This window comes from Galleria mellonella, unplaced genomic scaffold, assembly GCF_026898425.1.
Source record: "Galleria mellonella isolate WM207_F2 unplaced genomic scaffold, CSIRO_AGI_GalMel_v1 utg21, whole genome shotgun sequence".
Classification (NCBI taxonomy): Eukaryota; Metazoa; Arthropoda; class Insecta; order Lepidoptera; family Pyralidae; genus Galleria; species Galleria mellonella.
The window spans coordinates 1,592,901-1,881,258 of NW_026442037.1; the positions used below are offsets into that span (position 1 = coordinate 1,592,901).

At 34.3% G+C, this 288,358-nt stretch overlaps 15 protein-coding genes and 1 non-coding gene across 25 annotated transcripts; 9 read left to right on the forward strand and 7 right to left on the reverse strand.

Annotated features, from left to right (window-relative positions):
- Positions 1-1,375: 1,375 nt before the first annotated feature.
- Positions 1,376-21,548, forward strand: LOC113512937 (uncharacterized). 2 transcript variants are annotated; one of them, XM_026896904.3, is made up of 5 exons: positions 1,376-1,593; positions 11,268-11,355; positions 13,257-13,487; positions 17,247-17,376; positions 19,352-21,548. In XM_026896904.3, exons 2-5 carry the CDS (start codon positions 11,287-11,289, stop codon positions 19,498-19,500), a joined length of 579 nt encoding a protein of 192 aa, XP_026752705.1. In that variant the 5' UTR covers positions 1,376-1,593; positions 11,268-11,286; the 3' UTR covers positions 19,501-21,548. The 2 variants fall into 2 exon arrangements, with proteins under 2 accessions (XP_026752705.1, XP_052750310.1); XM_052894350.1 differs by lacking the exon at positions 1,376-1,593 and adding an exon at positions 8,985-9,003.
- Positions 21,549-23,299: 1,751 nt separating this feature from the next.
- LOC113513060 (uncharacterized) lies at positions 23,300-25,612 on the reverse strand. The gene has a single exon (XM_031911154.2). It carries the CDS (start codon positions 25,426-25,428, stop codon positions 23,827-23,829), a length of 1,602 nt encoding a protein of 533 aa, XP_031767014.1. The 5' UTR covers positions 25,429-25,612; the 3' UTR covers positions 23,300-23,826.
- A 20,549-nt stretch (positions 25,613-46,161) lies between these two features.
- On the forward strand, positions 46,162-51,808 carry LOC113510329 (uncharacterized). 2 transcript variants are annotated; one of them, XM_052894349.1, is made up of 4 exons: positions 46,162-46,705; positions 48,007-48,130; positions 49,939-50,119; positions 50,582-51,808. In XM_052894349.1, the coding sequence occupies exons 1-4, from the start codon at positions 46,367-46,369 to the stop codon at positions 50,691-50,693; spliced, it is 756 nt and encodes a 251-aa protein (XP_052750309.1). In that variant the 5' UTR covers positions 46,162-46,366; the 3' UTR covers positions 50,694-51,808. The 2 variants fall into 2 exon arrangements, with proteins under 2 accessions (XP_052750309.1, XP_026749581.1); XM_026893780.3 differs by having other exon boundaries at positions 46,164-46,681; positions 50,582-51,807.
- A 570-nt stretch (positions 51,809-52,378) lies between these two features.
- On the reverse strand, positions 52,379-59,840 carry LOC113510328 (multiple coagulation factor deficiency protein 2 homolog). The gene is made up of 5 exons (XM_052894351.1): positions 59,701-59,840; positions 55,450-55,606; positions 54,276-54,414; positions 53,963-54,053; positions 52,379-52,670 (listed from the first exon to the last, which is right to left on the reverse strand). The coding sequence occupies exons 1-5, from the start codon at positions 59,711-59,713 to the stop codon at positions 52,534-52,536; spliced, it is 537 nt and encodes a 178-aa protein (XP_052750311.1). The 5' UTR covers positions 59,714-59,840; the 3' UTR covers positions 52,379-52,533.
- An 18,878-nt stretch (positions 59,841-78,718) lies between these two features.
- On the forward strand, positions 78,719-78,791 carry Trnar-acg (transfer RNA arginine (anticodon ACG)). The gene has a single exon. It is a non-coding gene; the product is annotated as a tRNA-Arg (tRNA).
- A 9,418-nt stretch (positions 78,792-88,209) lies between these two features.
- On the forward strand, positions 88,210-138,197 carry LOC113520928 (homeobox protein unc-42). The gene is made up of 6 exons (XM_052894395.1): positions 88,210-88,726; positions 115,090-115,262; positions 116,169-116,276; positions 123,962-124,129; positions 129,676-129,817; positions 134,058-138,197. The coding sequence occupies exons 1-6, from the start codon at positions 88,210-88,212 to the stop codon at positions 134,165-134,167; spliced, it is 1,218 nt and encodes a 405-aa protein (XP_052750355.1). The 3' UTR covers positions 134,168-138,197.
- An 888-nt stretch (positions 138,198-139,085) lies between these two features.
- On the reverse strand, positions 139,086-164,566 carry LOC116413227 (cilia- and flagella-associated protein 61-like). Its single transcript, XM_052894302.1, is given in 34 exon segments — positions 139,086-139,312; positions 140,244-140,318; positions 140,820-140,936; positions 141,428-141,541; positions 142,079-142,225; positions 142,227-142,253; positions 142,628-142,760; positions 143,322-143,399; positions 143,478-143,584; positions 144,126-144,132; positions 144,458-144,782; positions 145,146-145,341; positions 145,982-146,166; positions 147,763-147,923; positions 148,919-149,047; positions 150,082-150,276; positions 151,219-151,306; positions 151,309-151,349; positions 151,809-151,921; positions 152,065-152,190; positions 152,951-153,029; positions 153,867-154,043; positions 154,819-154,895; positions 155,338-155,449; positions 155,945-156,047; positions 157,223-157,326; positions 157,920-158,137; positions 159,193-159,280; positions 160,002-160,156; positions 160,732-160,867; positions 162,048-162,192; positions 162,717-162,877; positions 163,421-163,555; positions 164,233-164,566. Coding segments are annotated over 34 exon segments (4,356 nt in total). The 5' UTR covers positions 164,379-164,566; the 3' UTR covers positions 139,086-139,156.
- Positions 164,567-165,194: 628 nt separating this feature from the next.
- On the reverse strand, positions 165,195-181,690 carry LOC113514071 (REST corepressor 1). Of its 3 annotated transcripts, none has more exons than XM_052894315.1 (11): positions 181,376-181,690; positions 180,926-181,078; positions 180,641-180,855; positions 179,581-179,769; positions 178,995-179,081; positions 177,100-177,215; positions 176,734-176,965; positions 175,751-175,904; positions 172,953-173,096; positions 172,571-172,665; positions 165,195-171,875 (listed from the first exon to the last, which is right to left on the reverse strand). In XM_052894315.1, the coding sequence occupies exons 1-11, from the start codon at positions 181,479-181,481 to the stop codon at positions 171,768-171,770; spliced, it is 1,599 nt and encodes a 532-aa protein (XP_052750275.1). In that variant the 5' UTR covers positions 181,482-181,690; the 3' UTR covers positions 165,195-171,767. The 3 variants fall into 3 exon arrangements, with proteins under 3 accessions (XP_052750275.1, XP_052750276.1, XP_026753854.1); XM_052894316.1 differs by having other exon boundaries at positions 180,926-181,063; positions 181,376-181,687; XM_026898053.3 differs by lacking the exon at positions 178,995-179,081 and having other exon boundaries at positions 181,376-181,688.
- Positions 181,691-186,823: 5,133 nt separating this feature from the next.
- On the forward strand, positions 186,824-203,244 carry LOC113514122 (uncharacterized). Its single transcript, XM_052894399.1, has 14 exons — positions 186,824-187,221; positions 187,836-188,020; positions 189,071-189,144; positions 189,722-189,827; positions 193,488-193,657; positions 195,211-195,719; positions 196,331-196,515; positions 196,944-197,072; positions 198,844-199,005; positions 199,573-199,738; positions 200,225-200,326; positions 201,119-201,306; positions 202,221-202,383; positions 203,090-203,244. The coding sequence occupies exons 1-13, from the start codon at positions 187,107-187,109 to the stop codon at positions 202,374-202,376; spliced, it is 2,247 nt and encodes a 748-aa protein (XP_052750359.1). The 5' UTR covers positions 186,824-187,106; the 3' UTR covers positions 202,377-202,383; positions 203,090-203,244.
- Positions 203,245-203,294: 50 nt separating this feature from the next.
- LOC113522529 (uncharacterized) lies at positions 203,295-234,848 on the reverse strand. Of its 4 annotated transcripts, XM_052894396.1 has the most exons (15): positions 234,566-234,848; positions 229,201-234,414; positions 226,980-227,472; positions 225,975-226,078; positions 225,769-225,870; positions 223,451-223,526; positions 218,589-218,739; positions 217,388-217,626; positions 216,225-216,454; positions 215,559-215,727; positions 214,340-214,526; positions 213,553-213,756; positions 212,885-213,074; positions 207,312-207,421; positions 203,295-205,642 (listed from the first exon to the last, which is right to left on the reverse strand). In XM_052894396.1, exons 2-15 carry the CDS (start codon positions 234,384-234,386, stop codon positions 205,275-205,277), a joined length of 7,809 nt encoding a protein of 2,602 aa, XP_052750356.1. In that variant the 5' UTR covers positions 234,387-234,414; positions 234,566-234,848; the 3' UTR covers positions 203,295-205,274. The 4 variants fall into 4 exon arrangements, 3 of the variants coding, with proteins under 3 accessions (XP_052750356.1, XP_052750358.1, XP_052750357.1); XR_008252776.1 differs by lacking the exon at positions 203,295-205,642 and adding an exon at positions 210,822-210,903 and having other exon boundaries at positions 207,331-207,421; positions 229,201-234,848; XM_052894398.1 differs by lacking the exon at positions 207,312-207,421 and having other exon boundaries at positions 205,500-205,642; positions 229,201-234,847.
- Positions 234,849-235,426: 578 nt separating this feature from the next.
- LOC113522503 (N-alpha-acetyltransferase 20) lies at positions 235,427-239,064 on the forward strand. 2 transcript variants are annotated; one of them, XM_052894359.1, is made up of 6 exons: positions 235,427-235,445; positions 235,855-235,963; positions 236,037-236,152; positions 236,731-236,860; positions 237,599-237,735; positions 238,952-239,064. In XM_052894359.1, the coding sequence occupies exons 2-6, from the start codon at positions 235,911-235,913 to the stop codon at positions 239,035-239,037; spliced, it is 522 nt and encodes a 173-aa protein (XP_052750319.1). In that variant the 5' UTR covers positions 235,427-235,445; positions 235,855-235,910; the 3' UTR covers positions 239,038-239,064. The 2 variants fall into 2 exon arrangements, with proteins under 2 accessions (XP_052750319.1, XP_026764006.1); XM_026908205.3 differs by lacking the exon at positions 235,427-235,445 and having other exon boundaries at positions 235,755-235,963.
- LOC113522494 (protein crooked neck) lies at positions 239,062-242,451 on the reverse strand. Its single transcript, XM_026908193.3, has 5 exons — positions 242,236-242,451; positions 241,876-242,061; positions 241,355-241,470; positions 240,856-241,012; positions 239,062-240,728 (listed from the first exon to the last, which is right to left on the reverse strand). Exons 1-5 carry the CDS (start codon positions 242,272-242,274, stop codon positions 239,133-239,135), a joined length of 2,094 nt encoding a protein of 697 aa, XP_026763994.2. The 5' UTR covers positions 242,275-242,451; the 3' UTR covers positions 239,062-239,132.
- A 1,592-nt stretch (positions 242,452-244,043) lies between these two features.
- Positions 244,044-246,643, reverse strand: LOC113522511 (macro domain-containing protein CT2219-like). The gene is made up of 4 exons (XM_026908217.3): positions 246,111-246,643; positions 245,304-245,396; positions 244,946-245,021; positions 244,044-244,481 (listed from the first exon to the last, which is right to left on the reverse strand). Exons 1-4 carry the CDS (start codon positions 246,504-246,506, stop codon positions 244,180-244,182), a joined length of 867 nt encoding a protein of 288 aa, XP_026764018.2. The 5' UTR covers positions 246,507-246,643; the 3' UTR covers positions 244,044-244,179.
- Positions 246,644-247,658: 1,015 nt separating this feature from the next.
- On the forward strand, positions 247,659-251,428 carry LOC113522521 (mitochondrial ribonuclease P catalytic subunit). The gene is made up of 5 exons (XM_052894384.1): positions 247,659-247,817; positions 247,917-248,718; positions 249,075-249,458; positions 250,297-250,489; positions 251,114-251,428. Exons 1-5 carry the CDS (start codon positions 247,772-247,774, stop codon positions 251,264-251,266), a joined length of 1,578 nt encoding a protein of 525 aa, XP_052750344.1. The 5' UTR covers positions 247,659-247,771; the 3' UTR covers positions 251,267-251,428.
- Positions 251,429-252,276: 848 nt separating this feature from the next.
- LOC128200556 (uncharacterized) lies at positions 252,277-257,143 on the forward strand. 2 transcript variants are annotated; one of them, XM_052894357.1, is made up of 5 exons: positions 252,277-252,663; positions 253,112-253,169; positions 254,272-254,416; positions 255,681-255,792; positions 256,839-257,143. In XM_052894357.1, the coding sequence occupies exons 1-5, from the start codon at positions 252,552-252,554 to the stop codon at positions 257,018-257,020; spliced, it is 609 nt and encodes a 202-aa protein (XP_052750317.1). In that variant the 5' UTR covers positions 252,277-252,551; the 3' UTR covers positions 257,021-257,143. The 2 variants fall into 2 exon arrangements, with proteins under 2 accessions (XP_052750317.1, XP_052750316.1); XM_052894356.1 differs by having other exon boundaries at positions 252,281-252,663; positions 253,112-253,292.
- Positions 257,144-261,830: 4,687 nt separating this feature from the next.
- On the forward strand, positions 261,831-264,036 carry LOC113510380 (neuropeptide-like 3). The gene is made up of 3 exons (XM_031911069.2): positions 261,831-261,951; positions 262,915-263,082; positions 263,818-264,036. The coding sequence occupies exons 1-3, from the start codon at positions 261,940-261,942 to the stop codon at positions 263,902-263,904; spliced, it is 267 nt and encodes an 88-aa protein (XP_031766929.2). The 5' UTR covers positions 261,831-261,939; the 3' UTR covers positions 263,905-264,036.
- The last annotated feature ends 24,322 nt before the right edge of the window (positions 264,037-288,358 follow it).

The window sequence follows — 288,358 nt, forward strand, 5'->3', positions numbered from 1 at the left end:
ATAATTCGGGAATTACGTATAAAACATGATCATAATCAAGATGATTCCCCATAACGTATTGAAGTTACTTTATGGGGAAGTTACTTTACACGCAGAAAATCTCAATTGCCAGCATTTTTTTGTGTGCGATATCTTATTGAATTCTAAACTAATATTTACAGAATAACTGGATGTATCTGAGTGTACCAAATTTCATTTAAATCTTTTCAAATATTAAGGCGTAATTTGGTTTATTTATTTCAAGCTTAATACTTTTAGTTAATTTTAAATTTTCGCGTTGTTTACACATATTTTAAAGGCACAAACGTCGGCAATAAAGAAACAGACATGTAGGTACAATTTACTATAATTTTTACATCGCATTAAGTCCCTATTATGTATTTAAAATATAAACACATTTATTTGTATCTATACATAAATCTTAAAAATAATTAAATATTGCCAAATTTGTTATTTGATTAGAATTATTTTGTTTAATTCAGCTATCATTGTACCTATGTGTGTAACTGGCAGCACTCAATGGTTGATTACTATTACTACCAAACTGAAATCAAAAACCTTTTCTATTCTATAAAAAAAAAACACACACACAATTTAATATTGTGTTCCACATAAAACGGATTAATATTTTGCAAATTCAGTTATTTTTACTTAAAAATTAAACTACTGAACTAATTTTGATAAAATTTCTATTAGACCTATCTGTAAGTATATACTTACAGATAAAAAAAGATTGTTTCAAATCTATTTATAAATGGCGGAGTTATGAGGTAACAAATATAAACAAATACAATCGAATTAAGAACCTTCTTCTAATTTTTAAAGTCTGTTAAAAACTTTTTGCGCGTTTTGGTCACAAATATTAATAAATCAATATCTTTTTCATGCTTATTTCTTATAAAGATTACTACTGTTCCACACCTTCAATTTTTTATCACAGTTTTTTTTTTTTTTTATATTATTTTTTTTTTTACCTACTATTAAACAATATACATATCTATTCAATATCCTTAAAATCATCTTCTTTTAGGAAAGTATTATCAGTATTAACTATAAAGTGTCTTTATGATGTCACTGATGATCTCATGAATAAAAAACTATATCCCTCTAATTTTTCCTTCTTCATCTTAATTAAGTAGGCAGTCTTTAAATCCAGTGAAAGGTAGATTGGTACGGCAGACACCTACGTATTTATGAGTTTATTGATCTGTTAGTGGTGATAAACTGAGCGCAGTAAACCCAACAAAATGGACACGTACATTTTGATGACCTTGTTGACGATTAATTCCGATTCAAGCTTAAGTCAATAGGTTGCGTCGCGGTGCCTCGGCCTTGTGTGTGACGTCACTGTATGCCTCCGCGCCGACCCACAACGCTCGAGCTATCGAACGTGCGCGCGCATCTACAAATGATACAAAATTAAAAACGCGGCTTTTTACTTTTTTTATATTTAAAATTAGAACTAATTGAGTGCCAGTGCTTTGATTTGAATTGTTTGATTAAGTGCAATGTGGATAACATTTGGCTGTTTGGATTGTTCCGTTGACGCTGAATTGAGGGTGTAAACAAAAAAAAATTCGTCGTTTATAAGCAGTGAGTTTCATTAATTTCTCTCTTATTATATATATTTTTATTAATCATGCATATATATTTATGGATGAAATTCTATTAATGTAATATTATATAATGATTTTTAAAAAGAATCTAGGTTATATTTTTTGTGAAGCAACGGTGTAAGAATGTGTCATTTAGTGAAACAACTAAGAATTGAACATACTCGTATGTATCAAATAAAAAAAAAATATTTGAACATACTGCTCTGCTCCTATTGATCGTAACTCAGGAATATAAAGTAAGATATCAGTAATTTTTGTTTCTATAAAAAAAGAGAAGACAGACAAAAATTTTATTGATATTTTTGGTAAATTGATAGAAAAACTCTTATTTCAGATTTATTTTATATTATTTATTTCTCCATTGTTTCTGTCTACCCTAATGGGAGACAGGCGTGACAGTTATGTATGTATGTATATGAGCAGCTCTTTTGAAAATTGTGTAATCATAGTACGTTTTAGAACACATATAGTAATAGTACTATCTTATTATCTTTGTTTTATCTTCATTACACACAAACAGTGATTACGAAAACTAGGAACCAAACAACGCCAATTCGCACAAACAAATGCTTAATAGATCATATTAGTATCTAGATGGAGCATCGAATATTAGAAAACGTCTCAAAAAATATCAATTTACGTCATCTTATTCATTTTGAATATTTAAATATTTAAGCAGCAGCATCCCTGTTAAAAAAAGCTACTATTGCCAACCAAACTACGGTTGCCAACCCTACCAAGCCTAACAATTACTGAGAAACCTCTTATAGGGGAGGCTATTTATTTATTCTTTATCGATCATATTACAAAAAAAAAAATGTCTGATACAGAAGGCGGACTTAATACTATATAGCATTCTCTCGCAGTCAATCTTTGGCAAAACAGAAATGTAATTATGCGGTGAGAAAATTAAAAATTGTCGTAGATAAACAATTGCATGCTTTGTCCAGCAGTGGACAGTTAACGGCTGGTACAGCAACTATAACAAGTATTTTTAATACAATAACAATAGATATTAATATAAATTTTATCATTTATTTACGACTTATAGTCACTAATATATATATTTAGCGTAGACGCCAGATAATTATGAGTGTATAGATAAGCACACGACTTCATTCATATTTCGTAAGAATGTCCCACATAATGTTATTATCACTCGCAATGTATGCACATTAGTAAGTTTTTAAAAGTCCTCAACCGACTTCAAAAAAAGAGGTTCTGATTAGATTTGTTTTATATTTGTTAGCCCATAACTCCGTCTCTTATATAGGTACAAAACAATAATTTTCCAAATTTCCTATTTGGATTTTCTTTTATCTGTAAGTTATATTACAGAAAGTTTTATCTGAAAGTTTAAAAGTACACTTTTAAATTAATCTTATAGAAATTTTATCAAAATTTGTTCAGTAGTTTACTATTTAAATCAAAATAACTTTAGCTATGTTAGAAGTTAGGTTTTTTTTTTTGAGGAATGTAATCTTATCATACAAACGTTAAACCTTTTATAAACATATTTTAGCTATTGAACTGTTTTGTCTCTTTCTTTTATGATACATTCCTAATTTGAAAAAGTAACAAAACAGACATAATAGTTAAAAAAAAAAGGTTGTTTTCAATGGATGATAATGGAATTGTAACCCCGCCTGCGCTAACGGTATGCGCTGACGAGGCACCAGTGAGGGATGATAGATGGGTAATGAAAAAGTAGGTCAGTTAGCCTGTCGTGTTGAATACACCTGGAATTCAGCACGATGCTTTCTAGGGGAAGTGTGGAGGTCGACCTGACAAGGTATATTGCTAGTAATGGGACTGGTAGTCCGTATTTCTAGCAATCCCTTTGCTAACAATCCCATTCCCCCAGTTTTTTTTTATTACAACACAGGGGGCAAACGAGCATGCGGCTCATCTGATGGTAAGTGACTACCGCCGCCCATGTTCACCCACAACACCAGCAGCATTGCAGGTGTGCTGCCGGCCTTTTAAAAAGAAATATGTTCTTTTCTTGAAGGTTATGTTGTCGTATCGGTTCGGAAATACTGCTGCTGGAAGTTGATTCCATAGAGTGGTTGTACGTGGAAGAAAGTGCCTTGAAAAACGCACGGTGGAGGACCGCCACTCGTCCAGATGATTGGATGATTGAAACTAAATTAACTGTTTAACATAAATACATGTACATGTATTTGGAGGAAAAATGGTTATAGACTAGTATTTTATAATAAAAAAGGGAGAAACTGCTTTTATTCTGAACAATAAATTTATCCCGGTAGTAAAGGAGTGAATGCATGAAAACTCTTTATTGTTGCCTGTTCAAATAATAATACATACTATAAAGATTAACAGTAGTGCAAACAAAATCGGGGGTAAAAACTTATACTGTTATAAACTAACCGTATATATATTTCCCAGGCTTGATGTGTGTAAAAAAAAATCACGAATGAGTATTAATACAATGTAACTGACTTTCGTGCAATTGAAATCACGAGAACAGCGCGATCTAATTACGTTTCAAACAATACGTGCATACGTGGGAAAATTTCTAATGTGAGAATGATATTCTTTGCATCGTTCCGCAGATATATGAAACATAATCTTTAAAGTGTTTTCAACCAACTTTACAAAGTAATAAGGTATCAATTCGATCGTATTTATTAAGTGGCTTCAAAAAGCAAAAGGTTCTCTTTGCAAGTGACATCATTTTCAGTGCATATTACACACTAGCTATATTCCGCGGCTTCACCCGCGTGAATCAATATATAAAGTGTCCTATTTGCTAAGTTAGGATACAGTCTATCCGTATACCAAATCTTATTTAAATTTCTTCAGTAATTTTTGCGTGAAAGAGTAACAAACATCACAATCGCATTTATTATATTAATTGGATTCGCCAATCATACAAACCATCTTAACCAATTTAAAACCGATTTTAATCATACTTTTTCAGTCGATAGGGATTTCTGTGTTGTTTCCACATTCACTTTGTCGCTATTGAAGTAGCTATTTTGTATGTAAATTTTGAAACAAATTTTAATAAAGTCCCATATATGCATATTTGCATATTTTAAAACGGACATTTTCATAACAATCTTAATTTATCTAGTTTTATCAAAAAGATATAAAAATTATTAAAATTATAAAATATTTCTTTTCTCTAATTACAAATTATGCTACCATAAATATATGGAGCTTGAAACGACAGCTCTTTTATAAAATAACCGGTTATATTTATAAAGAATAAGTTCGACGAATACCCATTGAATCTATAAATATGAATATGGTAACTGTAATATGTAACATAACTAAAGTTATGCAAATAATGGTAATATATAATCGGGCATTCGCTATATTGGTTCACACATATACCGGTTTGAGATCTAGATTCGATAACCCAAATAAATTTGAATTTTAAATATAATATATTAGTGCTAGTTCTTCTTTTTCTATTTTTTATACAACTACCAGAGAGAGACTTTGTACAGAAGTCATTTGCTTGGATACCTCTATCCTATTCGTATTTCTACCATGAAGCAGTTGTATTAACGGCACCTACGGGAAAAAAAGGATGTGGTCTATTCTATGCTATGTCCACACATCATGGGGAAGCATGGTAATGGTAGGTTAATATTATCTTTGTATGGTATCAATCTCCTCGATCAAAAGATCCTAAGATCAAATCCCAGTTTAATCCTCTAATTTTTAAATCGTCTTCGAAAAAGAGGGATTCTCGTCTTAGTTGTATTTCGTCTCGTATTGAAAAGGCTGAAATCACATTTTCTTTCTATTGAGTAATATTTTTTTATTTTTCTAATTGAACTGTCAAATCTTAAAATTATTAAACTAAATATCTAATGTATGTAGCTCGCTGTATTGGGTTGACTGAAGAGAAAAAAAAGAGAAAAAAATCTTAAATTTATTCCAATACATTTGCAGTTCATTAAAAAATTAATTAAATAAATATAATTAAAATTTTTAGATGTATTAGTATCATTTAGATACATGTTGTTCAGTGTAATTCTGTTTTTTTTTTTTATTAATTAGCTATGATTGCTATTGTGTGACCAATTTTTTTTTAAAATTGACAGAAGAAATCTCTTTTAAATATATAAATCGCCATTTAAATTTATTCTTTTTGAAAAACTCGTATATCCATTGAAAATAGAAACAAACAAACAAAAATTGATGCTTGCTTCGTTGTTCTGAAAGTATGTACCGTCATCCAATCAACCACGTTTTTTTTAGTGATTGATAATTTATTTATTTATTTATTACATTACATCTACTGAGTGAGCTTTACAGTCTTCCAATACCCTCACTTTTTGATGGGTGAAAATGGTATATAACCCCGCCTGCGCTTTTGGTATACGCTGGCGGAGCACCAGTAAAGGGCGATAGATGAGAATGAAAACAGGCCAGTTAGCCCATCATGATGAATTCATCTGGAATTAACCATGATAGTTTGGTGTGTTGTCTATTACTATTCGTCGTCCGCATTAATAACAATACTCCCCCCCCCCCCCCCCGATTAGCTACTGTGTTGTGGTATTATGAGATAACCACATGGTATTCAATGACTTGTTACGGTATGGGATCATCCCAAAAGAGTCTGTGGGAGAGATTCACGTCCTTTTTTTGTTGTACACTTAACTCTTATTTGAAAAAAGCAGTAGCTATGTTTCTTACCCGTTCTCCTCAGTTGAAATTGCATTCCGAACTGGGCGGTAAATTCATAAAAAAATGACAAGTCAAAAATGCTTATTATTAAATTTACTTGAAATAAAATTATTTTTATTTATTTATTTAATAATTATTGATGATAACGATAAAGTTACTAGTTTTATATCTTTCTCGTGATATTTTTTTTTTAATATAACAGATGCCGTGTTCTTTGTTGATATACTCACCTACTATCTATGTAAAACAGGCGACCAACAGGTGCAAATAGTACAGTCAGAGATAAAAATACATATACATTTGTTTTGAAATAATTATATTTTTCTTTTTTGAATAATACAAATTTAAAAAGGCATTTATGTCTATAGTACTTCATATACATATTTACAAAGAAAAAAACAGACACAGTGTGGGCGAAAAGACTTTATGATTGTATGGAAAAGTATCTTTAGGAAAAGTAATGTAATTGTAAAAATATATACAAAGCAAACAAATGGAGCAGATAAGCGACGAGAAAAAATGTGACGATAACTTCCAGTCACAAACAAAATCTTTTTTTTTTAATAAAATTAAAAAGAAAATTAAAAAGGTGCGTCACACTTAGGTACAAAGTATTTAAATTTACAACCGTTCTTTTCATGTTGGGAGTTAATAAAACGTAAAATATTTAATGCAGAACAAAATAATATTGTTTACCTTTGAAAAATTACCTTTTTAAAATTAATTAAATAAAAGAAATTAGGTGTCATACAAACCCACCAACTACTAGGATGTTCTGTATCATGTTGAGCAATAAACACAAAAGAGCACGTCCCAGAACATCCAAACCCGAACCAGTTTAGAAAATTTAAAGAACTAAATTAACCCTATTGAAAATCTAACCCGGGGTCACATTTACGCGAAGCGATATGCTTATACGGAGGTCGTCTAACAAATCCGTTAAGAATATACAGGCTGAAATTTATTGGTAATAATTATTATAGATATTTCTAGATGACTGTACCTGTCTACCCACTATATGCAATATACAACATTGACATACATCGCGCCGTGCACATATAATGTGATACTCGAAGAACACTGAATAAATTACATTAATTAAGCCACTACCAAAATGTGAGATGGTTCTCAAATCGTCAGTTTTTTTGTATCTATGTTACGAGGATTGGTGACGTGTCACCAATTCTGAACTGTAACGAATTTGATAATTCTTCTTGCATTCGATAAGGTTTAATCCCCTATGACTCACACATTATATATTATATTTAACATAAGTAAATATATAACTTATATATTTATATATGTTTAAGCAAGTAAGATTATTTTTAATTGCTAAATTATATTATATACTTGTACCCCTTTCTGTGTATGCTTCTTTAATGAGGTGTCCCCAGTAAAAAGACTTTAATCAGTTGTTAAGGAAGGATAGACTCGCAATCCCATAATTAATATTTATCTTCCAAATTATTTTACTCATTTTTTTACTTCAAGAATTGTTTGCTTTTGATCTTGTCTCACCTATTAGTAAACGATATTAAAATGTAACTAACACTTTATTTCCGTTTTTTCGTTATAATAATAGTCTCTTACAGCAGCTAATATTCTCTTCATACAGGGAGTATATCCTTACGAGCCTAGTAAATGGCTTAAATGACAAAAAGGTGGAGCGGTAAAATCTGTAAAAGAAAAAGCCAGCAAATAAACCGGTATAGGTTTTCGCTCGGAGCAGCAACGTCGCTAGACAGTCATTATTACTTAATTTGAAATTTTTTTTTTATACCATGAATGTGGCAAACAAGCCTAAAGCCTGTCTTATGGTAAACGGTTACTGTACACTATGGACGCCTGCAAAACTAAGGGTGTCACTTGCACGTTGCCGACCCTGAAGAAACCTTAATATACCTTTTAAAGAAACCCATACTGTAGTCTCTCTTCCAAAAAACAGCAATATTCATAATATTAATACTAGATTTAAAGACAAACTTGCTGTCCCCAAGTATCGTTTAGAAAAAGTTAATAGGTCTTTTATGGGAATAGGTATAAAAATTTACAATAAGATACCAAAGGATATGTTGGAATTACCCTTAAATAAATTCAAAACATCTGTTATATCATATTTACTGAGCAAAGCCTATTACTCACTAAACGATTACTTGAATGACGAGTGTGCATGGCAATAGTTGTTCATGCACTGAATTTTCATTTAATGTTAGACATAGACACCTATATAAATATACATTGTAAATAAACTGGCTTTAAAAAAAAAGTAATTCAATTGAGTTTCTTGCCAGTTCTTCTCAATTGGATCTATATACCGAACTGGACGGTAGGGAAATAAATAAAATTATAATGTAAAAATTTGACGTTCATAAGCGGCTAAAATGTCCTACATGAATAAATGATTTTTGAATTTGAATTTGAATTTGAATTTAGGAGAAACCTCGACAGGAAGCTCACTCAACAACTTAGGTGTTCACGTTTGCGAGAGAAAATTCCTTTGAAACCACACTGAATGTGACCATTTAAGTTCAAACATCTGAGGAATAATTCCCTGTCGATGACGAGCGGTGAGATTTTTTTTTCTACAACACAGGGGCAAACGAGCATGCGGCTTACCTAGTGGTAAGTGACTACCGCCGCCCATGATCACCCACAACACTAATGGTATTGCAGGTGTGCTGCCGGCTTTTTGCTGCCGGGACGATAAACAGTGACTGTAAGCATCATTTCAAAGAATTCCTTAGACCGCAATCCGTTATACAAGCAGTAGAACACACAAAGGGAGGTAAAGCCTCGCCTTAGACTTAATGACTCGATATCGCCTGTGAGCTTGGGATCGTCGACTATTCTGATAGCTCGTCTTTGAACCCAGTTAAGAGAACCAAGCGGGCCAAGGACTCCATAGAGGTCCAGACTTACGACTTGTATAATTTCAAAATGGCGATCGATTATTATAAAGAACGATACCCCAAAGACTTCTATAGTTATATTATAATTATATTAACTCAAAGAAACAATCTCGAAGCGAATAATGGAACTATAAAATTGTCTAAATTACTTTCAAATAATTATCCTGAGTGCTCTCAAAATTTGCTATACTCGTAACTTAGTTATTAGTTGACTACACTTAGTTCTAAATAAAATTTAATTATTAATTATAATCAAGCATATTGATTATAATGTTAAACCAAAGGTTTGGACCCACTGATATCCTTTTAAACCAATAATTTTGACTAAAACTTTACCTATAATACCCGATCAAATATCAATTTTTAAATAAATATATTTACAATTTTTTTCAGAAACAGTTACAAAATTTTATTTTAGAATTATCCTCAACGTTTAGTAGCATTTTAAAGTATTTCATAACTAAAAACCATAGAAATTATTATATGTTCTTATAACTGAATGTTTGTGTGCTTTTCATCATCAAGTTTTTTTTTAATTAAACAATTTAATATGTGACGTAACATAAATATAATTGTTAGAGAATTGTTTTTTCTTTTTTTATTATTCTATAATCTTAATAATCTCTAAGTTAAAATTGTATCCTTATTTAAGCAATAAATTAGATTTGCATGCCTACAATTTTAAGGCAATTAAACAAATGCCAAAAAGTTTTGTCACATGGCCCTTATAATGTCAAATGTCTGTTTAAAGCAAATAAATATTTCATTTCAACATAAAAAATATTGGTAAAGGTAAACGTAAACAAAAATATATATGGTACATATAAGCACCATATCCTGGATTACTACTACTCGTGTAGGTACTACTCGTGTAGGTACTACTCTTTATTTAAAAAAAAATCTCTCAACCACCTGCATTGGACACGAAGACTTCTGATGTGACTTACCCAACGACAGGTACGACTTTACATGCCCTCTGAAACACGAAATGTGACAATCACTTAAAATAACCCAAACAGCAATTTGAAAATTCTGATATTTTTGCTGAAATGATTTTGGGATATTGGAATCCCAGATTGCAGTAATAGTGTAGTCGACTGAGCTTCAATCGTTTATGTACTAGATTAAAAGAGAGGATATTTTATTCTAATTTAGACGGCCATAGTCAAAGGTAACGGCTACTTGAAAATATAAGATCTTATATAAGTAACAAGAATTAGTCTGCCAACTTTCAATGGTAGATAGATCATGGATGTCAATTCAAAATATTAATTCAGAACGACATATTGACCTAAAGCCCTTTACATCTAAATTCTATGGACATCTTTTTATAGGGCCACCTCCAACCTTGGCCCGTTCGTTGTACCCTCACCCTATACTAACCTTTATAGTGCTCGGCGAACCATGTCATATCTTCCGAACCACTTGTCACGGACCCCTTCAGCCGTTCACAACTCACGCCACCACAGTTCTAATTATAATGGAGATTCAATACGATTAGGTAACCGAAAATAGCACATACAGTGTTGCCTCCAACGATAACGGTTGTGTATCAATCAAAGGCAGCTTTTGCGCGCGTTTTATAATCTATTCCGTATTACAGAAGAGCGTTGAATGTCGAACAGTGGGTTTAGACTCGCGCACTTCAACTCACTATTCAGTATTGATGACTTAAATACGAAAGATGAAAGGTATTGTTTCAATTTGAATTGTTAGTAAACCCCAATAGTTTTGACAGTAGATACCTACTTTATATTGGTCACTGTATGAACTAGTTCAATGTCCGAATGTATCCTCATATATGTATATGTAGCTACGTACCTACCTGTCTTCATTTTGGTTTTACATGTTTAAGAAAACACAATAATGTGTTTACTTTGTCCTATAGAAATTAATTCACTTATTCACAATTTTAATACGCAATTGTAAATTATGAGAATGTTTTAATGAGTTTTCCAAGTTGTTTTATCTAATTATTATAATTGTATTAAATATTAAGTTGCATATATTGTAATATTAGCTGTTCAAATGAGAGCGATTAAATAAAATAAATTTATTTTATTATTTCTAGCATTCCGGATGAAGCCAATATGACAAGAAAGTTTCTCTTCTGTTTCCCACTTCGACTGGGGAACATTGTCTTCGGTTATGTTATAATTGTGAGTACCTCTTTAATTATATTTTACATATAATGAAACTACATAGGTAGGTATCTATTTCTAACAATTTCAATGTTATAGAAATGAACGTTTATAGATATAAATACCGTAAAAAAATTTAAATCCTTTTAAAAATAAAAAGCTACATGATGAAGTTACGCAATATTGCTATAAAATTTTAGTAGGCGTTATTATAGGAATGCGATGCCAGAATGAATTGTTTTGCTTTGCAATGCATAGAGAGATTTTAAACTCTATTTAGTAAAAACGTTGATTATATTTGGACTCAATTGATAATATCGATCCTATAATATATTCTCTAAATCAATATAATATAATAATTTATTCCAACAGTATTCTTCTACTTACTTTTTTTTATACAACTTAGAATGGCAAACAAGCTGACGGCCCACCTGATGGAAAGTGGTAACCGTCGCCTATAGACATGAGAAGTACCATGGACATAACAGAGCATACTGTTTCGCCCATGATACCCCCCATGCGTTGCCATTCCTGAGGACTCAAGTGTTATTCCTCTGTACCCTGTAAATACACGCTATATCCCACCCTTCAAACCGAAACACAGCCATGCAAACACAACTGCTTCACGGTTGAACCACGAATGGGACAGAGGTACCCAAGCAATCGATTTTTGTACAAAGTCTCTCTCTGGTCTCACTTTGCTGTGGTTTTCCATGTATATATTGATATTAGCAACATATAATTGATATATTTTTGATGTTAATGTATAACCTCTTTATGAATGCTTGTACCAATGGTAATAAAACTATTAAAGATTGTTCAATAAAAGAAGTGTCACAAGTATGTATTATTTACTACCCATTGATGTATACCACAATACCTCCTCTTCAGTTTTTCTGTGCAACATATCATTTCTATTTCTCTTAATTCCCACATTCCAAATACTGCCCTTAATTTTAGAACTATCGTTATTATCTAACTGATTAGATACGACAAATATAATTAATAACCTTATTGGTAGACACTACCTCACCTGCGGGTGATTAATCATTCCTCATACAATACAAATATTTATATTTAAGACTGTCTTTTGTTAACATTCCAGATTTCTTTTATATAATTCCTGTATAATTAACAAAAATAAGCCATTTAAGTATATTTGTCTAATAAACACTAAGTGCAAGGGGGAAAGGATTGTTAGTAATGGGTATAACCCATTACTAACAATCCTTTTCAGTCCCACTGCGAGCAATATACCTTATCAGGTCAACCTCCACGCGTTAACACCTGAAAACCTGATGGTTTCCAGGTGTTAACGGGTGGAGGTTAACCACAATGGTTAAAACTGACCTACCTCTATCCTCATTTATCATCTATCATTGGTACCCCACTATCGTATACCAACAACGCAGGCGAGACTAGCATTCTATTTTCACCCATTAAAAAAAAATACGCTAGTGCCTAGCCTGCAAGTTTTACTCAGTCTAATTCCAGATAAAGCTATAAAGCATATATTCGGCGATATTTATTAATTAATTTTTATTTTTTTATGTACACAGATATGCACATAACTGAATATTATTTTTATTTATTATATTTTACTTTATTAACATTATATATTAACTATTAATCTAAATTTAACAGGAACAAAAAAAAAACAGAATTACGTTATCAATTAATTGCTATAAATTGAAGCGACTGACGATATGTAATGAGTCAGTCGTTTTTTGTTTTATGCACATACCGCCAATTTTTATCAAAAGAATGTTTCTTTTTTTTATATACACCGCCATTTGTATGCTGCCAGCTACAATATGAATAATAAATAGTTTTATTTAGCTGTAATCTCATTTAAGTGAAAATTTATAAATTATTTTAAGAAATAAATACTACAAAGTATTTGAATTATTAATTTCCAGACGATAGCAATAGCTGTGTTCGGGTACAACCTCTACGAGTTGGGTCTCACCCTCGTCTCTGACAACTATGAGGACGAAAAGTTCCGAAACTTCGAGAACTTGGAAAACATATTCGGGAAGAACAAGACGTCGCTGGTGGCTGGCATCACAATAGCGTACTACATATCGTACTGCGCTGTATCCTTCCTGCTATTTATATTTGGAACTTTGCTGGTCTGCGGCGCGTATCATGTGAGTTACATTTCATAATATTTATTTACATTTTTATTTCTTTACAAAAAATATATTTATTTATTTAACACTTTATTGCGCCATGATTACAAGACTTGTTGAAGAATTTTCAATATAGCTAAGCAAATTATATAGAAAATATTTTTTATGATAATAATACTTAAATGTCACATCATATAACTGCCTATTTTATTTTTAAATATCAATTTAATTCATTTGAAAAGGTTTGCTGGAATCATCTCTTATTAGAGATAAGCTCGCCTTTGTACATTACATTTAAATTAATTGTTCCTATCTTTATATTTGTGTACAATGAAGAATAAAGTGGTATCCTAGCTTGAGAATTAGACGACTGTTGTGGATTTTAAGACACTCGTTTGTGTTATGTGAAGTAACAACGAAAATATAGAAGCACAGTCCAGAACACACAGATCCGAGCAAATTCAAAAAAGTTCATTTCTTAAATTGACCCAAACGGGAATCGAACCCGGGACCTTATTAAACAAAGCAACGATCACTACTACGCCACGAAGATAGTGTTACAAAAACAATAAATATCAGATAATCAGTCATAATTTGTAATGTAATGCTGACCAAAGACCTCCGCCAACTGCTCTCAACTACCACGGTCGCCAAAACATACCATTTTCATTAAAACGGTCAAAATCGTCTCTCCATCTTATACCCAGACCTCTTTTTGAATGAACCTCTTGTAGGCATATACTAATATTTTTTCCCCTTGTTTCACTTTTACAAATCAGCTTAGTCCTGGAAAGGGGGGTGGGGAAGGGATTGTTAGTAATGGAGACTGAGAATCCCAGTACTAGCAATATACCCAACCAGGTCGACCTCCTCGCAGTTCCCCCTAGAAACTATCATGGTTAATTCCTGATGAATTCATCATGATGAGCTAACTGACCTGTTTTCATTCTCATCTATCACCCTTCACTGGTGTTCCGCCAGCGTATCCCGTTAGCCCAGGCGGGGTTACCATACCATTTTAACCCATCAAAAAAAAAGTCCTGGAAAAGAAAACGCTTATTTATTTTTAATTGGGTTTACAATGACGTCACGGAATACTTAATTAGAATACAGAATTAAGGAACAAACCATTAATATAATAACTTTTTATTCACAACCAAAACCGGCATTAATCTTCACAAAATTGTTATAGAAACAAGGAAAACTGGAGTAAATTCTTTCCATAGAAAAAAATGTCGTCGCTATCATGTTATACGTAATATACCTACTTATGTATAAAATAAACAGTCGAATTGGAGACGTATTTTTTTAAAGGAAAAATAAGATGATCACTAACTTTATTAATTAATTCATAACTGGCGACCTTACAGAAAAGATCTTCAGTTAAATAATTGTTAACTTCCAAATACTTACTTCTGCATCTACACTAATATTATAGAGGAAAGGTTTGTATTTTTGTGTATATGTATGTTTGTAATGAATAAATTCAAAAACTATTTTGCCGATTTCAAAAATTCCTTCACCATTAGAAAGCTATATTCACCCTGAGTAACATAGGCTATATTTATTGTTAGAAAAGATTAGGGATCCTTATTAAAACTTTAGTAACGTAGCTCGAGGTGTAAAAAATATGCTATTATATATGAAACTATTGGTGATAGAACAAAAGTATGTTCTACAATATTGAAGAAAATATCAATAACTACAAAAAAAAACTTCGCGATACTATATGTCTAACTATTGTCGTTATGTCACAATAACCACTTTTTACATTTTAAAAGTTGATAAAAATATGTAGGTACTGACCAAAATTACACCATATTATTCATACTTTTGTTTAAATCCTTATCCAAATAAATCATATTGTTTTCAAAACTATTTCAATTTATGTAGATTACATTTTGAATTGTTCAAATCGGCTATTCCATTCAAAATATATTACAAATTTAATAAGTCATAGAAACAGAAAAAATAACGCTGTCGCGTTGTACATATTATTCATACCTATGTATTTATTACTCCTTATCCAAATAAATTATTTTGTACTCAAAATTATTTCAATATCTGCAGATTACTTTTTGAATTTTTCAAAACGTAGGTATATTCCATTCGAATGATATTATATTGAAAAGTGTAAAATGTTGTAAAAATGTCCACCCGTGCGAAGCCGGGGTGGGCCGCTAGTATAATATAAATGTAAAGGAGATTTTGTCCTTATAGCGCCAATCTTATAATTCCAATACAAATTATTGTTTATGAATAATGAAATAAAAAATAATCACTATTAAATTTTGTATACACGTACTATGGATGGAAAAGAACATAGGCTACTTTTTATGACGATCAGTAAACATATTCCGGTCACGCGGACGAAGTCGCGGGTAAAAGCTAGTCCCTTATAAAAACGAGCAAATTACAATACCTCCTTACATCATATGGTTATGAAGTAATATGTATGTATGTCTATTATAGTTTATTAAAATTCTAAATGAACTATCTTGTCTGATACGGCTACAGGAGAATTCCATGGAAGAATAGTAATGAATAACATCTATACCTTTAGCATTTATTCAAGGAATGAATGACGTTGATCACACTGTGACATACACACATATCTTATTCTCGTAAATCCCACATAATATATGTTTATTGGGGGGAAAGGGATTGTTAGTAATGGGTCCAACCAACCAGGTCGATCTCCTCGCGGTTCCCCCTGGAAACTATCATGGTTAATTCCTGATGAATTTATCATGATGGGCTAACTGACCTGTTTTCATTCTCATCTATCACCCTTCACTGGTGTGCCGCCAGCGTATCCCGTTAGTGCAGGCGGGGTTACCATACCATTTTCACCCATAAAAAAAAAAGGTTTATTATACGTCACACTAAAAAATACTACAATTTTTTACACTAACCTGTCCAAACGGAAACCTTTATATCGTGAATATAATTTCCGCCCATACATACATAATATGGAAGACTTTGCATAATAACATTAAATAAAAACACAAGTAAAACACTCCAATACCTTCTTCATTCCTGCAAAATTACATAGGAAATCATTCTCTACTATATGGTCCATTTAACGCAATCACTCAGGTAATAGACGTTAACCGTATTGAATTTATCATTCCATGGTTAAACAGCTTTGTTAAAACATCTTTACTTTGATCAATCGATAGCATTATCTTTGTAGTTGTAGTATCCAAAACTACAGAAAAAAAATCTTACAGATTAAATTAAGAATAGAGATTAATTTTGACTCCAAAAATAATAATAGTAATGCCTAAATTACCCAAAGGTTGTCTGCAAGACATTGTTTAGCGATAAGACGGCCTTTTGTACCACTTCTCATTAAAATCAACTGTATTTCATATTTTATAAAGGGTGAAGACCAATAAATATATAGATAATAGTAAACACTTTATTGCATAGAAAAGAAAGAAAGATGATGGATGCGAGATGAGATGAACGAGAGCATAAATAAAAATAAATAGCCTTGCCAATACTCCTAAATTAACAACCTGGAAATTAATATCCCGGGCCCACGGATGCTCCACAAGGGGCAGCAACGAAAAAAAAAAACTTTATTGCTCACAAAAAAGATTGCATACAAGAATACCGCAAATAAGCTTTCGGTGATATTTTAAAAGGAGCACTTGCAAATCCTTCCTCAACTATTATGTTCCTTTAGTCGCCTCCTACGATACTCCCAGGAAAGGAAAGATAAAAATTCATGTTATTGATTAAATATTATTTTGTCTTGCCTTGTTTCAGGCCAACCTGTGCTTGGTGACCAGCTTCTTCGTGTACAGCTTCATACATTTGTTCTTCACAATAGGACTTATTGTGTGGGAGGCAGTGTCTGCAGGTTGGATACAACTTGGATTGATAGCTCTGACAGATTGTAAGTACATATTGTGTATGTGTCTTATTTTTTTACGAGCATTCATACGTGTGACCGAGAAGACCCGGAATAATATGGATTGACCGGGATAAGAAGTAACTTTTGGCCTCTACTACTCTAATACGTATTTGGGTATACAAATATTTTGTATATAAGCAAGAATGTTCAACTGTTTTAAAAAAAAACATGTTAGTAATCTTAACACTAGAATAATAATAATAACAGATAATTAGTACTTGCACAGACACAACCAAGTAGCCAAAATACTCCATAAAGAGTTAGCTCTGAAGTACGGCTTCGCGAATGAGAGGTTGCCGTACTATAAGAATGAGCCCCTGCCGGTCCTCGAAAGCGACAGCGTTAGGCTCTACTGGGACCGATCCATCATCACGGACAGGACAGTTCTTGCGAACAAACCTAATATCGTGGTGATGGATCAGGCGCTCTCGAGGGTGTTTTTAGTGGATGTCACCATACCGCATGACGAGAACCTCGTGAAAGCCGAAACCGAGAAAAAGAAAAAATATCTCGACCTGGTTCACGAGGTGACCGAAATGTGGGGAATGACATTCACCGAAATCATTCCAATCGTTATGTCGGTGAACGGTCTTATCCCAACCAGTCTGGAACAACATCTCAGACGGTTGGGATTCCGAGGCGGCTCACTCCCGGTAAAGATGCAGAAAGCAGTGCTTTTAGATTCTGCGCGCATTGTACGCCGGTTTCTCTCCTTGGGGCCCTGAACACGGGCCGACTGTGCTTCTGCCGGGGGTTAGTTGCCATCTCCTCTCCTTAAGAGGGGAGATGTGAATTTTGTAAAAATTTAAAAAATAATAATAGTATAGTTTATACAAATATAAACATGATATTTCGAAATATCGTTTAGAAAAAGTTCTTTTATGTGAATGGGAATGGCCATTAAATGTTATAATAAAATACCGTAGGATATTTTGGATCTACCTCTTAATAAATTTAAAACTGTTAATAAAAAACACTTATTGAATAAAGCCAGTAAACACAGTAAACGATTACTTAAATGACAAAAGTGCATGGTGTTAGTCGATCAGGTATGAGCTTTTAACGACCATGTAATTTTAGACATACATACATATTACATTTAATTTAATACACATAATGAAGAGAGATTTAAAAGAGTAACTGTTGAGTTTCTTGTAAACTCTTCTCAACAGATAACAACTTTCCGAACCCTGCACTAGATTTAAAAAAAGTGCTTCTGAATAGGTCTATTTGAATAAAGATGATTTGGAATTGAAATACTAAATTTAGATCAAATTTCATAACAGTTAGATGCCAAGATGTAACAAACAAATAAACAAACAAAAAATGTATTATGCCATCATGTCAGCCGTTAACTGTTCACTGCTGAACATAGGTCTCCCCATAATGGGGTTTTCCCAGTAGATTCCTCGCTTGGCAGACGGTTTGGCAACCGCAATTAGCCTTTGGCGATATTTTAAGAAGAACGCTGCTGCCCATCCCTTGACCATTAAGGCCCCTTAGTCGCCTCTTACCCATTAGGTGACCCATTCTATGCTGTGACCACACGACGATTTTTTACATTAAGAAAATTACAGAAGACAGACTACGAAAGCAACAAAGAGCAATGAGATAATTAAAAAAACAAAATCTGTAAATAACTAAGGAGTTTACAACAGTCAAAGTATTTATTATAATTATTTGGCTGTTATTTATAATGAGATTTCTCACTATTATAATGGTTTGTCTGATATCTATTATAACAATTTGCCCCATATTTTTTATTTTACAATTTATAAAGACATAATTCCAAAATTAGTCTGCATAAACAAAATTGGTCCAAAAGAAGTTTTATCTTAATTTTCTTGATTCGAATTAGGTTACCATTAAATTAAAAAAAAAAACTCCATCAAATGGATCAACCCGTTTACCATTGCAAGTTGCATAAATAAAATAAAAATAAAATTATTGTCCACAGTTCTCCTGATAATCTGTTTGTTCAGCGTGAAGTACCTCATGGAAGCAATCCGTACCGGGAACATATACAGCCGCCCTGGAGAGATCCTGTGTGAGCACAACTTCAGATCAACGGGATCCAAACATTACTACCACGACTTTGACCGATAGTTCCTTAATTTTTACGATGTTACTATACTATAAGTTTCTATAGTTGAAAACTTCTATGGCTATCCCTTTGTATAACATAAAATATTATAATATAAGTGGACAAAAAAATTAAATTTCATTATGGTCAACAACGCGCAGGTGACACCCCTAGTGTTACAGGAGTTCACAGGCTACAGTGATTTTTTATCAGGGGCTCTATGCTCGTTTGCTACCTTTGTAGTATAAAAAAAACTGAATAAATACAAATAAATATTGTCTATTAAAAGTAAAAAATATATAGAATGTAAAATCTTTTCTATAAGTATTTATATTAGTTATTGTTATTATTTATTTGGACTAGTTACATTTTCATTTACAATTTATTATTAAGTACTTATTTGAGAGTACAAATATTTTATTTATTTTGTATCCAGCCGTTAACTGTCCACTGCTGAACATAGGCCTCCTCCATAAAGGGCGTTTTGCCAATAGTTGCCACGCAGCTAGTATTTGGTGATGAAAGAGAGAAAGAGACGCTGCTGCCCATTCCACGCTTATTGAGTTAGTCGCCTCTTACGACACCCACGAATAAAGTAAGGGGTAGTCTATTCTATACCGGGACCATACGACAAATATTTTATATGTAGTATGTGAATAAAAAGATTCTACAAGTGCCAACAATATATAATTAATAATCAAATTTTCTTAAAATCAACATTCGAGAGAGATTGATAACGAGCAATGTATTGCATACAAAAAAAATATAGTCTTAAAACCAGTTCAATTTCAGAACGATGATTTGAGAAACTAGACAAATTTCAAATGTTTGTATGAAACAAACCTATGAACAGCAAAACAAATGTAAAACTTTGTAATAGTCAAATTAAATGGTACCTATATTTCATCAACAATTAATCGAAATAATTAAAGTTTGAAAATGCATTAAAATTATTAAAACTCCGCTCATAGGATTATATCATCATAACATTCCATTCAAAACTATAGATAAAAACCTAACGTTAAGAATCATTGATTTTTTTAAATTATTTTTAAAATATAGAATGATTAAGAGCAATCAGATAGTAAAGAATTTATATATATAACCTTAAAAATTCTTCAAGTAGTAGAGTACTAAATGTGTCAAATTATACTATTGAAATCGATTGAATTATATTAAAATGCTACGTTTGAATTGACAAATTAAATGTCCTGGTATTTTAACTTTTGTAAACTCCGCTTCCTTACATATAAGATAACGTAATATAATATCCAATACTTATCTTATTATAGATCGTAGTCGTAGATACACGCGTGTGTATTTTGAGCATTCCGAGAATAGACTCATTTATCTGACGTGTTTAATTAATGAAAATAATATATCAGCCCAAAATAATAGGAATATGCTATACCTATAAATCTATTTTGCTGATATAATTACAGTTAATTATAGAGAAGCAATTCCTAAACAATCAAGTGGGTAAAAATAACGTTCAAGAAATAAGCACATTACTTATTAAAAATCCGGCAGCACGCTTACAATTCCTATGGTGTAACGGGTGCTCATGGGCTATGGTAGTCACTTATCATAGGGTGAGCCGCAATGCTCGTTTAAAAAATAAAATAAAAAAATTACTCACGATTTTAACCTCTAATGAGGTAGACAGAAATATTTCTGAACTGTTATAAACGTAATAATCGACATACTTATATTTCTTCCATATTAAAATCAAAAAGGTACATTCAAAATTTTATATTAGTCATGATTCAAGCAAAAAGCCGTAAAACATCTTTGTAGGTTAATATATTTTAATGTCTTCGTTCAATATTCAGCTCAAGTTTTGAACTTTAGCCATCAGTTAAAATTCAAACGCTACCGGCGTTATATGAATATAATAACTTTCAAATAGGATATATCGAGTGAGACAATAAAAATTGATATCCTACTAAAACTTGATATAGAAATAAGAAGTTTTCAACATTGATTGATGAATTATAAATATAAACTCCGTTGTGTCAAATGTTCGTGATTCCTGTCTGTACCGAATTAAATAATTTTATATTAAAATCTTGATCTGATTGTTTTATTTTTTATATTAAAACTAGTGAACCTTATAGACGTTGTCCAAAACCCGTTCGTAACGCCACCTAGTAGGTTTGTAAATCTAACTGTCCAGGGACCCACTCAAATATAAAATAAATTAAATCTTCAAATCTTAAAATCATTAAATTTTTAATGTAAGTATGTATGTATATTAATTTATTTTAACATTTATTATATAAGTAGGTAGGTATTATATGTATTTATAGTGTATGTATTTATGTAATATTTTTTATATATTTTAATATTTTATTTAACTGTATATTTGTTTATGTATTAATAATTGTAGCACTTCAGCTGCCCTCTAACGAAATGCTTTCTAACTGTATTGATTTGACTGGAAGAGATCTCTGTCAGAGATAAGTCCACCCTTGCTCACAACATTTATAAATATTATACATTATTTTATATGTAACTTACAAGTGCAATAAAGAATATATATAAAGATTGTGTTCCACAAAAAACGGACTTCAATTATGTTACATGACCGGTTGTTTTGATTTAAACATTACAGAACCGATTTTGTTAAAACTTTTATGGGACCAATCTGTAAGTATATCCTCTCGGATTTAAAAAAATCCAAATCGATTTATTACTAACGAAGTTATGAGGTAACAAACATAATGAAATACAATGAAATTAAACTCCTTCATTTTAAAGTCCGTTGAAAAATCTTAAACTAGTTTAGGAAGGTTTCAGTGATATAAACACATACGGAAGAATTACATATCATAGACAAGATATACTAATGCAACTAAATGCAACGCGCAGGTAGAATTTCTTGTGCTGCAGACATCCATAAGCTTTAATGACTGTTTACAATCAGACACGCTGTCATCATTATAATAAAAACCAGAGAGAGACTTCGTACAAAAACCTCTTAATTGGATACCTCTATCCCAATTGTGTTTCTGTCCTGAAACAGTTGTGCTTACAGTGCTGTATTTCAGGTTTGAAGGGTAAGACATCAGATAATGTGGTAAAATTACAGGCTGCAATGCCTTAACACTATTATCATCATCCTAGTCATTATCAGTCCACGCCTGAACATAGGCCTTCCCTATAGGCAGCCATACGATCCTAAGCCACTAACATCCATTGACTCACTGCAATGCATTTGAGGTCATCACTTCATCTAGTGGGAGGTCATCCTACAATGCATATACTCCTACGGGGCCATAACACTATCACCATTTCCATTAGCCTTTAACTGTCCACTGTTAAAAATAAGCCTCCCCTTGCTATACTTGCCACCATTGGCAGGCATAATACCCTAATTCTCAGAAATATCAATACATTAATTTAAACGTCTGTATAAAAATAAGCAATAGAACCCAACACACGGATGTAGATTCGGCGTTTATCTCTTTGTTAGATCATCGCAGAAACACGGCTAAATGAATTTCAACGATATAATTATGATTTAGCTGGTTTTTTTTTTTAATGGACGATAATGGAATGGTAGCCCTGCCTGCGCTAACTGTATACGCTGGCGGGGCACAAGTGAAAGATCATAGGTGAGAATGAAAAGACAGGTCAGTTAACCCATCGTGTTAAATACACCTGGAATTCAGCGCGATGGTTGGGGGAGCCACTTGAAAATCTGCTTGACAGAATATATTGCTAGTAATAGGAATTGAAGAGGTATTAGTATATATGCAGAGGTCTTTGTAGATGGAATAGTTATTTTACAAAAAAATCCGCAGGCTGATTTTAGTACCAAATAATCATATTTATATATTTAATGAATTAATTTCAACCACTATGCAGACAAAGTCGCCGACAGAGCTAATAGGAAATTAAATTACTACCCTCTAGATTATTATATAAAGTTCTGAAATATTTTTTCACACAATAAGCACTAAAGTACCTCTCTAAAATACATTACAGCGTCAGAAAATAAATTACAACACGAAATGTCGTAAATAATAAACACCATTAAGTCAGTTATAAAGTTCTCTGAAGGGTTCTAAGTTCTATTGTTGGCGAAATTAAGCTACAACTCGTTTTGGAGTATTTCAAATTAAAACATGACTTACATAATTAATTATATAATAAATTAATGGTACTTACAAAACTACAAAATAAATTAGTAATCCTTTTTAAAAGGAACTATTATTAATTACATATAACAATTACTCAGTATTCATAACTGTTTATGGAATGGTAACATCCATTTAAAAAAATTTGGCAATCACAGTTCGGTATAAATTATTCAATAAATTACTTAATCCTACTTATTATAATTACTAATTATATTTATAAAAAATATTGTCTATATCTTGCTGTGATGTACTACTGAGATCTCGTCTTCGCCGTCTACGGCCCAGCATCATAGGTACCACCATAGCCATTGTCGCAGGCACCATGCCTGCTCCAACTGCTGCCAATATAGTAGATCTATCAGGAGCTACGTTTGAAACCTTCTTTCTAATAACTCTTCTCACTGGCTTCGATTCCGACATATCCAAATCGTTCTTCTTGTCCATATCTCGCTTAGATTCTTCTACCGTTTGAAAACTTTTCTCAACTTCTAACAATCCCCCATGAGATGTAGTCATATTCTTTTTAGCATTATCTATAGGTAAAACAGTTAATGCCACAGCCTGATGTGAGGTCACAGATCCAAAGTCGGAACCGCCATCAACTGGTGTACTCGACGGATTCAATGATCTCTGGCGTTTTTTATTTCTATATCCTTTAGTTGTAGATAGCAATACCCATTGACCATCACCATAAGGAGGTCTAGAATCACTAGAGTCATAATCACTGTCTAAATCTGGGTTTCCAGCATATACTACTTCGGTTGGTCTTCTCATTGGACGCTTGTGTATTGCAGCTTGATGAAGCGCTTCGTACTCATATGGGAAATGTGACGGACGATGGTCAGTTACTACAGAATCAGATATCCCATAAAATACTGTATCGTCATTTGGACGATGTTCTTCAGAATCACAACTGGGTTTATGAGGACGCCTTCCTTCATCTGGAGACCATGAAGAAGAGTAAGATGATTGTTGTGGCTTATTCCATGTTGGTTTTTTAGGTACGTTATAGTCGTCAGTATCATACGTCAGCGGTACTTGAAGTTTATTATTGATATATCCGGGACGATTTTGACTGGGTCTTTTATGCGGAAAGCTATAGCTAGTACCAGAATCTGGATAGGAGTTATATCTATCATCGTCTGGAAATCTATTATTGTTATCATTCCAATGATTAGGTTTTTGTTTCTTAACATTTGGTTTCCACTTTGATATTTTACTAGTAGACCATGCAACAGGCTCAAGCGTCACCCATCCATCTTTATCATCATAAGGATGTTTATGTTGTTTTACTTTTAATCTATTCCATGTAGTATAGACTTTGCCATTTCCATCCTCATCGTCATCTTCACTTTCCATACTTGGATAACGATCAGCTTTCAATTTATCTTTTTTAAGTTTTGCTGCTAAAGCTGTAATTGCTTGTAGACGATCATTTGAGTAATCGTGATAATTTTTCATTTTCTCCTCATCCACCATATAATCCTCATAACCTTCATGAGGTCCTTCATTACCATTGTATCCTTCTTGACAAGACGGTCCATAGCATCTTGGAGTATTCCCATTGATATCGTGAACAATATGCGTCATCAGATTCTTCAATTCCATATCCTCTTCTCTTCGATCCACAGTAATATCCTTCCATTTAGGAAATTCACTATCGGGTGCTCTTTCTATAATTGTAATCGGCTCTTTCCCAGGAACATCCAGCTGATAACTCTTCACTTTCTCGTCATGTTCATTTTGGTTACTAGAACTAGCTAAAGCAAGGATGAACACGCAAAAGGTTAGTAGCCACACTGTCATTTTCACTGAGGTAATTTCACTTTCGTTCGTTCACGTTGCGGTGCGCGTGGAGACGCGCGCGGACTGAACGCTCGCGGCCGCTGCAGTCCACTGTTATAGTTTTGATTGTGGATGCACAATGTACACCCTCCCTGCGCCTGCGCCATAATGCAGCAGTAATTCCAGCTCGGTCACGACGAATGAGCGAGATAATTATGTGGCGACAGTCGTTTACCGGTGACTATCTTAATTGACTATCGCGACTCTCACAGGGCCGTGACCCGCAGGTGAAACGTTTATCATTTTGTACACTATTTTCTCCGTGGATAATAAGAGAAAAGCAAAATAAGTATTTGCCACAATAAATATCACAGCTCGACAGAACAAGCAAGGCAAAGAAAAGTTTTAACTAATAAGTATATTACTTTAAACTGTTTCAAAGAAATACAATTTAAGTTTGTAAAAAGACAAAATTATGCTAATTACATTGTAAGTTAAGTAACGTTAACTTATAAATTTTTAAATTTTATTCTAATACAGTTTTTTTACTTCATATTTTATGCAATTGTATCTTTATTTAAGAGGAGTAATTAAATGATTTTATTTATTGAAATTATAAAAAAAACACAAATACATACTTAGTCATAAATTTGCAAATAGCTACAACACGAGGTGATATTTTTCCCTGAACAGTGTTATAAAGATGCTGGTTCGATTCCAAGTTTGCACACGTATTTTCTATCTGGGTTGTTGTTAAGATATTTCGTTCACTTTATTCTTTCTTTTGTATCACAAGCACGTATTCTAATTCTAGTTTCATGCATTTAATAAGATTGTATTTTCTTTTTTTTTTTTGCTATTCTATTACATAATATATTTTTTTTATATTAAATCTTATTTTTCATATTGGCAAAGAAATACAAATGTTTTCAAAATAAAAATGGCATAAAAATAATGTTTTAAAAGAAACAAAACAGCCAAATAGAATAATACAACACGCATTATTTCACACAATTATGTGATTTTGACATGTGTAAACGCAACAAATTGGAATGTAAGCTAAGTGATAACATTTCTTATTTATTTATTTTATTCTGGACAACAAACAAAATTAAATTAATTAATTAAATAATTAATTAATCAATAAATAAATTGTGTGACTTTAATTTCACGATAATTATTTTATAATGAACAATATAATGGTTGTCTGGAATAGATTGCTATATATCAATAAAACCGCTTTTTGTACTTCATCAATGTAAGTAATGTAAGGAAAAGAGACTAATTATAAGAACTATTGAGAAAAGAATTTTCCAAATCGGTTTACAACTAAGTTATGAAATAACAAACATAAAAATATACAACAGAATTGTGAGTTTCCTTTTTTTTTGAAGTCATTTGAAAACAGTCAAATTCATATTAAATAACATGGATTTAGGGTCTTTACAAATCCTATACCTTCTAAGTTAAAGTTTATTACATGTGTACATAATTATTTTATAATAACAATATAATGGTTGTCTGGAATAGATTGCTATATAGCAATAAAACCGCTTTTTGTACTTCATAAATGCAATATTTAACATTAAGGAAAAGAGACTAATTATAAGAACTGTTGAGGTCAGAAGGGAATAAAAATGTTAGGACACTTGATACGACACGACGAAATTATGAACATTATAATAGAAAGAAGGAGGGAAAGAAGGAGACCAAGGCATAGTTACATCAGGCAAATCAAGGAAAAAGTTGATGTCGTGTCGTATCAAGGGTGAAGAGACTCGCAGAAAATTGTAGTGAGTGGCAAGAGCTCCGCCGACAACAGCGCAGCTCTTAAATAGGATAGATAGATAGATATATATAATATTATTCTTTAAGTAGTGCAATAAAGAGTAAATAAATAAATAAATAAATATTTTTTAATCATGAGAAAGAATAGCTTGTAACAGCGTTGCAATTAGAGCGAATTTGATCTATACTACGATAGGACTGCAAGCAAGCCATTACAGAGCGCGGAGAGAGAGCTCGGAAACACTGCGAGATAGTTTGCATCCGTGTGTTCCGTGGCTGAAACACGTGGATAATCGTGATATCCTAATTTCACTTAACATTGTAATCGACGTTTAGATTAGACTAGTTTTTTCCCGCTACTACGCACGCAGATTATAGAAGCAAGAGAACCAATGGAATGGACTACAAAACATATTCCTGACTATAAGTTAGACCTTCAGCAATTCAACGGTGAAAACTACATTCATTTTGTTGCAGTAGTTTTGTGTGTAATACCGGAACAAACATACATATAGATAGACAGATAGAAATACACAAAATTTCTAATAATTGTTGTTTTAGCTTCTATTGCTCTTATTAAAACCCTTTCCGTCATTTTTTTTAATATTTTCCATGTTCTGACATTGCCCAGTTACTTTTTATTATATATACAAGAAGATAAGATATACATACATAGACTATAATAGATTAATTAAAATTTAAATCAAATTAAAAGTAAATATCTGGCATGTTGTTGAGATAAAAACAAAATTTTTAAAAGCAAATTAAGCAACAACTGATGTTTACTGATTGTACAGTTTTATTATTATCCATCAAACTTCGTCATCATCATTGTATCAGCCTTTAACTATCCAATGTTGAACATAGGGTCCAGTAGCTACCACACTTGGCAAGTGGGTTGGCAGCAGCAGTTAGACTTTAGTAATGTTTTAGTAGGGACACTGCTGCCAATCCCTCGACCATTATGTTCCCTTAGTCGATTCTTATGGCACTTAAGAGAAATGAAAAAGTGATCCATTCTATGCCGAGATCATACGGCAATCTTTAGATTTGTTTACAAACAGACGTGTCGCCCCAAAACTGCTTAATAATGTATTTGCAATATTGCGACTTTACTAAATATATAATTACGTGTATCACAATATATACGTGTATATTACAATTAGAATACACAATGCATATGATTAAATTATCTTACCATATGAAATGCTACGATATTTTTTTTTATACAACTTAGAATAACAAACAAGCTGACAGCCCCCCTGATGGAAAGTGGTAACCGAATTTACAGGGTACAGAGGAATAATATCTGAGTCCTCAGGAATGGCAACGCATGGGGGGTATCTTGGGCGAAACAGTATACTCTGTTATGTCCATGGTACTGCTCATGTCTATAGAGGACGGTTACCACTTTCCATCAGGTGGGCCGTCAGCTTGTTTGCCATTCTAAGTTGTATAAAAAAAAATTCATCCAATCTATATCTAGTTATAAAAGTTTTAAAGTATTTAGTAGTACGAAATGTTATAATAAACAAAAATAAATTACAAGCAAATGGTAGCCGGTTAAACATTCCTGACTTGTATGTTACAATTATTAAGATGGTGCCCAATTTCAAAAATGAATAATAGCCCATAAAATCTCAGTATAAGAAACATTAAAAACAACATAACGACCACAATTTATATCGAGTTAAGATCAAATGATCCTGCCATTACGCTGATAATTAATACGGTACTAAGAGGTAAATGTACTAGAAATAACTTGTTATAAAAAAAAATGTAGTTATGCTTGCGATTACAATACTTAATGGGATAGTCAGAAGTATTAGATGAATTAAAAATAATACCTAAATAATTTTCATAGTAGTAAAACAAATATGTTATAACCATTTTTGGTTAAATTGTTAAAAATAAAACTTTTTTTTATACAACTTAGAATGCAAACAAGCTGACGGCCCACCTGATGGAAAGTGGTAACCGTCGCCTATAGACATGAGCAGTACCATGGACATAACTGAGTATACTGTTTCGCCCATGATACCCACCATGCGTTGCCATTCTTGAGGACTCAGGTGTTATTCCTCTGTACCCTGTAAATTCACGCCATATCCCACCCATTAAACCGAAACACAGACATGCAAACACAACTGCTTCACGGTAGAAACACGAATGGGACAGAGGTACCCAAGGAATCGACTTTTGTACAAAGTCTCCCTCTGGTGACAAACATTATACAAACTACTTTTTCAGTAAACAGTCGGGTAAACTACTATAGAACTCAACAGTATGTTTATGATATTTACTTGACAGTTTATTATCATTATATAACAAGAGCAAATGTAACAGTTTTTGTTTTTAGCTACTAGCTTACTGCCCGCTACTTCATACACGTAGACTTGAGAAGTAGGAAACCAATTAAATACACCATATCATCATCACCCTTTAACTGTCCACTGCTGAACATAAGCCTCCCCCATGGGGGTCTTGCTTTATCTTGGTAGTTGCCACGCTTGGCAGGCAGATTGGGTTGCCAATCTGTCAGTCTGTCTGCAGTCAGGCTTTGGAAATGTTTTAAGAGGGACGTTGCTGTCCATCCCCCGCCCTCCCTATGTAGCTTCTTACGACACCCACGCGAAAGGAAGGGGTGGCCTATTTTATGCCGTGACATAACTGTATCCAATTTAATTTTCACACTTGCATTCCTAACAAACTGACAATATTTCTGAAAATTATTTTTTTGACATCTATTGATCTTATCAAGACCTTATTAATTTTTCTTAAATATCTCCCATGTACAGACATCGTCTGGTTAAAAATTTTTTATATATAAATATATATATATATTTAATATATTTATATATAATATACATCTAACTATAATGCGCTGTGTCGTAACTCCACGACAGTCACGGTAACGCTTTGCCTCCCCCATTCTTATTTAACGCCATTCCGACTCCTTTATGCTTTCTACAGCTCAGTAATGATTGTTGACAAATTTCTAAATACTATTTTCACTTACCTTTTCTTCCGTAAATGGATTGTGCCATGAAAATTATAGGTGAAGCGGTCAGTAAGGTCGTTGTTCGGTGATCTGTTCTGTGAGGATTGATCGATTAAATACCCGTATTGAAAAGAAGAATCGTCAAATTTAAACCGATTTACATTTTACAATCAGTAAACTCTGATTTTAATCCCAAATTATTTTATCTTAAACTCGTTGTTTTCATTTAAACTTTCTTTCCATTTATCTTTCTAGTAATTTAGAATCAAATATTATAATAAAATATTCAGTTGAATGTGTAATTCAAACATTTTTGATATTACATTAGATTGTATTTATGACAAGTTTACTTCCAGTATACACAAAAATTCTAAAATCCAAAAAAAAAAACACTCCGATTACCTCGATCCTTTTCTCCATACCGTAGGTAGCGAATACCACCAACAAAAAAATTTCCAAAGAGGATTGACGTCAGACAATTGGCCGGTCTTAAAATTAAAAGCTAATTAGGTAGTACTTGGGTAATATGCTAAAAAATATATTATGCCAGCCCTAAAGTTTATATAATTGGAATAAGGGCAGAAAGATAATGATGAGTTACTATACTCATTTGTACATACTATAATCATTTGGAGGAAACAATAATAATCTATCTACATATTTATGTTCAAGTCAATTCTTTTAATGTTACAAATCCATTCTTGGGAGGTACCTTAATGAGTCAGCCAGTAAATAACATCAAAGACCTTCGTACATATCAAAACACACTAAAAGCTAATCCCTATTCAAAAAACAATAGAGTATTAACCAACTAATTTTTTTTTATACAACTGAGATGACAAATATGCATACGAACATCAGATGGGTCGTATGCATAGGAAGTGAATTTGCATTGTGATAATGAATAATTTATTTCAGATACACATACATATTTTTATTAATAATAAATTAATAACAATTATTAATTTAAAAAGGATATTGATTCAGAATGTGCAATTTCAAATGTACCCTTATCACTAAAAGCAGTCTCATACAAGCAAGTCGGATACGATAAATACAAAAAAATAAATAAACAAAAATATTCCTATTACTCTAAACACCAAGAATATATCTTATCGTTATATTCACATAAAAAAAAATTGACAATTTTAGTATTTTTTAAGGGCTTTTATCTTTTTTAGTTGTCAACCCGATCATACTTTGTACTAATTTCTGAGATAAAATTTTCCTACTCTCGGAAAGAAAGGAATTAATAAACATCAATCATTTACAGAGATGTTCTAAAATGTCTGATTTAGATTCAGCTTTGTACAAAAGTCGATTGCTTGGGTACCTCTGTCCCATTTGTGTTTCAACCGTGAAGCAGTTGTGTTTGCATGGCTGTGTTTCGGTTTGAAGGGTGAAATATGGCGTGAATTTACTGGGTACAGAGGAATAACACCTGAGTCCTCAGGAATGGCAACGCATGGGGGGTATCATGAGCGAAACAGTATACTCTGTTATGTCCATGGTCTCATGTCTATAGGCGACGGTTACCACTGTCCATCAGGTGGGCCGTCAGCTTGTTTGCCATTCTAAGTTGTATAAAAAAAATATACGAGTAGAATCAATATATCCAATATTTAATGTAATTAGGTGATAATGGCGCATGGGTTCTTCGAATTTATAGGACACCCTAACAGCATATGTTACACAACGTCGATGGTATCACAAACTCAATGGGGAAAATGTTTTAAAAGTCACTTGTAAATCAAACCCATAACGTAAATGACTCTGTAAGGAGATTACAAATAAAAATCATTAATTACTAATTGTGACGACAATATTATTATATTAACACCTAGAAATGTAATAACTAATTTGCCGTATATTAATTAACTCTCTTAATTACAGCCAGGTGAAGCCAAGTGAGGTATGGTATTAATTATTTATGTTAATCACGTCCTAAAGTTTCTTAATTAATGATTTCTGTATAAATAAGGCCAGTTATGCAAACAAAATTTCGAAGTACCCGCATTAATGTATTAATTTTACGTCTTGATCTTTATATCCCAATCAATATCGATTACTTAGTTCAGAATATATTGACACCCACAGTTTTATATTGCACTACAGGGAGAAGGCAATGTTAGTAATCGAGACTTATTTTTAAATAGCTAGCTTTTGCCCGAAACACGAAATCACAGATTGCGTGGATTTTTAAAGTTGACGCACATAGAAAATGTCATGTTTGATAAAACTTCTATTTAGATATACAAAATTACGTAGACATTACTTCTTAACACGTATAGTGTCTATCTATCTATAACAACAAAGAGCAATATATTCAATATAATGACAAAAGTTTGTATTAATAACTTTAGTTCCTAAATCGCTTTGCAGTAGCAACACAAACATTCGCTCGTTAATCTCTTTTAACTGATAGAAAGCATGTAAAAACATGACTACTATTTGATATTTCTAATAATTATTGAAAATGGAATGATAACCCCGTCCGCGCTATGGGTATACATTTGAAGGGGTTCCAATAAATGATGATAGGTAAAAAAGTCAGGTTAATTAGTCAATCGTGATGAATTCACCAAGTAAAACAGTGCTCAGGATATATCCTTGTCAGATTGGCCTCCAGATAGAATGGGCCTACTGCCTTGACTCCATCCTCACCTATCATTTACCAGAGGGAGACTTTGTACAAAAGTCGATTGCTTGGATACCTCTGTCCCATTCGTGTTTCTACCGTGAAGTAGTTGTGTTTGCATGACTGTGTTTCGGTTTGAAGGGTGGGATACGGCAGTGAATTTACTGGGTACAAAGGAATAACACCTGAGTTCTCAGGAATGGCAACGCATGGGGGGTATCATGGGCGAAACAGTATACTCTGTTATGTCCATAGGCGTACTGCTCATGTCTATAGGCGACGGTTACCACTTTCCATCAAGTGGGCCGTTAGCTTGTTCGCCATTCCAAGTTGTATAAAAAAAATCATTATTCCTCACTAGTAATCCAATACCATAAACTAATAATACAGGCGTGATTACCATTTCATTAGAATCGACTAAAAAATCATCAACCAGTGATGATAACATTTGATACAAATTCAAACTTACTGTTCCGAAGTATCGTTTACAAAAAGTCAATAGGTCTTTTATGGAAATGGTCATTAAATGTTCAAATAAGATACCGAACGATATTTTGGGTCTACCTTTTAGTAAGTTTAAAACTGTTATTAAAAAACACTTATTCAACAAAGCCTATTACAAACTAAACGATTACCTGAATGACAAATGTGCATGATGTTAGTCGATCATGCACGGGCTTTTAACGACCACATAATTTTTGACATTTGAATAAATACACATAATGTTAATAGAGATTTGAGTAACTGTTGAGTTTCTTGCGGGTTGCGGGCTCTGCTCAACAGATAACTTTCCGAACGCTGCATTCATAAAAAAGAAATGACGATTTAGATGTACTTGTAAACACTTGTCTGTGAACAATAATACGCTCTTTTTGATTACGAAATGCATTAGTACAAAGAACAACAAAAAGTCTAAAATGAAAGTAAGATTTGTGGTTAAGAGAGAAATTTTGAAGAGCTTACAAATTACGAATACATTAAGAGAGCTTGCATGAAGGTGCACTTACTCGTAATACGGAAAGTTAAATAAAAAAGCGTAAAACAATCATCATCATTATTATCAGTCCACTGTTGGACTTATATATATATATATATATTCTTTGCTCGCCACTTTAATGCCATATTCATTTATACAAATATTTATATAGAAGTTAATGTAAAAAATGTAAACAATGATCCGGCCAAAGGACAGTCTGCTGATGTTTATTAGTAGAACAAATCAAAACTCGATCAATTGGTTTCAATGTTTCGATTTGTTATTAAATTCATTTTTAGAGTATTTCATTTTTATGCAACTCAAAATGGCAAACAAACTGACAAACTACTTTTTTTTTACAACACAGGGGGCAAACGAGCATACGGCTCACCTGATGGTAAGTGACTACCGCCGCCCATGGTCACCCACAACACCTACGGCATTGCAGGTGTCCTGCCGGCCTAATTCCACTGCCATGGTTGCGTATTGTAAGATGGGGGACGGGGTTGGGGAAAAGATTTTAGGATTAGGAAAGGGATGGGTATAGGATGGGCCTCCGGACTCCCTCACTCACCATACGGAATGTGATCGCACTAAAAGTGCGACCACTTAGCGTTAGTATTCTTAATGGAAAATGGTAACCGTCGTTCCTGAGGACTAAGTGTTATGTCGCTGTATCTTGTAATTTCACTGCTATTCAATGCAAACACAACTGCTTCACAGTAGACACACGTATGGTACAGAAGTACGCAAAGAATCGACTTATCATTCTGTTATAATTTCAACATAGTTTGATTATACCTACGTTTTAATTGAATTTTACTTTGTAATTTTACCAAAGGGAGACTGTACAAAAGTCATTTACTTGGGCAACTCTGTCCCATCCGTGTTTCTACCGTGAAACAGTTTGCATGACTGTGTTTCGATTTGAAGGGTGTGATATGCCAGTGAATTTACAAGGTACAGAGAATTAATACCTGAGTCCTTAAGAATGGCAACGCATGGAGCGTATCATGGACGAAACAGTATATTCTTTTATGTCCATGGTACTGCACATGTTTATAGGCGACGATGACCACTTTCCATCAGGTGAGCCGTCAGCTTGTTTGCCATTCTAAGTAGTATAAAAAAAATTGAAACATATAATATTTGCTTCGTCTATTTCATGTTTGTAAATCCAACACACCGTATACCAACAACTTTATTTATGGCTTGTTATTGTAATCATCTCATAACATTTCACTGTTTATGTCGTAACATAACGTAACATGTTAAATTAATTTCATTTTATATACGATAGAAAGTGAACCGAACGAGTGTTGTGGCTGTTACGCACGACCGTGTTGGCTGTTACTCTTCATTTTAGCCTCTTTACGTAACTGACGTAACTTTACAATTTGTTTCCTAAAAAGCTTGCTCTAGTTTCGCAGAATGAATGGAAAACACGTTTTCACGAGTAGCAAGTAGATATTCGGGTTCGATTGTTGACTGCTGTCAGAGACGTTATTAATAAATTTCGATTTATCCAATACTAGATGTATCTCGTAGATTGTCTGCTATGCATATCAGAATACTACACAAAAAATGTTATTTAATTCATGTATAATATGTATACCGTCGGTGTACCTAATTCGAAATAAATAAATAAATTGATTAAATGGTAGATAATGGTAGTAATATTACATGTACTATATCTCTATATTAAGAAGTAATAGAATTTCATTGCGCCTCCGATCAAACTGTTTATAATTACTCCTTTCCACAGAAAATAGTAATCATAATTAATATATGAATATAAAATAAAAACAAAAATATACTTTGTATCGAACCCAGGAAAAAAGAATCATTACTACATATTGTATATATACATAGTGCACACAAATATTATGGTCAGTTTAATTTATAAAATTAAATTAATTATAAACTGAAAAATTATTTTTTTTAAATATTCATTTACTAACATAGGTTTAAATTATAACTAACTAAGTGAACCCTATGTTTTTTTTTTTTTAATGGATGATAATGGAATGGTTACCCCACTCGCGCTATCGGTATACACCGGCGGGGCACCAGTGAAGGATGATAGGTGAGGATGAAGTAGGTCAGTTAGCCCATCGTGACGAATTCAACAAGAATTGTTCACGATGGTTTCCAGGGGGAACCACGTGGAGGTCGACCTAATACGGTATATTGCTAGCAATGGGGCTGTCAAACTCCATTTCTAACAATCCTTTTCCCCCCGTGAACCCTATGTTGTTTGAATAAATACATATTTTTATTATTAAATTTACCCGATTGAGTTTCGAATCCCAGCTTTTAAAAGAACAAACCAAATATTATTGCATATATAAATAAAACACCACGATCTGTACTACAAAGCTGTAAAATATAAGAAAAAAAACAACACATTTTCGTTTTTTATTTAAGTATTTCACAAAAACAAACATATAACCTTAACGAAATTCGTAACTACAAAAAAACAGTTGTATTGAAATAATATTTACCAGAGGGAGAGAGCTTTGTATATAATTAAAAATTGTGTCCCACAAAAAAAAAATTATTTCAATTGTAATTATTTTGATCCAAAAGTTAAAGTACTGTATTGTATTGTATTGTAAAATCTTTATCATACATAATTCAAATTGAGCACTGATAAATGATTTAATATACAATGGCGGACTTATCCCATAAAGGGATCTCTTACGGTCAACCTTTGAGAAGCTGAAAGAAAACTGTAGAATGTATAAGGGTACAATTAAAGATAAATAATACCCAGTAAAAAATTGAATATATAATACAATAAAACCAGCTCTATATACCTACATATGTAAATAATAAAAGTACATGAATAATAATATAACATTAATACATAAATAAATAAAAACTTACACACATAAATACATAATTACACATATATACATACATATATACTGTTTTGCTTTTTTATTTTCATTCTTTTATCTCTTTTACTGTGTATTATGTATATGTTTGTATTGTAATTTGTGTGCTGTAAGTAATGTAAATAAATTATCTATTTATCTATCTATCTACTGAAAAGCAATTTTAATAAAATTTCCATAAGACCACTCTGTAAATACAATCCTTTCGTATAAACATAATTTTGCAAACAATTTTAAAACTGACGAAGTTAAGAGATAACGAACATAAAAAAGAACACAATCGAATTGAAAACTTCATTCTTATTGAAGTCGGTTGAAAAGGAAAGCCCTTTTTGATGTCTAATATAAAACACAGCATTAACTGTTACGCGGCGCGCCGTTACACTTACCGAATAGAATTGCATCACGGCGGTAAAGTTCGAAAGCGTAATTGGTGGCTTTGACTGTTATAAGAGCAAGAAAAAAAGCACTTTCCTCTGTCGAACCCCGAAACTGTAAACTAAAAACAGATTCGGAACATCGGACGCCATGGAGTCGGTTTTGAATACAATTTTTTTGATAACATTTAAAAATTTTCTAAATTTTAATAATATTTTTTAATATGTATCTTAATAAGTGAATTATTATTAATTAATTATTATAAGCCGTTAACTGTCCACTTATAAACATAAATTTCCCCTTAAGGGAGATTTTGCCAGTAGTTGCTACGCTTGGTTAGCGGATTAACAACCACAATTAGGCTTTTAGTGATGTTTTAAGAGGGAAGCTGCTGCCCGTCCCTCGACAGTTAAGTTTCCTTAGTCGCTTCTTACCTACAGGAAAGGAAAGAGTGGCTCATTCTATACCAATACTAACTAGCGGTCCGTACCGGCATCGCACGGGTGGACATTTTTAACATTTCCCTTCACTGCTCTGCTCCTATTAATCGTAGCGTGATGAAAAGTATACCTGCGCAGGAGTATGAAGAATAATTGTACCAAGTTTCATTAAAATCCGTCGAGTAGTTTTTATTTCTATAACGAACAAACAGAGGGACAGACAGACAAAATTTTACTGATTGCATTTTTGGCATCAGTATCGATCACTAATCACCCGCTGATAGTTATTTTGGAAATATATTTCATGTACAGAATTGACCTCTCTACAGATTTATTATAAGTATAGATTATATTGATAAGTAAGTACTGATCTAATCACTAATCAATAGAGGAACATCATAATTGAAGTATGAACTAAAAATTGTAACAAAAGAGTAAAAACAATTAAAATAATTTATTAAATATATGTATATAGTTTCAATGACGGTGAACAAGTTATTGTTACTACAGTAGGTACTTTGGAGGTATACTTATTCTAAATTCTGTGATTATTGTTGATATTATTACTTTTTCCTTAGTTACATGTAATGGTTAATTATCAATTTTTTGTGAATTAAAAAAAAAACTCACATTCTTCAATACAAACATAATTTGGAAAAAAATTATAACAGTAGTCTTTTGCCCGCAATTTTCTACGCGTTAACTACAGAAATAGGAAAAACAATTAAATAGATTACTACTAGATGAAGATCAAGAGAAATCATATATCAGTTTGTAAGTTACACCTTCAGGTATACAACTTTAAAAGTTGCATCCAATTTCATATAGTAGTTTTTACGTAACGCCGGACCAAACATATAATTACACAGACAAGAAAAATTAAAAAAAAAATTGTTTTGTCATCTATTGTCATCTTATAAGGCCCCTATTATATTATTTTTTCTTAAATATCTCCCATGTACAGACATCGTCAACTTACAATTTTATTATATTAATAAGATTGGATATTTTTACAGTGCAGTCGCCTCTAATCACTTCTCTGCGTGACGGTCAAGGCTGGCTACCCGGTTTCACTTTCTGAGACCAAAACATTTTCACCGACGCTGGCGCTCTCACGGCCGCTCACAGCAAGGAGAAATGCTGCGTCCGCGCATAATGTTTTAAGGCAATAATAAACGCCTTGCAGTAGGGCTGCCAATAGAGTTTGCACTAGTTTTTTTTTTTATTGTTTCATCTTCGCCGTGCCATTATTTCATTATATTTCGATGTATACTTTCTATGTACGTGTTGTATTTTTTCTCTTTCATTGATCTCTATAGCCATTTATTTATTTATTTATTTACAAGAAATATGGTAAGTGTATAGATGTTACAATAAGTATCTTTATTCGGTTGACTGCATTCATAAATCGTAATATTTCAGTGTTCATTCAGAAGGGTGTAGCTATATGACGCCCTATTGTAAAAAACGTCTCATTTAAAAGTCTTTAAAAATAAGCTGATCAGGTATTATCAAAACGTAGTGGTACCCAAGTCTCTACAAAGGAGTCACGAAAGGTTACAAAGCCGTAAAAAACAATGTACAAAAAATATTTTTTATTAAAAAATGTTCATTAAAAGACATAAATTGTACTTTATGATGTATTATTTATTTTATTGAATTTAATCGATACCTAACTGTAAAAATAAACAAAAATGTATGAAATTGATGTTTGTAAATATAATAAAATACATACAGGTTAGGAACCACGAAGATAGGTGGTCACAAAATATTTTTACATTCTAAGAAGGTCACGCTATGAAAAAATTCGAAAAACACTGATGTATATGTAATCAGGTAATTCTCAATCGATTTTTATATTTTTATTTCTGACGATAGGTTTTTATTTATTTATTTGTTTATTGTTAGTGCCATATTAATTTAGTTAAGTTTATTGATCTTAGATACTCTCCATTTATTTTTCTCCAATGCGTCGATTGTTCTTAAGTGTGTGTTATGCGATTTTTTTCTCAACCGACTTTTATACAACGTATAACCCTCCATAAACTAAAATTTCATTCCAACCATCTGGACGAGTGGCGGTCCTCCACCGTGCGTTTTTCAAGGCACTTTCTCCCACGCACAACCACTCTTTGGAACAACTTCCAGCAGCAGTATTTCCGAACCGCTACGACAACATAACCTTCAAAAAAAGAGCATAACATATTCCTTTTTAAAAGGCCGGCAGCACACCTGCAATGCCGTTGGTGTTGTGGGTGACCATGGGCGGCGGTAGTCACTTACCATCAGGTGAGCCGCATGCTCGATTGTCTAAGATATGCTCCATTTATTTTTCTCTAATACATCGATTGTATTAGATGTTAAAAATAACGATTTTCGAAAAGATGGAAGTTTTCAATTCAACTGAATATATTTTTGTCTGTGATTTCGTTCTGAATCGATATTCACAATTCTTTTTGGAGTCTATTTATTGTCTGTAATTTACCCCACGTAATTTATTTATAATGTAATTTTGTAGTTGTAATGAAACAAAATTATTTTTAGCCTTCAAATACGACAGAGCAGAAGAAGAGTTACAGATGTTGAAAATTTAAATCCCTAAAAATATAATAGAACTTATAAACATCAAACTAGCTTTTAACGCGATGACATTAATATCCGGAAGGTATTTTTATGTAAATAGTATTTATGGTATACCTTTATATCTACATAATAAAAATTACATAATAATAATCGCTTCCTCGTGCATTTCTCTTAAAAATGAGGTCATTGTGCAATCAACTGCGACGTCCATAAAAACCCAATAAATGTATGTGCCTACCAATATTTATATAAATAAAAATAAATTATGATTTGTATTTAATATTTTAATAAAAAATAAAGGTTCTTATGAAGAAAAAAATTGTGATACTTGGGAAAATCTATAAACCCTATTTGTATATTTCTCGACAAAAACTAGTTCTGGCTACTAATTCAAATTTTGACAGAACGACATCTAGTGCCTATTGATAGAAAACCGTGAAGCAGTTGTGTTTACATGGCTGTGTTTCGGTTTGAAGGGTGGGATATGGCGTAAATTTACAGGGTACAGAGGAATAACACCTGAGTCCTCAAGAATGGCAACGCATAGGGGGTATCATGGGCGAAACAGTATACTCAGTTATGTCCATGGCACTGCTCATGTCTATAGGCGACGGTTACCACTTTCCATCAGGTGGGCCGTCAGCTTGTTTGCCATTCTAAGTTGTATAAAAAAAATTATGGCAATACACTCTACAGCCGAGTGCATCAAATCATCAATTAATATATGTAATAAAATTGTAACTGGTCGCTATCTATACATGGAAGGTATATAAAAAAAACTATTATAGGGGGGCTTTATGAACGCAATAAAACCCAAAACAATGATTTATACAGTTTTTCTGTTTGTCTGTACGTTTGTGCACGTTCAGTAACGGCTTAACCAATTTGAATGCGGTTTTCACCAATGCGTTGCGGTTTGCTCGACTTAACTTTTAGTGTTTGTTTCACTTAAATCGGTATAGAAATAAAAAAAAGTTATATCAATCACATATAAAATGCTATAAAATAACCAATCAGTTAAATTGGCTGAAACTTATTTTATTATATGTATTAAATTTGGAAAATTCTGTATACCCGTGGGAAGCCGGATCAGATCGCTAGTCTATAATCATTTTAACAATTAACTGGTAATTTAACCGTTTACCGACTAACCAACCTATTTTTATGTGCATCATAGAAAAGCTAAATTTAATGGAATAGCCAGGTTGAAGGACGTACAAACAAATGATTTAACGTATGAAATACAATTTAACTGTGGCAACACAAACAACAAATGAAAAAAAATATTTAAAATTTGTATTTATTTGTATTTAAAGTTTATTCTTACGATACTAATTTACTATTGTGTTTATAATAAAAAAAAACAGCCATGTTAAAATATTGTTGAGGTAGATAAACTTTTTTTAAGGTATGACAATGGAATGGTAACCTCGCTAATGGATGATAGGTGATATGAAAAGGTAGGTCAGTTAGTCCACTGTGATGTATATCAGGAATTCAGCACGATGGTTTCCAGGGGGGCAACGTGGAGGAAATATTGTCTGTCTGTCTATAGGTTTGTTCTGGTGTTACACTAAAATTACTGCACCAAATAGGATGTGATTTTCACAATTGTATTCTCAAGAATACAATTGTGAAATTAGTTAGAACACCAAATTTTAAATTAGAACTTCAAAGTTTTTAACTTAAAATCTTATGTATGTTTTATATCGATCTATTTCTATTATTGTTATTATTCCTACTTCTGAAATCTTCGCGTACGAAATATGGCAAAAAGCTAGTACCTAAAAAAGTAAAATGTTCGTTAGTAAATAAAGCTTGGTAAAAAAAAAATAAACGCATAATTTAGGAACGGCTTTTTGAAAAAAAGGAAATAATGGAGTAATGGTATACATTATTAAGTTACCAATTAGGAATGATAGGTCGTATGAAGACGAGTCGACTTACCAAATGGCAAATCCATTAGGAAATAACTTCAGTGTTTACCAGGTTTAACTTTTTTTAATTTCTAGAATCTTACTAGAAGACCCTATAAATAAAAATCACTAGTATCGCAATATTCCTTACACTGCACGGATAATATTAATAATATGCAATGTTACTGATAAAACTCTAGAAAAAATTGCACTTTCCACGCCTTGCCTCAATTTATAATAACAGAAAATCGTTTGATGTTAGCAGAAGCGACATCTAGTCCACTAAAAGGGACTTTCAAAAAGAAAAATTAGCGCCATCTGTGCAATCTTTAACAAACAAACCAACTTTAGAAACATATTCCAACTAATATACTGCCATCTAGTAATACTTAATGTTACTAATTGAATAATTTGTAGTATATTTCCACAGGAGCTTTACGCTAGATGGCATACCTAATAAAAATAGTATTATAAAGAAATTTGTTTTTCTCCATCCTTTATTTTTATCTAATTTAAAAAATAATGGAGACAGCAAACTCAAAATGCTACATATACTTATACACGATAGTAATGATCACGCTCGACAGGCGTATTAACAACCGACGTTAATTAATTATTGGACATCAGCAAATTCTCTTATGGTCGAATCAATTATAGTATTCGTGAGTTTCTGTAATATTACAGATCTATTAAATATGAGTATATGATCAATTAAATATAAAACCTCCTAAGTTCAATAAGTTCTTATGGATACACAATACACACAAATACACAAAAACTATAATTTTTGATTTGTAGTTAGCAAAAAGAGAGATGGACAAATTTATGTTTTATTTTCATATTATTTCAAAGTGTTTACTATATATGTTCTTTGCATGACAGAATCCGCAATAAGGACATCTGCAAAAGAACCAAAATCACCTAACTGAAGTATTAATAGGCTGGTCTCATAGCCCGAAGAAACTATAACCGATGGGGAAGAAATGTCTTTGAGCGGCGACCTCGTACGGGCAAACGCAGTCTAGGAAGACACATCTAGTTCTTATCATAGAGTGACGATCGTAAAATGCAGGGCAGGGAGTCAGTGGACACAGGTGATTCAAGACCGTTCTTTATGGCAGTCTATGGGGAGGCTTATGTTCAGCAGTGGACAGATAACAGCTGATATGACGAGAATGTTGAGAGAAGAAGAATGTACACCTGTCTGGGTTTCAATCTAGTTCATACTATTATCTATACAAAAATGTTTATAATGTTATTGTTTGTAACCTGTTGTGTATACCTTTTAATAAATAAAAAAAGATGGTCTATTTGTATTGGAGAAAGGAAAAAAGAAATTTATCTACAACGTCTGCCAATTTTCTCGGTCGTTAGAGTTATGGCTGTTCGTTTCCAATTTAGAAACAGCAAGTGAATTATGAAGAACAATGCAGTAATAAAATCACATTATTTATGTTAAATTGATGATAATGGTATCCATGGAACGTAATAAACAAATGTAACAGGTTATTTACTTTCAACCGACTTAAAAAAAGGAGGTTTTCGATTCGATTGTATTTTTTATAGTTTGTTACCTTATAACTCCGTTTCTTGTAAACCGATTTGGATAATTCTTTTTTGCCTGAAAAGATGTACTTGCAAATTGATCCCGTAGAAATTTAATCAAAATCTGTTTAGTAGTTTAGTTTTTAAATCAAAATGACTGATTTTGTCACAATTGAAGTTGGTTTTTTCTAGAACGCAATCTTTACTACCTACTCGATATAAAAACCATTTTTTACGATATTCAAAATGTCAATAAAACTTACAGTTCACTTGTTGGAAAGCAGTAAATATCGCTTATAAACATGAACAGCGTTATGAGCATCACTGAATACACTGTGATGCCTATTTCAGAGGGAGACTTTGTACAAAAGTCGATTGCTTAGGTACCTCTGTCCCATTCGTGTTTCTACCGTGAAGCAGTTGTGTTTGCATTGCTGTGTTTCGGTTTGAAGAGTGGGATATGGCGTGAATTTACAGGGTACAGAGGAATAACATCTGAGTCCTCAGGAATGGCAACGCATGGGGGTTATCATGGGCGAAACAGTATACTCTGTTATTTCCATGGTACTGCTCATGTTTACAGGCGACGGTGACCACTTTCCATCAGGTGGGCCGTCAGTATTATTAAATTATTGTATAAAAATAAAAAAAAAAGATAATTTTGAGCGATATTTTAAACACACTACCGGGATATAACGTGACGTGACTTAAGCATGTTGACAAGTATGTAGGTACTTTTTACTTGCAATCGCGACGCGTTACAGATAGTATTTTTAAAATATGTAACAACAACGCGAAACTTTAAAATTAACTAATTTCGAGCGCTGGTAATTTGAATAGAATTACTTTGTTTAATTCCGCTACCATCAGTGTGTGTGTGACTGCCAACACTCGAAGATTGACCATCACTATTACTACCACAAGTTACACCACCTTCCATCATCATATCATATCAGCCTTTAACTGTTCACTGGTGAACATAAGCCTCCCCAGTAAGCGGGAATTCTGCCTGTAGTTGCCACACTTGGCAGGTGGGTTGGCAACCGCAGTTAAGCTTTGGAGATGGTTTAAGAGGAATGTTACTGCCTATCCCTCGCCTTCCATTAATCGCCTCATAAGACAACCTTCCATATTAGCCATCAATCGCCGACTGTGATTTTACCAAAGATGCGTAGTAGCGGAATTAAACAAAATAACTCAATTCAAATAACCAATGATATGGACTTCCGCAAGATAACATCTAGTTGAGTAAAATATTTTTGAACGATCTTCTCTTTTCGGAAGTCGCTCAAAAAATGCTCTGAACCAAGGTAAACAAGTGGGAAACTGTGTCAGTTGTGTATCGGTGACATCTTCGATTATGTCACAGTTATCAAACGCGGCTGTCCCAAATGTGTGTATTACGGAACAAGATTGAGATGTCGTGGCAAACAATGTTCCGCTACGTTTGCCATTGTCGCCACCGTGCCATTGTGACCGTCGCCGCTCTCGGTTTCATCGTTATATTTATTATGCAGCTACAAACGGGTAGATTGAAGGAAAACATGTAGAATACCAAGCGTGTAATGACGTAACAGAAGGAGAGGACGGTAAAGAAGAATATCATAACGAGTTTTGCTAGGGGGAAAAGGGATTGTTAGTAATGGAGTTTGACATTGCTAGCAATATGCCCTATTAGGTCGACCTCCGCGTGGTTCCCCCTGGAAACCATCGTGAACAATTCTAGTTGAATTCGTCACGATGGACAAACTGACCTACTTCATCCTCATTTATTATCCATAACTGCTATCTCACTAGTGTATACCGATAGCACAGACGGGGTAACTATTCCATTATCACCCATTAAAAGAAAACGTGTTATGCTTAAAATAGTCACACTTAAAATGTTACATTTTTTTGCAATTTAGAAAAGCAAAAAAGCTGATGATCCACCTAAAGGAAAGTATTAATAATGATATTTATTTACATGTATTCAGAATTTTCCAACTCTTATAAAAACGTATGTAATATCTCCTAAAAACAAATATTCTATTCAGATTGTTTTTGTGCTGAATGAAAATCAAACATTTACATAAGCTTAAAATATAACAATAAATTTGTAAAAAAATCATTGCTATCATCATATCAGTCGTTAACTTTAACCACTGTAGAACAAAGACTTTTTCCTTGGAAGGTTTTGCCAATAGTTACCACGCTTAGCAAGCGATTTAGCAATCGCAGTTAGGTTTTAGTGATGTTTAAAAAGAGACGCTGCTGCCTATCTCTCAACTATTAAAGAATGCAACTACATAAATATAAATATAATTTTTGTGCTTTAAAAATAATTGTCCTATTTAGATTACTATTCTTGAATAAAACGTATTCATTGTAGCATGCAGGTTTAGAGCTTTTATTAAGACATAACTATAATTAAGAAAAATAAAAGATAAACCTAAATTTATGCTGAGAATAGTCTCTTATTGAATTTTAAAATTTAATAAGATTAAATAAACATAAAATAAAATTTCATTCGTGGTTAAATTGTTCTTCTTTCACAGTCTTTGAAAAAATATTAACATTTCAATAAAACATTTACGCTACTCCAATTACAATTTGTGCAGTGATTTTGTTATTTCACAAATAAGTACACGGCGTTGCCACTAAAAAGCAACAACAATAGCGCCATTAGTGATGTCACAGTGCGTGTAACAAACAAAAGAAGCCGGGAAGAGATAAAAATACGGACTACAAGTGTCTCAAACATATCGCGCGCACTACCTGCTTCCTCACAGTAGTGGCCAGGACTCCGCGCAGAATGGTTGGGATTTACATACTGTTTATATGCTTCCTGGTAGTCGCCGCAGAGCACAGCGGTGCGTATTCCTCGCCACAATACGCGAAGAAGATGTACCCGAAACAATCGTATGATACCAACGCGTTATTGCCGAGCGAAAACCCACCGGTGCCCTTTAAAAGTGACCAAGATGTGGCGAGATACGACAACGGAAATGATACGTATGGTAGATCCTCATTCCTGGACACAGCGGGGAACTTCCTGGGCGGTAGTGGTGGTCAAATGATGGCCAGTCTGGCGAGGGACTTCATCGCGAGGTCGACAGGCAGCAGCCAGGTTGGTTTTGACTGCGTATCGCAGGTTCGTATCGCACCTATTGTAAAGTTGCACGCTATTGCATGAAATGCTAGAGGAATGTTGCAGATAAGGGTACCGATTGAGTCATAACATTGTGGAAATATGACGCATCTTTTTTTTATTATTGTGTTGATCTGAGAGTAATATCCTACTAATGTTATAAATATGAACATTTGTAAAGGTGTTTGGATATTTACATGTTTGTATATACATAGTCCAGCCATAAGTTCTGTTACAAATGAAAATGCATTTTTTTTACGAAATAATGTAATATTACTAAAATTTATACCTACATATTTATTAAAGTCTCAGCAAATAATAAAAAAATGTTCTATTCGAAATGGCCATCTTTGGCTTTTATACAGGCCTTTAATCTGTCTGGCCACGAATCTATGGATTTACGCACTGTTTCCCAGGGAAATTTCGCCACTTCTTGCTCCAAAGATTTTTTTAAGAGACTCAATGTCGCCGTGTCGTTTAGAGCATGTCATGTCCTCTAAAACTGACCATAATTTGTAGTCTAAAGGGCTGAGGTCTAGGCTAGATGAGGGTTAGTATTCAGCTCCTATAAAGTCCGGAACTTTAATTTAAGCCAGACTTGAGTAGTTCGTGCCTACCAGGTGCAGTCCTGCTGGAAAGTCCACGGTATATTTTTAAAAACTGTATTGCTGAGAGGTTTTACAACACGATTCAAAACTATGTCTTGATACGCTTTGGGTGAAGTTTTACTTTTTTTTCACAAAAATGCAGTTTTGTGACTCCTTGATAAGACAAGCTCCATCAAACCATCACTGACGCAGGATGATGACCACGTTGTACCTTTTTGACCACTTGAGCAGCTTCTTTTGAACTGTGAGCGTACACTTTATCATTTTGCTTATTGTAGTGTTCCTTAATCGTGAAAATCAGTGAGGGATGATAGGTAAGGATGAAAAGGCCGGTCAGTTAGCTCATCGTTACGAATTCAACGATACATCAATCACGATGGTTTCCAGGGGGAACCGCGTGAAGATCGACATGATAGGGTATATTGATAACAATGTGGATTAACCTCCCCGTTACTAACAATCCCTTCCCCCCATTATCCAGTGGTAGTCCTGTATATAACCTAACAGTGTACGAAACATTTCCAGTAACTAAGTAACAAACATCCAAATATCTTTACTGTCTTACTGTATTTTAAAATGATAATATTGTCTGCTCAAAGATAAAAAGATATCCAAATTTTTTGAATATTTATTCAGACTTTCAGATTTACTAGTAGCATTTTCAATATAAATTGTACATTATAAAAAATATTACAGGTGTTAAGTTTGAACCTTACCAACTTGGTGATCCTTATAGTGCTTAAAGCACTCATACTGGCGGCTGGATTCTTCGGCGCTGGCGCATGGAAGGGAGGCCATCACTATGGAAGAAGTCTTGAAGGTAAGCCTGCCGCTATATATATGTATACATTGCCACTTCGTGACAAAAACGGGTAATATATAAATAGGGTGGAAACTTATAAATACAGGAGAATTACGCAAGTATGACCCCTAATGAAATACTGCACTCATCTGTAGACCGGAGGGCCTGGATACCAGCTTGGTCCTCTTAACTCGGTTTAAAGAGGATATGAAAATTATCGACGTTCCTAAACTCACAGGCAATATCAATCCCTTAAGTTTCAGGCGAGACTTTGCCTCCCTGTATGTGCTCTACCGCTTGCATAAGGGTTTGTGTTCTGAATAGTTGTTTGAAATGATGCCTACAGCCACCTTTTATCATTACACTGCTCGCCATCAACAGGAAATTCATTTTCACACGCTTGAATCTAAATGGTCACATACAGTGCGGTTCCAATGATATTTTCTTCCGTGAACGTTTAGGCTTTGGAAAGAGCTCTCTGCCAAGGTTTTCCCTAAAAACTACAGTATGGAGTCCTTTAAAAATGATATATTAAGGTTTCTTCAGGGTCAGCGATGCGCACGTGACACCCCTAATGTTTGCAGATGTCTATATAAAATGACCGTTTACCATCAGACGGGTTGGACGGACATGTCTGTTTGCCACCCTTGTGGTATAAAAAAAGTACAAAACTCCACCATAATATCCTCATTTTAATATAATCCTCATTTTAATATGATCCTCATTTTAACCTTTTAAAAGAATATTTGTCCGTAAATTCGTAATCATTATAAATATATTTTAAAACATAAGATGCAATGATTTTATAACTATGTTACCAATTGTTTAAAGTATGCGCCAATTAGGTTGAGATTGTTAATTGTTATCCTTAAAAAAATTATTAATACCTTAAAAAAGATTACTTATTAAATATGCATACAATATTTTGCCACGGAATCATACGTGACAAATTGGATAAATTCATAAATATTGTAGTATATATTGAAAAAAATCCTATACTTGGGTAAAATACAATCCGTACTCGATTATATTTATTACTTTTCCATCTTATAATTTCCTTAAAATAGTGCAGTAATCCCTCTAGAAACCTGATTAAAAAATATAGGTACCAAACACGTAAACAATAATATCCGTATTCTTTAATTCGTTTAATATTCAGAAAGTTTCAAATAGAATCAACTGACCATTAGGCGGGTGGCTCTATAAAAGATAATCCCTGCAGAATGGGATTACGACCAGACAAGGCAAACCCATCGACGTGTATTGGATTAATGGATGGTCAGTTGACACGTAGACGAGTGATTTAAAGGTGCTTATAGTTGGCAGTAAAGGGTAATAATAATATAATACTTGGCAGATGGTACGATCAAAATTTATATAGTGGTCAACACTAACGTTAACATTATTTTAAATAAAGAATGGTCATTGCCCGCTTAATCTCCCGCGCAAAATTCAATTTTTTTTTATTTATATTTATTTTTTTTATTTTAAATGTCTATAAATAGTTCTAACTTTAAAAATAAACAATTAACTAAAATTATCGCTTTATCTTTGCTTCATTGTTTAGGCTCTATGCAATGTTTTCCTTTGTTGTAAATGCTAATGTTAACAAAATTAAGACATTGAAGTTTTTGACAACAGATGATAAATTTAGGTATATATATCGATTTATACCATAAAGAATAACTAAAGAATGTATTTAGTAATATTTACATTTTATGATACAAACCAATTTCTTAATAAATAACCGCTAATATCAAACAACTAAGATTCGAATCGCACCGCGTCAAACTTCAAATTTTTTAATAAAACTACTGCCCTTTCAGACAACAAAAACGCGACATACATTACTGAAGATGAAATTCTATTATACCTGAGCTACCTAACAGGACAGCAAAATAAAGACTTCAATTGTCTATACAAGTTATCTTGCGAAAGGCCTCAACAAGCGTCCATGTACTCTTCTGGGGCAGACTTGTTATTGCAAGGAGCCAAGATGCTGCAGGGGTATGTATATGTATACCTAAATACAAATAGCTTTGAACGTATCATACACCAAACAGAACTTGTTTCATAAATTCTAGTTGATATATATTTTTAGTAAATATTTATTTATTTATGGCTTAATGATATATTAAATTATAATAATTACTATTTATTTTATAATATTTTAGTCGTGTAGGTTCCGGCCATAAAATAGACCACCCCTTTCCCATGGGTTTCGTAAGAAGCGACTAAGGGAACTTAATGGTCGAGGGATGGGCAGCAGCGTCACTCTTAAAACATCACTAAAAGCCAAACTGCAATTGCCCACCAGCTTGCCAAGCGTGGCAACTACTGACAAAAGCCCCTAATAGAAGGAGGCCTATGTTCAGCAGTGGACAGCTAACGGCTGATATGATGACGATGGCATAAAACTCATCAAATCTATTCACTAAACTTTCAATACTATATATTATTTTCTTTCAGTAACAGTATCGAATTAGAACAATATGAAGATATCTCGAAAGGCGTCAAGGAAGCAACAGAGTGGGGGGAGAGGGGCATGCCGTGCTCTACGCGGTATCATTGTGCCGAATAATACACAGAATCTGACCATAGATCTAAATTATAGAATAGAATCAACAAAAATACAAGTGCACGAATTGAAAAATTAAAAATTTACACCTTTCCATGCAAAAAATATTGTGTTACACTAGAGAACATTCCGTTAAAATGAAGCTAACAATATCGTTTTCAATTCGTACAGAGTAACAACAATTACGAGAAACTTTTGCAAATATATTACTCGCTCTCTAATAATCTAATCTGTAAGGAATAAGTAAAATATTTAATTTTACTTTAATCCATTACCAGCAAGATATACTTGTGCATGCTATGAATTGAAATTACTACAAGTGCCTACTCCATTCGGCCAATTAAAAAAAAAGCTGTATAGATTTATTTAACTGAACTAAGTGTTATTTTGTCACAATCGAACTGAGAATGTGCATCCTTAAGTTTTAATGTACATAGTATAATAGAGTAAACTTTACCTAGTATTTTAAGAATTTACATTATAAAGCTTTATATTCCTTTTATACAGTGATATTGAAATATACAATACTTACTTCTCACAGTCAATTGACAATCTTAGTAAAATAAATTGAAAAAAAAAATTATAATAAAAATTTATTCGTTATGGCCAGTCACAATTTAATAAATAATTATCATAAATAATACTTCATTGTGGTTTTATTAAAAAAATATCATATAAAATGAAGATTTATAATAATAGGTTATAATGTACTAATATTATTGTTGTAGTATATTAAATTACCTGCATGTACATTATTTTTTTCAGAGGAAATAATAAACCTCTAATTATATCAATAGTTTTTTTTTACATAAATTTCAGTCACAATCAGCCACGATATAATAATACGTAATGTATTATTACAAAAAAAATTATATTAAAATTATTGAACCATAAACAATTTTATAGTTTAACCATATATTCGTAGATACACTATGTTTACAATTTAGGCCTTTTTCAAATAAAACCTTTTTATTAAAGAATAAATATAAAATTAATTCGAATAAGAGATTCAAATTTGTACATCAATTTAAAACTAAAATCTCATTCCGTAAGTATGGCAACATCTGGAGTAATTGCATAATTTCAAAATATAATATTTTTAATATTATACAATGTACAATTATTATATAATTCCTAATTATTATTAATAAGAAATGGTTGTTTATGTAAGTATATATAATACATTAATTTTGAATTTATTTACATCTTTATTTTAAATTAATTTTATAACAACATCACTGAAAGTTTATTTGGTAATAAAAAAGTATTGAAACTGTTTTATTGTCAATGTAAATACCACCTATGATATTCTCTGTCTTAGAACATATGTGACTCGACTTAGTTAAATATATATTTTCAATAAAAAAAAATTAGGGGAATTATTATCGTCAAAATCTCTTCCAACGTAAGTAAACAAAGTAATGTTATTCATTTAACTAAATAGTTTTTTCACTAGATGGCGCTTTCCAAGTAAACAGTCATCTGAATTGCTGCTTACTCGTTTAAACTATATCATAAATTATATTTCCTACTTTTTTTGTTTTTGCATAATTTTCATAACTTATGATCTAAAAAATATATCCATATAATGGTAAATTGTTAGAAAAACCATTCTTAGAACAACCACAGATAATTAATTTAATTCTATATGTACCAGTAGGACAATGAAAAGACATCTATATTTTATAAAAAAAAAATATTAATATTTAACGTTAAATAGAGTGATAATCTTAAATGGAAGGAATCAATGGATCAAAATAAAAGGCCATTCCTTGTAGCAGTCTATGAGGGATACCTGTGTTCAGCAGTTAACAAGTAATGATTGAAATGATGATGACGAAGCTTAAGGGGGCGAGTTAGCAGCTAATACCCTGGGAGTCCTTTCAGACGGGTTGTTGACTCTCGCTGCGCGGTACTCCGCGTACGAGACGAAACCATCTCCGTCGGTGTCATCCGACTCTAATGTACGGTCTACCAGAGCTGGAAATCAACATTTATGTACATCTATACTCTGTTACTAATTATATAGCTACAAATAATATAATTTATTATTTATCAGATTATTTTTGGACCATATATGTAATGCTTTATATACAAACCCTACAGATATGGGGGGAAAGGGATTGTTAGCAATGGAGTTTGACGGTCCCATTGCTATCAATATGCCCTATTAGGTCGACCTCCACGTGGTTCGCCCTGGAAACCATCGTGAACAATTCTTGTTGAATTCGTCACGATGGCTAACTGGTCTGCTTCATCCTCACCTATCGTCCTTCACTGGTGCCCGGCCGGTGTATACCAATAGCGCGGGTGGGGATACCATTCCATTATCACCCATTAAAAAAACCCTACAGATACTTTCTCCTTTCGAGTTCTGAAGGTTGACTATAAGAAATCCCTTTAAGGAATAAGTCCGCCTGTGTACATTTTTACTATAACCTAACATCTATACTATAAATGAATGTATAAATAATGTATACAAAAAATCATATAAATAAATAAATACAGGTATTTTTTTATGCAACTTGACAAACAAACTGACGGCCCACCATGGAAGTAACAGAATATACTTTTTCGCCCATGATACCTCCCATGCATTGCCATTCATTAAAAACTATAATACCTATTTGTACCGAGGTATGAGTGGCAAGTTGTGTAAAAAATTTACGTAACAAATTCTAAAATAAGAATACTTCAATGTAGAACAATGTTTTGTATGCCTCTGATTACTGCGTTAATTTTAAGAACTATTGTGTCTCGTATTCACGAAAACGTAAGGTAATTGCAAATTTGAAATTTATTCAATGTGTATAAAGAATATAAAAGCTTACTTTAAGAGTATCCTTTTAAGGTAATTGGCCCCTAAACAAAAATAGACACGACATACTAGATGGCGTTAGAATCGAGATTTGTAGTTTTTATTGATTATTTTGTAATTAAAGGTAATTTTGCACACCCGATGCAGATATTTGCAGTCGGTTGTATACCGACTGCAAAAAAGGAGGTTCTCAATTCAGTTGTATTTTTATATTCATTACCTCACAACTCCGCCATTTATAAACGGAATATTTGAATTATTTTTTTTATCTGAAAGGATATTTCTGATTTTCAGATTGGCCCCATAGAATTTTTATAAAAATCGAATCAGAAGTTTGGTTCTTAAATCGAAATTACTATATTTGCCACGATTAAAGCCGATATTTTTTTATACAACAAATCTATTATTGTATGTACCTACATAAATATGTATATATAACATTCGCCACACTTACCAATATAAGCGTCAAGATCATTTGCTTCGGGTTCGATAGAGGAATCTGCATCAGCGTCGGGCGTTTCATGTTCAATAGTGTGGTATACAGCCTATGAATAATAGAAATATAAATTTAATTTTCTACTCCATAAAGTCGAAATTCTTATATCATCTAATTGTCTGTTTTTTTTTTATCTAATACGGTTATTATAAGAATTCGGCGCCTAATTCGATACCGAAAAATAAAACATTCTCTGGTATCGCTATAAAATAAATTCAACCATCAAGGAATATTCATAAAAAAGAATCAAATACACACAAGCGTAACAAACCTTTAAAAGTTCCAGGCCGTCTAATTTGGAATTTCTGTCAAAATCGTGAGCTGAGAAATAGTGAAACTCCAATTCTTCTGGAGTCATTCTGGCCAGTGCTTCTGGAGTTAAAATGTTAGAAGAATCTTCCTCGATATGTCTGTAAACGATATTTATTTATGCCTACTAAAATCTCTTAGATACTCATACCGTAACCTGTTGACCGTTCATCGCCTACCCCCTCATTCATAAAAACATCAAACCTCTCAAAAAACCTATTTAATCTATTAAACTTTTTTGTCTCTTTCTTTTACAGTAAATTCCCAATTTGAAAGAAAGTGAGAAAATAGAAATTAGTCTATTCTGTTAGTTAAATTTGTAGAAGGTTTTAGTTTTTATGAATATGGGGAAGGATATTAAGATGAGGCCGAGGTTTTTAAGAGACTACAGTATGGGGTTCTTTAAAAGGGGAGTAAAGAGGTTACTTCCGGGACGGCATCGCGCGCGTAATACCCCTGGTATTGCAGGCGTTCTTAGGCTACGATAACCAATTACCATCAGGTGGGTCGTATGCTTGTTTGCCACCTCAGTGGTATAAAACAGGTCTGACAAATTTTTTTTTTATACTACTTAGAATGGCAAACAAGCTGACGGCCCATCTAATGGAAAGTGGTAACCGTCGCCTATAAACATGAGCAGTACCATGGACATAACAGAGTATAGTGTTTCGCCCATGATACCCCCCACGCGTTGCCATTCCTGAGGACTCAGGTGTTATTCCTCTGTACCCAGTAAATTCACGCCAAAACGACTAAATACAGAAGACGAGAGAATTCAATATTAATCGCATGCATGTCAAAATTAAATAGTTGTGTCATCACAAATATGAATTTTACCGCAGACAATGCAACGTTTGTAAGTCACCTGTGAGTGACTCACAGATAACTCAAAATACGCTCCCTGGAACGCATGAAACAATTATGAATCATCTGTGATACGGATTCCCATTACTTATGTATAGTCTAAATATCATAAAAAAGTCTATGATCAACTAAATCATTTTGGAATATTTATTAATTTTTTTTTATTTCAGACAACTATAAGTCCATTTTTAGGGTTCCGTACGTATCCGCATAGACTCTCTTTATTATTTAAGTATAAAGTTAGAGATAATATATAAAAAAATAACACTCACTTGACGTCATGTAACAATTGTGAGTCGGCTGTGAGCGACTCTGATCCCGTTGGCTTGTAATGGTGGTGTTTATGATCAACCGGGGTCTGACCGTGGGGGTGATGCGGACCTCGGCGTAAACCCAGGGCGAGAGAATTCAGTATTAGTAGCAGGCATGCTGTAATTAAATAATTAGTTAGATAATTTTTTTGTTCCTTTATTTTTTTTTAATTTTTAAAAATAGAAGGTTTTTAATTCGTGACTTATATTCACTGATAATGTTGTTAATACTAAACCTATTTTAATAGATCTTTTTGCCATCAATTGGGTTTAGGTGATCAAGGTTTATCTTATGTCAATCTTATGACTTCTTGCTAAGAGAAACCTACAACATTCGATTCCAAGGACTAAATTCCAATATATTCGATCATTAGTTATCGGTAAAGCTTCGATCTAAGTTGCAATTTTTTCGCGAAGTAAAACGTACTTGTAAATCTAATGCGTTTATAAATTGTCTCATCATTATTAATGCGTTTAAAACAACGGCACTCGGAAGTGCCAACAGAAGTGAATACTTGAACATATATATGTATTTTTGAATCGCCAGAGGTGTCGGTTACGGTAACGGTAACAATGTCGCGAGTTCAAGAGTTTTTTTTCCATCTTAAAACAATATCTAACGTGCCTAAAGAAGTTTTCACTTAAAAAAAAGAAACATATTTTTGTATTTTGTAATAGCTGTTTTTTTTTTCGAATCAAAGACTACAAACAGCATAGAGATGCTAACGCCTTCAAAGACTATTTATTTTAGAACAAGAATATTATAACGTGACAGTGGACTCAGCTCAAACACAAATGTATAAAGAGCAACAAAATACATAGACACGTGTCATCAATTTGTCATACAATTGCCAAATAAAGAGACATTAAGTGAAAGACAAACTGATTGTGCCATACCTGTCTATAATTGAGGTCTATTGTTGGCAAAGGGGTACATGTATGGGGGCATCGGACAGCTGGGGTACGGGGGACGTCATGGGGCCCATTCGACCCCCCGGGATGTTATATTCACACCTCATTTCACGAGTACCGCCCCGAGCATTTGTCATCAAATCAAAAATACGTCAATTTAAATGTTTGAAGAAAATTTGCCTGGTTTAAATTAGCTTTCTTATAAAATGTTTTGTTTGTTGTATTGTTGAATTGTAAATGTGTTTGATATAATTAGATTTCATATAAATAAAATAAAAAAATAGTACATATAAGTCTAGTCCTTTCTAGCAAAAAGTTATTTTGCGATAGAAAACAAACCAATAAGTATTCCTCATTTGTTTATGGCTATTTAAATAGTAAACGATAGTATTACTGTCCATTACAAAGAATAAACCGTCTAAATTAACAAAAGTTAAATTTAACTAAATAAAAACCTATTTACTTATCTTTTTACATGTTTCTTTATCAACTACCGATATTGTTTTATCATCAAGTTTTTTTTTTTTTTTACACAACTTAGAATGGCAACCAAGCTGACGACCCACCTGATGGAAAGTGGCAACCGTCGCCTATAGACATGAGCAGTACCATGGCCAAAACAGAGTATACTGTTTTACCCATGATACCCCTCATGCGTTGCCGTACCTGAGGACTCAGGTGTTATTCCTCTGTACCCAGTAAATTCACGCCATGTCCCACCCTTCAAACCGAAACACAGCCATGCAAACACAACTGCTTCACGGTAGAAACACGAATGGGACAGAGGTACTCAAGCAATCGACTTTTGTACAAAGTCTCCCTCTGGTGAAATGGTCAGGTGGGTTGTATGTTGTTATCTGAACAGAGACCACCCCCATAGACTGCCTTTATAAACTTTTGTTATTGTATAATATTTATTATATGAAAAACTCTTTTTTCAAATCTTTTTTTGTTATTAATTCCTGTTTTTGCTTCGCGTGCAGTGCCTTTAATCTATACTGTTACTATTTGTGAAAACCTGTTAGTGGCTTAGTTTGTAATCCTGATCTGTATTTATTTACTCCAGTGTAGCTTTGATTTTCCTATATTACTTATAGGAAAATCAAAACTACACAAATAATTGCATATCGAGCTGTACAGCTGTGGAATAAACTTCCCGTGAGTATTCAGAATAGCCCGTCTAGCAGTTCCTTCAAAAAAAGATTAAAATCATTCTATCTTTCCAATTTTGTTTAAATATAAAAAAAATGATTAGAAGACTGTCATCATTGTGTTCTCTTTATTTGATATTTATATGTTGTATTTAACATATGTGTGTATGTGTGTATATATATGTATATATGTGTATATGTATATAATATAGCCTTTGCTAACATTGTTATAAACTTATTGTTGTTACTGTATAAAGAATATATATATATATATATATATATATATATATATATATATATATATATATATATATATATATATATATATATATATATATATATATATATATATATATATATATCAATTATTAATTTCATGTAGATTTTTTTACAAAATGACCATAAACAAAACAGGTGCCGAGTCGACCCTTAAAAATCTATTATCACGTAGATTCAATGCATCGAATGCATAATTCAGCACCCCTAACAGTTGGCCTGACGAAAGACGACACTGGTCTTTAATCGGGCCCCACTTTATTACAGAGCACACTGTATAAAATAAAAGCATAATGGAGTACAAATTATTCGCCAGTGGAGACAAGTGCGCGGTGCATATGTCGAGGTGTCCGGCATAAGCGGGCGGACACACGGACCGTGCGGATGACGAATATTTGACGTTTATTAAACAGCTGTAGTATACTCGTGATATATTTCTGCCTGTATCTGTAATGTTCTCGTTTTTAAAGGGATATGAGAGTGAAATTACATGATACAGAGGCATAACACCACAGTTTTCAAGAATGGAAATGCATCATGGGTGCCAGGGCTACAACAGTGATAACTGTCGTTCATTCTATAGGCAATAGCTATCGTTCCATCAGATAGGCTATACAATACTATATATCTTAGCTATATATACTTTACTTCATATATGCATATATATTGACTATATGTAAAGGAATAACTGTTAGGCTTCTTGTAGTTTTTTCTCATTAATTAACTTTCCGAATCAACAGCACAATCAGAAAAATATTTACATTTAAAAGCTCATTTTGTATAAGTACTTAAATAAAGTTTGTTTTGATTTGATTTAATATAACACGTATCTCCATTTTACAACGAAGTATATACTATAATAAATAACAAAAAATCCCTATTAGAATGCTGAACATTACATTGAAATAAAAAAAAATTGCGTGTCGATCTTCTAACCTGTGTGTTATATTAGACTCTTTCTATTGGAACCCCAAAGCAGTGCAGTCAGAGGGCTCGCGACCCGAAACCCCAACCCACCGTATTACAGTCCCATAACACCCTAATCCCATGCGATTACAATGGAGCTCGACACGGGTCACGAATTCCTCTATTCCTTTTAATCTTTGGCTACATTAAAGTTTTATAATTGAGGTGAATATTCTAAAATTGTAATTCCTAAAAGGATTTAAAAAACTGTAAAAGTGAATAAATAATTATTCTTGACGTATTCCATGACACCATTAAGTATCTCTTTGAGCATTGTTTATACTATGAACTTGTGTCAGTGTTTATCCCAGAGGCCGCCGACACAAACATGGAATAAAATAATTACCCGTAAAACATACTCTTATTTACCTGTGGTAACGCAAAAGACCAGCAATGATGAGGGATACTAGGTAGATATACTAACTTTTGTAAATACCTACCTACATATATAGAAAATTCAGAGCAAATTAGAGCATACTCGTGAATACAAATAGAATAAAATGTGTAAATAAATTAATAAATAAATATTGTCTGTACTAAGTAGATAACGAGGTTGCTCGCTAAGACTATAATTTATACTACATTCTAATACCAAAGATCATTCTTTATCTATGCAGATCAATTACATTTTTTTTTTCGTCAAGGTTAGCAACCTTATGTTACTATTCCAAAATACATAAACATGTATATCCTCTTTCCCTTACTTATTTACACATTATTGTTCATTAAATGTTCAGAAAATACCTAAAACATACTGTCAGTGCTAAATATGATTCGTGTATTAAGAATATTATAACCTCTATTCTCTGCCGTTCAGGTAACCAAAACTAAATATTTAAATGTCTTGACACAATTTTACAGTCACAACAATATTATATGCAACAATATAAGATTACTGTTTATTTACCTTCAACTTTCATTTCTACCGCATCACTCAATATTTATTATAATATTTTCTAACACAAAACACGAGAAGCACTTTTGTATCTGTCAATTGACAAAATCAATGTTACAGCGCATGCGCGAGTTGGCTAACACATATTCGACTTTACTACCAGAGCAATAAATTTCATTATTGTTCGAAGAGTGTTAAATATTTGCGCATGCTCTTTGGTTAGGTTTATCTAATTTTGATAATATTTTCCTATAGATGTCGTTAAATGGCTTGATAGTAGAATTTTGTAGAATTCTAAGGTATAATGTGCAAATTAATTATCCTGTAAAAAGTAAACTAAATGTAATAGAAACAGAGAGAAATATTTTTGAGGGGATTATGGGGATATGAAATGGGAAGTGGTGATCGTCACTGATAGAGATGTACAACACCGTGAACATTCCAGAATCTATACTTATATTATAAAGAGGAAAGATTTGTATTTTTGTATGTATATATGTTGTAATGAATAAACTCAAAAACTGCTTTGCCGATTTCAAAAATTCTTTCACCACTAGAAAACTACACTCACCCTAAATAACATAGGCTATATTTATTGCTCGAAAAGATTAGGGATCCTTAGTAAAACTTTAGTAACGTAACACAAGGTATAAAAAAAGCTATAAAATATCTTTCGTCACATGCGCTACAGAAACTACTGGTGATAGAACAAAAGTATGTTCTAAAATATCGAAGAAAATATCAATAACTACAAAAAACTTCGCGATACTATATGTCCAACTATTATCGTTATGTCACAATAACCACTTTTTAAAATGTAAAAATGTGCCACCGTGCGAAGCCGGGACGAGCTGCTAGTATACTATAAATGTGACTTTCATGGAACGCTCCCATTCTTGAGGAGAATATGCTTAGGCATATTTAGAGAAGGGTCGGGTTGACCATGCCCACTCTAAAATCGTCTGGTGCGTCCAACGCTTTGCTTGCATCCTGGGGTGCAAGCAAAGCTTCGCAAAGACATATCAGAGAGTATATATGCGAGTTTTTTAAAGAACCAACTCCTTACAGCAGTTTTCCGTATTATTTATTTTATTTTTTATATTATATCTTCTCAGAAACAACTTAGGTTATATACATGTAGTGTTTGGTTACAAAGAAAAAAATATTAATTAAATTAATACGCAGAACTGCTGTGAGGAGCTAGTGTCTGAAATAGGTTAAAGCCTGTATTCGCAAGCAACAAGGCACCAAAAAAACATGCAAACATCCAAACATTTTTACCAATTTTTACGTTTATACTATTAGAAGGATTATAATCTCACTGCTGGAATAATATCTTCATAAATATATTACTAATAATATCATATATATAAAATTCTCGTGTCACGGTGTTTGTTACCAAACTCCTTCAAAACGGCTTCACCGATTTTTAAAATTTTGTGTGCATATTCGGTTGGTCTGAGAATCGGCCAACATCTATTTTTTATACCCATCATGATAAGGGTGACCCACCTCTAAATTTTTTTTTTTTTTTTTGACAATTTTTTTTATTTTTATTTAAATATGATTTATTGAAAAATACATACAATCAAATTTCCACGCTTTTACGATCAAACCCTGTTTTTTAATCGCGATTTTTATATTCCGCAATAGGGTTGCAAGATGGCAATCGAATGTAATAATTGTAGTAGGATAAATTTTCATGTATAGTTCTTGAAATAATGTATATGGTAAAACAACGTTTGCCGAGTCAGCTGGTTATATTATAAATATGAAAGTGAGTTTGTTTGTTACCTTATAGCGCCTTAACTGCTTAACCAATCGCTATGAAATTTAGTATACACGCACTATACGAGATGCAGAAGAATATAGGCTACTTTTTATCCTGGTCAGTAAACATATCCTGATCCCGCAGACAGATCCGCGGGTAAAGCTAGTAAATAATAAATTTTATAATTAATTTATACCATAATCAACGTAGTGATAATGATTATTAAATACAGAAATGATATTGCAATATAATTGAAAGGCAAATGAATGCAAATGCGATTTACATATTAAAACTTCGCGTATTGATACTTTTATCTTGTAGGTAAGTATTTAATAATTTTCACAGCGCCATATCTTTTTTTTTTCTTCTTTAATAGATGATAATGGGGGGCAAGGGATTGTTAGTAATGGAGAGTAAGATTCCCATTGCTAGCAATATACCCAACCAGGTCGACCTCCTCGCGGTTCCCCCTGGAAACTATCATGGTTAATTCCTGATGAATTCATCATGATGGGCTAACTGGCCTATTTTCATTCTCATCAATCATCCTTCACTGGTGCTCCGCCAGCGTATCCCGTTAGAGCAGGCGGAGTTACCATTCCATTTTCACCCATAAAATAAATAGATGATAATGGTATGGTAACCTTACCTAAGCTATCGGTATACACTGACGGGGCACCAGTGAGGGATGATAGATGAGGATGAAGTCAGGTCAGTTGGCCCATCGTGACAAACTTGACAATAATTAATCTCGATGGTTTCCAGGGGGAATCATGTGGAGGTCCACCTGATAGGATATATTGCTAGCAATAGAGATTCACGTCCCCATCACTAACGACCCTTCTCCCCCCACAGTGCCATATCCGCCGGTAACTGTCCACTGATGAGCATAGGCCTCCACGTGACTGGCAGGCCGGTTGGCAACGGCAGTTAGCTTTTGGTGATGTTTAAAAAAGACGCTGCTGCACATCTCTCCACCATTAAGTTCCCTTAGTCACCTTTTACGACATCTACGGAAAAGGAAAGGAAGTTTCATAGGGATAAATACAATATAACCGAAGACTTTTTAAGCACAAATTAAAATAAATATATTTAATAATAGATAACTTTCACATTCCATTATAACTTAATGCCTGAACAGATTTCGTTATATAGGATCATCCCGAGTAACAATTGGGTCGATTCTGAGACGTCATTTCTCTAAACCTATCTCTATTACTTTTCATACCACTTATAACGGCAGACAAGATGACAGTCTACCCGAGAAAAAGTGGTAACTATCACTTACAGACATGTACCATGGACATAACAGAGTTTACTTTTTCGTCCATGATACCCCCCGTGCGTTGCCATTCTTGAGTACTAAGAAGATGCCTCTGCATTCTGTAATTTCACTATCATATTCCACCCATCAAACCGAAACACATAAAATAAAAGAATATACTCGTATATAGTCCATAAAATTTACCTTATTTAATCAATATCTATATAACTTAACTAAATTATCAAATTTTAATATTAGGGTAAGAGATGAATTTAGAGAAATAGCTCCTCAGAATCGACTCCACTAAAATATATACATATATTCTGTTTTTGTAACAAAATCATATTTTTTAAATTGCAGAGCAAAATGCACTTGTTTCAAAGTTGATACTGAGACAACCTGTCTCGTATATTAAAATAAAAGACTGACTCTATAGAATATATCTTATATTCAAAATTTATGGATTTTGAGTCAATATCATGCTGAGTTAAATAGACTGTTTTTAGACTCTTTTCCAAACTGGGTCAAAAACAGGCAAGCAAATTTCAATCAGTTGCAATATTTCTTATCTGTAAGTATAATGGATAGAATAATGTATTTTTTTACTAGCTTTCACTAGCAACATCGTCTCCGTGAACGGTATATGTATATTCAATGACCAGGATAAAAATTTACCTCCTTTTCTATCCCATATAGTACCAAATTTCTTGATGATTAGTAGAGTTTTCAAGGCATTCTTTTTTTTTTAGTGGATAAAATGCAATGATGACCCCACCTGCACTATCGGTATATACTGGTGGAATGAAGAATGATAGATGAGGATGAAAAAGATCAGTTGACCCATCGCGACAAATTCAATAATAATTAACCACAAAGGTTTCCAGGAGAACCTGATAAGATATATTGCTAGTAATGTAGCTGTTAGACCACATTACTAATAAATCCCTTCCTCCCCCCCCCCCCCCGCCCCATGAAGACTTTAAGACAAATGAACTCACTTTTACATTTATAATATTGATAAAACTTTAAAGTCATTTCTAATATATATATTCACATCTCATCCACCAAATTTAAAATTTAGATCAATTCCACTGACAAGAAACTCAAATATATTTATTTATATTGTATATAATTGTATTACAACATGTATCAATGATATGTATATTGCTTTTTTAATTCAATATATATATTGCTTTTTTTATTTAAAATCTATTAATTTATTTTATATTTAAAGATATATGTACATGTAAAATCCGAACTCATCACGATGTTTACAACCCTCAACGTTTTTCAGCCGTAACATACCTATACGTATTCTTAATTATATGTAGGTGCTATGTGATTTGCTCTTATCAACAACTGCATTGCTCCATTTATCGATAATGACCCCTGAAATATCCCTATACGATCCATTTTCACTTAACTCGACTTTTAAATAGATCTTTATTCCTTTAAACATAGGAACAGAATTTGCTGGCATAACAAACCTTCTTCATGGCACCGACATCTCAAAGACCGTTCACTTCGCACAGCGCAAAATCAACCGTCGACTTTATTGTATTAGAGTACAATATTAATTGCTTTTAGTGTACATAGAAGGCTTTTCAGTACGAAAATGTTTATGTTTATAGCGATCTGTTGTGGGGAAGTTAAAAAGAGACAGTAGTATGTAAGTGTGTGAGGGATTGTATGATCGATACGCGCGCGGCGCTGCGTGTGTCGACGATTCTGGCTCTCCCTAATAGCCGTTTTCTTACATTTGCATGCTAATTTGCTTCTCCACTCTCCTACGTAGTTCCTTTTGTCTCGCGTGTGACGCAAATTGGTCGAATTAGCGTCTCGTTGGATTGCGTACACGAGTTTATAAAGAAATTTGACTATATGGGACACAGACGTTGCGGTTTCTTCTTTAATTTTTACTGTTAAGACGCCTATAAATATTATAAACGATTTTCATATGTATTAAGCAAAGCAATTTCATAACAATATTACCTTTTACCTTTTACCTTTTTTTTATACAACTTAGAATAGCAAACAAGCTGACGGCCCACCTGATGGAAAGTGGTAACCGTCGCCTATAGACATGAGCAGTACCATGGACATAACAGAGTATACCGTTTCGCCCATGATACCCCCATGTGTTGCCATTCCTGAGGACTCAGGTGTTATTCCTCTGTACCCAGTAAATTCACGCCATATCCCACCCTTCAAACCGAAACACAGCCATGCAAACACAACTGCTTCACGGTTGAAACACGAATAGGATAGAGGTACCCAAGCAATCGACTTTTGTACAAAGTCTCCCTCTGGTTATTTATTTACCATATAGATAGATCTCTTTTTCTACTCTGTATTGTTTCCTCTAAAAGACTAGAGTATAATAAACTTATTATAGATACAAACAATAACAAGAAATGCTATTATAGTATACATATATCAAATTTCATAGTAACTAGTTAAACCTTAACTGCTACTGTGCTGTAAGGTAACAAACGAAAAACTCACACATTTATAATATATTAAATAAATATGGTTAAAGTTAAAACACTAGTAACAGACAACTCAATTTTACATTAACAATATGTACGGCCGTGTGGTTCCGGCATAGAATAGGCCACCCCTTCCTTTCCCGTGAGTGCCGTAAGAGGCGACTAAGGAAGGTTAAGGGATGGGCAGCAGCATCCCTCTTATAACATCTCTAAAGCCTGAATGCGGTTGCCAACCCTTCTGCCAAGCATGACAACTTATTGGCCAAGGGGAGGCTTATGTTCAGCAGTGGACGATTTAAGGTTGTTATGATGTTGATGATGAATATGTATACAGCTATATTCGTGACTTCATTCGCGTGATCGGAATAAAATGACAGAATTTCATAACAATTGGTTGAGTCATTAACGCACCGAAAGGTGCCAAATAAGCAATTATGAACACAAGTTCATATTTTTTACATTAGTCAATATTTTAACAGGATAATAAAGATTAGTTGGAATATTTTTCATCCAAAGTGATAAGATTTGACAGCAACCACTTCACTACTAGTAGTGATATCAGCTTGTTTTTGGTTTTTTGTTTTTATATGGATGATAATGGAATAGTAACCCCGCCTGCGCTAACGGCATACGCTGGCGGGACACCAGTGAGGGATGATAGGTGTGGATGAAAAGGCAGGTCAATTAGCCCATCGTGATAAATACACTTAGAATTTAGCAAGATGACTTTCAGTGGGGAGGTCGACCTGTTAGGGTATATTGTTAGCAATGGGACTGATAATCCGCATTACTAATAATCCCTTCTCCCCCCCCCCCCCCCTATCAGTTTGTTTGTAACTCCAAAATATCAATGTAAACAAATGAATAAATGAGTAGACGTTATTATACAATATATGGAATAAGCGAATACAATTAATAAATGTAACGATACAGTTGTATAAATATAGTAAGGCCTACAAGAGTGCTTACAAAATTCACTATCTTCCTCAAAATCAAAGAGGGTCTCTCCAAGAGACTCTCTCTATATAGGGCTGACACTTATTATTCAATTTTACTGTCAGACATTCATAAATAAACACCCTGATTTGAATCAATGGGAAGTCATTAATGAGATTTACTCAAATTAATTTTAATTTAATACTAGATAAATAGAAAACATTTGGAACAGTCAATATTCGAGAACAAGCTAAATTAAAAGATTAATTAATTCTTTTAAATAAATTGGTCTAATGTGTAAAAGTCGGTATTCATAATTTATAAGTAGGTACCTTTATGTGTATATTTCAATCTGTATTTATGTTACTGTATTTCACTTAAATTGTTCACTTGCCATTGTATATTTTTTGTTTATGGTGCAATAAAGTGTTAAATAAATAAATATATTGTTATTATTTTTATATTTAACTATCGATGTAGCCCGTCTTCGTAATGGTAGATAGAATTTTCGAAAATAATATATAATTTATCGCTAATAATTAGGCATGGGTAATATGTACCCATATTATACCGATCAGATATCTATAATTTGATTTCCTCTGGAAATTGACGGCAGAAAAAAGGATATATAAGTTTGTGCATAATTTCATGTTTCTAGAACAGTTGCGTTATGGGGGAAAGGGATTGTTAGTAATAGAGATTTGGAATCCCATTGCTAGCAAAATACTCAACCAGGTCGACCAGCGGTTCCCCCTGGAAACTATCATGGTTAATTCCTGATGAATTCATCATGATGGGCTAACTGGCCTGTTTTCATTCTCATCTATCACCCTTCACTGGTGCTCCGCCAGCGTATCCTGTTAGCGCAGGCGGGGTCACCATACCATTTTTACCCATAAAAAAAATAGTTTTGTTAAACATTAATCAGTCACTCAATTTCTCTTTTTCTATAAACACATTAATAAAAGTAAAATCTGACGCTTTCATGCCTACGTTTTTCAGAATCGTGTTTTTATAAATTAATATTTAAGTACCTTTTTCATATATGAATAAATAACTATGTTAAGTGCGCAGTACATTCATCACAAATGAGATAGTAGGTATAACGTAACAGAAACAATGAATTTTCCATTGCGATACGGAGATTTGTGGCGGGGCGGGCGTTGCTAGGCAACCGCCCCCAGAAACCTCCCCGCCGGATCACTTTTAAACTTTCATCTCGGGAAGTTTTTAAGGTTGCTTGTGGCTGACAGATTCGCCATGTTTTTGTTTTAAGCCCCTTTGCGTCCGTAATATGAAGGTTGCTTTGCTTTGATATTTCACGAATAATGGTACCTTAAACGAACGGTGATAAACAGGTACGTTGCTCAGCTAATACATGTGAATACTCACATTTGAGTCTATGGTAGATACTTGGTACTTAGAAGCAATTATTTATTCATAACAAAAATAAAAAAGGCAAAGAAAAAAGTTATACAGCCCAATCTACCACCTCATTATATTCGCTATGTTTAAAATTTGTTTACAACTGCCATAATGGAGGGAAAGGGATTGTTAGTGATAGAGACTGAGAATCCCATTGCTAGCAATATACCCAACCAGGTCGACCTCCTCGCGGTTCCCCTGGAAACTATCATGGTTAATTCCTGATGAATTCATCATGATGACTTAAATGGCCTGTTTTCATTCTCATCTATCACCCTCCACTGGTGCTCCGCCAGCGTATACCGTTAGCGCAGACGGGGTTACCATACCATTTTCACCCATAAAAAAGAAACTGCCATAATGGAGTAATGAGCCCATAATACCGAATCTTATCAGTAGAGTAACATCATCATCACATCAGCCCTTGACGGTCCACTGCTGAACATAACCCTCCCCCTTGGGGGGGTTTTACCAGTAGTTGTCACGCTTGACAGGCGGAATGACAACCGCAGAGAGATATTGGAGATGTTTTAAGAGGGACGCTGCTGTCCATCTCTCGCCATCCCTAAGTCGTCTTTTATGACACCCACGGGAAAGGAAATGATGGCCTATTCTGTGCCGGGACCACACGGCTAACATAATATTCTTAACATGTTAACTTTATATGCAATAATTCAAAATCGTGTTCCACTAAAATAAACTTCAGTTGTGGCAAAATAAGTTATTTTAATTAAATAACTAAACTATTGCAGCAATTTTGATTCCATTTCTATGAGACCAATCTATAGGTAAATATATCCTTGTAGGTAGAAAAGGAATTTTCCAAATCAAAATGACATAACACAAGGCTCGAACTTACTTTGGGGCTAGCTCAATCTGTGTGATTTGTCCGTATATATTTATTTATTTAATTAATGGTTTATTTTCTCTTCACAAAAGGCAGTAAAAAGTAAGAACTTGAGGTACAATTAAATATGTAAAACCAATCTTGTAATAGACTGGTGCTTGCAGTAGGTTTTGAAGAATCTGTGTTACAAGTCATCAGTTCTCCCAGTCAACCATAGGGAAGTGTCAGTATACTCGAATGCGGTACTACTAATTATTGATATAAATACATACTAAAATTACATATATAAACGTATAAATATATATAAATAACAAATATACTTACACATATATGACATATACTATATTATACACGAAATTGAGAATAATATAAAGTACTTACTGCTCGGATAAAGTAAAAAAGTGAGCGTGAACTTTTTTTTATACAGTGCTGTATACAATAACAAATTAGGTACTGCTAAATACAAAATATTCTCGGGGACAAAACGAATTACTTGAACTAATGCTAGAATTAGGTCTTCAGTTACTTTGTGTCAATGGACGAGAATACTTAACTTTCTCTAGAATTTTCTCGTGCCAGTAAAAGATTTTTGGTCTAAAACATCTAGTAAGTGCTACAATTAGTTTTGCGTCGGGCTTATGTGACCGGTTCATTTATTCATTCTTAGGATTCCCTTTATGGAGGCTACAATAAATATATTTTTCAATTTTTTTTATACAGCTTAGAATGGCAAACAAGCTGACGCCCCACCTTATGTAAAGTGGTAACTATCGCCTATAGACATGAGCAGTACCATGGACATAACAGAGTATACTGTTTCGCTCATGATACCCCCCATGCGTTGTCACTCCTTAACAGTGTCTCTTATTTTCAAATATTAAATTCTTCCAAAACATATGGTTAAGTATTATAATTAAACCAGCTTTATACTGTGGCGTTATACTCTAATGTTATTGAATAAATTGTATTTTTATATTTATCAAAATATGTCGGACACAATTATTAAGTTGAGCGCGCTTTTAAAAACGTTTTTATCAGGCAGTAACAAAAAATCAGTAGTTTGCTTATTAAAAAAACAACTCGCTAAGCTTTTGCCTGTTTGTATCAAGGGCGAAGCAATAAACTGAATTGTGACCATTTTGGCTATAATATAATATCTAAAATCCATGCGTACGAAATAGTGGCAAAAAGTTAGTAATAAATAAAAGTATAAATATAAAAATTTTGTCAAGTTTAAACATCAATAAACAACAACTCTCACTGGGGGGAAAGGGATTGTTAGTAATGGAGACTGAGAATCCCATTGCTAGCACTATACCCAACCAAGTCGACCTCCTCGCGGTTCCCCCTGGAAACTATCATGGTTAATTCCTGATGTTTTCATCATGATGGGCTAACTGGTCTGTTTTCATTCTCATCTATCACCCTTCACTGGTGCTCCGCCAGCGTATCCCGTTAGCGCAGGCGGGGTTACCATTCCATTTTCACCCATCAAAAAAAAAAAACAACTCTCACTACAAAGCAATAAAAGTGATAATTACATGACTTTAGATTTATGATTTAAAAAAATCCTACTAATATTATAATTATGAAAGAGAATTTGTTTGTCATTATGCTTGTGATCACTTAGCGCACCATAAAATTTAGTATACACTCACTTTAGGAATGGAGAAGGGCATAGAATACAAACGATAGTCTTTATCCATTCAGTAATCATATCCGGGTCAGACAGACAAAATCGCGGGTAAAAGATAGTACTTGATAAAAATACATATATAAATTTATAAAGAGAACAAATCACAAAACTAATATAAAGTTACGGAACCCCAAGTGTACAGGAGTAGACGCGCCTACCTACACAGACGGTAAAGTTTTTAACTTAGGAGAGAGGCCTGTACAAAATTGATGAGGGATCCAACCGCGTGGCTGCCAAGCAAGCAAGCCCCGAAGGTGCTTTTAGCCCTTAATTGGTGAGCTTTTAAGACTGCCTCGCGTTCGTTTGACATCGCATCCCGTACTTAGAGCAAAACGGCGGCCGCCATTTTGCAATGAAAAAATAATTACAAACATTGGTAAATAATTCTTGGATACTTTTAGTAAGTTAAATATTCATTATTTAATGATTTTATTAAATCATACTTAAAAATCACAAACAAACTAACATGGCAGCCCACCTGATAAAAATTGGTGGCCTATAGGCTTGAACAATATCATATACATCACAGCATATGCGATAAAGCCCATAGTATCGCTCATGCGTTATAAAATAACATAAATAGTTTCACAATTATAATCGAAAATAAGGTAATCAGAAGGTTTTGTCTAATGTTGCTATTTTTGTAAAGATAACACTTGAGATGTCCATATTTCGCCGAGTATATTAGAATCGAACGCGGCAGGAGGCGAACCTACCGCCCTCACTCGGATTTTTTTGCTTTATTTTAATTGCTTCTTATACAAAAAGGTTTCATTTTAAACAAGAATGGTAAATTATAATTGTATTGATTGTTCAAGAAAGTAATAGACAAACAAGTCTTTGATTCTATTTCACAGGAACAAAATAAAAATATAAACATTTATCTAGTCTCTAATATTCTCTATTAATCGCTCTCTAATAGTCTCTATTACTTACATTATACATTAACGTGATTAGATATATAGCAACGTAAAAAGGTTTGTTATGTTTTTATAATAAATTATACTTTTTTTTTTTCATTTTATTTTTTAGTATAAAATTACATTTCATATGATCTATAAAATATTCCGCATCAAAAATAACAGGTACAACACGTATTGATTTACATAAATATAAAACAATAAAATTCATATAATGTGTGCTATGAAATATAATTTTCATATTTTTATTTTCATTTTTTTGTTACCGTTGATACTGGCTATAAAATCGTGGCACAATGGCAGTATTCCAACTCCCGCCACGTGGCCATAATAAAAAAGTTTACCGTTCTAATTTCAAATTAGCAGTGGGCGGCGACAGCCACGTGCACCAAATTAGGCGCCAATTTTGACAGCGGGGTAACTAAGAATTTTCCTGTCAAAATATTTTTGCAAACAATCGACACGTTCATTCATCATGCATGAGTTTTTACACCCACTTTTTGACAAAACAAACAAAACCACAATTAGCATAGTAGTTTATTGTAGCAATCATTGTACTTTATTATAACAATAGAAAGCAACAAAATAACCCCCTCATCTCTGTACTCGTATGATTAGTAAAAGTTTATATCTAAAGAATAAAATTATATTAAATGGGATAATCCTATCAAATTGAATAGTCTAAGCTGATTGTACTTAGATTATATAGACTGTGGCCTATTACTTACCTTAACATATTTAAAGAACTAAAATATACATAATTAAATAACTTAGGTAAATATAATATATCTGTATATATATATATTTTTAATTTAGTACCTACTACCTATACACAACTGTTCAGTTACAAATAAATAAGCATCATTCGTTCAAATTCCCATTTGTAACGTTTTTCTTCCAATATTAATATTTTATTACTCTCAATTAACCTGCCTAACAAATCGGGGAGGTTAAATAAATTATTAATCACGGAAAATTGTTCAAAAAGGATGAATTATAAAATTACCTCGCAAACGTTTCGTGGAACCAAAAAGGGTGTACCAATTAAAGTGACGAGCGTATATGAAAGATACTTATTTAGAAAACAGGCGTTTCAAAAGACACGTGTAATTAATATTTATTTAAATAAAAATAATCCGGATGACGCAAAAAGTATGATAACGATTTCGAAGGATGATTATGATGACAGAAAATTAGAACATACATGCCTGGAAGGGTCACTCTACAAAAACTTTGTCAATAACAACCCAAGATTTTTATTGATTTACTCAATTCAAGGAAATAAAAAAAAAACTAGTTACAAATTAAATTTTTTCTTAAATTCTCAGAAAAAAAAAGGATTTTCCAAATCGGTTTAAAACTGACAGAGTTATGAGGTAACAAACATAAAACAAAAACAATCGAATTGAAAATCTCCTTTATTTTGAAGTCGGTTGGTTAGACAGTGTGATACGAGAAACTTAAAACTAGTTCGTAATAAAAAAATGTGCTATTTTATAACTCTATTAGTGACATGCACTGGCTTCCCAAGGTTTTTTAAAAATAAAATTCAGCTAATATTATCTACTCGAAAGTTTTTTTTTTTTTAATCAAGTAATTATTATTGGGGTTTGTCCATTACAAATAAACAATCAAACTCTTCCCTTTATAATATAAGCTTAGATGGTTTCGATGTTTTTGTTTATGTTTTCAGACGACATTTACCACTTCTCAGTAGACTGGCCGTCAATGTGACTCACCTTATAATTTAAAAAAAAAATACAAAAAAAAATATTTAGCACTTAGATATTAGTCTTCCTTTTAACATGTTCTGGGTTGTCTCCGAATATGAAGCAGGTAGCTTAGTACAGCTCACCCCTGAAGAGGGACCCTTGAACCCTTTCAGGGGTCAGCTGTACTGGGCAGCCGGCAAATTCGGCCCCTAATCGAAGGACCACCTCGTATTAGGCTGTGTAATTTTTGTTTCCATTACGGAATATTTTGGTTTATAAATATTAAGGGACGTAGTATGTGGATATATGTGTTTTATATTTCTTTAGTATTTACTACCTATATCGCGTGGTTTTGTCCACGTGAATTGGTAAATCACTTGTATATAGAATATGGCCTATACGAATATTAAATTTTACCCAAATTAAATCAGTCGTTAAGTTACATTGTAACAAATATTTAAATATAGAAATTTTTATGTTTTTTTTTTTATTTATTAGTAAGATAAAGTGTTGCTATCATAAAGCAGTTGTGTTGGCATGGTTGTGTTTCAGTTTGAAGGGTGGGATATGGCATGAATTTACAAGGTACAGAGGTTTAACACCTGAGTTCTCTGTTATATCCATGGTACTGCTCATGTCTACAGGCGACGGTTACCACTTTCCATTAAGTGGGCCGTCAGCTTATTTGCCATTCTAAGTTGTATAAAAAAAAAATAACATCACTAACAAAAAACGCATACCTACCTGTATTTAACTTGGAGACATAATATTCCATAAATTTACTATTGATTAAAAACTTACTTGAAACTACTAACTAATATTCGTATGTACAGTATATGCCTATCGTGTCAGTGACAAGATAGTTCAAATAATTATAATTATCTATCTTGCTCCTTACTATTGGTCTACGCCAATTGCCTTTTGCTTTAATTACGCATTGTTTTGTGGAGAACAACAAATTAATTCCATTTTGTTGGAGTTTTACAATATCTTTTATGTCTATCACCGGTGATTTTTACTTTCATTAGACTGTCCTTCATCTAGTTTTCCATTCTTAGTAATAGATATGATCAAAATGTAATCATTCATCATCAATATAAAACACTTTACGTAAAAAAAATACTTACCTACAAAGTTTAAAAAAAATAAATTGTACATATTTCTAACTGCCAGTAACTAACGATTCTAAATTTAAAATTTGTTTCTCAATACAGCTTATAATAATAAAAATATAACCAAGTTTTGTTGAAATTATCACAAAATGAATTGATTTTTATTACTATTCGCCATTATTAAACTTATGGACTATTCAATTTGCATTTTCATTAAATTCCATTAAAACAAACTATTTTATAAAATATCAATTACATAGTCGTCGAGTCCATGGTTCTGCATCACTAGATTGTAAACAACCTTGTATATTGGGGCATGGATAAACGGCGGGTCCGCGGCGTCTAGCTGCCATTAAAAACTTATTAAACATCATCTCGAGCAATTACCCCATCCTCCGGGACACCCCTGGGATGCTGCCGCCCCCGGCCTAGTGAAACTCCCGGGAAAATAGCTTGAAAGGATGGATGTCATTGGATGAATGCTATGAGCCAACGTTTGGCATCAAAAAAGTAATTAAATTTTAGATTGCGTTTGAGTTCATACTCGAAACTTTTTAGTATCAACAGAGAACTGTACGCTAACCGATTTCTTTTGGTGCATTTAAAAAAAATGAGCATTATTATTGTCGTTATTGAATATATTTGTTAAAAAAAACTATAATATAAAAATTTTAATCAATTGAGAATAGGGATGACATACGTGTGATATTACCAATAGTAATATTACCAATAGTTTCCTCATTTGTTATTTGAAATAAGCAATTAAGTCAAAAATTAAGTAGATATATAAAATTAGGATTATTTTTACAAATATAATATTTAAAATATCAAATTGCTTCTCTTGAGACCTCAACGGCTTGACTAATCTAATATAGTTATATATAGTTATAATATAGTTATCAAATTTAGTATACCCCTATTGTTTAGGATTAAAAAGGTCATACGCTACTTTTTATCCCGGTTAATTAACATAGCCTAGTCTCGCGGACGAAGCCGTGGGAAAAAACTAGATAGATTATAAAGTTGCTTCGGGAACTTTGTTATTTAAGTCTCACTATACCCTACCTCTCTTAAATATTCATTAACTAATAGAAAGTTATGAACTTACTAGCTGAAACGTTGTTCTGTCTAAATTTCATGTTTTTTTTTTCTTTTCTTTAAAACCTGAATGGAACTTTTGAAAATACTTAAAAAAAATTGCCACATTAGACCACTATCATACAATGATAAATAATTTTTATTTATTAATTTATTATAAATAACGATTATTTATTAATATTCATAAAAATTTATTTTTAGGATAATGGTGGAATGGTAATCCTCTCTGTGCTAATAATGGTTAAAAATGAAAGTTTTATAAACGATTTAGGAAGATGGATAGTTTGCGCTGATATACAATACGAAGAAAAGGTCAGGTCAGTTAACCCATCGGTGCGAATGTCTGTCTCCATCTTGAGGGATATCCTTTGATCTGTACTTTATGCTACTAAACTCGCTTAAATTTTCAATTTTGCATATTTTTATATTCTTGGTGCAATAAAAAAGAAAATAAAGGTTAAATAAATAAATGAGAGTAACAGTGTTTAAAAAATTTGCCTGGTTATCTAAACGTTTGTTCCAGCATTAGGTACACAAAAACTGCTGCACCAAATTAAATGCGTTTTACACAGTTTTTGTTCATAGTTAAATTCATCAAGATCTAGCTTAAAATCTGGTGTATGTTTTATCTTGATACGCCATCTAGAAATAGTCTATTTCATCGTTTTTTCTACATCTGAAATCCATACGTACGAAGTAGCGAGTAAAAAGTATCACACTGTTATAGTTTATTAAAAAATTATAACAAAATATATAGTTAATATATATTAGTATTTCTACAATAATCTATCTAAATATATATATGTAAAAAGCGGAGATTCGAACGTGACAAAGCCATGGAACCCCGTAAACCCGTACTCTAAGCAGTGTTGCTAGATGCAATTTTTAATTTCTCTCCAAATATCAAATAGGTATTTTTTTTTTCTTCCAAACTGATATGATTATACTTTTACAAAAACATAAATCGTAAATAAATTTCTTTCTAATTTAACCAATTTCCGCTTTTTACGAAATACTTACTACGCAAGTGTTAATCCTCTTCACGATAGCCTAACTGACATCTTCATCTTCATCTTCACCTATCATCCCTCATTGGTGCCCGCCAGTACATAGCATTAGCACGGACGGAATTACCATATCATTATTATCCACTGAAAAAAAAACCTTTACTATTATTTTATATTATTTACTATCATTCTGTATGAACCTTCTTTATAAGAATAACAATGTTTGTTGGATAAACTGTTATTATTATTACCTAAAATTGCGAATAAGATATCCAAATCTGGCAACACTGACTCCAGGATTACCTTGGCGACAGACGCGGCGATGCGGTGAGGCATCATTTATCGGACCGGACGCGTCGGATACGGTGCACGGACCACGGTAAACATAAACGGAAGCCAGCACGTCGCGACGTCCGCGTCGCCGCCGTGAGTTTGCCAATAAATATTTGGGAATTTATTTAATACTAACACATTTTACGTACATTCATCAATAAGGTAAACTATTTAGTATGTTTTTTTTTTTTATACCACTAAAATGGCAAACAAACATATAGCCTATCTAATGGTAAGTGGTCACTGTAACCTATGGACATTTGATTTGAAAACATTTGTATACCGCATGCTTAAAAAAATAATAGCTCATAACTTTGGCCTGGCACTTGCCATGCAAAAATTAGGACTCCTACTTCCTTAAGCTAGAACCTAAGGAAGTAGGAATCCTAATTTTTGCATGGCAAGGTATTAGAATACCTAATAAGGCCCAAGGAAACAGGAGTGCTTTTCGGAAAAATTATAAATCAGAAGATCGAGTTAAATCAGATATTTTTTTATTTTTTAATTAGGAAAACGATCGTTAGTAATAGGAATTAACGGTTATTTTGCAAGCAATACATCCTACCAAGGTTCACTCTGGAAACCATGCTGGTCAATTTCAAATGACATATAACTTACTGACCTATTTTCATCAGGACCCTTTACTAATGCCCCGCCAACGTATACCCATAGCGCTGGCAGGGTTACCATTCCATTTTCATCCATTAAAAAAAAAATTTCCTATTACCGCGATGTTATGTCCATGTATGTCATCAATGTATATCAAGATTTTTCCAAAAGACTACAGCATGGAGTTTTTCAAAAAAGGGGTAAAGAGGTTTCTTTTGGGTCAGCAACGCGCGCGTAACGCCCCTGGTATTGCAGGCGATCATACGCTACGGTAACCGCTTACCATCAGTGAGCAGTATGCATGTTCCGACGTAAGTGGTCCAAAAAAAAAACGCGAATAATAAAATATCACTGGACATATAACAGAGCGCCACCTAGTCCCAAACTAAGCAGAGCTTATACTATGGGTACTAGACAACTGATTCATTTCAGCCATGAATTGTCCACTGTTAAACAAAAACCTTTCTTATAAGGGGAGTTTTGCCAGTAGTTGCCACACTTGACAGGCAGGTTGGCAATCGCAGTTAGGTTTTTAGAGATGTTTTAAGAGGGACGCTGCTGTCTATACCTCTATGTAGTGGGAGAAGCTCACGTATCTAATAGCGGAAGCTCTCCCTCCCGCGACATCAGCGCAAACACATAATTGAGCAATTAGCGATCATCACCGCACATGTTAGCACATCATACCACCGCGAACCAATGAAAATAGAAAAAAAAATGTAATCTAATCTCACACAATACAAGTGTATGTATTTTGTGGGAATCGAACCAGCGACCGTACAAATTCTTATATATACATACTTACAGTACATGTATACTAACATGACACTATTAAATGTTGCAGTAAAATAAATGGAAAGATTCAGGGCTGCGTAGTATGTAATTTGTCAATATTGTTATAACAACTGGATTCGCTTGAATCATACAGACTCAAAAGAGTGGGCGGTGCACGCAGATGCCCAAATAAATGTTGCAAATCACTAGTTTGATGTAATTACTGGCATTCATAAAATTTTATTTCTTCTTATCTGATTTTTATATTTTCATAAAATGTGATTACATCAAATTATATATTTTTATTTATGTAGAAGACAATTGTTGGTATGAACTCTAAAGTTTTAATCTGTAAATAAATTTATTCACCCATGTACTTCGTAAAAAAAAATTAACCACGTTAGTTTCCAAGAAAAACCCCATAGATGTTAGAATCTATTAATGACAATGGGGTTTGTTACTACACCATTACTAACAATCCCCTTTCCCCCTTTTACGCTGGCCATAATTTTTTAATGTTTCCAAAGGCTTTTTAAAAGGACGTTTAGAACTTTATTTTTTTTTTGTGTAGCAATAAATTTTCACAATTTTATAATTTTTTAATTGATTTGTTCTAAAAATATTTTTTCAGAACATTTCATTACATTTTCAGAAGAAAATAAATATAAATAAAAATAATGTTATCACATTTGCATAAGTTCCGTTTTAAAATTAAAACCCAATAAATTAAAACAAATGCCCTCTACTCATTTTCTAAAATATATGTTCTTGGAAAAGATTACAAAATTTATGCTTCAATAATATTCACAAATCGGGGGGAAAGGGATTGTTAGCAATGGAGTTTGACAGCCTTATTGTTAGCAATATACCCTATTAGGTCGACTTCCACGATCCTTCACTGGTGCCCCGTCGGTGTATACCGATAACGCGGGTGAGGTTACCATTCCATTATCACACATTAAAAAAAAAATCACAAATCTATTACTATTTTTTATAATATACGGGAATGGATTTAGAATTAGGACGGATCAAGGCATGGCCTTGTGGCGCAATGGATAACGCGCCTGACTACGGATCAGGAGATTCCAGGTTCGACTCCTGGCAGGCTCGCTAAAATAATACTTTTTTAAATGTTTTTTTCTCAAGATATCTTTAGTTTAGTTGGTTACTTTTGATGCAATTATAAGTTGAAAAACTCAAATTACAAAAATATTATTTTCACTCGTATTGATCTGTTACAGAATTTTCCTAGAATAGACATTAGAAACGATAATTTTGACAGTTTTTGTATTCTTTAAATCGATATACGAACAAATTAAGATCCTGCCTCTTTTTTAAAGTTGGGTAAAAATAAAAGAGCTATTTTCTTTAAAGTCACCAACTCTTGAAGTTGATAACAAAAAATTCTTATCAAATTCATCATGGTGGGCCAACTAACCTGCATTCATTCCCACCTATCATCTCCCACTGGTGCCTCGTCGGTGTATACCAATAGCGCGGGCGGGATTACCAATCCATTTTCACCCATAAAAAAATAAAAAAAAAAAACAGAATACGGTAACATAAGTAGGTAATATCATAGTATTGCTAATTTAGACCAAAGATAATACTAACAGCCAACACATTATAAATATACTTAGTACCGTGTACAGGACTTTCCGTGCGCCCCACCAAAGTTTCTAGCCACATTAAAACTTCGCCCTGCGCGGCGAATCTTTCACACCGGCTCATGTATCTACGAGTGGAATTAATTATCTATCTAAGACCCTACCTGACTTGTTAATGTAATACATACTCGTACCTACTTCAAGGAGATGAACAGATACTTACCTGGAATATCGGTTTTGTTTATACTTACAGTGGAAACTTTAGACGGTTGCGTGAGTTTACAGTGAATTGTTATGCCACATGCCATATATTAATTATACCACATGTGCATAAGGATCTTATGTTCATCGTTATTATAGGGGATAATTTTTAATTTGTTTTATAAATCAAAATAATTATTATTTGCTATGGACATTGTATGGAGGATACTGTGTATCAGGGGATGAATAAAAGTATATATATATAATTCAAAATATTTCTATTTTTAATTTCTAAAATAAAATAATTTAGTATCCTGCTCTGAGTGCAATAATGAAATAAATATAGTCAACAAATTAGTTATCACAATTTAAATATAAAAAAATACCAAATACCTAATACAAATAATATAACAATTAATTCACAATTTCCATAAGACTTTCAAAGGTTGACTGGAAGAAATCCCTTTTATAATTTACTACCAGATAAGTCCGCCATTCATTTCTTAACTCTGTATCTTATAATTTGAAATTTAACTGTACTATAAAGTATTACGTGTATAAACGAACAAATTAACAATATTTCTTTTGTATTACCTATTTTTTGTACCAAATAATAAAAGAAAAAAAAATTGTGTAAAGATTATCGAGTTAACATATTAATAATAAGACTAAAAACAAGTATAATTAATTTAGTATATTCTTTCGTAACTAATATTTTATATTATTTCGTAAATATTTTTTTCTATAAATATTTAAGAATAAGATTGAAAAATAATGATGATAAAAGAACAAACTGTAAACTGTAACTAAATATTTATCCATTCATAATATATAAAAACTATTTATTTATATATAGCCTAATGGTATATTCAATTTATATATGAACAAACAAAACATTTTCCTTTAATAACTTCGTATGATAAAGAATCCCACTGTTGGAAAAAGGCCTCCGCCATTTTCTTCCATTCGTGTTTATTGGTGGTTAACCTGTTTCAGGTTTTTCCTTTACATCATCATCATCATATCAGCCTTTAACTGTCCACTGCTCATAACATACATATCAACATACTCCCTCTTGGAGTATTACTAATAGAAGCCACGCTTGTCAGGCCGATTGGCAGTTAGTCTTTAGAGATGGTTTAAGAGGGACGCTGTTGCCTATCTCTCGCCCTCTTTTAATTGCCTCTTGCGACTCCCATGGGAAAGGAAGAAGTGGTCTATACTATGCCGGCACCACACGGCAATTTCCTTTTTCTTACTTTTCCTCTATTATTCATTTTGATATATTTGTTGACACCTCCCACTTAAATTTAAATTTATTTAATAATCTAATAAATTTAAAACTACTTTATCGGAATAATAGTTTGAGATGGTTGTCTGTTTATTTAAAATATGTTGTTGTTATTATTATGTGAGTATATTTTGTATTACATAAATTCATATGCACATTTACGTCACAGTTTTTCTCTGTATTTGCAATGGAGCGTTCCTAGACTTCTGGGTAATAATCTCCATTCTTCTTTTGTTATTTGTATTAAAACAACTACAAGTAAGTAAGTAAGCTATAATTAGAAATATAGGTATACGTGGAAAGAAGTTTCTAAATTTATAATTCACTCATATTTTTAGGTTTAATGAATACTGTTTGTTTTCCAAAGAAATTCTAATTAAAGATTGTGTCCTATAAAAAAAGACTTCATTTGTAACAAAACCAGTTATTTTGATCTAAAAACTAAACTACTTAGTCGATTTTAATAAATTTTTTATAAGTTCAGATAAAAAAAAATTCTATATCAATTTAGAACTGACGGAGTTATGAGGTAACGAATATAAAAAAAAAACAACGGAAATGAGAACCTCCTTATTTTTGGAGTCGCTTGAAAATTAATAAAACACACTCAAACGAGAAAAGAACATTAATTAAAATAATAGAGAATAGAAGAGGCAAAATGCCACCTTATACGACATGACGATTTTTTTAAGAGCATAGTAGAGGGAAAAATAGAGGGCAAAAGAGAAAGAAGAAGACCGAGGAATAACTACATGAGACAGATAAAAAAAACACTAGGTGTCATATCGTATAGGGAGATGGTCTGGAATAGAGCTGGCTGGAAGAAGATGCATGAATTAGTTGCACCGGCAAGAGGAGACTCTTAAATGAAAAAAAAAAACTCAAGAAGTTATGTCTATAAAAACCTTGATCATTTAGATTGAATTAATAATTATAAGCATAGTGTAAAAGCCATAAATGTACACAACAACCCTTATATCTTTTTATTAACATACGTATTTACTATTTAGTTTGTAAAAAACACGTTCGCTCCCCATCAGCCATGGTTATTTATTTATCTTAATGAACAACGACTGGATACAGCGTCCGTAGCCTGAATACAATTTGGATTCGAACTGCGCGCTGACAGCAAACTTTTTACAATTTCACACGCTGTTTTTTACAATTTCAACTTCTATTAGTAATAAATACGTTTTTGAAGAAGTATCAATACCAATAAATTATAGAAATAAGTATAATATAATAAAAAAAATATTACAGTTATTAATTTTTAATTTACAGTGCAAAAAGTTTCGACTTATTCCAAGATATAAAACATGACATTTTCTTAACTTGGGCTACTTTTTTATACCACGAAGGTGGCAAATACTAAATTTAAAAATGTAAAATACCCCCTGTCTGATGATAAACGGTCACTGAAGTCTATGGACTCCTGCAACACTAGGAGTGTCACGTGCACCTTGCAGACCCTGAAAAAAACCCTAATACACCCCTTTAAAGAACCCCATATTATATTTTCTAGAGAATAAATACCTCGTTAAAATACCTATTATTTTTTTGTTATTTCTACCTACATAGTTCTTTCTTCTTTTTGCTATTGTTGAAGGTCACTGCATAAGGCGTTCTTAAAGGAGGGTCGCGTGAGCTGCGTCTGTCTCATAATTGTTTAGTGCCTACTTCAGGTTTCGAGAGGAGCTTTAAATTTAATTATTCGCAAAACATCTGTAAGTACATATGCATTTTTTTAGGGACTAGCCAGTGACTCAGTTTTAAGATCAGCCCATCACAGATAAATTTGTAAAAAATCTATTAGGACCATGCCATACATATGCGAAGATGCTGGCTCTTCATTTGTGACCACGTTGGGGAGTATGATGGATTTCCCAGTTTTATGATGAATATTAAATAAATAATTGTCTTTTAATAGTAAATTGCTTCAGTATATTTGATAGAAAATTATTCAACGAAAAAACAAAAGAAGAACAGTGGCTCATAAAATAAAAAGAATATAGGCATATAATAAGAATATAGGAATATTTAAAAATAAAGGCTATTAAGATAAGCCAAAAAGGTCGGAAATTCAAAGAAAAGTCAATTATAAAAATTACGGTCATATTTGCTGACTGTATGTTTACTTTTACTGCCTCTACACATCCAGTACTTATATATTTTCCAACATAAGACAAAGCTTCGCGTCTTACTTCAAGGAGCAGGGAATCAATTAAAACTATAGTGAAGTTATAAGACATCCCCCTCTACTCTGACACCCCAAAAACTTACCGAGTCACTCGCACATTTCGTAGACGAATCCTATTTTACTTTGCCAGTATATTATTTGGTACTTGCTGTATCTATCTATATAAACTTAATACAAAATGTATACCTACTTTAATTTTAATAAAAGGTTTTAGTATGAATAATAAATATTTAAAATTCCGCTCCAAATAATTAAATAAAAAAGTGACTTTTTTTATACAACTTAGAATGGCAAACAAGCTGACGGTCCACCTGATGGAAAGTGGTAACCGTCGCCTATACACATGAGCAGTACCATGGACATAACGGAGTATACTGTTTCACCCATGATACCCCCCATGCGTTGCCAATCCTGAGGACTCAGGTGTTATTCCTCTGTACCCAGTAAATTCACGCCATATCCCACCCTTCAAACCGAAACACAGCTATGCAAACACAACTGCTTCACGGTTGAAACACGAATGGGACAAAGGTACCCAAGCAATTGACTTTTGTACAAAGTCTCCCTCTGGTATATTTGTCATATTTGTTAAAAAAAATTAACGGAAGTTAGTGTTTTTATGCTACTTGGAAAGATAAAAAGCTGATGGCCTGTCTGATGGTTAATATGTATGAACAGTGCCATAGATATTACAGAATGCAGGGTTACACCTATGGTATACCTCATGTGATGCCATTCTAGAAAATGAGTTAAAATAGACTTAAAGAGCATCTTCTATCCTTATGAATATATATTTATTTATTTGTGTGTGTAGTTATATGTATATTTATATATGTGTATGTATGTATAAGTATATATTTATATCTATGTATATATGTATGTGTGTATATATACAATTAAATATGATATAATTAGTTATGTATAAACTAAGTTTGTCTAATTCTTCTTGTTTGAAAATCGCTCTACCCGCTAACATTGATGCACCTTTCCACTTTGAGTTTGCTGGAAGAAAGCTCTTTCAGAGTCAAGCTCGCCTTTTTACATATGCTTATCTGTGTCATATTTAAGTATTACTAATATGTACAATAAAGGATAAATAAAACAAATAAATGAATAAATCGGTTTTTCTCAAATTTTGTCAGTTAAAAATAAAACTAAACTAAAAAGATAATAGAGTATATGTAAAAGAGTATTCTGAGTAAATGGCTAACTAACACATTTATCAACACACAGCCGAAACCGCTGAATCTAGAATCTTGAAATTTTGTAAATATGTAGGTTATTATAAAGCGTAGGTGAACAATAAAGAAGAAAGTTTGACAATTGAACCCCGATAGTGGTAAGTTTAACAAAATCCACGCATATGAAGCAGCGGATAAAAGCTAGTATTATTGTGTGTGTACCGTGTGGTACCGACACAGAATAAGCCACCCCTGCCTTTCCCGTGGGTATCGTAAGAGGCGATTAAGGGAGGTAGAGAGATGGACAGCAGCGTCCCTTTTAAAACATCTCTAAGTCCTAACTGCGTTTGCCAATCCACCTTACCAAAGGGAGACTTTGTACAAAAGTCGTTTGCTTGGGTACCTCTGTCCCATTCGTGTTTCTACCGTGAAGCAGTTGTGTTTGCATGGTTGTGTTTCGGTTTGAAAAGTGGTATATGGCGTGAATTTACAGGGTACAGAGGAATAACACCTGAGTCCTCAGGAATGGCAACGCATGGGGGGTATCATGGGCGAAACAGTATGTGTGTGTACTGTTATGTCCATGATACTGCTCATGTCTATAGGCGACGGTTACCACTTTCCATCAGGTGGGCCGTCAGCTTGTTTGCCATTCTAAGTCGTATAAAAAAAAACCTGCTAAGTAGCACCTACTGCCAGTAGGTACCCCTCTAGGGAACAACTTACGAGTATGTTCAGCAGTGGACTAAAAGCTGATATGACGAAAAAAAAAACATCTAAACATCGGAACATCTTTATAAACTCTCATATTCAATACATTAGTAAAAATAAAAGAATTAAAAATACAAATTGAATCACAAGCGCATTAAAACATTCGGTGAGCGAACTCGATACCTTTAATGATATTCATAACCACCGCGCAGGGTTGCCACAGAAGGGTTGCTAGATGCGATCTTTCAAATATTAATAACGCACTTGCCCCACTTATTATTCAAATATCAAGTGGATTAATATCTCTATATCTATCTAAATGGCGATCTGTTTTGTCTCTCTTTGTAATAAACCGCATAATAAAAACTATTTTGTAATACTACAGTGCATTTTTTATTGTTTAATATAATATTTTTTGTTATCGATGACTGATTTTTTTTTTTTGTTTAAAACAGTTACGTAAGAGCTTATTATTAGAATGAACGTCTCCTTGTCGTCATTTTATTACCCGACATTCGATTATTAAGATTTTTTTTATGCAACTTAGATTGGCAAACAAACTGGCGGCCCACCTGATGGAAAATGGTAACGGTCGCCTATAGACATGAGCAGTACAATGGACATAAAAAAGTATACTGTTTCGCCCATGATACCTGTCATGCGTTGCCATTCCTGAGGACTCAGCTGTTATTCTTCTGTACATTGTAAATTCACTGCCTTATCCCACTCTTCAAACCGAAACACAGCCATGCAATCACAACTGTTTTACGATAAAAACACGAATAGGGCAAAGGTGTCCAAACAAACGACTTCTGTAGAAAGTTCCCTCTGGTAAAATTATTAAAATACTAACTGTTTTTTGCAACTTCATTCACATCTTCCTTTTCTCATGTTTCTGTATGAAATACCAGTAAACAGCTGTGCTTGTATGATTATGTTTTTATTTAAAGGATGAAATATGGCAATGAAATTTTAGAGTAGCACCTTACCTTAAACCTTTTTTTTTCCGTGGGGAAATCCCCATGGAGACCCACACACCCCGGGGGAGGCATGTGGATACTGCCAGACTCTTACCGACTAAAACCACTACGTGTTCCTCGGCTACGACTAACGGCAGCGTTGCTGCGGTTCCGGTTTATTACTACTCCGCAACAACGCCAACGTCGTTGCTCAACCCCATTCCAAGGAGGGGGAGCCCGCCTCTAGGAGCCTAATTCGCAGTCCATCTCTGAAAGAAACCGACGGAGGAATGGCAAATAGTGTGTACTGTCTCCTTGGCGCTGTTCACGTTTGTAAACAACATTTACTATTTTTCATTAGCTATCTGTTTGTCTTCTTGTTTGCCGACAATTTGTTTACATAACATTACAAATAAATTCATAATATTACAGCACTCAGTAAGGTCTAGGTAGGCTTTACTTCTTAAGGTGATGAATTAAGATACACGTATCGCTTCTCCTTTTCAAACCTAGAGCATCATAAGGTTTTTTTTAATGGATGAAGTTAAGATGATAACTCCATCTGTGTTATTTATGTGTGTGTGTTATCGGTATACAATGACGGGATGGTATCCCAATAGTAATAGTTTTTTTTTTTTATAGAATGGCAATCAAGCTGACGGTCCACCTGATGGAAAGTGGTAACAGTCGCCTATAGACATGAGCAGTATCATGAACATAGCAGAGTATACTGTTTCGCCCATGATACCCCCATGCGTTGCCATTCCTGAGGACTCAGGTGTTATTCCTCTGTACCCAGTAAATTCACGCCATATCCCACCCTTCAAACCGAAACACAGCCATGCAAACACAACTGCTTTACGGTTGAAACACAAATGGGACAGAGGTACCCACGCAATCGACTTTTGTACAAAGTCTCCCTCTGGTAATAGGTGAGGATGAAAAGAAAGCACAGACTTCTATGGACCCATTATAATGGATTCAAAAGAATAAACCACAATGGTTCCAGGAGAACCGCATGGAGGTCAACCTGGTTGGATAGGTATATTACTAACTGTGGAGCCGTTACACATCACATCATGAAAGTCGTCTAAGCGAAGAACTCACAATATCACAGTGTAAAAAAGGAACAATTATGCTAATAGGTACCCCATACAACCTTACCGTCACTTACTATATAATAGTACTAATAACCATTACAATATGAATAGATACACACCAATATTTAAATAATGAATAATAATAATACAGAAAATGCGTACCTACACGACATGATAATATTGTAACAAATTCATAAACTATTTCTAAACTGAAAAAAAGTGTTGTCCTCCTCTCTCGTACTTGCTGTGCCCAACAGCAGTAAAAATTAGCAGTCTACCACAACACTGCCCGCGCGGAACCTATGCTGAGGTATCTCTGATTGCCATAGAGATATTGGAAAAGTGTACCTTAAAACATATCATAATAATAACCCATACCCATTTCATGTTTCTAAATATTACAGTTTAGAGCGGCCGTTTCTAGATCAATCAGTAAACCAGTCAACTAATTTTAACAGGAGATATCTGAACAATCTGTTATGAAATTAATAACAAAATGCTTTTACGGTCTGTTATTGTCTGAAATGAAAGAAATATTTTTTTGTGTCTGTACCTAAGTTGTTCAAGCTAATCAGTATAATTTGTACCTATAAATATTCTTAGGTTATCTACTATTGGAATATCATAACAAAAATCAACAAACTAACGACAAAATTAATTACTGCCCCAACCACTTATTTAACTACTTCTAATTATGTTGGCAATGTCTCTTAAGAATGAGTTGTTAAAAGGTTATGGCAGAATCCAGTGATAGTAAGTATAAGCGGTACATCCACTACGCTTTTAACATATTAATAATTCGAATCTCAAACTTAGAAACACCACAGTAACACAAAGCACACTCAACATTACAAATATCCACCCATCTCTGTTTGTCGTTCTACCTCAAGAACTTCATACATGATTTGTGTTTTGTGAAACAAAACATGGTGCAATGCATAAACTTTAAACGCAAGATCGACGAGAAGCCATGGGGACAATAAAACAAAGAAAGCCTATCTGGCCCGGAGCGGTGCCGAGCGCCCCTACTGCGCCCGGCGCCAATCAGCACGGCGCGAACCGCCACCGCCCACCGGCGGCCCGCCTCCGCCCCCGACTCGCGCGTCACTCGCACGGGGATGAATGAGACGCAGCATCCCTATAAAGATTACATCGATTACGGGGATGCGGGAGCAGGTCGTTTCACTCTCGCCCGAGGGCGGTGACGCGCGCTCCTCTCGCGCAGTCGCGAACAATTAGCGCGCGGGGCGGCGTGGCCGATGCGCAGCGCGCGTCACTATAATGTGGTTAGTCAGTGAGCGTCGGGGCCGAGCCGACGGCGAGGGTACGGAACACGAGCTAAGAAGTGCGGGAGAGCCGCGCTGGTCGCTCAGCCAGCGCGCCGGCCACAGCACGGTGGAGTTCAAGAGCGCGGCGTGCGCGGGGGCCGCCGAGCCACCCGCGCCGCCTCTGGCCGCCCTGCCGGACCCGCAGCAGTTCAACATTTTTCCGGCCTTCTTCAGCCGGCAGCTCAACTTCACGGGCGGCGGTGGCTGCGGACAGGGCTCCAAGATCATGGAGGAGTTGAGGCCGAACCTAGTCGGTGGCCTGCTCGGTGTGCCAGGATTGCTGGACGAGCATCAGTCGGACGCCAAATTTTTGCCGTCTGGTGGTGAGAGCAAATACACTCCTGACAAGGGTCGGAAGTGCAGCAACGCGTCCTCGTCGTCTGCAGAAGAGTTCGGTGGACTGTACGGCGGAGAGCATGCAGCGACGCCGCCCGCGCCTCCCCTCAGCCGTTCCTTACAGGATCACTCAGGTACTGTAGGTGTGCTCTATATATTGTATTTTATCTGTAAACAAATACCTATAAAAATATTTCGCTAATTTAGGTATCTCTACTATTGAAGACTATTTTTTATTTATTTATTTTAAAAAACTTTGCGTCCATTAAGTAATTTTTTTTAATACCTATATATACTATGTTAGCACTTAACCACTAATAATAACCTAATCTTCTGGGCAAATAATCACACCAGAGAATCATCTTTTTGCGAGTATATTGAGGATAGTGCTGCCACTCAAAATAAAAAAACCATCCGTATGGACTTCAGCATACATTGCTGAGACACTACTGGAATGTAATTTTTTATATCTAATACTTTTGTTCAGAAAAGATTCCTAAATTCAAAATCTCTATCTCTATAAGAGGTCTACTTAAGTTTTACTAGCTGCCTGCTCCAACTCCAGACAGGTGTATTAATGAAAAAATGAAACCAACTCTTTACGGTACGACAACCTGTCAATTCTGTGAATATTTTTGAAGTTCTCCCTAAAGTCTTCTGACTCACTCAGTCACTCACTTTTTATATGTAGATTTTTTAACCTAAATTCTTCTCATCTCCATAAGGTTTTTCAAAGATTGTCTTTCATTCGCCTTGTTCTGTCAAAACATCACAAAAAGAATTAATCAAATAGATGCAGCCATGCTGAAGTGATGCGCTTACAAACATTCAGCAATTAACTTTTATTTATATAGATATTATATTGATCATTAAACTTGTTAGAAGAAAACATTAAAAGACTAAAAGAATTTTTAAATCGTAGAATTAAGGACTAAATATAAAAATATCTTCTGAATGCACCTATTTTAAGGATTGACATCTCCAAATAAGTGAGTTCAGAAGACATCCTTACTGTTTTACTAAAAGTTAAACCTTCATAGGTACTTAGTAAACAATTAAAAGACAGGTAATTAAATAATAAATACCTGCATTTAATTAATAATAAAGCATCATAAACAAAAAAAACGTCAATATTTCTAAAATAGGTGGTAATCATGATTAAATTATGTCTTCGTTAGGTACAAATATATACCTGATATAATATTAAATTGCTTGGTATCTTTATTTCACACATTCAACACAGAGATATAATAATACTCTGTAGGTGCTTATAGCTTTAAAATTTTGTGTGAAGAAAAAGTATTACGTTATGTAGATGTACCACCATTCTGTTATTTAGCAGCAATCTAGACAGAACTGCTTATCTTTCTGTCAAGATTGCTGAAGAAATAAAAGTTATACTAAATTGAAAAAATAAAATAAAAAATAAAAATTGGATTAATACGAAAATCTTTCTTCCCCATCAGTTATTTGTGGTTCGAGCTATATGACCGGCTCACTGCCACATCTTCTTGTAGATTCTTTGGACTATGTCAATCATAACTCTTTATTGCACACATCTTTATAGAGATGTATACAAGAAGTATTTATAGAGAATATGCATATACAAAAGGTGACAACAAGACAATCTAGCATAAATAGTAGATAAGTACAGATAGAAAGGTAGATGGCGCAAGTCAGACACAGTAAATACAAAAAGTAATCAAATGAAATGCATAATATTCTAAATATCATTTATATAAAAATAAGATTACAATACATAAACATACATATGTATGTAATATAAATAATAATACATACACATAAATATATAAATATACTAAATATATCAAGATAAATCATACGTAGTAAACAACAAAGCAAATTAGAGAGATAGGTAATAAGATCTTATCTGCCTCTTGAACGAGGCAAGAGATTGTGCTGATTTAATAAAAAGAGGTAAAGAGTTCTAGAGACAGATAGCTTGGATAGTGAAAGAATAGGAATAGAATTTAGAAGAATGAATAGGAATTACTAAATGAAGGGATCTCGCACTGCGCAATGTATGACCCTGAGAATCGACATGAAACTCAAAGCACATTTTGAGGTAATTGGGAGTTGAAGGATGGAAAAGAATAGTGTAAAAAAAGAGATAGGATGTGCCACTTCCTGCGAAGACGAATGGGAAGCCATTTGAGTTGATTGCAGAAATCAGAAATGTAGTCATAAGATAATAATCATAATCAGCTTACTGCTGTTCACTGCAAAATATAGGCATTTCCTAAAACACGCCACGGAACAGCCATCCTACGTAAGTCGTCGCTCCACCTAGCCACAGATCGTCCACTACACTTGCAAATTCCTAGTTTCCAGTCCAGAATATGTCTGCTTCACTAGTTATTAGCCACTGCCACTTCATCTTCCGAATCCAGTAAGCTATATCGGTAATTTTAGTTCTCTGGCAAATTATTTCGCTTCGAATTTTATAGAATTAGAGAGACTCCAAGCATAGCTCTTTCTATAGTTCGGTGAGTTTCAATTAGTGGACTAGTTCTATCATAAATGTCTCACGAAGTTAGGTTGCTACAATTATACCACTTGATTTTGAATAAATTAGAGTCTACAAGTATATTCATCATCATCATATCAGCTGTTAACTGTCCACTGGTGAACATAAGCCTTCTCCAGAAGGGCAGTTTTTCCAGTAGTTGGTACGTTTTGGTTGCTAGGTTAGTAGCTGCAATTAGGCTTTGGAGATGTTTTAAGAGGGCAGCTGCTGGCCATTCCTCGCAGTCCCTTAGTCGTCCCTTACGACACCCATGGAAAAAGAAAGTGGTCCATTCTATACCGAGACCTACACGGCGAATACAAATATATTATTGTAAGAAATTGATCCGATGAATATTCATTATAGAAGATAGGGTAATATCCTCAAGTATAGTTTTAGGTTATTTTTGTAACATCTTAGTTTATATGTAGCTATGAAATAAAAAGATACAATTTCCCTATTGTTTGTCGTGTTTGAAGTACTGTAATTTTCCAATTTTCTTAATCGGCCAACGCGTAATTTCAATCCGGAAATCTGAATATCGAATAAACTCAGAAATTTATGTTAAACTATTGTTACATTTATTTATTTAGTTACGTTTAAAGGCGAATTTTCTCGATATTTTTGTATGGAGTCGAGTCATGGACAATAAGAAAAAAGGAGATGTAGTGAGATGTGGTGCTGGCGAAAGATGCTGCGAATTCATTGGACAGCAAAGCGTATGAATATATCTATCTTGGCGCAACTCCGTATAAAAGATAGGCTCTCGACAGTCTGCTGTCGGAGGATTCTTGGATGCTTCGGTCATATTGCTCGTCAACAGTCCGACAATCTGGACAAGCTAATGATTATAGACAAGATAGAGGGAAAAGGCCACGCAGACAATCACTTAGTCGATGATCGGACCAAGTAACTGCCATTACGGCACTGTCAATTGCAGCTGCCCTGCAAGAGGCTGAAGCAACAGACACCTTTCAAGGACACGACCTTCAGTAATCAAGTGGACGAAGAGAGAGAGAAAGGCGAATTTACTGAAGGTGGTTATGATACTAAAAGCAAAGTATTCCAAAGTTTCATAGCCGTAACGATGTCAAAGATGAAACGGCCTTCAGTAAATGAAGCAGAAAGTGAACGAAGAGAGAGAGACCATGGCATGATTTCTTTAACTGTGTTTCGGTTTGAAGGTGGGTTATGGCGTGAATTTACTGGGTACAGAGGAATAACACCTGAGTCCTCACGAGTGGCAAAGTATCATGGGCGAAACAAATCTGATGAACAAGTAAATGACTATAGGCGAGTTAACTTTCCAAGATTTCTAAGTTGTATAAAAAAGAAAACTGTTCCAACTAAGCCTACTATCCATCATACTGTAAGTCCGAGATTTTAGATTTTCGAACAAAATTTCATAGGAATATCAATATTAAAATTGTTTACAACCTTGTACGTTTAAACAAAATTTTTATTTACTTATGATTTAAATGGCACGTTACGTCAGTCATCAGATAGTTATGTAACGTCAGAGGTCTTTGTATACATACAATATAAACCGTCTAGGAAGTTTTGATATCAAAGAGCGCCCTTCTCATACAATAAGTAGTAATAATTATATATAATTTGGTCTACATAGTTTCTCTCATTGAAATTGTTAAACTATTAACTAAAAAATAAATACACAATACAACGCGGTTACCTATAAAATACGATTTTTTATGTGCAAGGTTCTGTTTTAAATCACATTTAAATTACTAATTTAGAAATAATATTATAATATACTAGATTTTGTCCCCAACTTCATCCGCGAAACCGGGATAAAAAGTAACCTATACCTTTTTTATATGCATATAGTAGGTACAAATGATAATAAAAATCATAGTAATTAGTTAAGCCGTTATGGCACTATAAAGTAACAAACAACACCTTCACTTTTATTCGTGAGGATTAGCTTTACTACAAACTCTGAGCACAGTTCTACTAAATAAATTTTTACCAAACATGCTTGGAAATGTGAGCATTAATTTGACAATCTTCTTCGAGATAAACCAAAATTGCCGTACTGACCAGATACATGCGGGCAGCGACCGGCAAAAGTTGTATGAAAATCCATATCTGTCGTGTTTTGCGGCCAGACAAATTATTATGTAAACTCATATTTGTCCTGTAATTTAAAAATGGAATGACCTTTTACTTCGAAAACTTGGCTTGGCTACCAAGGAGGTAACTAATACAAGGTTTTATTTAAATTTCGAACTGGCTTGCAAATAAATTATTAAAAAAAAACAAAGGAACATTATGGCGCGTGAATAATTATGGTTCGTTATTCGTCATTGAATTTAAAAAGTAAAATTGTGTTTTTAATTTCCGCCCACTTGGCCACTGAGGCATTGATGGACTCACGTATGTGTGCCTCGGCAACGCCTCGGCCCACATTTGCACGTTCGTCCATCAATGCCTCAGTTGCTGGCCGCTGTACTATTCTTTTCACCCTTCTCTTTTACATTTTTGTCTGAAAAACCTCACAAAGCATATTTAGTATAAATCTGACTTTACTACAAAATGAAAACTAATAATACACCTAGAATACGAAGTTACAGAGGACTGTGAAGCCCGTCCTTAAAATAATGTTTCTAAAAATGTAATATATATTCCATGATTATAGCAATTATTCTTTTAAGTTTTGATCATTGATATTTAACCCCTTTTTTTAATGACAATTTGTATGACTGGAATCAATTATAAAATTAACAACATATTCCTTGCGAAAAGTGCAGTATTTCTTTTAAAAACCAGCATTAATCCATCCAGATATTAAAGGTCTCGATTAGACTGTTTAAATATCTTACAAAACTATCCTGACAGCTTCGTTATATATTATTATTTTAGCCGGTAACTGTTTTACCAGTAGTTGCCACGCTTGGCAGGCGGGTTGGTTAGGCTTTTAGAAATGTTTTAAGAGGGAATATACTGCTCATTCCTCCACCACAAGCGCCCTTAGTCGACTCTTGCGACACCCACAGGAAAGGCTTTTCCTTCTATGCCTGGACCCTTCGAGGCAAATTCTACAATAAATCAATCACAATGGTTTATAATGGAAACCACAAGGAGTTTCATCTAATAGGGTATATTACTATCAGTAGGCGGTAAGTCGCAAAACAACGTTTATTAAGTTAACTAAGATTTTACGTATTCATAATTACACTTTTCGAGGGGAAAGGGATTGTTAGTAATGGAGACTGAGAATCCCATTGCTAGCAATATACCCAACCAGGTCGACTTCCTCGCGGTTCCCCCTGGAAACTATCATGGTTAATTCCTGATAAGTTCATCATGATGGGCTAACTGGCCTGTTTTCAATCTCATCTATCACTCTTCACTGGTGCTCCGCCGGCGTATCCCGTTAGCGCGGGCGGGATTACCATTCCATTTTCATCTATCAAAAAAAAAACTTTGTTGGTCAAGTTTTAATAGAATATTAGCTGTTATCCGTCACTTCGTACGCGAGGATTTTAGAAGAAATAAAAGGAACAATGTAAATGACCACTTCTATATGGCGCATCAAGATGTAACATACACCAGTTCTTAAGTTAGATCATCAGGAACCCAACTGTGAACCGCAAACAATTTGGTACAATAATTTTTGTGTGAAGCTGGAAAAATGGAGCAAATGGACAGACAAAATTAAAAAAAAAAATTAGAATACATTAATACTCCAAAACTATACAGGGGTCTTAATTAAGAAATTATATAAATATCTCCCATCTACAGACGTTGTCCAGTTTTTTTTATTTATTTTTTACCTTTTTAGGTACATAGGTTATGGAATGAGCTCCTTGGTTGGTTCTTCAAAAGGGGGGTAAAGAGATTTCTTCAGGGTCGGCAACGCACGCGTAATACCTCTGGTATTGCAAGTGTTCATAGGCTACGGTAACCACTTACCATCAGGTGGGCTGTATGCTTGTTTGCCACCTATTGTACCCTATACTGATTTGAGAGATAATAAAATTTTATTATATAAGAAATATAAGTGATAGATTATTATTATTATTGCCACTATTTCCTTAGATAAGAATGCAACAGTAACACTAGCTCCCGGGTATCACGTCGCGAACGCTATCCGGGATATGTGCACGTAATTACAATTCCAATTAGAGTAATATTGCAAACAATCGGCCCGGGGCTGACGTCATGAATACAAAATGTCACTAACGACCACCACCACGTCCTCCTCCCTCGCCCCCTGCCCCCTGCTGGCCTACAGACGTGCGAAGCCTGAATTTTCAAGCGGGAGGTTGCCAAGTCGAATATGTATATGTACGATTAATATGCTGTACATTTTAGTACAAAACAAACTATACGGTTACGTACTTTTTAACCGAATTTAAAAAAGAATAGGTTATGTGTTCGATTGTATATTTTTAACATAAAATGCACAATTGATCTAGGTTATTGACAAATACAAATCAATTTATCTTTCTATTATTTATACATCTATCGACTGTTTTTATAGAATTTAATCAAGATATAAACTACATTATTATTTTTAAAACTTATGTTAATTTTTAACGATGTATATATACAGGGATAACGGGGATTTTGCGAATTTACTGTATTTGTCCTTTCTGAGAATTATTTCGACTTCATCACGAGCTCTGCGAGCTGTAGCCCGCAGTGCGAGGCGAGACGCTATGACGCGAAGCGCTGTACTCCCCTTAAAGAAGACTTCCTGATGAAGTCGAACCAATTGTTGGAAACCACAAACACAATAAGTTTGTAAAATATCCCGTTGCACATGTATATAGACAATATAATCTACTCGTACGTACATAAAAAAACTCTTCTAGTGTCTAATGCAAAAATAACTGACAAAACTGAATGTTACTGTGGAGTACAGGCCACATATATTATTTATAGCTATATATTATTATTTACCAAATTCAAAATTGACACGCATATCTATTGTTTCTTTTTGGCTTGCCTTCACGGCCCTAGTCTTCTAAGTTCCTTTGACTATTATACATATATTTTCAATTTCCATTCCTGGTTTTCTTTGTCGCCCACAGTTACAATTTATTAAAAAATAAATAAATATAACTAAAAATAAATATATATAAATAAATAAAACTTAAACACTTTTTCATTAAGATTTATTAAAAAAACTATTGAAATTTCAACAAAACCTTTCAGTGTTATCTAGTATCTAGTAGCCAATATTTATTTATTTATTCATTAGTACATATACCTATGTGTACATGGCGAACTTAATGCTAAAAGCATTCTCTCCCAGTCAACCTTAGGGAAGTATCAGACTACTTAAATGCGGTATTATGGTACGATCTTAGACTACATATATCCTAGATAGAATATCTCCACAGAAATGCTTCGAAAAAAACGAGTAAACTATTTCATACAATTTTGCATGATAAACAGTTATGAGTGATTCCTTTATAACTTCTATATTTATTTTGTCTTATAAATTCTGCATCTTTTTAATGCATAAATACTTATTTTATTTATTAAGTATATATATAATATACATATATATATAATATGCGTATAATCAATTTTACGTGATAAAACTATTTATCACGCAAAATCCTTTATAATTTCTATATTTATTTTATATTATAATTTCTGCACCTTTTTAATACGTAAACACTTATTTTATTTATTAAATTAAGATACATTTTGTGCGCAAGTACATGGAACACTGATAAAAAAATAAGTCAGCTAATCTGACAATTAGTTGACAAAATGTTGACCCGTTTTTGAGGCTCTATGCTCTATCTATATAATCCAATGGTACAATATGTTCCGATACAATGGGATACATGAAAAAAAGGTAACAAGAGAAACTTTTTTTTACCTTATACTTTACGTGGATGATGGTCTAAAAAAGTTATGAATCAATTCGTCCATTCGCCACGAATGCCGTCAGTGAAAATTTACAGCTCTAAATTCACGTCTTACCACGGAGAGCGTCGCGCAAAATTGACGACACTGTCATTTGACAAGTACGGATAACGTCATACAAAATGTATGGAACAGAATCATTTATCAGATATAGTATCTGACACTAGGAACGTAGTATAATGTACTCAAATATATACTAACACTGAATTATATGATACATACATTATGTATGTATGTATGTACGATACATAGCAAAGAAACACTACGTTATTTAATGATACTGAAGTTTTTTATCAGTCATTAACTGTTCACTGGTGAACATAGCCTCCCCCATAGGGGGGTTTGCCAGTAGTTGCCACGCTTGGCAGGCGGAATGGCAATCACATTTAGGTTTTGGTAATGTTTTAAGAGGAACGCTGCTGCCCTTCCCTCCACCATAAGCTCCCTTAGTCGCCTCTTATGATACCCACGGGAAAGGAAGGGGTGGCATATTCTATGCCGGAACCTACACGACTAGATACTGAAGTAGACTTAGTTAATTAATGGCACAGAAGGTAACATTGTCCGTGACATTTTCCCGCCATATTTTGCTAGTGGCTTATTTGTTTCTTAATTCAAATCATGTTTTATTTTCGTACCTACCTATTCGATTTTTAAACCAATAAAATAGACAGATATTAAACTGAAGTATTTGTTCCACGGGTCATTAATCTATGATCTACTCGGATGCATTAGACAAACAAAACTTAGTCGTTCGTTTATATTTTTAATCAATTCTATTGAAATATAGTATGGTGAACATACTCTTATCTTAGATATAAAATCCGCTATTAAATAATTTATACATGATTTTAATACCACTTGACTTGCGCAGTGGTATTGTAACAATTTTACACAAAAGCATCTATTTCGCCAAATTTTGAATCTATACAATGTGTTGCCTGCGGCTTTGCACGCGTGGTTTCATGTTTCCCCTTTTGAGTTGAAATTTTCAAATATCCTTTATAATAATTAATTTAAAAAATTAATTACATTTTTTATTTAATGAATGCAATAAGTAGGTATAAGTATTGTTTATTTATTTTCTACTTTCACTATTTTTATTTTTTAAATTGTAATTAACACAGAGACCTATTCATACTACAAGTATTCTTGATCTATGACACTAAAACCAATTCAAACATTATCTTCTTTACAATCTCTAACCAATTTCAGTTAACAAGAAACACATCTAAAAATACCATCACTTGTAGATAGACTCCATTAATATTCAACTATAGTATAGACAGAGTTCCAACGCAGAGTACCTATTCGCTTTATTCATATACCCACATACCTACTAGTAAATACATATGTATACATACATTGCACTGAATATAAAGGCGCGAATACAACAGCGCGTCACGTACGTGCAGCACTAACAATGGCTGCGAGAAACGTGTTCGTGTGACAAACCTTTATCCACCCCCACCTTGTATGGAGTGTGCTCTCTTTACATGTAAACCTCTACGACACTATACATCACCCATTTACATACATTTCAACCATTCATTCGGCGTACACAGACTTAAAAAAATTTGTTTATATAATATTGTACTCTTAGATTATATAGATATAGCATCAAACCTCAAAAAACGGGTCAATCTTTTGTTTGTAATTGTCAAATTAGCCGACTCATTTTTTTATCAGTGTTCTATGTACTTACGAATTAAAGATATTCAGCAATTATAAGACAAAATAAACATAAAAGTTTTACCAGAGGGAGACTTTGTACAAAAGTCGATTGCTTGGGTACCTCTGTCCCATTCGTGTTTCTACCGTGAAGCAGCTGTGTTTGCATGGCTGTGTTTCGGTTTGAAGGGTGGGATATAGCGTGTATTTACTGGGTACAGAGGAATAACACCTGAGTCCTCAGGAATGGCAACGCATGGGGGTATCATGGGCGAAACAGTATACTCTGTTATGTCCATGGTACTGCTCATGTCTATAGGCGACGGTTACCACTTTTCATCAGGTGGACCGTCAGCTTGATTGCCATTCTAAGTTGTATAAAAAAAAAGTTATAAAGGAATCACCCATAACTATTTATCACGCAAAATTGTATGAAGAAATTGAATCGTTTTTATTTGAATCATTTCTACGGAGGCACTCTATCTATATAATCTAAGATTTTACTAAATTAATTACTATTTCTTAAAAATCCATATCACTGGTTAGTTGATTAGAATTATTTTGCTTAATTCTGCTACTTATGTATGGTACCGTAACCTATTCGTCGCTTACCCCCTTATTCATAAAAAAACATCAAAGGACTCATAAATCTATTTCAATGATTTGTCCTATTATTGAAGTGTTTTGTCCTTTTCTTTCGTATTAAATCCTCAATTTGAAAGACAGTGACCAAACACAAGTTTCTATGAACAAGAGCGTTAGACTTATTCTACAATTTCTTAGTTAGTCTCTGACTGTTAAAATGTAGAATAAATAACGGTTAGAGTTTGACAACTAATAGAGGTCATAAAGTCTCTACAAATATTAGTTAATCCTCATTTATTGATACACGCATACAAATAATAGCCGAATTAAACAGAACAATTCCAATCACCCATTAAAAAAAAAGCCTAACATTTGTCGATTGTTACATCGTCGTAAATGCAAAATTCTAACCCCCTTATTCATAAAACCGTCAAACCACTCATACCTATTTAAGCTATTAAAAATATGACAGAAAGGGGAAAGGGATTGTTAGCAATGGAGTTCGACATTGCAATTAAATTTCAACACACTACCTTTGAAGGTCGACCTCCACGTGGTTCCCCCTGGAAACCATCGTGAACAATTCTTGTTGAATTCGATATCACGAAATGGAGCTAACACCTGACCTGCTTCATCATCTAATCTATCCCTCACTGGTGCCCCGCCGGTGTATACCATTAGCGCGGGCGGGGTTACCATTCCATTATCACCCATTCAAAAAAAAAGCCAAAATTATCCAGAAATATGATCACATCATATGTATATCCCATATATAAAATATAATAGTCAGAGACATTTGTCGATTGCATTTTTTTTACATCGTCGTATTTTTAAATGTTTATTAAACATTTTTTAAATCATTTCTAACCCCCTTATTCATAAAATCGTCAAACCACTCATAACATACCTATATAAGCTATTAAAGTGTTTTGTCTCTTTCTTTTACAATAAATTCCCAATTTGACAGAAAGTAACTAAATAGTATAATAGTTAAATTTATAAGACAATAATGGCTTATTATCAAGACACAAATCATTTTACTCATTGTCATTAGATTGATTACATTATTTGGTTGTCATTGCTGCTTGCATCTTTCTGTTTTTAAGTTATTCTATTATCAAAATAATTTTCAACTCTGTTTCTTTTCTATAATTATATGACTTAGCTCTTGATTTTTTTTTAACTAGCTCAGCCAATCAACCATGATATTGTTACTGGAGTGTAGTTGCGTCTCGTGTCATGGTAGTTGACTGTTGAAAGTATCCCCATCTTCGTAGCATTCCAACTCAGCCAGGCACGCAAAATTTACTTTTTCTTTTCCAAATCTTATAGAGATCGCTAACATACATATATATATATATATATATATATATATATATATATATATATATATATATATATATATATATATATATATATATATATATATATATATATATATATATTAAATACATTATTTGATTGCCGTATTTATTCATTTCTATTTTTAATATAGTTGTGTCAGCAAAATAACTTTTAGTCTATTCAGTTCTTATAATATATTATCTGGGTTGTCTCATTGCTGTTCTTCGGTGTAACTGGTTGCATTTGAAAATAAAACTCTCTCACTCTCATTGTTTTAATCTCATTTTTCGGCACTTCTGGTTGATCACGATTTGTCTTATTATTAGAGTTCGAATTATCTGACTCTTCATCGTTAAATTTATTAAATACATTATCTTTTTGTCGCATTTGTTCATATTTCTCTGTTTTTGATATTACTTTATCGCCAGTGAAATTTTCAACATCTGGATTCTCGGTTACAATTGGACGAAAAGTATCTTTTGTCGGATCAAAAAATCTTATTCCTTCGTTATGGTATCCTGTCGGATAGTTGTAGTATGGTACATGGTATCTACCAAAATTATTCTGGATATTCTGTATTTCACTTGGAATACGAAAACTGCTTCCCATTTGATTCAAGAAGCCCGCATCAGTTGTAATTGAGATTCCTGTTACACAAAATCAATATTTACAAAGTAATAATCAAAAATAGGGATTTTTTTTAATAGAATAGAAGTGGAACAATTGCCTCACTTGCATTATTAGCATAATATCTGTGATGTGATGACAGATTTCCATGACAAATTTACAAGATACATTAGACCGACACATTAATTCACTGTCATAATGGAAAACGAAGTCTAGATTAAACAATCATTAATTGATAAAAATAACTATACATCAATGAGAAGATTTTAACAAGGCACAGCAGAGCCGATTGTTTTTTAATGATTCTTCAGTTCAATGAGTGTTAATTTGAAATTGAATTTATATATTATATAATAACCTCCATAGATTGCCTCAGCTTTAAGATTTGTGATGTTTTATTTCTCCTAGCTCTCTCTGCTTACCTCGTAATTCGTACCCCGCCGGAAATGTGTTATGTATTAATTATGTATAAAAAAAAACCCATAGCGCGGGTGAAAATTTATGTTCTTGGCATAAATATTTGTACTAAGTGTTTTTTTATGTATAATATTTCATTATCACCTATTAAACTAAGTGCGGAAAACAGTCTTTCTTACTTACATTACATCACCTATTAAAAAAAAACCTGACTGCGCTATCAGTATACGCTGACGGAGCACCAGTGAGGCATGATTGGTGAGAATGAAAAGGCAGGTTAGTTAGCCCGTCGTGATGAATTTGACGATATAGTCACGATAGTTTCCAGGGGGAACCGCGTGGAGATTTACCTAATAAGGTATATTGATAGCAATGGGGACTAACCTCCCCATTACTAACAATCCCTTCCCCCCAATATGCATGTATTTACAAAAAGCATGTAGGTATATTAATTTTATGTTTTAATAAATGACGGAAATTAACGCGATAATTTAGGTCATCGTCGTCATCATGTCAGCCGTTAATTGTCCACTGCTGAACATAGGACTCCTCCAATTTGTGGGCTTTGCCAATTGTTGCCAGGCTTGGCAGGCGGATTGGCAACCGCAGTTAGACTTTGGTGACTTTTTAATAATAATACTATACTTTATTATTCAGACTACAATTTGGTCCATTTTGTTAGTAACAATTTTCTTACAAACTATGTTAGTAAAAAAGAAAATCAATTAAAGTCACATTTAACTAAAGCCATTCACTCAGATGTGAGCCAACCGACTAGATCAGCATCTGAATGAAACGCCCAATTATAGGCGAGTTATATTTCTCGCCTATTACTTTTAATAGGGGCGCTGCTGTCCATTCTTCGATTATTAAATTCGCCTAATCGTCTCTTACGACACCCACGGGAAACAAAAGGATGGCCCATTCTATACCGGAACCACACGGTTAATTTAGGTAAACTATGATAATTCTAAATTATCTCGCCACAGATACACTGATGTAGCGCTATTGTCCCTGATCACATTGTGTCACTATACTGAAGGTCTCTGCACACAACACTGACCTCAAATGCATTACAGGGTGTCAGCGGATCCAAGTGCTTTGGGACCGTTCCTTATGGCAGTCTGTGAGAAAGAGAGAGGCAGATAATTGCTGATATGATGACGATGATCATCATTTAATAGTTTACCTAAATGATCGCATTAATTCCTATATCTTATTAAACATAAAACATGCAGCGCGTAAATTTAAAAGTGAACATGTCTCTCAATTGTTTAGTTGGGTATTACAAGCTCGGTTAAGGTTCACATGGCCCTCTGTAATATTTCCAGATGTATTTATTATTATTTTATTTTATTTTACTCAGACACCGTATAAATACTTAGATATTCTCGTTTTTCACATCACTAATTACTGTAAATAAATTCAAGTACAAAACGATTTACGAAACAGTTAAGTACCGTCAAGTACCGTGTTTGACGGCAGCTGTCATCATGCTCAATATTTCATGTTTACCCTCAACGTTCGTATAATTTGAGCCTTATTGCGAACAAAATAAAGATTTTTTGTACAACACATATTACTACAATGAATATTTTGAGCTTTGCTGCATACAAAATAAAGTTTTTTTTTTAAAGGACATTATTGCTAGAATTAATACGTGTCGCGTGGCGGTCGCGTGTGTTCTCACCTGTCTGGTTAGCACACCCCTTTACCGAAGTGTGAATAGAGCGGAAGTGTAGTTAATTCATAATAATCGTTCACCTCCTTTGTTCAGACATGGAGAAATGATATGTTGAATTGAAGGTAGAGAAAAAAATCTTCATTTATAATCGTTTATGTCACATTGACGATATTTTTTCTATGACCGAAGCCTGCGCGGACGATCGACATTTTGCGTGCTTACAAAAAATCCCTGTTCGTAACATTTATTTTTAAAACATTTTATATGTTCAGAAAATAACTAAAAATTTATATTCTTGTCCCAACGATAGCACACAAGCATTTATATATTTCATTTATACATTTCACCATCTCATTAAGTAATTTAAAAGGGATGGGATGATTAAAACGTTATGTAATTGAAAGTAATAATAAATAAGTATGCTAGTGTTTGTCATTTGCGCTTATATATACAAATAATAGGTATATAGATGCTAATTTATCTTCATCTCCAGGTTTTATTTTAGATGACTTGTAACGTCTACCTATCTACCTTTCTTATGTCATTGTTGTATAAGCCTAATACCTACTTGCACAAAACATGTACTAATATAGTATTATATTTAGTAATGGCATGCAAGTGGTTCATTACGAATAAAATATGAGCTGAGCATTATCTCTCCACAGATTTCAAAGCCGAATAATAAAAAGTAGTCAAATATTTCCAATTAAATTAAATTTAAAAAGTGGTTTTTGTCAAAAAAAGTTATCTACTAATGACAATGGAGTCATAGAGATTTTGAGGCGGTATTTCTTTAAATCTATCGCTAATATTTAAGTTTCGAATTGATGTTACTTCGAAATATTTATTATAAGGACTAATAAAAGAAATTAAAACTACAAATTTTTATTAATTAATAATAATAAATATTTTTTTGAGTAGTAAATTTTTATGAACCTACCACCCAGTCCGAAATACAATTTTAGCTGAGAAGAACGGGCAAGGAAAAGCAACAGATTTGCTTTTTTTAAAATAAATGTTAAATTTCCAACAAAAATATATGAATGCATGAATGAAAACGACTATTCTTCTTCATATTGATAAAAAGAAAGAACATAAAAAGCTACAAAGCTACAATCAATCATAGTATTTGCTATCGTCGTTCGTGATGTCACGCATGGGCACCACAGAATATCAGCGCTGTAGCAATGAAATTGCTGCAGCACATGCTGAGTGGTGGCCACATTGGCAATAACAAATGTAAAGTTTTTTTTTTAATTCATACTTTATCTAACTTTTTGTTGTTGTCAATAAATGTTTTTTCTTTCTTTCTTTCTATTCTTGAACAGACCAGTCTACTAGAAACATCCGTTCACGAGTATGACGGATGAACCAGCGGTTGATGTGTACAAATTATTAACTTTAACATGTTAGTAACACATTAGCAATAGTTACACTAATTGTAGATATAATACCTACCGCAATTTCCAGCACTTCTTCTTTTTTAATTCTATCAGTGCAATGTAAATAAAAATCCATCAAATCCCCCAAAGAGCTAACCAATATGCGCATAATAAATGTGTTGTTAAGGGCCTACTCGACATAATAGAGTGTCGCGTCGCATGCGCACCCACCCTCCTGACCGGGGGTTCGAATCCGCTAAGCCCATTGTAATTACGCATCGGATCAGCTGGCACTCAAAAAAAAGTTACCGTCACTGAATGGGTTGATAAAAAACGATTGTTACATCTCAATTGGAAGTTTGGTTACATTGCATGTTACGGTAATTTAAGATTTTGTTTAAAATACATCCTTTTTATTATAACAAACATGCGGCTCACCTGATGGTAAGTGACTACCGCCGCTCATGCGTTTTGCCAGCCTTTTAAAAAGGAATATATTTACTTTTCAAATACGTTTAAAAATATTTTTTTAAAACAAGCTTTTATAGCTTTTAGTCTTCATCATCAAACTCTAGATATCAAAAGTTGTTATTTTTTATAACAAAACAATAACAAAGTCAAATTGGACCAATTTATTATGTATAGAAGAAAACATGCTATGAAGATGAAAAGTTAGAGGTAAAGAGTTAAAAAATGGCACCTTACTCATCTTACCTTACCTCAATCATCTCTGATTTTCTCTTGAATGATTTGGAAATTATTATTATTATTAAGACTCAGTTCATACACGCAAACTAAAAAAAAAATACAAAATAAAATAGGACAATTGCTTATCCTGAGTGTCTTTACGTTCAAAATATGCAATTTCCTTTTTATTCTGCCAACTGCTCATGAATCTCGATTAACCACAGATCAAACGCTCACAGATTCCAATCTGTGGATTTGTGGCATTTGCGCCGATCACAAATCTATTAGCACCGCGACATATGCACGCCGCCAGAGGGAGACAAGACCCCCGTCAGCGCTCCAGAGGTGATCCAAGCTGGGTGTATATCATTGATATACTAAAAACCTTAGATACACAATCAGATAATAAAAAATTATAATAATAATAATTTATTTGCTCGAAATGTGGTACAAAGGTCTTAAATGGTAACTGAGCTACACATTTCGCCTTATCTAAAGGCATGCAAATAATAACATGCAGAGAATAAAATGCGGCAATAAAGATAGTGTGCATTGAACTAAATTTTTCATAAGTTTCTAAACGTCCAGTAACGTTACAAACGTCGAACGCACCAAAATACTCTTGTAAGTTTAGTAAAAATATATATTTTATCTACGAGCTTATTTGAGAGTATTATTTGACTCATCTCACACCTTGTTCTCTTATAACTGTTATTATTTTCCAGTTAAAATTCATGATGGTTTTAAGTGCTAGTAACAAAATGTAATTTTATAAAACATATGTTTATTTTGAACTAATGGCGTCACCTAGTGTAGTAATATAGAATAGTCATTGTATTGATGTCTGTACTGTAAACTAGTCGATTGCTATATATTCTAAATATGTGCAAATGCAACAATTTTCTATAATAAGTGTTTTAATTCTACAAATACAGTCCACGCTCTCAACAAGAGCAGCATCTGTATGGAATTGTGAATCTTGAATTTTTATGTATATCAATGGTACCTAGGTATGATATAGTATAAATACTTATAGATTTTTTTTAATGGATGATGAATAGAGTGATAACTCCGCATGCGCTAACGGTATACGCTGGCGGGGCACCAGTGAGGGATAATAGGTGAATAATGAAAAAAGCAGGTCAGTCAGCCCATCATGATGGAACTCAGCACGATGGTTTCCAGGGGGAACCGCGTGGAGGTCGACCTGACAGGGTATATTGCTAGCAATGGGACTGGTAGCCCGCATTACTAACGATCCCTTCCCCCCACTTATAAATAGATTAGTTGTGTATAAAATGTTTTATTCCTTTGTACTTACTGCATTGTTTTACACAGAATGTGAATGAACTCTCTAATTTTGCGGTTAGTAAATTGTCCTAGACAGTTGGAATTCAAAGGACAAAATTTAATTTAATCTAATAACATTTCTGTTGACAGTTATGTTACTTTTCGCTAGCAAACTAAAGACTTCAATTTGACAGCCATAGAGCAGAGAACTATATTATTTTCATATTTCAACTTTCCTTAGAAAACGTTTTATGAATCACGCAGCGCATTGTTCAACCCTACACTACTAGAGCTTTTTTTTTTTTTGTTGAAAGATAAAAACGGAATAAAGACTCAAGAAAAGATATTAAAATTATAGTGTTTAGATTTTTATTTAAAAAATTTCCAATAAAAATATTGCTACATTAACATATCTTCTAGTGTTTCTCAATTGTTTTTTAAATGTTTCTCAAAGTTACAGCACTTTTTTATGTTAAGTAGTTGATGAAGTGACTGAAGACTTTTAAGTAAGAAGATTGAAGAAGAGAAAGCTTTCATGTAATGTCCTTATTCCATACTATTTTTAATTCTGATAAATTACATGTAATATACGGAACATTCAAGACTCGAGTTTTTATACTTGGCCAATATCTACTCGTACTACACTTAACCTTTTCTTTTATACCACTGAGGTGGCAAACAAGCATACGGCCCAACTGATGGTAAGCGGTTACCGCAGCCAATGAACGCCTGCAATACCAGAGGTAACCAAAAGCTATCACCAAAGTAAACGCGTGTTAGTAACGGAAAATAACGCTCTCATTGCTATATGGCTATAGTTTTTTTTCTTTTTTAATGGGTGAAAATAGCATGGTAACCTCACCTGCGCTATCGGTGTACACTGGTGGGATACCAGTGAGAGGTGATAGGTGAGGATGAAAAGACAGGTCAGTTAGCCCATCACGACGAATTCAAATATAGTCACGATAGTTTTCAGGGGGAACCCTGTGGAGGTCCACCTGATTTATAACAATCCTTTCCCCCATATGGCTATACTTAGGTTGATCCACATGCGGTCATAGAAACCATCGTGGTTAATTCTTAATAAATTCATCACAATGGGCAAACTGACCTAACTTCATTTTTACCTATCATCACCCACTGGTATCTCGCCATAAATATACGAGATAGCACAGACGTGACCATTTCATTATCATGCATAAAAAAGCTTCACTCGCCTTTACTATTGTACAGTTATATAAACATTTGTTGTCATTAGATCTCGTACTATAACGCCATAACTCGCGACACTTTCCCGACGTAGTCACCCGACACCTCGCCGTGGTCACAGATGGCGCTTTTATGTCAATCGTCATAATTAGGGGATTACAGCCCCCTAATGACATGTTACATTGAATCTCTGTTACGCCCCCGAACAAATGTTCACTACTATGTTGCAAATAAATAATTTTGACTTGTCCGTTGTCATTCCGTGGTGTAGTGCATGTTTGGGTTGTGTTGACAGCCCTATTCAATTTCTTTTTTTTTTTTATTTTGTGGAAAGAACTATTTCAGCTAGGCTAAATAATTAAGTCATTTACTTAAATATATTCATTATTTTTATAAATGGCGCAATAAAGCGTAAATAAATATACACAGAAATAAATTACTAATTATTTCTTTATTAAAAAATTACGATCGATTTTTAAAAGAATTCCTTTGCGTAGCAAAAATCTTCTTACGAAGACGCAATCTCCTGTAAACATGATATTGAGTTTCTAAATTCAAATATTATTAATCGAATGCGTTTACGTAACATCTCGAGTGCTTTTGCGGAGGAAAACTATTTACCTGCATAGTATCATGAATTTCATAAATACAAAAATATCTACCGTATTTTTTTTTGTTTTCGTTCCTCTTGTTTGTTCATATTTTTTTTTTTTGTTAACTCCTATTTTTGTTGCCGTATAGCGCCTTGTGTATTTGCAACTTGTGAAATTAGTGGCTTATTTTGTGATCCTAAACTGTATCTTTTTGCTCTAGTGTAGCCCTGGTTTTCCTATTAATAAATAAATTATCTGCAATATATTTCTGCGTATTTCGCAGATTATACCCATACAAATACAAAATATCTAAATATCAAAATAACTAGCTTGTTGCGCGCACTGGATTTAAGTACGCAAAAATTTTAGAAATAGGGAATCCAATAAAACGTACCAATTTTAGTTAGCGAATGAAAATGAAATATGTACCAAATTTTAAGTTGGACCTTCAGGAACACAACTGTGAAATTCAGGAACAGAACAGATATATAGACAGACAGAGACAAATGTTATATCGTCATATCATCTTTTAACTGTCCACTGCTAAACTTAAGCCTCCCCCTCGGGGAGTTTTGCCAATAGTTGCCACGCTTGACACGCGGATTGACAACCGCAGTCAGGCTTTTGAGATATTTTAAGAGGGACGCTGCTGTCCATTCCCCGCCCTCACTAAGTCGGCTCTTACGACACCCACGGGAAAGGAAGGGGTGGCCTATTCTATGCTGGGACCACACAACAAATGTTATATAGGAACATAAAAGTACTTTTATAAATTTCTTGCATAAATCATAACTTCGAAGCAAATTAACATATTAATTATGTAATTATTATGTTAGCAGGCGATCTACTAATGAAATAAAAAACTCACCAGAGGGAGACTTTGTACAAAAGTCGATTGCTTGGGTACCTCTGTCCCATTGTATGTACAGAGGAATAACACCTGAGTCCTCAGGAATTGCAACGCATGGGGGGTATCATGGGCGAAACAGTATACTCTGTTATGTCCATGGTACTGCTCATGTGTATAGGCGACGGTTACCACTTTCCATCAGGTGGACCGTCAGCTTGTTTGCCATTCTAAGTTGTATAAAACAAAAACAAACAAGACATTTGCGTTAAATTCAAATCACTAAACATTTTTAATTTGATGATGATGGTGATATCAGCCTTTAACTGTCCACTGCTGAACATAGGCCTCCCCTTTGGGAAGTTTTGCCAGCAGTTGCCAAGCTTAGCAAGTGAATTGGCAACCTGATGTTTTAAGAGAGACGCTACTGCCCATTCCTCGACCATTAAGTTCTCTTAGTCGCTTCTTATAATATCCACGGGAATGGAAGAAATGGCCTATTCTCTGCCGAGACTTTTATTTTGCGGGATTTTTTTTTTATTAATTTTTATTAAAATTATTTTAAATACATCAATAATAACACAGACAGTTACGAGTTATTTCTCATTTTTTTTAAAACACATATTTCTGATTTAATTAGTATTTTTGCTGTACTTGACATTTGATATTCATTTAAATAGTTTTCTTTTTTGTAATGAACATAAGTAATAATATCTGAAAAGTATTTAAACGTTAACCATAATATATAAAAAAGCAAGTATGTAGATACTATTTACCTGCAATTCTTCGTCGCGTTAAATCCCAATAGTGTATTTAAAATATGTACTTAAAACATAAAAAATTAAATTACAAATGAAAACTACAAAAACCTTGAGCGGTTTTCACCAAACATCTATCCCTAATGGCTTAATTGCATCTCGGGAAAACGTCAGATAAAAAGCGAAACCAATATATTCGCCATCAAAGCCCCTAAAAACGTAGAAGCTGAAAAAAAAATACAGCCTTTTAAACGTTAAAAGGCGCCGTTTACCGCGGGCGCAAACACTTAGCTACACGTTAATTAGTAAGTAGCTAGAACGCCGTCAAAGGGAATGCATGAATACCTTGGCAGTGCTTTTAAAATTTGCCCCTCATAATTTGAAGCTCAGAGAAACCGTGGGTAAACTAATTACGTAACCAATATACGATTTTTTCGGGTTAACAAGCTGCAAACGTTTCGTGTCTTTCTAGTAAATATATGACAATGTATAGTAATAATTAATGCTTCTTTCCACTCAGGGTTTACTGGAAGAGAACTCTTACAGAGTTAAGCTCGCCTGTTGTACATCTTTATTTTATATATATATATATATATTATATGTTGTAATTTTTTCTGTGTACAATAAATAATAAATAAATATAGTTTGAAATTTTAAAGTAGTTACACGATTTATATTACTTTAAACGGATTTCTAAAAAAGGAAGTCACAATTCAACTAATTTTTTAATAACTACACTTCATCCAAAATGAGTATATTGTATGAAATATCTAAACTTTATACATTATACGTGTTTCTATCGTGAAGTAATGGTGTTTCAGTTTGAAAACATTTTTTTATGCAACTTAAAATATCAAACAAGCTGACCTGGCCACCTGATGAAAAGTAGTATCCGTCGCCTATAGACATGAACAGTATCATTGACATAACAGAGTATACTGTTTTGCCCATGATACCCCCCATGCGTTGCCATTCCTGAGGACTCAGGTGTTATTCCTCTGTACCCTGTAAATACACTGCCATATTCTACCCTTTCAACCGAAATACAGCCATGCAAACACAACTGCTTCACGGTAGAAACACGAATGGGACAGAGGTGCCCAAGTAAACGACTTTTGTACAAAGTCTCCCTCTGGTATATGTATATAAATATATGGCAATTGTAAGGCAAAGAGGTATAATATATCATATCATCTTCAATTGTCACTTTCCATCAGCAGATCCGCTGTGTCAATTTTGTATTGCACTCATAAAATAACAGTTAGAAATTAGGTTAGAATTGGAATCGGTTCCTAATAATTTGTATTAACAAATTACATTAATATCAGAAAAAATATAGATTTGTTATGTCGCTACTGTTGCAATTCAAGAGTGCGAAACGTCTCAATTCCGATATCGATCTATTGGAATTTATTTCAAGAGTAACCCCACAGGTGGACCATCAACACGTTTACCATTACAAATTCCATAAAAATTATTACCCATCAAGCTGTCTATACTGTATATTACGCCAAATATCAAGACATAGATTAAACATACACACATATAAAAAAAACATTAAGTACCGTCCTTTCTTTGTTCTCGTTCAATCTATTACCTTCAATACATCATTTATTCTTTACTAAAATTATAGCTATTGTAACATCTTATTATTTTTATCGTAACTGTGCCTACAACTTCAAGACGAATTTTATTTTCATCGTGAATATTTATATATTTCGTACTTATTTCACACAATCGCATTTAAATACGTATTGTTAGGGAAATGTAATTACATTTACTATGCAAATAATCATAGACAAATATTCACTGATTGTCTAAAATGAAACAGCATTCAGTTTTGTATTATTATAATAATAACACACTTATGTCTATTTTCTACTAAACCTACTAAATAACTATAGTTTAGTCAAGTGGCAGGTGATTTAGTAAAAATCTTTTCGAGTTTAAGACAAATATAATAACCTTTCTTACCTAGTTTACTAGTACCAGACAACTAATAAACATACACTTCAATCTATTGTTTTATACTCGTTCAAAAATACTCTTAATACTTAAAAAAAGATGTGACCATATATACAAATGTTACATGACAACTGCAACCTTCGGAGAGCTCATTTTCAGAAATAAACGCTCAGAGTACTTTAATATATGAAACATAGTTTGTACTTATAAATTACGCGTCTTGATTTTACAAAAGCTAAGTATTTTTAATAGCAAATTTATACATACTTATTCATCACAGTCTCCCATTGAGGTAGCTAGAAATAATGGAACGCAAAATTTCTCTCTTTCGCTTTCTCCACATTTTATTCATACACGTTAGCCGGTTACGGGTACTTTCAATTTGGCCCTTCTTCAGTAGGTACGTTGCCTATTTGGCCAACATACGCCCACACGTCTATGGCGGCCCCTATCCACATCTCCATTCATCCGTGCTCGGTAAACCTCTTCCATAATTCTTCTTTCATCCATAGGCTCCAAATTATGAAACCAATGCAACATCCCCTTTTTGATCTTTGTCACTACATCGTTTTTCAGTCGACATTTCTCTCTAATAACATTATTTCTCTATAGAAAATCCATTCGAGCAGCTGAGTCGTATACTCCTTAGCCCCTTGTATTATAAAAAAAACAAGTCTATCAAAGATACCATTTACAATATTATTTTGTCAAATGTCCGGAATCCTCCGGAGTCAACTTTCTATAGGAACTTCGAGTTAAATATATAAAAAAAATACATATATGAGTAAGTAATATATATTTTATTATCTTAACAGCGTCCTCGCCTGACTTAACATGGTTTTTTTTAATAATATACAGCCCATATTATAACTTTCTATATGTGAAAGAATTTTTAAAATAAATTATGTATTGTTCATAAGCTTATCCGTTACAAGTAAAAAGAATCAAGTCTTTCTTCTTTATAAATTAAGATTAAATATTTATAAAAATCCATTCATTTCAATTTATAAATGTACCTATTTAATTTTTGTTTATATTTTATTTTGCATTGTTATTTTTTTTTATACATGGCTTCATAATCGTTTAAATAACACGTGGCGCCAAATATCAGGACATACAAATGTATTTACGAGTACTCACATACCAGAAAAACATGACTCGCCTTTCCTCAGCAGCCTGTTAAAAAAGTAAGCCACCTATCCTTTGTCTTTTTTCAATGTCCTCTACCCAAAGGTTGTCTGGAAGAGATCGTAGGGGTTAAGACCGCCTTTTATATCACTTCTCATTTATATTTTCTGTATTTATTATTATTATTATTTTTTTTTTACTTTATTGCACAACAATAAAATGTAAATAAATAAGTAAATAAACAATGGAATCAAGGCAATGGTAACAGCTAGCTTATCTTTGATCCTCGTGAACAGGTGCTCCCTGTGGAATCTGGTGTACTCTGATCACTGTAAATGATTTATGTTGTTACTTTTTCCTAATTGTATGCTAATATCTTAATTTTTGTAATGCGGTACTGCTTAGTAATTTTTATTCACACTTATTCAATATTTTTGAAAAAAGCAACAGTTAAGTTTCTTGTCCGTTCTTCTCAGCCAAAATTGCCAATGAATAGACAGTGGTGTCATAAAAATATACTATTCAAAAATGTTTAAGTTCACTTGAATAAAAGATTTTTTTCTTTCTTTCAGTATAGTTATAAAAATAAAATTAAGGGCCCCGGCAAGTAAGGTACGAAACGCGAAGTGAATTATCCTCAAAACATTGCGGCTCTTCACCTCGAGTCATTAGCCGTAACAGCATTAGTTAAAGCAACGCAATTACAATTAGGCGCGCTGAACTTGACCTACAGCGAGAGGTCGATGCGCAACGCCCGCTATGCAAATAAGAAGTCGGCCGGTTCTTTGGAACGAATTGTAGCTCAATCCTCAGAAAAACCATTCAAACACCGTGGAAATTGAGAAAGCGTTCGATTGAAGTCGTTTAATCAAAACGGTTCGATTGAAGTCCGGAAATTTGTATTAATTTATTAATTGTATTATAAATGGGAAAAAATATTCAATTGGAAACTTTTTTTTATTTCTCAGTTGAGTGAATTAACAATTACGGCATATAAATTTTGAGAAGACCCAAATCAATAACAAACAACACAATTAAACACGCTGAATTTAAACTAAAGCGACAGATCTATACCTACACAACGCCTATCGCTTTATACGCAAAAAAGAAGTCAGCCGTTTTGTTTATTTGATCTGATTTGATTTCGATTGGAACAAATTATATCCCGATTCTCAAAAATCTCACAAAAATTGAGAAGTCATTTCATCGAAGTCCTGAAGTTTGCATTAATTTAAAAACAGACAAAAATGTAACAACAAACATTTTCCCCATCTAAAATAATTGATAAGTACAGAAATACAAATTTGAATAAGACTCGAGTCTTAGGCCGTAATAACATTAGTTCAAACAACGCAACTATAATTAGGAACATTGAATTTGACTTAAAAAGATCTATACGTAAAGCCCACTATACAAATATGAAGTCAGCCAGTTCTTTGATTCGATGTGGCGAACGACTTGAATTCGATTCTTGTAAAACCAAACCGTTCAAATATCGTTGAATGTGAAAGGTCGTTCGATCGTAGCCCTATAAGATGTTTGTATTGATTTTTTCTTTTTATATTAATTTTTGAACTTGTTTAACTACAATCTAATCTTAAATGATAAAGTAATCCACTCTAGCCTTGAAAGACTCTATATTAAAGTAGTTTGAACACAGACAACAGTAAAGAATTCCACTCCTTGGCTGTTCATTTAAGAAAGAATGAAGCGAAGCGCTTAGTACGAATAGGTGGATCGCCAACCATATATGAGTGAAATCGTTTTCAGCGCCTTGTTCGATTTGTTATTTCTTAATCTTTACCCTTACATCTTATTCTATATCAACTGTCTTTCATTGTCGGTAAAATTTGTTAAGTCAATGTTTCGATTGCAGCGGAAGGTGCTTTCAAAAAATTAAAACCTGAGCCCGGCGGGAACAACACGGGGTCATCGGGGGGCACGTCAGCATTATCACCAGCGCTGGGCCCGCAGCACGCCGGCCACACGCCCACTACTGCCTCGTGTCCCACGCCGGCGCGACGGCGCCATAGGACCACATTCACACAGGTACGGAATCCTTAATGTAACCTTAATAAAAATGTACATTAGTATTGAATTCGAGAGGGAAGAATAGAAAGTAAAGAAGTAAAAAAGACTAAAGCCCCTTTTTTAATGGATGGTAATGGAATGGTATCCCGTATACGCTAACGGTATACGCTGGCGGGGCACCAGTGAGGGATGATAGATGAGAATGAAAAGGCAAGTCAGTTAGCTTATCGTGATGAATGCACATGGAATTCAGCACAATAGTTTCCAGGGGGGCCACGTGGAGGTCGACCTAACTGAGTATATTGCTAGCAATGTGACATATATATATATATATATTTAATGCAAGCAACTTTAACAAAACCATAGACAATAAGGCTTATGAGACAGATATATGAGACATTTTTAGTGCACAGTTCGTGTAACCCAAAAATTTTATTCAAGTCATTTGCCGGTATATATATGTCATATACTATTATTATTAATATTTGATAATTATTTTTAATATCACTAAAGCAGCGTAAACATGATACAATGCTCTATTGAATTTATCAAACTACCTACTAAACTAGCATTAATACCAAAAAACCTTTACCTTTTCAATATCCCATCTCGTTACCTGTTTGTTAGTGGCATAATAGGCAAAACTAGCCCTTTGCCAATATTAAATAAAAGTAACTCTGTAAAAGACACTATATTACGATAAATAAAATATGTCTCTACACATTAAAACAAACATTTCTGTCAACAATTTTATTTGCCCACCAAACAAAGCGCTTAGACTGATAACGAGTCGTATAAAGAGTTTTCATTCGTCACTAAAATGATCACATAATATGATCATTTTGATTTTATTTATTAATGTTTTCGGACATAGTAATATTTCCGAAAACCTTAGTGCCATCTCATAGTGATCCGTTTCCACAGGAACAATTAGCAGAATTAGAAGCAGCATTCGCAAAATCACATTACCCTGACATTTACTGCAGAGAAGAGTTGGCGCGGACGACCAAACTGAACGAGGCTAGGATACAGGTCAGTGGCTATTTGTACCTTTTATTTCGTCTAATACCGATGTGAATTTACATACATTTTCGCAAATGTAGTAGGTTTATTACTTTCCAGCAACATAGCCTTGCTTCACTTTTTTTTTTAAATACAGTTCATAAGGTTGGTTCTATAATTAAAAGAATTTTTAAAATCATTTACGTATTTTATTAATTTATCAATTACAAACAAAAATTCACATGTTTTTATAATACAAGTATTAGTTTAGATATGTATTTTTAAAAGAAATTTTTCCCTATTGTTACACAATATCTACTGCAATTTTAAACCAATTTTAATAAACCTATTTTTTTATAGTCGACGGTATTTTCTCCCATATCGGTTACAGTTAGTTTGAAATTTATTTAAGTTGTCGTTTCTTTCAAATCTTAAATTATAAATGCTATAATAGGTTTTAGTATTTTTGTACCTTTTAAAACATATTAATATCTTTCAAAGGTCAGAATAAATATATTAAATATTTATTTTCATGCTTTATTGATTTTCCCCCTTTTTTGTATTTTCATCGATATCGGATATTATTCTTCAATACCCTTTTTTATACTTTTTTTTTATGTAAATGTGGGAATTATAATTTGTCGCCATTTATCAATTAGGAATAATGGTACAATGGAACAAATGTTCTTCACATTTAGTTATATATTAGAATAAAACATTTTTATTGAAGTATTGAAGTAAGTTTAAATCTATTATAATGTGAATAGTACAAATCTTCTTAGTTTTTACAGTTAACAATTTTAACATGATTTTGTAATTAGTAACTATAAAAATACACGAGGTGCTTACGTTTTTAAACCAATCCGATGGGAAACTACGGTGAAAATATCACAAAAATACTTCAAGCAGTTATCATAAATATGGAATTTGTTTAAAGTCAATAACGCGATATCTATTTACACATTAATAGAGACAGATCTGTCGTCAATAGGTCGTCATCATTATTTTGTTTATAAGCGAATAAACGATAATTGTCGCTTTGTAAAAGGCGTTCCATAATCTTGTTAATTTATTATATTAATTCTATAAAAAGAAAAAATATATTGGTATAAACATGTTTATTAAATTAGATAGCTACTCATTCGTAACCATCTTCTCATCTCCCAGAGAGAGACAAAAAAGTCGAATATGTAATTCATTTATATAATAAGAAATTAAAAAGGCACTACTTATTAATTAAAAGAAAAATACCCTAATTACTTTTTTTATACCACTGAGGTGGCAAACAAGCATACGGTCCACTTGATGGTAAGCGATTACTGTAGCCTATAAACGCCTACAATACCAATGGCAACGCACGTATGGCCAACCCTAAGGAAACCTCTTTACCTCTTATTTGAAGAACTCCACTCTGTAATCATTACATTTTATTAAAAATCGTATTGCAAAAAAATAAAAACTAAAACTGCCTCTACGTAGAGGTATTTGGGGTGAAAAGGACCACCCGGAACGCTTGCGAATCGTGATCAAAAAAAAAAACCTAAACTGTTTAGTCAGTACAATGTACAATATAGCGCACTCGTTCCAGTACGGAATTGTCGAAATATCAATGATGCGCGAATACTTCGATAATACAATTTGGTGCGTAGGCCGGAGGCGGATTGAATTAAAGCGCCATCTGTCCTCTTCGGCCGTATGAATACGAAATGCTTACAGTTACTCGCGACAGATCTTTATCTCAGTTTTAAAATTGCTCAATCCCTCGGGACCCTCGATATTGATTTGTCCCCGGTGCGCCTAATTTGGCGTTATATGTACATATTTTATTCCATAGCTGACTTTTAGTATTCTTGTTAATAAAATACTCGAGTGGTATACATTTTACACGTATTCCTACCAATTAGCAACTCGTTACGGTATTTCAAGTTATAATTTATTCATTGAAAATTTTATACCTCGTGTAAGTACGTGTTCAGTTACAATATTATTTTATAACTGAGTATATAAATTAATGTATAAGCCAGTATTATTCAAAGACACAAAAATTCTAATAAGCCATGTTGTAACTATTGGTACAGCATTAATAATTAGCGTTAATTAAACTGACACATTATCCAGAAAAAAAATCTCACAAGGAATTTCCGTGTACAATACCAAAGGTTTGAATAATATAATAAAATTGTATATTAAATTAACTATATCTACCGAGAATCAAAAGCGGGACTTCGATTATGCAAAGAAATTTGTAAAAAAAATACAATCTAATTAAGAATATCTCATTTTAAAGCCGATTCAGAATGCGAGATCATGTTTATTGTATCGCTAGATGATTTAGTATATACTATGTATAGTTATTTATATATGTACTTTATGTGATTTGTGTGTAATTTTTTTTGTAAGTATATTATTCTATATGTTTGTATATTTATTTATCATAAATTGTTATCTCTTAAAATATTTATTTCATTCACTATTTTTTTTTAAATCTGTACACCGCCATTTGCTCTCTCTGTTTGGCGTGGCGGTTGACTGGTAGAGAATACCATCAGGCATTAAGTCCGCCATGTAGACATTGTTCAATGTGTGCAAAAGTATAAAAAAATAAATAAAATAAATAAATGATGATGAAGGTATCTTGTCTTCAATAGAATACCAAATTTTCTGTGGGTCAAATCGAATGGGACAAAGAATGCCCATCTAGGTCTAGAACCTTATTGTGGCATGCCTCAAAATCTAAAGTTCAGACATCTCAAACTCATAAGCTTAAAAATAGCAAATAATATCTGGCTCTTATTAACAGAATTAAATCACTAGAAAGCATTAAGAAGTTACCATATAATTACTCTAAAAAATATAACTCTTTTGAGAAAAAATAACATGTGTGTATTAACAAGGGCTCTCTCTGGATACTGCTAACTTAACAAGCACATGGTCCAACTAGGCTTATGCCCAAAAAATGTAAGATTTTGCACAATGAGGAAGAAACGCCGCAACACTTATTTGTGGGGCTGTAGCACACTCATACATTTACGATATATCTCCTTTGGAAAATACACTTTATATACTAAGGAAACAAAACACATCGCTACAAAGAACATCTTGAAATCCCTATCACTAATAGGAATTAGCAGCGAACTTGTATAAAAAGGGTGAGCATAAAAGATTATAGAAAAAACGCAGTGTCACAGATTTTTCTTCGTCTCCCAATAATAATAATAATAATCCTATACAATATATTTTGTGTTTTAAGAATAAATAAATAAATAAAGTATGTTTTTTTTTTCTAATTTAACAGAAACACAAAAATAAGAAGAAACCTTTTGTATTCCACAAGCAGTTATTAAGATCAACACTCTCTTTAAATCGACATTATTACCTTCATATTACGCGTGATATTTTATTCACCGTTTTGTTTGCCGTTGGCCCATCAAGTACACCAAAGTACACAATTACATATTCTTTCGAAAGCAATGAGTGACAAAGTTCTGTTAAGAAAATGAAAGGTTTCGCGAAACGAGGTTACAAAAGAGCACAACATACCTGCTACGGTTAAAAGCTTGTGAAATGCGTGTAGGCGACCGTATTATTATACATATAGGTACATATATAGCTATATAAATCATCGAACATGTGTGGATATGTATAGGGTTGCCATTCGTCTGTATTTTCCCGGACTTGCCCTCATTTGAAGGGCGTCGGAGCGTCCAAGCGGGATTTCATATACAGTGGCTTTATCAAAAATTTCAAATTAGTTTTATATTATCTTAAACAAATGTTATTGCATCGATGAAGTATATTAATTTCAACAGCAAACGTTTAGGTTTTAAGCTCAAACCTCAGAGATTTTATGCTTCTTATTCTGGGCGATCTACTGCGCCATGAAATGTAATTTCGCGTGTTTAAACCAAAATTTCCTCCGAAACACGTTCATTTCAAAATTCAATCAGTGGACGAATAATAAGATATCGTTCATCATAAACCATACTACTACCTGGTATATCCAAATCACCAAAATTGAAACATTCTGACAGCATTTCTTTCGTGATTTTAGCATCGAGTCCGTATTTCATCCGACTCTGAAATTTCGGGCATATTTTTGTGGTGGATGGGCTGATTTGTTAATTTCACAGATGGCAACCCTAAATAATATGTATAGCTAAGTGTACAAGGTAAGTGCGAGTATGGTGTGTTCGTGCACGCGCGCCGTAGGAGGCTATTAACGTTTAGGCGACGCTACATAAGAATGTAAACGTTAAAGACGACAGCAACGTCGAGCTCCCTCCTTCTAGAGGAAATTTCGATATAAAAATACGAGAGTCGGCTGGCGTGGGAGGGGCATGGGAGGGCGGTGGGGGAGGGTGGCCCCTGAGGCATTGCAATCCCATCAAATGGATCCGTAACGAAGTTAGCCGTTCATCCTCCCCGCGCGCCCCTCGACATTGTCTCTGCCCTCAAATGAATTCTACAATTGGAAATAAGAAAATGTTTTGTTGGATCCCCGTGCTTTTTCAGTTTAAAGGCGACCGTTTTCTTCGGATAACTCGACGCGCTCTCAGGAAAATAGGTATCTATCTATCGCTTTTGTTGTGAGCCAACATAATGTTTTATTTAGGAGACGGATCTTTACCGAATTAAGTTATAGGTCTCTTAAAATTCTTGCTCTCACGAGTGTAATAAACGTCTCGGAATACATATTCATTATCTGTTTCGCTTCTTATTTAATGTAATATTATATTTTAGTTTTATTTATTTATTTAAAGGAACACCAACAACATATTGCATTATAACATATATAACAAACATTAAATACAAAACAATATTAATACACATGCCTATTTATATAATATTATGCACAGCATTTACTTTTAAAATAATTATATGTGCACATTCATATTCATATTTGTTGCCTCTTAAAGCCTCGATGGCTTAACCAATCCCTATGACATTTGGATGGCTACTTTTTATCCTATAATCACATTAAGCTACTTTTTTGTAATGACAAAGGAGATGACGACCCACCTAATGAAAAGAGGTAACCGTCGCCTATAGACATGAACAGTAAATATGTGTGGCAAACAAGCTGACGGCCCACCTGATGGAAAGTGGTAACCGTCGCCTATAGACATGAGCAGTACCGCGGACATAACAGAATATAGTGTGTCACACATGATACCCATCATGCGTTGCCATTCCTGAGAACTAAGGTGTCTGTACCCTGTAATTTCATTGTTATATGAATGCCCACCCTTCAAACAGAAACACAACAGCAACTTTACGTAGGTATACACAGTTTATAATTCATATTATTATTTTTAAATCTTATTTTTTACACTATCAATTCTTCTAAAATTCTTTCTTCTTCATTCTTAAGTATTTATTCAATTAAAAAAAAATCATATAATACAAAATAACTTCCATTTGAAGTCAATCGATAATCCCATTTTCATAAAATTCTAGTAATATTTTATTTGCTCCATTCACAATATCTTACATTGAAAATTATTTATTTATTTATATGCTTTTGTATATTCACTTATAGTAGAGATTTTTTTTTTAATGGATGATAATGGAATGGTAATGCCTGCGCTAATAGTAAACGCTGGCGGGGCACTAGTGAGAGATGATAGGTGCGAATGAAAATACAAGTCAGTGATAGCCCATCCTGATGAATACACCTGGAATTCAGCACGATGGTTTCCAGAGGGAACCACGGGGAAGTCGACCTGATAGGGTATATTGTTAGAAATGGGACAGACAGTCTGCATTACCAATAAACCCTTTCCAAGATATATATATATATCTTGGATATTAGGTTACAGCAAAAATGTACACAGACAGACTTACCCCTAAAGGGATTTTTTTCATTCATATTTGAGAATCCGAAAGGACAAAGTGTCTATAGGTTTTGTATATAAAGCATAACGTGTACGGTGCAAAAATAATACAATAAATTATATTAACATTACAAAAAAAAACCAATCGTTCACCAACTAGGAAATGACTGTTTTCTATTACAACGCGCCACGGACGGATGTCGGTTGCTACGCGAAAAAACTAATATCCCATTTATGTTCCCCTTCCAACATAAATGTACTAAACGATACGTAAGTACATATATAAATTGTCATAGGGTTGTTAGGTATAGGGTGTATCGGTTTATTTATATGGAGAGTGCGTGCGGGGGCGCGCCGCTCGCCACCCCTCCCTGTTGGGCGCCTCCCACCCTCTCCCTCTAATCAGCTCTAATCACCATATCAAACGACGCACGCTCTCATCCCATCCCGTCCCATCCGCGTTGACAACACACAGATTAGAAGCTCGTGTGTTTTAGTCGTTGTTTTGTTGTTTCACGTATAAAGATGTAGATACTGCGAACATAATTAGGGTACCATTATAATCTGATACTGACATTCACCCGTGACTTCATTGGTTAAAAATTAACATATCAGAAAAGGTATCAAGATTCAAGTAAGGTATCTCTTAAATACAAATAATTAAATTGCAATAATTAATTAGTAATTGAAAATTGTCAAAGATTGACAATTTAAAAGCGCTTGTAAACAAAACTATTTGAATAAAAGTTATTTCTATTCTTTTCTATTCTATTCTATAAAAGCTTTTGCATTTGTAATTATATTTTGCAATTAGATTTGTTATTACAATTTTCTTAATAATAATACATTCTTTATTCAAGTTGCCAGGATCCGTACTATTTTTATACAAATTATAATTACCTTCTTAATCTACTTTTATTTAATTAAATCATGACTAACTGTGTTTTTAACCGTGACCAAATTATAATAATAATATTTATTTGTGAACAAACATGGTAATTACATTGGTATAGTCATTGAAGTACAAGCGTGTTACGCCAGAGGTTGGCATGCAAAATATTTATAATTAATAAAAGCATAGATAATAATATATAAGAAATTAACAATGTCTAAATGATTTAAATATAAAAAGTTAATTCGAGTATTAACTTATTATATTTAAAACTAACTGTATCTCGTGGTTTTACCCCTGTGAATCAGTTTTAATTTCTTATGTGCCAAGTTAATATATAACTTACCCGTATACCAAATTTCATTAAAATCCGTTCTATAGTTTTTGCGTGAAAGAAAATATAGTATTGTTAATCTTTCACGCATCCACGAATATGTATTTAAACTTAGAAAGCGAGATCTTGTATCTACAAGAAGATTAAAAATATATTTTAAAACAATTGTTAATATTAGTTTACAAGTGTCGTAGATATCGTATTATACCTACTTTTTTTTCAAGTCGCTTTTAAACCCCAACAAATTAATTTTTATCTCTAAATAAAGATCTAGCAATACATATATAATAATGAGCAGTGAGGAAGTGAAAAACAAATATACATTTTGAACTTACACGGTTAAAGGTTAAAGTTTTTGCAACTTGACACATTATAGGAACGATTATTAGAATAAAATTGAAATTATCTTTCTTCGAATAGACTCGTTTACAAGCCCTATTAAGTCGCCATTTTTTTGTATTCTACTGCTAAGTTCGTAATGTTGTTGTCTACTGAGAAGAAACCAGTCGTTATTTTTTCTGTTTTTGCTGCAATTATACTTAAACAGGACTCTTGTATTTACTCTTCATAAGAACATTGTAACAACTCTATATTATGTACATGAATGTATTATAATAAATAAATAAAATAAAAACTTAATTTTATTTTCTACCAGGTCTGGTTTCAAAACCGGCGCGCAAAGTATCGTAAGCAAGAAAAGCAGTTGCAAAAAGCGCTAGCGCCAGCGGTGCTGCCCGGCTGCAACGGCATGATGCGCAACATCCAGGGCTACAGGGGCTACCAGCCTTACCCACACCCCAACACCATCAACAGATATCCCCAGGTAATATCGATTTATGCAAATGTAAACATAATTAGTAACGGGTTAATGTGTCACCCCAACTTTCTTATATAGATATTTTCTTTGTTTGTTATTTAGTATAAAAGTTCATATTTATCCCATATTAATTGTCAATTGTAATAATAAGTCATCATTACCAATCTCGTCATATCAATACTTCCCACAATACGTATAATTTTAAAACAACTGCACATATTTGGCAAATTCTTTTTTTTTTTGTATTTGTAATTAACATTCACAGTAAGTTCCTATGTATAATAATTACAATTACAAAAAAGTATATTAAAAATTATACATGGGTTATAACAAAATTTATTTTATTTTCATAGGCTCAAAGTTTTCACAAAGGTTCAAAGTTTTAGTTCTATCGTTTTAATTATTTCTTATGCAAGAACCCAGTAAAAGTAATGTAAATTTTAATATAATTTCAAATAAAATTATATTTTTTCCTACATTTCCAATTTTAATTACCATCTTGACATGAAAAATCTTTAAGGTTTTTTTTTATACAACTTAGAATGGCAAACAAGCTGACGGCCCACCTGATGGAAAGTGGTGACCGTCACCTATAAACATGAGCAGTACCATTGACATAACAGAGTATACTGTTTCGCCCATGATACCCATGCGTTGCCATTCCTGAGGATTTAGGTATTATTCCTCTGTACCCTGTAAATTCACGCCATATTCCATCATTCAAACCGAAACACAGCCATGCCACACCACAGCCACGGTTGAAACACGAATGGGACAAAGGTACCCAAGCAATCGACTTTTGTACAAAGTTTCCCTCTGGTTATTATAAACCATCCATCATTACTAACTTTCACATCTGTATTATTAATCCTATTAATTATACAACATATCCAATGACGTCTATCATAGATCGCCTAGTAATTGCAGTATGTTATAGTATAAATTCGTTGACTACCTACGATGCACAATCAGAATCATTTGCAACATAAACGCATGTCGGTAACGACCACAATTCACGGCTGTCTCTGCGCGGTATCCATCAACAGACCTCATTACGTATTGACACGATTTCTCATCTCACTAAAATAATCCTAAATTGTTTGTTTAATAATGCAAATTGTATTAATAATTATTAAGTTTGACTTTATGTTTATCTTCACGACTTTGAAATGCACTGCCTGAAGGTATCCATCCGAGAGCCTCCAAATAAATTCATTTTCAAAAAAGTTCATGTTTACCTTTCGAGCAATAATAATAACAATAATGATAGCCAGTCATCGTCTTTTATATTTTAACTTTAACAATATTTTAATTTTTCAACTGCATAGTCTGTAATTTTTTATTGGAATATTTATAATATGTTCTGGTATTATATTGCATAAATATATAATAAGTACGTATTTTTTCTGTTTGAATCTGAGCATTTACCAGAGGAAAACTGCAAAAGTCATTTGCTTAAACACCTCTGTCCCATTCATATTTCTACCATGAAGCAGTTGTGTTTGCTAGGAATGGGGCCCTTAGTCTCTATTACTTAAATCCCTTCCCCTCTTGGTTTGAAGGGTGGGATATGGCAGTAAATTTACAGGGTACAGAGGAATAACACCTGCGTCCTCAGGAATGGCAACGCATGGGGGTATCTTGGGCGAAAGTATACTCTATTATGTCCATGGTACTGCTCATATCTATAGGCGACGGTTACCACTTACTATCAGGTGGACTGTCAGCTTGTTTGTCATTCTAAGTTGCATATTTATATTTTATATATTTATTTAGTTCGGCGTATAGGTCCCGCCATAGAATAGACCAGCCCTTCCTTTCCCGTAGGTGTCGTAAGAGGCGATTAAGGGCTTTTATAGTTGAGAAATAGGCAGCAGCGTCCCTCTTAAAACATCACCAATAGCCTAACTGCGGTTGTTAACCCACCTGCCAAGTATGGCAACTACTGGCAAAACCCTCTCTTATAGGGTAAGCCTATGTTTAGCAGTGGACATTTAACGGCTTATGAAATATTTTAATAATAATAGAACATATTGTTGACCAATTTTTCCATACACAACCATAATTATTTAACCTGATCATAATCAACATGCTATTAAAGCGGCCGTCGCGCTCTGTAACCTAACGTATCCCAGATAATTTAGCGAGCCACCACCGTGCCATTAACTAAAGTGTTAATCGTTATAAAACGGCGGCATTTTAATGCATCTAATTATTGTAAAGTGAGAAAACTTTTTGAACTGATCCATATTAGCCCTTAAATACGTGAAGTTTCAAATTTGATACCAGGGTTATAAATCGCATTGGGCGCCTACAATCAATTTTATTTTAATTTATTTATTTATTTAACTCTTTATTGCACCATAAATAAAAATATACAATGACAAGTGAATAATTTAAATGAAATACAGTAACATAAATACAGATTGAAATATACACATAAAGGTACAAAAGGCGGTCTTATCGCTAGGGCTATAAAGAGCTAGGCTATATTTAACTGTTTATATCTTACCAATTTATTTTTTTAATAAATATATAAAAATATCGTTTTATTTTCCCCATTAGTAAACACAGTAAAGGGCACACTTATATATTTTTTAATTTGATTTAAAAAATCAGGCTTTTAAGGGTTAATCTAAACCGGATATCTCTGTCTCTTTCTATCTACAATGAAACACACTTAAAACACACTAATTACCATAAAATTCTTACAAATTCTTACTAATATTGGAAATAAGAAATTCAATTAGTTCGTATGTTACCTTATAGCGTTTTAACGGCTTTACCAATAAGTATGGAGTTAGATATACAGATACTATTGTATATGGGATGGAGCCTTCTCCATCCTAAAAGTAACCCATGTACTACTTTTTATTTATTTATTACATAATTATATATTTTTGTATACGATAATTTCTATATAATAGTGCGCCACCTACCCTTTGTCTTTTTCTCGATGTCATCTACCTAAAGGTTGTCTGGAAGAGATTGCATAGCGATAAGGCCGCCTTTTATATCACTTCTCATTAATATTTACTGTATTTGTTATTTATTTTTTTACTTGGTGCAATAAAGTGTAAAATAAATACTGTCATTTGGATTCATACTACATAGATAAATATAGAACAAATTAATACATATGTACCTTTTAGACTTTGTAATTAGAGCGTAAAAGATAGACATCCTATTAGGACTGGACGAGAGGTTGTTTTAAATGTTAATAGGTCTTATTTTATTTGAGCTTTTTTAATAATTTAAATAATTTAACCAAATTTATTTTTATTTTATATTATATATGACGATAATTTATATTAAATTATAATACTGACATTGAATAGTAATTAAATATAATGACAATAATTTATCCCAAACAGTGAACATGTCTCAATCACGCGGAAAAAGTCGCGGGTACAGTTTTTTTTTTTTTTTTGCAACATAGAATAGCAAACTAGCTGACGGCCCACCTGATGGAAAGTGGTAACCGTCGCCTATAAACTTGAACAGTGCCATAGACATAACAGAGTATACTGTTTCGCCCATGATACCCCTCACGCGTTGCTATTCCTGAGGACTTAAGTGTTATTCCTCTATACCTTGTAAATTCACTGCCATATCCCACCCTTTCAACCAAAATAAAGCCATGCAAACACAACTGCTTCACGGTTGAAACACGAATGGGACAGAGGTGCCAAAGCACCACCAGAGGGAGACTTTTGTACAAAGTCTCCCTCTGGTTATTATAAACCATCCATCATTACTAACTTTCACATCTGTATTATCAATCCTGTTAATTATACAACATATCCAGTGACGTCTATCATAGATCGCCTAGTAATTGCAGTTAGTTATAATAGCAAACGACTTTGCTTGAGCAGCAAACGACTTTTGTACATAATCTTCCCTCTGGTAAAGTTAGTTATTATATAACAGTGATCTTTAGCACAATAAGCTAAACGTTCCATAATAATTCATGCCTGTGGTAATTAATAGCCAAGTATGTAATTAATATCCTTTTAAACGATTCTGTCATATCATTAAGTACTAATAATAAAAAAAACCTTCTATAAAGAACACTAGGATCTTTTAGTAAGTTTCATTTTTGACGCTGATCATGTCTTTAAAGGCTTCAAAGCTTTTTCAGTATTTTTTAAATACTTCTATAATGTCCTTTGATTAATAATAATAATTGAGGTCATTGCTCCGTACGCGCACAATGCTTCTGGCATTGCAGGCGTTTATAGACTACAGTAACCGCTTACCATTAGGTGGATCGTATGCTTGTTTGCTACCTCAGTGTTATTTATTTATTTATTTAACTCTTTATTGCACCATAAATAAAAATATACAATGACAAGTGAATAATTCAAGTGAAATAGAGTAACATAAATACAGATTGAAATATACACATAAAGGTACAAAAGGCGGTCTTATCGCTAAGGCAATCTCTTACAGACAACCTTTGGTTAAAGGAGAACAGATAGATGTGGGCAGGTGGCGCAAGAGTGAATTAATAATTTTTCGTGCTTAAAATACAAAAACCTGTAATGCACAAAAATATTAAATACATATAATTTATTAAACTACTTACTATAACAATATTAATATATAGTGGTATAAGAAAATACTCTCATTCAATTACTATAAAGTCATTTAAAATTGTTTGTATTTTAACAACTTAAGAGAATTTTTTTATGGTTTGCTATACAGTATTTAAGGCATCCTGTCCTCACTATTGGATACGGGGAACGGAATGCCAATACAACAGGGTACATGGTGGGCGCAATTTAGACGCAATATTTGAGGAGCATTAGGAAGGTAAATGAACGGCCGGATACTGCAACAAATGAATATGTGGTCTGCCTCCGAACTGGCGACCTCTGCTGTCTACTGGTCTCCAATACGAGGGACTTAGACTTAAGAGCATTTATTATTTTTACTTAAGGGGGACCTTCGTAAAAAACTGCCAATTTTCAAAAACAATTGAAGGTTTTCCTATATAACGTATTCTATGATTAGCGTTTAAGTTCGATAGCAGAGTACTATTATATATAGTCAAACAGAATAAAAAATCTCTCTTAAACGATTACTATGAAATGTATATCAAATACACGTATTAAATAAAACAAAGAGGGACATAGGCTATTTTTTTGTCCAGGTCACGTAAATAAGGTCGCGAGTAAAGGCTAATTTAAAATAAAAAAGCACACAATAAAAATCTTAATTAATATCGTTATTTATACCACAAATAATATAATGCTATTTTTTTTATATTTTATTGGCACATAAAACAGATAAAAAAACTTAAATAATAGTTACATTTGTGATTCGGCTAGGTTATAATCCATTTACATTATGTGCACAGCTTGAGTAATTCATGGAAAACAAACACATAAAATAAAGAAAATACTTAAAATGTTATATAAATATATAAAAGATAAAACTATATAAAAAAAAACATATTTTCAATCATATTACAAAAAATATTACTATATACTAGTATTGGGTTACTAGTAGTAACTTGTACACAATTTAACAATATCTCGTGTTTCCAGCACCACGGAAGCTACGAGGAGCTGCAGAAGGACATATTCTCGCTGTCACAGATGGGCGGCGGCTCGTACCCCATGCCGCAGGGTTTTTCTATGGGACACAGCGCCAATATGAGCGCTGTCGGCATGCGACAGGATACTATGGGTTAGTATAATCCTTACTAATATTATTAATGTGAAAATGCCTTTATTTGTTACCTTATACGCCTTAACGGTTTAGCCAATTATAATGAAATTTGTTATGCACATACTATGTATAAAGGAGGGGAAAGAGATTGTTAGTAATGGGGTCAAACAGCCCCATTATTAGCAATATACCCTATCAGGTCGACCTCCACGTTATTACCCCTGGAAACCATCGTGTTTAATTCTAGTTGAATTCGTTAGGATGGGCTAACTGACCTGCTTTCATCCTCATCTATCATTTCTCACTGGTGCCCCGCCAGCATATACCGATAGCGCAGGCGGGGTTACCATGCCATTATTACCCATTAAAAATAACTATATGGAATAGAAAAGGATATATTTTTTATCCCGGTCAGTATACATAATATCCCGGTCACGCGTACGAAGTCGCATGTAAAAGCTAGTATTTCTATAAATTTATTACATTACTTAATCATATTTGAAGATTTATTAAAAAAAAACTTGGCGTATTAATCTAATAACCGCTTGATTTTATAGCAGTGCAATTTTATACTTTTTTAAAGTTCTGTGCCAAGACGGTACAAAGACGGGACTATGCGTCCGTCCGACTTTCACATGGTTATTTCTTAACATTTAGCAATGCCTTGAAATTTAAATTTGGAATAGTTTTAGATATTGTTGGCCCAAATGTTGCAAAAAAAGAATTTAATACAATAACATAAAATATTTTTATTTTCTTTAATCTTCGAAATTTCGATTCTGCTACTTGTCCTATCATTTAAAAAGGCTACATTTGTTTATTCTAAAATCATTTTTAATCTATTTTTATACCACGTATTACTAAATGTATTTAATACATTACACTACAAGCAACGGTTATCACTTTCCATAAGGTGGGTCGTCTTTTGAAGCCGCAAATAAAATATAAAAAACTTACTGAGCTATAAATTCAATTCATACTATAATAAAGGGTAGACAGCAGGCGTCCGGTGTGGCCGCTTTCATCAAGTTTCCATTAGAGCTGCGAAGACAATTAAAAAGTTGGTATCGCGCCGGCTGATCATCGCAGCAGTGTTATTATACAAATACTTCATAAAATAATGAGAAAACTCAACTATCTATAAAGCTAAATGGTATCAAAAAACATGAAAATATTTAATTAGCTAACGGCCCGTCCCGACGTCGCACGGATGGACATTTTTACAGTTTAAAAAGTGACCATTAAGGCTGCACACGCGACGGAAACTTAATAATGGAGTAACTTCTCCCGTTTTCCTAACATTTCCCTTCACTGCTCTGCTCCTATTAATCGTAGCGTGATGAAAAGTACACTATAACCTGCCCAGGAGTATGAAGAATAATTGTACTAAGTTTCGTTAAAATCCGTCGAGTAGTTTTTGTTTCTATAACGAACATACAGACAGAGAGACAAAAATTTTACTAATAGCATTTTTGGCATCAGTATCGATCACTAATCACCCCCTGATAGTTATTTTGGAAATATATTTCATGTACAGAATTGACCTCTCTACAGATTTATTATAAGTATAGATTATATTTATTTCATATAATCATCGTACCGGCCCTTAACTATCCACTGCTGAACATAAGCCTCCCCTTGGGGGTTTTTGCCAGTAGTTGCCACTCTTGGCAAGCGGATTGGCAATCGCAGGTAGGCTTTAGAGATGTTTTAAGAGGCATGCTGTTTCCCATTTCTGGACCATTAAGTTCCCTTAGTCATTTCTTACGACGCCTATAGGAAAGAAAGAAGTGGCCTACTTTATGCCGGGACTAATTTTAAGTCCAGATTGGTACTTATATATTATATATCTAACAAATCGATACCCTAAATATTAAATTGTTCATAAGTACGCAACTAATTAATAAATCATTTGAATGCCAGCTAAGTTTAGTAACTCAATGACGGTTGAGTATGCAGGCGGAGATTGCTAATTTGTGCTCCTCAACTCAAGACACGAAATATGATAAATTAATACAAGTAAATACGCACTTGTATAACTTAGTTAAGCAAAGACAAGTTTTAACTTTAGTTATGTGTGTAACTTGCAATTTATTAACAATGGTATTGTAATAATGTACAAGTGGAACAAATTAAATTACAGAGAATAGAGGAATAACACCATAATGCAGATACCGACGCGTGGTGTCACAGTATATTCTGTGACGTCCATTGCACTGTTTACATCTTTAGGCAACGGTTATCACTTTCCGTTACATTAACTGTCAGGTTATTTGCTACTCTAATAATAATAAAGTCATCTTCAAATTTTAACAAATAAAAGAATGCGTTTAGCACCACTTTAATCACAATCTCTTTGAATTAAAATGTAAAATGCAATCGTTCACAATTTACGCAGATATCGCCTAACAATACTTAAAAAATAATAACATACAAGAAAATAGTCAAATTGAGAAACATTTTCTTTTTTCAAGTTGGTTAAACAGAAGACTTCAAGAAGACGCCGATTTACTGACTGACCCATATATCAATGCACAGCCGAAACTGCTGAAGAATTTTGCAGAAATAAAAATCCTATTCTTTATATCCATATAACGTACGTGAACAATAAGAACAAAAAAATTCAATCCCTAAAGGAATAAAAAATTTAATTTCTAAAATCCATGCATACGAAGTCACGCAAAAACTAGTTATCTATATACCAACTTTGCCACATAACTAAAACATATTTAACATACATGATATTTTTTTTTTTAATTTACGCAAGCAAAACCACAAGTCACGGCTAGTGTCCTACAAAAAAGATTACGCGACATCTTATCAACAAAAAAAAAACCTAATACTACGCCTATTTCTGCAAAGCGATAGAGCGTGAAACAGCCGAGCCTCGGGACATTCCTGCGTAGGAAAAAAGTGGATGGAAGCGAGGCATCGCACCGTAGATATTCTAATAAGAAAATTTCCACTACATTTACTTTGGCGGGCGTACTCGCGGCGTCTTGGCAAATATCTTATTTCCTGAGGCGAGATTGCATCTTGAGAAAACGCGGGGGTCGATTCGGCGCCACTATTCGCTTCCCTACCCCCTGTATATATATATATATATAAATATATCTAAACAACTACATACCTACACATTATATAGAACCTCGGCCGGGGCTGTAGGCGCGTACATCTTACAAATCTTCGTAGAACGATTAGTGGGTTTTAAACTTAATTACTCGACTTATGAATAAGTTATGACGTTTATATTTATAATTTCTCTATCTACATTTTGATCTAAAGTTATTACTAATTTTGAACTTGTACTCAAAATCATGTTTATTGTACTTAACAATCAAATAATGTATATATATATATATAATAGATTTTTTATAGGTTATAGATAGATAATTTATTTACATTATTTACAGCACACAAATAACAATACAAACATACACATGATACAGACATATAAAGTAAAAAGAGTGCATTTATAATAGAATGGTAACCCCACTTGTGCTATCGATATACGCTGGTGGGAATAGATACTAGTAAGGGATGATGAGTAAGGACGCAATCAGCTCCACAGACCCGACGCGATGATTTCACCAGGAATTAACCGCAATAATTTTCACGGGGGACTGCGTTAAATTAAAGTTTTTGTTAAACGCTTAGTTAAAGTTTTTGTCCCTTACAAAATTGATTAAATTAATAAAGGACCAATACATATTTAAAAACAATCATCAACCTAGGGACTCGACTAATCATTATTAAATTTGGCATACATTGGAATGGGAAAGAACACGGACTACATTTTATCCTGATGAATAAACAGTACGCAAGGGTCACGCAGTGGTATCCGTCGTGAATAACGACTAGTGTTATATTTTTCACTTCGAAATCAAGCTTTTTTTTTATATTACAAAAGTGGCAAACATGCTTACAGCCCGTCTGATGGTTGGGGGAATGGAGGTTAGTTCCCAGTGCTATCAATCATCAGGTCGACCTCCACGCGGTTCCCCCTGGAAACCATCGTGACTAACTTATCCTTTAATTCGTCACGACGGACTAACTAACCTGCTTTTTTATCTTCACCATTCATCCCTCACTGGTGCCCCGCCAGTGTATGCCGATAGCATGGGCGGGATTACCATACAATAATCATCCATAAAAAAGCCCGTCTGATGGTAAACAGTTACTGTAGCCTATGGACATCTGCAATACTAGGGGTGTCACGCGTTAAATTAATTTAGACTCATTATTATTTACTTTGCAGGAATGAGCGCGGAAGATGAATGGTACAACAAGTCACTGTCAGCTCTCCGGATGAACAGCGGGCACCACGCGAACCTGGCCGCGGCGCCGATGCTGCAGTACCAGACCTAATCGCTGCTGCACGGCGCCGACTACTCGCCGGCGCCGGCGCACGACTACGCCCCGCCATAGTCGCCGCCGCCTGAGCACAGGCTAAATACGCGACCAGTAGTTCAACTGCCTACAACATGAAACAATTTGTTTACGATTAAGAACCGTCAAAGGCGAGAGGTAAATTTCGGTGCACATTTTTGTCCATCAAAATGGAACAGTGCCTAGTGTGAGTTGTCAAAGATTTACATTACTATTTATTATTTAAATTTAATATTTAAATTTGTAAGTTTTGAAATTCCGTGAATCTCCGAAACCATCCGCTAGAGGCGCTGTTAAGTTTTCAATACAAATTATCGAGGTTAACATCGACTCGATAATGGTTATATTAATCCTATTACTACATATTATAAATAAGAAAGTTTGTAAGGAATAATGAATGGATGAGCAACCATCTCGTTACTATTTCATCAGTTACTATTTCATTCAAAAACTATTGAGCGAATTGGAATGAAATTTGATATACGGATATATTATATTCTAACTTAGCAAATAGGATACTTAAATCTTCATTCACGGGAGCGAAGCTGCGGAATACAGCTAGTCTTGTATAACTCATACTAGGTACACAATCTATAAGTATCGTTAAAGATAGTTCACAGCTTACAGAAATAAAAAAATATACGCGAAAAAAAAATCGACCTCGTTTTTTTCGTTGGAAGACTTTTATATTAAACTTCATCAGTTTTATAAAAAAGAAGATAACACTGTCACTAGCGTACGTGTTTATTTTTATATAATAATTTAATAACCTTACTCTTTTGAATACTGGGACTCTTCCATTAAAAAAATATAATATTTTGTACACAGTTGAACTACTGATCACTTTTATACTTGAAAAATAATCACGTTACCCGTGTATAGTTTTCTGTATTTGTCTAATTACTTTCGAATACTAAATAAAAGCGTGTCTTATTGAAAATGATCGTACGATAACTGTTGAGGCTTTACCAAGTTGATTTTGTAATCGTCATCGATCAAAACTACCATTTTAAAATAGTTCTACAGTTGATGAAAATAAAGTATCTAATTGTAAAACTGTGATGTGGAGTGTAGTAATTATGAACTAAATGTACCAATATATGCATATTTTTGTTTGTACTTACAGTACTATATACAGAGTTCAGTCAAAATCAAGCATCCTTCTAAATGTTCAGACAAATCTGACAATGAAACTTAATTTTTTCCCATAGAAACGTCGATCGAAAATACATAAAAAATTCATACCTTTCATATTAATTTGATAATAGACTAATCCATATTTCTTTCTAAAAAAATCCAGTTTCCTTGATAAAATACTCTCTTATAATAATTTCGATTTCAACCTAATATAGGTTATACGACTTAATAAATCTTTCAGAGAAAATAATTCTGTTAAAAGCAATTTAAAATTCAATTGTGCAAAAAAAATTCTAAAGGAATTACCTTTAACGGCAAATCCCTTATAAAATAAATTGGTCTTTACGTACAATATATAGCAAATTTATTAATAAATATATATTAACAAATCCAAATTAATAAAACACGCTCATAAAATTATATGATTTCGATTATATCAGTTATACACAACACAAATCAATTTTGTATAATTATACAAATCTATGAAACGAACTTAATGCCAACTTAACAATAGCACAAATAGTGCCAACATAATTAACTATAAAAAAAAACTGCACAAAGCAATGAGAAAAACAAAATGTATATAATCTGTGTTCTTATAATTTTAAGTTTTAGATATAAATGTAATGAAAAAAATACAATTAATTGATATGTTGCACAAAACTTGTCCGTTTAAAACATATCTCATGTCATGAAGGCGACCGCTGTCATTGTACAATGACATTCCATTGAGGTTGCTATGCCAAACAGGAGGACTTAGATATATACTTAAACTGTTAATAAAACAAATGGGCATTATAATTTACAATAATTGTACATATTCATAACTTTGTTAACCCGATCGATTCGTACGACCTAAACATTTGTCGAATTAAGAGCGCGCTTGTTACAGACAATTTAATAAGCCACTTCTGACGTATATCAAAATAGAAGAACTCATGGCATAGACCAAGTTAAACTTTAAAAAAAATTATGAATGATTGAATTATTTTTAATACATTTATATATAATTAATTTGTGTATTGACTCACTTATGAATAAATTAATTGAAGATTAATTTCTTACGATTAATTATTGAGTTAACTAAATATTAAATATTTTAATTGTTAGTTAATTAGTTAAAATTAACGATTGCATCAACCATTCTCTGACTGAATGGTGACAGCTTACAAACAAAATGCTTTACTACGGTAGAGACATTCTTCTATAATGAAAGTGATTTAAAAACCCTTGTCATCAGAGGGCGCCACTCGCGCACTGTGTAATAATTAATTGTTATTTTTTTAAAGACGTGCAATATGCAATATTAAAGATTATATGCGCCTGCCGAAATTAACTTATAAATGTCAAAAATGGCCTATTAGCTTATCTGTGCCGTAGCGTTTATAGGTATATAGGTACAAATAGTATTATAATTTATTATGGAACATTTGTTTCACGATACACGTATACTGTGTATGCTAGTCATATTGTACAGGCATTTTAAATTGACTAAGTGATAAGTAATGTATTTTCTTGATTGTTGTATTGATTGATATAAATAAAATCACAATTTTGATAGCTGCAAACATACAATTACTTACAACAAAAAAAAAAACATTTTATACAAAAAAGGACTGTTCCCACTAGTCCCATAATAGGACTGCTGAATCTGAAATCTTTTAAATTAATTTGATTTAATGTAATTTGGAACGTTACGATTAGAAAAATAAGCTCTTAATTATTGTTAACATATAAAGTACCAAGAGAACATAACTATGCAATAGTAATGTAGTTATTGAGTTTATTAAGTTATTGAATTACGAAAGAGATTTATCGAGCAAGAATGAATAGAGATGTCGATAGGGGCCGCCCTAGACGGACGTATGTTGACCAAATAGGCGACGTGCTGAAGAAGGGCCAAATTAAAAGTATCCGTAACCGGCGAGCGTGTATGAAAAGATTGACGAATGTGGAAGAAGCGAAAGAGGTTTGTTTGAATCGAAGCATTTGGCGTTCCATTGTTTCTGCCTAACCTAATGGAAGACAGGCGTGACAGATATGTATGTATGTATGTAATATTGAGTTTTCGTGAAAATACTTAATGAAATCACATAATAATATTATCTCCAGAATTGTTCTGCTCTCCGTGTAAGGGATATCAACTGGGTATTGACCTAAATAAATAAATAATATGTATGAATACACCAAAAGAGCACCTACAAGTACATACAAAATACATCGATAATTAAAATTAAAACTATTCCAAATAAACTCAAGAATGAAATATAAAAAAAGTCATGTTTATCTTATATATGAATTATAGAGTAAAAAAATACAAGCCCATACAAACCTCACATTTTAGTATTTAAATCGATTTAATTTCAAAACTTTCATACTTTGACACATTATGTTCTTTGATAATAACTATTCGAATTTATAAATACTATTTAATATTTAGAACTATTATTTTCAGACAGAAATAATATTTTCTAATTTATAACTACTTGAAAACATTTTGCAGCTATCAAAATCGATTGACAATTATTTTTCGCAAAACATGCCTATGTAAATATAATACGTTTTGCATGATATAATTTAAGGTGTTAACAGCTCAACGATATAGGAATGTCAACAATTAGTAAAATTAATATTAAGAGGCCATTACCATAAGGATCTTTATTGCCAAAAACGCTAGTCACTGCAAACGAAACTTTCTCGATTTGCTATGATAAAAAAAAAACACTTCATATTATCGTAGTCTAATATTGTATACAAGAGCTAAAACCTGATTTGGATCTTTCACGACACAAAACCATATCAATTAAGACTGTTTTGGCAAATATAACCATTGAATGGCCATCCTGTGCATTTCGTGTAAATATAATTTAAGGAACCTTGTCTAAATAATGAACATGTGTAAAATTAAATAAATTGTCTAAAACGTAGCTGTTTTTATTTTATTGGCATATATTACTAAAAAATACGGAAATTCATATTGTTATGTTTATCGACTTTACTCACGTACTAACTTCGAGGTTGAGGGGGAAAAGAATTGTTAGCAATGGAGTTTGACAGCCCCATTGCTAGCAATATGCCTTATCAGGTCGACCTCCACGTGGTTCCTGGAAACCATCGTGAACAATTCTCGTTGAATTCGTCACGGTGGGCTAACTGACCTACTTCATCTTCACCTATCATCCTTCACTGGTGCCCAAACGGTGTATACCGATAGCGCGGGTGGGGCTACCATTCCATTATCATCCATTAAAAAAAAAACTTCGAGGTTGAAGGTAAATAATGTAACGGTAACCCCGCATCCACTATCGGCACTAATACGCTGGCGGGGCACCAGTGAGAGATGATGAAATGAGCTAAAAATGAAACCAAGTCATTTAGCCCATCATGACAAAATGTATTAAGAAATCACAAAGGCTTCTAAGGGGAACCACGTGGCAGTCAACCTAACAAAGCATATTTCTAGCAATGAAGCCACTGGTCCTCGCTACTAACGATCCCTAGTTTAAGTGTACCATGAACTGCACTCATGAATAAGGACTTCTATCGAGTCCGAAACAAGTCGGGCAATACCGAAGTTAGTACTTTAGTAAAACTGATATAAATAATTTCAATGCAGTATTGCTCACTTATATTTATTATTCCACCAAAACCACCTCTACTCACCACTCGTACCTTTATCAAAATGATTAAAAAAAAATAAAACAATAATTAAATGTCCTTTTACATATTTAATAAAACAATAAATAATAAAACCTCTGTCACAAATCATGTAATAAATCAACTCATAGGTTGATTTCTTTTTGGGTTTTGTTTTATAAAGTACATTGATGTTCAGATGAACTCGGGTTTAGATATAGCGTAGTGTGGATTGGTGACGGTGTTCCTCGCTAGGTAGCGCGTGATATGAGCCATCACAATGCGATCGCCACCTACAGCATTCCAGAAGGCCCGTGCTTCGCCTCGGATTGCTGTACCTTGACCACACTCCTGTATTTACAATATAATTTAAGGTTGTGTTCAACAAAAAAAACTGACTTCAATCGTTACAAAAGCAGCTATTTTAATTTAAAAACTAAACATCTATTAAAAAATTTTCAATTTTTATAAAAATGGATCCTAGTAACCTTAATGAAGCATTATTTATTTATTATCTGTGGAACCAATCTAAAAGTATATCCTTTCAAATATAGAATTTTCAAAGTCGGTTTACAAATGACGAAATTATGTTAATAAACATAGAACAAATATCTATAATCAAAATGAAAACGCCCTTATGTTTTACAATCAGTTAATTATATTTTTTAAACAATGTTCAAAAGAAAATGGTTCTTGGCTTGTTATTTATAGCTTTATTACGCGATTACCTTGAAAATTCTTAACCTATTTGGTTAATTATTTTTAAAATTTGTAAATTTTATAAATATGTGATTACTCCTCTGTTAATCCCTATAGCTTTTGTGATAACTGAAATTACCGGTTTTTTGCAGAGCAAAATTAACTTGTCACACGATTTCACGTTCTTAATTCAAATATTTTTAAAATTTTAGATTTGGAAAAATATAGAAACCTTTACGTTAAATCTAAAATTTCATTTTTCATCTTTGCATCATTCGTTATTTTTTCTATATTTATTTTAATAAGGATAATTTGACTTATGCATTGAAATTATGCTTATATCATTGAAAAAATAGTACAGTGTAATATATATGCAAATATAATAACCCTCCGTACTTCCACAGGACTCAATATTGAAATCTGAAATTATAAATTTGATTTCATTTTGTAATTATATTTTACTTATATATTAAATAATTTCAAATGCAACTTTAATATTATTTTTAAATGACTTCTAAAAGATATAGGATTTCATTTTCATGTATTTTTTTTTTTTTATTTTAATAAGGATATCGCAGCTTACTATTTGTGTGCTGGACGTTTTTCTAGCTACGAATCTGTCAATAACAGAACGAAATGTACCAAGATTTTTCGCCTCCTGTGGGAAAAGGTAAAAGGTTGCAAATATTTTATTGAGCTAGGTGTTATCTTGCAGATGTTCATATAACTGTTTTTTATATCACTAAGGTGACAAACAAGTAAACAGCCCACCTAATGGTAAGCGGTTACCGTAGTCCATGAACGCTTGCAATAATACCAGGAGCATTACGCGCGGGTTACTGACTCTTAAGGAAACCTCTTTATCACTTTTTTGAAGAACCCCATACTGTACTCTTGACAAAAACTTGAGAGGGAGTAGATTCTACAACCTGAGTGTTCGTGAAAAGAAAAATCTCTGAAACCATATAGGCTCTAGGATATGACTTCCTGTCTATGTCGAGCTGTACGATGGAAAAAGTCACCGAGGGCGTCATATTGATACAATATACCAATATGAAGAATTTAATACCAAAATAATTTTGCCAAACGATTGTGAATAGGGCAATACGTTGATATATATAGAACAGATAAAAGTCAATATAGTAAATGTAAAACTAACCTTAGGTCCAAACCCACAGCTGGGGATATTAGAACAAACAGACGAATGCCGTGATGTCACTATAGACTTAGATGTTTCATCTACTAAAGTGAACCTTGACTTTACCAAGTCGTAGACCTGTCGAAAATTACAGGTGTCACATCATCATCATATCGATGGCTAACTTTTCACTGCTGAATATAACCCTCATAAAAGGAGTTTTGCTAGTAGTTGCCACGCTTAGCATGCGGGTTGACAACTGCAATCACCCATTGGTGATGTTTTAAGAGGGATGGTCCTGACCATCCCTCGACCTTTTTTTTTATACAACTTAGAATGGCAAACAAGCTGACGGCCCACCTGATGGAAAGTGGAAACCGTCGCCTATACACATGAGCAGTACCATGGACATAACAGAGTATACTGTTTCGCCAATGATACCCCCCCCCCCATGCGTTGCCATTCCTGAAGACTCAGGTGTTATTCCTCTGTACCCAGTAAATTCACGCCATATCCCACCCTTCAAACCGAAACACAGCCATACAAACACAACTGATTCACGGTTGAAACCACCTTTATTAAATTTTCTTAGATATTAAAGACAGAAAATAAATATTAAAAATACATACCGTCCCCACATCTTGTTCATTAATATCTCTCAATAGTTCGTCAAATGTCTCCTGGTAAAGAGCTCCCATCCATGGTTGTGTGAAGAAACTGTATAAATCATCTATTCCACCCATCTACAAAAATATGAAATTCCAATTTGAAAACTGTCATTGTAATAAAATTATGTTGACATATTGACAATATTCTTATAATGTTAAACATAACATGCCCGTACACTGGTTGACTAGATGATACATACTATCACATGCCATTTCTATCATTGATGTCACTGATTACATAACTGTAGACATGGGTACCGATCCGATATTGATATATTGGGTTTCTCTGGACATTTATGGCGGAAAAAGATCATCACTCTTTCCGATATCGCCCATATCGGTCGGATATCTATTTTCGAATATGTTTAAAGTCTGTTATCCAATATTATATTTTTGGATAACAGACTTTTAACATATTTCATATTGAATGAATATATAGATATTATAACTAAAATATACATATATTGCTATATATTACAGATATAAATAAATGGAAAAAAGTAAGTAATTGAAACATTAATCTAAATAACTTTTAAATAGAAACACCCAAGATTTAACTTAGATATAACACCCAAGATATAACTTTAAAAAATAAAAGAAAACATAAATTACTTCAAATCTAGCTAGAAGCTTGTTGAAGAAAGACTCGTGTTTTCCGTATAGTTGCGAGAGAACTTCGGTGGAAAAGTTTTTTTTCGAGAGACAAGTGACAGATTCCACGCAATGCAAATCGTTGAGTTGCAGCCGAAAATAGTTTCCCGGACTTATCAGTGATGAGGGTGTGGCCCTGGACATGAGGAAATAAAGGTCTGTAAAACTACTGAATTAATATTCTGTTAAGTTTGATCAAAGTCATGTCAATAGTTTTATGCAATATTAAGAAACTGAAGGAAATAAGAAACCCAATGTCCACATCTAGGCTTGACGAAAAACTTATTAGGTTAGGTTAGGCGAGATTTCCAACAAATTAAAAGTGATATCATGAAGTGGTTCTGTTTTTATCTGATCTAAAAACTATGATTTAAGAAGATGATGAATATGTTTAAAATAATTAGCAACACATATGTTACGCGATGCTGCATATATCCTCACACGATATGATAATTACATTAAACGATTACAGGCTTGTTTACCACGTTAGCTGTTAAAAATCTTCTCTACCTGGTGTGGCATGGACAATTGAACTTCCATCGGTAACTCAGGTCCTGGCTTCCTAAGCTTCATATAATACATAGATCCGACCAACGTTGCACATTGCAATATGGGTGACTCGAACTTCATAACTGGTTGCCATCTAGTTAAATTAATTCTATCAATATATTTATTTATTTTAACAAATATGCTTACTGACTAGTGTATTCCCAATAAGTAAAGATGTAATGGTAACCCCGTCTGCGCTGCATGCTGAATGATGATAGGCGAGAATGGAGTCAGGTCAGTTGCCCCATCGTGACTAATTAAGCGGGAATTAAATACGATGGTTTCCAGAAGGACTGCTTGGAGATCCCCCTGATATTGCTAGCAATGGGATATTTACATACTATTACTACAATTTCTTTTCCTCCGATAGTAGAAACTGTCGCCTATAGACATGAACAATACAATCACAGAATACGCAGTATCATAGAAACTCCTATACGTTACCAGTCCTAAATACTAAAGTGTTGTTCTTCCATACTCTATAATTTCACTTAATATATCTCACTCAATAGACCAAAACACGTCCATACACATCAAAACACATCCAAGTAAAGACAGAAATCACACAAATTTTTATCTCTATAAATGTTCACATAAAAACCCTTACAAATTTGGGCATAGAGAAAAAAAAAATATCAACATGCAATTATCTTACCTTCTTTGTAAACCAAGTGCAATCTTTGTAGCGCTCGGTACATTAGTGTCATCAACGCTTACTTGAGATCCTTTGTACCTGTTAAATAATTCAACACAATTCGATTATCTTTTTTCTAGAAGAATAGGATAAAAAAATTACGAATGTAGTTATTACGCAAGCAAACTTGAACTGTATCTAGGCAGGAGTTCTGAAGCAGTAAGGTCAGCTTCTGGGTTGCCGATAACGAATGGGTCTAGCTTCTGCAAAAAGAACCTGGCTAGCTATAAAATAAAGCATAATATTAGTGTAACAACAAATTAATATCTAAACATACACTAGTCAAAACGACGTGGATACTCGGCTGAGCAACTCTACATACTTTTTATAAGAAACATACATTTTGTAATAAAGTTAAATATGATAACACCCTTAGTACTTAGTAAAATCGATAGATATTCACATTCATTCATGATTCATGGAATCAGGGCGAATTCCATGTATCATGAATGAACATAAATTTTACGTTCAATTGTTTAAAAAACAGTTGCCACTTTCAAAACGTGGTCCGTGTGTTTGTTCGCGTTTCATTATCATCACCATATCAACCGTTAACTTGTCTACTGCTGAACATAAGCCTCCTCCTTGGGGAGTTTTGCCAGTAGTTTGGCATTGGCGATGTTTTAATAAGAAGGACGCTGCTGCCCATCCCTCGGCTATTAAACTCCCTGAGTCTCCTGTTACGACACCCACGGGAAAGGAAGAGGTGGCTACAGAGCATGATCATTATATCAGCCGTTAACTATCCTTGACATAAGTTAAGACCACAGAACTAAAATGTTCGGCTTTACCAGCAGTATAAGAAAAAGTAAAATATAAATAGAGGTATTAAAGATGAGAAATGAGAGTTAAAGAATAGATAAGAACTAAAAACGAAAAGTGAGAATTGAAATATAAAAGATGAGAGACGAGAATAATAATGTGGCGAGTCAGGTTGACAACGAGAGGCGCGAGAGACTTGCAAGATTGAGAGGGCGCAACGTACAGTTTCACCGATATCCGACGAGTGGTGGCGGTGTGCAGGTGAAAAGAACAGGAGAAAAATGAGAACAAGAAGGCACTAAGCAACCGCCTCACTGACGTCCTAGGAGCGGTACTGCGAATGGTGGCAGCGTGTAAGTGAGAGCAGGCGAAGAGAGAAAGGCGATACGCACGACCTCGCCGACGTCCTTAAAACAGTAGTAGTAGCAAATGATAGTGGCATGCAGGTGAAAGGGTGAGGAAGAAGTGAAAGTGAGTGGGCGCTACGCACAGCCTCGCCGACGTCCTCGGAGCAGTAGTACGAGTGCTCGCGACGAGCAGCGTGCAGACGGCGCGAGTACCGCGTACAAGAGCCGGCGCCGTAAACGTGCGGGTCGTTGGTCTCGAACAACGGACCCACCACCAGCCCACCGTCGTACACCAGACCACACTCGGTTATAGCTGAATACAAAACGGACACTAGAGATATTGCTTTATTAAATATGAACAACACCTGATGGGTTTAATAGTCTCTAATGAGTAGTTGCTATTTATTTTTCAAAATATTATTTTTATAAAATAAATATGTCTTCAACTAGACCTCTTTAAATAACCTCCTTATTATGAAAGAAGAACGAAAAAAACCAAAATCCAATGTTTTTACTCTCCGAGGACCTCTAAGGGTATCTCTATACCATTTCAATAACTACTATTTAAATCGTCACCGTTCCAATATCATACGAAAGCCCAAATTAAAATTGAAACCTTAAAGGCATTCGTAATGAATTATATATATTATATGAGTATATATATTAAAAAAAAAACCTTTAAAAGCATTCACGTCAATAGCTTTGAGACCGTAGTAGAAGAGCGCGAAGCAAGGTAGCCGTATAGCGTGGAGTGGAGCCATGAGGTTCAACCTGATAACCCGTGAATTTCGTTGCCGCCAACTGAATAGTGTGCACCGGCGGTATACATGGATACCAAGCTGCTCCAAGTTAGCTTGCACTCTCTCATCCACCTACAATAGAAATATATTGCCAATAACTACAAATGGTATTTTCATTTCATACTACTTATTTCTTTTCATGCTATAAAATAGCAGATATTTAGAGATCCACACCCCTTGTGTGATGATAGTGTTAAAACTTTCTAAGCCACCTTTGTTTTATACGATCTCTAACATGGCTTCTCAGAAAACGATTTTAAGTGGTGTCCGAAACACAAAGCAAGTTTGTCACTTCCTTGCATTTTTTTAAATGATCGAAACATGAATTTGAATAATTGAGTGGTTTTTATAATAGTCTAATAGATCTGACAATTATATCCGGATTCTCTGTCATTGCCATATTTTTTTTACACAACTTCAACTACTTCCATAAATTAATGTACTATGTGAGAATTCACAGTAAAAAAGCAGATTTACAGTTTAACCACAATACATTTATAGGTAACTTTAGTACTTTTAAATTGGCCGGTGACGACTCAATGCCCGCAAAGAATGTGGCTTCAATAATACTTAAAAGACTCGTCTCTATGCGTTAAACCCTTGACCAAAAGTATATCAGTCTAAGCTAAATGAACTACCAAATAACTCTAACCATAATTTCAAGTGCTTATATGGACAGACAAATTAACATTTGAATGATAAAAATACATACAGTTTCATTATTGAAACAGTTAACCCGCAAAGCATTGATATCATCAGGAGGGAAGGGTTCAACGAATGCGATCGTGCTGGGAGCTAGGCCCAACTCCAGCAATGCCGCCATACAACTGTACACTTCCAAACACACCCCGTACACCACCACTGGATTCTCTTCGCTTAAACAGTGCTTTGTATTCTCTGAAAAAAAAAAAAGAGATACTGAATCTAGCTATTATCAAGACCACAGACCTAGTTCCACCAGAATGCAGGTGTGCACGACGCACCTTTTTAGTTTCTTTTTTAATTTTATTTTTTTAAAAAGATGTTTTGTTTGTAATTTGAAGTCTGTCTTAGTTTAGGTTTCGTTTTGTTCGCTTTTTGCTTCATTGGTTTGCTTTGTATATTTTTATATAATTATGTTATCTTTCTAAAACACCGTTTTTCCATACCAGCATACAGTTCTTTCGCCCACAGCAGGAAACACTTTTTTGCAGAAAATTAGTATGTAATTATGTATTAGCCTAGCCTTTACTGTCTATGAATGCCTATAATGCCAGAAATGCGTTGACAACCCTTGTAATATGAAGACATTGGGTCACAATAGACTCAGTAACTTCACAGCCATATGTTCCAGATCAGAATACTGACTACCCTTTGGTTTTTTTCCCAATGAACTCTTCTACTCAAAAGTCGTCCGGAAGACATTGATTAACGATAAGGCTGTTTTTTGTATCACTTCCCATTAATATTTACTGTATTTATTATTTTTGTATTTGATATAGCAAAAAAAAAAAAATACAGCATACAAAGTGACCGGCGGCAGAGTTATTACGTGAAACAAATTCATCTAGAACGAAACTGGATGGTAAGAAATGAAGTCCACCATCAGTTTTATCAAAATCAATAGATGCCCACTGATTCTACGAAGGCTCCCTATTCATCAACTAGATGGAATATTCCTTGAAGCTCAAACTAGTACACTGGGGCCCATTGGGATATTTATTATATTGATTTCGAATTTATTGTGAAACTAGCGATCTGACCCGGCTTTGCACGAGTAGACAGAATTTTCGAAAATCAATACATATAATAAAAAAATGGTTCGGCCAATTCAACTGATCAGTTATTTTATAGCATTTTATATGTGATTTACTTATAAACCGATTGAAATAAAACAAACGCTTAATGTTAAGTGAAGCAAACCGGAACGCATTAGTGAAAACCGTATTCAAATCGATGAAGCCGTTTCTGAGATTAACGTGCACAGACATACAGACAAGTAGACAGAAATTCTAAAAATCATTGTTGTGGGTTCTATTGTGTTCATATAACATTCCTCCTCCCTTCATAATAGTTTTCCTTATATATCTTCTATATACAAACAGCGACCAATTACGATTTTAATATATGTATTGATTGACATAGGTATATTATAGTTTTTTTAGTGGATGAAAATGGAATGGTAACCCCGCTAGCGCTAATGGGATACGCTGGCGGAGCACCAGTGAAGGGTGATCGATGAGAATGAAAACAGGCCAGTTAGCCCATCATGATGAATTCATCAGGAATTAACCATGATAATTTCCAGGGGGAACCACAAAGAGGTTGACCTGATTGGGTATATTGCTAGCAATGGAATTTTTAGTCTCCATTACTAACGATCCCTTTCCCCCCGGTATATTACAGTTAGGATAATCCATACACAAATCGCTATAGCATTGACTAATAACTAAAACGAAGTTCCTTCCCCAAAACTGTGGTGTTATTTTGGTTCAATACCAGACAAGTACTTACTGGATTCTGATATCAAACACATCAGCTTTCGCATTGAGAGATTGGCTTCGAATAGGGAATTGATAAGCATCACATTTTCTGGCATCTCCGGAGGCTGGGGCAGTTTAACAGGCTGATATTTTGGGTTGTCCATTGGAATTCGGCCACAAAGATTGCCTTTCCTGAATAACAAAATTAATTTGAGTGCTGAAAAAATGTAGGTACCTATTTAAGTTCGTATTTCCTTGGTAAATATTTAAAAATAACTACACACCTTATAAATTTAAAATACACACCAGAGGGAGACTTTGTACAAAAGTCGTTTGCTTGGGTACCTCTGTCCCATTCGTGTTTCAACCATGAAGCAGTTGTGTTTACATGGCTGTGTTTCTGTTTGAAAGGTGAGATATGGCTTGAATTTACAAGGTACAGAAGAATATATAACACCTGAGTCCTCAAGAATGGCAACGTATGGGGGATATCATGAGCGAAACAGTATACCCTGTTATGCCTATGGTACTGATCATGTCTATAGGCGACGACTACCACTTTCCATCAGGTGGACCGTCAGCTTGTGTGCCATTCTAAGTTGCATAAAAAAAATTATTATGCTATTAAAAATACTTATGTATTAAAAAGGCATGTAAAATATGACGTTAGTTTCATGTAGGTACTGAACAACACTATGTAGTATGGTCCCGGCATTAGAATAGGCCCTTCCGTTCCCGTAAGTGTCGTAAGAGAAGACTAAGGGAGGACGAGGGATGGGCAACAGCGTTCCTCTCAAAACATCTCCAAAGCCTAACTGCAAGAGGGAAAGGGATTGTTAGCATTGGAGTTTGACAGCCCCATTGCCAGCAATATGCCCTATTAGGTCGACATCCACGTGGTTCCCCCTGGAAATCATTGTGAACAATTCTTGTCGAATTCGTCACGATGGGCTAACTGGCCTGCTTCTTCCTCACCTATCATCCTTCACTGGTGCCCCGCCGGTGTATACCGATAGCACGGGTGGGGTTACCACTCCATTATCACCCATTAAAAAAAAGCCTAACTGCGATTGCCAATCAGTTTGCTATGCGTTGCAACTGCTGGCAAAACCCCCAAGGGGTTATGTTCAGCAGTGGACAGTTAAAGACTGATATGATGATGATGATGACGACTGAACATCACTAACTCCACTTCTTTTACGAGTTCCAGAGACTCCTTCAAGTAGTCAGGATGCTGGAATTGTTGACCACAGGTGAGTACCAGTTCATCATAGTACTTGACGCCACCGCCTCTCAAGTGAATACACTTTTTTTGTCTATAAAATAAATTCATTATTGTTAATTATTTCCCTCACCTGCCTGCCATACCAGGAGAACAGCACAAATAAAGATAGTTGATTTACCAGAGGGAGACTTTGTACAAAAGTCGTTTGCTTGGGTACCTCTGTCCCATTCGTGTTTCTACCGTGAAGCAGTTGTGTTTGCATGGCTGTGTTTCGGTTTGAAGGGTGGGATAGAGCGTGAATTTACAGGGTACAGAGGAATAACATCCGAGTCCTCAGGAATGGCAACGCATGGAGGGTGTCAAAGGACGAAACAGTATACTTTATTATGTCCATGGTACTGCTCATGTCTGTAGGCGATGGTTACCACTTTCCATCAGGTGGGCCGTCAACTTGTTTGCCATTCTAAGTTGCATAAAAAAAAAGTGACATTTAAAAGGTAAGGTTATTAATTCGTTTTTTTTTATAATTATTACTTCAGAACTCAATCATATATAAATGAATTTAGGGATTCTTTTTATTTCAAAGGATATACTTTCTTTTTTGATTGAAAATTTCATCGAAATCGGTTCGGGTTACTAAGTCAAAATTACTGGCTCTTTCACGACTGAAATTAATGTAATTTTTTTTATGAACATAATTTACTGGCTCTTTCACGACTGAAACCAACCGTGAAGCAGTTGTGTTTGCATGACTGTGTTTCGGTTTGAAGGGTGGGATATAGCGTGAATTTACAGGGTACAGAGGAATAACATCCGAGTCCTCAGGAATGGCAACGCATGGGGGGTGTCAAAGGACGAAACAGTCTACTCTATTATTTCCATGGTACTGCTCATGTCTGTAGGCGACGGTTACCACTTTCCATCAGGTGGGCCGTCAGCTTGTTTGCCATTCTAAGTTGTATAAAAAAAAATTCGACTCTCTTTCCTAGGAAACATACATATAAGTACATACGTACTTTTTTTAAGGAGCCAGCGCCCTCTGGATAATAATTACAAGAATGCCAATACTAGCCTAAAAAGGTTCCACAAATATGTTATCAATTTATCCCTTGTATTTATTCATACCTGTCAATATGGACCATAACCGCTGACATGACGTCGACATAGAAGTAAAACGGGATACTTTTGAGATATTTGTCGGTGTAGCGTCCGTTCCTTGGCACGCAAGTGTCGGCTGCCTTCAAACACTCCCCCACAGTCGGTAGACCATGCTCTGACACTAATGTTATGTTGCTGAATGTCAAATATTGTGCTGTGGGGCTAGAAAACAAATTTATTTGAGAAGAGAAGAAGAGATATAGAAATGAGAATAGCAAGCTGATGGCCCACACCATGAAAAATTATAACAGTTGCCTATAGACATGAACAATACCACGAGCATCATAGAATACATTAACAATGCCTATGGTACCCCCCAAGCATAGCCATTCCTGCCGTGTAATTCCCGCATAGAATAGGCCACCCTTTCCTTCCCCGTAGGTGACGTAAGAGACGACTATAGTACATTACTGCAGCGGCCAGCAACTGAGGCAATGATGGACGAACGTGCAAATGTGGGCCGAGGCGTAGCCAAGGCATACATACGTGAGTCCATCAATGCCTAGTTATGGCCAAGGCTTGTATTTTATATAGTACTTTTTAACAATGCGCGGAAATCAAAAACACAATTTTACTTTTTAAGTTCAATGACGAACAATAATAATTTTTCACGCGCACTAATATTACTTTGTTTTTTTTTTCAATAAACAGCTTTCTATTTGCAAGCCAGTTCGAAATTGAATTTATTTAAATTTCGAACTAGCTTGTTTTTTTTGTAACCTTTTATTAGTTCCTCTTAGTAGCCATGTTTCTAAGTAAAAGGTCATTCCATTTTTAAATTACAGAACAGATATGAGTTTACGTAGTAATTTATCTGGCAGCAAAACACAACAGATATGGATTTTCATACAACTTTTGCCGGCCGCTGCCCGCATGTATCTGGCCAGTACGGCAATTTTGATTTATCTCGAAGAAGATTGTCAAAATAATGCTCACATTTCCAAGCATGTTTAAGAAAATCTAATTATCGACACCGGTGTCCCTCTTAAAACATCAACGAAGCTTAACTATGGTTGCCGAACCGCCTGCCAAGCGTGGCACCTATTAGCAAAAGCCCTCAAGGGCGAGTTCAATGTTCAGTAATCTGAAATTAACGGTTCTTACCCCATGATAAGGGTTTCTAAAAAAGCGAGTCCGGTGCGACTAGCACCGACAACAACAATACTGTTGTTTACATACACTTTGGGCAAAAAGACAACGGGCGCTCCAGTATCCATAATGCGAACGGTGTCGACCTGGTAAGTTTAAATTAATAGATTATTATCATTATGAGGCTATAAAACAAAGTCACAGTCAATGAATGTTTAGACAAATTTACTTTCACATTCATATTGTGTATATATTGTTCGCCATGTATGCCATAGAATGGGCCACCCCTTCCTTTCCTGTGGGAGTCGCAAGAGGCGATTAAAGGAACTAATTGATAGAGGAATGGGCAACAGCGTCCCTTTATAAACATCTGTAAAAACCTGTGGTTACCAACCCACCTACCACCACCTACCACCTTATGGCCTTATGTCCAGCGGTGGACAGTTAACAGCGGAAATAATAATAATAATTTATACTGTAGTGGTTGTAAAGTGAAAACACAAATACTATGTAAGTGCTTATATTTTTTAATACAGGATCATTGAATCGATAAAAAGGTACACGATTTCTCAACTTCCTTTACTACCAGAGTATCCCATACTTACACATCCTGGAATATTTTATCTAAGTCTTTATTGCTGCTTATGTTGGGCACAGAACGCCGCGGGTGTATTGGGACCATGTGCCCGGTTAAAGACATAAGATTACGACTCGGACACTGTTAGAAGAAATGGAAAGAAAATAAATAGGGCATCAATGAAAGACTATCTAATTAAAGATTGTGTTCCATAAATATATTCATAGAACCTAAAAGTTATCATATAATTCACCTATAGGTTTTTTCTAATACTATATACTTACCACTTCGCCCTTTCCAAATAGTCGACACTTCCAAAAGAGAGTAGTGTACTGTGTTTGACGGAGCAGATCCCGCATATACCACCGCCCGTGCGGCTCGAGGGCTGGAGATATCACCCCCGCTAACACCTTCACAAAAACATTTTAAAATCTTTGATCCTGGACACTATAAAATAATAAAAATACTAACTAAGCACTTTGATAACTACTAATTTACCATTATATCATGGCTATAATTTACAATTAAGACATATTTTACTATCATTATAACATGGCCATGTCAGAGATTAAGCACAACAAAGATGACCAAAATTCTCACCCTACTCCTGATGAATAGTAGACCCTGGTTTTTTTTTAATAGAATAGAATAGAATAGAAAATCATTTATTCAAATAAACTTACATTGAAGCACTTTTGAAAAGTCATTACATTTTTTTTAATTTACCGCTCGTTCGGAAAGCTGTCTCATCACAAGAAGAACGAGCAAGAAACTTGCGTGATGGTAGTTATGGACGTTATAGAAATAGCTTGCAAATATGTCTCAGATCTGATAGGTTCAGAAATTTCATTTTAAAATGAAATCTTAATTCCAATTATTCAGTAAAAGAGGTCTATCCTCCAAAAGGAACGACCTTGACCAAACTGCATCCTTCGATACGAAAATGAATGTACGTAAGATTACAGTCTGATTACAGATTTGCCTACTCAGCAAAGGATCACATGTAAAGAGATAGGTCATTATCATTCTCTTGACAGTATACTATATATCTACTGCTTGGTCCCATACTAGGACCCCTACTTGGTCATCCAAGAGGTGGCTTCCTGCAACCTCTTGGATGACCAAGTAGCGGCACGTAGTATATACAAAGATATATCTAAGAAAAGTTACAGTAGCATCAGTTTCAGGTCTACGAGGCTCCGGTTTTAAATCGTACTGCGTCCGGATCACCGTTCCATCTTCTAGTGGTCTATAAAAACAATATTGTCGATATAATTACGGGTAAGTTTTATAAAATTATATCGTTGACAGCGACACCACATTGAATACAAAGGTCTGTACGTTATGGGGCATCTCTGGTTGATGATGACCAATAACATGACATTCACCTATGTGCTGTTATGCAGTAATACTTTTGCATTACAGTCTATAGTTTTTTTTTTTTTTTTTTATTATACCAGCCATTAATCGTCCACTGATAAACATAAGCTTCCCCCATAAGTAGCCAGTAGTCATTTTGTCAGTAATTGTCACACTTAGTGAGCGGGTTAGCAACCGCAGATAGTCTTTGATAATGTTTTAAGAGGGACGCTACTGGCCGTCCCTGGGCCATTATGTTCCCTTAATCGCCTCTTACGACATCCACGAGAAAGATGGGGTGATTTATTCTATGTTTGGACCACACAGTGGTCTATAAAATGCAATCTATAAAAACCATAACACCATAGCCTTCAGGAGTAACACTAGACACGCCCATATTTTTCTGAGCATTCTTACTCGTATTACAATTACTACTTGGCAAACTCTTTTCGAAAAACTTTACCTTGAAAGTGGATAAATACGAAAAATAGAGGATCGTACATGGCGAAAGGCTTTGGGAAAGGCCTATGTCAAGTAGTATATAAATACAGGCTGAAATAGCGGCAAACTCCACCACTAACTCTCGAATTAATTTGTTAATTGTAATTTTACATCACTGAAATAGTAAATCTAGTCCTCATCACTAAATCACATCGTATATATATATATATATATATATATATATATATATATATAAATCACAGCGTAACGCTTAAAAAATACTAACCCCAGTATAACCATGCCAATTGGCTGATTCTGACTTAGAAGCACGAAGGAGCTAAGGGTGCGTGACGTGAGGGTACTTTCGAAAAGTTCGAGCAGCGGCTGGGCTCGTGGCGTGTGCTCCACTATACCACTAAGGCTATTGAGGTCACTTGCTTCGCCAGGGCGTACGCGGACGTCCCTGGAAAATACAACCACATACGTATAACCTATTTGTTGTTACGCCAAATCTCTTGGAAGTAGGCAGAGCAAACCGAGTACCAAAGGCCTCGATCGACACATACATCTCTTGCTTCATACACTTTCATATCATGTCTCATAAATGCTGGTCAGTTGTTGGCAATTTTGAGTACATACCACTATTATGTGTACTAGTATGGTATACATATATACTCTAATATAATAATGCAAATAATTTCCTATGGCTTAAGACCCCATCGTTGATTTCTGCAGGTATAAATGTTTAATGATTAAATAAAAGATGAGCCAAAATACAATACAATGCACCCGGGTTGTCAGTTCGCAATTACCCGCAGACTAGGGTGAAAATAGGTAACAATAGTAATTATCAAAAAGTTTAATAAACTCATCAAACTTTTTGGTAAAATTTACACTAAACGGAAGTTTATTCTTTTCTGTGCACGGTAGCACATGGTTGTCCAAAAATAAATAATAGGCGTGAGTAAGGGTAACGAACTTCTATAGTTTTGTAGATGATGGAGCTGTAGTTATAGGGAATTGGTTCTTTAACGGAAGTTTATTCTTTTTTCTGTACAAGGATAAAGGATATTCTATAAAACAAAATAGCCGCAAGTAAGACTTGCTTATAACTTAGATCGTCTATCGTTTAAACTTCTGCAATCAGCGTATTTTAGGCTACTGTATTATCTATGCATGAATAATGTTTTCATGAATTTATTTGTTTTTTTGGACTTATAATTATGTATGGAACTTACCCTCTTACTGAATTCACATGGGCAATGTATAGTGTCGCATTAACAAACCTCATACGCGCGCTGTATGGTGTAACTAACTGAAAAGTATTCATAAAACAAAATTAATAAGTATTGCTAAAGTCTATCATAAGTGTACTATAGTATTGTATAGTAAGTATTGTAAGTACTGTTATGTATGTCTGTTAAGTCTAAAAATTTATAATAATTAAGCTAAAAGCCGTGTAGCTCCCCACATAGAATAAGCCACCACTTCCTTTCCTATAGGTGCCGTAAAAGGCAACTAAGAGGGCTTAAAGTAAAGGAATGGGCAGCAGCGTCTCTATTGAAATATCACCAAAAGCCAAACTACGGTTGCCAACCCATATGCCAAACATGGCAACTACTGGCAAACCCCATCTTATCGGGGAGACTTATGTTCGGTAGTGGATAGTTAACAACTGGTATCACCCATTAAAAAAAACAATGTTTTTCAAAATGAGTTTTCTACTTCAATGTTAAGTTCAAATTTATTACAGTTACCGTAAAATGTTCGAGTAGGGGGAAGGACGGGTGATTGGAGGGGAGGCACATGACGCAGTAGTCACGGTTGGGGAACAACTCGAAAGCGGCCTCTAGTATGTCAAAACCTAATCTACGTAAAATAAAAGAAAAATTAACTAAATATTGAAATCAAAAATACTAATTTAAAACTATAAATTGAATATTAAAAATAATAAATTAAAGATAAAATACTATTTAAAGAGGTTATCTTTAGAGACTACAGTATGGGATTCATCAAAAAGAATGTATTAAGACTTCTTCAGAGTCAGCAACGCGCACGTGACACCCCTAGTGTTGCAGGAGTATATTGTAATCCATAGTCTCTGTATTTCGAATTCTTAACCAATAGATAAAAAATACAGGGTTGGGATTGCACTGTGACTATATTTTTTTTAAACAATTTCAATAGCCTACAAATCTAATGAGATTTATTTTATTTTATTTATTTGGCGTTTACAAATACAAACTTAAACTATAACATGCAAGTACATTAATGTATTGATCAGGTAAGCTTGCCACAACATGTGCACACAGCGTGATCCAATAATAAATGCGATTGCATAGCATACGCTTATAAAATTCCTACCTTTCGTCATAATCGGGGTGCATAGCAAAAACTTCTATTAGAAAGGCATTAGGCTTCCCCGAATAACGTACAGGCTCCGGGATGTTCGCGACCAATGAAGCAACTGAAATGATACAAGAAAATTAAAAAAATTTTGCTTCACAACTGATAATGCCGATAGATAATGTTGATTTCTTTTTACTTGGAAATAATTTATTCTACCTCTGTCAATGTGCTGAGCACTAGAGACCTAAACGATCGGCTAAAGATAGTAGCTAAGCTTTAAAAAAATTATTTCTTTTTATCTATATATGTATATGTGGCTACAATATAGGTATACCATATAGGTTATACCAGCGGGAGACTTGGTAAAAGTCGTCTGCTTGGGTACTTCTGTCCCAATCGTGTTTCTGCCGTGAAGCAGTTGTATTTGATTGGCCATGTTCCGTTCGAGGGCAATGAAATTACAAGGAACAAAAACATAACACTTTAATCCTCAGAAATCGCAACGCATGAAGAGTACCATGTAGGACACCGTATACTCTGTTATATCCATGGTACTATTCATGTCTGTAAGAGACTGTTACCATTTTCCATCTGGTGGACCTTCAGTAGAACAAAAACTGTATTTTTTGGATGGCAAACAAGCTGACGACCCAACTGATGGAAAGTGGTAACCGCCGCCTATAGACATAACCAGTATTAGCAGTTTGTATTTCTTCTGTTTTTTCACAATAAGCCTTATACAAATAACGAGCATGTAGTACAAGTATAGAACTCTTCACCGGTTAACTATTAGATAGAAACATTATTTAAGATTATTCTCCATGGAAACTCTCTTGGCTGTTTAAGAAATGCGCATGTGCACTCTTAGACAGTTCTTACTAAAAACTTCGCTCCTAATCTTGGGTTTACCTGAAAGAACCCACCTCCTCCTTAAGCGTATGTTATGTTCTACGCGAAACATGCGTGGACTGAATAGTGGTCGGAGATTGATTGCTAATATGGAAAGTTGTAGAAATTTTGGTATTAATATTACTCTTAAATCGGCCAATGTTGACAATCGCACGCATACTAATAATATCGGAGTTAAACAAAATAATCATAACCGACTACTTGTCAGTTAATTATAATTCTTTGATATGCTCATGTCAATGTGACGAAAAAGAAAAATAAGAACAAAATACGACCAAACAGGAGATAGACTAAAGATATAGACTATAGTTATCTCTTTTCCATTCCATTCCTTACTTAGTTACCTTGGTAAGGTAAGAAATATAAACGGGCTTGCATATTTACTTTGCTTTTTAGATTTTTCCCTCTTGCAGCTTTTCTCTTCCGCATGTAATTCTTTGTTGTGTTTCACGGATTCATCCAATTTTTTCATCTTACTATCTGCCAGTCTGTAGACAAATTGAAGTAGAAGAGTACTTTATTGCTATGTATATTAGTTGCTGCAAAATTGTATTAGATTTATTTATTATAATATTGATTGATTATTGATATAATTGAGCAAACTACTTCTCAACCGACTTCAAAAAGAAGGAAGTTCTCAACTTGGTTGTATATTTTTTCATATTTGTTACCTAATAATTGTTTGTTAACTAATAGGAGTTGAGGTCAGAAGGGAGAAAATGTTAGGACACTTGATACGACACGACGAACTGGTGATCATTATAATAGAAGGTAAGATAGAAGGAAGGAGGGGAAGAGGGGACCAAGACATAGCTACACCAGGCAGATCAAGGAAAAAGTTTATGTTGTGTCGTATCAAGAGGTGAAGAGATTCGCAGAAAATCATAGTGAGTGGCAAGAGCTCCATCGATACGAGCGCAGCTCTTAAGTAGGATAGATAGGTTACCTAATAAATCTGTTTGTTTCAAACCAATTTAGAAATATCTTTTTTATCTGAAACGATATACTTAGAGATTGGATCAAATCTTCATTAAGTATTTTCAAGACAAACAATACTATTTAAAGTACTTCATAAACCAACCCGCCCTCTGCATCCTTATACGTCAACATCTGAGGTACTCGCAACAAATGAATGTCAATATTGACAATATCAAAGTCCAGTTCATCCTCCTCGTCTTCTAGAAGATTGAATATATCGAGCTGAGCACTAGGTGCAGCTGGAGGGACCTTATTGGAGGAAGCAGCTGTGTGATCAGGTCGTATTTGGCTAAATTCATCCTCATCGCACATCCATGTCACCTAAAGTGGAAATAATGAATACATATTTAAATTTTTGAGAAGCATCGATCATCAACAACTTGATTCACAGCCATCATATCATCATCATCATATCAGCCGTTAATTGTCCACTGCTAAACATAGGCCTCTCCCTTGGGAGGTTTTACCAGTAGTTGCCACGCTTAGCTGGCGGATTGGCACAGTTAGGTTTTGGTGACGTTTTAACAGGGACGCTGCTACTCATCTCTCAACCACTAAACTTCCGCAGGCGCCTCTTACGACATCTACGAGAAAGGAAGGGGTGGTCCATTCTGCGCCGGAACCACACAGCCACACACCACATATACCTCTGTTTCAACCGTGAAACAAAAGTAGTTTTTTGATTTGCTTACATACCATTTTTCGCTTTATAGATTAAGATACGACAGAAAAATTAGAAGGTATTCTATGTAAACATTACATTTTAGTCCTTAGAAAGAACAACGTATGAGGAATACAATGAGTGCCACCGAGTATTTTATTATGTCCATAGTCTACTCGCTTATCTATTGTAAATTATTAAAAAACATGTTTGCAAACATAATTGCGATAGTAACTTTAAATAAGGAACGCGATTAAGTAAAAGAATACCTTTTCGCTTTTCTATTTTTTTTATAACACAAAAGGCAAAGGAGTATACAGCTCACCTGATTATAAGTAACTACCGCCGGACTTGACCATCCGCAACACCGAAGGAATTGCAGATATGGTACCGGCCTTTTAAAAAGGAATATGCACTTTTCTTGAAGGTTATAAAGCCGTACCTATTGGTTCGGAAATACTGGAAGTTGATTCCAAAACGTGGTTACGTATGGAAGAAAGTGCCTAGAGAAACGCACGGTGGAAAACACAGTGTTGTATCCATCCGAAAAATTCCTCAGAATTATTATTTTAATGAGGAACACTACTGATTATAAATTCTCTCATTATCACAGAATAAATTATCAAAACAAAATAATACCTATATGATAACAGTAGATCCATATTAATGGCCTTGAATCGTACATAGAACATATTCCTATATCGGAATTACTTACTCCAGCTGTCGTGTCCTTCATCCGACTGAATCGATCATTAGAACCCTGCGCTAAATCCTCCACATTGAAAGTCGTGCTGGCTGAAAAACTAAATTATAAAATTACTTATGGACCGACAGTCTAACAAAAAAAAGAGTTTGGATATTTCATCTTCATTATCAAATGTAAAAAAAATTGTTAGATCAGTATTTTTTTTTATTTTATAAACTTTTTATAGAATTTTTGGTGTTCTCGCCTATCAGTAAGCCTACTTATATTAGGTACAAGTTATTATGTGAAAATTTCTATGTTCAAGCAATAAAGTATTTACCTATTTACATAAACTTAGGTACAGTATAAATTAATATTGTAAGATGTTGGTACATATCGATATCTTAATTAATATAATATATCGAAATATTGGTTGTCGCTACCGCGTGCGAAGACTAAATCTAGCAACAACTTTTTCGATTCGCTCTTTCCCATCGAAACACTACGAAAGAATACTATCTACCGATAGCTTCATTTAACACTTCCACCCAACCAACACCCCATTCACTGTTATAAATCCATTGAAACATGGAATCTAACCCTTAACTTACAACAATTTTATTGTCAAAAGTTTCGTCAGCACACATTACGTCAGGCTCGCGCTCACATCATGATTGATCACGAATTAATCCCGAAACTAGTTGAGCTATCTCAATACAATTACATGTAAGTTAAACCGGTAGATATTATATTAAAATTACAACAATTTGACAACAACAACAAAGAATGCCAGTGTTGTAAAAATATCAACCAGTGGAATCTAGTAATAAAAAGGTTACCTCACATTAGAATCCATATCCTTGCTTCGTTTGTGAGAAGGATCGTCATCCAAATGCCTGAGGCCAGCGAATGGCGATAGTTCGAAACTCTCTTCTAGCGCCTCATAGTTAATCTGAGTGTTCAGGCACATTACACCAACAGCAAGTTCTTTATCCTACAATTTGTCCATTCAATACCATTAATTTTCATATAATTAAACCTTCAGGATTTTAGAAAAATCAGATAGACGGTAGAGCAACCTGGAAATTTCTCGCTGACTTAAGAAAATTTGGCGTCTGAATCGAAGCACAAAGTTATTGTCATTGCTGACGATCTGATACAAAAAAGCACATCAGTAGGTGTTCATTACAGTAGTCAGTATAGCATCATTTATTTAAACTTTTTACCGTGTGGTCCCGGCATAGAATAGGCTACCTCTTCCTTTCCCGTGGGTGTCGTAAGAATTGACTAAGGGAAGATGAGGGATGGGCAACAGCGTCCTTCTTAAAACATCTCTAAAGCCTAACTGTGGTTACCAACCCGCCTGCCAAGAGTGGCAACTACTGGCAAAACCCCCCAAGAAGGAGGCTTATATTCAGTAGTGGTTAAAAGCTGATATGATGAAAACACTTAAAAACACTTTTTTTTCAGACCAACTCGCACTCTATTGTATTACGAATACGGTCGGCCAGCGTTACCCCACAAATTCTGCATATAAAATTCAAGAATAGATTTAAGCATATCGCTTACCTCACAGACAAGCAACACCCTGTCAGACTCGGGATGCCGGGATATAAGCTCACTGATGTAAAACTCGCCGTACAACTGCCGTAGTCGTGCGGAGTGCCGCTCTATTATTGGCACTATATCATCGTTATCTTCTTCCCTGTTTACACAAGCACATATTTGTCGACCTGATAGGGTATACTGCTAACAATGGGACTAGAATTCCCATTACTAACAATGCCTTTCATCCACTCATCTAGGATTCGGTACCATTGACTGAATAACGACCGATATGGTGATGATAAGAACATCATTATCACCATATTAGTCATTATCTGTCCACTGGTGAACATAAACCTTCCCCATAGATTGCCATAAGGAACGGTCAAAAGCTACCTGCATCCATTGACTTCTTACAATGCGTTCGAGGTCGTCACTCCACCTAGTTAAAGATCGTCCTATACTGCGTACCCTGTACTTTCAAAAACCTTTTTTCCCCTTTGATTTTTTGTTCTTCGAGCTACGTGACCAGCTCATTACCACTTTAGTTTGCTTATCCTTCAGGCTACGTATACACGGACATAATAAAACATTATCCTATAATTTAACATTTTACTGTACAATAAAGTATTACAAACAAACTAAATGCATCTGGGGGAAAGGGATTGTTAGTAATGGAGACTAAGAATCCCATTGCTAACAATATACCCAACCAGGTCGACCTCCTCGCGGTTCCCCCTGGAAACTATCATGGTTAATTCCTGATGAATTCATCGTGATGGGCTAACTGGTCTGTTTTCATTCTCATCTATCATCCTTCACTGGTGCTCCGCCAGCGTATCCCGTTAGCGCAGGCGGGGTTGCCATTCCATTTTCACCCAAGAAAAAAAAAAACTAAATGCATCTAGTTGAAAAAAAGATTTACAGTATAATAAGCCAAATTAACTCTGTTGCTCAGATCTAAAATTCTCATCCAGCAAATCCAGAAGGGAAAAAGAACAAAAAATAAAAACAGACTACTACTTCCACTAGCGAGGGAAAAGGATTATTGATAATGGGATCTAAAAGCCCTATTGCTAGCAATATATCTTATCACATCGACCTCCACACAGTTGTATTCCCTCTAGAAATCATCATGATTAATTCTTGTGGAATTCGTCACGATGGGCTAACTGGCCTGCTTTCATTCTCATCTATCATTTGTCACTGGTGCCCTGTCAGCGTATACCGATAGCACAGATGGGGATTCCATTATCATCATTAAAAGAAACTACTTTCACTCACTGTCTAATAAGTAGATAACCTTAGGTACAACTTTTTAAAGAATCGTAGATACTAACACAGCTCTTCTTATGTGAAGCCGAGGACAGACCTCTTGCCGGTCAGCGATACAAAGAATGGGCAACTGGTCACCAGGTATCCCACGCTCCATCACCTGTACGCGTCGGAACGATGACTCTGACCGTGATTGTCCCGGTACCAGCACTAACATTGGGAATATAAAAATCAACACGCAGTTTAAACGCCGAACGGTTAACACTAGGCTCCGTACTCTATTAATTTGCTTGAATATGCTTCGTTAAGAGGTGAAACACGTGCGTGGACTAAATGGCGGTCGGAGAATGATTACTAATATAGAAGGTTATAGTACTTCTAGTAATAATAACAAATGACTGCTATATCACACTATACATAATATCTTCGAGTGTTGGCAGTCGCACGCATAATGGTAGCGGAATATTTTAAAAATAATTCTAATCGACTAACTATTCAATTGACTAGTCCGTTAGATCAAAGAGTTCTTTAATCTAACTGCGTATAAATTATAATATAATGTCGTATTCGTTTGTACTTTTTACGAGCATTAATAGATTGGTCGCCTGCACGGAAGGAAGAACCACAATTTAATAATCACGGGGAATACCAGCCCCATTGGCCTGGCAAGATTGGCATATTACTAGAAATGTGGCCGCTAGGTGGGGGGGGGGGGGGGTATATATTATACTTACATAAATAATTTATTAAAGACTTGATCATGCCAATATGGTGAACGTAGGCATCATGCATAAAGATTGATTTCAACATATTATCCACTACGTCTCGATTGTACGTCGGATTCCAGCAAAGAAGATGCAAGAATATTGTGTTCCGTGCGTTCAATTCTACTGATCTGTAATATGATGTAATTATTCGAACTTCTAATTAATATCTACTTGTAAATATATGTACTCACGTAAATAGGTATGTTACGCAAACATGAGACTGCAAATGTAAAGTTTAAAAATCTTATTGAAGTTTTAAGACAAATAATATATAGCCTATATTTCTCACTTATAGCTTTCAATAATAAAACTCTCTAGTAACAAGTTTTAAGACATCTTTGTTATACAAGGCGAATATAGATACCTCTGTAATTAGTGGGAATTTTTAGTAAATTTTTAGAAAAAAAGTAATAGGAATCGAACAGCCCCATTGCTAGCAATATGTCCTATCAGATCGACCTACACACGGTTTCCCCTACAAACCATCGTGGTTAATTCTTGTGGAATTCGTCATGATGAGCTAAGTTACCTGCTGCCATCCTCGGCTATCGTCTTTCATTAGTGCCCCGCCAGCGCATAACGATTGCGCAGGCGAGATTACCATTTCATCATTACCCATTAAACTCTGACGTGGCTTATCGAACAGCGGATTTAAAGATTTTTTAACATACTTATACTTAGTCCAGATATACTCTTCCCAAGCTTTAGGATGAACTGCTGGTATAAGTGGATAATCCTTAGCAATTAGACATCCAACTATGGCCTCGTTAATGTCGAGTTGGCAAATGGACAGTATACAGTTCTCACTAAAATTGGAATAATAAATTGCATAATGTCACCAGTATAAAGTATATATTATTAAATTTAAATCAACATCGAAACATTACCGCTATAGATTTGCATAAACGATGGACATTTCACTGAAATATTTCTTTGTGTACTCTCTTAACAACTTATGCCAGTATTGTAAATACGCGTGCATTGTAATTTTAAGTTGTAATATGCAATTTAGATATTGTGACCAAACTATTTCCAGAGACCACATGCGCAAAAACGATATATTTTATTCACGAATAAAATTAACAGGATATTAATTTCTCTGAATTGAAAAACTATATTATAAATCGGGGTAGGAGGTGACGAGGTTTCTTCATCTCCTTCCCGGATATCAGCTAAACTTCAGGGCCAGTAACGCGCGCGTAATGCCTCTGGTTCATAAGCTGCCACTAATAGTGTCATATTATCTGTGACTGCAGTAACTGCTAGCGATCAGGTTGACTGTACGCTTGTTTGCCACCTTAGGGCTATTAAATAATCATTTGCGTCCAAAACTCAATTAATTAAAATCACACAAGAGGCTCAAACCATTACTATAGCAGAATATCAAAATCTCAATATAAATGTCTCAACGCCAGCTAACAGCTTCAATTCCTATAGGTTCTTCTCTTATATAATACTAATAAGAGAAAACAAGAAAACTCACATAAGATCAACGATGGTCGACGTGTCGTGGATACGAAAGTTTTTAGCCATTGATTCGTTGATCAACTCAAATATAATGGGCGCATCCTCCACGCAAGCCAAACGCACACGGCCCAAGGAAGGCGGCCGGAATATGCGGGAAACCATCGCTTATTTCTAAACCTTCTATGTGTAAGATTATTCTGGTCAGAATCCCGCAAATAATTTTTTATACACCGAGTAATTAAGGTTTTCAAATTGACATTTTAATGACTTCAAACAGACAGCTAAGTTTCTTCTTTAAAAAAGTTTTCTTTCTGTCTACTGCTAAATGTAGACCTTTACCTCTTGAGAGTTTTGGCAGTTACCACGCTTGGCAAGAGAGTTGGCAACCGCAATTTTAGACCTTAATGATGTAAATAAAGATGCTACTGCCCATCCCTCGACCTTTAAATTCCCTTAGTCGCCTCTTATGATACCCACTGAAGAGGAAGCCCATTCTAAACCGGAACACAGCAAATACTTAAGCCAAATTTTAACTACATTAAATCTAGAGCTAGGTAGTATCATTAGGTATTCTGTGGAGATCGGTGTGTATTGGCTAGTAACCCATGTTATAAATTACATATATATTGTGATATAAATCAACATGGAAAATTGTAACCCTTTATATGATAATATATAAGTACAGGTGACGTGTGCGTAGCACAGGAAAAGCGAACGCTTCTATGTATTGTATAATATGGGTTAAGCTGGGACGTTATTCTTTTCATACTTCGTAATGTATCCTCTATCCTTCTCTGAGCTCTGACATCAGCGGATACTGAAGTATGCGAGGATGAGATCAAATCGTAATAAGTGTACCTACTGTTACTTATTGTACATTAGTGTGGTACAATAGAGGAATACTCTAAATAAAAACATTCATCATCTTCATCATCTTCATCATCGTCATCACTATCATCATAATCAAATAAAAACACATTATGCAGACTTAATTTATTTATTATCCTTAAAATAAAAACTCCCTGAATTTAGGACTATATTTCGCATAATTTTCGTGTTGGGATAAATAATAGGTACCACTTGAGCTTCCACTTAATTACAAAAAAAAATTCATTAACTGATTATTATTCTTAATATACAGAACACAATAAAAGTCTAATAAAAATAATTTAATTGTGTAACAATATACCTACTAGCTCTAATTAGCGTCAATAAATAACATGACTTCGTGTGTGTATGTTCTTTGGGAGCGAATAGTTATGCCACTTGTCGCACTAGACAATTTGATCTAACGGATGCTTTTGTTTTTATAGGTTACCGTATCACGGTATCATTTCGTACGATTTTATCGTCACGATACAATAGGAGAGTAAAATATATGCTATTGCTTTGTTTATAAAAAATGTTAATTTTTTTTATTATTATTATTATTATTATTAATGCACGTTCAAAATATCGCCGCGGAAAATTAACAGTCACTATGCATTGCTATATATTTTGATCCCTATTATATCGTGACGATACAATCCATACAATATGGTACCGTGCAGTGGTAAATTACAAGAGATCAATGTAAGAAGCTAGCTTTATAAAACGGATATGCACATTTATTTATAGTTGAAGTAATACGGAGCATTTACAGGTGTTCCAGTAGCCGTTTCCACTAATATTTTTGTACAAAAACACAAAGTGCTTCCCGTAAGAATGCATTAAAATATATTTTAAACATAAAATCTTAATTGCTTTACACTTGGTTAGAATAGAGAATAGAAGAGGCAAAATGCTGGGCCATCTTATATGACATGACGATTTTTTAAGGGCATAGTAGACGGAAAAATAGAAGGCAAAAGAGGAAGAGGAAGACCGAGGAATAACTACATGGGACAGATAAAAGAAACACTAGGTGTCATATCGTATAGGGAGGTCAAGGATATGGCCTGGGATAGAGCTGGCTGGAAGAAAACGCATGAATAAGTTGCACCGAAAAAAGGAAACAAATTAAAAGAAGACACTTGGATCGCGGCTGTTTACAACTTTACACTTTTTTACCAGGACGCTTGTAACAACGAAATATCGAGAGCTCAGAAATAATAACGATAAAATATCACTTAAAATGTGTAAATAATTAATAAGAAAAAATCATATATATAATATTACCCGAATTACAGTATGCGCTTTTTTGACGTTTTTGGTATATAATCAACAATACATTGGTGTCTAGTCCAAATTACATGACTATAAAAAAACATACACATACCATTTTTATAACGCTTTGTTTTATATACAATTCAAATATCTAGTGGCATTTGCGAGATGCAGATAATTCGTGCAAACTATATTAGAAAAATATAGAGTCTGTGCCCACTACATCATATCGTACCATGATCATACCTATAGAAAAAATACGATTTGTCTATATTACTACGAAACAAACGCAGTTCCATCGCTGGTAAATACTAACACAGTCGTGAGCATACATATTTTATATTTTGTAGGTAACTAACAAATGACATGCAGCATGAACAATAAACACGTTTGCAAAAATATACAAAATATTTTACTTTACCATGAAATAAATAATGTATGTAATATATATATATATAGTGTTCGGAACGCTTCTATTCAAGCGTGACAGCGTCATCTTACCATATGGAATAGTGGGTACAGAACTTCATTTTACACCATACTATACAACTAAAGCAGATATTGCTTATAAGTTACAAAAGTTATTCGAAATGGGCACTGAAAGTTAATAAATAATAAACAATAGTAAACCCCATAACCCAAGCTACTACTAATATCGTCTGGCATCACGATGCTGCTTCCATAGCGTATTGGATACATATTGAACTAGAGTCAGCAAAATATATCTGTACAGTCAGCAAACTTATTAACTTTGTAAATGAAATCTTCAATAACTCTTATTAGTAGTGATGGGTAATATAGCGATATCTATATATTGTAAATCGATGATGAACATATACCGGTTGTTCAAAATATAATATTAAAATAAAGAGCCCTATCGAAATTAATATAGATATCTGACCGATATAGGCGATATCGAAATGGGTGATCTCCTTTTTCGCCATCAGTGTTCAAAGAAACCCAATATATAGATATCGAAGCGGTATCGATATTACCCACGTCGAATTATGAGACTGGTTTTAATGTAACGAGAAAGGTTTGTACGTATTGTAAGCATAAATGTTTACATATATAAATGAATAATTTATGTACATTAACAAGACAATGGGATAACCCCTATCATCTTCAAAACATCTCTACGTACAATCCGTGTCACAGTTACGGTTTAAGACTTGCAGAAGATCCATTTTCACCAAAAATTATGCTGATGATGTTATACCAAGAAATATTTCACGTGACCACTATTTCTATGAATAAGGTAACTTAATTCAGCGAATTTCAAATTGAAAAACATCAATTACTTATTAACCTGCCATTTAAAATCTCGAATAAGAAATCTGCACGATAAACACATTTTTATAGGCATTTTTCTCGTCAATGTCATCTCCCCACCAATGATCATAAGCAGCTGTATAATGTCAAGAGTTGACTGTAAAACACCGCTGATAATCCAATAAGGCGAGTTAAATAAAAAAAAAACCCTAATATACAATAACAAATAAAATTGCCTATGTCAGTCTTAGGCGGAAGTTCAGAAGTGTTATAGTGCATACAAAGAAATGCATATATATATTGCAAACTTATTAGTAAGTATCTAACAAACTATGCGAGTATAATACGTGCACACCAAGTACTGAACGAGAAATAAAACTGTCGGTAACCACTTCAGTACAACGCTCGCTCATATCTGTGATGTATGGACGTTAAAACTATTAAAATTACACTAAAACGAAACAAAAGCTTATCGCTATATGTAATCAATAAAATATAATGGTAGACACTAAGAAATAAAAGTATATCGTGTTATCACTAATCTATTGAAAAGAGATGTCTTTTTATATGTATAAAAATATCGTCAATATCAATAATAATTATATATATATTTATAATATTTTGTCCGTCTATTAAATTAGAAAAAAATTATGCTCACATAACACAATGTGAAGCACAGTTCATGTCGGATACATAAAAATGGATACTGCCATTTCTATCTGAGTAACAAATAAATGGAATTTTGATAAAATTTGAGGCTAACATAAAGCGACCAACATGTTCGAATATCTAGTAAAAATACACCTAAATATCTAATTCATTGTTAGTGTGTCTATAAAACTACAAGCGAAATGGACAAATCGATAGTATATATACTTAATGATAAAATTAATTATACAACTGCATAACTAATATTTATTACCTATCATACAAATCGGAACGCTGCGTTTGCGCGTTGTATCTCCGTATATAATTAGTCATAGTTTTGCGAGTATACGACAAGTAAAATTGTTACTTAAGGCAAGTGAATAACGTCTATATTATTGATAATTAAATACACTATCACACAAACCGAGTACGAAGAGATCATAGACCATACAAACGACGCTCCATTTAAGAGCGCAACTCACGGACGCTCACCACGAACCAAACTAGTTAATTGTATCTCTTACATTAATATAGCTTTTCCATACACATGGAAATATACTTAAAAACTATTAGTTTATACTTTATCACTATATACAAGTCCACACTATGCTTCCCTAAAGCGTATACTGTCGTTTCATTCGTTATAAAATCCTTGTGCTCCATAGTGGAAACACAATACATACCTAATTAGTCTGATTGCTCATTGACAAAGTCTTGATCCTTTTTATATAGTAAACACTCTTGGTCGTTATTTACTTAAATAACAGTCCATAAATGAACAAATTGCTAAGATAAAAATGTTTTGGGGTCAAATGATTCCTTTATTATTGTGCATTCTCTTTTTATATATATATTTTTTTAATGAGCACCAGTTAATGCAAGAAACAACCATGTGATAAGGTCATCCAGGGTAATGTGTTTGTTTCCTGCATAACTAGCTTCAATTACTAATTACGATAGAGATATACCGAGACTGTTTACCAAATAAGTTACAAAAACCCTATATAATATCATACATGCACCATAATATACGCTTTTTATCTATTATTCACACGCTCAAATTATTTAAAGTATTAAATTAAAATATTCATAACCTATATAAAACTAATTCCAATATATACAATTTGATTGGTGATTTTGAACAGTTCTACGTACTAACTACAAATTAGTAACGTACTAGTAACTATAAATTAAAATTAAACATTATTGCTACTATATAATTTCAGTTTGTGAATTAACCATAATAATAACCATAGACAACATTGCATGGACTACGAGAACTAAGCCTGAAACTTGATTTTACAACTTAATTACAAATTATGTATACCTTAGATTACGGGATCAACTATGGACATTTTGGCTTCAATAACACAAACAGGCAGGCACAAAGCACATTTTCCATAATGTTGAGATAGTTTACTACTATTTTTTTTTATACTGGCAATACTTTCAATATAATTATAAGTAATAATTTCTCTTTGATGATTAATATCTTAAAACTATTACTGAAAAATAGTAGTAAATACCCCAAGTATATGCACTTTAAAAAGAGTGCAATAATCTGATAAGTGGCTTAATATTGTAGCTATATTAAGACATTTGTTTAATAATGAAGGAAAACGAAAAGTATGATTAATGTAAGTTATGTATTTACACGACTGATTGTTTCAGCCAAAGAGAAAGTAGTATCAATGCCCTCAGTTCTCAACAATTCCGCAAACTCTCGAGTTCTCCCTCAAACAGTACAACCGTCTAAAAGTTACCCTCCGTTTCCACCAAAATACAAGCTCAGCAAGAAGAAATGTGACAAAACGACGAAATTGACTAGAAAATCACTATTCTTATTTTAAAATGTAACACATTTAAAAAACTTCGACAGATAAAAAGATGTATCATCATAGACAAATTGACTTTAAAAAATATTTCAATATAAAAGTAGAATCATATGTTTAAAATAAATAACATAGCTCCGAAGTCGATTTCAAAATATAGATATTACCTTATATATACAAAAATATAGGCTTGGCAAAAATACTAAAATTTAAATATAATACATGTATAACTTTTGATGGAAACGCAGTGTTGCAAAAAATCAAATGCATTTCACTATTTAAAAAAAATGTAATGTAAATCAAAAAGATATTTTTAACATTAATTATTCAAATATATATCAATGTAATGTCAAAGAAATATATAATAAATATTCAAACAAATGTCTTAATCATCAATGTAAATAAAAAAATGCAATGTATAGTCCGTTTATGAACCAAAAAAGTACAATTGGTTTGTGACACCAAAAAGCTTAAAATTCTAACACTAAAATCATTAATATATAAAAAATCCAAGATGCACAATCAAAACAAAAACCAGTACTGATAAATTAGAGTTCATTTAAACTAAATTTTGCCTACATTTCTAACCAAGCCATAATGTATTTACTTTATTAAATATCGAAATAATGTTACAAAATTTAGTTAAAATATCATATCTAAACAGAAAATTTCATATTTACAGTAAATATTCAACTTGAAATAAATACATTTCCACGATAACAACTTCTTTTCATTTTCACTAAAGTATGGTGATGAGAATCTAGGATTTTTTATAATCATGTGACTTTTGTAATCAAAAAATATCTTATGAACTTTATATATACACTAAAACATTAATAAAATGGAACTTAGTTTCAGCAACTGTATATCAAATGGTGTTCCATCCATATGAACAGTTAGTAAGGCGGATAAATGCTTTTTTTTTTCGACTTATCACACACATAATATTTATATTTCATTACACATTGTATAAATTGATACAATATTACATGAACAACTTAACTAAAAATACGTATAGGTGATGTCGACAGATTATTTGTCCTTTAGATGACAAATGCAAATAGTATCTGTCTGTTTATCACATTTTCTGAATTACTGAACCGATTTGGATAAGAATTGGTTGAGATAGTTCAAAATAATGGAGAACATTTAAAGTGTGTGACTTAATAAATTAGAAAACTAAACAAATGATTATAGTAAATCTGATTATGATTTAAAGTGATATAAATTTATCAATTCGATAAAATTAAATAATTCGATATTTTTTTTTTTTATGTACTTATTAAGCTGCATTCAAACACGTGTAATCAACAATGTAGGTGGTACCTGCCTAGAATATTTTGTTTCGCAGCAACCTCAGAAATTCACTTATATAAAAAAAAAATGCCAAATTATATTAAATGTTACACATATGTGAACACAACTACTGTACTATTGAAGTCTAATACGAGAATTAGTACTTTTGTCAAGTAATCTAAATTATTATATTGTTTTGTTTTTAAATATATTCTTTTGGATTATTATACAAAACTTTATTTAATCTCTGATAACTTAATTATGTGAATACCCCTAATCCAATCCAAATCGGTAGAGCAAGAGCATGTTATTAGCGGGAGTGCACGTGGTGCGAGGCGGTGGCGGTACGTACGGAGGATCACTTGGCGGGCTTGTGCTTGTGCAGCGGCGGCGGCGGCGGCGTAGTGGGCGGCCCGCCGCGCTCAGCCGGAGCCCCCAGGGCTACGCCCTCACTGTCCACCTCGGTCTGCGCACACGGGCGAACACAAGTTAACAGACTATCAATAATAGAGACTAGCATATAACAGCTCTTAGTTTTATTTATGTAAGTAGACATAGCTGCATAATAATAACTAAACTAGTCATATCGTGAACCAGAAAATTCTGTCACCCACAGTACAAGCAATCACGTCGCTAGCAATATTTTTCTTTTTAAAATAAAAACTTGTATTATTGTTTCCGTATGTCATTCATTCACTCCAATGGCACAGAATGGGCCACACTCTTTTTCCGTAGGTGTAGTAAGAAACAACTAAGAAAAGTATATGGTCAAGGGATAGGTAGCAGTGTCTCTCTTAAAACATCACTAAAAGCTAACTGTAGTTAGCAACCCACATGCCAAATTTGGCAACTACTGGCAAAACCCCCTTATGGGTGAGGCCTATGTTCAGCAATGGACAGTTAACAGCTGATGACTATGATTGTAAATGTGTATTGTATGCACAAACTTGAGAGATACGATACCAGAACGCAGTACATGTAAAGTAGGAGGCAAAACAATGTTTGACGTAATATAATATATATAGTATAGTATGACGTAAATAGTATTATAATAATTAAGATTGTGTAAAAATAACAGAATTTGTCAGAATTGAATTTTTTTTTTTTATGGGACCCAATCTTTAATTGTTAAATGATCTGTATACAAATATTAACAAAAACCTTTTCATCCTTGGTGCTTGTTTGTTGTGAGGCAGCACCACTGTTCGAGTTGGAGCTGTCAGTAGTGTTGTCCGCACTTTCTGTACTTGTTGTGCCTGTAAAATTAAACTTTATTAATGATACGTTTGAATTGAATTAATACAACACTGCCGTGACAACTTCGACACCATTAAAGAGATGGAAGATTTTAGGGTTGATTTTTTTATAACAAAGCGCGGTGTGCCTTATAGACATGAGCAGTACCATGGACATAACAGTAATACTGTATCGCCCATGATACCCTTCATACATTACCATTTCTGAGAACTAAGGTGTTATGTCCCTATACTCTATAAAGATTAAAAAAAAAAAAAGATATATTAGTGTGAATTGGTGCAGGTACCTTGCAGTATATGTGCGCGGTCCTGCTCGTGCTCGCGCAGCACTGCGTCGAGGTTGTAGCGGCGGCGGTACGACACGAAGAACGTGCGCACGTGCGCCTCCGTCTTGGTGCCGAGCGTCTCCGCGATCGCTTGGAAGTCGCGCCCTGCGTACAAACATATCGAACGTTCCATATCATCACCCATACGTTTACAGGCTCCTACTTACTACTACTACTCACGAACAACTAGTTGACTAAATCAAAAGTAACAATAATTAAAATTGACTTTTTTTTTTTTATACAACTTAGAATGGCAAACAAGCTGACGGTCCACCTGATGGAAAGTGGTAACCGTCGCCTATACACATGAGCAGTACCATGGACATAACAGAGTATACTGTTTCGCCCATGATACCCCCCATGCGTTGCCATTCCTGAAGACTCAGGTGTTTGTAATGTATAAATTTGCCACCTATTTCTATTCTATTTTATTTTGATGTTTACCATAGAATATATAGTCCGTTGAAACTTAAAAACATAGTCTCTCTAATCTGCATTGTACAGTTAAAAATAAAATTGTTCCCTGCTACTTCTGTTAATGACTATATTATTATGTATACTATATTATTATTATGTGATCTATAATAAAATGATTTAAATAAAATAACAGTCTTCCACAAAAAAAAAAGACTTCAATTGTGGCAAAACCACTTTTCATTTAAAAACTAAACTAGTGGACCGATTTTGATGTCTATGAGAGTCTATGTATATGAGACCGAACTGAAAGTAAAACCTTTCAGGTAAAAAAAAGTATTATCCAAATCGGTTTACAACTGACGGAGTTGTGAAGTAACAAACAAAAAAAAAATCTACAACCGAAGTGAGAACCTGCTTCTTTTTGAAATAGGATGAAAATTAGATATATTCCAATATGTATTTATACGACGAAAAAACTGGAGATTTAAATTTGGAACTCTATATTGTGCTAATAATTAATATTAGCACAATACCGAAATATGCCCCGGAAATAAATAACGTTTTGTTCTATATAAAAATCTAAAAGACCAATAAGCTAAATTTTTTAACCTAGTAGCAAAAAAAATTCAATCGCGACTTTGATAAAATGTCGATAGGAAAAATCTAAAAGTAGGTAATAGTTTTCCAAATCGGTTTATAAATGAAGAATTCTAATGTAAGAAACGTAAAATACAACCAAATTGGAAAATTTTTCTTTTTTTATTTAATTATTAAGGATCAAAAACTTAATTATTAAAAACAAGTTAAAGAATAATTGAAAATTTTGTTCCACAAAAAACAAAACCTACTCCAAACCAGCTATTTTGGTTTAAAACTAAACTACTGAACCGATCTTGATAAAATTTCTATGGATCCTATCAGAGAATATCATTTCAGATAAAAAAAGAATTTTCCAAATCGGTTTGTAAATGTCAGAGTTCTGAGGTAACAAACTTTAAAAAAAAATACAAGGAATCGAGATTTTATTCTTTTTTTTTGAATTCAATTGACGAGAAAAAAATATTACGACTGTAATTAACCAGAGATTAAAATCAAATGTATTTATTTAGATATTAAAAGATAAACATGTTAAAATTAGTATGAGTAATATCATAAATAAGCAAATTTGTAAGAATCTAATAGACGACGCGACAATCAGGTAAAAATACAAAACCACGAGAATATTTTTTTTTATGGGTGATTATGGAATGATACCACCCGCGCTATCGGTATACACCGGCGGGGCACCAGTGAGAGATAATAGATGACGATGAAGCAGGTCAGTTAGCCCATCGTGACGAATTCAACAATAATTCTTCACGATGGTTTCCACGGGGAACCACGTGGAGGTCGACCTGATAGGGCATATTGCAATAACGCTGTTAGACCCCATTACTAACCATATACACCCCCCCCCCTCCACACAATTAACACATCTGTATCGTCATTCTCTCATCCATTCATAATTGGATCATTAAGTTAAATATACAATGGATTACCTGAATATAAAAACTTGAGGAAAATTGACAATCATAACAGGAAAATATCAACTTTGACGCAAATTATAATAAAGTACATAAAAATATTTCTACCTACCTATATTTATGTATTATAAGGACAAGATTCGTGCAATTGAGGTCACAACTTCAGTTCTTAATACATCAAACCAACCTAAATGTAACTCAATTATTATACTCTTAATTTGTCCTTCCAAAAGATTATCCAAACACAGTAAGTGATAATTGATGATACTGAGAGAACAATGGGCTGCCTTATCGCTAAAAACGATCTCTATCAGGCAACCTTTAGACTGAAGGGGGGAGGGATTGTTACTAATGGTGTTTAACTGCCCCATTGCTATCAATATACTCTATCAGGTCGACCTCCACGCGGCTCCCCTGGAAACCATCGTGATAAATCCTTGTGGAATTCATCACAATACGTTAACTAACCTGTTTTCTCCGGGAGAAAGGGATTGTTAGTAATGGAGATTGAGAATCCTATTGCTAGCAATATACCCAACCAGGTCGACCACCTCGCGGTTCCCTCTGGAAACTATCATGATTAATTCCTCATGAATTCATCATGATGGGCTAACTGGCCTGTTTTCATCCTCATCGATTACCCTTCACTGGTGCCTCACCAGCGTATACCAATAGCGCAAGCGAAACTATCATTTCATTTTCACTCCATTACAAAAGCCCTCGGATGGAGAAAAGTGGACAAATTGACTGGACAAAGTGGATAAAACTCTTGTCAATAATAGTTAAATAGATAAAAAAAAAATATTAAACTGTTATTACCGTATTTCCTGACAGCTGTGACGGCCATGAGCAGTTCTTCATTGCTCCAGCGCGAGTTGATCTTCGCGGGCGGCTCGCCTGGCCTTAGCTCCTCTACGCCCGCGTCGCCAACTTTACGCTTCATGGCGCTAAGCTGCTGTTTGTTTTGTTGTACCTAAACAACATTCATTGCATTATGTATTTGATCATGTTCCTGATAATTAACCGATAAAGTTGCTTAAATCACAATTAATAAAACAGAATATAATGATTTATAAAAATAAAACATATTTTGACTGTATTCTTCCACAAAACTATAGTACAATTCTTTGTTTGTACAATTACCGATAATTAGCAGACTTATGATCGAATCAATTACTCGTTTATTTACTTTTCTATTAAGTTCCATTGAAAATTTACTTAATTAACAACTAAATAAATAAATAAATCGTTTAAGTAAACCTTATAACAATCTAAATATAAAATCTGGCCGCCGGAGCATCCTTCAACATACTTTTACAATAGTCATTATTAAACAGAAATATAGGAAAAGAGTATCTGATTGTGCATATCTGGATTATCCAACTAGGTGAAATTGCTAGCTAAACTTGCTAGGGGACAATCTCAGAGCGACAAGCAAAATATATAGAAGCCAAATTCTAAATAATATATACTTAAAAAAATATATAAAAATCTAGTGACTATTTTGTGTGCAGAATACATTACGTCTGTACAAGACGTGTATTGTTGGAAACATTACGGACAGCGGCTACACTACGGTCTCCCTAACGGGACTGCTTGTAACATAGTGTTTATGTCACATTCTCACATTACATCACACAATCAGTCACACGCATGCTCGTTAGCTGATCAAAGACTACACGTATATTATGTGAACAAATAGTTTTACCGAGCTCTCGTTAGTGTCACAGTACGACGTAGAGTGAGAATGTGTTGTATCGGCACTACATAGCGACATTTGATCGGTGGCGGTTGCCTCTTACTTGTCTCTTTAGCGATATAATCTCTCTGTCCATAGCTTTAAGCATCGCTTCGCCCTGATTGACTAGGCCGGGCTGTGGCGGGTCGCCGGGCTGAGGGCCGGTCGCCATGGCGACGAGATCATCGTGATTGATGTAAATGCCGCGAGGCAAACGATGCTTGTACCGCTGCTGTTTGGAGCCCGGCCCGCGCCTGCCGGAGGGCCCGCACAGGGGTCGCATCGTTCCGGTGCGTCTGTCACAGTACCGCCAACATTCAAACAACAATCCAATCAGTCAGTAACTATCGCACTCTAATTGTTTACACATCTGAACATGCAATGATTGCAATGATGAAACAAAAATGTAAAGTACTGTTATGTTACCGACCTGGCGTGCACGAGGCATGCCTGACACAACTTGTGGGAGTTGTGCGCCGTGGTCTGCGAACACAGAATGCCGCAAACTGTGCAACTCTTGCAAGCGCCCTCGCCGCCGCCCTCGCCCTAAACCCCAATCAACATTTTACATTCCTGCCTCAACGACATACCGACACACACCTACGACATTCACATTGCGGGGACGAACCAAAACTAATTACATCTCACACACTTCTTTTAAAAACCCATTAGAATATTAATCAATGATATTCTGCACACATTAGATCACTAGAAAGTTCCCTTCTCACTGGGGCTGTTAAAGGAAGCATGCGAGGATAATCAGGGAGGACGGGACAGGTACAGGGTTACATTTATTATATAGTACATAAGACACTGTTACATGATTAGATTAGATTAATAACAAAATCTAACCATCAAAATATATAATAATTAGTATAATGTGTAATTTAGTTTAAGCCTAAAGTTAGAATGGTGTGAAAAATCATAAATAGTCAAATTAGCTTAATTATTTGTAATTACATCATTTGATAATTGTACCGGATTCCACTGAAATAGATGTTATTTTGCAGAAGTCCTCATAACTAGTTAATTGATTGTTTAATTCCGCTACAATTAGTATGCACGTGACTGCCAACATTCGAAGATTGACTACTATTATTATCAAAAGTCCTACAATCATCAATTCCCGATTGTTATTTCGTCCACGTATGTTCTGCCACACGTGTTTCTAATTGCGGAACGAACTCATATGCATACATGCACACATACAAATGGTAGCGTAATTAAACAAAATTATTGTAATCCAATAACCAGTACGATTCCATTAAGTAAATGATTATTACTAAGTAATGACTGATTTACAATGATTATGTAAATCAGTCATTACTTGAGTTTAGGAGCCTGGTGATCTGTAAAACTGGTTATCCTAGTACCGACACCGGTCTCTCACAAAGATTGTTTTAAATTGTAACCTATGTAGCTGTAAGTTTTGTTATGTTATTTAGTGACAGAAATAAATATACATTTACTTAATTACAGTGAAATTATTCAACTATTTAAAATAAAAAATATAAAAAAAAGAAATGAAAAATTCACCGGTACCAATTAAAAAATACTCCTAAAACATATTAACAGTACGGGTATATCAGAAATTGATTATTGTAATGAATGGATGCAGGTAATCTCCGTTTCGTAATGATACCACATTAAATCAATTTTAATGTTCTATAAGTATCCATATTATTTCATAATCAACGTTTAATTTTATTCTCAAAGTGGATCTGTGATATCATCATGGGCCAAGGAGAATACTCAATATGGTATTTAATTGTAAATGAATGTCATCCATGAGTGTTGTAGCAGTCTTAGTTGTAGATAAAAATGCAGAGCTCTCAAACTTAAATACAAAGCGAATGCCAGGAAGCAGCTAAATAATTTGTTGTTTAGAATTCACAATAAACTGAACATATGATTTTCAAGGAACCATATAGAACATTGAATTCATAACACTTTTATCCATTTTATACATTTAACATACAAATTCAAACTGCTAGAAACATTAATATGTAATGCAATCTAAAAGGCTTATTATCTATTCAAAATAAAAATGGATTAAGCTTCGTGTATCACCACAAATTAAATCAGCATGAAATCTATTAATCATGAGGTGCAGCGCTATGTGGAATGATAAAACATCGGGAAACGGGGAAACCTTGAGAGTGGCAGCTGACGAATCGCATGTAAGAAATCTGATAAACATCAAAACATGAATGAACAACACACCAATCGTAGTAGGTAGGCGAAGTGAAAGTATGGAAGAAGACATTGAAAGTTTCCATGGTTACAGCGAGGTTAAGTTCATTGTGGGGGGAACGAATGACCCACCTGCGCGGTGTGCGCCGCCGCCGGGCGCGCGCCGCCGCCCGCCAGCGGCCTGCCGCCGCGCACTATACCGCGGTGGATAGTCCACTTCTGTCACACCCAACACATACGCGTCACTCACGTAATACTGACAGTACTATTGCCGATCTAATAACACGGTACCGGCTCTTGGGGATGAAGCAAATACATTTAAATACTTTAATCCCGATCGCAAAACACCATTCGTTCGTTTAGCTATTACTGGAAATTCGTATGTTTCATCTGGAGGGTTCTCTACATGCAGAGCAAATAAGAAAACAAAATCATTTAGCATTTTATCCAATTAGTTTAATTAGATCAAAATTTTGAACTCAAACAATTAAAAATAAAGCTACTAGATACTCTGCATTTCTATTTACTAACTAATGTGTCATGTGTGACCTGAGGCGAGAGTCAATCATTGGACAATCCAGATACACTTTCATCCGAAACTGTAAACTGATCATTAAATTTGTCCTAAAACATGACTGTTGCATGACAATAATGTGAGCAATAACATTGTAAAGACGTATACAAAACATAAGAGGTACATGAAATTTTTTGGACATACCTTTTCATCATTATCCGACTCCTTATCTGAACCGCCAGGTTCAGAACCAGCACCAGACTCCCGCTTGCCTGTTCCCGAACTAGTTGCATTGCGATTTTCACCTACGACATCCATAAGCGAGGTGCGAGCTCTGGTCTTTTTCCATGAGTAATAATATTTGACTAGTGATGCAATTGATTTGTCAGGGAGCTGTTAAACAATATTTACAACAGTTACATCTACAACATTCAAATAGCTTACAATTTATTATACATGCATATTCTCACAGAACCTAATTACCATCCTATGAACATGAATGAAAAATGTGTGTATGTTACTATTATGAAATGGTAACATTTACAATGTGTGTACATTGTAAATTTGGACTAAAGACCACAAATGGATGCAAAGTAGATATAGGATAGAAAAAAATAACATTACCATTTGATATATCTAAACACTATAGATTAAGAAACTTTTATAAATAGCCTTGATTTAGTTTTATATGCATTAGAATAACTGCGAAATACAAATAAGAAGGGGGAATTGTTAGTAGTAAGATCCAACAGACCCATTACTAGCAATATACCCAAATAGGTCGACCTCAACACGAATCCCCCTAGAAACCATCATAGTTAATTTTTGATGAATTCATCATGATGGGCCAACTGACCTGCTTTATCCGGGGGAGAAAGAGATTGTTAGTAATGGGACTAGAGGCCTCATTCCTAACAATATACCTTATCAGGTCAACACGGTTCCCCCTGAAATTCATCTTCATTGTTTTTTTATTAATTCACTATAGGCCAACTGACCTGCTTTCATTCTCACCTATCATCCTTCACTGGTGCCCCGCCAGTGTATACCATTGGTGTGGGTGAGGTTCCTATTCCATTATCATCCATTTAAAAAAAGACCTGCATCCTCACCCACCACCCCACACTGGTGCCTCGCCAGCATATCCTGATAGCGCAGGTGGGGTGACCATTCCATTTTCATTCATTAAAGCAAAACAAATAAGGAATAAAAATGTAAGAATATAAAATATAGTTTTTAATTATCTAATTACAACAAATCTTACCATTTGCCGTATCCTGTGAAAGCTTTTCCCATGGAATTGAAAAGCCTGTTCAAATAAAACTTTGTCTTCAACTGTCCACTCATCAGGAAAGGGTGTGAAGTTTGCTAAATCCATTGAGGCTCGTGTAAGGTCATGTTTATGCCAAAACAACATACCAAGTGCCTGTTCGCCATTGTAACCATATTTTTCTTTTGCAGTAGTTATATATTCATCCACTAAAACAACCAATACATTGAATAGTTGCTAAACACTGTCAACAAACTACACACATTGTATGTAACTTACATTTAATATCAGATATGTCAGATGTGGGGGACCAAACAAGTAATGCTCGGTCTGATATCATCTCAGGCCTCCTCTGCTCCACCGGTTCCAATTCTGGGCACACTGCTTGATAATCCCTACCCACTCTAATCTTCTCGGCTGCAAACGGTACCACTGCTTGGTTTCATGTTATAAGTGGTGATTGATGAGGGCAGCATGAAGGCAGATGATGGAAAGCATAAAAACAAAGCATGTCAGATGATTATGAATGATTCACCGTGATGTGCCAACAATTGTAGAAAGAAGGAACGTATTTTTAGAAACATGAACACAGATTAACACCTGCGTTTAATCTAGAAAGCCGACATAATTTAAAAATATGAAACCAATTTACATGCAAGAATATTTTAACCACTAAACACAAAGTCTCCTTTCCTGGATAAGCATACTAGAAACACTAATATCTCATACCATTCTCATCTTCAGAACTTGAATCTGGACTTCCATGGCCATTGGGGCTTGGCCCCCTCGACCGCTTCCCATTTCGAACATCAGTACTTCTTTCGGCCAAAACCATGATTTTGCACTTAATAACACTAGTTCCACTTTTAAATAAGACGATTATTTAGTTCATTGAGACAATATAACAATAAAGAAAAAGAAAATAAAGGGAAATGCGAAGCTTCGCATTAAATTCAAACGTGATTCAAACCACCGCATCAATAATTTGACAAACCAGCCAAAGAGTGAATAGTTCATTTAATGGCGTCTGTACCTAATGCATTTACTTGTGTAGCTCAAACTCACAAAAATATTTTTTGTCTAGCATGAAGATTTTTAAATCAGTTATATTTTCTATGATCTTATTTAAATATGTATATTTATATAAAATTTATAAATAACTGCTACGATAATCATCAACATTTTTAATTAATATCTAGAAAATAAACAGGACTGATTTTTTCCACTGGCAATTTCGTTGCTACAGCCTTCATTAAATGTACCAATCCATGTGCTGATAATTAAATATTTGGACAAATATTCTGCCTGATAATAATGGTAAAAAAATCAATATAGTAAATATAATCAATATAAATCATAATTACAATTGATACAATATTCAAAATCATGTAATGACGTGTAAGATTTCAATGTATTTCAGTTTAACAAAATATTGTCTTTCTAGTAATAGATGTCGCTAGTTTACCGTAATTTTTTGTGATATCGAAACATTGATATATATTTACGTTAGATATTTACACGAGAATTTATATTATTATAATTTCATACCCATATATAGTTTAGACTTTTACTATTACTAATTTACAAAAATATTGATGTAATGCTTCATATTCTTAGTCACAACATTCATATCGCAGAACCGAAGCGCAGAACATACTTGTCTAGAACTTATAGTTCATTTGAATGAAAAGGTAACCAAGTTTTATTAAAATTATAGATTTTCATTTAGAAAGTATCTCTAAATGAAATTAAAAACAATTGAAACACAGAATCGGTTAAACTTATTGTTTACTAGCTGATCCCTGCTACGCGTGGTATTTATTATTCCTTCGATTAACATTATTAACCTCCTTATTGTAGTGAACTACGAATATTAGACCAAAATTAATAAATGACGTGTCGTTTTCACTCTTTGCCTTAGGTCAAAAAGATTTTACTTAAATAGGTTGTGTACTAAGCTGTATAACTTACTATAGTTTTTTAACTATCCCACGGGAACTCTTTAATTTTTAAAAGTATCTAGAATGTTAACCAGAGTTGTAAGATACCACCATGCAAAATTTCATTGAAATCAACCGATTTAAATGAAAGTTAAACCTAACATAGTCGGAGATTAACCCATACGAACAGAAAAACAAAAAAAAAATTATATGTGTTCCGCTTCTAACATCCGCCTGACTCAGTTTTTAGCGTTTTTTTTTTTTCTTTCTATGTACAGACATATGTATTGGACATCAGACTGTCTTATAGTTGAGTAAATTATTCATTTGTTTACATGTTCATTAAATTCTATTGATACAGATAACAGGAAAATATATTCATAATGTACCTAATCTTTAACACACATAAATAAATACATTATTTATCTATTTATAATTCTCTACTCTAATATCTAATATTGTGGGTAAAGATTTCTATTATTGGGGCTCAACAGAGCTATTGCTAGCAATACAGGTTGTATTTTTTTATGGGTGAAAATGGAATGGTAACTCCGCCTACGCTAACGGGATACACTGGCGGAGCATCAGTGAAGGGTGATTGATGAGAATGAAAACAGGCCAGTTAGCCCATCATGATGAATTCATTAGGAATTAACCATGATCGTTTCCAGGGGGAACCGCGAGGAGATCAACCTGGTTGGGTATATTGCTAGCAATGGGATTCTTAGGCAGCATTACTAACAATCCCTTTCCCCCCATACAGGGTGTATTAGTACAAGGTGCATTGCTAGCAATAGATCTGTTAATTCTTATTAACAGCAATCTCCCCTTCCTCCACAATATTAAACATTAGGTCGACTTCCACAAAGACCACCAGAGAGAGACTTTGTACAAAAGTCGATTGCTTGGGTACCTCTGTCCCATTTGTGTTTCAACCGTGAAGCAGTTGTGTTTGCATAGCTGTATTTCGGTTTGAAGGGGGGGGGGGTGTATCATGGACGAAACAGTATACCCTGTTATGTCCATGGTACTGCTCATGTCTATAGGCGACGGTTACCACTTTCCATCAGGTGGGCCGTCAGCTTGTTTGCCATTCTAAGTTGTATAAAAAAACCCCGTCTGGTAACCGTCGAACTTAATTCCTGATGAACATGCAATGTGCCAGTTGATCTGACTTCCTCGCCTATCAACACATGCTCATTGGTACCACCCAGCGAGTGTAGGTATACCAAGAGCAAACAGAGTTACCATTCTGTCATTACCCATTTATTAAAAAGCAAGGTAAAGAAATTATGAATGTAATTTATACCTACCTATTTTTTTTAATGGGTGATAATGGAATGGTAACCCCGCCCGCGCTATTGGTATACACCGGCGGAGCACCAGTGAAGGATAATAGGTGAGGATGAAGTAGGTAAGTTAGCCCATCGTGACGAATTCAACAAGAATTGTTCACGATGGTTTCCAGCGGGAATCACATTGAGGTCGACCTGATAAGGTGTATTGTTAGCAATGGGTTCATTAGACCCCATTACTAACAATCCATTTCCCCCGAAACCTAACTATTAAAAAGTATTTTCTAGAAAGTAGTTTTCAAGTTCTAGTAAATACTTTTCTAATACCTATTAGGTTCGTAATTTCTTTACTTTTTTATGTTTTTAGAAAATATTTTTATTTTAAGCGAAGAAACAATATCTAATTATGTTTTCTTAATTATGTGTAAGTGCGTCTTTACATCTGTGTATGAACTTTTTTTTTTTAAATCAAATTAATAACTTAGCTCTCAGCAACTTTAAAAAAAACGTCTAGACAAGTTATATTCACTCGAGATTTCTGGGTAGGTTACATAGATATATGGGCGTCTTTAAGGGGAGTCTTCCATAAGATGAAATTCCGAATTTTCGAGCTCAATTTCATGTATTTGTTCGTACTAAAATCGGCCCAGCAAAAAGCGCTTAACATTTCGTTCGTTACAGATTCTACCATAATAGTCCAAAGAACGATATTTTAACATTTGTAATAAATAGATTAATATTTAAACGGTATGTATTATGTAATTTTGTTATCGAATTTGGTGTTTCGTTTGGTCCCAAAATTACGGAAAATATGTATTTCATGGTAGACCCTCCCTTGAACTGTATCGGTTCGGTAACATTGAAATATTATCGTATTTTTGATTAAAATCAAATAAAATTATTAATCCGAATTATATACTTCTTGAAAGGTCGTGGTACTGCTCATGTCTGTAGGCGACGCTTACCACTTTCCATCAGGTGGGCCCTCAGCTTGTTTGCCATGCTATGTCGTATAAAAAGAAAGTCTGAATACTGAACAATGGGGGGAAAGGTATTGTTAGTAATGGATATTAAGAATCCCATTGCTAGTAATATAACCAACCAGGTCGACCTCCTCGCGGTTCTCCCTGAAAACTATCACGGTTAATTCCTGATGAATTCATCATGATGGGCTAACTGGCCTGTTTTCATTTTCATCTATCACCCTTCACTGGTGCTCCGCCAGCGTATCCCGTTAGCGCAGGCGGGGTTACCATACCATTTTCACTCATCAAAAAAAATACTGAACAATACTTCTATTTCCGTCTATTAAACTCATGAGGCACCTCGCTTCGCACCAAACAATGATCCAACGATCAAAGTGGGCCTTCAACGGAAATCACATGGTTGTCTGGGTGGGTGGTCAGCAGAAGGTCCAACAGTGAAGGTGGATGGTCCAACATATTAGGTATTCGCGTACGCGAGGAAACAAGCTGCGTCAGACCATAAGCCAAAACAAAGTCATGAACAGATCTTGACGCATAGTCGGTTGTACGCGAACCAATCTATTTGGCAAGATCGGAATTAAAGTCGCCAAGAATCTGTAGCTTAACCTTAATGATTTGGTCGGTTTCAGTGTTACCGCTGTGGGACCTAATATAGTCATGCATAGATACTAAGATGGTCATTGCAGTCTACGCGCAGCCGTAGAATGGACAGGTCCGTACCTTCAAGTGTTCCAAGGCGGCGACAGCAGATATCCTCTTTGACATACGCACATACACCGGCACGCGAAACAAAACAATGTTCTAGCTTACTCTGACCCGAGTGGGTCAGGTCAGGTTTTGATTGGAGAGGATATCTGTCTTCGTGAGGAAGAACAATACCAGCCACGCCGTTTCTAGGTGGTAATGAACAGTGTTCAGGTTAGACTGTATTCTCCTAATGTTGCAGAAGCTCACATTGAGCGAAAGGAATGCCGCAGAAATCTTGCTCTGTTTGCTCTTGGTTCTAATGAGCGGTATTCCCTTCTCTCAAAATACGCAGGGCAGCCCGAGCGTGTTTGCTCGAAGGAGGATTCTCCATCAACGTGGTTACTGGTACCTCCCTGAGTTATATTATTTTCTTCTAAATTCTACTGCCATGGTTGTATTAAAAGATGGGAGACGGGGTTGGAGGAATGATTTTAGGATTAGGAAAAGGATGGGTGTAGGATGGGTATAGGATGGGCATCCGGACTCCCTCACTCACCATACAGAATGTGGTCGCACTGAAAGTGCGGCCGCTTAGCATTGATATTCTGTGAGGGTGTGGTATACACAAATATGCTGGGTTCTTTATTATTACTTTTTATATTTAGTTGAATATTTTATAATTTGGCAAATGTAATATAAAATGCAGTTAATTAAGGTCAGAAGGGAAAAAATATTTGGACACTTGGATACGACACGACGAACTCATAAACATTATAATAAAAGGTAAGATAGAAGGAAGGAGATGCAGAGGGAGAACAAGGCATAGTTACACTAGGCAAATTAAGGAAAAGGTTGGTGTCGTGTCGTATCCAGAGGTGAAGAAACTCGAAGAAAATCGGAGTGGCAAGAGCTTCACCGACAAGAGCCCAGTTCTTAAATAGGATAGACTTTATTTTAGGCAACTAACAATATACAGGAGGGAAAGGGGTTGTTAGTAATAGGATCTTACTGACCAGGTCAACCTCTACGTGGTTCCCCCTGGAAATAATCATGATTAATTCTAGTGGAATTCGTCATGATGACCTGCTTTCATCGTCATTATCCCTAACTGGTGTCCCGCCAGTGTATACCGATAGCACAGGCGAGGTTACCATTCCATTATCACCCATTTAAAAAAAAGTTACAATATAGCGTCGACAAAAGCCATTACATTAATTTCAATGAACTGTCAAATTACTACTGACATTTGCGGAGTGCCAACTTGACATTGACAATTGTTAACACGGATTTTTTGTGGACACATATTTTTCTCATTTCTTTCTATTCTAAGTTATCAAAATAGATAACAATTATGTTGCGTTACAATTCCCACAATTAAAGGTGGTAAAGTTGCGCTAGCACCTAATAAAAGTGATAAAATTTTGTTGGACATGTCACTGCCGTATCCGGGACCGCAATGTAATTTAGTTTCGCTTTTTATAGACGCACACATATTTTGAATGTTATGTAACGTATATTATAGTGTTTTCGCCTTTAAATTATTGCTGGTAAGATGAGGACGGTGGCACTGATCAGCGGCGGCAAGGACAGCTGCTACAACATGATGCAGTGTGTCGCCGCCGGCCACGAGATTGTCGCTCTGGCCAACCTCCAACCGCTACAGAAAGGTTACTTTCGTCTTATTAACCGATTTAGATACGTTTTGAGTCACCATATTAACGTGTTAATATGCTTATGCCATAAATTATTCATGATGTAAATAAATGATAGTTCACAACTGAGTAACATCTGTTTCAATATGTCAGTTGTTTATTAAGATCTGATTAATAGTTTGAGATTGTATACTGTGAATTGACGTAGCTTTCAAAAATATAGTTTCCCTAAATACATTGAGCTTTACTTTTAATTTTATTCTTTGCACAAATGTGCTAAGCCTATAAATATACCATTTAGACTTAAAAGTCTATATTTGTGCTATAATCTATATCAACAACAATTATAATGGAAAATATATCTTTATGTTATATATTTACTTTAGCAGAACTTTTGATTAAAATATATTTTTGTGTTTGTTACACAATATCTTCTAATTATCAATCACTTTTGAAGTTTACATAAACGAAAAAGTTCAATTTAATTGTGGACCTTTACTATTTAAATGAATGAAAACTTTTCTTATTAAATTAACTCTTTACTGTATAATATTAATTACTAATATGTTTAGTTATCTTATAAAATGACTACCTCTTAAGTTATAAATAAAAACAAAACATATTTGCAGATGAACTGGATAGTTATATGTACCAAACAGTAGGTCACCAAGGAATTGATTTGTATGCTGAAGCAATGGAACTCCCTCTCTATAGAGAGGTCATTACAGGGGTGGCTGTAGACCAAGGTAGAAATTATGAGCCCACAGAAAACGATGAGGTTGAAGATCTGTACAGGTTGATTTCAAGAATAAAGGTTTGTAGTAAATTTTTATCTGTTCTTGAATTGATTAACTGTTATGCTTCTGCTTTTCTAAACTTATAATAAATCTGTAGAGAGGTCAATTTTATACATGAAATATATTTCCAAAATAACTATCAGGGGGTACTTAGTGATCGATACTGATGCCAAAAGTACAATCAGTAAAATTGTTGTCTGTCTGTATGTTTGTTATAGAAACAAAAACTACTCGATGTATTTTAATGCAAACTTGGTACAATTATTCTTCATACTCCTGGGCATGTTATAGTATACTTTTCGTCACGCTATGATCAATAGGAGCAGAGCAGTGAATGGAAATGTTGGGAAAACCAGAGAAGTTACTCCATTTTTAAACTTCCATGGCGTGTGCAGCCTTAATGGCCACTTTTTAAAATGTAAAAATGTCCACCCATGCGAAGCCGGGACAGGCTGCTAGTTCAAACTAAAACTTAGCCTGATAATGTATAATGGATGGTTAAAGTGCTGTACTACAAATATATATCTTATTTAAAGAATTATTATTTAATAGTTTCTATATACTAAAATATATGTACTTCTTTATTTGAAAACTATTCTATTATTCTATATCAATTCAATAGGCATCATTATTTAATAAAAACATTTTTAGAGTAGGTAGGTATATCTTCTTTTCATTTAAGAGTTTCCTCTTGTCAGTGCATCAAATTCATGCATCTTTTTCCAGCCAGTTCTATCCCAGACCATATCTTTGACCTCTCTATACAACATGATACCTAGTGTTTTTTTATATCTGTCCCATGTAGTTATTCCTCGGTCTTCCTCTTTCTCTTTTGCCCTCTATTTTTCCTTCTACTATGCTCTTTAAAAAATCGTCGTATAAGATGGCCTCGCATTTTGCTTCTTCTATTCTCTATCTGGGTAGGTATATATTAAAGTTGAATTTGTTAATTAGTACCTAGATTATTATATGATATGTTAGTGTGTGGCCTAAATATTAGCAATATATGTACTTTTGTAAAAAATACATATAAATTAATTTAATTAATTTTAACAATATATTTTTAGGACGAATTAGATATTGAAGCAGTGGCTGTTGGTGCAATTTTGTCAGATTACCAAAGAATAAGGGTTGAAAATGTGTAAGTATTAATATTAAACTATAATTAGGCTAATTACTTGATAGTCAAGATAAATAAATTATCTGAAGACATAATTCTTACTGACAAATACGATAAACTCGTTTTTTCCGATGTTTAAATTAAAACAGTATTTTAATTACAAATCTAGATTGTTAACACTGTTCTTATAATGTTATGTTATTCATTTTATTAACTGTTTAATAACATAATATTAATATTAATTTTTAACTTATTACCCCACTATTATATATCTCTATGAATATATAAGCTTTTCCCTGGGTTTTAAAATCTTTAAAATACTAGGAAAGTAAAGAAAAAAACAATGCATTCAAACAAAACATTTAGTGTTCTAGAACCTAGATTGTTTAATTTAATGAGTAATGACCAATAAACTAGTATAATCTTTGTTTATAATATTTTAGAATGTCATTTATATTTTTTAAATGTAATAACTAAAATGCTTTATGATACTTGATATTCAAGGTAAGAAAATTATCAAGAAATACCACAGTACATACACATGTCTAACTATGACAAGGTATTCATCTGTATACTAAAACTGCATGTCTTATTTCAGATGTCAAAGATTAGGTTTAGTTGCTCTTGCATACCTGTGGAGGAGAAACCAAAAAGAACTGCTCCAAGAAATGATATTAAACGGCGTAGAGGCCATCATAATTAAGGTTTGTATAATCATTTAATCATCATCTTACCCTTATCCCAATTACTATTTGGGATCGGTATAATATTTCTCTTTCATTATTCACTATTTGCAGTCAATTCCACATTCAATTCCATTCTGACCATATCTTCTAGTCTATCCATGTCTTTTTAAGCCTTCCTCTTCCCTTATAGTCATCCACATGCCTTATTTCTCTATATTCCTTTGATTTATATATCTGGGACCTAGTTATAAATAAAACTAATACACCATTATTATTCAATAACATAGTTTTAACAAAATAAATATAATGAAATTAGTGTGTCTCCTGTAACTATCTCTCTTTTACTCTCCACACATAGATTGTAATATTTTAATATTATTTAATCTTTATGCCATCTATAAGTCTGTATTTATTTATTTACTCTTTATTGCACTACTTAAAGAATAATACAAAATAAATTATACTTGGTATAGTATCTTATGGGATTGGCTAATTATTATCTATGATAAAGTTTTTGTTGAAACTTGAGACAAACAACATTGATTGTATTTGTTTACAACATAATGATTCAATTTTTATCAATATAATTTTTTTAGTATTTAAATATGAACCCTTATTTCAATGTTCCTAAGTTGAAATTCAATATCTGTCAAATGTTTGTGTTTTTATTGCAATACTGTGATAAGTACATTAGATATGATACCTGCATTGATTTATTCTAATGATAAGACTAGACAGCTGGAATCTTGTTGATTTTTATTAATTTACAAACACATATGTCTATTCATTATGTAGGTTTCTTATCAGTTAAACATTATAAATATACAAGGTTTAGGGAAATTCCTGCAAGGATTAGAACCAGATACAAGTGACTATATTTAATGAAAAGTGTTCTTGGGAGTTGTATGACCTTGTGAGTTACTCTTGAAATAAATTCCAATAAATTGAAATTGAAATGTTTCGCACTGTCGAATTGCAGTATTAGCAATATAATAGTTCCATATAGTTCTGATACATGCTTATTAGTATAGCTTGTCAATGCAAACTATTATAAACCGATCCCAGTTATAACCTAATTCCTAACTGTTGTTTCATGAGTGCAGTATAAAACTGTCATTGGCAATAGATTGGATTGATATTAGATTCAGGAGTAAATCCTCTTATGTTATTATAATAATTTACAATGAGTCTGTGATTCATAGTTACTGCATGTGCGGTGAGTTTATTTCTCCCTCACACGTTTTGTTGTATGAGCTCCCTTCTGAGATTTCCTCTCTTCGACAATATTATTAAAAAACTGACAACATATTTTCAAATTCCTGTATTGTAAACAACAGCGAAGGTTTAACTTCAGAAATGAGATAAAGAAGAAGTTTAGAATGACCATTTTGTGTGGTGGTAACCACACAAAGTGGTCATTTCATTCCAAATCGATTAAAATTTGAAATTCACTTAATTGGCAGTTTTTTTTTGTTGATAGAAGAAGTCGATAAAAATGGCTTGTCTATATAATTTGTTGATACTTATATTAAAAAGCTACATTGTACGGAAATTATTACTATTATAAATTAACGAATTAATTTACATAAAGCGATCTATGAGTCCCTATAACATGTCAACTTCGCTCGCGGCACTCTGATGGGGTGATAGACGCACGCGCGGTGGTATTGTGTATCGGTAAACGGAAGCGCTCTTCCCTTCCCCGCCACAGCAGTCGCATCCACTTAGACGTCAGAACACCGCTCTCAAAGTTGACAAACTTTAATACTGAATTAGTTTAATGGCTTTATCAATAAGTTAAAAATAAATAATATTACATCCAATTGGAAAAGACCTAATGACAGTCACGCGGACAAACTAATAAATTTCATTTTATCAGCGCAACTTGTCATTAATATTCCAAAGAGTAATGTAAACAGTATTACGCATACACTACATCGACATCGTTAGGCGAACGTCTGATAATGTTGATTGCCTTTGTAGCTCGTTACGTCTCTTCGATGTATGAATGCTCAAGCATACTCGTAGAAATGATTACCGTAAGTAAATAACATCGATTGATAACTGATCAAACGTAATATGTACCACTATTTTATATTCCTTTGTCCCAATTGACCACAGCAGACGTAATTTCTTATTTATTGCGCATACAATTCTAGTTTATTTATTAAATAAAATTTAAAACCATTTTTTTTATACGACTTAGAATGGCAAACAAGGTGACGTCTCACTTGATGGAAAGTGGTAACCGTCGCCTATAGACATGAGCAGTACCATGGACATAACAGTACACAAACATACTGTTTCGCCCATGATAGGCCCCATGCGTTGCCATTCCTGAGGATTCAGGTGTTATTCCTCTGTATCCTGTAAATTCACGACATTTCCCACCCTTCAAACCGAAACACAGCCATGCAAATACAACTGCTTCACGGTAGAAACACGAATGGGACAGAGGTACCCAAGCAATCGAATTTTGTACAAAGTCTCCCTCTGGTAATAGGACATGCAGATAGCATAAAATTAATATTATAAATGTGAAAGTATGTAATGTTTGAATAATATCATATCAGCCGCTAATGGTTTACTGCTGAACATAAACTTTCCCCAGAAGGGGAGTTTTACTAGTAGTTGCCACGCTTGGCATGCGGGTTGGCAACTGTAGTTAGGCTTTTAGTGATGTTTTAAGAAGGACACTGCTGCCCATACCCTGGCCATTAAGTTTCCTTAGTTGCCTCTTACGACACCCACGGGAAAGAAAGGGCTGGCCTATTCTATGCCGGGACTGTTTTATGACAATACTTAACAAACAATACATGTAGTGCCCTTTCTATAATTATATACAAGGAATTTTGCACCATATTATGAATTGAGTAAAGCAGTTAATCAATAGATTTCCACAATAATTATTAAGTGAATATTGCTGTTTCATTTGTCTTAGGTTTTTTTTTTATATTAAATTCGATTTAAACAAATTATCTTACTAATATAACCTAATTATAAATATACGATATCGAAGAATTGTTCGGATTGGACTTGCTGCTGATTTTCACCATCGTACAATCCGCCACAAACTAAAATTTCATCCCAACCATCTAGACGAGTGGCGGTCCTCCACCGTGCGTTTTTCAAGGCACTTTCTTTCACGCACAACCACTCTTTGGAATCAACTTCCAGCAGCAGTATTTCCGAACCGATACGACAATATAACCTTCAAGAAAAGAGCATATTCCTTTTTAAAAGGCCGGCAGCACACCTGCAATGCCTTTAGTGTTGTGGGTGATCATGGGCGGCGGTAGTCACCGTCAGGTGAGCCGCATACTCGTTTGCCCTCTGTGTTGTAAAAAAAATCTGTACATGAAAGATATTTAAGAAAAATCAATATCAGGAATGTTAATATACGCAATAGATGCCAAAACAGTAATTTATAGAAATTTTTATTGTTCCGACTCGACTCATACACACAACGGCCCAAATGTGAGGCTAAGCGCGGAAAAGATACAGATTTTATCAAAATCAGTGCATCAGTTTATTTTTGAAATCAAAATAATTGGTTATGCCACATTTGATGTCGTTTATTTTAAATCTTAAATTATCAAGGAGCTCGTCAGCTTATCTTGCCAATTCTTAATAAATAAGTACTTTCATTTAAACTATAAATAATAAATTATCCATCAGGTCGCCGCACTGGGATTAGATCCTCGAGTGCACCTTGGCTTGACCATCCAAGAAATCCAGCCACACCTTCTAATGATGAAGGAGAAGTACAGCCTCAACGTGTGCGGCGAAGGTGGGGAGTATGAGACTTTCACCCTCGACTGTCCACTCTTCAGGAAACGATTGGTTATGTGAGTTATGATTTTTTTTTACCTTAAGGCAGAAAAATATTTCAGACATAACACCTTAATCCCCAGGGATAATAACGTATTAAGGATCATCACAGTACATTGTGTAATTCTCGTAATAAATAATATATTTATTTAATTATTCATAGGAAAACCAGGGCTACACTAGAGCAAAAAAATAGAGTTTACGATCACAAAATAAGCCACTAATAGGTTTACACAAGTAGCAACAATATAAATACAAGGCGCTGTACATAAAGCAACAAAAATTGTAGTTAACAAAAAAATATGAACAAACAAGAACGAAAACAAAAAAAAAATGTTGAATAAAATACAAAGTAAAATTTAATTACAAGTATTTGATTAAAATATGGCCTTCTTGTCCATACAATAGCTATTCAAACTGACTATGAATAAAAAATTGCCTACTCAGTTGGTCTCTCACTGATATTATGTTTTTCGAAAATAGATCTATTTCGATAGTGTAGGCAGGGTTACCATTTCATTATCATCCGTTAAAAAAATAAATAATAATATTTATACAAACGTCGAATGCTTCGTAAATCTATTTTAGCTATTGAATGAATGAATGAGTATATTTGCATTATACAATATAGGAAATAAGCAAGGCAATTTACGAACACGATACAATTGTATAAGTACAGTAAGGCGGTCTTATTGCTGAGAGCAATCTTTTCAAGACAACCTTGTTTTATCTCTTTCTCTAATGCTCAAAAGTTACAAAACAGTGTAATAATTAAAATAGGTTTGTAGAAGGGTTTAGTTTTTATAAATATAGGAATAATAATCTCCCAGCTACATTAAAGCTGGTCTTCCAAAACACAGACAGCAAACATGAGATTTCTGTTTTATTCTGAAATTAACTAAAGAGCATTCGATTGTGTCTTATTAGCGCTATTTGTATTTACTTAATTGTTAATGAAATAAAAAAAAAGTTATACTGTTTTTTTATGCAACTTAAATTTAATAACTTAGACCTCCGGAGTGGCAACGCATAGGGGATATCATAGGTGAAACAATATACTCTGTTATGTCCATGTCTATAGGTGACGGTAACCACTTTCAATCAGGTGGGCCGTCAGCTTGTTTGTCATTCTAAGTTGCATAAAAAATTAACTTGAAATGGTAAACAAGCTGACACCTTAAAGTTTGGTTTGTTAACCCACTATGGGAACTGAAGACCGAAACTTTATACAGTGTATGTTCTAAATAAAATATCTATATAAGAATCTACCTTTGACTGGATGATATGATTGACTTATTGTGTTTAATTGTAAAGTATTGTTCACACATTGAATTGTTTGCACTTATATTTTTAATCATACCTTAAATACTGAATACATATAATAAAACCGTTTGTAATTGTTTATTTCTCGATGAAGATTACAAAATTGAGAACAGCAAAGAAGGAGATTTTACAATAGTGACATAATGATACAGTAAAGGCGATAACTGACAATGTAAATAAAAAAACCCATGCTATAAACGTTTTGACGAGTTCAGTTGTATTAACAAGTAAATGTTTGTTGCAACAGAGATGAGAAAGAGATGGTACTACACACAGACGACCCCGTAGCACCGGTAGGTTACCTAAACCTAAAGCTGCACCTCGAACCAAAAGAGAACTCATTGATCAAACTACCTGCAACTGTCAAAAACTCCTTAGATTATATAAATGATCTAAGCGACGGCGTGTTCAGCGACCTTAGCGATATAGAGCCAAGTGAATCGGAACTAGAATCGTTAGAGAAGTTAGAAAAAGAAGAGAAAAAGAAACAGAATGAACTGAATCCATTGCTCACATATTCGGGGGACAGGGCTGATGTATCTAGTGTAGACGAGTTGGACAGGCAAAATGATAGCATAGACAATATAGATGACGGGTATAGTTACGAACAGGTGGATGACGAGTGCCATAGACAACCTGTGTCGGATCATAGATCGATATATGGGAATAAACATGGCTGGTACTTTATCGGCGGCATTACCGGTGACGGCGTGGACATTAGGGTGGCGACAGAGGACGCTATGAAAAAACTCATCAGTAGGTAAACTTTTTCACGAGCTTTATTTTTTATATATTAGTTGGTGTTCTGTTTGTTATAAATGTTTGTTTATGACAAACAAATTTATATCAGTCACTAAGAAAATATTAAAAAGACACATATATGATATAGTCCTTACGCTGTTATATTTAAAGTATAAAATCCAGTGTATGACAACTCTGCCCACTAGATGTTTGTGCAGACATTTGGCTCAAATACTTTTTTTATGTGAATCTATCATACGTTAATATGTTTTTTATATATCAATGTAAAATAATTTATAAATAGATTGGAAAGAGGGTTAATAATAAATTTAAGTAAAAAAACAAGTGTACTACAAAAATATTACAAGAGGAATTTATTCACAACAAACTTCCTTCCTTCAAATAGATTCAAAAATACTAGTACTTGATATATTTTTTTCAAAGACGAGGGTGGTGTCAGCATAATGCCCTCTCATGTCTTCGTCCTCCTCATCTTTTACTGGTATCCCGTCCTCGTATACCGATGGCTCAGGTGGAATTATCATTCCAATATCACCCATAAAAGAAATATATATCTATTCTCAATCCTAGACTATACGATGATGTAACGGTACAGATATTTTCAGACCTACTGGACTCTGAAGGCTTGACTGTCAAGGATGTCTGCTCAGTGAACATTTATATGCGGGATATGGAAGAGTACGCGACCCTCAACGAGATCTATGCGGACAATTTCCGCTTCCCGAACCCCCCTACACGTGTGTGCGTCCAATGCCCTCTGCCGAGCGATGTTGGACTTATTTTGGATGCTGTAAGTACTTAGGTTGGAAGTAACTGGTTACAGTCGCAGATTATTCTTTAATTAGGTCGTAGGTTCATCTCTTTAGGCGATAGTTACAGTTCTCAATTAGGTGGATCAAGTTATTACTTTTGCCCAATTTGAATTTTGACGTATAGTAATTTTCTTTTTCGTTTCAATTATAAATTCCCATTTTATATAATTTAGTAATCAATATTTTTTCCGTTTATTCGCATACTGTTGATTTGTACATCTTTATAAACAACTGTCTTGTGTCTATTCTAAATATGGATTAATGGGTGTTATGTAAAATAATGCCTATTGTTAAAAAGCAAACTACAGCGCTGCCAGTTGAAATCACTGTGGCGTCGACAATGTATATAGGACTGTATGCAAATAAATGTTTATTTATTCATTCTATTTGGCTCCACATCGTACAGGTTGCACACAGAGCTGTCCCCAACAACCATGAGACTGACACTAACTCGAAAGAGCGAGTGACAATGCACGTACAGGGTATTTCACATTGGGCTCCAGCCAACATTGGACCATATAGTCAAGCTATTAAGGTAAGTTTTTAATAAAACGTCACAATACGTTGTGTGTAATATTGTTTTTTTTTTTTTTTAATGTGTTTATTTTAATATTAAATCATGGTAAATTAAAAATCCGAATGTTCTCAACTCAAAATTAACACTCATCGAAAAATAAAGACCTCTTAAAAGCTCTTGATACCGCAGTTAATCAGAGTTAGGGCGCAACGGTCGTGAATAGTAGTTTTTAGTGAGTGTCTCAGATTGAAGAACTTTCGCTTTATAAAAGACCAAAATAATGTCAAACCCGCTACTTTTATAGAATTGTAGGGCAGCAGTAAGACTGGCAGGGCTCTTCTGCAGTGTTTGCACCCCTCACGTAAAACAAAATTTAATATTATTGCTTCATAGTAGTATACGATTTTTTAAATTAGTTAAATAACGTTTTTTAAATAATGTTGACTGGAAAAAATCACTATCTTTAAATAATCATATCTTAGTCAATTTTTCATCTAGGAAGTTGAAACAAATACTACAATATGCAGAATTACTTCAGCTATACTGTCTTCTTAAATATTTTTCAAATAGTTTAGTGTATTTTGTATAACTTGCAAAAAACTTAACTAAACTACTAGTTTTAAGTTTGTAGCAATTTTTCTACTTTTAATTTATTTTTCTTGTGCTATTTTGTAACAAATTTATTTTATATAGGCAATAGGCAAGTTGATCCTTTCTCCGCTATATTTTGCACACATGGTATGTATATATATGTACTAGCGACCTGCCCCGGCTTCGCACGGGTGCAATGCTGGTACTAAATATAACTACCTATTACAGAATGTCTTTATAAACAACGTTTACAGGTTTTTTGTCATTAGACAATACAAATATCATAAAGTGCTCGTGAAGTGCGGCCTTCGACGCGCTATTATATAGGCACTCGCTGCCGGACGGGCCGGTACCGCCGCACCGCTATGTCCCTGCATTTTAAATCTATAATATCTTCGGAAATATTCATTTTAATAACATGCTGTAAAGGACCATATTGATCTATATTAAATGGACAATTTATTTGGATTAAAATTATTGCTGTATTGCTTAAAATCACTTTGTAAATAAATCATTTTTCCCCGTGAAATGTAAAAAATAAAAATTGGTTATTGTAGGTTTTCCTTAAAAGATAGACATATACCATCGCGGACTTTTTTGTTGACCTTTTTAAGGTGTACAATACAGTAGTACATTATTTTGATTTATATCGTGAGGTTTAGCCAGCGTTTGCAATATAAGCGCAAAAAAGTGTTAATTTACGACATCACATTAGAAACCTTTAAATTTATCAGTGTTTATCGACAATATTATGCATGTATTATACATATAAACCTTTCTCTAGAATTACTCTATCTATTAAAAAAAAACTGCTTCGAACTCCGTTGCATAGTTTTAAAGATTTAAGCATACATAGGGACGGACAGACAGCGACTTTGTTTTATACTATGTAGTGATGTATATATATACATATATCAATTTGAAGGGTAGGATATAGCAGTGTAATTATACGTTACAGACGCATAATACCTTAGTGCTTAGGAATGGCAACGCATGAAGGGTATCATGGATGACATAGTACACTCTGTTATATCCATGGCGCTGTTCATGTCTATAGGCGTCGGTTACCATTTTCCGTCTGGTGGGCCTTTAGCTTGTTTGCCTAAGTTACGGCCACACGGTCCACGAGACAGGGAATGTGTGGGAGGGCACAAAGTGCACGGAGAGACGGAGTAACAGGTGCAGACGTCGGTTGCAGGTGGGCGAGGTGATCGGCACGTGCGGGCAGATCGCGCTGGTGCCGGGCAGCATGCAGCTGGCGGGCGGCGGCGCGCGGCGGCAGTGCGCGCTCGCGCTGCGCCACCTCACGCGCGTGCTGCGCGCCGCGCACCCGCGCGCACACATGCGCGCCGTCGTACAGGTAGCACGCGCACAGCCAGCCGCCGCTCGTACAGGTAGCACGCACACAGCCAGCCGCCGCTCGTACAGGTAGCACGCGCACAGCCAGCCGCCGCTCGTACAGGTAGCACGCGCACAGCTAGCCGCCGCTCGTACAGGTAGCACGCATACAGCCAGCGGCCGCTCGTACAGGTAGCACGCGCACAGCCAGCCGCCGCTCGTACAGGTAGCACGCGCACAACCAGTGGCCGGGGCGCCACCTCACGCGGGGTAAGCAAGTAAAGGCTGAGAGAAGCGGCCAGCAGTGCTGTTTCTCATAGTTTACCAACGAATTTGACGTATTTCTAGTTTAATTACGCACTAGAGAAGATCTAGATTAACTTATTATGATTAGTTTAGACACCCCCTCCTTTAATCTCTTTCAATAATTTATGAATGTATGAAAGAGATGTATGTAAGAATAGAGACCTTCGGTACTTGGTTCTGTCTATCCTACATAAAATTTGACGTGTAGATAAAAAAATATCACTAAATAAAAGAAATACAGTAAGTTTGTCGTACCATGTTTATGTGGTTTTGTTTTTGTCAGAGCGTGTGCTACACGACTGGCGCCCGTTGCGTGGGCGAGGCGCGGCGGCAGCTGGAGCGGCGCACGGCGGGCGCCATCGTGCAGTACGCGGTGGTGCAGGCCCTGCCGCGTCACGCGCAGCTCGAGTGGCACGCCTGGGCGCACACCGACAACAACAGGTTCGACTGTGAGTACCGCGCACACACACCGACAACAACAGGTTCGACTGTGAGTACCACGCACACACACCGACAACAACAGGTTCGACTGTGAGTACCGCGCACACACACCGACAACAGGTTCGATTATGACTACACTACCGCGCACACACTCGCACGCACGCACACCGACTACAACAGGTTCGACTGTGAGTACCGTGGAATAACGCCTGAGTCCTCAGGAATGGCAACGCATGGGGGGTATCATGGGCGAAACAGTATATTGTGTTATGTCCATGGTACTGCTCATGTCTATAGGCGACGGTTACCATTTTCCATCAGGTGGGCCGTCAGCTTGTTTGCCATTCTATGTTGTATAAAAAAAAAACGCACGTACACCGAAAACAACAAGTTCCACTGAGAACTATTAGAAACTCATATTCATATTTACTCATTTTTTTATGCATTAGTTTGAGACGGAACTCAGATTGTCGAATTGATTTTATATATTTCAGACGAAGAGACTGGATGTAATATTGGCGAATACAAAGTGGCAATAACAAGGCGGTGGAATTATGAAAACACTGTCGCTGCATTCGTGTGTTACGTGGCAACAGGTGAGTACATAACAGATCACATTTAGTTTACATTTTGATCTTTATGAATCAATTTATCTTTTCACCTTCTCTTGAAAATGGGGACAATCCTCAGCATACTTTTTGACCTTCAAAATGAAATACACAGAACACCATTTTATAATGCATATAAGTTAAAAAATACACATGAAATTGCAGTTTCATGCCACTAATGTCATAATCTTAAATTATATAGATAAAACCTCGAGTCTTAAAAATGGTGCGAGAAAGGTAGTAGAAATAATAACACCAGAAGAAAACTAAACTCGTGTACTTGTTAACCGCGACTTGATTTATTCTATTCTTAGCTAGTTACAATATCTCTTTTATATTAACTACTAAGTGCTAATATGGGATATACTTGTATTACATAGATAAAGTGTCTCCATACAAATGCTTTGTGAAAAGTGTGTCAAATTTTTCATACAATTGTGCGTGATGAATAATTATAAATGTGTCATTTATAACTTCTATATTAATTTTTTTTTCTTTATTTGACCGTTTATCTTAAAATCCATATCTGAGGATCCTTATACATTTTAAATATGGTTCTGGTGTCAGATTTAATAAAAATGGCTGATATTTTTATTGTATTTGTTGCTTTCAAAATTAATATCTGAGGATTCGTGTACACTTCAAATGTGGATCCGACGTCAGAATTAATAGACAATTGTATGAAAAAGTTGATCCGTTTTTTTCGAAACATTTGTATTGAGACACTGAAGGTCATAACATAAATGTGTATTTAATTGGAGACCCGTTCCCCGGGTGCAGGGTCGTCCCCGTCGACGTGCCAGCTGTCGTTCCCGAGCGAGGAGGCGTGCCACTCGCACCGGGAGCTCGCCTCGCAGATGCGACGCGAGGACTTGGAAGCGGTACTCGAGTACGCGCTCAAGAAGCTGCTCAACGACACAAGGGAAGCGGAGTCCAGTCCCGCCGTTAAGATGAGAATATTCTATCAGGTACGTTCTGATTGGAAATTCTCATACATAATTAATAACTGAGTTTTCGTGATAAAATCATATATAAACTAGACTGTTCATTAGTCAAATAAGTTACGCCTAATATTTCCCACACGTATAATTATGTAAGACGAGTCTAACCCTTAAAAATCATCAGAATCGACGTCGTATTCACGATTTCGTAGTACACGCAAGTTTTAGTTATTTTTTTTTTATATTGTACTATACATACATACATACTATACATTGCCAAATTTGATCTTTTTTTTTTTTCTTTTTGTAATCGATAGTTTATCCATATGTTTATCGCATATTATGTGACGATTGACGCTTTTTGATCGCTATTTCGTATGCGTGGATTTCAGAAGTACGAAGAAAATCAGTGAAATAGACCTCAAGATACATCAAAAAAAAAAACAAATAAAAAAACACCAACTTTTAAGTTATATTTTCAGGAATATTGTCTGTGAAAACATACAGACAGACAAAATTTCTAATAACTGTGTTCCACAAAAAATCTACTTTAGTTGTGGCAAAACCAATTATTTAAAAAGAAAACAATAGAACCAATTTCGATAAAATTTCTTTGAGACCAATCTGTAAGTATATCTTTTAAATAAAAAAAAATCCAAATCGGTTTATAAATGACGGAGATGACGCATACAACGTTAAAAAATATAACTGAATTGAGAAACTTCTTTTTGATAATTGAAAACTATTGTTTTGGCATTTATTCGACTTGTAAACAGATCTCTTAAATTATTTTTTCTTAAATACTTTCCATGCACAGACATCGGCTAGTTACAATTTCATTACATTGTATGTGAGGTATAATGTATGTATAGTTGCGACGCACCATGTTGCGTTCCATTAAAAATGTATTGGTATAATGCAATAACAATACAACGTGGCAGGCGTGGAGCGCGCCGCCGGCGGCGCTGCTGGCGGCGGCGGCGGCGGCGGCGCGCCGGCGGCTGCGCGTGCGCGCGGCGGCCACGCTGGTGCCCGTGGCGGCGCTGCACAACGCCTTCACCTTCCTCTCCATCGGCGGCCTGCGGCTCGACGAGTGACCCGCAGGTAATGCCGCCGGACACCGGCCCCACAACGATTCACAATAATGGGCTCTAACAGCACCATTGCTATATCAATACTGATGTGGTATATCAGTCAGGTCGACTACCACGTGGTACCCCCTGGAAGCCATCGTGCTCAATTCTAATTGTATCCATCATGATGGGCTGACTGACCTGTCTTTTCACTCTCACCTATCATCCGTCACTGGTGCCCCGCCAGTGTATACCGCGGAGGCGGAGCACCATTCCATTACCATTTATAAAAACTGCTCCATTTCTAGCAATACAACCCTATCAGGTCGACCTCCACGCGGTACCCCCTGGAAATTGTCATGGCCATTTCTGGTGAAATTCTTTACGATGGGATTCTTTTCTTTCAGAAATCGACAAATTTTTTATATTGTTTCTGTTAGTGCAAACCTATAAGTGGCTTGTAGTTTTTTTTTTTTTTTTATATGTAAATAACATTAAAGTCTACAAATAAAAAAAAAATAATGCTTCTGAAATTGGTAGGATAAAAATGGCATTTTGTACAAATATTTTTATTACTATAGATAGATAGATAGATACACATTATTGTTTTCTCCATAAGATTACAGTAGTAGTATATTACTATAATTGTCACTTAAAACACTTTTACTCCGGAGCTAACGGGAAAATTCGTAGCATACTTTTTGTCACACTATACAGTTGCATTTCATTGTTTCCAGGTAACCTGCGCGAGAAATAAGAATACAGATGCTTTATTGCCAGTTTATATAATATATTTGCTGAATATTTTCAGTGTTTATAAAATTTTGTTAAATATTACGCTACCGAGTTTACCGTATTGTAAGTCAAATTATATAAATTATTTTTTATTGCACATTTGTGTTTCATTTAAAAAAAAAAAGGATAACAATTAAAAAAAGAAAACAAAGTTTAAATTAAATTTATTTTATTTTTTTTTACAAAATTGACCGAACAGTGCGAGATTTCTAGAACGTTTACACTTGCATTAAGTAGACATATAGTTATCATTATTCACTTACAAGTAAGTCTTAATCACCTGTGTCAATAAAGCAATGCGAATCGCGGCGTGGGACACACCGAACCAGTAGTGTACATCGTATAAAAGTTATAACATGATTTGATGTAATACATGTGGACATAAAATTTTTATCTTAAATTGTCACTAAGTAAATTACGATAATAAACCAAAGCACAACTATAAACTAAAAATGATACATTACAAGTAATCAGTATTCGATGACGTAATGATCATCGCCTGCACTTATTCATACGCTTCCAATACAATATGTATAATACAATATGTTTCGGGATGATTGCACACAGCAGTGGTTGAGAGACGATAGCGCGCAGAGATAATCACATGCAAGTACAGCGGGCAGCCCGTCCGACCGCCGCGCCCTCTACAGCCCGCTGGCCTGCCTGCCGGCCCACCATATCACCACCCCATCGACCCTGTACGGCGGCGGACGGGCTCGGATCTCGCCGCGCCCTGGAAGCCACCATTCAGCTCGCCCATACTTTAATACTATATTCGTAACACCGTACAATAAATAAATAATTTTCTCACCATGAAATAAAAGTAACTATACTCTGTGTTAAATTACATTTATATGTTCTTTTTATAATAAATCTATAACCATCGGGGTCCATACGCTTTCCAGAACGACAGTGATAAAATTAGCTATTTTATAAAGGTAGCCTATCAGTTTTGTACTTTGAAATTAAGTATGAAAAAATCACATGAAATGGAGCTGCTGAATTTCATTCATACAATTAAACTAAACAAAAAAAAACAAAAAAACCTTAACATATTCTATGTATATCGTGCAATTAATTAACATTATATAAAACGCTCGTCACATAAACGGAAACATATCGTCAGTCGCACCCAATTCATAAGTAAATTCATGATCGCCCGTCGCCAATGTCACTAGTGTTCTCTTGATGTGGACACATTCAATATTTCGTCTTTTATCTAACAACAATCTTCCTCGAATACGTGTAAAAAGGGGAACAAAAGGTTGTATACTGATGTATCCATGTAAAAAGTATAACTAATAAATAAATACCTTAATAAGCAACATTAACAATACTTTAATATTAAACTATATCAAAATAAAATGCGCACTGTATTCGAATCACACTTTCACATTTTATGATAGAACAATGACATAACAGAAATTTTCGAGTTAAAATCAAATGCATGATTAGGCAGATGTTTAAATATACACTATAATAATAATAATAATAAACATGTTCACTTTGTTAGATCGTTGATTCCCAGTATAGTATCAGTATAAACATCAATAGTTCACTATAATAATGTTTCAAAGTTCACTCGCGGCCGCCTCGCGTCGTCCGTCCCGTACTTGGTACTTAGAAAACAAAACTATTAATATTGAAAATAGAAAAATTGCCCAGCTACCCATATAGTGAAGTTAGTATAAGTTACTGTACATTATACATGTTAGTGACCTGCGATCTACAGCTATCTATCTAACCACTTTACGATGTTTATTATCATATAAATCGAACCGTCTACGTCCGCTAGAGATATACACAGTATGCATAACATTCCCACTGCGTCGGAACGATCGCGACCAACGTTTCAATGCGTACAAAACGAACAGTATGCAGCGAGAACATAAAGAGACAATACAACTAGTATCTCCTCACTATCCGATAACTTACATGTACATAGCCTACCGGTTAATCGTTATATTAATCAGATTTATGCAACAGTTTATACCTTATAACCGTATTACCGAAGCGAATAAGAGAATACAAACTAGTAACAGCTAGATATATTACACGGTCCAACTATACGGGGGGGGGGGGGGGGGGGGGGGGGGGGGGGGGGTCGTCCGCGCGCACCCGCGGCACTCAGTCGCCGAAGTCCATGCGCAGCGCCGCGACCGCGGCCGCCGCCTCGTCCGCGTCGGCCGCGTCGGTCGCGTCTGTCGCGTCGCCGGCGTCGTCCAGGTCGGCGGCGTCGTCCATGTGGTGGGGCGCGTGGCGCGAGCGGCCGTGGGCGGCGAGGTCGGCGAGGTCGGCGCCGCGCTGCCGCTGGCGGCTCTGCATGTACTGGCGGTGCGCGTACTTGTTGAAGCGCCGCTTGGCCATGAACAGCGTGGCGATGGTGCGCGGCGCCAGGCGCACGGCGGCCGCGCGCGACGTGATGCCGCCGCGCCGGCACTCGCCGCACGTGTAGTCCAGCACGTTGAGGCTCGACACCGTTTGCCTAACGCAGTCTGCGACAACGACAACATTGGACGCGTTACACGCGAGCCGCGCGGCCGACGCGGCGCGGCGCGAGCCTAGCTGCGGTAGCACTACGAGGCGCATGCATATCGGTCGTCTCGATTCACTTTATGTTATACTTTAACACTTACAAATATATAGGTCAACTGTATTTTTTTTTTATTGCAAAAACGCGGTACACCTGGCTATTAGGGGACGTTCAAATTCGTTTTATCTTTAATACGACCTTGAACATCCGGGGCGAAGTACACTTTCGGTAGGCTTATCCGCAGCTGGGCTCGACTGACATTCCACCTATAGCCGATAGATACAATACATGGGCACACACACAATCGCTCTCCTCGCGGGTCCCCTGTTGTTATTCACTAAGTTTCCAGCATCATCTACCGTCTAACGATGCACTCGTGTATACTGTGTATTTACATCATGCGCCACGTACACGGTCTCTAAACACAATCTAACAGAGACAAGCTTCCTATACATGTTCCTGGCTATATTGTACTGGTTCATATCAATATGTCCAATGTGCAGGCTTCGATCGGGTAATCAGTTCGTAAACGTGGCAAACAGTGATGCGTGATAAACAAATGCGGACAGAATATAAGCGAGGTAAGGCTAGATTGATATTTCGAGTGATAAATACTACTTATATAAAAAAAAAAAGTCTATGATAATGAAGTATATGTAACATGCAAGGTAATGGAAAACCGAGCAAAGCGCGTAAAATGTGAGGATTGCACTTTTTATTAACAGGCCCTGTGCAGATCTTTATTTCAATATTGGTAGTATTGCCAACATTTAAAATTAATAAAAAATACAGCCTCAGGGAAATCCAAGCAGGGAATTTTGAATATAGAACGGACAGGGAAATTATTTACAATGGGGCCTTATTTTGTATGTAAAAAGTATGTTTGAGAGTCTTAATCTATTGAAAATATTAACTCAAAAGGCTAAATATTATTTTTTTTCTAAATTTGTAAATATAATTTTTAAAACATTAACCCCATGTTAACAATTCAAATAGTGAAAAGCAGTAAAAATCAAATCATACTATTGTTATCGATTGATACAAAAATTTATCTATATGCCATTCTATATCCACATGCCATAATACAAGGGACGCTTCACTCCCAGAGTTGAAGCTAATCACAATATACAAAATATTTATAATTTGCGTTTAATTGATCAAATGATCAATGCATGTTTAGCTCAAACTCCGGTAGCGACAGCCATGAAGAGTTGAAAAAAAATACTGGCATATCGAGCGTAGAGTATTCTATTTTTAAATAATGCATTTATTATTAACAAATTTGTCATGTACAAAAGAAGCATAAAACCAAATTGAGATTGTAACACTAATATGTTTAGGCCAATATTCATTATCCTGTACAACCGTTTCTACTATCTTCTGTCTCCCTCATATCTAAATCAAAGTAGCTTGTAGAGTAAGATGTTAAACAACCACTAGTAATCTCTCTTCCACACAGCTGTGAAGTCGAAATAGAGAAATATTCTGTATATCAAGGTCACGTTTATTGGCTTAAAATATGTGTGACGTCACAATCCCAGTTTGGCTAGACACGAAACATGCCAGTATTCGTAAACAACTCGGTGGCAAGCGGTTGCTCTTGTTTTTGTTTGTTCGATGGCATGACGTACCTTGATGCAGTTGCCTATCGCAGAGCTTACAAATGACGAGCTGCATTGTCCCCTTGGGGCCGATGAAGGAGCGCTCGCACAGCGGGCAGTAGCGACCGATGCGATACGCCCTACACACGTACGTACGCACACACACATACGGACCGTACGCGCACAAGCACCGGAACACAGAAACACGCTATTAGTAATCAAAACGAGACACTGCACGGCGGACGGTCTCGCTCTACTCACGTCCCGTCCCGTCCCGGTCTCACACCTTATACGTTATTACTTCTCTTCTAGGCTCCTGTGTGTGTGTGTGTGTGTATGTGTATAAATGTGTGGAGAAAATAATGCAATATATGTAAAATGTTACACGAATATGTATGTCTAATTCTACGTGTTAAAAAAAAAGTTTAAATTTACTTGTAGAAACTCCTTTAAAAAGATATTAATATTTTCGATATTACCTATAGTTTATATAACATTTGAATAAATTATTGATATACATGGATATGAAGAAAAACAAATTTAAGTTATTTTTATTTATTTTAAGTATATTGTGTATTTCGTCATATAATATTATAATAATGTTATATGATCTAAGGGTTTACTCAATGTGTAACAAAAAAGGTACAACAATCCGAAATCTAACTGCATTATATATAATAGTGAACTTTCCTTATATATGAAAATATTTTTGATAACTTTTGAAAGTGTGAAAGATGATGACTTATGAAAGAATAAACAAAATATATTAATTCTTTCATCTTGCATGCAATTGAAAAATATAAAAATATTTCCTATGAAGTGACACAAACATAATTTTAACATGTTGACTGCCAACTACGAGATAACTCGGCAGAGTGCGTTCTTTTCTAGGACACCAACTACGAGTTATCTCGTCCTGTGTTTACTCGCCATTTATTTGTAGCTACGTTTAAACTCGGAATATATCAGTGCTAATATCGATTGATGGCTGCTGGGAAAATAACAAAAAAAAAAAATCAATACTGGCTTGAATTTTTTGAAAATTGGCATGAATAGAAAATTTATTAAAAAAAAAAACCAAATATACAATTATAAAAATTTATTAATTGTTTGTTTTTTTATGCTTTTTGATGATAACTATGCACTAGAATTAGAGTTTTTAATAATATAATGTGATTAAATCAAATTGTCATTTTAGGCCAGATTTTTTAAAATTGACGTATCAAATAATAATAATCCTGTATTTATCTATGTATATTTCATTCGATTCTCTTCCACTATTCAAGTGTTAATGTAAAACAAACACTCAGAAGTTTTCATAATTACCACTATTAAACTAGTAGGAGGTACTAGTAGAATTGCGACTAATGACCTTTGGAAGGAAAGCTAAGTCAGTTATTTTATTTTAAATTAATTTACCTTTTCATACCCTGTATATTAATTTGTTTATATATGTATATAGTTAAGGGACTTCAAAAAAGAAAACACCTACAATCTATAACGATTCTTTTTGCAAATATTCACTAGTTCTGAAGCGACTTTATTAATTTCGATAAGGTTTCACTCCCGTGTTAGTCCCATATTATCATAATTTAAGTAGCTATATATCCGGAAAAATCTCATTTTTATATAAAATATCCATTTGACTTGTTATTTTATTAGAATTACATTGCTTTAATGACTTAAACAAATAACCGGTGATGAACTTCCGCAAAATAATACCTATTCCAGTGAAATATATCTTATTTGAGTTACATGTGTGTAACTTCTCTAGACAAAAGTATAAAAAAATAAGTTTTCTATGTGTGTGTCATCAATTTGTATAAATGTTTACGCTACAGCACGCATAACAACAAAGTATTTAATATTGCTATCTCGTTTTATTAAAAAAAAGTAATTGTATGTTTTATACAATAACATGTGTATATTTGAGCCAGAAGACAAGTAATAAGACATATAATGTTAGTGAACGCATTTGGAAACAATATCGTTGTATTACGTCCGTGTTAGTCATAAGATGTGGCGATGGGTTATGGTTAGTCTCGGATATAAACTCCAATGATGAATGATGTCGACATCGATCGTCATTGATGGTACATTGAGGCGACAAATCCGTGATCGGAACAAAAAGCAAAGTACCCAAGGTATTAAAACTTATTACACGATCTCTCAGGGGCTGGAATGTCTCTATTGTTATACATTCATTTTTATTGTATTGTTTTGTAAAATCTTTATTGTACATAGTTTATATTGGGCACGTTAAAAGATTTAATATACTTATTGGCGGAGTGGCCTAGTTATGTCCATTTTTGAAACACTTTAACACGACTTTTCGAAAAAAAAATGTAGCAGTAAATTTCTTTATTTCCTTATATAGTACAATTCGTTAAATGCACTTTACTGACCAATCCTTAGTAGTATAGCTAGCTTGAATAACATTGGAACAATAAAAACTAAAAAAAAACTGTAAATATAGTAAAGGTCATTAAAGAAAAAAAATATATCTCGAATTAATGAAATTTTCATACGATTTCTACAACCTCTAGTCTGTTACCAAATTGATAATATTCTTGTTAAACAATTTATTTGATGTAAAAAAAAAAAGTTTAAAATAAAATATCTAATGTCACTATTTACTATCGTTATATCATTAAAAATAATACACATATAGAGAAATAACACCTGAGTCCTCAGGAATGGCAACACATGGGGGGTATCATGGGCGAACAGTATACTCTGTTATGTCCATGGTACTGTTCATGTCTATAGGTGACGGTTATCGCTTTCCATCAGGTGGGCCGTCAGCTTGTTTGCCATTAAAAGTTGCATAAAAAAAAGAAAACAAAATAGACTCGGTAACAAAAAATGCAATAGCGCGAGTATTCCAGCCCCTTTCGATATTAATTGAGTAATACCAACTATCTAAATGTATTGAATTAGTTTAAATTAATCAAGTATATGAATAAAATTATCAAAAGAGGAACAGTAAAGTTTGGTTATACGGAAATACAGGGCAATAGCCGGTGCTGTTTATAATACATATTGGTGCTGTAGAATTACTTCGACAGAGTTACTGAGAAGAAAGCCCTCAACCCGAGCAGTGAAGGCTCACTGTCCACTTTGCTGTTCTGTTCTAATGAAGATTGTTTGCTCACAACATTCACAGTTCGGTTACAAATTAATATATTTAGTATTAGTCGAAGACATTTGAGCAAACAGCCATCACATAGGTGTAGGATAAAAAAGACTTACATTATCATGGGATATGGTAGCATGCAACTTATCGTTAAGGGGGTGTGCTGAGTAAGAACGCTTTGGGGCATAGAGTAAACATTCTGCGGGGGCCAAAATGCTACGAGATACCAGAGACAAAGCGGATGTCGACAGAGTGAAGGCAGACGTCGAGACACAATGATCAGCTCGTGTTAGTCCACATAGAACACGCATATGAGATGACGTGAGTGTACAATTACTACCAAGACCAATTACTTAAACAAATGACACATAAATCATCGAAAAGACTTTGTAAAAAGTTTGTACTTTTCATCTGCGTCCATCGCTATATATTCTTCTTTATGGATCTAAACGTGTTCACGTTTTGACGTGGCCCCTCTTGGATTTACTTGAAAACAATACGGAATATCACGTTTAATATGTTTGTTCGTTGATTCCGTACGTCGCTGCTAAGCCATGATTAGAGTACCTTCACTTCAATATTAATGTTTTGTCGCTTTCTCTCATAGATGGCAGCTAAATAGTATATTACAATTGATTCTTCACTTTGAACTCTATGTTGCATCAATTAAATAATACATTTATGTGAAAAATGTTATCATATTTATTTCAACACTATAGTGAAGAATCCAATGTGGAATAGACATGATAATAAAAATATTTCATTTTTTTATTTGTATAACAAATTATATTATGTACTCTGTCCTCAGCCTGAACATAAAATCTTCTAGGGGATTTTGAATTTGCTAAATACATGATAGTCATTATACCACTTTTAAAGAAATACCTATTGTCATTTACTGTAACATTATAGATGTTATAAAAAAAATGCAAGTATTTTAGAAAGGTGGTATACAGACAAATTTCCTTCTAAATATATATTTAAAAATTGAAAAAAAAAAAAACTAGCAGCGTGAGAGATTTCTCTGTATGCTTAAAAATTACGCAATTAAATTTACCCACATTCTAGAAATTTAAATTTGTACTGTAAATTGATTTTATTATGGTTGGCAAAATAAAACCTACTTCAAACATACTGCTAAACTTTATGTCCTTCATAATTAAGGACATTTTTCAACTGCCGTACCTAGATATTTAGATCAACACTAATACGGTTTATTTTCCATTTGAATTTAATGATCGAAATGCTGAAGGCTGTCTGTATTTCTATCACAACATTTATGATGATAATAAATAAATTGACATAAACCTTAAATTTACTGGGTACAGAGGAATAACACCTGACTCCTCAGGAATGGCAACGCATGAGTGGTATCATGGGCGAAACAGTATACTCTGTTATATCCATGGTACTGCTCATGTCTGTAGGCGACGGTTACCACTTTCCATCAGGTGGGCCGTCAGCTTGTTTGCCATTCTAAGTTGCATAAAAAAAATACCCTACAATTATTAAAATCCAATCATAACCTTTGATTTGTTACTTCTTTGGCCCTTCTAAAGTGCCAATTATTACTGTCTTCAACATTCACAAACGAATGGTAACTTTGTAATTTTACATATCTAGAACTGGGCGTATCTGTACAAATATTAAATTTATACACAATTTGTATGGTTGTAATTTAAATTCTTTATAACAAATGTATAATGTGGAAACATCTTTCACGCTGCTTGTTATTTTTGGATGATAAAAGTATATCAATGTTTAGTTAGACATGTAACTATAATATGATAAGTACAAGATATATATATATATATATATATATATATATATATATATATATATATATATATATATATATATATATATATATATATAAACAACCTCACTATAAGCTACATTCTTTATGTTTTATTTATTTTACTCAGCTTTTATCCAAACCTGTATTTTTATACTCCTTTTTCCTCTATAAGCAACTTTTCCCAATAAGAAACTTTTTTATTGAAAGTGGTTCAAATAAGTCGCTCATATAGAGTGTTTCACTGTACATATAAAAATACATATTTTTTCAAAATCGTATGAACGATGATGATCTTATAAACATTGATCTACTTTTATTATAATGTCAGTAAATTTCTAAAAAGTTGCGCAAGGGAATCTAATTTAGTTTCTACTGCAGCATCTATTTTAATTAGAAACTTATTCATAATCAAAATACAACGTCCACGTTTAATTTTGATATTTAACAGTATTGAAATAAATTCTACCACATCTTACTGTCTGTCTGTTATTTCTGCCTAACCCATTAAATAAATACTGCATGTCAGATAAATATTGGAATTATTCTTCGGTAAGCAAAAACTACTAAGGTATGCAGAGTAGTACGTAGGAGTACAGAGTATATCGTTATATGAAGAAGGCGTGTTCCCCGGCGCAACGTGTGCAGGGCGCGGCCGGCGCCGGTACCGACCTGGCGCAGGGCGTGCACAGCGAGTGCGAGTACAGCTTGTGTCCGCCCGGCCCGCGCCGCGTCTGGTGGTGCCACTCCGCTTCCGCGCCCGCGCCCGCGCCCGCGCCCGCCGCCGCCGCCGCCCCCGCGCCCGCCGGGTCCCGCGCGCCGCACGACTTACAGATGGCGCACTCGGAACAGTGCCACCGTCCTGCAAATTGCGAATGGCATATTTATTAAAACATTTTCAATCACCAGTCAGCCAGATACACGTCGCACATGTTTCCTCGTTATTTCATTTAATTTCCTTGCTGTGACTTCTTTTTTGTTGGTTACAACATATTAATATAGAAATGTCACCGCCGTTGGTTTGTGTTGATATTATTTAAATTAATGTGCAAAAATTAATCTCTTATTTGACTAAAGACTGATATTGAATGACTCGTGTATTTAAATTTCACTCTGCTACGTCACCGCCCCACTCCACTTCGAGCGACACTTCTATGCGCTAGAGAGCAGACTTGCATTGACTTCCTAGTAGCACAGTAGAAAAGACCAATATAAAATAATATTGGAGAACTTGTTTTATTGATTCAAAGCCCAATTTCTCATAGTTTGTCTCTGTACTTGTAAGGTAAAATTCATCCATATAATACAAATACGTCACGACAAAGTTATTCCGCGCTAACCTGAGGGCGGCGCGTCGCGGCCGATGCAGGTCGCGTGGTAAGAACGATCGCACAGCTCGCAGCACACGAGAGGGGTGTCCGCGGCGGCTGAGGGAACAGCGGGTCGACCACACACGCCGCACACCTTGCAGCTCTGGCACTGCCACGCATACTCGCGGGCGCGGCGCGCGCTAGCGGCGGCCAGTTGCACGCATGCCGCGTGTTCTGTGCATATACAAATTTTTAATTTAAAAATGGAACAAAACAGTGAAATTTTTAAATTAAGATTATTTGTTCCATTCTGCAAGATAAAGGAATCAAATTACAGAGTCATATTTTTTACGAACAAGGCATATCTAATATATAATATAAAATGTGAATAATAATTTAAATATTATTAACATATTTCTAACTTGGCGTAACATATGGGCCTGCCATACCTAGCAAAATGGCCCTTTACAGGCTACAAAAAGAAATGTTATTTAATACAAAAAATACGAAAAATTGTTATAATAATTTTTTATTACAGGCTACTTTAAAAAAAAATGGTGTATTTTAAACATGAATATTTTAATCAAAGTTTGGTAACAAAGATAAAAACAAAAAATTCAATGTCCATTTATTTATTGGAAAACCAACATCTTACAATTTATAGTTTAAAATAACTGATCCATATAAAAATGCCAATAACAGATTTTCACTGACTTAACGATATCAATTTGTCGTGGCTGGAGTAATTTTTACATTTAGAAGGAATGTCCAATAAAAATCATCTAATAAAGAAAAAGAGAGAGAGAGAGTGACTCACGTTTAGAATTACATGTGGCGCAGACGAGGAACCTCTCGTGCGTGTACTTGCGGTTGGCCTCGAGCCGCAGCTTGCACACGCGGCACGTCTCCTCGTCCTCGCGCGCCTCCTCCTTCACCGATACCTCTTTTTCCTTGTCTTTGCTGTCTATTTGACTGCTTCGCTTCACCTTCGTTAGTTTTTTCCGCTGAAGTGTAATAGGAACTTATTATGTACTAGCTGTTTCGCCTTTGTGAATTACTACATAAAGTATTCTATCCATTTGTTAAGATGTAACCTATTTATGTACCAAATCTCATTTAAATTTGTTCAGCAGTTTTTGTATAAAATGTAATAAACATTCATAGTTACAAACTTATGCATTTATAATATTAATAGAATAAAATACAGATTGCTGCAGGTTCTCTTACAAAGTCTCAACGATCCACATTTTGATATTTGGTTAATAGATGTTTATTTGTTCAGGCTCTATACATAATATTAGTGGGAATTAATTAATGATATAAGAATGGCCCAGGGAAGAGTTATAGGATACGAGGTGGACTATCAGCTGGTCATCAGCGTGATCGGACGATATTAACAAAGTAGTTGACGAGAGATGGATGACATTGGCACAAGATAAGTTAGGTGGTAGATCTCGTTTGATTAAAAAAAAAAACTTATAAAAGACTTGCAACCACATTGCACCAATTTAATGTCTAAAAATTAATTTACTATTGATTGTATTATTTGTTACGTCGGCTCATGTGACTTATGAAATTGGTGGATTAAGAATTCATGAACTGAAGATATATCTATTAAAAATCTTTTGTGATAATGTGATTTCTGAGAATGGACCATCCATTCAGTCAGCATTTCTTAGGTTTTGGATTCGATATAACAGTAATATATAAGGTAGTAATATTTTTTTTTGTATAGGTTATAATGATATGGTAACCCCGTCTGCACTTGGTAACCACTCACCATCAGGAAGGCCGTATGCTTGTTTGCCACATCAGTGGTATAAAAAAAAACACTGGTGGGGCACCAGTGATAGATGACGGACGAGGATAAAAGCAGGTCAGATAGCCCATCCTGATGAATTAAACTAGAATTAGCCACGATGGTTTCCAGAGGGGAAGGAGTAATAGTGGGAAGACGCCTAAATTCGGGAGAGGGTAGTTGTGAGCTGATAAGGTGACGATTGATGATGTAATTGGCTAGTCGTGGGCCGGCGTACCTTGGCGGCGTGATGCGCGTGATGCGGCTGCGGACGCGAGTCCGAGTCGTCGCTGGAGCTGCGCTCGGGCCAGTCGCCGTCGTCGTCGGAGCTGGCGGCCGCCGCGCGGCTGCCGGCGGCCGGCGCCGGCGGCGGCGGCGCGGACAGCGCCGTGTTCAGCGGGAAGTACCTGCACACAGCAACGCAACATAATAATTTCGTAAAGTGACAGCATACAGTTACGTAGTAACGTAGACACTGTAGTGTCAACCTAAAATTGTTCGTAAGAAATGATTGTTAGTAGATAGCAATGGGGAGGGTAGCAATGGAATGACCTTTTACTTCGAAACATGGCTACCAAGGAGGTAACTAATAAAAGGTTTTATTTAAATTTCGAACTGGCTTGCAAAAAGAAAGCTGTTTATTGAAAAAAAAACAAAGGAACATTATGGCGCGTGAAAAATTATTATTGTTCGTTATTCGTCATTTAACTAAAAAGTAAAATTGTGTTTTTGATTTCTGCGCATTGTTTGAGAAAAGTACTATACAAGCCTTGGCCACAACTAGGTATTAATGGACTCACGTTCGCACGTTCGTCCATCAATGCCTCAGTTGCTGGCCGCTGCAGTAATGTACTATTAGTTTAATTTCAAAATTTAAAGGAGGGGTAAAACGAGCGCTACTCACCGCAACTGGTCCGGCGTGTAGACCCTGTACGAGTGCTGGTACTGGCCGGGCAGCAGTGCGTGCGGGTAGAAGCCGGCGGGCGGACGCACGCGCACGACAGGTGGCGCTGCCGGCGGCGGGCGGCGGCGCTGCACGGCCAGCGACTGCAGGTCGGCGCACGCGGGCCGCCGCAGCGCGTTCAGCCGCGCGTTCCACTCGCTCGCCGACGCTATCGCCGCCGCCGCCATGTCCTGCCGCAACCACCACTCCAACTTATACGACCGTGCAACTTTTTACTCCTACACCACTTGTACGCTTCAAACTCTAAATTATTTAAACAAATTTTGTATATGTATATATATACTAGCTGACTTGGCAAACGTTGTGTTACCATATACATTATTTCAAGAACTATACATAAAATTCATCGTACTACAATTATTATATTCGATTGTCATCTTGCAATCCTATTGCGCAATATAAAAATTGCGATTAAAAAACAGGAGTTGATCGTAAAAGCGTGGAAATTTGTAACTGTATGTATTTTTTAATGCTAAGTCATAATAAAATAAAAATAAAAAAAATTACAAAAAAATAAAAAAAAATATTTAGGGGTGGGTCACTCTTATCATTACGGGGTATGAAAAATAGATGTTGGCCGATTCTCAGACCTACCCAATATGCACACAAAATTTCATAAAAATCGGTAAAGGCGTTTCGGAGGAGTTTGGTAACAAACACCGCGACACGAGAATGTTATATATTAGATTTATTTACTTGTATAATTTTTAGCTAAAGGAACTTTAAAGCATCTATTTTTTAAATACCCCAAGTTGACGCTTCCCCTTTATGACTTGTTGCCTCGTAGCCTTCCATGTCCCGAAAATATTCCATTCCTTCTTACACTCACACACTAAGGATCACGAATTGATTCCGAAACTAGTCAAATTTTTCCGACTTAATTACACGTAAATTAAACCGGTAATTATTAAATTAAAAACAATAAAGAGTTTTATCATTCAATCGTCTTTAGGTTAGTTCAACATTATAATGTTTATCGCAGTTTGTTCTCAGTCCAAACTGGATCTGTTAAGGCATAATCAGATAATACCTCTTCAAAATTGTGATTGGAACAGAACTGTGACCAAACTTAGGAATAAAAATAGATTAGTAAAACTACAAACCTGTCTCGTCTTCTCAGGATCGACTTTAGGTGGTTCAGGTTTCTCGGCCGGTTTCGATTCTATTTTTACATCCACCTTCTCAGACTTCTCTTCTGTACTTTCTTTCTTGACATCTTCAACTAGCAACTCAGTATTGGTCAACTGCTTCTCCCGCTGGTGGGACCGATACTCCTCATACTTGTGAGGGTAATCGGACAGCATTATGTCTAGCACCTCACTGGCATCCACGGCCGTTATACCTATTAATATTATTTTTATATAGAATGTAATATTTATACAAATTTAATTAATGGATATTTGTAAGTTGATTAACTATCGAATTGAGAATGTCTTTTTATGCAACTTAGAATGGCAAACAAACTGACGGCCCACCTGATTTAAAGTGGTGACCGTCGTCTATAGACATAAGCAGTAATGGACAAAACAGAGTATACTGCTTCACCCATGATACCCCCCATGTGTTTCCATTCCTGAGGACTCAGGTGTGATTCCTCTGTACCCTGTATATTCACTGCCATATCCCACCCTTCAAACCGAAATACAGCCATGCAAACACAACTGCTTTACGGTAGAAACACGAATGAGACAGAGGTGCCCAAGCAAACGACTTTCGTACAAAGTCTCCCTCTAATTTGATTCTGTAATAAATTATAAATTTACGAAGTAAACAATAAAATTAATTATTTATTATAACTAAGTAGATACATAAGCAATATTATATATATTCATAGTGCTGCAAAACTGGTTTGCAGTTTGCCTGCAGTTCTGCGCTCTTTATACATTTAGGTACATGCATACTCTTACATATTGTTATTTTTTTTCTTATAAATTATTAATATTTAAAATTTGTGTTATTATATAATCCCGTGTTCTCGGATGTTTAATTACAAATTATCTATTATAAATAATTACATATATATATATATATATATTGAGACTCTAATTCACTTCCTAAACGGTGAGCCTAGTAACTACATAGATGCCAAACTCACTAAGATCAGGAAAATCGAATAAAAAAAAAAGTGATTCTTACTAACGGGAGCCTGAAAGCCCCATTCCATTGCTAGTACATATTCCCCCCTGGAAACCTTCGTGATTGATTCCCGATGTATTCGTCATGATGGGCTAATTAATTTGACTTCATCCTCACCTATCATCGTTCACCGGTGTCAGCGCAGGCGGACTGACACTGAGAACTCACCGAGATCGCAGAGCGCGTCGGTGACGAGTCCCCTGGCGAGCACGTACTCCCGCTCGTCGCCGACGATGGTCCGCCGCTTCAGTTCCGGGTAGCGCCGCTTGAAGCTCTTCACGCCCAGGAACATTGCCACCTGCTCTTGGATCATCATCACCTGCAACATTAATGATAATGATGATTCCTCAAGTACCGTTACAAACTGTGAATTAAAGATATTTTGTATGCAATACGAAAGGGCAAATAAGCTGATGACCCATTTGACGTAAATTGGTAACTATCGCTTATCGACATGATGATAAACGTTCATGCTCAATTTTTTACTTTATCCGAGCAGTAAGTACTTTATATTATTCTCAACTTCATGTATAGTATAGTATATGTTATATATGTGTAAGTATATTTGTTATTTATTTATTTATAGGATTACCAACATAAGATACAGCTAAACATTACAATACACTGGTAGATTAAATCTAACTGTTCTTACATTTATAGGCAACCACAGCATGCCTTGTGTTTGATAAACATTAAAATAGAATTAAATTATATATATACACCTATCCCCCGATTTACACGGTACTTGTTTTACACGTTTTCGCTTTTACACGGTTTTCCAAATAAGTTTTTTTTGTTTTTATCGCACTCTACTAAATGCTACTGTGTTTGAACACGTGCGCTGTGTACACATATCACGGGGAATCCCGAGCTTATATGCTGACTTGCTGCACATGCACACTGTGTCTGTATTTCTTCGCATAAAATTAAAGTTTTATCTACGGAAAATTGTATTTGAGTGAAAGTTTCACAGTGTCAGAAAGATTTAATTTTTCATATTCGTAAATTACAAGTGAGTGCATAATTAAGATTTTTATAAATTAACATAAAAAAAAAAAAAAAAAATATAGGCTTATAATGTCGAAAGAAGTTAAAATAAAAGTTATTTCTTTAGAAACTAAAATCGAAATTTTGGATCGCTTTGGATCGTTTAATGTATTGTAATTAAATAAAAAAACAGTGTTTCCGTAATATATTACATATTTTAACTTGTCAATGCATTTTATTCTTATTTCTGTGTACACCTAAAAATATTGAAAAAAATCACAACTGTTAAATAGTAAAATTATGCATTTTCTGCAAGCTTTTCGATTTACACGGTTTTGACTTGAAAATTTTTAATTTTCGATTTACACGTTTTTCTCAGGAACGTATCTACCGTGTAAATCGGGGGATAGGTGTGTATATATATATAGAATTAAAATATGTAATTTTAGTATGTATGTATATCAATAATTAGTAGTACCGCATTCGAGTATTCTGACACTTCCCTATAGTTGACTGGGAGCCATCTACACATATATGCACTAATGAATAAATAAAATAAAAAATACAGCATCTGCCTTACTATTGTACAGCATAATTCCTAAGGTTTAAAGGAGAGGTGCTCGTGATCGACTGTTTGACCCTACCGAGACGACAATCCTGCATCACACTTGCAGCCTCTCAGAGTCGACCGATTGTAGTCTAACAATGTTGAGGTAGATCGCCAGTAGTACAAATTTGAGCACCTCTAGATTCAAATGTTATTCCTTCGTACCCCAGAATACGTCTGCCATATCCCACCTTTCAAACCGAAACAAAGCAACAAGAGACTGGCACTTGGCAACAGAAATACGAGTGGTACATAGGAAACTTTTCAACCTACTTCAAAAACAAGAGGGTAGTAAATAATACTTCATAACTCCGTCAATTGTAAACAGATGTGTTTTTTTTTTTGGAAAGGATTTTTCCAATAAAATTTAGAGAAGACTATAAAAAATAAATCGAATAAATACATGTAAATTTTTTTGTATATGTTTTGTTTTTTTTTTATTATGTACCAATATCTGTTGTTATTTATGTGCTGTAAGTAATGCAAATAAATTACATATCTATCTATCACTGTTATGTACTGACTCTCTAAATAAAGTGACACAATTTGTGTGATGTGGGACAATAAGTGGGTAGAAGAAAAAACTTCAGCCTCGGATGCGGAGATACGTCAGCGCTACATCAATATAGTCGTGACCACGGCCGGTGTAATCTGGTCAAAACGTCGAGATAATTCAGGTAAATTATTATAGTTTAACTAAATGACCGCATCAATTTCAGTTTCTTATAAACCATAAACTACAAAGATATTAAAATTTACACACAATGTGACCGATTCTAAAATACCATTTCTCTAAATTTATATATTTATTATGTATAGGTATATTAATATGTATGTTTATATTAGTCTATTTATATGTTTATAATATATGAATATATTGAGTATTAGTTTTTATATTCCCTAAATTCAATCATGCACTGTCTACTTATTTCTAGGTTTGACTAATGGTTGACTGGTAGAGAACACCGTCCGGTGTAAAGTCCACCGTACATAGTTTCACTGTGCATGAAAGTTTAAATAAATAAATAAATTTTTATTGGATAATTTCGAGAAATTACTGTTATGAATGAATATCATGATGAATAGTTGTTTATAATATTATAATAATTATATTATTATTATTATTTTATAATAATTATTATAAACAACATTATAAAATTAGTTCATATTGGTCCCTTACAATAAAACTTCGTCGAGCTTATCAAATTGAAATTTTGCTTTTCGAGATAGGTTTAAAGAAACGGCGCCTCAGAATCGACCCCAATGTCTACCCTCATAGACAAATATCATAATATTGAAAATAATAATCATATAATAAAGTAAGCAGTAACTGTATATTTGCTCAACTACTCACCTTTTTATTCGCAGTCAATATCACTCAATTAAAATCTTGTTAGAATATTAAACAATTAATTATCAGTCCTATTAAACAATTATCTTAAACTCATATAAGGTTAACATTTTGTAACTGTGTTTACTCTTATTTATTTATTAGTACATACATGTGTACATGGCGGACTTAATGCTAAAAGCATTCTCTCCCAATCAATCATAGGGAAGTGTCAGAATACTCGAAAGCGATACAAGTTATAATTGATATATATACCTACCAAAATCTACATATATAAACAAATAAATATAATAAACGACAAATATATTTACACATATATAAGATATACTATATAATACATAAAGATGACAATACTTATACCCTGTGTTATAATACTATGTCATTAAATGTCAATTAAAATCGTCTGGCCCATATGATTTGTAAAAAAATTATTCCTTAAGAATTTAACGTAACAGTTTCATTAGTATTTATATAAACTATATATTTTGATGTCTGATAAATACTACCTACAAAAATTTGCATGATATCGAATATGGCTAATGTGGGGAAACATACTGAATTATAAAAAAAAGTGTAACATTTTATTATACAGACTATATTTCTGGCAAATAAATTATTGTAATTTTATCAAATTAATTCATTTATCATAAGAACAGACCAGAGGGAGACTTTGTACAAAAGTCGATTACTTGGGTACCTCTGTGCCATTCGTGTTTCAACCGTGAAGCAGCTGTGTTTGCATGGCTGTGTTTCGGTTTGAAGGGTGGGATATGGAGCGAATTTACTGGGTACAGAGGAATAACACCAGAGTCCTCAGGAACGGCAACGCATGGGGGGTATCATGGGCGAAACAGTATACTCTGTTATGTCCATGGTACTGCGTATGTCTATAGGCGACGGTTACCACTTTCCATCAGATGGGCCGTCAGCTTGTTTGCCATTCTAAGTTGTAAAAAAAAAGATCATTTAATAGCTACAAAAGAATAAATTTTAAATAATGTTATAGACCTTTGAAAATGTAACACAATGAAACCAGTCAGGTATAATACAAAAATAAAAATTTATAGTTTTCATAATGATAATAGAATAAAATTTTGTGTTTTAATCTACATATAAATTTTTGTATATAAACTTATACATCAATCATTGAAGTGCCTATTGAATTTTTTTATTTTACACTAGTTCTATTTCATAGCTTCGCCCGCGGAAATCAGTACATATTCTTTACGTGTGACCGCCATGTACACATACATGTACTAATGAAAAAAATAAGTAAAAAATATTAAACATCCATCCAGAGTTTCAAATAGTTTCATCGCTTCGGATTTATTATATGGATAAGTTTCAATCTGTATTTATGTTACTGTATTTCACTTGAATTATTCACTTGTCATTTTGTATTTTTATTTATGGTGCAATAAAGAGTTAAATAAATAAATAAATAAATATAAGTATTGGATGGATTAGTTAGTACTTAATTAGTCTCCATTGCTAACAATCCCCCCCTCCCTCCCCATTAACACATGTGTATCGTCATTAACCTTCAGACGGTTGCGGGTTCCATCAGCGCAAAATACAAACATTTGTATTCAAAAGTACATCAGCTTGTATTAGTTTGGGTGTTTTCTATGTAGATATATGGTATGTATGAAATTGTATAACTTTTGTATGAGAATGTGAATCTTAGATTATTTTAATATTAAGATTAATTCTCTAGATGGAACATTAATTTCCAGATTATAAATAGAAGTAATTTGATGTCTAAATTGGAAACGAATTACCTATTTCCAGCAGTTGAGAGATAAAATAGTTATGGTGAAATAATTTAATATTACGTAATAAAAAAAAAAAATACCATTTTCAATCATAGCAAAACCAGTTATTTTTGATTTAACAACACAACTACTAAACCGATTGCCAAAATTCTGAGGCAAAATAAAAAAAAAAATACAACCAAATTGAGGACATTCTACTTTTTTGAAGTCATTTGAAAAAGCACAAGCGGAAGCAAAAAGTGTAACATAATTAGAAATTATATTTCCAAATAATATATATGCGACGTTTAATAAAACAAATTAAACTCACCTGTGGTTCCTCATTGGCTTTTTCGGGATCAGGCCACATATACTCTTTCACATCGGCGGCCGTCCACACTTTATTACTGTAACAAACACAACACATTCATGTTTTACTTTAACCAATACACTGTAAGTCAATTATCAATAGATAGAGCGACGACCCTACATATATTATAGTTACAGGTGACTTGAGATGACTTGAGATAACCCACCTACATTTAGGGGGGAAAGGGATTGTTAGTAATGGAGACTGAGAATCCCATTGCTAACAATATATCCAACCAGGTTGACCTCCTCGCGGTTCCCCCTGGAAACTATCATGGTTAATTCCTGATGAATTCATCATGATGGGCTGACTGGCCTGTTTTCATTCTCATCAATCACCCTTCACTGGTGCTCCGCTAGCGTATCCCGTTAGCGCAGGTGGGGTTACCATTCCATTTTCACCCATAAAAAAAAAACCCCCACCTACATTAGTTGACTCCCTTCCTTATAGAATGTAATAAGGGAATCTAGAGTTGGTGTATTAACAATGGTTTATGTTTACCAATGAGCATTGTATTACAGTTATGATCAGAAACTGTTACCAAGTTTTTTTTTTATACCATATGAGCCGTTTACTGTCCACTGTTGAACGTAGAGCTCTTATTGGGAGATTTTACCAGTAGTTGCCACACTTGGCAGGCAGGTTGGCAACCGCAGTTAGGCTTTGATGGTACTGTAAAAAGGCCACTGCTGCCCATTCCTAACAATTAAATACTTTTAATCGCCTCTTACGATACCTACGGGAAAGGAAGGCATGGCCCATTCTATGCCGGGACCACACGGCTAAATTTATGTTACTGAACAGTGGCCGACTGTAGAACATCTACTATGCAGAAATAGGCAACTAAATGATGTTTCTATTGACGATTATAACTTCAACATGGAAAGAGACCTTGAAGAGTGTGAAAAAGTGTTTTATTTGCACACACACCCACATTCAAATTGAAATCTTTTTTATGGAAATTAACTTGTTTACAAGCTCTTTTAAATCTTCTTTTTTTTAATTCTACAGCTGGGAATGTTGTTATCTGTTACTCAACAATAATTATAACAAAAAAAATTTTTTTTAATTTCAATTGGAATAGGAAAACACGCTGCCGATCCACCTGATGGAAAGTGGTCATGGATTTCACGATCATGGTACATTTTGATTAAAACAGTATTGCACATATAAAAAATTGGTGTTAATGCAATATGGCTTTACTGCTGAAAACAATGTTTCCAGGCAACATTTGGATGATAATGTCGGAAGAGAAAGGTAACAGAATAATGTAGGTATTTAGATTATTGACATCCGCGTGATATTGTTTTTATATGTCAGATTTTATATATCAATTAAGTTAACTTTATGGACACTCACTAATATATATGGTTTCTTTCATACATGTGCTTATATTACTTGCATACACTCACTCTAACTTGCCTACCTCGCTTTGGAATCAAAATTTTTGTTTGTATAAATAAAATCCGTTATTGGCTGTATTCATAAGAGACTTAGCATGTAAGTTATTTTTTAAGAGCTGTGGATTTTTGTATAAAATAAAATAAAAAAATAAAAAAAAAAGTGAGGCAGATGGCCATAACTACAGTAACTTCTAATAATCTAACGTCTCTAACGTAAATTGCTAACTTTGGCGCCTTTTATAAAGATACATTACATTTTAAAATATACAGCTCATTATATTATTGTTTATTAAATATTACTTATTATAATGAAGAGTTGACGTCAGGCAGCATTTACCAGAGGGAGACTTAGTACAAAAGTCGATTGCTTGGGCACCTCTGTCCCATTCGTGTTTCTACCGTGAAGCAGTTGTGTTTGCATGGCTGTGTTTCGGTTTAAAGGGTAGGATATGGCGTGAATTTACAGGGTACAGAGGAATAACATCCGAGTCCTTAGGAATGGCAACGCATGGGAGGTATTATGGGCGAAACAGTATACTCTGTTACGTCCATGGTACTGCTCATGTCTATAGGCGACGGTTACCACTTTCCATCGGGTGGGCCGTCAGCTTATTTGCCATTTTAAGTAGCATAAAAAAAGGCAGGCGGCTGATCGTAAAACTAGCTGGCGGAGCACCAGTGAAGGGTGATAGATGAGAATGAAAACAGGCCAGTTAGCCCATCATGATGAATTCATCAGGAATTAACCATGATAGTTTTCAGGGAGAACCGCAAGGAGGTCGACAATATATAAAAGCATATTAGGTCAACCATAATTAATTGAGATAAGGGCAGGAAGATGGTACCACTTTAATGTAAAAAAAAAAAAAAACTTACCTATCAAACAAATCAGCAAACTTGGACTTCTTCATTTTGCTGCTCTCGTTTGTTGAACTCTTGACTGAACTCTGTGAATCCTCATCGAGCAAATGTGAAGGCCTGCAAATAATATTGAAACAAGTATTTATATAATTTACAATATGTATATTTAAATTAAGAATTGATAATTCAAGAGTTATTCAGATGACTGTACTGCAACTCACTTGGCGGGCGTGGCGTTGTCGTCCATCATACACGTCTCCTCTTCAAATAGCTGGACAGTGGTCGTGGCCGGGCCACATACCCGCCCATATATACCCAGTGTTTCCTAGAAAACAGAAAATAGATTTATTTTCTTCAAGAATACCAAAGGAGGATTTTAGTTGTACCTATGATAGGTACTCATGTTTTTCTTTTTCATTTTTATACCACAAAGGTGGCAAACAAGCATACAGCCCGTTTAATGGTAAACGGTCACTGTAGCCTATGGATGCCTGTAACACTAGGGGTGTCACGTGCTCATTGGCGATCCTAAAGAAACCTTAATACATCCTTTTTGAAGAACCTCATATTGTAGTCTCTAGGGAAAAACTAGGCAGGGAGCTCATTACACAGCCTGAGCGTTCGCGGGAGAAAATCCCTTTGAAACCGCACTGTACGTGACCATTTAGATTTATGCGTGTCATGATCATGGGTACCTCTCGTGTTCTAGCCATTGAATGCTATATATATAATATGCTATATAATGTATCTTTGTTTCAGTTTGAAAGATGTGTTCAGTTTAAAAAAAAAGCATAAACTGAATTTAGTATCAAGAAAGATAATAGAGAATCTTATTTTTTGAAGTCTTTGAATAATATAGGACGCCTTTATTAAAAAAAAAAAAAAAAGGGGGAAACCCAGAAGAAGAAGTTTCACTGCATTTGTTGCTGTATCTGCTTATCATCGGGCTTGGCGTATGTTTATTTATTACCTAAGTAATATTAAAAAAAATACTCTACGGTCAATGATCGCACATTTCGACGCATCAGCGATATTTCGCGACACACGTAGTTAATTTTATTATAATAATTTTAATTAATCATTGTCCGCGCTTATCAAGCAAGTCGCCTGCGCGTGTCCACAACAATATCATTAATAAATTATATTAAATGTTAATAAATTTTAATATTTCAAATCATCCACAAGGAGATTATTATCAAGGTGCAGAAACAAACTCCTATACATACCTTCATATACATGGCGCCCCTGCCGCCGCCGCGGCCGCGGCCCCGACCCCGCGGCCCCCGCAGTCCTCGCGAGCCACGACCGCGGCCTCGGCTACCGCGGCCACCGCTACTCGCCTCCGGGGACTTGTACGGCTCCTCCAGCTTGGGCAACGTGTCCAGTACGACCTTCAGCTCGTGCGTCTCCCCGAACAACTTCATATCCGTGGCGGAGCTACGGCGGCGGCTCGACAGAGGCGTGGAGCACGACGAGGGCATCTTGTCGAGTGCCTCCGTCATGCGCGGCAGCTTAATCCGCGAGCTGGTGGGGTCTATCGGCTCGGAGTCTTCAGGGTCGGGCGCGGGCAAGGGCACGGTGACGGTGACGGTGCCCGCCACCGGCTCGGGCTCCGGCTCGGCCTCTGCGCCCGGGACTGCGTCGGGCCGCACGAGCCGGCCTCGTCCTCGGCCTCTGCCCCGGCCGCCCCGTGGCTTCGTTAGTATCGCAGGCCGATCTCTACAAGATAGAGAAGTTATCATTGAGGTGTTATCATAATGAAGTAGTTCACCTAAACACGATTTCAATTGAAAAGTATTGGAGTAAGTTACATAGACAACGCTGATTTCAGTCTTATTGAAAAGTATAAACTCTAAGTACGGGCTAATTTAGAAAATAAGCAGGTCTGGGTAATCTAGGTTTAGCTGGGTGCATCCTAGTTTGAGGAACGGTATGTTACTTATGTCAAAGTTCAGGATCTATAGATAATTTCACACAGACATTTTAGAACATATACTATTATCGTGGTAACATTAACATATAAACTCACATATACCTTTATGTTAAACGAAGGGAACAGAATATAATTTACATCTAAACATATATCTTCCGACATTCAAAATGAAATATAAAAATTATTTATTTTTAAGTAAGTTCGAAGTGTCCCAAAAAAAAGCAAAATAGATTACCTATATGAATATACGATAAGCATAACCATTCATTGCCCATGAATACCATAGATTAAATTACAACCCAGTATAAGGATGCTATGGCACAGTGGATAGTACAAAAAAAAAAAGTAACGAATTATGGATCAGAAAAAGCAATCAGTCGATGATTGTGACTTAGTGAAAGTTGTCGATTAGTAAGTGCAAGTTAATAATTATTCTCTTTCAGTCACTGGTTTCCAGTCACCGTGACAAAGGTCTCCCCAGTATACGAGCCTGTAGTAAAGAAATAGTATCAATTGAAAAGTATCACTGCTATTAGGGTATTGTTGGTTATGATCGCAGTGGCAACTGTTGTCTATGTTTATACTGCAACTAACTTTTTGCCCTACTTCACACATGTGAATTTTAATAGTAGGAAAACCACTGAAATATAACAAGATAAAACATATTTTTTAGGTTAGACCTTCAGGAACACAGCTGTAAAAACTGAATCCAATATGGTACAGTAGTTTTTGTGTAGTGCCAGAACAAAAATATGGACAGACAGAAAAATTCTAAAAATAATTGAATATATGATAATGTTATTTGCTTGAATATAGATTATTTTATTAGAAGTATTTAAAACAAAATCAAATATTTTCGCTTCCTATTACTCTTATTAAGATTCCTCATATATATATTAGTACAACGGTGTGTATGCCAACAGTTCAGTAGATTGATGGTTAGCTTGTGTTGTATACATATACGTATATATATGTGTATATATATATACATAATACTAATATTATATATATATATATATATATATATATATATATATTAGTACAACGGTGTGTATGCCAACAGTTTAGTAGATTACAACAATTCAGTAGGTTAACTTGTGTTGGAGTGGAAATGTGTGTGTGTTGTACATTCAGAAATGCATAGTTTCCATTGATAAATTATTGCAAACCATGTCCAGAGTGATGATCCCACAAACAATAGGAGTATAAACACAAAAATTCATATAAATAAAGAAATGTATACTACTTTTTTTTCTACACTGCAATACATCTTGAATGACATACAGCAAGTATTTATGATTATGGAACAAATCAATTAAAGTTGTGAGTCCAGAGACAGACCTATGTTTGTAAAAACTAAAGTAGGCTTTATGAGACTATTCAGTTACAGAAACAATATAGATTATGCAGAAAATATATGCATCCTATAATAATTTTGAAAAATATACAAATAAATATAAATAGAAAAAACACAAAATAGAAATAATATTTTAAATGTGGTGTATGATGCTTACCTCGACAAGCGCAAGGACCGCTGGGGTCGCTCCTCTAACGCAGGAGTAGGCAACGTAACAGGTTTGGCGCCTTCCGATACTGGCAGTTTACGCGGTCGACCGCGCTTTTTCGGCTGCGGCGTCATCTGTAACGGCTGAGGAATGCTTACATTCTCGTTTGCATTATCTAGACTTTTAGAGATGTCCATTTCTAGTGGATCCTGTGACATATCGTCGCCAGGAATATTCAAATCAAAACTTTCATTGATCATCATCTCCTGAACATCTGGATGACAGTTATCAATTCTTCCAATTTCTACCACATCTGAACTTCCAGTCGAAATATTAGAATCCACTTCAGAAGTTTGACTTTTTTCTGAGCAATTAATATCATTGAGGGGTACAGCTTGCATCTGTTTGGCTTGTAAATTTGATAATATGTTATGTAATTTTGAATTGCCATTTTTAGAACAATTTTCATTGTTCAAAAGTGAATGGTTGGCAGTCCTGACTGTTTGTTTATTATCTAAAGTTTTGTTGGTTGGTGATGTTTGAGTAGTTTTTACAGGTGTAATTGTTAAAGATTTATTGGACAAAAGTTGGCCAAGTTTTAACCTTTTTGTCTCAAGTACAGACAGTTCTGGCTCTTTGTTGAGTGGTGGACTGGAATCTGTTGTAGATGGCCTTTTCCCAACATTTCGTCTTACTATGGTAGTTTTATCCATATTTTCTACAACCCTCGAACTCCGGAGCCTTTTACCCATAGGTGCGCTCTGTGATACTTCTAACGTTTGTTTTCTTCTACTATTGACAATATTCTTTTTTGGACTTTGTTTATCATTAATATTTTCTTGAGTATTGTCTGAGGAATAGTTCTGTTGTTGAATTGTCTCAGATCTACTTACTATATCTTCAGTGACTATTTTAGCTGAAGGTCCATGATCAGTCTTATTTATTTTCAAAATTATCCGTGGTGAATCTTGTCCTGAACTTTGACTAATAATCTTTTCAGATACATTAATTTCCAAAGGATTTTTTAAATCATCATTTGCTTCTTTGCATAAATCCTGGATTGACCGAATTTTTATAGCTCCCACATTATCACTATTGTCACTTATTAATTCAGAACTTGGGCTTGTTCTATTTTCTGTCATGTTATGGCTAATATTAGAGTTAAGTTCTGTGTTAACATCACAATCAACCTGTTCACAATTTACTGTATCCTTACAAACTACTGAAGGTGCAGAAGAATAATTACTCTGTAGAGGTTCTTCAAGTCTTTTATCTAGACTATCATCAGTACTTTCCAGCAGCTTTTTTAATAAAGTACAATTTTGTACAGATGGAAACTGTTGTTTATTTTTAAAACTTGTTATTTCTGTATTGGGCATTTCTGTGGCATTGTCCTTCACAGTTTTATTTACTACTTTACTTAGATCATCTGTTTCAGACTTCTGAATTGTTACTGGTATATTTGATTTCAAATTTTCTACAGAACTATGTTTTGAAATACTGTTGACAACATTTGTTAACTCTAGTGACAAAGGAGCTACTTCAGTAGATATAGATCCCTCTGAAATACCAGCTTGAGTTACTTCTGTCGTTATTCTAGAGGTTGGTTGCTCATTGTGAAGTACCTTACACTGATCTATAACATTTTTCCCTTCTTTTTCTGGAACACAATTGTGTTCAAGAGAGTTTTCTAAAGAAGTATTTTCTTTAACATCCTTTTTAACTATTCTTATCTCGTCATCATCAACTTTATTATCTAGCTTATCCACTTCTAAATTGTCCATAGGAGTTTCTTCTATTTCATTTGTTTCAATTTTCACTACAGGTTTTATATTTAATTTTTTCACTATAGGTACACTTTCAGCAATATTATTATATGTATGTTCACTGCTATCATCAATATTATTAATTTTTTTATCAATGTTTGTGGTGTCACTGCTTGATGGATCAGCCACCACTTTCATATTGATTTTCATAAGCAGTGGTGGATTTTTGACTAATTTATCAAGATTCTCATCCCTTAATTTTTGTAGTTCTAGGTCTTCCGGTTTCATCACAGGTTTTATGTTTAATTTTGTAATCACAGGAATAGTAGAACTTCTAACATCTGTTTTAAAAGCATCTTTTTTAGGTGACAATGGGGATGTACTTGCTTTTAAACTGTCTTTTTTAGGTGACAATGGAGATGTGCTCTCTTCTGGTTTAACTAAAGGCTTTATATTTAACTTAGTCACTACAGGAATAATTTCATCATTTGATGATTTAGATCTAGCAATCTCTTCTAAGTCATTTGGTTTTACAATTGGCTTTATATTTAATTTTGTTATAACCGGTATATGATCAGTATTTTCATCACTTGAATTCCCAGTCTCAGATGACTGATTTTCAGAATCTTTTATTGTATCTTCATCAAGAGGTTTAACTATTGGTTTAATATTAAGTTTAGTAACCATAGGTATATTACTTTCATCAATGACAGCATTCAAATCATCACAGATTTTTTCATCTGAAGAACTCCCTTCAGGAATTTTTAAGGGTTTTATATTTAATTTTTTTATTTTAGGAATATCTTCTAAACTACAATTTATTTCTTCATCTTTAGGCTTAACAATAGGTTTTATATTCAATTTTGAAACTACAGGAACTCTTTCTTCTGAAATTTCTAACGTTTCTGTGTTCTCTGATGGTTTCAAAATAGGTTTAATATTTAATTTTGTAACAACAGGGATATGTTCAGGACTGTTGCTAACAACTGTTGATTTTTTGAGTATTTTATTATCTATATCAGTTCTTGTGACAGGTTTTATAGTAATTTTAGGCACATGTGTATTTTCTTTTATTTCTGTACTTGAAGAAAAAGATTCTGTTGATATCTTAAGTTTAGGTATCTGATGTGTGTCAGAAAAATCAACTGGACTATCTTTATTGATATTATCTGGAGGCTTCAATGGTTTTATTGTCAGTTTAGGACTTAATGGTTGACTTTCACATTTTGTTACTGTCTTGATTGTCAACTTTGGGATTTTTTCTATTTGTTTCTCTTCAGATTGGGTAACAACCAATTTTAGTTTAGAAACAGATGAACTAGATTCTGTATCCTCTTTTTCACTGTGTTGTATAGTTTTTACAGTACGTTTTGGAGTATTTTTTTCAGTATAAAACTTTCCTTCACTTTGGGTGCCAGGTTTTCCAAGCTTAATAGTTACTTTTGGAATAACATTTGATGATCCCTGATCTGATGCTGATGCTTGGTCAGATGTACTAGCACTTTCATCATTCTCTGAATTTTCAGACTCTGATATTTCACTACTACTTGATTTTCTGTGCACATCATTTATTTTTTCAGGTGGTTTTGGTATAGGTTTTATATTTATTTTGGTCACAAGTGGTATTTGTTCCTCATTATCCACCTTGTTATCACTGTCCGTGGTTCTTATGGAATGATCCTCCATATTATCTGATGGTTTTGGAATAGGCTTAATATTTAGTTTAGTAATGCTTGGTATTTGTTCATTTGATTCACTTGCATCATCTGCAGGTGGTTTTATTGGTTTTATTGTAACTTTGGGTATTGATGATTTTGTTTCATCTGAAGGTTTGTTACCCAATTTGATAGTTATTTTAGGAACCTGTTTTGTAGACAGATCCGACTGTTCAGATAAACTTTCATCACATTTGCTACTATTACTAAATACATCCATATGAGTGGTATCTACTTTTGAAACTGAACATTCAGGTAAATTGGATATGCATGTAGAATCTAGTTGACTTTCATTTTGATGTGTACTTTCAATATTTTCTTTTAAAGGTATTTCAGAAGTACATTTAGTGACAATTTGACTTTTTACAGGTTCTTGTTTCGAACTACACTCATCAGATGATGATGACATTTGGACAGAAATTTCATTATTACCAATATCTTTACATTCAATATTAACATCTAACTGTGAGTTTGTTTCACTAGTACAACTTAAAGATTCAACTTGGGGTTCAGAATGTGCAGTCACTATATTATCTTGAGATGTTGACTGACACTGCTGTTGATCATGTAATAAATCTTGTTTATCCTGTATATTATCCTTATAACTTGTACCAGGTGTATGTTTCTGTCTAATTAATTTAATTTTTTTAGGAGGACTCATAGACGTTTCTGCTTTGCAGACACTAATTTCACTTACATTTCTAATCTCTTCAAGCTTAACATTACCATGTACAGGAGGCACAGCATCCGATGAACTCGAGACATCTTTAGTTACATGATCACTATGTATTTGTTCCGAAGTGTGAATGTCCACTGTAGATGAAACTGTTGAGTCTGGTCGACGGTCACTAGGTGCTGGTCGTACAAGACGACGTCTCAATGGTGACCTTGTTGCAGACTCAACACCTACCAACTTACTGTCACTTGATGTTGATTCAGCACTTTCTACAGTTACATTGTCCCGATTATCACTGGATGACACACATTTCATTATCCGCTCTTGTGTTTGACACTCATTAACGTCAAAAACGCTTTGTACAGTCTCTACTACACTGCTGGAAGGAATATTTAAGGGCGGGCACTCACTTGACACCTCAGAGTTGTCACTAGGTTTCACAAGAGTCTCTGACAATGTTGATTCAGCCAACACTACACCCTCACCTACAGATGAACATGATTGGGGGGGATCAACACTAACAGTTTTTAAATCACTTGCAGAAACACAACTGTCACTTTGAGATGTACACTCTGGTACTACTGGTGCACCTATAACACTTTTTTGGGGCTCCTGTTCACTTTTGGCACTTGTGGCAGGATGTTCTGCCGGGACCTGTGGTGTGTCGTCCTGAGGGGCGGTCTCAGGCAATTTAGGTACATCTGAACTGCCACCACCACTTTCAGAGTCGACATTGGCGTCTAACGAGTGCGGTAATCGTTTTGGAGCACCGGGACCGTCGACAAACTCATCGATCATGTCAAGAATGGCCTCTGTACTAGTGTTGACGTCGTGTGACGACGGCGATGGTACGCTGTCGCCGTCGAAGTTTTCTTCCGACATCGCGGGCGTTTGACACGATGTTCGAACTTCAGATGTTTCCTGCAGCAAACTACTAGTTGCATTGCCCTCCTCTGCCTTTCCAACGTTCTTTTCCCGCGCCGATGCACGGCGGGAAGCGCTCGTCGCGGTGCCCGCATCATCTTCTGAACTCTCCATTATCTACTATTTTGCGACGCTGTCATATCTGAAATATAAAACGCTCGCTAGGTGATATTTACGTTACGAATAGGTAACCTGACGACGTGCGAGATTGACAAGCCACGGGCACCATTCTAATTCACCATAACGCTACAAAAATTTGTTCACGGGGTCCACAATGTTGATTATATACCTACAGATGTACTTTAATTTCATATTCACGACGTTTACGTCTCGTACGAGTACGCGCGAGCTCTTGAAAAGTATTCAACAGCGTAAACCGGCAAACAAAAAGCTTGTATACGCCATTTTTAAAACCAAAGACATGGCAGGTTGGGATGTATGAGCCAATAAAAAATATCCTATACAGACAATTCGGCCATTGTCGTGTTGGTAAACTGCAAGAAGCCCATAGATCGCTCCACTTGAGCTTTTAGCTTGTAAAAGAGTAATAAATATGCTTTTCGACATGTGCTAAAACGAGTAAGATAATATTTCCTAAACACAGAAAACAATTATTCAATATGGCAAGATTTTTCGAGTGCTTGCAAAATTTCACTAGGACTGCTAAGTGTATCTTAAAAATTTAAACTAGAAAATAAAATTTAAAGTATATTTTATTAATTAGATTAATAAAAATCTCTGTGCATTAGATATACATTTTTAATAAATATTTACAGTATCTACATAAAATATTGTAATTTTTATTAATGACAACTCGTCGACTCTATGGAAAAAGCAAAAGATTTTGTCGTTCTCGTAATTCCAAAGATATTGGATAAGTTTACCGAATCCTGTCGGATTTTACAGTAAGCAATGATATAAAGATATAAAATTATATATAATTATAACTACTTATATATCTATTCTCTTTAATTTTTATATGTATATATTATTATTATATTAGTTTATTAATCTATGTTGTCGGTATGTTTTAGCGGGAGTATGAACAAAACAACTTCTAATTCTACGTTTTGAAGTGGAATTACTTTTACGTGAATGTAGTTTGTTTAAATTGAGTGTGCTTTATCTGCATATAAATTAAGAAAGTAAACCAGAAATTTATACATTTTTCATGTAATTACGCTATGCAATACATAATATTTATACTTTTAAAATGCAATATTCTAGAACAATTAGAGATATGTTGTGCCAGAATTGGTAGAAAAAAAATATCTAATTTAATTCCAATAAAGTTCTGAACGTCTCCAAATTGAAATTAAAATTATAACAAATATATGAACTTTTGCTATTATTGCAACTTCAATTCCATAAAAATTCAGATCTGTCACATATAAATATTTACAAATCACGTAGACTAATATAATAATTTTTTTTCTCGTTTTTGTGATTGCATCATTGCCAGTTAGTCAGTACGTAATAAGATATATATCAAACAAATATATATTACGTCTATGGTTTGCATAGATAGTAATTTTAGGTTAAAATTTTTGTATATTTATAATAAATTAAATATCTTTTGTAGTTGAAATACATAAATAATATATCGTTTGTGAAACTAAAATTTAAAAAGGAATTAGAATGACAACAATTAGGCCATTTAATTGTGAAGATATGTTAAAATTTAATAATGTGTAAGTTACTTGTTGAGATAGTGTTTACTTTTTTTATTATATATTATTTATTTTGAATTAAATTATTTTACAGAAACTTGGATCCTCTTACTGAGACATATGGCTTGTCATTTTATACACAATATCTGGCGCATTGGCCTGAGTACTTTCAAGTCGCAGAATCTCCAAATGGAGAAATTATGGGTTACAGTATGTTTTTATTCATACACTAACAATACTTCATTGCCTCTTGCTGTCACGATGGTATAAAATTTTGAAAATTCCTTATTTCTTTTTATAAAACATTTAAAAAATTTTACTTGCCAGTTATTGCATCTAAAATAAAAAAATTTTTTGGGTACAGTAATTTCAGTTTTAACTTAGCTATTTTAAATTCACTGCTATATCCCACCCTTTAAACCAAAATACAGACAGAGGGACAGAGATGCCCATGCAAATGACTTTTGTACAGTCTCCCTGTGGTAAAGAGTATACTGCTATGACCATGGTGCATTACCATTCCTGAGGCCCCTCATGCATTATCATTCCTGAAAACTTAGATATAGTGAAGTATTGAAATTTTATATTTTTTTCTCTCAATCTTCATTCCTTACTAATGTAAAAGTGAGCTTGTTTTGTTTGTTACCTTCTAGTGCCTTAACAGCATAATGAATCACTATGAAATTAAGTATAGACACATACTTTATTGAATGGAAAAAATTAAAGGTTACTTTTTCACCTATAAAATTTTTACTTTAGTCACTTATTAAAAATGAAAAACTTTTCAGTAATGGGAAAAGCTGAAGGCCATGGTGAAAACTGGCATGGCCATGTCACAGCACTGACAGTAAGCCCTGACTACAGACGGCTGGGCCTTGCAGCAACCCTCATGAAGATACTCGAGGATGTCTCTGAAAAGTTAGTTCTTGATAGGGTTTATTTGACTCATTGATCAATTTTGCAAATATTTTAACTAATTTTTGTAACTTAACATGAAAATGGACCTAATATCTTAGTATTATAAGTGTAAAAAATGGTAAAGGTTTCAAATTAACTGAAAATCTACTAATCAATACTATTATATGTATTGTAACTGGTCAGTGTCTGAACATGCAAAATATATAAGAAAAACTATTATAGGAGGGCTTTATGTACACAATAGAACCCAAAACAATGATTTTTAGAATTTACTTGTATGTTTGTGCATGTTAATCTTAGAAACGGCTTAACAGATTTGAATGTGGTTTTTACTAATGCGTAACGGTTTGTCCACTTAACATGTGTTTATTTTATTTCAATCAATTCATAAATAAAAAAGTTATATTAATTTAAAAAATCACATATAAAATAACTGAGCAGTCGAATTGACTGAAACTTTATGAAGGTATTAAATACGTAACTATCATTTAAGTATATAATAGATTAAGATATTAGTGATTGCCTAGAGGTTGTAGCACTAATGTAAGATAAGCAACCCCAGCCGTGGTTCCAACTAGGATGGGTGACCACAATCCATACTATATGGGTTAGAGGTTACTTTTAACCGTTTTTTCATGTTTAGCTATTGTTTTATGATTGATTCTTTGCAGAGTGTATAAACAGATTTAGAACTTTATTATTAGTCTCTATTTAACATATTTATTTTTTATTTTACAGAAAGAAGGCTTATTTTGTGGATTTGTTTGTGAGAGTTAGCAATAAAGTAGCAATAAACATGTATAAAAACTTGGGATACATAGTCTACAGAACAGTATTGGAATATTATTCAGGAGATCCTGATGAAGATGCCTACGGTAAAATAAATTTTGATTTTATATATTACACAATAAATAATATACACTTAACACTAACTTTTACCAGAGGGAGACTTTGTACAAAAGTCGATTGCTTGGGTACCTCTGTCCCATTCGTGTTTCAACTGTGAAGCAGTTGTGTTTGCATGGCTGTGTTCAGGTTTGAAGGGTGGGATATGGCATGAATTTACTGGATACAGAGGAATAACACCTGAGTCCTCAGGAATGGCAACGCATGAGGGGTATCAAGGGTGAAACCATATACTCTGTTATGTCCATGGTACTGCTCATGTCTATAGGCGACGGTTATCACTTTCCATCAGGTGGGCCGTCAGCTTGTTTGCCATTCTAAGTTGTATAAAAAAAAAACTTAACCCCCTTATTTATAAAAACGTCAAATGTCTTATAAACCTATTTTAGCTGTTAAAGTGTTTTGACTTTTCTTTTACACTGAATTTTCAATTTGCAAGACAATGACAAAACATTTTGATAAGTAAAATGGATTTGCAGGTTTTTATTTTTATCAATAAGAGGGTTATACAATTTTCATTCAATAATTTTACATTTGGTAGTTAAATGTTTCATGTTTTTTTTTTTTAAACCAAATACATTTTCAAAGATAACATCAATTTCAAAGATAGTAAATTTTGACTATACTGGATTAAGTTTTAATTATGTTAGCATTTGGTTGCACCGATAACCATGTCTTTATAAAAAAAAAAAAGACAAATCTACTTTTAATATTTGACTTTTAAATATATTATGAATGGAAGTTTATAAAATAATTGTTGTTGGATATTTATACTGTTATATAACTTTTAAATCGCTGCACAGATTTGAATAAAATTTCATAAGCAGATAAACTATATTATAAATATTAGATATCATGCCAGTCAAGCTGTATCACAGATGGCCTATTAATATACCTATACCTAAATTTCTTCCTTAATTTATTGGATAAAAATGTAAACAACATTGTTTGTTTCTCCTGGTAATAATTAGCAATTCAATCCTAACTGTGGTTGTCAACCCACCTGCTAAACTACTGGCTAACTCCCTGGACAGGGAACACTTATGTTCAGCAGTGGAAAATTAACCATTGAATGACTGCAGATATTCACTTTTTACTCATACCACTGATGGATGCCAAGATGGTTGTCCATGTCCATCTTCTAGTACAATGAGGCAATTAAGGATTTATTTCTTTTTTTTATAGATATGAGAAAAGCCTGTTCCCGAGATGTAAATAAGAAGTCAGTGGTACCATTAGCACATCCTGTCCGGCCTGAAGATGTGGATTAAAATATTTTAATAAAATTTACCAACTAATGATTTGTTTAATTTTATTCAAATTACAAAATACAGTAATTATAGCAAAAAAAATGAAGTTTGTTTTGCTAGTTGTCATCATTTTCTTCAGATACAGTTTTTGTTTGTTGTTGCTCTTGTTGTTCACTTGTACTGTTTACGCCACTTTCTGTGTCTGAGATTTCTTTGTGTTTTCGCCATTGTTTTGCTGCTGCCAACAACTTCAGATTTGGTCTCACCATTTCATCTTCAGGGAATATGTAATCAAATACTTCCTCCCAACCTTCTTCAATACCTCCTTCACTCACAATCTTTTGTCTCTTTTTAACTCTTCTAGGCATCTTAGTCAAAACTTTCTCAAGTTTTATTTCATCTCCTATTTCAGTTTCAAAGTCTTTCCATGCCTCTAAAAGAAGCACTCTCGATTCTTTTTCCCCAGCACTCCTTAGACTGTCGTTGGCGCGTTCATAAACCCGTCTAGCTAGGTCTACATTCATGTTATCAGCATTTTCAGCATTCAACTCGAACTTTGCATATGATAGCCATACCTTTACATGAACAGTCCTTTCTAACAATCTCTCATATAATTGTCTAGCTCTCTCAGTTTCTCCTTGTGCAACCTCAAAATCAATGAAACTTTTCCACAATATTTCAGGCATATCCAATCTTGGCTGGCCAACAGCTATTTCATATATAGCTCTAGCTCTATCTATGTCTCCTAGCAGTGTTTCCAGCTCAGCAAACTTAATCCATGTCATGCAATTTTCAGGTCCATATTCTAAAAATTTTTGATACAATATCCTACATCTATCAAATTCTCTTAACTGGATTTCTAAATCAATATACCCTCTATACAGTTTGTTTCTTGGACACATACCTAAAGCCATTCCTAATGTCTTTCTTGCTTGCTTTAATTCTTTACATCTGACTTCAAATTGAGCATACATTAGCCATATTTTGGAAAATGTAAAAATTTTATGTGGAATTAATTCTAAACAAGTTCTATATACTTGTCTAGTTCTTTCTATATCTTCTGCCTCCAACTCCTCATATAATGCATAGTTAATCCATAAGTAAATATAGCGCCTCCAGAATTGCTTGTCTTTTGATGGTGGTACATTTGCAATGGCTCTCTCATATGTATCTCTAATATTGTCTATATTTCCTTCGTTTTCAACTAATCTTATGTAATCAAACCATGCATCATAATTTGTAGGATTCTCTATAACTTCCTGTTCATACATATACTTCCTCTTGTTAACAATAACATCTTCTATGCCAGATCTGTCACCATATTTCTTCTCATGTATTGTGTAGGCTTTGTACAATTCTTTATTTCTGTCTTTTGGAATATGATCTAAAGCATATTTGTAAATTACTCTAGCTCTATCATGTTCTTTTTGATTTTCTTCAAATTTAGCAAATGCAATAAACAGTCTTTCATCAAGTTCCTCGTCACCAAAGAACTCGACAGCTTGTTCAAATACTTTTCTTGCGCCATTCACAAATCCATGGTTTTCCTCAAATTTTGCATACTTAATCCAGTTCTTGACATCTGGATGCACCATGACAAATCTTTTATATATGTCTCTTGCTCGTTCCAGCTCCTTGTACCTTAATTCAAAATTGATGTATGTTTGCCATGCTTGCTCATCTGGTTGCCATTCCATCCATCTTTCAAATACCTAAAAGCAAACAAACTAATATTAGTTTGTTTAAATTAATATTTGTTTTAATTTTAAATGATAATATATAATTAAAAGATATGTTAAAAATTGTTAAATAAGATTATGACAAAATTAAAGCACATACTTGTCTGGCTCCGGCAACATTTTCTAACATCTCTTCCATGTATGTATATTTGTACCAGAACTGTGATACTCTTGGCAAAATAGTCACTGCTCGGTCCCATAGATTGCGAGCATGATTGACTTGTCTATTTCGCATTTCCATTTCAGTATATTTCAGCCTGAAATTTAAGTGTGAAAACTCAATTTTTTTGTAATAGTCATTATTCTCTTACATATATAAAAATGGTACTTTGGAATCAGCCTTACTTGGATCAAAGGAAGATAATACATTTTTTATATTTAAGAATTTGGTACTTCACTAATTAGTACCCTCTTGGAATGCACATCACCTTGTCCATTCCATAACCTTCCACCTTAAATGATACTGTGCTGCATTAATACTACAGTGTGGATAATGTTTTTAATCCACTGTTATCTAAACTTCTATCCTTTTATAATCAGCTGTTTTCCAGCTTGTTGATTTTATCATCATATAGAAATAATAGTAGTATTCTACTTACCATAGGGTAACATTTCTGTGGTCCACATCCAATGCTCGTTCATATATTGAGCGAGCTCTTTGTACTTGCTTCTGTGACTCTTCCCACTGAGCATATTTGAGCCAATTCCCGATTACCTGGAATATATTGTTCAAAATTAAACATATTTCTTTAGTAATTAATGTAAATAAACTTTTATGATCTGTATTTGGAGCAATTATTAAAGAATTAATATGTTATCAAATTTAGTAATTTTAAAATAAAATTCATTTAAACTAATAATAGGCAACAACATAATGATTAATACAAAAATATTTTCAATTTAACTGTTTGTTTATATTATGCACTGTTATGGTGATAAAAAAGTAAATAACATTGGCTCAATATATAAGATATAGATATAATTTGAGATTAAAAAAAAAAGTGTGGCTAAAGTGAAATTAATTAAAAATACCAACAAAATTGGATAAAACTTTGAATTGAATTTTAATAGCTCATTAGCATGAATTACACAATTTTATTTTATATAACAAGGCACTTACAAGTCTATTTTTACGGATATTATCTTCAAATGCTTTTCTCTTCCGGTGTTGATAATCTCTGAGCTCTTCTGGATCAGAAATTTTCTGTTTCGGTGGTGGAGGCAATATTTCGAGATCCCTTTCTTTTGCTTCTCTGAGTAATTGCTCAGCAGTAATTTGTATTTCGGCGGGAGCTTTGTTTTTAACCTACAATATGAGATAAACAATCTGTTAGAAGTACAATTGAGTATGGTTGATAAGTTAGATTTATTTTTAAACGATTTTAGAAATGAATTTTTTTATTTCTATGTAGTATTTTATTACGCGATATTTTCGCTTAAATATTAGAAATAATTGTAAATATTTGTAAAAATGGATTACCTTTGCCACCTTCGGCATTTTTGTTGTTTTTCCGTCCATTTTGAGGATATGTTTAACTTAGGTTTATATGAAGAATAAAATGGGTCGTTTGAATAGTTAGGAATATTATTACATTAGTAAACTTTTGCATCAAGTTTCTAAATAAATAATACGAAATTTAGAAATCAACAAGGAAAGAAACACTGACACAAAGCCACAGCATAAATAGAAAATAGACAATCCACAGACTAGGAAGACTGAGAGACTATGAATCTCTCTGATCTATGGCACAGATCTGAGATGAGCTGAGAACAAGGAATTACATAGAAGGGAAGATAAAATAAAAATTGTAAATCTAATGGATCCTTTCTTTTTATGCAAATATAATTAGTAAAAAGAGGACGAAAGATACACTATCAGTTGTTATTTTTCTCAATTCATAGCAGGCTAGTGTATAGAAAATGTTTGATATACCAATTATTTGCAAATGACAAATTTTACATTAGTAGATTATACATTCGACATAATTTATGTAGAAAGTATGCAAGCAGGTTGTATCTGAATTTGGTAAAGGAATCTATACGATACAGTCACTTGATTAGGTGATAAATTCTTTAAATCAATCAGTATGAGTTTCTGTAATTTAAATATCTTTCCATTATCAGAGTGATTTAGTCCAATACAAAAATATTCTGTGTATAACACAACAGATAGACATCGGCTGCTGCTATCTTTGTCTAACGTAACTCATTATGGTAGATTAGATAAAAGAATGTGCTGTGATTACTTAGGTCGATACGGATGGTTTCGGAAGTAGTACTGTTTTGATGGGTCAAAATTTACTTGTTGTTAAGTTCAATAGAATCGTTTTATTTTTAATCTATTTTTAACTGTTTTAATGATAGTATAATGTATCTTATTGGAGGGAAAGGGATTGTTAGTAATGAAGTCTAACCGATCTATTGCTAGGAATACACCCTATCAGGTCGACCTCCACGTGGTTCCTCCTAGAAACCATCGTAGTTAATTCTAATGAAATTCATCACGATGGACTAACTGACCTTCTTTCAACGTCACCTACCATCCATCATTGGTGGTCCGCTAACGTATACCGACAGCGTAGGAGGGGTTACCATTCCATTATCACCCATTTAAAAAAAACGTATCTTATTATAGATGTATGTAGATAGGCAAAGAAGCTTATATAGGAGCGAATTGACTGACCTTTTCACATAAATATACGATTCTCATACAAAACACTTAACATTATCCATTTTCTCTATACATATATCTATGGTTCAGAAACATTATATGCCCACCTCTAACGTAAATCATTCCGCAGTTATTATTTACATTACTAACTTTGGTACCCTATTGCATAAAATCGTTCATGTCCTGCTGTGATAAATCATTATAATTAAATATAGGCACTACCTTTCTATTACTAATGAAAATGAAACGCAAATTTAATTTTTTTATGCAACTTAGAATAGGGAACAAAGTGACAGCCCACCTGATGGAAAGTGGTAATCGTCGCCTTTAGACGTGAGCAGTACCATGGACATAACAGAGTATACTTTCGCCCAAGATAGCCCCCATGCATTGCCATTCCTGAGGATGCAGGTGTTATTCCCCTGTACCCTCTAAATTTACTGCCATATCCCACCCTTCAAACCAAGAGGGGAAGGGCTGTTAGTAATAGAGTCTAGGGGCCCCATTCCTAGCAAACACAACTGCTTCACGGTAGAAATATGAATGGGACAGAGGTGTTTAAGCAAATGACCTTTGCAGCTTTCCTCTGGTAAATGCTCAGATTCAAACAGAAAAAATATGTACTTATTATATATTTATGCAATATAATACCAGAACAAATTATATATATTCCAATAAAAAATTACAGACTATGCAGTTGAAAATCATTACAACAGATATGAAACTGTACTCAGAAAGAGATGTACCATCATTTTAATTAAATTCTTGTACAGGAAAATACATTTGCATTAGAGTTTCATATATATCTACATCAATTGGCATAAAGGTGCAAAATATAATTCTATCAACCCCTTCATTGGCTTCTAGATATTTTCTTGCAGTTTGAAGAGCAATATGAGCTGCCAAACGATTTGGAAAACCATAAATTCCAGTTGAAATACAAGGAAAAGCTATGCTCTGTAATTGATATTTTTTTAGGTGGGAGAGACATGTTTCATAGCATGACTGTAGTTTTTGGGCTGATCCATCCTGCGGTCCAACTGTATGGATGATGTCTGAAATTATAAATAAAACTTTGTTATAGAAAAACCTATTATGAGTAATAATTAAATAGTATATTAGTACTTAAATACCAGCAATAACTTTTCATTATAATTTAATAATAATTGTATTACTATTTCATTATATTTATAACCTAAGCAAACACTACCAATTTCAAAATTCTTTCATATATACAAAACTATATTATCGGCATGTAACATGAACTTTATATAAAAAAGAATACTGGATGAAGTCAAAGTGGTTCAGTAATGTAAAATAAAATTATTTTATTGATGGAACATTTCTGCTACTAGAACTATCGCTGTATCAGATCAGTAATACTTGTGTTTGATAAGCACCACTTTAAATGGGTACTAGTAGTGGGTAATAGTAACTTGATTAAGTATAGTGGATCTATATGCACAGGTTAAAAATGTGATGATATTATGATTATTATTATATATAAGTAAATTCTTACATTTGGCAGGTAAGTTGTATCCCCCAGTTATTTTCGCTTCTCCTGTAGGACAACCTCCCAGACTGTCACATTCTTGCTGCAAATAAATTTTAAATAAAAAATTATAATCTTTCAAGTACATATGTTTACATACATAATCCTCAGGGTAACATTGAAGTTAGATTTTTTAGAAAATAAAATCATATAAACATAAGGTATATATATAATGTCAGGTCCATTTTTTCTTATCAGAATCATAACTAACCTATCTCTCAAGTTAAAATAAACAATACCATTTCAGAGATTAGCATGACTGAATATTGTAACATGGGATTATACTTTAAAATAAATTATTAAATAAATAAACCACATAAAATACCTGTAACAATGGCCCAGCTGATCGGTGTATAGCTCCATCGACACCTCCACCAGCTTTCAACCGTGCATTAGCTGCATTCACTATTGCATCCACCTGTGACAAAAGGGTGCCCAATGATTATAGAGTTACACACTTTTCATACTTTATAAATTAATGGCCAAGCTAAAAATTATATATATAACTAGTGGACATCGGGGGGAAAGGGATTGTTAGTAATAGAGACTGAGAATCCCATTGCTAGCAATATACCCAACCAGGTCGACCTCCTTGTGGTTCCCCCTGGAAACTATCATGGTTAATTCCTGTTGAATTCATCATGATGGGCTAACTGGCCTGTTTTCATTCTCATCTATCACCCTTCACTGGTGCCCCGCCAGCGTATCCCGTTAGCGCAAGCGGGGTTACCATACAATTTTCACCCATAAAAAAAAAAAATAGTGGACATCTTCACTTTGCCTACATAGATGGAATTTTCAAAAATAATATAAAGCCTATCATTGATAATGTAGTTTTCTATTTGGTGAAAGAATTTAAAAAATAGGTTGGATAGTCTTTGTGTTTATCTATTACAAACAAATGATGAAGTCTTTCCACTTTATTATTTTAGAATAGACTTACTAAAGGACTAATCAATAAGAATTTTTAACAATATTTTATAAACATATATACATATGGCCAAGAAATGGAATCCTGCAAGAGTAATGTTTAAGTAATGTTACAACTTTGTAGTAAGTAATTAATATTGTACCAAAGTCTAGATATATTTAAAAGACACCTGGTTTCACCTGGTAGAATAATTAAAATTACCTCCAGTTTTGTTATATCTCCTTTAAAAATCGATACTTTCTCAGATATTTTTTTATTTTTATTAGAATCGATTTGAATTTTTTTAAATTCATTAATATCATCTGAAGTGTGCTTTTTTGATTCTAAAGCTTGTTTGTTCTGTGTGACGTATTTCGACCATGGATCGATGTTGTCTAGAACAATGTAATCTGGCCCTTTGTAAAGTTTACGTTTATCCTCCAAGGGTAGAGAAAGAATATTCATCTTCTCGATAGTCCATTTTTGTTGTGCTGTCATTTTTGGTAACGAAAAATAGTGACTTTGTACGATTGTAAGGTTATCAAATCTAGACAAAATATGATAATTGGAAAGTTTCAGAAATCGTAAGCAATTTTTACAGTTCACCGGTGTTATCATGACTCGTATAGACGGTTTATTTAATAAATTTCCGTTAGTTATCGTTTCTGATAGATTTCTGTCACATTAGACAGCTATATTTGACAACAATCTACATATATAGCGGCGAACATATTGTCTATAGATTAAGAATAGTTATGCCTTTTTCTAATAACGTGAGTTGGCCGATAGGTATTAGAAATTGTTAACATGTTTGTAAAGGGACGCGGGTACTAATCCTATATTAGTCAAGTGGCCTGTTCAATTCTTTTGAGTCGAGATTTACTTATTGCCTCTTTATGGACAGAAACGGACAGAGCCACTTTGTTTTCTTAATCCTACAAGCCGTGATTATTCTAAACTTAAATGTTTTGACCGGATACAAAGCAAACTAAAATAACTAATAACAAGTCATGATGAGTTGTTCAACTTAGAATGGCAAACAAGCTGACAGTTCATCTGATGGAAAGTGGTAACCGTCGCCTATAGACATGAACAGTACCATAAACATAACAGAGTATACTGTTTCGTCCATGATAACCTCCATGTGTTTCCATTCCTGAGGACTCAGGTATTATTCCTCTGTACCCTGTAAATTTACTGCCATATCCCATCCTTCAAACTAAAAGGGGAAGGGATGTTAGTAATGAAGACTAAGGGCTCCATTCCTAGCAATATACCTAACCAGGTCGACCTCCAGGTGGTCCCCCTGGAAACCATCGTGCTAAATTCCAGGCCTGTTTCATCACGATGGGCTAACAGACCTGCCTTTTCATTATCACCTATCATCCCTCACTAGTGCCCCGTCAGTGTACCATTAGCGCGGGCGTGGTTACCATTTCCACCCACCAGTTACCATTTCACCTACTAAAAAAAACCCTTCAAACCAAAATACAGCCACGCAAAACATAATTGCTTCACGGTCGAAACACGAATGGGACGGGGGGAAGGGATTGTTAGTAATGGGGAGATTAGTCTCCATTGCTATCAATATACCTTATCAGGTCGACCTCCACGCGGTCTCCCCTGGAAACCGACGTGACTTATTTATCGTTGAATTCGTTATGATGGGCCGCTTTTTGATCGTCACCAATTATCGCTCACACGAATGCGACAGACCAAGCAAACGACTTTTGTACAGTCTCACTCTAGTTACTTCTCTGGTTACATAGAATTTATCTAAAGTCTCTATTTTTAATCTGTGCTAAGTCTATTATATATGTATTCTTTTTACCTATGTACTTTAAAAATATACCTATTAATATTGAAATTAATTTAAATCAAATATGTTTTGTACTGCATTTCGCATATTTTCTTTACAAAGCCGCCCTCGTAAGTGTTTCTTTATTCATTGTATTAGTTTGCTAAGAACATTAAAACCTCGTAAATGTAGTTTTAATTTTAGGTTATATTTACATTTTGTATTTTTAGATAAATTGGTTTCACGGAATGTTGTGAGAGTTAATACTGTTATTGGAAAGAAACATGCAGCTGATCAACTGGAATATATAAAATCGGCCGCTGAAGAAAATATTGTCGATTGGTCAGAAGTAAAGAAAAATGCCTTATCAATACAAGGGTCTTTAAATTCTAAGAATATTGATGCGGTACTTCTAAAAGTTATGGTTAATGTTAGAAACTTTGATGCGGCACTGTCGTTTGCTGATTATCTCAGAGACACCAACAGTGAATTGAGTTTGGGATCTATTAATAGTCTGTTGTTACTATACTACCAGATAGGAAGGACGGAGAAGTTAACAGATGACCAAAAGAAGTTTATATTGGATACATATAAGAGTCTCTATGATAAATATACAGTATTAGATTTTACAACTTGTGAAAGACTACTTCATGCTTTATGTGTAATAGATGAATGGAAGAAGGCATTTAAAGTTCTCGATAACATATTTTTGAGCTGTAAACCGTCACATTCGGCGTATAGTACATTAATAGCGACACTATTTCGATGTAATAAAAAGAATGAAGCAATGAAGTTAATTGAACAAAGTGTCAGTAATAATAGGCCATTGATGGATGGTGCATATGAAGCATGGATTAACTATATCCTCAGGAAATATAAGGATAAGAAAACAATATTGAAATACATGGAGGACATCTTGATATTTATATCTGATAATCTAACAAAAGTTAATGCAGAGACTGCTCAGAAAATACGACATTATTACAGTTCTCATAGTTGGGATGTACAATTTACTAAAATTAGAAAGTCAGAGTAAGTAATTTTGTAACAGATCAGGCTACCCATTAAGTATATACCTCATAAATTTTATTAATTTAATAAAATTTAAGCCAAAAGAAAAGTATATGTTAAGGAACTTAGATTCTTTTTTTTTTTTGTTATATTTATTCCAAGCATATTTAAATTGTACACATTTTTGAATGCATAAGTGCTTATATTTTATGAGGTAGTTACAACTTTATGTATATATTGAATTTACAATCAACTCACTGACAGAGGTAGTGTGTGTGGTATAGGTATACCTAGACATTGATTTTATGAAATATGAACTATTTTAATTCATATATGTTTGCAATAAATTTTTAATTATTTTTTTTTTATATTTCCAGTGGCCAATGCATGAAGTGTTCTGAAACACTAGATCCATTGCAGTTAACTGGAGAACAATTTAAAATGTTACAAGAGAATGTGAAAGAAAAGTTGATTGTTGGTTCTAATTTGTTTCTAAAGACATCACCCGATGAATTGAATAGGTTTTTAGAATTTCTAGAGAAGACTGCACCATATGATGTTGTTTTAGACGCTCTGAACATAGCATATGCTGGTAAAAGAGGGCCAATGGATAGATACAGGGTTTTGAATTATGTTGTTGATTATTATAGCAAGATGAATAAGAGGATATTGTTGTTGGGAAGAAAACATATGCTCCGTTGGAAGAATCACCAGATACAGAAGTTAATGAATAAAACCTGCAGCTTCTTCACTGAAGACTTGTAAGTTGAGGCTGCTGTATAGACCTGATGCTTAAGCTAATTTTGTACTTTATATATTTTAATTATTTATTTTATTTACTTAATAAGCTTTATCTTATAGTAGTACAATTGCACATTTTATGCTTTAAAACAGTTAGATAAATTGAATTACATTATTATTTATTTTATGCATTAACAATAATTTATTATATGTAATAAGATTTCAACTATTCATGCTTTTGTTATATCTTCTATCAGTTTGTCTTGTGACAGAAGTTTCTTCCAACAAATTCCATTTTTCCCTATCATATGCTGTTTGATTCCACTGTGGTCTAACCACTTTATTTTTGTACAAAATTGTATGAAATTTAAATACAGTTTTATTTAGGGAATTTTTTATTAAACATCAATGTGTTGAATACAGGCTATATTGAATTTGAGAGAGTTATAAAGATCTTGTTGAGCAATGTGCAGCATTGTCCCTCTTAAAACATCTCTAAAGTCAAGCCAAGTTAGCCTTGGTGGCTGCCAATTTTCCTACCAAGTGTGGCAACTATTGGCAAAACAAAGGGGAGGTATATGTCCAGCAGTGGACAGTTAAAGACTGATATGATAATGATGATGATAAAAATCTCTTTCTAAATATGAAATTGTCATGTAGTAAGTGGGCAATTGGTATAGTCAATTTAAATATTTGACAGTATTTATGCTACTGTGGAATATCTAATTTTGTAAATGTCTAATTAATAGTTTTTTTATACAAATTATCAGTACTATTGCATATTAAAGAGTTAGCAGTTCTGTTTTTCTAATTTACAGTATTTGATATGGTATAGTATAAAATATATTACTATTTTAGATCACAGGACGATCCTTTCTTCATAACAGCAGCGATATGGAGTGGACCACATACCGATATTGTGTCTAAAGACCTTCTGCGAGGGCACATGTTCTTGATGCAAGACGAGAAACTGAAGCTGATATTCAGGAAGTGGCAGTGGCAACATCAGTGGATGGTGTTCATAAACAAACAGGGCAGGATCATATTACAGGTATGTATCATCGTCATATCAGCCATTAACTGTTCACTGCTGGGCATAGGCCTCCCTCATAAAAGGAGGCTTTGCCAGTAGTTGCCATGCTTGGCAGGCTAATTAAAATGTCCGATATGAATGACTTCGATTATATAGATAGAGTGTCTCTATAGAAATGCTTTGAGAAAAACGGTTCAACTCTTTCATACAATTTTGCATGATAAATAGTTATTCCTTTATAATTCCTATATTTATTTTGTATTATAAATTCTGCATCTTTTTAATGCGTAAACATTCATATTATTTATTAAATAATACGTCAAGATACATTTTGTTGTAACCGTCGCCTATAGACGTGAGCAGTACCATGGACATAATAGAGTATACTGTATCGCCCATGATACCCCTCAATCGTTACCATTTCTGAAGTCTTGGGTGTTATTCCTCTGTACCCTATAAATTTACTGCTATATCCCACTCTTCAAACCGAAACCCAGCTATGCAAATATAACTACTTCACGGTAGAAACACAAATGGAACAGAGGTAACGACTTTTGTACAAAATCTCTCTCTGGTAAAAATCTTTAAAATATATCGCTTAAAACGCCCATTAATTTTATAACATTATATTTTTGCCTCCAGGAACCACTGAGGTTCAATCCGTACGCACAGAAAAATAACGGCAGCTGGCATTTACCGTACGAGACTGAAGATGTCACGGACGCGCCTCAAATCAACGACGGCGTGCCGGATTTGTCAAAGTGGCTTTGTTTAAGATATAAACCAGTTAGATGATAAATATACAAATAATATTTTATTACTTATGTTTTATTACTTTAGGTTTTCCTAGTTCAGCCGTCAGTCTCCACAATACATAAACTGTGTATTCTTAAGTGAATAGTTTGTTGTGTTTTTAATATTTTAAATAATATTTATAAATAAATTGTTAAAATTTAAGCATGTATTAATATTAGAAATAAAGTATTATAGTAATAATTAAAAAAAAAATACTAACTTTGTGTTAAGTATAATGAAACTTTGTAAAAAGGCAACTTAATCGTAACAAAATCTGTACCTAATAACACAGACAACAGAGTTATCGACTTTTAAAAAGAATTATAAAAACCGGTTCAGAATTGGCACAACATTTACACAAAAACAAGGCGATTCGAAATCATTGTTTGGAATTAGGTCAGAACATTAAACCAGAGGGTCTACCATGAAATGAAATTCCAAATTTCACAGTCAATTTCGTGTTTTCAGTCGCACCGAAATCGGCCTAGTAAATGGAGCTTAACGTTTTGTTCGTCATAAATCCTATAACAAGAGCCCAAAGGAATGATATTTTAAGATCTTTAATATTTATTAACTTTTTTTTTATACCACTGAGGTGTAAACAAGCATATGGCCCACCTGATGGTAAGCGGTTACCATAGCCTATGAACGCCTGCAATACCAGGTTACTGTGTTTTGTTCGGCCGCGAAATTTCGGAGATTTTGTCATGGTAGGCCCTCTAGTGTATTTTTTATTAATATAATGCAATAATACTATCAAGTTGGAGTAAATAGTATACATTAAAAAATATTTAAAATGAGTGGTTTTGAACTTTAGCCTGTACAAACGTTGTTACACGAGTTTTTATATATTAAAATATGAGAACTTTAATATTAAAGTAATCTTACAGTCTAAACCATATTTAATAGTTTCTCTTAAATATGTATAGCCACAGATACAATAATATTATAACAGATAATATTATACAAATAGTATGACTCAAATTAACAGAAATAAAAAAAAAATATACATAAGAAATAATTCATAAGAAAGTGTCAATTGGGTCGGAATTGAAACGGAAATCATAAACCGATATTAATTTTCGGTTTCCGTTATGGAACTTTGTTTCTACTACTGTATTATATCGAAAAACAAACCTAAAATTATTTTGATAAATAAACCTTTTTAGCGAAATTATCAAAAAAAAATATAATAAAATCAAGATGTCACTTTTAATTTCTGTCAATCGATTGCACATTCGTTGGCTTTATTTTTGAAAATCTTTTGTATTTATTTACCATCAAAATGCCGAAAGCTGGGAAAATTAACGAGAGTCTATCACGAACAGACAAACGTAGAGGATCCAAGAGTAAACTGACTTCACAATCCGATCAGAATGTTAAAATTGTGAATTCAGGTAGGTATAACTACCTACAATAAATAAAGATGTATACAGTAAAAGTGGCAAAGTGGAATAGGTGATATATTATATATAATTAAAAAAATATGACTATTCAAAAGTGCTTAAGAAGTTTGCTTGAATAAAAATATTGTTTGTATACCAACAATGTAAACCAGATTGTGGAATGAGCTCCCTGCCGAGGTTTTCCCAAGAGACTACAGCATGGGGTTCTTTAAAAGGGGGGTAAAGAGGTTTCTTCAGGGTCGGCAACGCACGCGTAATACCTCTGGTATAGCAGGTGTTCATAGGCTACGGTAACCACTTACCATCAGGTGGGCCGTATGCTTGTTTGCCGCCTCAGTGGTATAAAAAAAAGTCAATATCGCAAATGGGGTTAGTATTCCTTTTTTATCAATTAAAAAAATCTTCATTGAATAAATCTATTTTAAACTACTGATATCAGGCGATGGCCCGGGCAGGATGTCTCCACGTTTGCGCCGCAACATGGAGCGTGTGGAGAGGTTAGCGCGTCCAACCGCACGCCGCCTGCGCTCGCTGTGGGACGAGAAATGTGGAATACTACCGCCTGAGCGGAGGGATAAAATCAAAAGCGCTTTAGAGGAGGACTATTTCCTGAGTCCTGAGTGAGATTTTCACGTTTTGTGATTCCAAAAAGATGAGGTTTTCAATTCGGTTCGAAAAAACCGATCTTTTTTTTCTGAAAGGATTTATTATTTTTTCCATTGAAATTTTATCAAAATCGGTTCATTAGTTTAGTTTCGAAATCAAAATAACTGGTTTTGCTACAATTGAAGTCGTTTTTTTGGGGAAACACAATCTTTATTATATAAAGATGTCTATCAAGTATACGGCCCAAGTATAACACAGACATGCACGAATTGTTACATGAAAGCTTCGATTTAAGTGTTGTCCATGGGAATTTACCAGAGGGAGACTTTGTACAAAAGTCGTTTGTTTGCGCACCTCCGTCCCATTCGTGTTTCTACCGTGAAGCAGTTGTGTGTGCATGGCTGTGTTTCGGTTTGAAGGGTAGGATATGGCAGTGAATTTACAGGGTACAGAGGAATAACACCTGAGTCTTCAGGAATGGCAACGCATGGGGGTATCATGAGCGATACAGTATACTCTATTATGTTCATGGTACTGCTCATGTCTTTAGGCGAGCAGTACGCGGCAGTCTGCGGCAGTCTGTGGGGGAGGCTTATGTCCAGCAGTGGACGGATAATGGCTAAAATGATGATGATTAAAATATCTAAATGTGTAAGTTTGTTACTTTATAGCGCTTTAATGGCTTAATCAATCACTAAAATTTGGTATATATGTACCATATAGGATGGAAAAAGATATAGGACACTTTATCTTGATCCGTAAACGTATTCCGGTGTCCGGTCACGTGGACGAAGTGGCGGGTAAAAGCTAGTATTAGTATGGTTATGTGATCAATTGAAAAAAAAAGTTACGGTGTTTCAAGTGAGCGGAGTTAAAACCCGGAATTTTGGTTGCGGTCATACCTTGAGGTCAGTGTTTTTTGTAGATAATCTCTTTGAATTTTACTTTACTTTGGATTCAACACAAACACTCACTAATATTTATCATGTACAGACAAACAGAACAATACTTTCAAGCTCTAGCAGAGTCGTCTAAAAAGTGGTCAGGTCCTAGCGGCATGGTCGGTCGCAAGGAACAAGTGGAAAGGGCGCGGGAGCTCCGCCAGCGGCAGAAGTGGCTTGTCGACTTCAGTGCTCAGGTTACACATTTAGGGCATATACTATTAAATATATTAATGATGTGATCCTGGCCACATTGTGGTTCAGGCATAGAATAGGCCACCCCTTTGGGAGGGACGGGTAGCAGTGTTCCTTTTAAAACATCTTCAAATCCTAACTGCTGTTTCCAATCCGCCTGCTAAACGTGGCAACTATTGACAGAACCCCCCCATGTTTTATGTTCAGCAGCGAACAGTTAAAGTTGGGCTCGCGCTCGCATCACAACTGCTCATGATTAAGGATCACGTATTGACCTCGAAACTAGTTGAGCTTTTTTGATCTTATTACACGTAAATTAAACCAGTAGTTATTACATTAAAATATACCAATGGTCGTCTAAAAACATAGATGGCGTTACCGACGTCACAGAATACGCTGTGCGAACGCTCAGGGTACTTTTAATGTGCTCTCTTTTCTGGGTACTAACGAGATATGCCATCGACATTAGGGCTTTAGTATTTCTGGCGCCATTTAGGCAAGTTTTTATAACGCTTCCCATGTCATCTATTACGATGTTGCCTACACCGCTTTCGAAATCTCTTACACCTGATCCACCGGGTCTGATATTTATATGTTGAGTTCCAAAAAGCTCATCAGTCATTTTGATACCGCCCACGCTGGTTTCTTCATGTTGGGTTTCTAAAAAAAGACCATCACCCATTATGATGTCATACACACTGGATTCTTGCCTCTTTTATTAATCAGATAACATTACCCAGCTTTCCTTTTGGTCTGCGACGCCTTTTTGGATTTTAGCGTCTTCGTGTGCCGCCTGACCATGCACTATTCCTTGGTCCTCCGTGTAAATTTTATTACATTTGTCATCATTATTTTTGAACAATATGGAAGAAAAGGGGATATTCAATAAGTAAGTATAGAAGAGATAAAAGTAATTTCATAAAACTTTTGTCAAATCTTAAGAATCTATGGCAAGTTATGTGTACATTTAACATAGTGTATTTTTTAATAAGTGATAATGGAATGGTAACTCCACCCGCGCTATCGGTATACACCGGCGGGGCACCAGTGAAGGATGGTAGGTGAGGATGAAGCAGGTCAGTTAGTCCATCGTGACAAATTCAACAAGAATTGTTCACGATGGTTTCCAGGGGGAATCACGTGGAGGTCGACTTAATAGGGCATATTGCTAGTAATGGGGCTGCCAAACTCCATTGCTAACAATCCCTTTCCCTCCATATACAGTGTTCAACCACAGTAGTTCAACGGAATGTCTTTGTTTCATAGGTGGCGTATCGCTTATGCGACTACATAGCGAAAGGTCAGAAGGAGATGCTCGTTTCAAACAGGCTACGTAGCATCGCCGATGTCGTGTTGGAGCGTGTCGCTGAAATATTAGGTCAGGATTATAAATTTATTTGTAATATAGTATTATGTTATTCAATAATAACATTAATATTGCACACCTGCAATGCCTCTGGTGTTGTGGGTGATCATTGGCGGCGGTAGTCACTTACCATCAGGTGAGCCGCGAGCTCGTGCCTGTGTTATTAAAAAAAAAAAATTAAAGTGCCTAGTAATGATTGGAGGCGAAGAGACTGATCGATCTCAGAGGTATACTTTGGGAGAAAACAATGTTCTGCAATAGATTGATGATATTGAATAATATAATAATATAGGCTTGAACATATTGCATTTTTTTTTTTGGTGGATGAAAATGGAATGGTAAACCCGCCCGCACTAATGGGATACGTTGGCGGAGCACCAGTGAAGGGTGATCAATGAGAATGAAAATAGGCCAGTTAGCCCATCATGATGAATTCATCAGGAATTAACCATGATAGTTTCCAGGGGGAACCACGAGGAGGTCGACCTGACAAGGCGTATTGCTAGCAATGGGATTTTTAGTCTCCATTACTAACAATCCCTTTCCCCCCAAGGACATATTGCATTATACTATCTAACAATAATCAAGTTGGGGAGGGAGATTGTTAGTAATGGGCTTGCGTGGCTTTAATACTAGCTATACTCTGTTTAGACCTAACCAGTTTTTTTTAATGGATCATAATGGAATGGTAACTCCTGCGCTATCGCTATACACTACAAGGCACCAGTGAGGGTTGATAGGTGAGGATGAAAAGGCAGGTCAGTTAGTCCATCGTGACGAATTCAACGATAAATTAATCGCGATGGTTTCCAGGAGAAACCGCGTGGAGGTTGATCTGATAAGGTATATTGATAGCGATGGGGACTAACCTCCCCATTACTAACAATCCTTTCCCCCCAGGTCGTACAATTATCAATTTTTAGTAGAATATATGTGGAATCTGGTGTTATAAGTGTATGTGCGTATTTAAGCGCTGTGATGGATAAACTTAATTATATTTTCGTTTAAGTTTTAGGACCAGTCAATTGGTTTAATTTTTATATGTTTTTTTTTCTTAGGTGAGCCAAAACCATCCCGTACACACCCTGGTCGCCTTGCCCGCTTTATGATCGCTATATCTGACCGCATCGCAGTCTGGATCGAGAACGCTGTGTACAGAGCTGAAGCCCTCGAGCCCAAGGAGTCTGGAGTTATAGACGAGCATATACGTTTGGACGATGAAAAAACATTCCTTTGCTAATAGTTATACAGTTTAATTTGTCTCGGTTGTTTCGGTTCGGTGAGTGGTTTAAAATATTTACAAAAGAGGTTCTCAAAAAGATTATATATTTTATATGTACCAGATGGAAATAAAACTTTTTTGCTTGGGTATCTCTGCCTGACTCTTATTTCTTTTATTTCATGGCTGTGTTTTGGTCGTTTTTTTAATGGACTATAATGAACTAGGTCCCAGCCTGTCCTTTCGATATACGCTGGCGGGGCACTGGTGAGGGATGATAGATGAGAATGAAGGGGTAGGTCAGTTTGTCTATCATGATGAATACACCTGGAATTCAGTACGATGGTTTCCATCCACGAGAAAGTCGACCTGACAAAGTATATTGCTAGCAATGGGACTGGTAGTTCGCATTACTAACAATCCTTTGTTTCGGCGGTTAAGATGGGATATGATAGTGAAGTTACGGACGCTGGTGCAACGTCTTAGTACTCAAGAATGGCGACACATTGTTCCAGGGAGGGGGGTGAGAAGGATTGTTAGTAATGGGGACGTTACTCCTATTGCTAGCAATATACCTGTCAGGTCGACCTCCACGCGGTTCCCCCTTGGAACTATCGTGATTACTGTCAAGTTCGTCACGATGGGCCAACTGACCTAACTCTACTCATACCTGTCACCACTCTCTGGTATACCGCCAATGTATATCGATAGCGCGGGTGGAGTCACCGTTTCATTATCATCCATTAAAAAAAAATTGTTTCACAGACGACACAAACTATTCTGTGATATCTCTGGTGTTAGATAGATAGATACTATTTATTGTTTCCTCCAAAAGATTACAGTAGTAAACTTATTATAAATATAAATAATTACAAGAAATAATCACAATGAGAAAACAATGGGCGACCTTATCGCTAAGAGCGATCTTCCAGGCAACCTTTGGATGGAGAGGAGTAATTATAAACAATTTGGTAGGAGGCACGATGAAAAATTTTGTTAGTTCTAAATATGGGAGATGTAATACATATAATAATATAAATATTATCCCTACTCATTATTATATGTTATATGTTAGGTGTTAATATTCTCTATAGTCGATGGTTACTACTTTTCTTTAGATGGGCCAACTTGTTTGCAATTCTATGTTGTATAAAGAAAATATAATAATTTATGTACTAAATAGGTGCCTTGGTATGGACTATTATACTATAATTAATGTAACCAATTCAATTCTTCATTACTTAATTATTCAATGGAATTATTAATATCATTTACGTTACATAAAACTTGATGATAATGATGTAATACTCAGAATAGTTTGCATCAGTGATTTTAGATAGTAAACTAGGTATACTTGTGCCTGCATTGTGGTAATTGTCAATCAAGCATGATTATAGAAAAATAAACGTAATCAGTGTATATTTATAAGACTAATTAGGTACCTACTCGGGTCAGTATTTCACTTTTATTAAAATGGATGAAGCAAAAAAATTTAGATATTTAAGGATAGATTATTTTTTTTATATAACTTAGAATGATGATGATAAATGATGGAAAGTGGTAACCGTCGCCTATAGACATGAGCAGTACCATGGACATAACAGAGTATACTGTTTCACCTATGATACCTTCCATTTGTTGCCATTTCTGAGGCGTTATTCCTCTGTACCCTGTAAATTCACTGCCATACCCCACTCTTCAAACTGAAACACAGCCATGCAAATACAACTGCTTCACGGTAGAAATACGAATGGGACAGAGGTGCTCAAACAAACGACTTTTGTACAAAGTCTCCCTCTGGCAGGCGACTTAGGACCGTCAGCAGTGGACAGATAATGGCTGATATGACAATGATATATAATTTTATGAAAATCAAAATAAATTGGTCATAGATAATCATCAGATGACTAATTTTAATTTCATGAATGTCTAAAAATATTTAATACTCGGATTACCATTAAGGATGTTCTCTTTACCATTCTTTGGTCATTTCCAGGATTAGAGATCAGTTTTAGTTTACTTTTAATATTTTATTTGCGGTAGTTAATTTAATCAAAAGTGATAAATAAGTAAATGAGCCATATTTAGTAGGTAAGGCCATTTAAATAATTGTAAAATGGTAATCGTTTAATGCAATGATTAAATAATGAGAGCTGCCCACATTTCAATCTTGTTTACGAAGCCACTTAAATATACAAGTTCAGTACAAACCTGCCTTGAAGTAAATAAACAAAGGAATGGATGACGGTTAAGGATTACGGCATACCAGGCTATACCGCTATATATAGATAACAATGTAACTAATCGGGGGGAAAAGGATTGTTAGCAATGGAGTTTGACAGCCCCATTGTTAGCAATATGCCCTTTTAGGTCGACCTCCACGTGGTTCCCCCTGGAAACCATCGTGAACAATTCTTGTTGAATTCGTCACGATGGGCTAACTGACCTGCTTCATCCTCATTTGTCATCCATCACTGGTGTCTCGCTAATGTATACCGATAGCACAGGCGGGGTTACCATACCATTTTCACCCATCAAAAAAAAAATGTAACTAATCAGTTAATGTAATTAACCAGGGTGGAAATGGGATTGTTACTAATACAGAATACTAGTCGTATTGCTAGAAATATACCCAGTCGGGTCGACCTCCACGTGGTCTCCCCTGGAAATCATCGTAGTGAATTCTAGGTGTAATCATCACGATCGGCTAACTGACCGACCTATTCATTGTCAGCTATCATTCCTTACTGGTGCCATTATTTTTTTATGCAATTTCGGAGTCGTTAAAAATAAGAGTTGGATATTAAAATGACAAAAAGAATGCTATCAGAATGGTACAAATTCGATTCTTACATACATATCGAGTGCAAATTGAATTCTTAGCACGTCCGTATCAAGGAAAGTTTTGGCACAAAATGATTATTTCAACACTCATTTGAACATCCACGATTATTCTGGAGCAAATTGATAATATGTTATATAATTTTGTTTCTTTTTTTTCTGTTTAGGTAGCACTTCATTATTATATAATAATGAAGTACTTACCTAAGAAAATTTAAAAATATAATAAAAATGTAATTAGATAATGTCTGAACATAGGAGATAGTTAAGAACAATTTATATCAGGGATCTCAAAAAGAGCAGTAGAAGCGAAAATAAGATTGTTTTTAAAAAAAATTGTCTGTCTGCCTGTCTGTCTGTATGTATGTTTGTTCGGGTATCACGCAAAAAATATTGCACCAAAATGGATGTAGTTTTTACAGTTGTGTTTCTTAAGATCTAACGTAAAATCTACTGCATGTTTCCTTTTAATACGTCATCTAAAAGAGGCCTATTTCACTGGTTTTTCTCGTTTCGAAATTTATGTGTACAAAGTGGCGCGCAAAGAGCTAGTTAAAAATATTTTCACAAAAATTCAAATTGTTACATAATTGAGACAAGCATGCAAAATCTAATAAAATATACTTTGTCTTCCTTACTATGCCCATCGCTCAATTTGATTGATCGAGCTTTCACCTTAGTAGGAGTAAATTGTTACTAATTGCCTCTAATTAGTATGTAAAGTGGGTCATACAAGTTCAACTCTCAATACCGAGTGACGAATGTATAGAAGATAACTTAGAAATAAAGGAGTTTTCATGTTTTTGTTTTTAGTTTCTTTATGTTATATTAAAAATTATTTAATATCAAAATAATATTTTTACGTACAATTTTTTTTATTTGAAGTACATTAATTGACATGAAATTGTAATTGACCTGTTGTTTTTTTATAAGAATTGTTATTTTAATATTTAAGTATTTAAAATTTTGCATGCCTAATTGTGGCGAAATATGTGGACTTAGTATTATTTTATCTATCTATTCATTCATTCATATAAATCAAGTAAGTTTATTTGCTGTTTTTAATGGTACTTTGTTAACCTACAATGAATCGGGTATCTATAGATCTTAATTTAAAAATAGATGTATGCAATATCCAGCGTTGTTTTACGAAAAAATAATATAATTACAAAATATCTACCCGAATCTAACAGAAATACCCATAAGCGTACCTAATAGAAGTCATCCCGCTCGGTGACATAAGTCATCCTTACATTCAAACAAAAAATTCTTATTCTAGTAACCAAAAAGTTGTATTATATACGTATATAATGTTTTATATTATTATACATATATGCACATATATTTTGTTCTCCTATTATCTATATTATCTTTGTAGCAATAAGGGTGTATTCTTCATATCATCTTGGAACAGAATTTTTTTTTTTTTATTTTGTAGATATTATAATAGAATTTCTATAACAAACATTTTTATTCCTCTTTTGTCGGATATAAAAAAGCTTAATTTCTTTCCACTTCAATCAACTAAAACAGATAAAACATATTTTTTCTCAACTCCTTGATTATTTAATTTGTTTTTTATTTAGGTATTATATCTACTGTCCACATAATTATGAAATCATTTTGGTAGGGAAGAATAGGCTAGAAGATTGACTGTTGCTCTTTCGAAAGAAATATTTTTTTTTATTAAGTTATGCTCTTGTATCGCCTTTACCCCACAACAGTTCAAGTGCTGAACTTAATTAGGAAATGATTCTGACCAATCGATTTGATTATTTACTTATAAAAAAAATATTCGAGTATATAAGTATTTTATTATGTGTAAATAATAACGCACATTCCATCATACTGTTCTATAACATTGCCATATCTGACAGCCAATAGAGCAGCCTTTCTATTTTTTCTTGGCGACAAGTTGTCCTATTATGTATTCAGATAGATTTGACCTTAGGAGGGACTAGGCACGCCTTAGTATCCCTAGATGAAACGACCTTCGTCGGACCTATATATGCTTCAGTCTTCCGTAGATCGACATAGTCTGCACTTGGAAGGCCTAGAAGCAGTTCTTGTAGAAAACCAATCAATTAAACCCATTCAAAATGAAATACGCCGTGAGTATAATGGGAGTACAATAGCTGCATGGAAACAATAGAAAATGGCGCGAAGATTATTAGGGTTTCTTAAATAAATGGCGATCGGTTCCATCCATCTTAGACTCTTATTACGTGAAAACTGTACTTATATCTAACTTCAAAATAATTATTTTAATAATTTATTGTTATTATGTCACATATTCAGACATAAGCCCTCCCCCACAGACTGTCCCAAGGAAAGGCCTTGAGTTATCCACATCTATTGACTTTTTCAATATATTTAAGATCGTTATTCCATTTTAAGAATCTTTGATCAACGTGATAGGCCCATTGTCACTACAATTTCCTGATCCTTCGGATTGATTTCTAGATCCAGACGATTTCTCCTTATAAGTATAGGATATACTATCTGGTTTTGTTCCTAGTTTACTTTTCATTGGTGTATTGTGCTGAGTTTCTTTACTTGCCTCTTACAACATTCCAGGAACGAGAAACAGTGATGACGTATTGAATTATTCTTTAGTCATCACACAGAGAGCTTTTATAGATATTTTTGTGAAATTTGGTCAAAATTTTTATTAATTTAATCTGTGTGTTCACCAAAAAACCTATAAAATGGAATATTTGTTATTAAATTAAATTAATTTATTTGTTATACAATCACGCTTACATGGATGAACAACTTTGAAACATACTTCGTACGCAGATGTGTTATATTTTGTATTAAGTTATAATGTATAATATAAGGCACATTTAATATAATTCAAGCAGAGAATTTGCGGGTTACAGCTAGTAAATAGCAAAAAATAAGATTTAGCTTGAAATTAAGAATACGCATATTATAAAAATAAATAATAAAAAAATAAATAATAATATATTGTTCGCGCAAAATTTAATATTATATTACTTCCAGTTATTTGACAATTTGGGATTCCTATTTTTGGATTTTTTAATCCTAAATTAATCCTTAATTACTTTTAGGTATTTTTCGTTCTGTGCTACGTGGCGCTGTCCTCAGCTGCTCCTCAGGTGATCGTACCGGGCATCGCTCCTGGTTTTATTGCCCCTGGTGTATATGCCCCAGGTGTAGTCGCCCCAGGCGTAGTCGCCCCTGGTGTGGTAGACGTGGCTGGATTGGTTGGCCCCAGGGTACGTTTCATTTGAATTATTCGTAAACTGTTTTTAAATACAGCTCATTTGTTTTTTTTACAGATATTTAAAAAAATAGTAAATTTTAAAAAAATATTTAAAAAAAAATAGTAACTCATTTCCCAATATTTTTGTTAATTTTCAGATTATTTTTGTAAGTAGTTGCATATTCGTGAGAAAATGTCAATAGTTCTTGCCTTTTGTAAGAAGTAAAACTATATTGTTTTAATTATTTTAATTTATTTAACTTGCTACAAGTTTTACTTAGTTTTTTTTTATACAACTTAGAATGGCAAACAAGCTGATGGCCTACCTGATGATAAGTGATAACCCTCGCCTATAGGTATGAGTAGTACCATGGATATAACAGTGTATACTGTTTCGCCCATGATACTCCCATGCGTTGACATTCCTGAGGACTTAGATGTTATTCCTCTGTACCCTGTAAAGTTACTGTTATATTCTACCCTTAAAACGTAAACACAGCCATGTAAACACGAATGGGACAGAGGTACCCAAGCAAACAACTTTTGTACAAAGTCTCCCTCTGGTATAGTTTGGTATTATATGGCATTTTGTAATATGTCCAGTGGTATTTATTATAATTTTTATTACTCTTTTTCCAAATTAAAATATTATTTCCGTGTTATACTCATAACTACTCATTTTAATTTAGAAAAAAGTTTCTTCAAACTATAGTATAACTATATACTTATATTTGTTTTTCCATTTTAGACCTTGGTCGCTGGCCCCACAGTCATCAATGGCGTACCCGGTGGCCAGATCATCGCCCCAGGCGTCATCGGCACCACTGTAATCTAATCCTTCAAAACCCCTAATCCCTAGCTCCCTCCCACAAGTACTGCCTCCCAATCCCAACTAGACCAATCGGTACATACAATTAAACTGTACATAATGTTCTTATTGCCAAATTAAAAGTACTTTCTCTTCCGATATATGATTTTTATTGCATATTGCAAAAAGGGGAAAACAATCAGCAAATATATTCATGTATATTTTCACGCCAGTTCTTATACAGGGTAGATAGAGACTTATCTACTTTGCTATTCTAAGATGTGTATTGTCTGGTGTACTCGGCTGGACAGGTTTGGGTGACATTTGAGATAAACTAAAGCCTACAACACACCAGTGAAGGGTGATAGATGGGAATGAAAACAGGCCAGTTAGCCCATCATGATTAATTCATCAGGAATTAACAAGAATTAATCGGTTCGGAAATACTGTTACTGTGTATTTAAAACTTTTCTTGAAATTATTCAAAATTTATAACACCGTTAACCATCCATATAGAACACTGTAGCAAGAATGAATGAATCTAATCTGTTCAATCTGTCAATCTTACTCGCTCATTCTCATTCGTTTATTCTCGTCATCATACGTTCCGTTACAGCAAATATTGATCATATTAAAAATATTTCCTACATATATATATTAAAACTAATTCGTGTAAAAACAGGAAAGTTAGCTAATGTATAAATTAGATATAGGAAGACAATAATACAGGAAATAAGATAATAGGCATAGCGCCACTGCACCTGTTCACGATGTAGATTAGATATCTATATTCTTGATTTGATATAGAAGTGCATTGAAACGGATTGCGCCGTGGGCATTTCAACTTCTTTCTCTCTAAGAATTTCCTATAACCCTATCCGTACTCCTTTTTGATATATAGATAAAAAAAAATACTATTATTACACAGGAAATTAAAATAATAGTTGTTCTAGCATGACTGTTTCAGTTTAAAGAGATATGACAGTGAAATTATAGAATACAGAGGCGTAAAACCGTATTCTTTAAGAATAACAACGTATAAAAAGTACTATAGGCATATTAATAAGTGATAATCTTCTTTTCCTTAAAAAAGGTAAAGAGTCTAAGTTTATTAAACAAATTTAGATTCTAAATTGTATTAAAAAAAAGTAGTCGGTTATGTCCACGGTACTGCTCATGTCTTTAGGCGACGGTTACCACTTTCCATCAGGTGGACCGTCGCGTCAGCTTGTTTGCCATTCTAAGTTGTATAAAAAAAATAAAGTAAAAATCAATAAGTACTCAAACGATACGTAAATTAAATAAATATTTACTCAACCTGATATAATATTATTCTTACATAATCGCATTGCTATGGAACACCTAAAAATTCGTCTAATGAACATAAACATAATTTTCGTTAGCATACATTTCGTCGCAAGTTTTAATCGGTACAAACCCACTTCTTGTAGTGTCGAGTCCTCATTTCAACGCATCTCATAAATGTAACTAATGGAATGACCTCACCACGAAAATATAATATCCGAAACTTGTTGCGAATAGCTTAACTCTTTAGGGTTCCATCAGAGTGGTCTTCAAAATTTGTGTAAGGAATAGCTTATAAAACTTATATAGTGATAACAAAAGTACCCAAGCAGAATAGTTAATTGATTGTGAAGTTTCAGAAATCTGAATGTTTATTTTTCCATAAATATGTTTTAGTTTATTTAATAATAAAAACCAGTCAGTTGTAGGACTGCACGTCAGAAGTGAAAACATTTTTGCTTCACAAATTTTTAAATATGTATGTAAGTGTGTGTGTGTGTAGCGCATGCGTGTTTGCGTGTGTGTATTTCATTCTCTCTCTCTCTCTCTGTGTGTGTGTGTGTGCATGTGTCGGAGCATGATGGTCACGTGAGTTCAGTGCTTTTTCTGTATCTCAACGAGCCTAACCTCTAATCCTCCTGAGCCTAACAAGTTTTCACTTCAAAAACAAAAAAAAAAAAACAAATGGCGGGTGTTATGAACTTGAGCTACGATTAAACTCTAGAAACACGTATAACGTCTAATTGATAACAAAATTAAAACTTACATAAATGGAAAAAATACAACGAAATATAAACGGTTGTAAGGTTGGTGAGAAATTATTACTCTGCAATCATAAACGCCGCGCAATTAATTCCTAATTACAAAGTATGGTTAGATGTCTCATTATAACGACTGTTGGGAATACTCAGTTACGTAACACTCAAATGTATGTAAAATCACGTAAGAGTGTAGGCATACGTATAACATTACAGTAGAAAATGTTTTGTCGTTGTAATATTGTGTTTACGTTGTTTTTAACTTACAATTTGCATAAGCTATTCTTTAGAATTTTAAATCGATATATTACCTAATATTATGAAAACGTGTGACTGAATATATTGATTTAATTTTTATTTACCAGAGGGAGACTTTGTACAAAAATCAAAAACGACACCCACGGGAAAGGTATGGGTGGCCTATTCTATGTCGGGACCACATGGCCTAGTTATATAATACTATAATAATATATATACTATAACATATAATATGTTTTATATTATCTGTGCTTTAGTCTTACCGTGACCACAACGTAGTGCAAATCACATCGCAACATCGACAATAAAAATATAAGATGTGTACCTACATACTATATACTTACCTGTAACTATATACTACTCGTATCATCATTTGTACTTTAACCTTAATTTGTATATTTTCTGTAGGTCCTTAAATTTATATGAGAAATTAAATTATGTAAAGTGCGGTAGCCTGATCTTCATAACACAGGATTGTCCTCTTCTAGTGGAGTTCGTCACGATGGTCTAACTGATCTGCTTTCATTGTCACCTATCATCCCTCACTAGTGTCCCGCCAGTGTATACTGAGAGCGCAGGCAAGGTTACCATTCTATCATCACCTATTAAAAAAAAACACAGGATTGTCCTAGCATGAAGGCCAGAGACATTGAGAATTAATATGTAATATATATGTATTTTGTAATTCATCTGTATATTTTTGTTGAATAAATTATTATTATTATACTATTTACCTGTACTCGCATCTCGATCGTGAATTTAAAATATTATCTAAGCTTGTCACGGTAAACGCCCGCGCTGCAAGAATGATGACAACCGACGCCATAGCTAACCACATTGTTCCTTATTTTATTGAATACAAAAAACAGTAATTGTATTACGATCACGGCTCGCTCTATTGTTTTATTAGTTGTTTAATAAAATAAAAATTCGTGGCTGTCAGATTAGGTACCATTGTTTTATTTTAATGTTGCTCAAAGTATAATATAAATTTAATAAAAGTATAGGCTGCGAATGAAATTCGTAATCACAGTTCACGTTTATAATATGTACCTGCTATTTTATATAATTATGCATTCTATTAAGGTTAAATAGGTAGTTTTTTTAATGGGTGAAAATGATGCTGGCGAGATACCAGTCAGGGGTGATAGAAAAAAATAAATCCAGCTTAATTTAAAAAAAATGTTAGTTATGCTATCAGTTGACTTATCGTGGGAATTAACTACTATACTTTACTTTAGTGTTATTACTTATACTGTGGCTATAGATTTTAGAACTGCTCGAGGTCGGGAAGAAAGGGATTGTTAGTAATGAGGTCTCATAACTAGCTATATATCTTATCAGGTCGATGTCCACGCGGTTTCCCCTGGAAACTATCGTGATTAATTTTTATGGAATTAGTCACGATGGACTAACTGACCTGCTTTTATCCTTACCTATATCTCTGTGGTGGCCAGCGCATAACAATAGTGTTGGCGGAGTTATCATTCCATTCTCATCCATTAAAAAAATTACAAGAAGTCGATTTGCAGGTTTATTCTTGAATCAAATTCAATCCAATCTATTGTCAATGACAATTTTGTACTGCACACGTGAAACAACGATAAGGTATTAGGTTATAATTTGGATCGATTTACAATAGTTTGCATTGATACGTTACACTAATAATTAATATGCGTCTATCAGAACAATATAGAACCATAATGACGCTAATACTACATTTCGTGAGTGCGAAGAATCTTAATTCTTTTTTTTATACCACTGAGGTGGCAAACAAGCATACGGCTCACCTGATGGTAAGCGGTTACCGTAGTCTATAAACGCCTGCAATACCAAAGGTGTTACGCGCGCGTTGCCGACCTTAAAGAAACCTCTTTACACCCCTTTTGAAGAACCCCATGCTGTAATATCTTGGGAAAACCTCGGCAGGGAGCTCATTCCATAATCATAATTCCATTTCCAATATCGATCTATTAAAAATTATTTCAAGAGTAATTTAGCTAACAAGAGAACCTCACTGATGAGGTCTCTTGTTAGCAATGGGGCTGTTTAGTATCAATACCGTTACTAAAAATTTCATTTAATTTTTCTAGTCTAGACAAAGTGATGCGTCCCGAATTGTCATATAAACTGTGGAGACACGTCAACAGTGCTACTGGTTGTTTTATTTTTTAATTAGTTACCCCACCCGTGGTATTGGTATACATCGGTGGGGACCAATGAAAGATGATAGATGAGGATAAAGCAAGTCAGTTAGCCCATCGTGACGAATTCAATAAGAATTGTTCACGATGGTTTCCAGGGGGAACCACGTGGAGTTCGACCTGATAGGGGCATATTGTTAGCAATGGGGCTATCAAACTCCATTGCTAACAATCCCTTTCTCCCCCGCTACTGGTTGTTCTTTACACTGTGCTTATCTCATGCTCAGATAAAATATATAGCATACCATCAAGTGAAGTGTGATTGAAGTAATTTGTTATGGGATATTATTCATGCATATTCGTCACCCTATTACGACCGTAGCTGTCATGGCTGGTTATTTAACTACAATTTACGTAAAAGATCATCAATTTTCTTTGCTTTACCGAAAAAGATTTATCGAAAAAAAAGTCAGGATCCGTTGAATTCTCTTCCGTTTCTATTATGACAAGAATTCATTCGAATCTGTATAATTCTGCGATTACCTATTCAATGTGGATAAAAGATTGGTCATTTTATATGTTCCATTCGTCTCTAATATTTGGTATTCGTGTAGTAAAAAAACATCTTGCTCATAATGTCCACATATTGTTTGTATTGCTATTTAGAATAGGTATTAGGATGAAAGTATATCTACTCGTTTATGCTACGTACTTGCATCACGTAAGTTTTGACTTATTTTTTTTAAGTGAATGTTTTATAAGTACAAAATAAGAGTGTAAATACAGTAAACGTTATATTTATTAATTTATTGCATTAAATATTGATTTAAAAACGTTATTCAATAAGTCTATTACATGGTTACGTGAGTTTTTCTTATAGAACATTCAATATGAATTTTGCTAGTAAAAGTGGATTGGAAAAAAGGCTAAAACAAGCACACGAAAATAATCGCGTTCTCATTTAGCTAGGGCTGCCAGTTGAGTAAATTTATTTTACATAATTGTTTTTGAAATTAAAATGATCAATAGAATGTTGATAACAAATGCAACAATAAAAATAAATGAAAAATTTGACAATACAACAACAACAACAAAAAGAAGGAAATTAACATGAATTTATCAAATTCGATTGTTCGATTGAGGTACTTATTTTGATTGAGGTACTTTGGTTTATAAAGTTAGTTGCATTTTTGTTTTACATCACATTAAACATAATTTAAAGAGTATCTATTATCAATACTACACTCATTAGTGTCACACATGAAATTTATTAAATTTCACCTAAAAATATAGCTCAAATATGAGACTATCTTTTGAGTTACGCGACAGTTTGAAATATATACAGAATTCAAAAATATTTCGACTATGTTCTTAAAAGAATGATCCATAAATAGTATCGGTGTCTCGTTCAGATAATTCCAATATATATGACTGATTCTGAATCCTGACCAAAAAGGATAAATACAGACGACCCTCCAATTTATTTGGCAGCCCTATATTTAGATTGTCAGTGGATAGCTCAATAAAATTTACCTTTTGTGTAAACAGTTAAGGTATTAAATCGAATAATCGAATAGACTAAGAGACGAAAGTCTATACAGGTTCGAGTAGCAAATTCAAATCCAGTTACGCAATTGGAAGGGAACTGGGTGAATCAGAAAGGCGTTGCAACGGCATGTGGCACTCGGAAGTGGAGTGTATTGTATTACGTAACTGTATTGAAGCAAATGTAATTGGAAGGCAGTACACCTGTTTCTGGTGTAAATATTATTTATTATAAGTACTTTTTTATAATCATTATTTTCGATGCTGGCATGTATAACTTTTTATTTTTAATGGGTGAAAATGGATTGGTAACCCCGCCCGCGCTATCGGTATACACCGACGAGGCACCAGTGGCAGATGATAGGTGAGAATGAATGCAGGTTAGTTGGCCCACCATGATGAATTCGACAAGAATTAAACATGATGGTTTCCAGGGGGAACCATGTGGAGGTCAACCTGAGAGGATATATTGCTAGTAATGGGGCTATTAGACTTCATTACTAACAATCCCTTTCCTCTCAAGGCAATATATCCTGTCAGGTCGACCTCCATGTGGTGCCCCCTGGAAACCATTGTGCTGAATTCCAAGTATATTCATGATAATGGGCTAACTGGCCTGCCTTTTTATTTTCACCTATTATCCCTCACTGATGCCTTGCCAGCGCATACTAATAGTGCAGGCGGGGTTACAACTCCATTGTCATCCATTAAAAGAAGGGTATATAGGAATGGAGAAGGACATAGGCTACTTTTTAACCCGGTCAGTGAATATATCCTGGCCACGCGGACGAAGCTGCGGATAAACTTAATAACATATATAAATATTCTTACGACCACAATCCCTTACAGAACCAGGGGGAAAGGGATTGTTAGCAATGGAGTTTGACAGCCCCATTGCTAGCAATATACCCTATTAGGTCGACCTCCACGTGGTTCCCCCTGGAAACCATCGCGAACAATTCTTGTTGAATTCGTCACGATGGACTAACTGACCTGCTTCATCTTTATCTATCATCCTTCACTGCCCCGCCGGTGTATACCGATAGCGCGGGTGGGGTTACCATTCCATTATCACCCATTAAAAAAAGTCCTTTACGGAATAGTCACAAACGTAAGTCAGTTTTTGTCGTTGTGGTGAATATAATACTCCACATTCTCACGTTTTGCCAGGCGTATTACAACTCCATGTGGCAGACGGTTTGAATTGAGATACTAGTCATTGATGCAGTCTAAATTCGAACTCACGACATTTGTGGCTTTGCAGTCGGAGTAGTATACTACTGGGCCATGATGCTCACGTTTCTTTCTTTATTGCATAATGATGTACGACACCAGTATGTATGTAAGTATTTAATAATATATTAATACTGCTTGGTGTTGCCCTCTGGTGTTATGTATTTCTAGGCCGTAATTGTTATACACGAAGGCCTTTGACATGGCTTACTGGACGGTAGCTTTATATGCCTTCCAAAGCACGAGGCGAGGGAAAACAAATTATAATGTTCGAAAGTTGAATTTAAAATTCGAAGGTGTAGGCTGAGATTTGATCTGTATATCCCTGATCCTTGAATTCCAATTAAGCGTCATTCAAACGAAGTGTTACCACTATCTAATAATATAGTTTTTTAACTAGCACTTTCCGTACGAGTTTAAACCAAGAAGGTTAACTTTATTTACAAAATATAAATGCTGACAATATAACGGCGTCTTCTCTTTTGTTTGCACCGCAGTCATTGACCATGGACTGCAATGGTCGTTTCCAATAAGATGAGCTGCACACTCCTTCCAATTCATCATTCCGTTCATAAAAAAAAAAAATAAAAGACGTGAGGTCAGGTATGTTGACTGATAGAAATCAGTGGAGTAGGGAGATATCCATGTCGACTCCAGTCAAAATTATTGAGCGGAGCCTTGGTAATTTTCATATTTCTTAGTGTCTCAATCGTCAAGTTTATAGATGTTGTTTAGTAATTAAATTAATATAAATACCTAGTATTATACTAGCATGTCTGTTGTCGTGGAAACAGGTTTTGCCGTAGCCTTGCCAAAGGTAAAAATCTTAAATAATTCAGATCTTTCTTGTATATAATGATTATTAATTTTACTTTTATAAATAAAATATTAGATAATAGCAATTTAGCAATGTTGTAACCTAAGATAGAGCACACTCTCACACCCATGGCTGTATACGATTATGGTCTATGTCTCTATATATATTGTATTAAAAAGTGTAATATTTTTTCCTCTCTCTGTTTGCCTCGCATTGTTAAATGTTCCATATGTTTATTCTCTATTAAAATAAAACCGTCAGAAACGAAAAAGTTGTTTGCTGAAAGTCTTCCTGTATTGTAATATTACATCAATCAAAGAGGTTTTATTTTTATATAATTAATATAGAAAAAAGATATGTTTACCAAGATTGATTGCTAAATATACTAATAAAACTCAGGTACGTAGATACTATTTACCTGCAATCGTGTTGTGTTAAGTCCCAATAGTGTATTTAAAATAAATATACCAAATAAAAAAAAAAAAAACATTATATGTTGTCTGCATACTCCGTATAGAACATGGCGTGAAGATAGACAGATACCTATATAAAAAGTAGTAAACATCTAAATAATATAAAAAAAAAGTTCTGTCTTGGAACGAAACGAATTTTTGCTTCCTGCAGTTATTCAAACTGGTTGTCCATTATAATTATTATGTAGAACGGAACGCGATCGCATCATTACGACATTTCTACAATGTGCTTGTTTATGCGCGGCAACTTTATTACTGCAGACTTAAAATGATAAACGGCTCTTTGGCGACTGCGTATTCTGTTTTTTTTTTAATGAACTAAATTGGAATCATAATCTCGCGTGCGCTTTTAGTATACGCTAGCAGGGCACCAGTGAGAGACAATAGGCGAGGTTGACAGCAATTACAGTTAGCCCATCGTGACGAATTCTACGAGAATGTTTTCCAGAGTTTTGATCTAACAGCCTCATTTTTAGTAATATATTGCCAGCAATGAGATTTAAGACTCCATTATTAATAATCACTTTCCTGTTTTCTGGGTGTTTCGGTGTGTGACCCTTCGATGTTTGATATCCGATTTATCATGCCATATATTAACTTGAGAACTAGGCAACTGACCTGATTGGGTTTTATTTGAATATTTATATATTTTAATTAATTAATTATCTAATATTGTAATAACGAAGTGAAAATGAACACGAGTGATACATCAAACATTGCATACATTTATATATAAACATTTATGGGTTATAAGGTTTTTCTATCACCTATTAAAAAATAAATAGATAATTTACTACTGTTAGGAGCCTTAACATAAAATAACCTAATTGAAATTACTATATCCATTTCAGTGATGGTGCTATAAAATAGAAAACAGTTTCACACATAACACTTGTAAGTGATCTAAAAATGAGTAATCTCGTATTCGCATCTTGACATAATCGATCGTTCGAGTGAAATGATCGAATTTTATGATAGTTACGCATCACTGCTGAGTAACACTAGCTGACTAATATATGTATGAGAATGATGCCAATATCCGCTTTTTAGGTGTGGAAATAGTCGGAAGATTCCGAGTGATAGTGGAAAAGTGAATAAGTATTGATCTCTCAATGAGTGTTCGATTTGAGCGTAATTATGTAACGCTGCAAAAACTGGCACGTTTTGTAGGACGTTCTAATTTCGAACTTTATAGTGCCAAATTGAAAGTCATTCACGGGGCGAGACCAAATCTGACAGTAAAGTTCGATATTTGAAATAACATTATCTGAACATTGTATAGATTATGGATAGTACCTGCGATCCTCTTTCTATGGAATATTCTATCAGAGAAAGATAGCAGTACTAAAGTCATCTATATGGGTTTATTTGTCACTATTGTGTCACTGTTAACAGTTGTCCTTGCATGGATGTGTTTAGATGGTCTTTGGGGACAGTCTCATGTAAAAATAATGTCAGATTGTGCTGGCCATGTGGTCCTTCAGACTGAAACAATAATTCATGCTTAGCTTTATTGGAATTGAAAATTTTATAGTGTTTATTATTTAATGAAAAGATTACCAAATTTAATTTATTACGGGAACAAATTTTAAACGAAATTAGCAACAAAACGAAATATTCAATAAATTTATCGTTTTTTGTTTTGTACTACCACTGGATATTAGAAGATTGTCTTATGGTGGGATTTTTACATTTGTTTACAGTCATTTGTTTACGTTTTCATTAATTTTGATTGAAACAGCTAAGCGTAAATTATTGTTTCAATCTGAAAAGTCATATGGCCAGTACTATTTTACATTAGTTTGACATGAGACAGTTCTGAGGAAAGATAACCTATGAGTAGTATGGACGTTAATGTACTAGTATATTCAATGATATTCAAGGTGCAAATTATATTTGTGAAATGTACGCAATCAATATCTTCAGAATCTATTTAGAGTATAAGAATTATGTATATCAGAAACAGCGAATTGATGCTAATCCTTTCATAATTCTATAACTTTATTAATATTTAAATGTGAAAGTGACTTTGTCTGCCACGTAGTCAAGGCTCAATCATAAAATCGTTTCGATTATTATAGATATGTGGTAGAGATCATTCTGACATAAGAACAAAGGAGCATTTTTGTTCAGGCAAAGTCTAGAGTGCCGTGATTTGGGGTCGGTAAACTTTAAAAAAACCGGTCGAGAAAGATGAATGTCATTTAAAATATGAATTTAGAAATTTGGTTAAATAATTGTGGCGGTAATTTTAGCGAAGTTCTCAAAATTTTGTTTTATACAAATTTGCAATGGCAAACAAGCTGATGGCCCAACATCTGAGTCCTCAGGAATGGCAACGCATGGGGGGTATCAAGGGCGAAACAGTATACTCTGTTATGTCCATGGTACTGCTCATGACTATAGGCGATTGTTAACACTTTCCATCAGGTGGGCCGTGAGCTCGTTTGCCTTTTAAGTTTCTGGGTGGAGCTGGGTTGGTTGTACTAGCCATGACTAATACGCATAACGGCTCAAATGAGAGGCTAAGAGAGGCGGAAAAGAGAGTCCAATTTTCTCGTTACTAACAATCCCTTCTCTCCCCAAAGCTATTTGGGTTAACATTGATTTATAATACTGTGTACACAGACATAGAGTATAATGGTGATAACGATGAACATATGGGAGAAAGGGATTGTTTGTAATGAGGTCTAATACCCCCATTTTTAGCAATATAGGGTATACCATATATTGCTCAGGTCGATCTCCACGCGGTTCCTTCTGGAAACCATAATTTTTTTTATTGGATGAAAATGGAGTGGTAACTCCGCCTGCGCTAATGGGATACGCTGGCGGAGCACCAGTGAAAGGTGATTGATGAGGATGGAAACAGGTCAGTTAGCCCATCATGATGAATTCATCACGAATTAATCATGATAGTTTCCAGGGGGAACCGCGAGGAGGTCGACCTGGTTGGGTATATTGCTAGCTATGGGATTCTTCGTCTCCATTACTAACAATCCCTTTCCCCCCCAACCATCGTGGTTAATTCTTGTCGAATTCATCATGGTAGGCCAATTGACCTGCATTCATTTTCACTTATCATCTGCCACTGATGCCTCGTTGGTGTATACCGATAGCGCGGGCGGGGTTACCATTCCATTTTCATCCGTTAAAAAAAATGAACATATGTTTAAATATAAGATACGTCGTACCTTTCTATTGACATCTGTTAAATCGATCCCTTCCCAGTGAAAGTATATTAGCGACGGTATATCAGTTTGCGATAGTTACGGAACTCAAATAAGTATATATATGTATACATATATATAGGTATAATGTCGTAATTACTTGTGCGTTACGTGAACGCTCTTAGTATTGGGACCTGTTACTAAATTGAGTATTTATTAATATATGATCACAGAGCAAGTAATCACTACATATATATATGCATATGATGAAAATAGTTTTAATCTCCAATACTATTGTTTCTTTTTTTTTAATGGATGATAATGGAATGGCAACCCTGCCTGCGCTAACGGAATATGTTGGCGAGGCACCAGTGAGGGATGATAGGTGAGAATGAAAAGGAATGTCAGTTAGCCCACTGTAATGAATACGGCTGGAATTCAGCACGATGGTTTCCAGAGGGGATCACGTGGAGGTCGATCTGATATGGTATATTGCTAGCAATAGGATTGGTAGTGCGCATTACTATCCCTTCCCCCCATATTATTGTACAATAACAGGAGTTTTGTCAGTATTTGCCATGCTTGGCAGGCGCGTTGGCAATTGCAGTTAGTTTTTAGTAATATTAGTGATCCTATAATGAACATAGATTGCCCCTCAGACAGTCATAACGAATGGTCCAGACTCCATCTTTTTTTACTGACTTTCTGCATACATTTGAGGTCATTACTCTATTTTCACAGTACTCTGTACCAAAATTCAAGTTTATTCTATAACAATTAGCTGATAGATGTAAAGCGGTATGAGTGAGTGAGCGGTACCGTGCATTCGAAATTCGAATGTAACAAAATAGTTCACGATTTTTTTTTCTTTTCAGACAACAATGTGAAAGCATCGACATTTTTTAATATAATGCAGTTTTGACAGTGCGGTAACAGTGTTTTATTGTTGCCACTTTCCTACGTACCGACACAAGTTAATTATGACATACATCGGTGATTAGTATTATGTAATCGATGAATACATTGGGAACTGACATTGATATTGTGAACTGTTGTTATTGCATTGTAATGACATATCCGAAATATTATTTTTTAATATATTCTTTTTTTACAATTGTTTATACTGTAGACCGAACACTAACAATAGGCTTGTGTGAAAGCCTAGACATATAATAGACACTGTAATCACTATTATGACTCTCAGTAGGTTGGATCATTATGTTGAATGGAATAGCTACTATTTTGGCTAATAGTCGATTACACATTAGAAATTTATGTCTTTTTTTATATATTTTAATGTAATAACTTTTTTTTAATGGATGATAACGGAATGGTATTGTGTTATTGGTATTTACCGGCGGGGCACCAGTGAGGGATGATAAGTAAAAATGAGAGAGCAGATCAGTTAACCCATCGTGATAAATACACCAGGAATTTAGTACGATGGTTTCCAGGGGGGACTACGTGGAGGTCGACCTGACGGGGTATATTGCTAGCAATGGGACTGGTAGTCCGCATTACTAACTATCCTCCCTGTCCTCAATGACTATCGGTGTAACTTACGTGTAAATAGATCGAAAAAGCTCGACTACGTGGTCGAGCTGACAAGGTTTTTTTTTAAATGGATCAAAATGGAATGGGTAACCCCGCTTGCATTATCGGTATACGCTGGCGGGGCACCAGTGAGGGATGATAGTTCAAAATGAAGCAGGTCAGTTAGCCCATCGTGACAAATTCACCAATGAATTAACTACGATGTTTTTCAGGGGGAACCACGAGGAGGTCGACCTGATAGGATATATTACCAGTAATAGGATTGCTAATCCTCATCACTAACAATCCCTTTCCACCCGACAAGGTATGTTGGTAACAATGGGACTGGTACTCCGCACTACTAACAATTCCTTTTCCCCAGCAAAGTTTATTAGCTGTAGATATATGAGTGGGACAGAGGTACTCATTCGGAAATTTTTTATAAAATCTTCCTCTGGTAATTTCAAGAGCAGGAAATCCGAGCGGACGTAGTCGCATCCGTGTGGAACCATATGGTTTAATAATAGCTACAAATCGACGCGTCCATATAAGTATACATAACGCGTGCATAAATCGTCTGACTGTAAAAACTGAATACATTTGCATACAAAATAAAATTAAAGGCCCATGTTTACTCGTAAATTTACTTCTAATAACACGGTCTAATATTTAAGTTATAATTACGCACAATTGTTTACACGTTTGAAATCGTAATTTTACGCAAATTACGCGGAAAATTGTCTAAAAATGTTATTATACTATAAGTATAGATAGGTTATGTGTGTTATGATAGTGTAATTCGTTGCCTTTTTTTTGAATTGGCTATTTGTGTGCAATTAATATTATATAAAATGTAATAGTAGTTTTGGGGGGGGGGGGGAAGGGATTGTTAATAATGCGGATTATCAGTCCCATTGCTAACAATATACCCTAACAGGTCGACCTCCCCGTGGTCCCCCCTGGAAACCATCGTGCTGTATTCCAAGTGTATTTATCACGATGGGCTAACTGACCTGCCTCTTCATCCTCACCTATCATCCCTCACTGGTGCCCCGCCAGCGTATACCGTTAGCGCAGGCGGGGTTACCATTGCATTATCATTCATTAAAAAAAATAGACGTTTTGTAAACAAAATATCTATTTGGGTACTTTAAGCTGTTAATAAAAGCAAGTTTTTTTATGGGTGAAAATAGAATAGTAACTTCGCCTATGTTATCGGTATATGTTGGCGGGGTACCAGTGAAGGATGATAGGTGAAAATGAAGTCAGATTACTTAGTTCATCGAGACGAAATCTTTAAGAATTAACCACGATTTCAGGAGGAATAACGTGGAGGTCCACTTGATAGGGTATATTACCAACAATGGGGCTGTTAGATCTCCATTACTGACAATCTCTTTCCCCCTTGAAGCAGACATTGTTTTACAATATAGGAAAGCGGATACGTTGTAAGAATCTTTAAAATCCTTCCTTACTCATTTTATAAATCGTCATAGTCGTAGAATACTGACGGATCTTTATATGTAATCTTTGTCAGATCCGTCAGTATTCTACGACTATGGCGAAATGTGAAAATAAGTTTGTTTCTTTGTTACCACTTAGCGTCTTAATGGCTGAACTAATCACTGTGATATTTGATATACACATACTATATTGTATTATCATATTATTTTATCCCTGTTATTGATCATATTGCAGTCACGCGAACAAAGTCGCTGGTAAATGTTAGTATATACAATAAAAGACTTGACAACAGCTCTATGGATTTTGCTAACTTTTTTAAATATTCGTAATAGTGCGATTAAATTTTTTTTTGGATAAAGAGAGAAATTTTTCGCTTATTATTCCATGGGCTGGTGAATAATGTGATTACATTGTAAGGACGTAACAATAGTACAGTAGAAATTCGCTTCTTTGCCGCGCGCGTGCAATGCGAACCTAAATTAAAAACTGCGAAACTAAATTAGCGGTTGCTTTTATATTTTGAATGTTACGAATGAACTATGTTATCAATGATTAATAAATAGTTCTCATTTAATAAGTAGACAGATCTATATTCAGCTAATATTAAGCATGTAAATTATATGAATAACTATATGGGATAGATAAAAGAAACACTAGGTGTCATGTCGTATAGTGAAGTCCAGGTTATGGCCTGGGACAGAGTTGGCTGGAAGAAGATACATGAATTTGTTGCACCGACAAGAGGAAACTCTTAAATGGATAGAAGAAGTAATTACATGAATATAGTATTTTTCAAAGTTACTAATAAATTTGAATAAATTTCATTTAAATTTGTTGAGTAGTTTTTGCGTGGACGGGTAATAAACATTCATCTATCCTCACAAACATTTGCACTTATAAGGGATCATAAGGAAATGGTGATTTCGCCTACAATAATGCAGTATAGCACGACTTTCTAACTAGATGGAGTGACGACTTGAAATGCATTGCAGGGAGTCAGTGGATGCAAGTGACTCAGGACCGTTCTTTACTCTATGGGGGAGGTTTAACGTCCAGCAGTGGACGAATAATGGCTGAAATGTTGATCTCGCCTACGATAGATGGATAAAGTTATAATCCTGTATATATCTGAGTCCTGTATAATGGATTGTATTATGGGGAATTTTCGATATGATGCCTACAGCCTACTTTCATTCTTACATCACTCGTCATCGGCAGGGAATGCATCCTCACCCTTTAGAACTAGAATAGTCACGCACAGTGCAGTCTTAGAGGAGCTTCCTATCGCTAACACTCAGGTTATGGAATGATCTTCCTGCCAAAGTTTTCCCTAGCGACTACAGCATGGGGTTCTTCGAAAAGGACGTATTAAGGTTGGCAACATGTGACGTCTCTGGTGTTACTACTGTCCATAGGCTACGACAATTCAATTTAGCATCAGACGGGCCGTTTGCTTGTTTGACACAATAGTAGTGTTACAAACTCCTTTGTAATTTGTAATTTCTAATATTGTATTCTTTTAATTATTCATTGTTTTATAAACTGTCAGTATAACTTTTCAACACGAACCGGCGTTTTCTTTATTATAATCAGTTCACAATAAGTAGTATAAAAAAAAATACATGTTACAGTTACCATAGGCGTCACAGTGTATTTTGTAATATCCACAGTGTCATTTGCGTTTATTGGTGGAAGTTACCGCTTTCCATTAGGTGGGCCGTCAGTTTGTTTCCTATTGCAACTCATAAAAATAAATCAATGGCAGTGATACTATGTCAGTAGATCATGTGTTAGTCACAAGTGTTATACAACTCTTGTCCATAGTCATTAATTTGCATAAACATCTTTTTTTTTTATATAAGACGACAAGTTTTAGCACAATATTTGCCTCACCTCATGTTTATGACATGGAAATGTTAATAATCACTAGCTGTAACCGATGGGTTTGTCCATGTGAGCATAATTAAGTAACGAATGCCCCCAAATATATTCAGGTACAAAACTTTCACGTTTAAAATATTTATATATTAGTAAAAAGTAAGCTAGACTTTGTACAAAAGTCGATTGCTTGGGTACCTCTGTCCCATTCGTGTTTCAACCGTGAAGCAGTTGTGTTTGCATAGCTGTGTTTCGGTTTGAATGGTGGGATATGGCGTGAATTTACAGGGTACAGAGGAATGGCAACGCATGGGGAGTATCATGGGCGAAACAGTATACTCTGTTATGTCCATGGTACTGCTCATGTTTATAGCCGACGGTTACTACTTTCCATCAGGTGGGCCGTTAGCTTGTTTGCCATTCTAAGTTGTATAAAAAAAAATCCAGGCGTTGGTCCCATCGGTTATCGGTTCTTCGAGCTCACTGGTCACGGGGGAAGGGATTGTTAATAATGAGAATTAATAGCCCCATTGCTAGCAATACACCCTGTCAGGTCGACTTCCCCGCGGTTCCTATCGTGTTTTATTCCAAGTGAATTCATCACTGTCCGTCATTATTATATCTAAACATTTTCACAACACAAAAATAGTCCATGATAGTCCATAAAATTACTACAAGAAATTATACAATTCTCTATTTTTTTTTAATACGTCTACATTCATTATTCATTTCACACATACTATAACCTTCATGGGTAATCTTTGTTTAACATTAATTATGTTTTACCATAAACAACTTAATTAGTTAATTATAAAAAAACACGTACAACGTATACATAACACTTTCCTTTATTTTTGTTTCTTTTATTAATACATAAGTCAGTATGTTTCCAGTATTATTTCCATAAGTAAAACAATAATACAATTTGTATTTAGGATTTCTCTTTTAATTAAATATAGGCGTAGGGGGGAAAGGGATTGTTAGTAATGGAGACTGAGAATCCCATTGCTAGCAATATACCCAACCAGGTCGACCTCCTCGCGGTTCTCCCTGGAAACTATCATGATTAATTCCTGATGAATTCATCATGATGGGCTAACTGGCCTGTTTTCATTCTCATCTATCACCCTTCACTGGTGCCCCGCCAGCGTATCCCGTTAGCGCAGGCAGGGTTACCAGTCCATTTTCATCCAATAAAAAAAAATATAGGCGTAGATTTTATAATAAATTTCACGAATATAATAAAATTGTAAGCAGACAATATCTGTACATGGGAGATATTAAAAAAAAATTATATGAATAGCTTTAATAAGATCAATAGATGCCAGAACAATATATTATAGAACATTTGCTTGCATGTTTGTTCTGACATCATGTACAACGCGGTTTCAAAGATGTTTTCTTCCACGAATGCTCAGGTTATGGAATGAGCTCCCCGTCGTGGTTTTTCCAAGAGACTATAGCATGGGGTTCTTTAAAAGTTGTGTTAAGGGTTTTTTTTTAATGGGTGATAATGAAATGCTATCGGTATACACTGGCGGGGCACCAGTGAGAGATGATCAGTGAGATCGAAAAGGCAGGTTAGTTAGCCCATCGTGACGAATTCAACGATAATCACGATGGTTTCCAGGAGGGATTGCGTGGAGGTCGACCTGATAGGGTATATTGCTAGCAATAGGGCTGTTAGATCTCATTACTAACAATCCCTTTTCCCCTGTGTTAAGAGGTTACGTAAATGGTAGCAACGCGAGTGAAATGCCCCTGGTATAGCAGGCGTTCATAGGCTGTGGTAAGTGCTTACCATCTGGTTGATCGTATGCTTGTTTGCCACTTCAGTGGTATAAAAAAAAAGAACGTAAACTCTACTGCACCAAATTCTACTGTTTTCATAGTCGTGTATCTGAAGTATTAACTTAAATTTTGGGGTATGTTTTATTTTAATAGTGGTGTATTTAATTCGCTTTCCACTACTTCATAAATAAATAATACAAATAAATATTTTTTTTTTGATGGGTGAGAATGGTATGGTAACCTGCCTGCGCTAACGGAATACGCTAGCGGAGCACCAGTGAAGGGTGATAGACGAGAATGAAAACAGGTCAGTACGCCCATCATGGTGAATTCATCAGGAATTAACCATGATAGTTTCCAGGGGGAATCGCGAGAAGGTCGACTTCGTTGGGTATATTGCTAGCAATGGGATTCTCAGTCTCCATTACTAACAATCCCTTTCCCCCCAATATTTATTAGGATTGTAGGTTATTTTTAATATATTCTATTAATTACATAATATTATTCTCAATCTATGTTTATAGTTCATGAACTAATTACTTACTAACACTAGTTCAGTGACATCGCGTGCAAGCCAGCAACACGTTTAGTGGTACAAATGAGGTTCAGTGTGCTAACGGGCTGTCTTAACTGCATCAGGAACACGTGTCGATTGCTTTTATTTGAATGAAACGAAAAAACCGAAATCACAACCTTATTTCAACAGCTATAATGTAATTTGCCAGTCTTAGAAAGTGTGGTAAAGTTTATAGTACAAAGCAGGATTTAAAAAAGATTTTACGAACTTTCTATACAGATTTTGCGGTCATGCGCTCTAAGTAGTATCATCATTGTGATCATCATATCAGCTATAAACTGTTCACTGCTGAACATAGTAGTATGAAAGACTGAATTTGTATTTTCTTTGCTTAAATAGTACAGTGTCATGAAAGGTTAAGGTCAAATATACAACATGTAAAAAGGATATGCATATGTATAACGGGAGTTTTATGACCTTACAATGGTTTTTGATTAGAATTATCTTGTTTAATTCCGCTACCATTAGTATGTGTTTGTCTGCCAACACTCGAAGATTGACTGCCACTATTACTAACAGAAGTTCCACAATCTTCCATATTAGCCATCAATCTCCGACTGCCATTTTGTTCACGCACGTTTTTTTTATGTCTAAACGAGGTATGTTCAGGCAAATTATTAGATTGATCTTATAATGCTTGTCGTTTCCGATAAATGATTATAACTTTTAAAAATAATATATAAGAAGGGATTTGTCGAAATTCCCCCGAGAACAGATAATTCACAAGAAATTACAGTAGAGTCTGGAATCGAGACTCGATTATCCACATCAAATAAAGCCGGATATTAGATTATACGTAAATTCGGACAATTGATTTTAAAATCAAATCAATCAAGAATTAAATTTTCTTTTATTATGTTTTACATATGTCATTTAGATAATACAATATACAAAAAATTAAGAGCTATGAAGATAATACCTCTTTACCCAATTCATAAACAATACTATTTCTAAATAGGTAATTAGAGCTGTGAAAAATAAGTCCGGATAATCGAATATTCGGATAATTGATGTACGGATAATCCAGATTCTACTGTAGATAGATCATAATTACATATGTACGACGACCTTGATGATATGCTTTGCAGGTTAACACACTGCCTTGCTTTCTGATGGTTGTGGATTCGATTTATATTATTAATGTGAAAGTGAATTTGTTTGTTTCTTATCTTATAGCGCCTTAATCGCTTAACTAATCAAGATAAAATGTGGTATATTGTTTCTTTTAAAATGTTTATTAGAAATGTGACAAAATTAGAAATTAAATTAATGTTTATAAAATATATATGTCAGTATGCCGGGAACAGTAAACATATATATGCAGTATATGGGTAGGAGAAGAACTACTTTTTATTCCAATAAGTGTACATATTCCGGTCACGTGGATTAAGTTGCGAAATAAAGATAGTTTTTTTTTTAAAGATGATAATGAAATGGCAACCTCGCCCGTGCTATCGACATATAAGTCACTTACCATCAGGTGAGCCACATGCTCGTTTGCCCCCTGTGTTGTAAAAAAAATACTGGCGGGGCACCAGTGAGGGATGACAGGTGAGAATGAAGCCAGGTCAGTTGGCCCATCGTGACGAATTTGACAATAATTAATCACGATGGTTTCCAGGGGGAACCGCGTGGAGGTTTACCTGGCAGGGTATATTGCTAGCAATGGGGATTACTGTCGCTATTATTAACAATTCTTCACCTCCCGATAAAAGATAGGAATATATTTGTATTGGTCTATGTACAATATTATATATATTCTTTATTGCACTTGTAAGTTACATATAAAATAATCTATTTATAAATGTTGTGAGCAAGGGTGGACTTATCTCTGACAGAGATCTCTTTCAGTCAACCCAGTATAGTAAGAAAGCATTTCGTTAGCGGACAGCTGAAGTGTATTAAAATAATGCATTTGATTTTTTTTTATTTGTTGTTTTTTACTATGTTTAATTTGAGTTTTTTTTAATGGACTGAAAATGGAATGGTAATATCGACTGCGCTGTTAGTTTACGCTGATTGGGAATACCCGGTGCTAGGTAATATGTCCAGTAGTTGTAAATAATACGCGTATATATATGGGTAAATTTTGTAATATTTTAGTCTATACTATTATTATAAAGAGGAAAGATTTATTTTTTGTATATTTGTTTATAATGGATAAACTCAATAACGACTTAACCGATTTTCTAAATTCTTTTAACTATAGAAAGCTATCTTATTAGCGAGTAATATATAATAAAACAAAATAAATAATACATCTAGAAATAAAAGAAAGAGATCCCTAAGAAAATAATAATATGGTAAGCCAAAATAATAAAAATTTGCCTGTTAAAGGCAATATAAATTTTGTACTAATTAATCTTTCTATCTATGCGCGCGAAGCCGTGGCAGATTACTAGTATTATATACTGTATAAACATAAAAGTGACAGAGTTTAAAAATGTGTAGGTAATTAATTACACTGCCACATTTCGCGCGCTGCATACAAATTACATAAAGAGATGGAAAGTTGAATGCATCGAGGAACACAACAATATACTTAAACACAATGTAAATAAATCGCTACTTACTGGATCTTATAGTATGTATAAAAATAAAAATCAACTGTCCAATGTATGTGAGCGCATCGCTTCTGAACGGCTGCACCTATTTGACTGATTCTTTTTTTGTTGTCTTTGTAATTGCCAGGACAAGGTTTGTGTGAAAGAAAATGTTTTAAAAATTGCAAAGAAAAGCAAAATAAAAAATTAGTTTAGACTTTTTAATTTTTTTTTTATAATTTTTGTAATTTTTTTCTTTATGTTCGTTGTGTCATAAATCCGTCGAATCGAGTTGGAAAATTATAATATATACTTACAGATTAGATCCATACAAAATTTAATCAAATTCGGTTTAGTAGTTTAGTTTTAAAATCAAAACAACAGGTTTTGACACTATTTAAAATATATACTTATTCTCGAAAGTCATGGAATAGTTATAACCATACCAGCTGATCTCAGAATACGGCTTTATCGGCTGGTGATCTTTTAGTTTATTTAACACACCGATGGGCAGTGGCAATCGAAAATAAGGGAGAGGCCTTAGCTGTTAGTCTGGATATTGCGAAAGCCTTTGATCGGGTGTGGCATAGGGCACTAATCTCAAAACTACCTTCGTTTGGGTTGCCTGCGAGATTGTGCAGTTGGGTCGCCAGCTTTCTTAAGGAACGTAGCATTAAGGTCGTAGTCGACGGAGCATTGACTTAAAACCTGTGAATGCTGGTGTCCCGCAAGGCTGTGTACTATCTCCGACACTATTTCTTTTGCATATCAATGATATGTTACAGATCAGTGATATTCATTGTTATGCGGACGACAGTACAGGAGATGCATTATACACCGGTCATGCAAAGATCTCGCGGGCACATACCGATGAGCTCCGGAACAGACTTGTGTTTGAAATCGAAACTTCACTCGATAAAGTTTCGATCTGGGGTGAACGCAATCTTGTTCACTTTAACCCTAAGAAGACACAAGTCTGCGCGTTCACCGCAAAAAAAAAACACCGTTTGTCGTATCACCTCACTTTCAGGGCACTTCCCTTGATAATAAGTCGAGTCTGGGGATTCTTGGCGTCGATATATCTAGCGACGTCCAGTTTTGCGGTCATCTGGAGGAAAAAGCTAAGATAGCTTCCAAAAAGTTGGGGGTGCTCAATAGGGTGAGACGGTATTTCACGTCAGAAAACCGCCTGAAACTGTATAAAGCTCAAGTGAGGCCACACATGGAATACTGTTCTCACCTGTAAGTACCAACTCCTTCCGTTGCATTCAAAGTATCGAATTGTTATATAACTAAACTATAGAGATGTTGCATCTCTGTGCATCTTCTACCGAATTTATCATGGGGAGTGCTTGAAGAATTGTTCGGATTGATACCTGCTGAGATTTTCACCATCGTACAACCCGCCATAAACTAAAATTTCATCCCAACCATCTGGACGAGTGGCGGTCCTCCACTGTGCGTTTTTCAAGGCACTTTCTTCCACGCACAACCACTCTTTGGAATCAACTTCCAGCAGCAGTATTTCCGAACCGATACGACAACATAACCTTCAAGAAAAGAGCATATTCCTTTTTAAAAGGCCGGCAGCACACCTGCAATGCCGTAGGTGTTGTGGGTGACCATGGGCGGCGGTAGTCACTTACCATCAGGTGAGCCGCATGCTCGTTTGCCCCCTGTGTTGTAAAAAAAAAATTGTTTTTTTTTTGTGGGACGCAATCATAAATTGTATATTATATAACTAAACTATATTTGGCATGATTATTCATTCATAGCATATTTTTAATTGAATTTAGTAATTTAAAATTAAAATAGACAAAAAGTAATAATGTTCTATAATAATAATAATGAATTAATTATTTTATATTATTGTATTTCACTTGAATTATTTATTATTGTATATTTTTATGTTTCTGGTGCAATAAAAAGTTAAATAAATAAATTAACAATTTAATCAAAGCATGAAGGCTACTGTGCGTGTCAACTATTTATTCTGTGTTAAAATGGTATTATTCATATCTATAGACGATGGCTACCATATTTCATCGGGTGAGCCGTTCATTTATTTAGTTACATATAATAAATTATATATATATATATATATATATATATATATATATATATATATATAATTATTTAATGTTAACTATTTGTTCTAATTTACAACCAAGTTCAAAACGAAGGAGTTTTAATTCAGAAACTGATTCCGGTTTTTTTGTAGATCCTACCTGTCCTATTGATATACGCTGGATGATATACTGTGTCACTACAGGTTATTAGATGGACATTAAGTTTTTAGTTATCCTAAGTTTTTCATCCTTACTAATATTATAAATATAAGAGTCAATTTGTTTGTTTGTTACTTTACAGCGCCTTAACAGTTTAATCAATCACTATGAAATTTGTTATATATATTAGAAAAGGATGTAGATTATTGTTTAACCAGGTTAATAAATATATCCCAGTTACGCGGACGAAGTCGCAGGTAAAAGCTAGTAACATAATTTTATTGAAATTGAAGTAATTAGTATATATACTAGGGTACTTAAGAGTACACTGTTAAGTCCTTAGTTCGATTTTCACGGTAAATGTATGAAAAAAAAACTTTCTAATAATATTATGTGTACCTACATTATGATAGTTTTTTTTTCAGTGAAAGTCCCATCGAAAACGGCTTAGAAAATATTATAATTTTATGAATTCTTAATCATTTCTAGATTTTAGCTTATAAAATGATTTATTTCTAATACAACATTTCTTGTTATATGATATGTTTTAATATTATATATATGTGTATATGTTTTAATTCTGATGTAGAAATCAAGTTTCCGGAATCGGTGTATATGAATGAATTTTGTGACGTTGCTAAAATGACTATATTTTCGCAACAAATTTTAGGTATAAAATGTTCTATTTGTGAAATTTTCGAAAAAGTGAAACGTGCTTAGAGAAATTTTTCTATTTTTTTTTAAGAAATATTATATAATAGTTT

Bases quoted from the DNA above. Each gene is read 5' to 3' on its own strand.
- LOC113512937 (XM_026896904.3), top strand. From the start codon at position 11,287: ATGACAAGAAAGTTTCTCTTCTGTTTCCCACTTCGACTGGGGAACATT. The intron at 11,356-13,256 runs GTGAGTACCTCT...ATTAATTTCCAG, and splicing joins TCTTCGGTTATGTTATAATT to ACGATAGCAATAGCTGTGTT. The intron at 17,377-19,351 runs GTAAGTACATAT...TATTGTCCACAG, and splicing joins ATTGATAGCTCTGACAGATT to TTCTCCTGATAATCTGTTTG.
- LOC113513060 (XM_031911154.2), bottom strand. From the start codon at position 25,428: ATGACAGTGTGGCTACTAACCTTTTGCGTGTTCATCCTTGCTTTAGCT.
- LOC113510329 (XM_052894349.1), top strand. From the start codon at position 46,367: ATGGTTGGGATTTACATACTGTTTATATGCTTCCTGGTAGTCGCCGCA. The intron at 48,131-49,938 runs GTAAGCCTGCCG...CTGCCCTTTCAG, and splicing joins CTATGGAAGAAGTCTTGAAG to ACAACAAAAACGCGACATAC. The intron at 50,120-50,581 runs GTATGTATATGT...ATTTTCTTTCAG, and splicing joins GGAGCCAAGATGCTGCAGGG to TAACAGTATCGAATTAGAAC.
- LOC113510328 (XM_052894351.1), bottom strand. The intron at 54,415-55,449 runs GTGAGTGTTATT...TATCGTTTACAG, and splicing joins CAATTGTTACATGACGTCAA to ACATATCGAGGAAGATTCTT. The intron at 52,671-53,962 runs GTAAGTGTGGCG...GTTGATTTCCAG, and splicing joins TGATCTTGACGCTTATATTG to CTCTGGTAGACCGTACATTA.
- LOC113520928 (XM_052894395.1), top strand. From the start codon at position 88,210: ATGTGGTTAGTCAGTGAGCGTCGGGGCCGAGCCGACGGCGAGGGTACG. The intron at 115,263-116,168 runs GTACGGAATCCT...CCGTTTCCACAG, and splicing joins ATAGGACCACATTCACACAG to GAACAATTAGCAGAATTAGA. The intron at 124,130-129,675 runs GTAATATCGATT...TCGTGTTTCCAG, and splicing joins CCATCAACAGATATCCCCAG to CACCACGGAAGCTACGAGGA.
- LOC113514071 (XM_052894315.1), bottom strand. From the start codon at position 181,481: ATGGTTTTGGCCGAAAGAAGTACTGATGTTCGAAATGGGAAGCGGTCG. The intron at 180,856-180,925 runs GTAAGTTACATA...TGGTTGTTTTAG, and splicing joins TGACATATCTGATATTAAAT to TGGATGAATATATAACTACT. The intron at 177,216-178,994 runs GTGGGTCATTCG...ATTGGGGTTTAG, and splicing joins CGGCGGCGCACACCGCGCAG to GGCGAGGGCGGCGGCGAGGG.
- LOC113514122 (XM_052894399.1), top strand. From the start codon at position 187,107: ATGAGGACGGTGGCACTGATCAGCGGCGGCAAGGACAGCTGCTACAAC. The intron at 193,658-195,210 runs GTGAGTTATGAT...TTGTTGCAACAG, and splicing joins TTCAGGAAACGATTGGTTAT to AGATGAGAAAGAGATGGTAC. The intron at 201,307-202,220 runs GTACGTTCTGAT...ACAACGTGGCAG, and splicing joins AGATGAGAATATTCTATCAG to GCGTGGAGCGCGCCGCCGGC.
- LOC113522529 (XM_052894396.1), bottom strand. From the start codon at position 234,386: ATGGAGAGTTCAGAAGATGATGCGGGCACCGCGACGAGCGCTTCCCGC. The intron at 217,627-218,588 runs GTGAGTTCTCAG...TAATATTAATAG, and splicing joins CGACGCGCTCTGCGATCTCG to GTATAACGGCCGTGGATGCC. The intron at 216,455-217,387 runs GTTTGTAGTTTT...TGGTTGCGGCAG, and splicing joins ATCCTGAGAAGACGAGACAG to GACATGGCGGCGGCGGCGAT.
- LOC113522503 (XM_052894359.1), top strand. From the start codon at position 235,911: ATGACAACAATTAGGCCATTTAATTGTGAAGATATGTTAAAATTTAAT. The intron at 236,153-236,730 runs GTATGTTTTTAT...AAAACTTTTCAG, and splicing joins TGGAGAAATTATGGGTTACA to TAATGGGAAAAGCTGAAGGC. The intron at 236,861-237,598 runs GTTAGTTCTTGA...TTTATTTTACAG, and splicing joins CTCGAGGATGTCTCTGAAAA to AAAGAAGGCTTATTTTGTGG.
- LOC113522494 (XM_026908193.3), bottom strand. From the start codon at position 242,274: ATGGACGGAAAAACAACAAAAATGCCGAAGGTGGCAAAG. The intron at 242,062-242,235 runs GTAATCCATTTT...CTCATATTGTAG, and splicing joins AAATGCCGAAGGTGGCAAAG to GTTAAAAACAAAGCTCCCGC. The intron at 241,471-241,875 runs GTAAGTGCCTTG...AATATATTCCAG, and splicing joins ATATCCGTAAAAATAGACTT to GTAATCGGGAATTGGCTCAA.
- LOC113522511 (XM_026908217.3), bottom strand. From the start codon at position 246,506: ATGATAACACCGGTGAACTGTAAAAATTGCTTACGATTTCTGAAACTT. The intron at 245,022-245,303 runs GTATTTTATGTG...ATTTATTTGCAG, and splicing joins CAGCTGGGCCATTGTTACAG to CAAGAATGTGACAGTCTGGG. The intron at 244,482-244,945 runs GTAAGAATTTAC...TTATAATTTCAG, and splicing joins ATACAACTTACCTGCCAAAT to ACATCATCCATACAGTTGGA.
- LOC113522521 (XM_052894384.1), top strand. From the start codon at position 247,772: ATGTTTTGTACTGCATTTCGCATATTTTCTTTACAAAGCCGCCCTC. The intron at 247,818-247,916 runs GTAAGTGTTTCT...TTGTATTTTTAG, and splicing joins TTCTTTACAAAGCCGCCCTC to ATAAATTGGTTTCACGGAAT. The intron at 249,459-250,296 runs GTAAGTTGAGGC...TTACTATTTTAG, and splicing joins AGCTTCTTCACTGAAGACTT to ATCACAGGACGATCCTTTCT.
- LOC128200556 (XM_052894356.1), top strand. From the start codon at position 252,552: ATGCCGAAAGCTGGGAAAATTAACGAGAGTCTATCACGAACAGACAAA. The intron at 253,293-254,271 runs GTGAGATTTTCA...TATCATGTACAG, and splicing joins GACTATTTCCTGAGTCCTGA to ACAAACAGAACAATACTTTC. The intron at 254,417-255,680 runs GTTACACATTTA...TTTGTTTCATAG, and splicing joins TTGTCGACTTCAGTGCTCAG to GTGGCGTATCGCTTATGCGA.
- LOC113510380 (XM_031911069.2), top strand. The intron at 263,083-263,817 runs GTACGTTTCATT...TTTCCATTTTAG, and splicing joins CTGGATTGGTTGGCCCCAGG to ACCTTGGTCGCTGGCCCCAC.